Below are 288,358 nucleotides of genomic sequence, written 5' to 3' on the forward strand. Positions count from 1 at the left end.
GTGGGTGCAGTGCAGCTCAGCAGGGCACTGCATGCTGTTCTGGAGCTGGGATGGATCCACCTGTCAGCTGGAGCTCCGGGTTCAACTTCCCAGCTCCCTCTTCAATTACTGAGCCCCTGGTTCAATTCCCCAGCTCTCTGTTCATTCCCCCAGCTCTTCCTGGGGGCTGTGGGCCCCTGGATCTGCATACCAGGTTTCAGCAGGCTGCTGCTGCAGGCTGAGGCCAGTGGCAGCACCACAGTCTTCCTGGTGCTCAGCACAGGCTGTGGGAAGAGCTGGGGAAATGATCAGAGCTTGGAAAAGCAATCAGAGAGCTGGAGAATTGAACTAGGAGCTAGACGTCAATATGAGAGCAGTCCTTCCCTCTTCTTCCTCCTCCCTCTCCTTAGTTTCTGTTTAGCTGCAAGCAACTCGGGCTTCAAAACTCAAAAGGTTTCAAAACTTTTCAAATGTTTTGAGTGCCCTCATTGCATTTCAAAGCTGTTTCAAAGCCTTTTGTTTTGTTTTGATTCTGCTGTTTTGAGCTCGAAACATGTCAAAACAGCTTCAAAGCGAAACACCCATCAACATTTCACTTTGAATCAACTCATTTTGATTGCAAATGTTGGATCTATACTCAGTAGTTGCATTAGTAGAATTCACCCTCTTTGGAAGAATAGGTTTGGCTTCACACTCCTGTCTGTCTCTAAATGAAATAACCTTCCACTAATTTGGAATAGTTATTCTCTTCTTTGCAGACACCCACCCCTTTTACCACCATGGCATGGCATTGCATTAATGCACAGGCATTATTATGCACACATTGTATTGCAATACCACTTGGATGTTCCATAACGTTACATCCTATATCAGTGCCACTTCTGTAGAACATATAGCACTAGGATAGACATCTGCATCCATAAAGTGCACCAATGACTTCAAGGGGCACAGCATTTCTTCCCAGCCCATAATGTTACATGCAGGGCCAAGTTAAAATTTGAGGGATACTTTACTAAGGAAAATACATAGCAGGGGAGCATTCCCAAGCCTACTATTCACCATTCTGAGATGGTGCATTCTCTGCTCTGGAATCCATTTGTCTTAGATGGTTTCATTGCAAATTTCTACTGTGACCTCATGGAAGCAGAGTGTCATAAAAAGTCAAAGCCAAGGGAAAAGACTTTCTGATAAGGAAAGGACTACATTTGCAGTAGATCCACTGTGTGCCCAGGTCTGAATATGCCACCAATGACACTGAACACAAACTTCCTGTGATTGAAGTTGAAATGATTACAAACACATCTGGAAATGGGAATTTAAACATCTGAATTTATATTTGCACTTTCAGTCATGATCAATGTGTTTACTCAGGGGCAGTGTTAAGGCAGGGGTACCCATCCAACTGCACAAGGCCCTGAGCTAGTGATGGACCCCCTTGTTTTAGAAACTATGACTAGGACTGATACCAGTGAGGTTCAAGGTCACTAATACTGTGGTTGTCTAAAGACCTCTCTGTATCTTCAGATGCCTAAATATCTTTGAAAACCTTCCCCTTAAGTGCTTTTAAAAATGAATACTAAAAGTATTTTGCATGCCTTTCCTCCAAGGCTGTCAAAGCGCTATGCCTGTACATTTAAGCCCCTGAGGCCCTCTGAGGTTTGTATTGTTATTCTTCCCATTTTACGAATGAGAAATTGGAGGTTCGCTGAGTCAAAGGTCAGATAGTGAGTTGGAGACAGAATCAAAGACAGAACCCAAGAATCATCTCTGCCAACATATGCTTTGCCTCCTAGCCAGTGCCGCCTCCCTTTCATTGTCAGTATTGTGTATTTGAGTTCAAATATGATATTCCTGAAGCAGAATGAGGAGGAAAGCCTACTCTCTTTCACTTAATGAGTATGGCTCAACTCGTATGTCTGGAGCACAAGAGAAGAGAAGCACGCTGAGCCTTGGGACCTACTGAGGGAATAGAAATTCTCATGGAAAACAGGGAAACTCAGGCCACTGCAAAAACTCTCATGCCATATGCTTGACCTGTAACTAATTCATAGTGATCTGACATCTCAGGTTCAGACTTCAGGGAATTTTGAAAGCTGTCATCTTGTAACATTCTCCTTCATGTGCTTCACCAGCCAGATTGCATGAAACTAAGAGAAGAGGTTTCTTGGACAAGTGTACCTGGGAAGGCAGACAAGGGAGCCCTTCCCAGTAACACAACTATTCCAACACTTGAATCAAATTGCTCTGTCCAGGGGGAAGAAAAGGGAATCAGAACCAAATGTGGCAGGGAAGGCAGAAGGGAAGATGTTTCAGATTACAATGTGGTCTTCTTTCTAAAGGATGGCATTTCTGCAATCCTTCTCTTGTATCTTTACTAAGTATAAACTTCCTGACTCAAGACCATGAGCCTCAGTTGTCAGGGACAAAACAATGACTTTTTCTAGTTGTATCTGCAGTTATACTCCTAAATTTAGGCACTGCTCCATGCTATATGCTTCTCTCCCAAATGGAAGAATAAGAATCGCCCAGTTTGGTGCCCCGGAGGTGCAATAGAAAGACCTTTGGAGACACCAAGGTTCATGGGTCCACTGACCCTCAGCATCCAAAGTGTGATTCAAAAATCAGGAGAGGCCTCGAGGTAGTTAATGGAAAATGCTAAAGAACATGAGTGTCTCTGAATTCTTGTTTCTGTCAGGCTATCTATTAGAGATCTGCATTCACTAGCAAATCACAACATGACTAGTTTCACTTGTGAGCTGGCATTAGAGTGGATTCCAAAGATAGGTTACACAAGTTATGACCAACCTTTTTTGGCAGGCCTCAACTTAACCCCACATTCTCCCCCATCTGCCAACCTGATCCCTTTCCCTTTCCCTTTCTGAAACTCCTGCTTAGCTTCCTGTTTCCTGCCCTGTGCTCCCTGACTTAGCTGCTGCTCTGCTTTCTGCTTTCTGCCCTGTCAGGGTTGCTAACTCAAGACAATTTATTTGCTGACAATCTGTAAATTTTGCATTGAAAACTAAACCTTTTTACTGACATATGTTTTACATGAAATAAATGCAATCCTTCTGCCAGGCTCTGGACAAGGGATAGGTTCATATTTAGGGACTCAACACCAACTATAGTAATAAAAAGCTTTCGTGCCAATAAAACATTAGTGGATTATTATTTGGCCAATACCAACAATTGATTATTAACCAGCCATATTAGCTGATACTGATCCAACTGCTGATTTTGTGTTTTTTTGTTTTTTTAAGCAAAACTTCAGTTAACAACTCTACTTGACTCTAGCAATGGTTTTACACATGCTGTCCCCACTCACCCCACATCCCCATGCCCCTGGCTTCACCCTGCAAAAAGATGCCTCTCCCCAGCCCAACCTCCACTGGCCCTGCCCCACCTTCCTGACATGGACCCCCAAAGAAGGACTACTGTCCATGTACCTGCGACCCATCAGAGTTACAGGCAGCTGACAAGATGCAGCAGCAGCACATGGCTGAGGGGCAGGGTGGTACAAAGCCCTGAGACAATGTTTCCTGCAGGGTGTTGTGCTCTTGCTTAGATACCAGCTGGTTCTGCTCTGCTCAGTCTGTCTATCAAGCTCCAGCTACTTCATTTTTTAAGGGATGGCTCCACTTTTCACAGACGTTATAGATATGTATTTTTCGCTTTGTTTTGTATGGACTGTCTATAAATTTATGGACAGTTGGCAACCCTGTTCCCTGTACTACCTGCCTGATCTGATGCTCTGCTTTCTGCCTTCTGGCTTACATGCCACTGTGCTGCCTGTCCCCTCCTCAATCTACCCCCGGGCACAAACAGAAGCTGCCTGTGCCACTTATGCCAAAGATGGCCATCCTTGTTGGCCCAGCAAAGGGGCTACCCAGTGCAAAGTGGTGGTCTGCTTGTTCAGGTCACAACATTTGCCCAAGACCCACCTCACCAGATCTCTCACTTCCAGGAGATTTAATGTTGTTTGGGCACAGTGACAAGGGCAGCAATCCTGGTCATTGGCCACAGTGGGAGGTAAAAAATAACAGCTGCCACCATGACAGAGTCACGATCACGCCACTGACAGCAGCAGCCAGAAGTCACTAATGCCCCCTTCTATGCCACTGCCCCAGGGTGTGTGGCTGCTTTGTTAAGCCTTTTCCTAGGAGGTCTACAGCCTTGTGGCTAAGCTGCTCCATTGGGAGTGGAGGGTCCTGGGTCTTCATCTCAGCTGCCAGGTTTATTTCTGTTTTTTAAAGCAAAGACTGTGTAGTGTAAAACACAGGAACAATGCTATAAAGCACAGCCTGGAACCCAATCATTAAGTTGTAGAGCTCCCTTTGCTTGCTTTCCTTGCATTGTCTGCTGCTCAAGGGCCCGGGTTCAACGAAGCACTCTCCCCTAAGGGCACTCTTCTGGGAAGTTTGGAGTACTAGCTTAACATGCCTTCTGGGTAAAGAGGGCATGTGTTTGGTGAATGCAGTAAACTCTTTGGCAAAAGGTGGGCACCACTGGGTTTTAGCAGAATTTGCTGCTATCCATGCTGTGTCTCAGCCTAATAACTCTCTCTCTGGGGCTGCCAATGACAGTTGTGGGGTTTTAAATGGGAAATTTGACTTGTGAAGAAGCTTTTGCAGGTGTGAGGTGAGCAACCGGCTGATCTATGTCAGTTCTAAGCAGCCACCCGGGCCTGCTGGGAGAAGATGATTTCCAAAATGAAGGCAGAAGCTGGATTTAGGCACATAATGATTTTTTTAGGGTGCTAACACTGGGCCAGTTTGTGTTTCTCTTTAGGATGTAGGCATCCAACTACTGCCTAAGGCCTGGTGCAATGTGAACCTAGCCCTTCATGCATATCTTTACAGCACTGAATAAACTCCCCAAAGCCTCCCCACGTGTGACCTGGGCTGAGTGTGAAACCATGTAAAGAATTACGAGGAGCAGGTTAGTAGCTTCAGAGTCCTCATCTGGAACCTATAGGCTTACCCCCATGATAGTATAAAGTGTGTAATCTGTGTACACATCAACTAAAAAGGGGCCTGATCTGGTACCTTTGCTCACAATGGGTATCTTATAAGCCACATAGACCAATCCAGTAAAGAGTAACACTTGTGCAATATGGCACTACTCAACACATGAAAGCCGAACGCTCAGTATATGAATCCAGGCACCATAAAACTCAGTGCTTGGTAACAGAGTAAGCCTAAGGCACCAGTTCTAATCCTGCCCCTGTCAGTAGTGACAAAAAAACAGCTGCTGAGAGACCACCAAATGAGCTGGTAGTCTCATCTGTCCTGGTGGACCCCACACACCTGTGCAGAAGCACGGGGATAATTTGGCCTCCCTGTTGGCCATCTCAGCACAGCAGGCATGGACTGCGGGTCAGGACCGAGGCATGCTGGGATAGCATCAGGAAGCCTGCACGGCTGCAACTCATTCAGCACCTGCTCATGAAGCAACGCAACTCTTTTTTTTTTTTTCCTCTGAGGTTATAAATTCAGCTTCTTTCCTGAGGACTAAGCTCACCATCGTGCATGACAAAAATCCCCATAAGTTTGGCTCGCTGCTTACGTCTAAACCATTTATTCTTTGGGGAGCGGAACAAGCCCCCGGACCATCATTAAAATATGTTAATCCATGCCGGGCATTTACCCATGGACAAATACTTCCCTTTGGCATCGCTTTCCCACAGCCTTCGGAGAGTCCAAGCTAATCTCAGAACCTCACTCCTTTTCCTTTTGACATTTTGGGTTTTGCTTTCAAGCCAAAAAACAAAAACAAAAAGATTTTGACACTTGCTTTCTTCATAAGCTTTGTAATTCCAGTTTATAGTTAGTTTTCCGGGGGTGGGAGGGTGCTGTGTGTGAGCTATGTGTTCATTACAGCTAGGGGGGAAAAAATGAGGCTGGCTCCTAGTTTTGCTTATGTTGTTAAAAGAGACTCTGAAGCTGCAGTTCTGGAACAGGTCTCCTCTTTCTTTGAAAGCATGCTGTTTGATAGACTGTCATTTGTCCCCTCCTTTCAGAAGAGCCAGCTGGCAGCTAAGTGCTAAAGCCAGTGACTTGCATGTGTTTTTCTGACATTTAACAAATGGGAACAGCTTGCAAATCTGCATTAACTCACTCTGTCTCACAAATAATCATCGGCTATGCGGTGTAGACATTCGGAACATTAGCGCAAACACAAAAGGGAGCGGGAGTCTGTGGGAAAAAACAAGTTGGCAAGTAAATGATGTTTTACTGAGGGACAGGGAGAGCATTTCTGTTCAGAAGGGAGGTTCTGATGTGAATCTTTAAGGGAGGAAGAAAAAAGGGGGCTTCCAAGAGAGCTAAATCCTGCTTTTCAAACCGCGGGGGAGGCTATCAGACCTGCACCTGAAATGACAGAGTCTTTCAGCTGCAACTCCACAATGTTGATCGGATGAACATATTGCCAACAACGTAGATGCTCTGGGCACCAGAGAGAAACCTGAGAGAGGCGCAGCAAAATGCACCCGGGGCTGTTTCCTCCTCATCCTTGCAGTGTGGAGCCAATGTTACCTCTCGGAAGTTTTTTTTCTCTCTATTCAGGATTGACATAAAGCCTAGAAACTGTAATATTTAAAGCAGTGATTCTCCGTCATGGTGCCAGCGTACTGTGAGATTCTTTTAAGGGTGCTGCAGGGCATCGTGCAATATTAGCATGGTTAGGTGCACTGACGCCCACACAGGATTCATACAATATCCCAGAGATTTCAAATAGGACTCTATGGTATCAAAAACTTTCTGATCAGTTGTGGTATTTCTGAGTGCTTTGCAACAGAAGAATTGCTCCATTATTTTTCTAGAGTCAAAGAATGCATGAAAGTTAAGAGCTGGCATTTTCTAAGGAGAGCCCTCACTCTAATGAGGGGAGCTCTAAAGCTTTGATGCAGTGGAGCTAAAAACCAGGGCACACCTCCAGTCTGGATGCCACTATCATTTAAGGAAAACACATTATCCCCATGAGTTAAACTAGAGACTGGAATTTTCCACTAGGAGCTAGCCACCTATTTTCAACTGAATTCTTTGAAAAACCCAGGAAGTGTCCTTAGGCAGTAGGATGCAGATGCAATAGCTACTGTATAATAAAGTCTGTCTCTTTGCTTGCCTCTAGAGACTACTGTAAATCACTGGAGCTTGAGTTAGAGGGCTAGGGACAGGAGTTACACATAAAGCAGATTAAGTGAGCAGGAACTAGTTTAAACCTGTAACGGAACAGAAGTTCAGTGCACATAAACCAGTTTCAAAATGGCTGAAACCAGTTTGAGATCCATCTGGCTGAATGTAGTATCAGACTTCACTGATTGAGAACAAACCAGTTTATAGCACTTTTGTCCCAGACCAAGAAGTCAGTGCTAGCAAATTCATGCAACACACACTAAATACTGGGTTACGTACTTTCCCTGGACAAAGGAGGGCCATCCCGTGCATTCGGTCCATAAGAGTTTTGGATGAGCCCCACATTTGCAGTAACCATTAACCTGCCACTAGGAATTCAATCTGGGGCTTTCAGAGACAAGAGCATGACTCTCTCTTGCTTGAGTAAAAGGTTTAAGACCTGTGGCCGGAGCCAGCCTCAGATCCTCTGTAGATCAGCCACGTAGGGTGACACATAAGGTATGGTGAATGGCAGGTCATATTTGGAGGCCTGATCCTCATCCCCAGCATAAGGCTGGTATAGCAGACTGTAGTATGAGGCCTGTTATGTGATTTCAGGACAATACCTAACAGATTCCACTTCTATTAAAAATTGTTTTGCACTGTGGACAGATATAATCTTACCATGTGTTGCTGGTAATTTAAAAGGAAACCGTGCCTCTGTTGCTCCAACCAGCATGCCGAAATGACAAAATTGTCTCTCAGTGTGAATAAATTCAGAAATGTATTGCACGTCTACTCTTAAGTTTGTGCGGTGATATCGAAGGCTCTGTGCCGCACTGCCAAGCCCTGGAGTTATCCTGTCCTCCATTTGTTACATGTTCAGAAAACATGCTCTACATGCATTTTAAAATGATATCAGCAATCAAGAAATGCAGCAGCAGCTATTGGCCTGGGCTTTCCAGTACATATCCAAGTAGGGATTCAGCAACCCTGCACTACTATCACAAATGGAGAGCACTCATGTAAAAAGCAGCAATATCTTCATTACTCTGTGCTGGGGACATTATATTCTTGCTGGGGACTGTGCATATAGAAGTTCCCATTGGAGTCTCTCCCTAATATTAACCTGGGCTGAGGGCTTTTCTTGCTTAGATAGAAGTACTGCTGTATTGTTGAAAGCCATTATAACTGCATCTATAATCACAGCTAAGGGCTGTGCTGGCAGAGCTGTTCAGGGGTCTGGCTGCAGCTCTGGAGATGTGATTGCCAGTCCTGCTCTCAACTCATGTCAAAAGCTGCCCCTGGTTGACCTAGTTGTAATGGGTAACTGCAGAGTCAAAGGTAGTTGGACGTGATGCTAGCCACATCATTTCTCTGTGTACCGTTGACTATGGAAACTGGTGTGCCAGTTGTCATGGAACCCCCCTGGGATGTTAGGCATGAGCGGGCCTTTCGTGTGACATGAAGAGCTTCTACCTGAATAGCCATGTTAGTCAGTGATGGTGCTCTTCATTCAGGGAAGATAATACCAGCAGAATGATCCACTGTAAACCAGCCTGTGTCTACGCTAGGAAGGATTTGCCAACAGAGCTACAGTTAGTGTCGCTCTTGTGACCAACTAAGTTCAAGCAAACTGCTAGCAGGCCTACTCTTTCCTTTGTTCTCTAATAGAGGGCCACACTGTGGCTGCCTTACCAGTGCTGAGAAACATATACGGATCCAAGCAGACCCACTAGGTTCTTGAGAGTGCTTGAATAAGTGCTAGCCAGTTTGCTGGACAAATTGGAGACACTGCAGTGGAGGGCAATGGAAATGGGGGACACGACTTATGCGGAGAGGCTGAGGGATCTGGGCCTATTCAGTCTAGAGAAGAGGAGACTGAAAGGGGATTTTAAAACAGCCTTCAATGAGCTGAAGTGGGGTTCGAAAGAGGATGGAGCCAGACTGTTCTCGGTAGTGGCAGATGACAGAACAAGGAGCAATGGGCTGAAGTTGCAGCAAGGGAAGTTTAGGTTAGATATTAAGGAAAAAATTCTCACTAGGAGGGCAGTAAAGCACTGGAACAGGTTACCCAAAGAGGTTGGGGAAGCTCCATCTTTGGAGGTTTTCAACACCCAGATAGACAAAGCCTTGGCTGGGATGATGTAGCTGGGGCTGGTCCTGCTTTGAGCAGGCGGTTGGACTAGATGTGACCTCCTGAGGCCCTTTCCTACCCTCATTTTCTATGATTCTATGTTTGTCATCACGTCAATATTTGCAGATTTGCCTTTGGCTTCTCCGGGTAAAAGCTGCAGCATCTCAGTCAGCTAAGCATTCTCTTATAGCTCCCATTTTCAGAATATTTAGTCTACTAGTTAAAATCATCTGGTCATTTCAATCAGCTTTAGAAAGTCCAAGACCATGGATGATAAATTACATGCGCAGCTCTAATTACTCTGTCATCTGTTTTCCCCTAAGTATCGGGCAATTTCAGTGAAGCTGTAGGTAGGGGACGGGAGTCACACTTCCCTAGCACTTCTGCACCGCACGTGCATCTGAAATGTAAGATCTGCCATTTTCCCTGTAATGTCTCAGTGAACTACATACCCTCCACACCTCTCTCTCACTCCCTCTCTTTCTCTCTCTCAATACTTGACAAGTCTGCAAGCAAAATTTCACCTGGCTAATTATCTCCATTTATAATAAATGCATTTAACAATAAAGCATTATGGGGAAGTTGCAAAACTTGCTTGGGTTTTATTTTTAATTAAATACAGTTCTGGCAGCCTTATAATTACTTAAGAATATTCTGAAAAAAATGTAACTGCTGAAGTGAGCAAAATGGCACGTTCCTTCATTTTTCTTGCTTTCCTTTAGTGTATTCTGTACAGTGCAGCAATGAGCACATGATTTACTATTGTCCTGGAACAATTCTGCAAAGTCTTACCTGTGATTCCCTTCCCACCTCCCCCATTCTTCACATGCACAAACACACATTTCTTGTCAAGAGTAGTCCTCAGGAAAGATTATGGATCAATTAATCCTTGATGTAACTTCACTGAACCCAGTGGAGTTTCACAATTGTGGGTAAATTTGGCTCCTACAGCCATAGGTTCATAGTAGTTATAAGGGAGTTATTAAAACCCCACAAATATAAACCCCTAGAGGTAGAGAAATAACAGATTAAAAAAAAAAAAAAAAAGATCCAAGAAGAGAATTGTTTCAGATTTGGATCAGGAATGGATCGGGCCATCCAATTAAGGATGAGACCAGACAAATCCTGGAAGCAATTTGAGTGGTTTTGAGAACAGGTTTTAATTAAGGAAGCAGTGGCTACAGCATGAGACTGAGAGTTAAGAATGGTCTTGGGGTCTCAGACTAACTCTGCCAGTAACAACACTCCAGGCAGGCACCTTAACCTCTTTGTGCCTCATACTGCACCACTGCGCAATAGGTAAAATCAATGTATTTGTCTTTATATATATATAAGCAATTACAAATTGGCCAAAAACCAACCCTAAATCTTTCTCCAGCCAGGACCACAATTCCCTTTTCTCCACCTGGTAGCCACAATAAAATAAAATAAAAAACAGTTTCTACGCCCCACTTAAAACCAACATCTGAGATGTGATGCAGAAGCCTGCCACATTGGGGTGAATTTTGGGTTGAATCAATAGCTGAGCCCCATAGCACATACTAAGACTTAACAAGCTTGGGCACTGTTTCTAAAATACCTAATCACAGGGCTTCTCTGTGGCTATATGAATTAATGTGCACAAATGGAAAGACCCCTGCTGATTTCAAAGAGCTTTGAAATCTGCCACTGGAAGAGAGAGAGAACTCTCCGCCACTGTAAGAGATGGGAGCCTGGACCAGCCGGATCGGGGGTCTGAGCCACTATGGTATTTCTCATGGATCAAGAGATCTTTTGATAAGGCTCGTCATAGAAAAGCAAAGGGTATATTAACAAGATAGGGCTTCTAAGGTAAACCTCGGTCTTGCTAACCAAAACCAAGCACTAGCAACAAAGCAATCTTTACCAGCTGCCTAACATTTCCAGAGGCTCCTTTCAACCTTCGATTTCATTCACGGGTATACCTACTCATGCTTTTAATCTTTTAAAAGATTTTTTTTCTTTGGTGTTGCTTTAAATATATCAACCTTTTATTTTAGTTTGGAAAGTCAAAGATACTGAGCTAATATTTGGGATTTATGGAACTTAATGCCACAGGATTAAGGCAAATAGCTTGAAAAGCTTCAAGAAAAGAGAAGGCATTTGTATGAATAAGTATTACATTTGCAATGACATCAGACCAGCCCAAAATTAGCAATGATATGGGTCCTCATGCATCAAGCTGATCAGCAACAGAGGTCAGGAAGAATTTTCCACCAAGTGGGATTACAAAATTAAGTCCATTATGGGAGGGGCCACAGTGGTTCTGGCTAAGTCCCAGATACGGACCACTTTTTGATAAAATGCATGCTGTTACTCTGTCCTGGTGCAAGGACTTCTATTACACATGAGCCCAAACGAAATTCCTGAACTTAGTGCATGCACATACACGGAGGGGAAAAAAAGGATGGGGCTGAATGGTGACAAATGCACACATGGACCAGATTAAAATTTTGCCCCTGACTCTCAATGTTAACCTCAGTGTTTAAGCTCCATCTCATATCCAAACGCTGCAGCAAAGGCACCTCTTCTAATTCCAAGATAACTGTATGTTCAATGCGATGTCTTGCTTATATTTGCAACTCTCCCCCTGTTATTTGAAAGCGGGCATCGTGTCAGCATTTAAAGCTAGGGAACTGAAAATGAACACTGCACTTTCTGGCCCCAAAATAAGAAGCCAAGGAGGCTTCTACAGAGAGAAGTAAGGTAATACAGTGTGCATGAAACAGAGAGATGGGGAGGGGACTCCTACCCCAGCAATGTGATTAAAACCAGAGAGAGCTGATAAAGGATCGACTGTAGTGAGATATATTAAAAGAGAGAATTATTGTATCTTCTGAAATCATCAAGGTGATAAAGTAACCGATCACCGAGGAGAACTGCTGGAACTGCACCCATTTCTACTGTCTGAGTAAACAGAGTCCTGTGGCTCATACAAGGGGCTATAAATTTAAGCTTAGTATTTCAAGTCTATATCTAAAGAATGACAGAACCTCATATCTCCTGATTCATCCAGAAAGAATGCATCATCTTTTTGTACCAATCTAATCAGGAACACTTTTGCCACGTCCATTTTTCTCTTCAAGTCAAAAAAGGAACAGAAGAGATTTAGTCTTTTTTTTTCCTTCCTGGATATGGGGGAAAAATAAAACCAACCCAGACCTGAATCTGCACTAAGCCTCTGACAGAGGCACCTGGACTCTTACGCTTCACAATACAAGCGTTTTCCCAACTCTGTGCTTGAAGTACCATCTAGTGGCTGGAGCTATATTTGCATTTCTGTACAGGGCATTGACATTCAGACTACTGTGCTTCTCAGAAATTGATAAATCTCATCACTTTATTAATTAAAAAAAATGCACTTTCTTCCTTTCCTAGTTTATTTTTTTCTGGATTTGATTATTCCTCCCATTTGTTTTGTGCAGGAGAGAAAAGAGCACACTTGGCAGCTTTTAAAGGTCCAATGGTCTTGCAACCGTACTAAATGTTTTAGGCTATAAAAAAGGAGAGAGAAGTGGCTTTGAGAAAAAATGCAGATGTATCACTTCTTCTTTTCACAGAGATAGAAAAAGAGCTGTCAATGCAAGATCTTTTCCAGCCTCCATTCTCCAGTCTATTCTGCACACACCCCATTTCTTTTAATAAGGCTGAATCCATTAATTTGCTGATAAAGAGTTTGAGAAGTAGTATTCAGATTGTGGCTGTTGGTTATTTTGTCACGCTTTTGCAGCATCTCTCTGTCCATTGTGCCCATCCTCTCCCAATTCCCAGGGATGGATCACTATTGTGCGATTGCCATATGATAATGAGTCACGTTTGATGCCTCTTTTTATCATCTCATTTTCTGTTCCAATGGACATGGAGTTAAATTCTCTTTGCCAGTGCATGTGAAGTTACACTTGGAATGAATTGGACCTGCTCTTTCCCACAATGGGTCTCCTCCACTCCTTTCAGTGTTTGCCAGTCTGTTCATATAGCTCCAAAAATTGTTGTCTGATACTGGCACATGAAAAGATTCACTTAAAGACACTATGTTGGAGATAAACCACGGTCACATCTCAACCCCATTGTCACACACCTGATCAGTTAGACGTCTCTGGTGATAAGCTTGGTTGCTTTTTTCAAAACTGACCATCATACCAGTGAAACAGGACCAAGCTCCTACATCCTTGGATATTTATGTATGAATCACATTATAGCCTTCTGTCAGATTTTCGCTCCATTGAAGTCCCTCAGTCTTGATAGTAAAGACCACCTGATGAGGAATCTGGTCTCCATCACCCATTTCAGTCACTTGGGATACTGTCTGCTGGTATGTGCACTGGGAACAGCAATCCATTTCACGTCAGCCAACAAAAAAACCCACTGATGGAGATTATTTTCATTTGAACTTGCTACAGCTTGCTTGTCTGTCAGGCTTTCTCCTGCTAAAAATCCTCCATCTGAATTTACTTCTTCCCCCAGGTGCTCCAAAAATCACCACGATTCCCAAACGTGCCTGATTGAATACAATCAAATACAGATCAATAAAACAGCACAGTGAGACCCAAACTTCTTGACTTACCCTATTCTCTTTCCTGATATTACGCCCATTCCCAGCCCTTACCCAGCATTTTGTAAGATCCTTAGGGTATGGCTGCTGGACTTGATTCACATCTGCTTTGTATCTGATCCACACTTGCACCAGTGCAAATCGAGTGTAGAGTGGAATACATTACTATTTCCAAGTGATGTCATTGAACCTGTATTTGCCACTAGTGGAAATGATTAATCAGGTTCAGGGAAATGGAGAATCAGGCCCCTAATTTAATTGTGCCTATAAAATGTAAGCAAATCAATGATGCTAGGTAAAAAAGCATAAAATAATAGGTGTTAATGATAAACTGCAAACTCCTCGACTGGAATCAACAAAGCAAAATTCACCTCTTGCAGACAGCCAGCACAAAGGACTAGTCAGTCTTCACACTGTTCGCTCCCCTGGGGCTTACGTGAACGTAAGTAGAGAACAGGCCCGCTGCTGGCTCTGATGAACAGGAAAGATTTTCATTCTACAGCGAGCAGCTGCAATAATGCGTTTTAATATCTGTTAACATTTGAAAATTTTACTACTAATTTTACACCTTAAAAATGAATCAGGGTTTTGCAGTCCAAGAGCAGAAACCAACCAGCTATAAACAGTTGGATTGACTGTGATCTCAGAATTGCACTGGTCTATTTTTTCTAACATTCAGGCCATTAAATTGCAAAGCCTTCCTGTGGTTGTCCAGGTAAATAAGGACACGTCCAAATTGATTATCTGTTGTTTGGAGGTAATGATACGTAATAAACTATTCACCCTGGGTAACTTCACAAAAATGTGTTTTAGTGCACAAACATGCCATACATTTTGGAATAAGCACAGGGTCCTCTTAACTAGAGCAGGTTCAGCCCAGAAACTCTGCTTTATCACATATGCACAATAGATGCCTGCTCCTTTAATTATGCCACAGATTGTCTGATTTTACATAGACCCCACCCCTGCCCTTTGTATTTTAGGCCCTGTTTTCTATTTAGAAACTCAGCTTCCTGCAGTTCCTTCATGGCATCTGTTGAAGTAAGCTCCTGCTTATGAAAGCATATGCATCTGTGCTTTAGTTAGTCTATAAAGTGCAAATTACCCTGCCTTCCTCCCCGCACCGTGTCATAGCCTCCAGCTAGATACAGATTTAGCTCAGATGCTTATTTACTGGGTACCATGCTCTGGCTCAGCTATGTGGCACTGATTATATTTAAATAAGTGCTGGGGTGAATGAGCAGAGGGGTTACAAATTTCCCCAAATTTAAGGGGTTGCGTTTAGCTCCCTACTAGATGTCAGTGGGAGTTTTGTCTTAGGGAACACAGAACAAAGAACTAGAACCAACAACTTCGATCATTATGCTTACTCCTCTGCTGGCAACCGTATCATATAACCCTTCCATAAATGGATCGTGCACCTTCTTAAAATGCATTGCAACCCGAGCTTCTCCTGGTAGAAAGAAGGCTGTTCCTGAACCTTTCCGCTACAGCAACAGTGATTTGGGTTGCAACAAGGAAGATCTAGGCTAGATAGGAAAAAGGACTGTCAGGCTAAGAGCAGACATTTGTAGGGGTTAGAGGGAGGTTAGATCAGGTTAAAAAGGCCCACCTGATCTAACTTAGTTTGCCCCGTTGCGGACTTTACACTTAGACCTGGTTTCTGTGATTGGAAACCAATCTAAACCCATAACCGTACAGAAGTTCTGCACACACAGACCAGTCTAAAAATGGCTGAACCTGGTTTAAGATAGACCGGGATTGTTGTGCACTCAAACTTAATTGTTAAAAGTTTTTGTTGTTCTGCCAGTAGTCTCCTTTAGCTATACTTGTTCTCCTTCCTTGGTGCTTACTTCCCCTAATGTATTTATAGGCAGTAATCATATCCGTCTCAGCCTTTATTTTGCTCTGCTACACCCAACAGACTTGTCCAATCTCTTCTTGCAAAACAGTCTGCCCCCTATTAGCCCTCCTCTGCATGTGTTCTAGTCTGATTTCATCTTTCTTAAACACGGGTGACCAGACCCGCATGCAGTATCCCAGATGGAGTCTCACCAGTCCCTTGTACAATGGCACTAATACCTTCCTGTCTCTGCTGGATATATCTCAACTGATACATCCTAGGATTGCATTTGCCTGTTTCACAGCTGCATCACACTGGCAGTTCATAGTCATTCTATGATTAGGGAGGACACCCAGGTCCTTTTCCACTTCAGTTGTTTCCAACTGATAAGCCCCTGGCTTATAGCAAAAGTTTGTGTTCCTAATCCCTAAATGCAAGACATTGTATTAGTACAACTTAATTTCATCCTATTCATATCCCTGTAAACCCCAAAGTCAGATACTTCTTTCTGACGATATCTTGATATTCTTTAATATCAATGATGCATCCCAACTTTGTGCCATCGGCAATATTCATCATCATTTGCAGACCTTTTGTGTCCACATCGATAAGGAAACAACATTGGTCCCTGAACTGATTGCTGATGAAGACCATTACTAACCTTCCCCCAGCCTGATACAAGGGCCCTTTCAATACTGCCCTTTGCCACCTTCCCTGAATTTAGCACCATATCTCCATAAAATTCCTCCACTGAGGTTCATCTTTTACAATTTGGCCAGCAGTGTCCCATCTTGCACTGTATCATATGGTTTTCTAAATTCCGGAACGATAAGACCTACCAAATATCCTTGGTAGGGATAAAGTTAGTCCCAAGTCAGTCCACACACCCAGTGGTAATGCACTTTGTGTCTACGTGTGTGTTTTTACTATTTGCACCTGAATTTGATACCTGCACTTGCAGGTATCTAATTTAGGCATGATTAGCCCCAAATCACCATTTTAAAAGTACATTAAAGGCATATTTGTAGATGTGTGCTGTAATGCTACTTAAATTTAGGCTAATGTGGCTTAAAGCATCTTGTGCAGACAGTCCCATAGAGCTGTAGAATCTTTTAAAATATGCGTTATAAGGTCCAACTCGGCTTGATTTTGGCAATTGTAAATTTATTTATACGCTTCTTGACATACAACACCAAAATCAAATCCCACCTTTAGGTAGGTAATCAGCATCTATGTGCTTAGAGTTCTCCACGTTAGTGATCACATGGATTTTAGACCCTATTTTACCCTGTTCTACTTGGAAGGGGTGTCATTCCAGATAAAACCAAAAAAGATGGGAAGAACCACTTCCTCCTCCTTTCCTAGTTGTTAGCTATGTTTTGTTCTGCAACTAATCTTTCAGGCACTTACATGGAGTTACACAACATCCCAGGTAAAATAACACTGACACCCCCCCCCACGAATAGCCAAAGTGGATCCCGTCTAAGCGAGCTCAGGAGGACAGTATGACCTTAAATCAGGGTAACTGGTCCAAATACTGTTTGGGAAGCTACACAAGCTTGCAAATGCTACGTATCTACCTAATGGAGAGATCGATGTAAGGGCTTGTGCACATCTATGTTGTCTGAGAAGCAGAATTAGAAAGAGCCAGACTAACGCATGCCCCATCACCCCTACATTTGCTATCTCCAAAAGCAGATGGAGTCACTTCAGATAAGGGCAGGGCTCACACTCACTCCTCACCTTTATTTATCATTTCTAAACCGTGCTTACCCCCGCGCCCCCCCCCCGCAATACCAGTTTTCCAATTGCGATTGCTATTCCACCATGTTCCTCTTACCCCTGTGCTACTCACTTTCACACCCTGCACTAGTAAGTCAAGCTTCTCCATTTTGGTGCTCAGACTCCTGTCATCTGTATACAAGCATTTCAACCATTTACTACTGGCAAAACCCCCATAGCCTAATTGACTTTAGCTCAGGGATAACTGCATCACCTGTGTGGCTACTATTTATGACAACTTTAGTAGTACACTTTTTTGCCCTTTTACCCACTGACATTTCTTCATCCATGATATTATCCTCATTTTCTTGCCTTTTCTCCTCTTGCGTACTAAAACCAGGCATGAAGATTACACATCTCCTCCAACCATCTCCCCAACCCTGTTATCACTATTGCTTTCCCTTTGCTACCGTAATCTCAGAGAGAGGACAACTTGTGACCTGTCTTATGACATTCCCCAAGCCATCAGTGAATTTAAAATGTATTGCCTTTGTCACTCTTTAGGGGTTTCTGTTAACAACGGTTTCTGAAGGGCCGAGACTTCGTTCCCAGTTTCCACAGGGCCCGATGCAATTCCAATGCACCAGAAACAGTGGTATTATGCCCGCAATTACCATGACTTTGATTTTCTTTATTTCCTGCTGGACCTGAACATATGGGTCCATTGTTTTCTTTCATTGTTGATTAAATATTCTCATCAAATGGAAAAGAAACAGCAACAAGTAATCGTGGAGTGTATTTTTTTTCATTGTGTAACCACCACCACAGCTAATCTTCTTGGATAGACTTCATGAGCAGTGATGTCGGAAAACGCCATTATTGTTGATTTATTATGACTATTATTAATCATTGTTATCGGTATTACTGGTATTGTTGTTGCTATTATTGCCGAAAATTAAGAATCGAGTCCAGCTTAAATCCTTGACCTCTCTCTCTCTCTCTCTCTCTCTCCCCCTCTCTGTTGAAACTGCTTATAAATGGATATTAGAGAGTGCCAATTGTAAGGGAGCTCTACAGATTTCAAACTAACTCATAGAAATATTTTTTTTGGAGCAAGATGCAACTGAGGGTTTTTTTTTCCCAGGGATTCATCTTTTAAATTAACTGTCCTTCGATATTACTAAAACTTTTTTTCCCCATTAGTGACATAGCTTAATTGCTGCATAATCAGAAAAAAAGAAGAGTAGCAAATACCTGCCTGACTTAACCACATTAAACAGCATGGTGTGGAATATAACTTAACAGTCCAGTGAACTGTCAGTGGCAGAAGTAATTGGAAATTGGTGGGATAGTTCTTTGTGTGATGGGGATAGGAGTTTTTCATGCCCATTTTTAATAGGCAAATAGCTCTCAGGGCAGCTTCATATTCCGTCCTTAGTTTGTAAAGATCCTTCATAATGTAGAAAAGTTAAGATAGCAAAAAAATTCCAATTACATGTTTAATGACTTGGCATTTGAGGTAATGCTATCTAGCACTAATTCACCTGTTAGAAAACAGTCTATCTTTCAGCCCCTGGGGTTAATAGAGTGCAAAAGCCTATTCTTATCAGAGGGTGGGGAAAAAAAAGTGATTAATTTTTCCTATAAATAAGAAAGAGAAGAATTAAAGATAGACAAAATTGAATGTGAGCTTTTTTACTTGTCCCTCGGACTAACAGTCGCTTTATTGAATATATTTTTGCTGGTACTAACCAACTTCTAAATATGGGTACTATATTTACTTGGCACTCAAGCCATAGGAAGGCAAGATGGATGGATGGATGGATAGATGGGCAGATGGATGGATGGATGGATAGATTAGCTAAATTCAGCATTTAGAGGCATGTTCATAACTTCAGCACAATCAGTGAAAGATGCTCATGTCTAAGGGTAGACTTTGTGTCACAACAAGAAGACATGTAAGACATGCAAACACCCACTTTCACCTTCATCTTCATCGACATGTTTTTTCTTACCATCTCTTGTGGAGCTTGAAACTTACCCCCAAGGAGAAGGCCTCTATTTTACAGACTTAAGTAGTACAGTACTTGAGCAATGTGTACACGTGCTGATGTACAAATCTCTGACTACTGGCCAGGAGAGAGGCAGCATTGGGTGTGCTCACTCCACCTCTTCCATTCCTCGGGTTATTACCATACCTTTTGTGTTATGGCTAACCTAGGAATATCTTCACAAATTCTGCGTGTCATAAGAATCCATGTAATTCATCTGCTCTGCCCAGAACCTGGACATTTCATAAGAAAACCTGTGTTTGCTCCAATCTGCAAACATTTGGGGTTCATGTAAAGGAAGGAATCATGCTCCTTACCACTTGAATGCTGAGTACCTGTAGCCCCAGTTAACTTCAGTTTGGGTCTTCAGAAGTTCTGGGAAATCACCTGTAGGACCCAGTGCTGGCCCTGCTCCCGCTAATGTCTACTAGAGTTTGCCATTGAGTTCATCTGGAAGAGGACTGAGACTTTTATGTTCTCAGTGAAATAAAAAGAACAACATTTGACAATGCAAGGGGAAGTGTGAGGCACAATGAGTTGATGTGTGTTACGCACCTTGTTGTAATCTGGTAGGTGGCATTTACACGGGCAAAATACTATTTGCACATCAAACCAATCTGACACCGCTGAAGTTTTAGGCACTTCCCTGCCCTTATCTTTGCTTTGAGGGGTGGGGACAAAGAAAGGCAGGAAAGCCAAGAACTCATTCCCATAAAGCTGCCACTGTTGTTTCCTCTAACTTCACTGAAAGCAATGCCTCATTCCTACTGCATGGAGCATTACCTTTAGTGCAGCTGACGAGTTTTCAAGGTGCTTTAGCATATCCTGTAGGGAAAGCAAATTGTCATCAAAATTGAAAATCCTGAATCTGTGGGGCTGTATTTTTTTTTTCCCCTGAAGGTCCTCAGGGCTCTTGAAATGCTAAGCAGCAACCCGAGCCCAATGTACACTCAAGAGATTTTCATATTCCAAAAGGCAGGCAGAGTGGCAGGCAGCAAATGCAGCAACTCCAAGGATCTTCAAAAAGCAGCAACAGAAAAGTTTACTGCTTGCTTAGCGGTCATGTTACTTCAGCCTGCGCTCTGCAGGCTGAGAGGCAGATCGCCTGGGGTCAGATTATGACCCTGCCCTGCAGCGTTATTATTAGTATTTTTTTTTAAAGAGTGCTGATTTACATTTGGCTGCCACCCAGCTCCTTAACGGTGGATCAGCCTTTTGTGCAGATATAAAGTCTGATTGATGGGACATGGGGATAGGAGAGAAAATGGAGAAAGCTAGTTTATAAATTTGACATAAGATTCGAATTGTGGCAGGAACTCTGCCAATCTCCTTAGGCATGACATTGGACTGGCTGGAGATATGCGCTGCATGTGTGATGTTTCAGTGCTTACTGTTTTCATTATTTTTCCACATACTCAGTTAACAGCCTACTGAACTTGCAAAAATCTGGCAGGCTCTTTTATAACAAATTCTGTGGCATAAGGAAAAAATGAAGACCGGAAAATGCTGCACCCGATCTGCAGGTGGGGTAAAGAGATGTAACTCCATTGAGTGCCACAGACTTGCGCTGCTTTTCACCAGTTGATATGCTGGGCCATTATATCTTGCCTTCTCGTGACCTGTTTCTTCCGACGGCAGTGTTGACATATTAAGTCTCCTATTTTTTTTCCTCCCTCCTTGTTTTGGGAATTGAAGGGCTTATCCAATAAACAGCATTAGGAAATTAAAGTGAATAGGCCAAACTGTTCCTCAGTGTAAGCTGGTGGCGTTCAAGGCACACAAGGATGGAGGAGCTGAGGTTTATTGTGAGAGGCTGATCTTACAATAAAAGGAGAGTCCGCAAACCTTTTTGTTGCTACCAAAAGACTTAAATGTCAGTGAAGCCTACAAAAATCTGAACATCCTCAACTCCCAATAGGGCCAACGGGAGCTGAGGATACTGAGGACCTTGGAAGGATCAAGCCTCCCTATAAGTGTTTAGCAAATCCCTTAGAGTCATTCAAAAAATATTCGATGCACCTCCCATACACAAGTGCTGCTATCCACTCTGCAAAGCATCAGAAATTCAGGCCTTTTTTCAAAAGGCTGTTCCTTAGGGCAAGACTGAATGGAAAGGCCTGCTGGAAAAGAAGTATACCATCTGCTCCTTTATTCTGGACAGAAAGGACCCACTTCTGCTCCCATACTAACAGAAGCGGAGGGCGCTCATCCCCTTGCAGTTCGTTCACAGGATCATGCCCATTTGGAGGAAGGATTTCAGAGGTTAGCACAACAAGACTTAAAGATGGGTGGCACCAGTTGGGAGGAGACTAAATAAAACATTTTCTTAGTATATGCAACATTGTCCTGGGGCAAAACATAAGAAAAGAAAATGGCCTACACCCAAAAACTTTATGACAGTGGAGGCCTCTGTACTAAAAAAATCCCTGGCACTTTGGATGCCTATCTTGTTGGGGTAACCTGACTCCGGCTGACTTCCTGCCCTTTGGGCAGGGTCTGGATGATCTCGTGAGGTCCCTTCCAGCCTGAATGTCTATGAAATCTATGAAACCATTTGAAATAAGTATATCAAATGTGATATTACAGCTGTACCTAAAGGCTAGCCAAGCTCAGGGCTGTGCTAGGCACAGTACAAATGCAGAGTAGCAAAGAGTCCCTGTCTCAAAGAACTACCATCTAAATCAAATACTATTCTTTGAGGAGAAATGGAAAACTGTATGGGAAGTGGAAGTTGGTACTGTGGCTTTCTCGTTATGCACAGTGTCTCACATCAAGCCTATAAAATCTATCCTTAGTGGTCTGTGATGGTTGACTGTGTGTTTTCAGGTGGCTTTTAGATGGGGGGGGGTTTCTAGTGTAAGCCCTTAATTGTCCTGCTTCCCTGACTTACAGAACCAGCAGAGGCTCTCATACCCCTATCACAGGGGTGTCAAACCCACCAGGCTGGACCCATACTAGCTGTGCCTCTGAAGACTACTCTGTACAAGCCCTGCGGGCCAGATGACACAGCCGTGGGCTGCACAAAGCCTGCAGGCTATGTATTTGACACCCCTGATCCTTTGGATCGGAAGAGACCACTGTCTGGTTATTCTCTGCGGTAGGCGTATGACTTCCACGTTCACTCCATGCTTCTGGTCTGCAGTAGCCCAAATATGATGACTTTCAGAGCAAGCTGCAGGGCTTTCCCCCCAGCATCTGAAAACCTGAGAGAACTAAGAGAATGGTGAATTTTTGGAGTCTTCACTTTGAATTTCCCTTGTTTCCTGGTTTTGAGTTATGCTGCATGCCCCTTTGCCATATTCAAGTGCTCTACTGGCCCTTTAAAATTTTGCTAGGACTGCATTAATCAGTCGGCTAGGTGCTCTTTTCCATCATGTGTAAGCACAAATAAAGCAACTACAGGCCAGTTATATGTGATTAGTACACTTAGGAACATTTTCAAGGGAAAAGGATATGCACTGTACAGGATTTCTATTCTATTCTGGTTCTTATACCATGCCTGTAACTGTGACATCTGAACATTATCAGCTATTTTGTTGCTTATTCATCACTTAAAGCCTTTCTCAGGATATTGTTAGGAGGATAAAGACTGTTGCCAATTCAGATTTGTTCCAGTTCATTAATGGCTGAAAGTCATTACCATCTGATGGATGTTCCATGGGCCATGTGAAATGTTGATGGTCTCGGTCCAGTTCCTACTGGACAGATGTCCACACCCAAAGAAACAAAACCAAAGAAAGCAGAACCCAACAAGGATATCAGTATCGCTGACAGTCTTCTGAAAGTCTCAGTGAAGGAAACAAGAACGTGCGAATGGAAAAACACATATACACATATTCTTTGTTAAAGGTCATTCTTCTAGCACAGAATAAATGATGTACCTTCTCGGGACTGTCTGGGGAACCACATTGTGCTCGAGGTCATGATGTATGGATTATACATGGACTGAGGATGGACTTTAGTCTCATGGGCCAGCAACATAAGCCATACATTCCTTTAAAAAAGAGAAGTGCATATAGCCATGTGCCATGTGTTTTATTCCTTATAAGAACTCAGCATTCGCTTTGCTGAAGTGCATACTTCCTACCCCAAGGAGAAGACAGGTTCAAGCCTGTGAACCTGTGACAGAAAAAAAAAAACAACCCAACAACAAAACAACCCTGTCCATGGCATGACATTACTCAAACAACTCAATGTTATGGGGTTTTCAGTGACAAGATATATTCAGTATCCTTGAGTATCCAAAGACAGGCACAACCAGCCAATTATTGGAGGCATGAAAGAAGTAAAATAGATTTTTTTTTCTGAGTGTGTATGTGTGTGAGACTTCATTAGTTCATGTTGGTAAAATGCTTTAAGATCCCTGCATGGGAAGAGATAAATGAGTATAGACAGATGCCAGTTCACATCTTTACTTAGCACATGCTAACACCATAGTCACTGTTTTCAATGAAGAGTAATATAATCATATCCAAGCAAGGGGTAATCCACCGAGCTTGGGCACAGATAGGGATCTAGAAGTCGCAACGTGGAGCTTGGTGTTGCAGCCCACTCTGGCAGGACTAGAGGACACGTGGAGGACAAACTCTTAATTGTGTGGGATCTCAAGAATTTCACATCCAGATCAAAAACTGGCACTATCGGAAGCCTGGATCCGACAGGGCTTACACAGCTCTAGACACTGCTTGTCATTTTGCTAAGTATGGCTCAAATGGAGTTTTCTTTCTCTCCCAAGGGAAGAACATTGTGCTGGTCAAGTCCCACCCTCGGCAATTCTGCTCACTTGTAGTATCATATGGATAAATTGCACTTTTCCTTAATTTACTTTCATTGCAGAACACCGTTACTAGGCACTGTACAGCTGTTTCTTCAAAGGTGGCTACATTTAAATAGCATATGAAATGATTCTCATGTATAATTTATATATGAGTTTATGGTGTTCTATAACACTTTAGGATCCTTCAGGGTGAAAATGCTATCTTTCTATCTGTCTGTCTAGCACAGTTTCCATCCCTGCAATATTTGAGCACCTATAAATGTATAAGCATTACGGAGGAAATGCAGTTTAAAATGACATTTTTGATTGGAATAGCATAGTCCTATACTTTTATTGTCAAAAACATCTTTCCTAAACATGTTTTCTCCTCCTTGGACTCCCACATACCTCATTTATTTATTTAGTTGCCCTGATTAGAATTTGAAAAAGTTGGGGAAAACACCACTTCGCAAGCTTTTGTAAAAATATGAGCCAAGTCCAGATGTCTTTTGTCACTTTTTCTCTATTTTCATTGAGAACAGGGGGCCGGCAGGGGGAAAGTAATGGCTTTAAATTTTGTCATTAGATAACTGAAATATACTGGCATGAGAATGTATTTACAACTGATAGTATCAAGCAGTGAAATGTTGTGAATCAGCTACTCCCCTTCCTTCGAAAGTCATTGGAATAACTTTAAATAATTATTTTAAACATAGCTATTTTGGCGCTTTTATTGTTCACAATGTGAAGATCTTCTCCACAACCATAAGGGATACATATTTTCAAAGAATGATCCATTCAAGTGGAAGGGGGAATATGCTTTATCTTTACTACAAATCATTGTTCTCCTAGCTCATTCCCACGCCTCTGAGATCATTTTTCTCCTAATACCGACCCTGGGGTAGTGGAGCTCCACTATGTTCATTATGATGAGACGTTTCTAAATGATACCTTCTATTGCAAATCAACACAGGAGAAATGCAAGGTAGAGACTCGGCAAAGGTGCTGAATGATGTCACATCAAAGTGCACTTTCATTCTGCCCTATGCTTTTTGGATGATTTGGACAGATAAGGTGTTTGATTTATGATGGGGGTGATGTTGGAGCCATTTAGTCAAACTCAAATCTTGAGCCAACAAGGAAAATGTGATGTGAGTGGCTCAAAAGATTGGAGATTAATTTAAAAATAATATTTTGGGTGCTTTTCAACTGGTTTCTGTTTTCAGCCTTGGATCACTTAACCTTTGTTCGGCAGCCGCAGCAGCTAGACATTTACCATTTTTCTGTATTCATTTATTTAAGTGAAAGCTGAGATTCTCATGCAATCACTTGATTTTAGCAACTGAAGCTTTAAAAAAATAATACCGAGTCTTGTGAGACTTGTGATAAAATCACAGGCATTGGCAACACATGCATTCAGCAATAAAACTGTTTTTATTATACTGTACTAACACACTTCTACTGCATGATGCCAGTGCACTGAGACTATTGTCATTTTTACTCTGTCATGCTTTGTTGTTATTCTCAGTGTAAAATAATAATGATACAGACTGAAATCATGTGGTGTCTGCTTGTACATGGAAAAAAAACCCTCATAAACTGCTCTAGTCCATATTATCAGATATACTAAAGCCATCAGCTTATTCCAGACACGGTGCCTCACATTTTCTAGTGATAAGAATTTTCATTATTAACCATTGATTTTTACTGTTCTGTGTTGAATTTGATTAATGAATTAAGTTTCACAACATACTGTGAGGTATGAGGATGCTATTATCCATATTTTACAGGTCGGGGGGGAAGGTACAAATAGATAGTTATCAGAAAAAAAGTAATGCAGGAACTCAACAGGAGAGATCGAGGATAACTACAGAGATGAATGGATTTTATAGAAAGTATTTTCATAAATATTTGTTTGAATAAACATATTTGCTTTCTGGCAAAGCCTCTTTTTTTCTATACTTAGATTGCAAGCTTTTTGGGATGGGGACACTCTTTTTTTGTTTCTCGGTATAAATTCGGTTCAACTGGGCCCGATCCTTGATTGGTGAGTATAGCTCCTAGTCACTTCCCAAGGAGGAAGCAAATCTGACCACCTGAAACTGGGATCCTGCTCCTGCCTTTCTGTTTTAAGGTAATCTGCATCATCAGAGAGCATTGCAAGAGCTGAAAGACTCCCTACCAGGTAAGAACTGTCTGCCCAGAGGAGTTTTCCATCTATTGACCCCTCTGTGAAATCCTACGAAATATGAACTTTCATTTCTACCCAGGAGAACTTTTACAATCTTTTCTCTGATGCTTGATGAAGGGTGTTGGTGCCCAAAAGCTTGCAATTAAAGAATTATTTTTGTTTTTTTTTTGTGCAAAAATCTTGTTGGTTTAATAAAAAAATAACACCCCTCTACTTAGAGCCCTGATTGCGTAGTCACTATTACAGCACAAATAATAATGACCATAAATGGTGATAACAAAATATCGTAGATTTCCCATGACTGTGCCAATTTTTCCGGTCGGTGTTTCGATATCCTCAAGGACTCCCTGAAACTGGGCTCTTATCATAATTTGGTAGATTTATCTTAGCCCAGTGCTAGGCAGAGTCCTGTCCAGGGCAGTGAGCTGGTTGCATTAGCAGGCGGCGGAAAGAGCAGCTGTCAATATTAAGAATGCCGTTAGCATCAGTGAAATGAAGAAGGAGCTACGTGTTTTCCGGCTGCTGCTACAAGAGCTGTCTGATGCCAAACCTTTGCATGGATGCCACAGAAGGCAAACCTTGCTGCTGATACCGCTGCATTTTCCAAGAGGATGTGGCACGATGCCACCCGGTGCCCCATAAACCCCCCAACTTTCAGTGGTCAGAACCAGGTTGCTCACGCCAGCCCAGGTTATGGTCAGCGCCCTTATGCTGCACTGCCTCTCAGGTGGGAAGAAGCAGCTCTGAAAGTACAGCCATAAAGCCCTAGAGCCAAAAGACCAAGAGAAGATTGCAGAGGATCAAAGGGCAACTGTCTGTTCAGCGGGGAATGACGGCTTTTGAGGAAAGACAAGCCCGACGTGCACAGGAGAGAAGAAACCTCAGGAAGAATCTTGCACCACAACGAGACCTTGGTGTTGTGCTAGACAACAAAATGAACATGAGCCACCAGCCCGATGCTCTGCAAGGTCCCTTCCTGTCCCTAACAACTACAAAACCACATTTTTGGGACGGTTAGACAGGAACTTCATGTGTGATATGTGTGGAAGGGACTGTCACTCAAGACTTGGGCTCTACGGCCACACTCTCCAGTGTTCAACATGCTGATACCTCACTCTGTGCAAGTCTATTGTCTCGCAAGACAGGCAGGTGCCTCCTGCTAGCAGGGGTGGGTCGGGAGTGCAGGGTGGGGGTGCAGTGGTGCAGTTGTACCCGGCTTTGATTTCTGCTCCACCCAAAGTTTAAAACCAAATGCCTGGCAGTGGCAGTGGTATTTCTATTCAGGCAGCAGCGAGGGAATCAATGATCATATATCTCAGCAGTTCCCAAACTCTGACAGATTGCGCACCACCACCAATTACAAATGAAACAACCTTAAATGCCACAAGCGATTTTTTTCAGTTCAATCTGAAGTGCCACCGGCAAATTTGGGTCATATCAGGTAATGAAAATCAATTGGTTAATGCAGACCACTGACGGGTTGTCTGAGTCCCACTGGTGGTACCTGTACCCGAGATTGGGAACCACCGATATACCTGATTCCCTCTAAACTCTTCGTCCCACGAGTATCGATGATCCTCTCTCCTGTTTTAATGCTCATTAATAGTTGTACTTATCCAGCCATCCCTTTTTTTGGTGATTCTGCACTCTGTTCGCTGCTTGTGGCAACGTAGCTCCTAGCCTGCAGCCCTGCACACTGTTTTTAACACTAGCGACCAACACAAATTCAGGTGTGGAAATTTTAACTCAGGTGACCATCAATGCAGGCATAGAAATAACTTCCAGGAGGTGCTGCTCAAGAAAGTTAGCTTTTGTTTTTTGGAGAAATACTTTTTTTTTACGGATCTGAGAGATGCACATTTCATTCTAAGGAAACAAAGTCTTGGGATTACGCTCGCCTCATTTGTTGTGGGTTTTTTAATAGGATATATATATATATATAATATTATACATATATTATAACCTATTATATATACATATAGCCTATTATATTATATATTATTAGCCTATTTTTATATATATATTTTAATATATATATTATATATTAAAATAATAGGTTAATAATTGATATAATATAAAGGCTATATGTATATATAATAGGTTATAATATATGTATAATATATAATATATATAATAGGTTAATAACATTATATATAATACAATAGGTTTTATATCTATAAACCTATTGTATTTTATATATATATTTTTAACCTATTATGTATATTATATAATATTATATTAACCTACTTTATATATATATATGTAAATAAAACCTCTAATATTATATACGGCATTATATTATGTTACATATAATATTATATAAATGTTTGCCCCCTTGGATGCAGGCAGCGCTCTGCGCGTGCGCAGTGTCAGGGCTGCAGCAGGTGTTCACGTAGCTGGAAGCGTCTCAACCAGCGCAGCCATCCTGGCTTCAACAACCTGGGGGCGGCCATCTTGACAGGCATCTCAGTGGGCGCCGCCATCTTTGAGCCGTACAGGTGGAGGCCGCCATCTTGCCTGTACTACAGTGGCTGCTGCCTTCCATCTTGGAAACGGGAAAGCGCCTTCCGGGGCTTCAGCACCATGGCGGCGTCGCATGCGCTGAGAGGGAGGGCGCTGGGATTGGCGGAGGCGGTGCCGCGGCCGGAGGGGGCGTGTCTAGCGCCGTCATGGCGGAGCCCGAGAAGTTCTGTTATGTTTACAGCTGCGACCTGGACATCAACGTGCAGCTCAAGATGTGAGTGGGGGCGGGGTGGGGGTTGCTAGGCAGCGCCCCCCACCTTGCCCCACCCCGCGTGTGCCTGTGGGGAGGGGCTGGGATGGATTGGGGTGACGTGAACTGGGGTGAACTGGAGTGGATTGAGCTGGGCTGTGGTGACCTGACCTGGGGTGGATTGGGCTGAGCTGGGCCGGGCTGGGCTGGCACCCCCCTGCTGGGCATCTCCTTCCCTGCCGCTCCAGCGCCCACTCTCAGGGCAGGTCCCTCACTCCATCGCTTGCCTCGACCAGGCCCCCTCCCCCTCCCGCACCTTTGGGGGGCTCACCTGTGCCCCCGAATCAGCAGCTGCCCAGCGCATGGTCTCGTCCCTGCGCCTCGGAGAGGGTGGAGGAGAAAGGCAACGGGGCGGATGAGCAGCCTGGAGAGGCTCGCCCGCAAGGAGAGACCCAAGAGCTCGTTTCTGTTAGAAAACAGATGCCCGAAGAGTGGCATAAAGCAATGGCTGGGACAGGAGCGAGGGTCAGCGGTTGATTACGAATGCTTCAAGAAGAGACCCTGAGAAGAGCGCGTCAGCGTAGGAGCCCGTGGACACTGCACTGTGAAACTGCCCAGAGATGTGACCGCACAAGGGACAGGAAAGTGGCCCTGCAGCCACTGGGGTCCTCCTGGCCACTGCCTCTGTGGCTCAGACGACAGGGAGAGATGGTCTGCCCCAGTAAATGGCAGTTTTTTTGTTCGTCTGCTGAAAGCAGAGCTATGCCCACACATTTACGTGTTTGCAGGGTCTGTCCTCCTGGTCTTTCTGAATAACAGCAATTGCAGGGTGTGTTTGGGTCTTTCTGAATAACAGGATCCAGTGATTTTTCTCTCTCTCTTTCTGTTTCCAGTAAAAATATAACTGTGAAATTACCAAAATGACCAGGGGCCCCCTTGGGCCCATGTGGTCTGCAGACCCTTGAGGCGAGGCTTTCTTTGGGTGATCTCCTTTATTGTACTAACTGCATAGTTGGGATAGAGTTAGACAAGCTTTTGAATGCGAGACATTCTCCGTCAGGTGTGAGGAGTAAAAGGCAGTGCAGCACGGTAACAACAGTTGGAAAAGGGTGGAGAGAAACTTTCTCTGGAATTTTTTTTAGCTATGCAGTTGGTCTAATAAAACTTATCACCCCAAGAGATTCTTGTCTCAAGGTTAGAGTGATGTAGTCATGATGGGAATTATGTGAGCAGCAAATGGGGATCTTTGAACGATCCCTTAAGGGGATCCTTTACTGAACAAGTTATATGCCGTTGGTCCAATAAAAGATATCATCCTAAGAAATCCTTGCTTCTCAAGCAATTCCTGGACCATTACATCTACAAATATCACTCTATCCCTGTAGTTTTGGGACATTAATTAGCCTTCAGGTTGATTTGAAAAGTTTCTGCAAGCAATGACAGGTCAGTTGTGTCCTGAGTATTATCTGGACCTAGACTGACAAGAGGATTCAAGGTGAGAATAGGGAGTGTGTATCCTCCTCTGAACTAAGTTCCACTGTTGAGAGAGAGAGTATAAAGTATTGCTTTTCCTTACTGGGCAACAGATGTGCTGCTAGGTTTTGCTAGACATCTTGATTTTGTTTTTATTTTTTGGAAAGACTGTTTTAAGCACCTCTCATTTGTAGTGCAAATTGTGTTGAAAATGATAGCAGATTGTAGACCTACCCATACTCTGACACTTGTTTAGTAGCCATGGTTGTAGATTTATAAACACTCCTGAAAAATGGAATGGCATTGTAAGTGTGGTTATCAAACTGGTGTTGTAACTTAATATGATATATTTTATTAACCTAAAAACTGAGTAACTGAATTCTGTTTTTATTACTTTTTTTCTAGAGGAAGTCTGGAAGGGAAAAGAGAACAGAAGAGTTACAAAGCTCTTTTGGAAGATCCGATGCTGAAGTTCTCAGGATTATACCAGGAGACCTGCTCAGACTTGTATGTAACTTGCCAAGTTTTTGCAGAAGGGAAACCCCTTGCTCTTCCAGTTAGGACTTCCTACAAAGCTTTCAGCACTAGATGGAAGTAAGTAGCTGCATTGTATTTATTTTACTTCTCAAGAATTAGGACATAACTTTATATATGTTTTTTTCACCCAAATTCCAGTGTATTTCAGTAATATGCATACAGAGAAGTGCACAATATGCTTAATAGCATAATGGGATCTGGTCTGGCTAGGTTTGTACTAACTGTAGTTCTCTGCTTTGTAAATGACTATTCTCCTTTTTGCAATGAAACAATGAAGGGGTAGACCGATATCAAAGGGTTGCTCTTGGAACCCTTGAAAATGACAAGAACGAGTTAGTTTCAAATTAGTACCCCAGAAATTGGCAGTGCGGTCTACTCAGTGAGCACTGTTTACGTGGCGATTGGATGAATTCATGGCCTTTTTCAGTGTGGGGGCTATGTACTTAAAGGGAGTGTGCTTTGTTCCTTTTACAAATTAGAGAAGGGGGACTTTAACCTCTTATTTTGGAGTATTTGCTTCAGGTTTCTGATTATACTTTTAATATCATTATATGCTAGTGACTAAGAGTCCCAGGTAGGGCTCCATCCTAATAAGTACTGAGAGAGTCATTGCTTCAGCGAGATTATAGACTGTGTGTGTGAAGTTACATGTTACGCATAGACTATGCTAAATCTGTGTAATATTAAGTGGTGATAAAGTGAGGATGTGCTCCAAGAAGTTGTATGTGAACAGTTAATGCCATTTCATTATTCTTGCACAGCAATGAGATGCCACTAGAGGGCTGGTGAGCGGGGGTGTGACTAGGAATCAGGACACCTGGGCTCTATCCCTGCTTGGGGGTGGGTGGGGGTGGTGGTGGGGGGTAGGCAGTGGTAAATGCTAGGATGCTGGAGGACTGCAAATTGCTTATTTCATCTCTTTGGAGCAGACCTGAAGTTGCCTTAACACAAGCTAGGTAGCATGGTCCAGAGTTAACCCTTGCTTAAAGTGGCATAATTTTGAGACAGAGGGAACTTAGCATGAATTTAACATGCAGATGCTTGTGTTTTAAGTGTCTTTAGTATCGTCTAAGAGTAACATGGAACTTTATGCCTTCACAACAGGTAGGGAGGTGTAAAGAGAGAACAGGAAAACAGTTAAAAAATCAAGGAACAGAAAATGTGAGAGAGCTTGGCTAAATTGTATGAGATTGGTCCCATATGGTCTTAAAATCCTTAAGAGGGGAAGGTGGACAGTGATATTAGTGTTTTGGTTTAGTAAGTAGTACGTGTGTCTGACTTGCCATGAAGTCTAAGCCACTGTAGTACAAAGAGTGTCATAAATATATCATTTGCAAATCACATGTGTGTAGTGAAAACTCCTCCATGGCAAGCAGTTGGCACTGTATAAGAAAAAGGCAAAACCCCTCACTTGCATTTCTACTTCAAATTTATTCTTAAGAGAGAGGCTTTGAGCAGTGTACAACTCTGTATTGTAAGTATTGGGGAGGGGGTGTTTTTAAAGATATTGGATTATTTTAAACATTTTCATTGTAGTAGTAGTGACCTTCATGTAATTGCACTGTTATATTTTTTCCTGCCTGAGTATAACCTGTTTTCTACTTAAGTCTGGCCAGAAACATGCTCACTGAGTGCCCCTTTTTGGAGGGTGGAAGAATTGGCCTAACACATTTACATGGCAGTTTTGCAAAGGTGTCTGAATTCTGAGAATCAGTTGCAAAGTTAGTTTGCACTCACTTATGCTCTGGTCTTGCCAGTGCTGATGCTTGCATTTAAATTCACTTGTAACTAAACTGGTATAAGTGTTCATGCCGTTAGGATCCAAGTGAGCTTATTCAGTTATTCCTTTAATCTTCAAGGGAAAGAACATAGCTGGCATACAAAACAGAGCAACTTTAAATCATTAAGCTTGCAACTCTTATTGTGTGTTTTCTCTCCTTAGCTGGAACGAATGGCTGAAATTGCCAGTGAAGTATCCTGACTTGCCCCGCAATGCACAAGTAGCTCTGACCATCTGGGATGTGTATGGGCCTGGTAAAGCAGTTCCTGTAGGAGGAACAACAGTCTCTCTCTTTGGAAAATATGGGTATATTTTTCTTCCTTGCACGATACATGTTTAAACCAGCATGTGCTCAACTTCTGGCTCTGTGGGCCAGATGAGTGGTATAGAACCAGTCTGTGGATCATATCAGGCCTGTGAGCCTGGCACCTCTCTTTCCCATGTGCGAGGATTGGGTGCCTGAGGCCCGGCACTGCCTCCTCCTGCCCTCTGTGCACTGGGATTGGGTCCCAGAACCCTCGTGCTGCCCCTGCCACCACCTGGCCCTGCATGCTGGGCTTGGGCACCCCATCCACTGAGCAGAGCCTGGAGCTCCCCACGGGTCTGGAAATTGGCAGCAGGGGAACAGTGCCACTGCTCCCCCATTGCCCAAATGTCTGGACCCATGGAGAGCCCTGTGGGCCAGATGACACAGTGCTATGGGCTTGGTTCAGTACCCATGTAGTAGGGGGTTTTGCAGTAGTTGTAAATGACTGCAAAACTCACCAGCATTCAGATGCTGTAACAGAAGCAAGTAGAGCTTGCACAGGTGTGATTTCTCCTGTCTACAACAAAACAGCTCATCGGTACTTGGTATTTGCAGTAATCCACTGCTAGGATGCACAGGTCCTCTGTGAAGGCATACTTCTTACTTTTTGAAAGTCTGAAACCTTAATAGGGCAGGTGCAGGGGCCATTTTGCTCATAAATGCCAGTATTTGACTCGGTAGGGTTATATCTGCACTGCACTGCAGTAGGAACTTGTTCTTTTTCTTACAGCGGCAGCTATTGTTGGTTACTGACAGCTTCCATATTTTCAATTTATTGATATGACCCTGCATCTTTCCTGCAGTATGTTTCGTCAAGGAATGCATGATCTGAAGGTCTGGCCCAATGTAGAAGCTGATGGCTCAGAGCCTACCAAAACTCCTGGCAGAACCAGCAGCACAGTCTCTGAAGATCAGATGAGCCGACTGGCTAAGGTAACGGGAGTGCTGCAGTTAGGTCTCAAAAGGTGCTTGCATTTTTAATATGCAAGCCCACTTTAATGACAGCACCTGAGTAATGTAGAAGACCTGCTTTGCGCACCAGTTTTTGATTTTGCAGTTGTTTTCCTTATAGTGGTAGGTATTTCAGAGCACTAAATTGGAGTGTCCCAGCCCATATGTTCACTGAATTGAGACTTTTTAAAAATTATGGTTAGCTACAAGGGATTTGTGACACAGTGCAGTGTGTCTCTTTAAATTACAGATTGAAGTGTAAAAATGACTACTGTTCAGGATGATGTGGCCCAGATCCATTATAAGCAATGAGGGTAGCAACATGACCTGAAAGGGCTCGGCTGAGGCCTGAATGTTACTGCTGAGTTCCAGTAACAGCCATCTTAATGACTAACTTTTATTGAAGAACTCAAAGGTAGAGCTTTCTATAATATTCTTCAGTGATCATTTTCTAAAAAGTCAGGATTATCAAGCTTAGTCCTCTAATCAACGTCTGTTAGTTGTAGGATACTAATGAAGATGATTTTTTTTAAATGGAAATAACTTAGAAGAGACAAGAGCTACTAGTGTTTCTCCTTTGAAAACTTGATGATATTTTTGTTGTAATTGTGCAAATGCGAAGTTTTGTTACCAGAAGATAATAGAGGGAGGGAGGGAAAGCCTTTTTTAAATCCTAGTGCATTGCTTAGTCAAAGTCATACTCATTTAGCAGTTGAAACATCTGATCCAATAGACTCTTCGCACTAAGTTTAAGTCTCCTAGTTTTTCAAGGCAACCTTCCTTGTCTTTGTGCAAACCTAAGTGAACAGGGAGATAGGAAAATTCCAGTACCATAAATATGTCCATTTCCTCATCTTGAGATTTATCATGGCAATAAACTAACTTTCATTTAAGCTCTGTATCTTTTATAAGGCTAGCTCACCTTGAGTTTCTAATAGAACTCATTATAATCTGCTCACTTATAACCAGTAGGATACTATAACCTGAGCAAGGCTGAATTTCAAGAGCACTAAGAGGGTACTTTGATTTGTATAAAGCCTGAGGTACAGATTAATGCCTATCTGTCAGGCATAGAAACAAAAACGATACAACTAATGCCTAAACTGATTATCTGAATATGAATTTTGTTAGAATACCATGTAACATTGATGGTACTGAACAAGTTCCTCATCTGATTGTTCGGTTTTCCCTCCGCCACCAAGAGCTAAGGGTAACAAACAGTCTGTGACATTTAGAGTTAGCGCTGGAAGAAATGAAGTATGTGAGAGCTTAATTTTCTGATTGTATATGGTAAATTGCTTTCACATAGCAAAGGATCACTTACAGTGGTAGTGAATTCAGAAAACAAACTCAGGCATAAGTAATATTTTTTTGAACCTGATTTAGCACTTTATCCCCAGATCTGCTAATATAAGTCCATTTTCAAGCTTTGTGCCAATCATATCGCCCCACTTCCTGCTCCCCTTAGGGCAAGTCCCTAAGCCCTTGAGGCATATGGGTACTAAATGGAAACCACACACAAAGGAGTATTTATGTACTTAATGCAACGGATGTGTAATTTTAAAATGCATAAACAGTTTTTGGTGCAGAGATGGGGAGTCAAGTCTACATCCCTAGGGAAGTGCCCTAGCTGCTTGCCTGCATTCACATTAACATGTGCATCTTTTTGATGGCCCAGTGTGGCATTTAAAATGGAAATTTTTCAATAAAAGGGGTTGAGAGCCCGCCAAAAAATACCCTGTCACCTGATGCTAGAGAGAATTAAATCCTATTAAGCAAAGGAAAGAATTGAGTCAGTGGTTCTATACATGTGTGAGTATCCATTGACACATTGCATAGTAACAAGGTGGTATTATCCTAACCTCTGCTGCCTGGCTGTCATGTGAAAGAAAGCAATGACTGCACTGTTTCTGAAAGAAAGTGCTTAGGCACTTATGGCAGTGAGTTCTGGGCTATGAATTCCTAGTGAACAGAGGTGCTTTTCAGTAGCTAAGGCACTTCAGTTCTGAAAGGAGAGACAGTTAATGCATGCCCCCATCCTCAGATTTTCCTGTTGGTTGGCTTATCTCTGCTCAGCATGGTTTTTGTGGATTGTATTTTGCCTAGCTTTCCCCATGAACTATATAAGGAGCCTAAGGACCTAGCTCAGCGTGGCTTTTCCCATTAATTGAGCTTAGGCACTATTATGGCACCTAAGTCTTATAGAACTAGGGCCTTATAACCAACTTATTTGGGGTCATTGGGTTATTTGGGTTATTCCTGCTCAATCTTCTACAGTGTATTAAGTTCATCGTCTTTTTTTTTGTGTACCTCCTAGTACTTAAAGATCTCATTTCATCCCCATTCTTTTCCCATTTTCCAGTCGCTATACTGTAGTCATGCAGTTTGTGTTTCTTTGTATGCAATCCAAGTTTCTAGTATTTGGTGTAGCTTTGTAACTTCAGTGGATGTGGTGACATTTTATTTTTCCACAAAGGAAGTTATTTATTTGAACTTCTGGAATAATATGGCTTCCTTTCCTCTCTGTCTTCTATTTTTGTCTACCCGGGTTCAGGTTTGGCAGTTGTAGATGTGGATTGGCTGCATGCTCCTATATTGAGGCTCTTTAATTCACAGAGGGTACATCTAGACCAGATGTTTACTGTGCAGTTGACTAATTAGCTGCAGAATAAACATCTCGGTGTCTACACATGTGCCTGTATTAGACTTGTATTGAAAATACAAGTACTGCCCTGCTGCAGAGTAAAAAAGTGCCGCAGCTGAAGCATGAGGGTGCTTCAGTGCAGGCACTGTCTGATGGTTAGCCCTGTGTTGAAGCACTCTCATTCCCTAGCCATCCCCTCCAAAGCACTTGAGCCAAGGGGAGCAGCCCTTGGCTTGCAGTCTGACCCCCTGGGCCCCCTGCCAGCTGGGGCTGTTGCACCCCAGCTCAATGTGCTGCAGTCCTGGGCACATGTTCAAACAACGATACATTCTGGAGTTTATTGCTCTCGGGCGCAGATTCAAACATTAATTGCACCCGTAGATGCACCCAGAAGGTGCTCTGGATAAATTCACTAGAGTCCCATGATGGAGTTCCTCACTTACCTGAGGCTAAGGGAAATGGATTTATCTTTGATTTGGCATGCTTTATTTAGCAACTGCTTGAATTTAAGTACCATTGGAATTTTTTTATAACTTTCAATTGATGAGCAGTTATTGTTAATTTAGCCATTGATGAGCAGTTTTTGTTGTCATATATAAAAGTGAATTTGGATGTAGAAAAGAAAGTTTGATGGTGTTGGTTAAACACAGATGTTGTTTGGATGGGCTCTGTACCTCTTGAAGCTTTCGTTGTTGAATGACTTCTGGATTTTGCTTTCTGATTAAATACTGGATGGAGATGGATCAGATGGTGTCATGATGCTGAGTGATGTTTGACTATACAGTCCAAAATGAAATCCTCCAAATGAATGAATAGCTTTAAAAGTATATGAAGTTTTAAGCAGATGTTTTCTGTTTGGAGGCAAGTCTTTTATTCCCTGATGATTTTCTGACCTTTTCCCATTGATTTGTGTAGAGAATTCAGTCATGCTTGGCATTAGTTTTGAATAATATCAAAACCCACATTGTGTTGCTGGGGTAAAAAAAAAAATGGTTTCCTACATAGCTTTCTCAAGTTGAGGGAACCATGGCACATGTTCCATTTAGCAGTGGAGTGCCACATTGCCGTGAGACCATGAAATGTTTAAAAGCAGTTTTAGAAACTGTCAGTAAGGCTGAAAGCTGTGAAGATGCAGCCCCTGGGGTTGTTGACAAAGTTAACTTCATTCCCTTTCCGAGTCATTTACATGCAGGGACTGGATCAGTCTAGTGCTCTCCAACGTTAATGACATCAGGATATTATAATTAAGTACTTTATCTTATGAGCAGTTGGTTAATTTATGGCTTTTAAATGAAGGCTGCACTGCTAATTTCTTAGTTGATTCCTCCACTTCACTTCTCCCTCCACACCCATCACCACTCCTACCAACTGAATAAAATTGCCTAGATCCTACCATTACCTTTTCCCTAATCACTTAAATGAAAATTTTCAGTTCTCCAGGGAAATGGTGATCTATCTTCATTTTTCACCTAGAGAGCCTGTTTCTTATTTAGCAGTGCGTTCGTTCCCTTTTCCCCTTAGTTATTTTAAGCCCTTTATGTATTCCTGGAGAGACATGTCAGTTTTACAGGAACATATGACTGTAGACCTCTTGAATTGTGTACATCAGTAATTGCTGATGCATTGCTCCTCTTGCTTTTTAGAATCTGAGCAGATAAAAGAAAGAAACAATCTGCTTTTTAAAACGTAGACTTACGACTTCTGCTTTATCTTCTGGTTCAAAGGATAAAGAGAAATTAATATGCGACTATACCTTGCCAGGAGTTAAGTAAATACCATTGGGGTACACAGGCTTTCATGTACCTCTGTGGCATGAACACATGTCCAGTTTCTGCTGAAAATTTTAATATAACAGTTTCAAAATAGTAGAAATAAAATCTTTACCATAAAAGTCCATTCAAAGAACAGCTCTCGAAAGTTTTGAGTGCGTGGTGGGAAGGACACAGTTTAACATGGTCAAAATGATGGAGTAGCTGCTTTAATAATAATTTTGGAGGAGGAAAGAGAGCTATATATCTCTCGGTGGTCTCTGGGCATTGTCATGATACATGACATGACATGGCTTAGAAATGTCTTTGGGGGAAAACCTGCTGAGCTAGGAGTAGCACATTTGTAAATGCTAACAAAGGCTTAAGACTGGGAAGCTTTCACCCCTGGGAAGTAATGAAATCCAAACAAACCTAGTTTGGATCTTCAGAGGATAATGAACTGCGCTAAGACTGAAAGGGACTGTGCTACCCAATACAAAATAGGGAGATCCAGAGACAAAGTTGGTAGATACTGTTTGTGCTTATGGATCCTTTGTGCAAAGTGCAAAGACTAGTAGTTTTATTCTCTGGTCTTTTGCTTGCACATGCATGCAAGTGCCAAACCCTAGAAAGGGGCTCTGACCACCCTCCATCCCCACACCTTCCTCTTGATATGCGTCTTCTCTGACCTCTCCCTGCCAGCTCTCCCTAGCAATAAGAGCTAGCAATAAGGGCCTGTGGCACCTTAGGGCTCCTTTAGACGTGCAGGGAGCCTACTCCAGTGTGCTGGAAATCCAGCGTGTTGAAGCAGATGCAATCGAGTCTGCTGGAGCACAGGAAGTGAGACTCCGGCAGCCTTCTGCATCATTTGTATCATTGTTTCTGCGCTGAAAAGATGGTGGTGGGGTGCTTTGAAATAAAACACGTTTGAGCATTAGTTCAAAATGCCCTGCCGCCATCTTTTTAGTGTGGAGATGCTGATACACATGACATAGGCACTTTTAATTAGTGCAGCTCACTAATTAAAGCGCCTGGCGCCATATCCCAGAGCACATGTCAAAATGCCCCTAGCGACTAGCTGGTTCAGAGAGGCATGAACTTTCATAGGCAACCATCTACTTTGGCAACTGTTATGAATGGGCTAGGAAAACTTAGAAACTACAGTTTACTGAGTTGGATAGTGTCATTGCAGCTTCTGAGAATTAACTTCAAAAGGTTGCTGACTGTGACTTATCAAATTCTTGTTACTCAGGTTAGGTTATATTGGGGTCTAGAGTTTCAAAAGGATGTCAAGTAAATCAGCTGCCTTAAGCATATGAACTTGTATCCATTGTCAGGTTATGTTTCTAATATTCCCTTGGAAAAGGGTTCAGAATAGAGGGCATCAGAAGCCTGAGGCCACTTGCAATTTATGACTTTTTAAAAATGGCTGGTTCCTTGGAGGTCAAGCTATAAACAATGAAGATAAATAACATTGCAGTGTTTCCCCCCCCGGATAGCTGCATGACAGGGTTTTCAATATAAGTTTGAATGCTTGGGAAGGCAAGGGGATGATGGCTAACTAGAGCTGCTAACTACAGGCAGAAATTATTCCAGCTTTCTTGTCATCGTTTCCATTGAACTTTAATTTTGAGCTGCAATATCTATACCGTTCAAGGCCTAGTTTCCTTAACAGCCCAAGAGGCTGAACTGTTCAGAGTATTTGTGGAATGGACACACATCAGGGCAGTGAATGCTCTACTTGTTTTCTTGAGTGATCTGACCTAGATTTGATTTTTGGATCTCTAGAGGTGAAGACTGCTTCAGAAACTAACTTCAGCCACAATTCATTCAAACTCATAACAGCAGTGCTTGTGCTTGTGCTATGTTAGTGGCTCTAGTTGAATACCCGGAGACCAGAAATCTCTCTTATATGGTAGGCAGAGAGAGCCCAGTACAGAGGCTAAATTTGAATTTCTAACGTTGGAGTTTAATGTACTGTTCTATGCTATCCACATGTATATTAGGAAGAGTGAAAAAATGCAAAAATATTGAACTCTTGGTTCAGAGATGATACCTTTTATTAGACCACCTGAGAAATTGCAAAAAACATTATCTTTTTCTGCAAGTTTGTGGGTTCACTCCCTTCATCAGGCTCAGGGAAACTTAAAGATGGTAAAAAGTTCCCATATGTTGGAATCCTGTTTGATCTGCACAACAAAAACAGCCCCACAAAGACACTCTCGTGGAACCAGACATCCCAGGAACAGCGAAAAAGGCACTGAAGGAAGAGACAGGCATTCAAACCTTTTGTTGGATTGAAGGGGCAGCTGATTATCATGTGACTAGATAGCAAGAGGCTCAGTTAAGTCTTTAAAACACAAGTATAAAAAGGTCATGTTTGCTGTAATGATGGCCAGTGTTTCTCTCACCAACAGGCGTTCTGTAGGAAATAAGGTAATTCTTTCGTCCACTGGTTGCAAATATACTTCTCTGTCAAGACCTGTAACTTTTATTCCTCCTGGTGACAAAGAAATGTGTGGTGCATGTTATGTTGAGGTCTCATTCCTGGGTGGCTAGGACAATCGTGGGCTGGTGATTTCAGATGCTATTAAAAACTTTTTTGGAACCCAGTAACTTCTAATGCTTTGTCTTATCTATTGTTTTTTTTAAAATCAACTCAAGGGGAGGCAACCTTGATCCAAGCTTTTACAAAAACTAAAGAGTAAAGTTTGGGATGAATGAATTGTGGTCAAAGCTTTAACAAAAAACCTGCCAAACCAAACATATTCCTGATTTTGAATTGTGATGTGACAGTGCACCCTTAGCTAAAATCCTGGGTATTATTTTATTGCAGGGGTGGCCAACTGGTGGCTTAAGAGCCACATATGGCTCCCAGGCAGTTTAGAAGCAGCTGCTAAACTGTGTTTGTTCATTTTCTGTTTTTGGCTTGTTTAGCAGCTAAAAAGGTTAGGAAGTTTGGCCAACTGTGCTCTATTAGGTTACTTACTGGTGCCTGGGGCTGTCAAACTTCTAGCTTTGTCTTGAGGCTTGCTGTAGCAAGTATACTAAGTGAGATTTTTCCAGTCAACAGCTGAGCCCTTCTGAATGGTGTAGTCCTTTTGCTGAAGCAATGTTGTTGTGTATGTGTGATTTAAAAAAAAAATTGTTAATAATTATTTGAGGTCAAGGCTTCAAAAACTGATTCTTTCTATTATCAGGTATAATTCAGGAGAAGAGATCACGATAGGATCTCTTTGTTAGATTACAGACACCGTGATCACATATGATGATGGTGGGTGTGAATTCACGCATACCATATTTTTATCCCTCTCCAAGGATGTCCTCTCCCTGTTCCCCCACCACCCCGAAAAAAGAACCACCCAGTTAATCCCACCACCCTGAGATGTAGATTTGTCCAAGTAGATTTCACAAGCCTAAAACAGAAACATGAAATGAAACTTAGAATCATAGAAAATGGGGGTTGGAAGGGACCTCAGGAGGTCACATCTAGTCCAACCCCCTGCTCAAAGCAGGACCAGCCCCAACTACATCATCCCAGCCAAGGCTTTGTCTAGCCAGGTCCTAAAAACCTCCAAGGATAGAGAGTGCACAGGCTCTCTGGATAACCTGTTCCAGTGTTTTAACCATCCTCCTGGTGAGAGAGTTTTTCCTAATGTCTAACCTAAACCTCCCTTGCTACAGCTTGAGCCCATTGCTCCTTATCCGCTACCACTGAGAACAGTCCGGCTCCATCCTCTTTTCAACTCCCCTTTCTTATTCTGAAGATGAAACTCATGCTTCTTGTTAGTACAAGGGTCTGCAGCTTACAGCCTGCAAAGGGTTTGGATACGGCCAGCAGTGAGGCTGCCTTCTCTGCGTTGTGCAAGGAGTTCCTCTGCCATGCACCACTGATCTCTTCCACAGTGCCCAGGACACCTACTGCTCCAGCACTCCCTTCTTTGTGCTGAAGGCTACTCTTGCGCTCCTTCTTACCTTTGTTGACGAATTTGATTCTCCCTGTCGCTGTTGGTAATGGGAATTGGTGACACCCAGCAGTGAGGGTAAGTGGAGGGCTGGGGCACTGTGGAGGGGATCGACTGCCTGCAATGACAGCTTGGTTACAAGCAGCAGCCTGCTGTTTTTAAATATTGCTGCCCTGCTATGGGGGAATGTATTTGTCATGATGGATTGTGTTAGAGGAGCAAATAAAACCCTTTTTTTTTATCTTTTAAAGAGGGGAAAAAAAAGGGTTAGGACTATTGTGGGTGGATTTAGTTTAGCTAAAGAGAGAACTTCAACGGTTACTAAGGTTGATTTTTTTTTTTTTTTTCCTTCAGTTTCTGTAACTAAATGTTCAGGTTGCAAATGAAGGAGAATGACTTGTCATGGACCTGATTTTTGTGAGGTATCTTCTTTATTAGAGAGATCACGATCACCCATGACTTGCAGCATGTTCAGTGTACAATACTAGGTATGGCTCAGACTTGGGCCCAGCTTTTTCATTCATTTATAGTGTTTCTCATCAGGTTTTCTTGCACTTCTGCTTGGGGATTGTAAGACAAGACAGGGTTGTGTACAAGCACTTGAAAGACATTTTACTCACCTTCATATCTTATTTAGATTTTTGTAATAACAAGAGGGATGGTTGCTGTTATAGGGAAGACATCCATTTCAGTCATTTTCTGTAACTGTTTTTCATGCAGAATTGCGTCAAAAACCAAGCTGGTTCTTGAGTCGGAACTGCTCTGTTTTCCTGAGTTTTTATCCAAACTTGTTTTATAAAGTGACACAATACAGTGATTTCTGTGTCCTAAGGTGCTATTTGATTCTCATGTAAAGACTTCTGGTTCATCAGAATTTTTTGTAGCTCTCCCTTGGGATTTTCTATTTAGAGTAACTTAACTTTTCATATTCTGAATAGGGTTCTAGAAAAAAAATGCCAAAAGAAAAAAAAAATGATTCTGGTTTTTACTTGAAATTTCCCCTTTAACCTGTTTAACTAACAAGTCTCTTTAATAATAGGAGCCTGACAAGGAGGATTTGGAGGAAGTAAGTAGTAAGGGGACAAGGCTTGTCAGCACCCAGTTTTGAGAGATTGTTTTGCATCAGGAGCATGAACTAAACCTTATTAACTAATGCTTTTCACTATGCTTTGAATTGTGAAGTTTTGAAATTAAATTATCCTCTCGTTAAATTTAATCCCTCCTTTAATCCACTGCTATTTTTGTGGCTGTCTTTTTGACTCCACCTTTTCTGATGGTCACATTTTCCTCCTTTTTTAATAACTGACATGACTGTTCAGAAGTATTTGAAAGCATGCATTTGCAGTGTGGCCATATACATTTGTACCTGCTGCCATACTTTCTAGTTTGAATGCTCCTGGAAGATAATTAAGTATGGGCTTCTTAATTAATGTAGACATTTCTTTAGCTTTTGAGGGGATTGCCAAAAGATATTCTGTTGTGTTGCTGATGCAGTTACCTCCAGCCTGGACTGCATGCTCACCACACTGCTTTATCACTTATTTAAAGGTCTAAGAGATAAAGTGCTTTAGTTTCTTGCCTATTCATATGATTCTTCCCAGTGTGTCTTCTGCAAACTTGGGTCCTTGAGTGGGGGGGCCTGAATAATCTGAAAAAATGCTGTAAAATTTGTGCAGGGTAAAGAATCAAGATAAGTACAAACAAACAAGGTAACAAATGGTGTTTTTTGTGACTGCCTGTTCTGAGGGACCAATAGGAAGTCTTGCCTTCATTGGACATTCCCTATTTTCTGTTTGTTCTGCTCTTTGCTTTGTAAGAAAAAAAACATTTAAAGAATAGGTAAGTTGAGCTGATTCCCTTTTTTGATACTAGGGACTAGATCATGTATCAGGTGTAGAGGCATTACTACCTTTAAGCTTGAGTTTTAGTGATTATTTAGTATCAGCCAGGGTAACTTGAATACTCCAGTTCAATATCATGTACTTGGGACAAGTTTCTTCCCCAAAAATGTGTAGATTTTCTTTAAATGGAGATGTGTACCCAAGTACTAGCTATTTCTTATTTAATAAGAGAAAAATACATTGTTCAGTGGACCACATATAAAGAAATATTTTCTGGCAAATAATCTGAGACTCTTCAATCAACAGGTAAAAGCTCATCAGCTCAATATGTTCAAAACATGGTTAGTAGGAACCCAAAGGGTGGTTGTCATGCATATACTTCTTGGCCATGATGGTTCTCCTTGGGCACTCTTCCACTTCCGTTACCAAAACAAGATTTGATTGTTACCATCACCATTTCACCCTTTGACACAAGCATCAAGAATGGCCATCAAATAACCTCAAGAAAATCATTGAACTCCTTCCTTTCTTATTTAATAGTGGTTAGCATACCTCACTCAGGTAGTGCTGTATGTGGTTGGACAGTGCCAGGCTTTGGTTTAGTTGATTTTTGGATGTTGCGACTTTCTAGCAGATTATGCTTGTATGGTGATTACATGTTGAACAGAGGAATGCCAAGATACTAAGAAGTCAGAGATACGTGGAAAACGGCAACACGGAAGTATGCTATGTTATGTCAGAAATGGTAGGAGAATAGGGAGACCACAAAGATGTTCTGGTGATAGGTGAATAGCGAGATCAATTGTTGGAGGGAAATAGGTGATAAAAATTTGAGAGACAGGAGGATGAGAGTGTGGGGCAGCTGCCTATTCCATATAGGTACAGAGACGTGTAGATTGGCAGCTCCTTGTACCTCATGCAATGTAGGGTAAGCAGTCCCAATTCAGCCAGCAAATAAGCTTGCATTTTTGTGTGCATTCCTTTTAATTTTAAACCTGAAACCCTAATGCATAAATTAGGAATACATAATTTTTCTCTTCAAGGTGAGGAAATAATGGAAGATAAAACTAGCGTAGCTTACTATTTTTAAAGTTCATTGTTTGTATTAAATACATATTTTCTGGAGCAATCTGATTTATGACTTAAATACTTATGATTGGCATTATAGTGTTGTCCTGCATGTCAGTTCCTGGCTTAGACTCTGATGTGTTACTATAATCCTACACAGTTCAGTAAAAGAAACATTTCTAGAGGTGCACCAATACATCGGATTGGCATCGATATAAGGAAAATTGGCTGTATCAGCGCTCAGGTTTTTTTGGCCGATGTGGCCGATAATGCCACAGATAAATGCCCCTTGCATGTGCACATTTGCAGCACAGCATGGTGGTGGCCAGGAGCACAACCCGACAGTGTGGAGAGCAACTGGGTCCACCTGGTAAGTCTGTTGTGAAGGAAGAGGTGGGAGGGGGCCAGCAGATCAAGGTCTCCTGCAGTGAGGGAGGGAGTGGGGCTAGGGCAGGGATAGGTGCTGGGCCAGGTGCTGTCGAGGTAAGGCTAAGCGGGTGATGGAGCTGCGAGCAGCTCGTCTGGGGGAGGGGTGGGGAACAGGCGGCTCCCACTGCTATGTGCACCCCAGGAGAGCGTGGGGGATGTGTCCCCGGACCTGTGACGGGGGGGCACACTACAGTGAATTTTGGGGTGGCTTCACACCCCTCCCCCCCACACACATACGCATAATCTTCTCCCAGTGCTGCTGCCTGCCCCAAGTTCAGCCCAGCTCAGCCCCCATACCAGGAAGAAACTGGTGCTGCCCTGGCCCCATCCTGCAGTGGCAGCTGACCCTCGCCACGCATGGTTCTGGGGACACATGCCCTCCCGGGGTGTGTGCAGCATCAGGAGCTGCTAACCCCTTCTCGTGCACCCTGGACAAGCTGCTTGTGGCTCCATCCTGTCCCCTGCCCTGGCTGTGCAGCACCTGCCCCAGCCTCTGCCCCGCTCCCTCTCTCACTGCAGCGGCCTTGATCTGCCTCACCTCTTTCCTTGCAACAGACTTACCAGCCAAACGCCGCTCGCCATGCTGCCCAGCTGCATATTGGAATTGGATTGGTATTAGCTGATATGGCTCATTAAAAATCAGCCATCGGTCCAAAAATTCTCTGTGGGTGCACCTCTAAAAATTTCTGGTTTTTTTTGGCTTCACTCCCTCACCTTGAAAAGTACCTCTTGAAATTATTGTTGCATAATTTTACTATCTTGTACAAAATTTGGTATCAATTAATGGAAGCTGTAGTGCAGGCATAAATACTGTGGGTGCATCTATACAAGGAGTTCAGCTGCCACAATAAAGTTTGGCACAGTTTGTGCAAGAGTTAGCTGCTCCTGTGCACAGCGTTTACACATGTGCATGGGACCAAATCAATTTGAAGCAGGGAGGAGCAGCCTCGGGCTGACAGAGGACCCAGGGTGGGTCAGCCTTGGGCTTGGTGGCGGAGAGGCTGGGGCACAAGAGTGGGCTGGCAGACAACACCCTTGTGCCCCAGCCATCCCCTGTCACAGTCTACGTGTGCCTTTGAGCATACGTAATTATTCCACGATGAGGCGGTACTATGTCCTGACCTACTACCCAATGGTTGAGTTAATTAATTTCCTGAGCCCTAACACATATAGACTGTGACGCTTTACTGCTCAGCTAATTAGTCAACTCTGCAGTAAAATTCGTGTGTAGATGCACACCGTTATGCTAACACACACCTTTAGATAGAGAGGGGTAAAACAATACTTGTCAGACCTCATGTTCTTTGGTAGCAAAAAATTTGAGCATCAGTATACCAATACTGTGTTTAGCATATGTTTGATTTTATACTAGACTTGGGTACTTCCACTTTTTTTGAAAAAAAGCATCAGAAACTTTTGATATTTCATACTCCTAACAGGGGTTTATGTTTTGTTAACCCTATTTGAATTACTGATGTATTGCTTACGAACAGTTGTTGAGCCACAATAATTTTCTGAACAGAAGATTTAAACTTTTAAATGACAAGTCTTCAGTTTTTATTGTATAATGCAATATATTGTGATGATTCGGTATTAAAAAAAGATCAAAGGCTCTTATTGTGCAGAAGGTAAAGTCAGCATTTTAACTTTTGTTGTTTGTTTTGCTCCATATTCTATGCATGATGACGTATTGTTTTTGCAAAAAGTTGATGGCATTTTTACACTATTATTGATTTTCAGGTTCAAGGGACTGCTAGCCTGCTTTTTTTGTATTGTTCTTGAGCTGTTCAAAGTGTAGGCTGCATTTTAATTAACTTTTTGCCTATTAGCAGTCCATGAATCAATTGCATAACATCTCTGTGATATCTATAGAAATGCTTAGGTGAAACAGAATTATTAGGAAACTATTTAATGCATTTTAATGAAGTAAGGAGGCAGAAAAGAAATAAGTATGGTTTTACCAGCAAATGCTCTGCAGCAAACATTCTGAGAGCTGCCTTTGCAGCATTGCTGGCATAGGCAACCATAATCTTATCAGCTCTCTAAATCACTTTTAAAGAAAGATTATATTTATGAAGTTTATAGAAAATCTTAAACTCTTTTGTGTTAATGATTTTTTAAAAGATTTTAGAATCAAATGTTTTGCACAGAAGCAGCCACTAAGTCATTAATAATGTTATGCTAGAGTACTGCTCTTAAAAAAAATGCCCCCTTTGTGTATGTCATACAATGAATTCAATTAAGCTGAGTGGCGTGTGTGTGCTGCCATTTGTCATGATGGATGTTTTGAATCCCGGGAGTAATTAATTTTACAATGCGGGTTAATTGTTTACAAAGGCTGCTATGCACATAATGTACAATTGTTTTAAATTTCCTCACTTTCTTTTCCTAGCTTCACACGCTAATGTCTTTTGAAAATTATAACTTAGAGATATTCCTTTTAAGTTGCAGCAATTTAAATAGTATCACTATATATTCCCATGGCAGCTCACCAAATCTCATCGACAAGGTCACATGGTGAAAGTAGATTGGCTGGACAGACTGACCTTTAGAGAAATAGAAATGATCAATGAGGTACGTCATCATATATCAGCTTTCTAATGGGTTTTTTGGATTTTGCTAGTATGGAAGCCTTGGCTTGCTTGGGAGACTGTAATTCAAATAACTTGCTCTATGTTTCTCTTCTTTCGTGCACATTGAACAAAGTATTCATTCTGTTAACTTACTCAAAAGTTAACTTACTCTTGGATTAATGATACAAAGATGGATGAAAATAGTCAGCTCTAAATATTAGCTGTCAGTATTAATGTTTTCATTAATTTAAAGATGAAAATAAAAAAGCCAAACTATTTCTAGATTAAGTAAGTAGACAGGGGAAAGGTTTAAAGTCTTATCTTACAATTCTAGAGCAAATATTGTTTGGGTATGACTGACATGGCTTTAAAGTCTTAAAGTGGTCTGATCATCTTAAGAAGAAGAAAAAAATGAAAGTTGTCTCAATAACTTCTCTCAGTATACTTCAACCCATGCAGATTCTATTACATTTACTGTGCTCTAATGGACTTAAATCATTTTGTTCTAAATTTTGCTGGCTTGAGCAAAAAAATAGTGCGTTTACATACTCAAGTCCAATGCCTTTGTTTTTAACTTATGGAGTAACTGTCCCCAGTTCAGGAGACAAATAGGATAGAAGTTATCCTACTACTCTGTCCATTTTATTCTGTAACTAACACATGGAAATGTAGAAAAAAAACACTAGGGGTAAGGACCTTTTGTTCCTGAGCAGTGCTTGTATCACTGAACTAAACATATTCTTTTTGGGAATGCCTAGCAAATGGCTTGGTGATTAGGGCATACTGTGGGGAGTATAAGATAACAGTTTGAACCTGTTCAGAGTAATAGAGACCAAAAGTCTAGGTCTCCACTCCCTGAGTAAGTGCCCTAACCAGTAGACCAAAGGTATCCAGCTGGTATCCCACTCCTGCCCAGCTGCTGCTTCCCCTCCATCACTGGCTGCAGCCAGTGTTGCTGAGTTCCCACTCCCTCCCTGCCTCTTGCCTCCTGCTGCTGCTTCTTGCCCTTGGCCCAGGGGACCTGGCAGTATGGCACACAGCACAGAGAGCTGAGGATGAATCTGAAGCTACAGGTGTGCAGGGGACTGCACATTGCAGTGATGAAAGGTATACATGGTATAGCGGTGAGGGAGTGCCCATATGGGTACATGGTACAATGAAGGAGGGGGCTGGAGGAGCTGTGTGCCTTGCCATTTTTGTGAACTTCGGGTTCAGGCCCAAGAATGTGAGTTGTCTTAGTACAATTTGTGACTAGAAGACGTGTAGATGAAGCAAAACTTCCTCTGGAAATCATTTAGACATGAACTTCTAGTGCAACTCCTTTAACTTGGCTCTTTCACTGGATCATCTAAACAATCCCCATCTGACTTCATGTGAATGTTTGTCATGAAGCATGGATTTCAATTCAGAATATCAGAGAAAGCTGGTATCTTTTAAGTAGTTATCTGAAATTGTAAACTGAGTAATTGTCACAACAGTAATTGCTGATAATCATCAGTTGCAGCACAAAGGAAATATTTATTACTTCTAAGGAAATGCTTAAGATAGTTCTTTAACAAACCATCCACATCTATCATCTTTTTCTTTCTTTCTTTTTAGAGGGAGAAACGAAGTTCTAATTTTATGTACTTGATGATTGAGTTTCGTTGTGTTAAGTGCGATGATAAAGAATATGGAATAGTTTACTATGAAAAGGTATGTGTCTTGCAGTTTTTATGATCTTTAAAAAGTGAGCCATGCACCAAAAATTGACAGGTTTTCCTGCTGAGATGAAATATTCTGTGGCAAGATAACAGCAGACAGCTGTCACTGGCAGCTGTTTATGTACATACAAATCAAATAGTATAGCTACAACAAGATTACAGACGTCAATCATTCATCCAGTGTGGTTCAGAATTACAGAATTTAGTAAGAGTGAGTGATTAAAAACTTTTTGATGTATTGTTTCCCAAATAATCAAGTAGTACTTTCAGGGAGACTCTAGGTAAAGTTAGTTCTTGGGTTAGGAGGGAGAGAGATCCATCTGGATCATCCGACTTCAGAAAGGATTGACTACTTAAAATGTTGCACAAGAGCTGGGGAAATGGACCCATTCTCTTGTCCAAGCAAATAACGGAGACTTACTTTGCGTGCCTCCATGTTGCGTGTAATGGTCCGAAAACATTATGATCACTCCAGCAGAAAGGTGTTATAGTAAGAGGAGAAAACCTTTTGCTTTGTTATATAACAGTATCTTACATGAATGTGGCATTTTGCACGTAAGGATTTCAGGCTAAATTACAGACACTCAAAAGTAGCCTGTGAAGTAAGCAAGCATTCTTATTCTAATTTTCCATATAGAAAGATCAGTGTATAGAGAAGCCAGATATTACATCTGATAAAGGGCTTAGGCATCTAGCTGTTTCCTAACCTTAGAGATGCTTTCTCTCTCTTTCATGGAGAATTACTACACTCTGGGTTTTTTTCTGCTTTGCATTTGGGCGATATCACTTGAGTACAAGTGTGGAAGTTGACAAAAATGGGTTTTTACTACCTGGATAAGTTTCCTTGAACTGGGACCTGAACCTTGTAGTGTTTGGTATGGGCTACAGAACTTCCTGTTACCACTGGGAGGAAGGATGCAAGAATTTTTAAAAAACAGAAGATACTGGTCTAAATCTGAGGACACACATTTTATTTTGTTTATCGAAGGTCAGACTTCCTTTTTGAAGCAGTCTGAAATTCCAGTGGCACCTTGCTTGCCAGGCAGATTTTGGTTGGCAACTTGTTTTGTCCTCCTGACAGCTCATCCTCCTAGCTCAGTGACATTTCTCTTGTATCCTGCCCCAGCATCAGAAACGCCAAGACTTTCAGGATTTATGGCTGTGGAGCAGTCTGTCCGTTTACCTGTCTGGAAGCCGAGGCTCTGTTTTGTCACGGAGAATTAGTACACTCTTGTTTTCTTTCTGGTTTTCAATAACATCAAATTTTGAAGTGCCCAGATCCTCTAAAATAGAATTACTCTGCACAAATCTGCAAACAAGCCTTTTCATTTGAAGCATGACCAAGAAATACAATCTGGGATAAAATAATTTACTAACCATTGTTGCTATGTTTTAATGGCATATTTAATTGGAACCTCTTATGTTAGGAAAAACTGGGAGACAATGTGGGTAGGTATCTGTTTTCGCTTTCAGGTTCGACATTCCATAGAAATCAAAAGAATGGCTATTAACATCCTTCCAAAGAAGCCTGAAAATAGGGATGGAAAAACTGTATGTGGACTTTTTGGGAGTTGCACCAGTGTAAATTGAGAATCATTTAAATCAGCAGAGTTCCACAGACACAAAATGGTGCAAGATTCAGAGTCAACGTACTGGCAAATTTCCCAAAAGATGTAACCTGAGCACATAAGTGCATGAAACAGATAATTAAATGGGCTGCTCTTCTGCAGAGTGATGAGATGATTGGGTAATAGAACATTTGCAAATTGCAGTTAATTAAAATTTTAAGGACTTGTTTTTTGGGAAACAGCTTTTCAACAGGTGCTTGACCCATTTTCTGGCAGCAGTGGAAAACAGTTCATAAGTTAGTGCTTGTCTTCTCCAGCTTGTCATGCTTCCAATTACAGTATAAAGATCACCAATCCAGTATATTGAATCTAATGAAACTAGGCTCTGTTGTCACCTGTCTGTGACTGATAGTCTAAGTGAAGATTACTTGTCACACTTGTGTTGATAAATTTGTGCTTTCATGTTTACTGAGAACCCACCTGTTAAACAGTAACTGGTAGAATCCGGGATTCTCTGACTCAACACGTAATTACTACATGTAAAGTCAAGTGGCAAACTCACATAATTCTGATAGGGTTTTCAAGATGTGAGAAGTAGCAATCTGCAGGTAGCTGGAACATGGCTTTCATGTCTCCTGTCGGGTGTAAAGATTGACTGAATTTCCAAATGCAAGCATCTTTTGTCTTTAAGGAAAGCTGGCCTCTGTTAGGAGAGTTTATCTCTGTATATAGGCTTCAAACAAATACACAGGCGGTTTCCATGCCACATCCATTTTTAAAGGAATTATTCACTTGGAGGATTTTTCCCTGTTTTTTACAATTGTTTTTCTTAGTTTCTTCACTACTGTATGTCCATTAGGTGGAGATCCTGGACTTTGGAAGGCTGTTTAGTGTGTCAGTATTATAAGAGTGGGTAAAATTGCTAATATTTTTAGGCCTTGTACAGACATTTAGTTTCTCCTGGGGGAGTTGGTCTCCCAGGAGAAGCCACAAGTCTACAGATGTGTTCAGGCTTTTTCTCCTAGAGTGAAAATGTCTGGTCCAGGAGAAAAATAACTGGGTAATGAGTAGGGTGAAATCACTCCTTGGAGAGTTTCTCTTGGAGAGCAAGTGTCTGTATGTACTGTGACTTCTAGAAGAAGTCAGCATGCCAGTCCCCACCCTCTCCCTCTTGTCCCTAGGGATATGGCATGTTGTTTGCTGGACTCTGTTGCTCTGCAGAACACACACCACTTCACAATCCCCACGTTGTGCTGCAGGGAAACCCAGGCTGATCTTGGGCTGTCTGGGTGAGCCAGCTGTGGCTGCCCTAGTCTCCTGGGCAAATACATGGCACCAGTGCATAAGGGAACCTGTGGAGATGCATGCATAGCCCCCCGCCTGCAGTATTAGCACTGCAAGCTCTCCACTCTTCAGGGCTTCACGATGCGAATGGCTATACATTTGGCTTTCAGTAAGTTTTGCTACTCGGAGAGCATACCTTGGAAAATTTTCCCGGAGCATTTGAACATGTGCATGCAACCTTAGTCTGCAAACTGATGACCTTGTGTCCAGAGCATTTCAAGTAGGCTGTTTTTGAAATATATCTAACCCCAATAATATAATTTGGCCCATGAAAACAACGAGAGAACTTGGCTGATTTGCATTTTCTCGTTACATTTTATTCTATAATATATGTAAATGGGAAGACAGACCTGCATTTTTCTCTCTCTCTTCTCTCTTTCTTTATCCATCAGTATAGCAGACCTCAATTTTGGGTGGGGTTTTTTCCCTCAGTGTTGAATAGCATTAGCTGAAATAACAAGGAAAAAAGGTTAGTCTTTAGGTTTTAAATCTCAGTGTTTAGTCTCAGTGCTATGTAAACATCTCAGTGTTTTAAATCATTAAAATACTGAGTTTCACTTCTCTGTCTATCCCTGTACCAGTATCTTGAGAGATTTCTTGCATAGTGGCATAAAGGTATCAACCTTAAATTGTATAGTTTTGATTGTTGCCTTTTTTCCATGCAATTTGACAGGATTAAACAGGACTCAAGATGCTTGCTCTTTTGACTCATAACTTTTTAAAATCGTTAACTGACATGAAGATCAAACATCAGTTATTAGGCTGGGCTTAACATCATCTACAACTCTCTGTATTTTCCTTAGCTAGAAAGTATTATTTAGAGCGTGACTTGTCAGAATTGTGATGGTAAATATGGCACCCTGAAAACCACAGAAAGCTAATAAGTACAGCGAAAGAGCCCTCCTGTGTATGCTTGGTTTGCTGGCACAAAGAGAAGCTTTTACTATAGTCAGCAATGCCGAATCAATATATCTGTAGGAAGAGGAGCTGTATGATAGTTTGTCTCTCTCATTATCCACAGAACTGCCAGCTGTGTTTCATTCCAAGATAGGGGTAAAGTATGAAGCAGAACAAACACAGCACTTGTTTTGGATCAGACCTGTTCTTGGAGTCAGTTGTGGAAAGAAGAAAAGCGAGCCCACAAGATAAAGGCTTTTTGAGTCCCCTTTATGACTACACCCCTTTATCGTTGTCAATGAAAAATAATCCCTTTAACTAGAGCTTGTTGAAACTCAGAATTCTGAGTCCATGGGAAGCTTGACACTTAAAATTTTGTCATGGACTGGGCTGAAATATAAGTTTCCCAGACACAAGAAGCAGACAAAAGAACTGTTTCAAAAATTATTAAGTAACTTCATGAAAATGCTTCCTTTGTACTTTTAATACTTAATTATAAAAATGAAGCGTGTCAGATGTAGGTAAGCGTTGATGTCTTTCCAGGCAACATTATAGTTTCATTGCATCAGCATTTTTTGATGGAAATTGTTTCATTAGAGAAATTTTGACCTCGTGTGCTCTTAAAAATTTAAATCTCTTGGTTGAGTAGTTTGAGCTGACTTATTCTTGAAAAAACCATAAATTAAATATCTCCCTAAATTCTGGCATCTGTTTTCCCTCATCCCCTCTGATACCACTTAATGGCAGCTTCTCTAGAAATTATAGAGGGAAATTGTAACAGTTTTGAGATTTAAAGATCTGATCCGATGCTCTTTCTAACAGAGCGCACTGTGATAAACCATCGCAATTTGAAATCCTATGCTAATTTCAAAGTAAATGTTCCATAATGCGTATTATCCTTTTCTTATATTCTCTACATTTAAGGAATGCATTCTGCCTTTCTGTCGATCGCATGCAACAGGTACACTAAAAAAAGAAAGAAAAAAAAGGAAACAACTGAACTGAATGATAGGAAGGAAAACAAGTCAGACTTCTGCTCTAATTTTTGGTTCAAACACTTAATTCTCCTTAACTTTCCATCCCATGGAAAGTCATAATCTCTGAGGTACAGCACAGGACTCATCTCTCTTATAGATCAGGAGGCAGCCTAGATAAGTACAGTTTGCAAAGATGGGGGAACCATTGCATGTGGACTGCTCGGTATGGAGAAGGGGCAGTGTACACTTTTGAGATTGTTACATGCTCCAAATTGATGAACTTTTACGTTTGGCTGGCTTGGAGGTATTTTCAAGATGGGTCACTTAAGATGTCCTTAAATATTTTGGTCACAGTCCCTGAAAATTCTACTTATAAACAGTGGAAATTAGAAGTCTGCTTGGTGTTTATAGACGGTCCCATCACAGACGCATCCTAATGATGAACGTTTCTATCTTTTTCTTCACTAAAATGCTGATGAGTTTAAAAAAAATAAAATTTAATATCTCCAGATATGACACATCAGCATATGGCTTTATCCTCCTGTGTCCTTTTTCTTTTTATCTTCTGAGCTTTATAAAAGGAAGCTAGAACAATTCCTTTCTATATTTTCTTACCCCTTATGCCCTTTGATGGTTTAATTGCTTTGCATCTTTTTTCCTTTGAATATAGACAACAATAAGTTGGCATGCCACTTTTGTTTAATCATCTGAGGCATTTAGTGTGCTTTTGATTTATCTTGTCATCCAGGATGGTGATGAGTCATCTCCGATTTTAACAAGCTCCGAGATTGTTAAAATTCCAGATCCACAGATGTCTATGGTAAGTAATTTTCCTTGCAACACAATCAATATTGTAACAATGCTTGTGCTGTGAAGTTTTTATAAATGAAAAACTTTTGAATATTATATCTGATGGTCTTCAGTAGTTTAAATTACAGTACACAAAGAGTGTAGGTTTTAGCCGTGCTGGTCTAAGGACATTGGCAGACTCTTCCTCTGCCTGACAAAGAATAATTGTACCCAAAAGCTTGCAAAGAAGAGTTTTTCCAACTATTTGGGTTGGTCTAATAAAAGATACTGGATTTACCCAAAGAACCTTGTCTACCACTACACACAGAGCTTTCAAGAAAGCCTGCTGATTACAAGTTAAGGTTTCACTGTTGAAGCGATTTATTTTAACAGTATGTTTAAAATGTAAAGTTCGGTAAGGTAATAAACTCTTAAAGTAGCGTTTCTGTGATAAGGGAAGAAAAGAAACAAGTTAGAGACAAGGTGAGGATGGGGAAGGAGTACATTAGTGGAGTAGAGAGGTGGGTGAGGACATAGGTTAAAACGGCACAGAGAAGTAGAGAACTATTGCAGAACTAAAGATACGCCGTTTAAATCTCGCGCCAGGTTGTTTAGTTTAGGTTAAACCTTGTTTTTCCCCTCCACTTTCTTACCTTTGGTCATTTTGTGTAGGCAGCCCCCAACTAAATTTCTGCAAAAAGTGTCCATCATTATGAATGTCATTTTACTGGCATTGGCAACATCCGACTCCCTAGCACAAGCGGGTTTCTTCTGATGGTTGTTCCAAGTGATCACATCAGCCTAAAACAGCTGGGAATTGTTCTGAGAGTTGTGAAAACTGTGGCTGTTGGAATTATTGTGCTGTTACTCCTCCTGCTGTGGACACCACTTCAGTTGAACTGATATTATCAATACAGAAACTGTAGATGGCAAAATCTGGGGTACTGTTTTCAAAGTGCCTATCACATTTAAGCCCAGTCTCTAAATCATAGAAATATAGATTGGAACACTTGCATTTTCTATAGGGATACTGACGATAATTAATGCAAAGACAAGAAATGATTTTAAGTGCCATTTTGAGTCTAAAATAATATCATTTATATGGAATAAAAATAGCGTATTCTGTAAATGGCTTTTTTAATCAGTATATCCAGACATACTGTAGTTATGAATTTTAACCAAGTAATACATTATTCAGGACATTATTGAGTCTGGTAGACAGTTTCATTTTGATATTTTTTTTATGGAATTAAATATTTATTGCTACTGACTTACTCACTTTCCTTAGGAGAACTTAGTGGAAAGCAAACATCACAAGCTGGCTCGCAGCTTAAGAAGTGGACCTTCTGATCATGATCTCAAGCCTAATGCAGCTACTCGCGACCAACTTAACGTAAGTTCATTTAGTTTGAGTAGCTTGTCTGTGAAAAATGCCACTTAATTTTAGCAGGTGACTTGGTGTCAATGTACTGATCATTAATACGTTAATTAGTGGATACATTTGCATGTTGTCAATATGAGAGCTGCCCATTTGTGAGCCAGCCTACTCAGCTATAAATTACAAAAAATCATTCATCTGATGACTTTCTGAAATGCATGAATGGTATTACTTGAGTTTTAGATGTATGGGAGTTCATGTACTACTCATGCATCAGTGCATCTTGAATTAAGTGGCATTTTCGATAGTTTTGACAGAGAGGTTTTTGGGCACTTTCATCTCTAAGGCTAACTCATGAAACTTCATGTTAAACTTTGTTTTTATGGTAGACTGGGTAGCAGACTGGCTCAAGGGTCGCACTCAGGGAGTGGTGGTGGATGGGGCGGTGTGAACCTGGAAAGATGTGGGCAGTGGAGTCCATCAGGGCTCAGTTCTGGGGCCGGTGCTGTTCAAAATCTTCATCAGTGATTTGGATGAGGGGGTGGGAAGCACTCTGTCCAAATTCGCCAATGACACAAAAATATAGGGTGAAGCTAACACCCTGGAGAGGAGGAACCAGATCCAGGCTGACCTAGACAGGTTGAGGAAGTGGGCAGAGAGCAACAGGATGCAAGTCAATAAGAACAAGTGCAAGGTGCTGCATCTAGGGAGGAAAAACTGCCATCATACCTATAGGCTGGGGGGCGACCTTCTCAGCAACACTGAGGCAGAAGGAGATCCTGGAGTGACTGTTGACTCCAGGATGAACATGAGTCATCAATATGATGTAGTTAGCTAAACGTGGATCTGTAGGTACTTCACAGACAGGTCCAGGGAGGTGATTCTCCCTCTCTATGCAGCACTGGTCAAGCCACAGCTGGAGTACTGTGTCCAGTTCTGGATGCCACAGTTCAAGTAGGATGCGGACAACCTGGTGAGGGTCCAAAGAAGAGCCACTCATCTGATTAGAGGCCTGCAGGGAAGGCCCTACGAGGAAAGGCTAAGGGACGTTAGCCTCTTCAGCCTCTCCAAGAGAAGGCTGAGAGGGGACCTTGTGGTGGTGTACAAATTCATAAGGGGAGAGCAACGTGAAGTAGGCGATGATCTGTTCACCAGGGCACCCCCTGGAACAACAAGGAACAATGGCCATAAGCTACTGGAGAGAGGGTTTAGACTGGACATTAGAAGAAAGTTCATCACAGTCTGGGTTTGCCAGGATCTGGAGTGGGCTTCCAAGGGAGGTGGTGCTTTCCCCATCCTTGGGGCGTCTTCAGAAGGAAACTGGACAGGCCCCTGGCTGGGGTCACATGTCCCCAGGTTTGGTGACCCTTTTCTTGCCTGCCAGGGATAGGGGTCAGACTAGGTGGCCCACTGAGGTCCCTTCTGACCCTAGAATCTATGAATCATTGATGTAATATATGGAAGGTCTCCATTCTTTTCTCCTTTGTTTGATGGCCTTTGTCTGTCAGACTCCAGTGAGAGAAGCTAGGTGTTTAACTGGTATTTAGTTTAAAGATACGCAGTTCAAATCTCACTGTCAAAGCCCTTGCTGCTTCTGCAGACCTGAAGAGGAATATTTTGTGCCTGAAAATTTGTCTCCAAACTATACAGTTGGTCCAATGAAAGACAGAGGATCAGAGGAAAGTAGGCCTGGAAGAGACCTCGTAAGGTCATTTAGTGCAGTTCCCTACTCCAGGAAGGAGCATCCCTGACTAAACCATCCCAGCCAAGTGTGTGTTTAACCTACTCTTGAAAACTTCCAAAGATGGGCCTTCGTTAATTGCTCTAGATAGTCTGTTACAATGCTTGGCCGCCCTCATAGTGAGAATGTTCTCCTAATTTCCAACTTAAATTTCACCTGCTACAGCTTGAGGCCATTGCTCCCTGTCCTGATCCCTACAGTCATACCAAAAAGTCTTTCTCTGTCTTCTCTATAATTGTTCTGCAGGTATTTGAAGACTGTTTTTAAATCCCCTCTTAGTCTTCTCTTCTCCAGACTAAATAGCCCTATGTCTTTTAGCTGTTCCTCGTAAGCCTTGCTTCCAACCATTTTTGTTGCTTTGCGCTGTGTTGTTTCCAGTCTGTTCATGTCCTTGAATAGTGGGGCCCAAAACTAGACACAGTACCCCACATGAGATCTCACCAGCATTGAAGGGAGGAGAAAAATCACATCTGTTGATTTTCAAGCGACTTTCCTGTTAATACAACCTAGCATACTGTTGGCTTTTTTTTGCAAGACTACACTGTTGGCTCATATTCAGTTTATGGTCCACTGTAACCCCTAGGTCTTTCTCTGCAGTACTGCAGCCTAGTTTCAAATTCAGGACTTTGTACTTGTCCTTGCTGAATCTCATCTGAGTGATTGTGGACCATTTCTCCAGTCTATCCTGGTTATTCTGGATCTTAGCCCTACCCTCTAGAGTATCTGCACATCCACCCAACTTGGTGTTATCTTCAGATATATTAAATATACACTCAGTTTCATCATCAAAATCACCAAAGAATACCACTAAAAAAAATCCCTTCCTTCTCTCATTTCCTGGACCATTAGGGCTGCAATGCTTCAACTTTACTATAGTCGGCTGTGTTATCATTATGCCACTTCATTTCACTGAATTCAGCTAAGTAGATAAATAGATAAAATATCTGCTTTTTAAAATTATTTTGTGTATTTGTGTAATTATTTTAATAGATCATAGTGAGCTATCCACCAACAAAGCAACTTACTTATGAAGAACAAGATCTAGTCTGGAAGTTCAGATACTATCTTACTAATCAGGAAAAGGTAAGTTGAATTACTCCTCATGCACTCTTAATACAGGAAGGTTAACATAGTTCATTTTCAGCTGCTTCTTTACATGCTGTGCCTTTATAAAGGGGTGGCAACCTTAGTGAATCAATGGAGTCAATAAAGATGCTTTTTACTGTTGGTACAGGTATAGCAGTAAAGACTGAGCTTCATTTTTTTATAATCATGTCAAAGAGTGCTTTTATAACCATCTCTTTCTTTCAGTTCCCAGTGGATTATTTAAAATGCATTTCTGCCAAGCCTTTTATCTTAACTTCACTTTTCTTTGGTGAAGTAAAATTTTACACACATTACAAGACATAGGCTTGTATAACCTAGTTAATGGGCCATGGACTTAAGCACTTTGGAGTTGAATAACAATAGTAATTAAAAAGGAAAATAACCTGTATTGATTATCTCTTGAATAATATTGAATTCGCTCTAATTAATATCTGTACTTTTAGTCTTGTATGAAGTCCCAGGAAATTTAACTGGAATATACTGAAACATTCAGACTTACAGATTAAAATGATCAATTCCAGTAGAAAGTATTCATCAATTAAACAAGGCTGAAGCTTATACTACAGTCTTAGTATATCTGTTTTTTTTTGTGGCTTTTTTTATATGATCCATAGCAGCCAAGAGCCTAAATTTTTAGAACTGCAGAGCAATTAAATAGGTACTTTTCTGGGTGGAGATAGATTTGAGCATGCACTTTAAGTACATGCCAAAGTGGCTTGTTAAATCTGCACATCCTTTTTCCAAGTATGTTCCTCTCTCACTTCCCCTTCCTCTCAGTAGAAGATGATAAAGATTATTCATTGATGCTAGTGATTTGAACATGGGCAATAGCGTACTAAAAATTTACTCCAGTCATGAAGGGATTACTCTTAAAAGGTGGGTCAGGAAAACTTGACTTGTCCCATTTGGTTCGCTATACTTTTAGTTTTTGCTTCCATTGACACCATTGTTTCTTTTCAGTAGTGGATCTTGTATATAAAAGAAGGAAGTGGTTAATTGGCTTTGTCATTCTCTTCAGGTTTCTATGAAAGGTGTCCTGGAAAGCATTAGATTAGTTCAGAAGAGGCCTGCGTTATTGCAGTGAAGCATTCGTTCTTCATGCCAATATGTTGTACACTTTCCTGTCAAGGTCCAGAAGAACCAAGTCTCTCTTACATGTTTTAGAGAAAGGAGCATTTAAAATAGCATGAGCATTGATTCGATAAAACAGCTCAGTTAATATTTTGGGTCACCCGAAAGTTGGGTTTTTTAAAGCAAAGTTTTTTGCAAGTTATATTTTAGTCAGAAAGATGAAGTCTCTGTAATACAACACAGTGGGTGCGTCTGCACAAGACGCTTACTGCGCATTAGCCTAATAACACTGCAAGGTAGTGTGTCACAGCAAAAACTGCTAATAGCCTACTGTGCAATGTTATTAGGCTAGTGCACAGTAAGTGTCACTAAATAACCATGCTATTGCACAGTAACTTTAGGTACTGCTCATTTAGTTAGTACTTTATTAAGGAAGTACTAAACTAAATGTATGGTATCTAAATTGCATTAATGAACATGTAGACCTGCCCAATCTGTGTTTAAATACACATTAATATGTAAAACAGAGATTTCCAATTAGCAGTGGAGCTGGATTTCAAGCAAGTATAGAACTTTATGGGAGTGGGGTGAGAAACTTGTAAAAAGATTTAGAGGTTTAAGCAAGTATTTGAGTCGTTTTGAAATTTAGTTTAGTTTCTCTTACATGTGAAGGAAATGAAATGTTCCAAACAAGTGTAGACTGTGAAATTGCTTTAATCAGTTTGTTTCAGGTTTCCGGAGAGGTCGGTGATGAAGTGCGCTGTATGAATCTCAAACCCAAGCATACTGAAAAGTGTTCATGATAACTTTTGAGGAAAGTAAAATACTGGAGCTAAAACAGCAGGACCAAGGAACTATTTCCGTAAATGTTTAAGTAAAATATTTAGAAACAAAGTCTGTTTCTTCAAGTTTTCAGAGTTCTGTGAGTTAGAATATTATGGTTCTAACACAGCCTTTTTCTAGGGGTAATGTAATTATAAGGAGTTCTTTCCTGAAGTGTACCTATAAACTTTATGATAATTACTGGGAATTGAATATACTCATTGGGAAGAGAATAGTTTGAGCTTATGATTACTGCTAGAGAGGATAACATTTCCTAGTAGTATAACACCTAATTAAGCTTCAAAACACCTATAAAAAAAGTACATTTGTATTAACACCTGTGTCTTACAGCTGCAAAGGCAATGGGGACTCAGACTGTGACTTGTTTAAAATGTGTTGTAGGTACACTGGTTTAGGTACATGTACAGGACCTAATTCTGACCCTTCATTTGTGTAGTCCCTAATAGTGTGTGGTTGACATTGGATTCCGTATTCACTTTTGTAATAACCTTGTTTTTTCCCCAAAAGTTTACCACTACAAATTAGACTGCAGCCATTATGTGCACCTGAGAAAGTGACTAAGGCAGAATTAATGCTAAATGTGTTCCGCCATCCATTCATGCTTCCCTAGCAAATGCAACTGTGTAGATGAGACTGAATGTGGAATGGAGCTAATGAACGACGTGGCATAGGTTTCCTGGGAGGGCGTGCTCTATTTTTCAATACAAAGTGTCTTAAAAAAAAATCTCTTTTGAATATGTTCCTTTAGTAAAAATATGAATGTGACCATTGTATGGCTAATTTTTATTTATTTTTTATTTGTGGAAATATTCAGCCATGTTGGCAGCATACCATATACAGCTGTTATGCTGGTAAATATGGCATAGGCAAATACCTTGCAAATCAGATCTTCTGAAATAAATTACACTTAACAGCTTACTTTCTCTCATTATGCCTAGGACCCAGCACTGTAACTGTAAACCACTTGACCTGTTAGAGTTTGTTGTTGACCAACTCCATGTGTTAAAGGGAAAAGTCCTGTTAATGCAGTTAAATGTAATGGGTCAACTTACAATAATGCAGTTTATTTAGGGTTATGTAAATATATTTGAAATCAAATTTGATTCAACATCTGGAGTTAGTGTAACTTTTTAAATAATCCAGTTAACCTTTTTTTTTTTTTTTTTTTAAAGAGGTGCTCAAAACTAGTCACTTTTTTAATCTTATTTTTTTAGGCTTTAACTAAATTTTTGAAATGTGTCAACTGGGACCTACCTCAAGAGGCAAAGCAAGCGTTGGAACTGTTGGGCAAGTGGAAGCCAATGGATGTGGAGGACTCTCTGGAGCTTTTGTCATCTCAGTTCACCAATCCGACAGTGCGGCGATACGCTGTAGCCAGGTTGCAACAGGCAGATGATGAGGTATTGAAGTAATAGGATTGTTATGTGGATGTCCTTTACTGTGATCATAAGAAAAATGAAACCTTAATAGAATAACATCTGAAATCTTTTTAGCTCCAAATAAAAATGTCCTTCTGAACCAGACTCCTTGTCAAAGGAAGACAGTATTAGGATTGCCTGAGACTTACAAAACCTAATTTTGAAGCAAGCAGATTCATGCCAAAAACAATGTTTTCTTATAATTAGGGACCTGATTAAACCGCAGCAAAATGAAGGTTTTTTTGCAGCCTGTTCACAGCTTGTGAGTACAGAATGTCTGCAGTGTTAGCTAAAACCTGAGTATATACAATATTTACTCAAATCCAAGGTCGTATGACTGCTGAAGCTCTGGCTCCAGCACAGTCCTGAGCTCATGGTCACAGTTGCAGCCGCAGCTGCTGCAAGCCCCACAGCTGCCGGGGCCGGGGTCTGAGCCAGAGTTGCTACTGCTGCAGCTCCTGCTACCTGGCTGGGAGGGGCTAGAGCCAGAGCCACAGTGTGCTCTGTGCCCCAGGCCAGAGTAGGACTAGCAGTGGTTGCGTAACTAAGGGTAAATCAGGGGTGGGGATAGGTGTTGGAGATGGTTAGGCTGCTTGACTTTCCTGGCACTGCTGCCTGCCATTGCTTGCCTCCCTGCTGCTACTTTCCCTGCTGTAGCAATGGGGAGGTGGATTAATTTTAAGACAACCTTCCAATAATTAGATTCTAGGCATAGAAAATTATAACACATTTATTAATTTTCCATGTATAGTAAAAGCTGCATTATCCAGCACTTTACCTTCCAGAAATCTCTATTAACTGGCATCTGTCATAGATGGCATCTTGCCGTTTGGAACGCTGCCGAGTGGTGTCGCTAGCGGCAGTCTCAGCCACCATTGTGATTGCATTGAGCTTGTGCTGTGACTTATTTGCTGAATATTGCTGAATATCTCACCCATCTTGCAACTATGGCTACCTATAGATTTCATAGACATTAGGGCTGGAAGGGACCTTGGGAGATCATCGAGTCCAGCCCCCTGCCCAAAGGGCAGGAAGTCAGCTGGGGTCATAGGATCCCAGCAAGATAAGCATCCAATTTACTCTTGAAGGTGTTCAATGTAGGTGCTTGAACCACCTCCGCTGGATGCAGTACTCCAGCTGCGGCCTCACTAAGGCCAAGTACAAGGGGAGAATGACGTCCCGGGATTTGCTCGAGAAGCATCTATGGATGCATGTCAGCATTTTGGTCCATCTATACTCCATCAACAAGCAGAGGACAGAAGCGAAAGCATGTTGTTTTAATGATTACACAGAAATTGGACGTAATTAAGCGCCTAGAGAAAGGAGAAAACAGGAACAGGTTGATGCAGGAATTCAGTGACGGCTTGTTTATGATCTACGGCATCAAGGTGCAGAGGGCAGAGTTACTCCAGTTAGTGACGAATTCTTAGACAAGTAAAGCAATTGAGCAATGCTGTATTCTGCACAAACCAAAATTGAAACAGTTAGACAAGATATTGTACGATTGGTTTGCTTTAAAACATTCAGAGAGCGTTCCAATTTCTGGCCCAATGCCAATTGAAAAAGCAAAAGACTTCTATCAACAAATGGGAATGACTGAGGCCTGCGTTTTTTCAGGTGGATGGTTGTCTTGCTACAAACTTCATTACGGTATCAGAAGGCTTCATGTGTCTAGAGAAAAAAAGTCTGATCATGAGGCTGCTGAAAAATATTATGCACTTCTCCAGAAATTGGTTGTGAAGCATGGCATAACCCCAGAGCAGATCTACCACACTGATGAAACTGGCCTTTTTTGGCCTTGTCTGCCAACTTCTACCCTGACTGGTGCAGGTGAGGTTGGTGAAGCTGGTTCTAAGCAGAGCAAGGACCGCTTGACTGTGCTTACGTGCGCAAATGCAGCGGGCACACATAGAATCAAGCTGCTAGTGGTGGGAAAAGTCAGGCGACCAAGAGCATTCAAGCGTGTAATTCATCTACCTGTTGAGTACAAGGTACAACCTAATGCATGGATGGACAAGAAAATATTTTTGCACTGGTTTCATCATTCTTTGTACCAGCAGTGAAAGAGCCTCTGAAGAAACTTGGAAAGCCAGAAGACACAAAATTTATTCTGATTTTAGATAACTTGAGCTCACCCTCCTGAAGCAGAGTTAGTGTCTGGAAATACTTTTACCATCTTCCTGCCTGCAAATGTCACCTCACTCGTACAGCCGACGGATCAGGGAATTATTGAAAACCTGAAAGCCATCTACAGAAGGGATTTAATGAGGAAGCTGCTCAACTATGAAGGCAGTCTTCCAGAATTTCAGTCTCAGTACACCATTAAGGATGCAGTTTTCAACGTGGCATGTGCCTGGTGTGCTGTGAAGAGTACAACTTGAAGGAGGGCTTGGAGAAAAATGTGGGCAGCAGCGATGTTTGCAGAGGGAACTTCTGATGAAGAAGAATTGGCAGGTTTCAATGTGAGACAGGAAAAAAACATCATTAAAAGAGATTCTTGATGTCCTTCAAAATGCTGACCCCACTAACCCACTCAATAAACTCAGAGATACTGAACGTGAAGAGTGGGTAAACATTGATCAGTACCTTGATGTTGCAGAAACCCTTACTGATGCTGAAATTATAGAAATGTTCGTGTATCCTGAGAGAGCTACTGCACCTGAACAAGACTTGGAGGAAGAAGATCACAGTGAAGAAGCTAAAGTGGCTCGGGCTACTGCCGCACAATGTCTGGAAACATGCTTGAAATTTGGTGAGCGGCAGTCTTCGTATTCTGCTCAGGAAGTGATGCAACGTTGTGTTGTTCACAACAGTTTCGTGAAAAAAAGGCAACTGGCTTGCAGGCAGGCATCCGCAGGTCGCTTCAAAGAACTTTTGCAGCTTGTGTCAAGGATCAGATATTAGTGTTGATGTCGATGATCCTCAAGAAGAGCCATGCTCCGGAGCAAAGCCACGTTTTGAGGCAACCTCTGATCCCAAGGTGCCTTCAGAAGCAGCTGAGGGGCAGTAATTATACAGTATGCTATTTACTATAGTATTTATCATATCATGGTTAAAATATTAAAAGTTGTTATATCATAATTAAAATGTTATATTAAAAGTTATAATAATGTTATATTAAAAAGTTAATTGTATTAAAAGTTATTATATAATAGTTAAAATGTAGGCTTAGTTTCTTTCTTGAAAACCCTCCATAAAGTATAACTTTCAGATAACCGCCACGCCCTATTCTCCATGGATGCCAGATAACAGAGCCTTTACTGTACAAAATATAATTACTGGAGTGTCATCTTGAATTCAAAGATACCTTGGATTGGCGTGAATACAATATGTTATCTTCAAGGGATGGTAAAATTACTGCGATAATTATGAAAATAAGGTGCAATATTCAGCGTACATGTGTTGGGTTTGTTTTTCTTATGGTTATGAAACACAGGTCTTTCTAGTGTGTATCCGTGTTCTCTGATGCTCGTCTTCAACCATGCAGACTTTATGAAATCGTAAAGTTTTCATTATTGTAGGTATTATAAGTAGGGACCTACTTCATTTACCGTTTCTCAGATTTTGCAGAATCCTCAAAATCAACCAAAAAAAATTTAATAAAAATAAAATCCCGGCTCTCCAGTAGGAGCCAATGGTGGGAGGGGAAAGTGGCTGGTGGGGAGCACAAAGGGCAGCAGACAAGATAGTGGCTGCCCCCTCATCTCTCCTCCCCTTGCCGGGGCCTCTGTGCCAATCGGTACTGTGGATCAGGGTGACATGGAAGAGCAGCCAGTGATCAAATGACCTCTGCCCCCACATCCCTCCTCCCTCCTGCGGTCTCTCCACCAATAAGTGCCATGAAGATATGCCCGCAAAATTGGCTTTGCGATCTGCAAGCAAGCTGCAAAAAACCTTTTGTCTTGCTGTGATTAAAGTAGGTCCCTAATTATAAGAAAATATTGTTTTTGGCATGAATCTGCTTCCTTCAAAATTAGCTCTTTAGTAAATCTCAAGCAGTCCTGATACTGTCTCCCTTTGACAAGGAGTCTGGTTGAGAAGGACATCCTTATTTGGAGCTAAAAAGGGTTGAGATGTTATTTGTTTTTCAAGACTTACGGAGCGCACAGGCTATGACTGGTGCCAGCTTAATTCAACCTAATATTTTCTCTAGGTTTTTTTATAGATGGAATATGTGCGGTTCTCATTTCTATGGTGACAGATTCTGTGAACATATTTCTCTGTTTCTGGATACATGACAAGTTTTTAAAATGCAACACAGCAATACGCAGCTCACAGTAAGCTACACAAATAGCACTCCCTCCACTTCTAGATTCATTCCATCTTTCATATGCTACATGATATTCTTGATCCAAAAAAGCCATACCTTGCTACATGCCTTTTTAAAGGCCATTAAACTGGCTAACATATTTGTTAGACTATGACCACCTATGCCACTTTTGGAGTCCTCAAGGATTGAAATGTAAGGTCTGTTATGTTTTTTTGTTCTTTGTTTCTGTAATAATCCAGAAGGGAAATATCATAGGCATCGAAGTCCCACACTGAATAGCTTTTACAGACAAAAGTCAAGAACATTAAGTTAACAATATATAAATTGTAAGGATGATAAAAACTGTAACTGTGATAAGGCATGAAGCAGACCTGTTCCAGCTTCTCTAAAGCAACAGCTTCTCTAAATTAGCTATAATGGCTCTTTATTTCTTGTACTGATGATTGCTTTTATTATGAGGTACTTTTTGTGTGACTGTGTGCATTTTAAGCTACTGTTTTACTTTGCAGTGGCTGCTACTCTCTCTCTGCCTCACTTTCTTTCAGTGATGAAGCTGTGACATAGCTTCTGCATGTGGACTAGTTTGCCAAAGTACAGAGCACCCCATATCCTTGATTGCTTTTGCTGTTTGTTTCTCTCCCCAAGGATTTGCTGATGTACCTGTTGCAGCTGGTTCAAGCACTAAAATATGAAAATTTTGATGATATAAAGAATGGTCTAGAGCCAAACAAGAGGGACAGTCAGGGATCCATATCAGACAGTATGGCAACATCTGGAACAAATGGCACAGAAATAGATAGGTAAGTAGATATTGCTTTTGGAAGGGAAGGAAGAAAGGATAGCAGCTCTAGCACTGAACCTCTGATTCGCCCTTGCAAATGTGCTTTTTTCCATTGGTATTTACTTAGTTTAGGGGTGTCAAACTTATCCAGCCCAGCAGGCTGGATAAATGCCCCTGAACTGGTCCTCAGGTTGGAGTGGGACCAAGCCCCTGTGGAAACCCTATGGTGCTGGGTCCTGCCCATGCCAGCCCTGTGGAACCAGCACAGAGTGCTCACTGCCTGTGTTGTGTAGGCTGGACCTGGCACTGCAGGCAGCACAGGATTGGTCCAGGGCACTCCATTCAGCCCTTGCCCTGAACTTCCTGCGCTGTGTGCACCGTTGGGTCCAGCCTGTGTCCTGTGCGTAGTGTGAGCCCTGTGCTGACCCTGGTGGCTTCTTGCACGGTAAGCCTTGGAGCCATTGCATGTTGCCTGCAGCACGCAGGGCTGGACTAGCTGCACATGCTGAACGGGGAGCCAGTGTGAGGCATGTGCTCCATGTGGCATCCTGCTGTCTAGCCCTGCACTCTGGTTCTGGGTCTGGCAGGATGCTGCATAAAGATGTGTCCTGTGCCAGCCCCTGGCACTGTGTGTAACATGAGCAGCTTGTCTAGCCACTGCACCGTGGGTGGCATACACTGGCCCCTCGACAGCCCTGCTATGCTGCCTGCAGTGCATGTGGGCCTGGGCCTGGTCCAACAATCCATGGACTGGAACGTATGACTCCACAGGTTGAATGCAGCCTGGAAGTATGAATTTCCTGGATGGCTTTAGATTTTCTTTGGTCTCATTTGCTGAGCCAGTAATAGCACTGTTTTGCTTATTGACTTTAAACTGAGCGATAATTTTAATTGCAAGGTAAAAAACTTTTGTTATGCAGTAGATTATATTAAAGTGAGGGTGTGGCCGAACAGTAAGCACTCAATTCTACGGGTTTCTTAGGGACATTGTAAAAATGCTGCAAATAGGTTTTTCAAAAGTCCTGGGCACTTATCTTTTATGAAAAGCGAAATAGAAGGGAAAGTGCTAAGGTCCCTAACCGCTTACCTCCAGTACTGGAAATTTACTACTTAATCATCCACCCTGTAGGAACAGATGATCCTTATTCAGCTCTCCAGTGGAGGGCATCACCAATCACCCTCAGTTCTTTCCACCTTACCAAGAGGATTGTCATTCCCAGGCTTTACCTTCTAGTAAAACACAGAACAGACTAAGCTCTTGAAACTTTTTTAAAAGTTTCTAAGAGAAGTCCTGGGATAGAATGTGACCTTGTCCCATTGCTGGCAGCCGTATGCTAGCATCTAAGTTAAATGGTGCCTGTGAAATCTTCTCTTCTGTTTTATTTTGTTTTGTTTTGTTTTTTTAACTGTGGCCAGCGAAGTAGCTACCAAAGGCACGGACCTTCTCCAGTACTACTGTAAAGCGTTGCTCAATATTCTTCATCGTCTTCCTGCCCTTTTGTTTTGGAGCTTAACCCTGGTGCTTTGGGGAAGGCTTCCAAAAGTGGCCAAGTGACTATTGCTTTTTCAAAAATAGGACTTGAAGTGCCTAAATCATTTTGAAAAATAGCTAGAGGTTATGTCGTCTCTATTTAAGGTGTATCTTTTGCTTACTTCAGCTTCCTTGCATCTCAGCATATTATTTTTTAGCGATTCCTGCTGCTGTTCTGCTTTTATAGAGTGCCCTTGGTTTTTTGAACTCCAAAGGAGGAAGGCTTGAAATGCTGTCTGTGCGGTAAAACACTGTCAGCAGTGAGGTAACATTCACTGCCTCAGACCTGAAGTAGGTGCAGGCGTGTTGCATTTTCATAAGCACAGTGAAAGTAGCTTATCTTTGATGCACTTTGCATTGATCACCCTTGAAACAGAGGGCTGTGCCAGAGCCTGCATGTTTAGGTGTCAGATCTTGATACTTGAGATTAGTTGCAATATGGGTGTAAATAACCTTACTATGTTTCATGGAGTCAGTTACCCCTCGTGTCCAATTCATTTGGTAATCTTGGGATATGGACAGACATGCATTTAGGTGCTTTAAAAGGGGAGGGAGAGTTATAGCAGCTATTTGACTCTGTTATGTCAGCATGATCCTATACTGACATCAGTGAGCTAAATCACCCTAACTTGGACCCTGAATAAAGCAAGGTAAAAGTTGGAGCAGTTTTGCTGTACTTGTATCAGTGCAGAATCAAGCAGACCTAACAGATGCATCCTAACATCTTGCATCACAGAATCATAGGAAGTTAGGATTGGAAGGGACCTCAGGAGGTCACATCTAGTCCAACCCCCCCTGCTCAAAGTAGCACCAGCCCCAGCTACGTCATCCCAGCCAAAGGATTGTCTATTCAGGTGTTGAAAACCTTCAAGGATGGATCTTCCACCACCTATCTAGGTAACCTGTTCCAATGTTTTATTTCCCTCCTAGCGAAAAAAATTCTTCCTAATATCTAACTTAAACTTCTTTTGTTGAAACTTGAGACGGTTGCTCATTGTTCTGTCATCTGCCACCACTGAGAACTGTCCAGCTCCATCCTCTTTCGAACCCCCCCTTCAAGTAGTTGAAGGCTGCTCTTCAATCCCCCCTCAGTCTCCTCTTCTCTAGACTAAATAAGCCCAGCTCCCTCCGCCTCTACTCTCAAGTCATGTCCCCCAGCCCCCTAACCATATTTGTTGCCCTCTGCTGGACTCTTCAATTTGTCCACATCCTTTCTGTAGTGGGGGGCCCAAAAGTCAACACAGGACTCCAGATGTGGCTTCCCCAGTGCTGCATAGAGGGGAATAATTATTTCCCTCGACCTACTGCCAACACAGTGTCCCTTGATCGCAGTACAGTTGTTTGTTGGTCTGTACCCATTGTTTGTTATGTGAGTTTTCTCATCTGGTATGTATATACATCTGCATGATCCCTGATTATAAAATATATACTCTCCTGCTTTATTTTCCAGTTCCCAAATCATGAGTCCTATCCCCCCTGTATCTTCACCACCTCCGTCTTCTAAAACAAAGGAGTCTGCAGATAGTGAAAACCTTGATGTAAGTAAAAAGTTTTAGCTGAAAAGAACTGAGATGAACTGAATGGATGCATGTTTCAAAATTGCTTTTCATGCTACTTGAGTTTGACTAGTGAAGTATAATATTACAGTTTATGAGCTTTGCTATTGCTGGATAGTCCAAAAGGTAAAGGCTTTTTTTTTTTAGTGGTGTTCTGTGAGGGGAAAGGAAGTGTTCAGGTGAAATAAATATAAAGATAGTGACATGCTGATGGCTACCTGAACTTTGTAGGACACACATTCATGAACCTAATTGCACTAGCAGGAACATGTTGGTTGAACACAATAGTATTGTGTGTAGTGCCATACGCAAAAGCAGTGACTTATAGTAAAAGTGAGTATTGGGATAGGGAATATCTTGCACCTGCTAGGCAGTTAAGATATTTTAAAACATAGAGATTCTAGCTGAGGTCTGCACAAAATAATTATAAAAGTGCCTATTTTATTTTCTCTGCTTTGTGAAGTTCTAGTTTTCAGTACTTTCTTGGGCCAAAGTCTCAAGACACACAAAAGATGTAAATTTGAGGAGTAAAGATGAACTCATATCTGTGACTGAATTAAAGTTTGTATAGGAATTGAATATTATAAGCATCTAGATGGAAAAGTTGAATAGTCTGAGAGCAGGGAATCCGTCACCCTGCTGCAGATACAGTCCATGTGATGCGTACTTCCTGCTTTTGCAGCAAAGTAAGAAAACTCAACCTAAGATTTTTCATTGGGGTTGGCTCTTTAATCCAGGCTCTAAATCTACTGTGAGGAGTAGGTCTTGCCTGCTCCATATGCAGGCATATACTGGGCACGATTTATTAGCAGATCAACAAAACCTACTCTTGTGACAGTCACGCTAGAGAATTGTTTCGCACAGTACGACTGTTTAGAAGTAGGCTGCTTATGTAAGGCTGAAAAAATGAAAAGCGTATGTACAGTGAAAGAATATTATACACTTTTGCTATGATCCCCTTTTTAATACTTTTATTGTTTTTTAATCTCTTCCAGCAAGACCTCTGCACTTTCTTGATATCTCGCGCATGCAAGAATTCCACTTTGGCAAACTATTTATACTGGTATGTCAGAAACAACTTAGTTTGTGTCATGGTGCTGCCTAAAAGGTATTGAATTAAGATCACTGTGCACGGTTCTGCATAGAGACTGATAAAAGGTAAAATTTTCAGCTCTGGTGAATTTACAATATCAATCTGAGTCGAAATGCATTATCAGGTTTAAACAGACAGGAGAGGTGAAAGTAGTACAGTATGCAGTTGCAGAAGGTAATGACTAATCAAGATAGTACTCATTGCCTTATAGTAAGAATATAGATGCATATGTCTTTAGACAAAGTGAATTAGAATCATAGATTTGTAAGGAATCTGAAGGAGCATCTGGTCAATTCCCTGTACAAATGCAGGAATGGCATTTTGAAATATAACCAATTTATATATAGATTTTGACATGATATTAAAAAATATGAAATATATTTTGATATGATTGAGATATATATCACTATATCTTGATATTGGAATATCATTCCTGCATTTGTGTGACTAGATGATCCTTGAGATTACAATCCTATGATTCTAATTCACTATGTCTAAAGACATAAACATGTATATTGTTATTACAAGACAATGAGCTCTGTCCTTATTAGCTACCTTCTGCTTATGTATAAATGTGTGTCTGTGTGTATTTATATTAATGCTCCAATCAAAGCTAGAAAACAAGAACAAAAACCCCCTCACATGATGGACCTTAAATTGTCATTCAGTTTGGAAAAACAACAAATCCTTCTGCTTTCTCTTTACGGTATTTCAGTTTAAACTGGTATAAACTTTATCACATAATCTGCCTTTATTGCTTAGTTCATACACTGCCTCATGGCATTTGGTAAAATACTTAGTTAGTATAATGCACTGCAAACCTGTTGTTCAGAATTTTAAGACTAGCTGTATGAGATGTCACAGATAAGCACAATATTAACACCTAGATAGTTAGACCCACAAATATTGCTCTTCTGTAAGAAATATGTTCCTATCACTCCCTTATTTAGTTGTAATTTAAATTACTACCCTCAGTGTAGCCCTTGGTATATGTATTTCATAAACACCATTCTTGATTTACCATACATTTTAGTAAATGCTAATATATTGTGAAGATAGCATAATTGGCTTGGAAGTGTTTTGGCCAAATTTAAAATATAAAGTTTAAATGCGACCCCAAGAACTGACCTACCATGACAGTGGTATCAGTTTTAAGACCATCCTTTCCAGTGTTACACTTAGATTACTTCTCCCAGTATGCAGCTAAAGTGAGAGTCTTAGCAAAGTGGGGCAGAAAGGGCCCTCAGGAGGTCCTCTAATCTATGCCCTGGCTCAAGGCAAGATCATTCCTGTCTAAAACCATCCCAGTCAAATGTCTGTATAATTTGTGGTTAACAAATACCGATGGTGGAGATTCCACAAACTAGCTGATTATACTTAACCATCAAATGTAGAAAGTTCTTACTAATATCCAACTTAAATTTCCCATGTGATTCTTTACAGTTTTACAACTCATTGTGAATGTACCAGCATGCATATGCTCTCTGCCTATCTTAGAATGTATACGTTCACAATATGAGAACCTGTTCTTGGCGTTACAGTCCTGTATAGCAGCCAAATACTTGGTATAGGCACACATTCTAGGTTGGTTTTTTTTTTAAATGGGAAATAAATTGATCTAACTTCACTTAAATTACTTGTTTTATTTCACAATCTTTGAAGCTTTATTTCCACATTGGAAAGGTTTTTACCTTTGTGATACAAGCCACACACACACGAATATATCAGTAAGCCATCCAGTAACATTGGCTTTGAAAACCTAAACAAACTTTCTTCATAACTCAGTTGACAAACTATCCAGCAGTCTTGCAACATTTTTGCCTTCTGACCACAAAATCAGCCAATTTATTTGTTTACCTTCCAGACATCTCCATTTCTCAGTGACAAAATCCAAATGTCACAGCTGCAGTTTGATCTGACATAGCCATAAATCCTTTTGGCTGCTGAACAATTACATTTTTCAGCTAACCAGACACAGCATGAACCTAAAATAATCAATGGAAAAGTACAGTAACCCTAGAAACTGCTTCATATTACTGGGATCTTAAAGTCAGTCTTGTTCTTTCGCTTCAGTAATGCACACAGATGGCTAGCACTGTTGTCTGCACATCTCCTACCAATACATATCATATCAGCCCCTTAGCCCTTGCTTCACTCAAAATATCTGCGAGGCTGTCTAATTATTTTCCTTGCAAAGAAGGATAAAAAGGTCAGATTTTAATGAATTTCTTAGTTTTTGTTCCCTTTGCCAAGTTTGTGCTTGACAACTGAACATGCAGGAGAAGCTGTCAACAGCTTTTCAGTTTGTTTTCTCCCTAATGGTTTATAAATTTGAAATCCTAAACAGAACATCCTATTAACAGTTTCCGTATTGAGAAAAAAAATCAGAACTAATTTCTAGTTACATTATTAAGATGATCGTCCTTGTGAAAGTCAGTTTTTGTGACTGTATATCCACACTTTTTTTGTTTTTTGTGAATTTTAAAGCTTTTTAGGAATGTGTGATATGCACAAAATTGAACGACAGTTTTTGTTATTTGTTGATCTGAAAACAGTTTTCAGTCTCAGGGAATCTCATGGATTACAGGTTTCAGTGCAGTAGCCCAAGGGGTTTCTATGCAGACAAAAGAAAGTTCTCTATACAAAAGGGTCCACTGGTGAAGCCTCACCTGAAGTATTGTGTTCAGTTTTGGCCCCCACACTTCAAGAAAGTTGTGGTCAGTTAGGGAAGTGTCCAGCAGAGAGTGACTGAAATAATTAAGGGCTTGGGAAGCAAGAGAAAAGGGTGAAAGAAATATAATTATTTATTCTTGAAGAATAGAAGAGCAGCAGTGCAGGACAGAGGGGTGGCAGGGGTCAGCAGGAGATTTGATAATAGTCTTCAACTACCTGAAGAGGATGGAAATAGATTTAGGTTGAGGAAATTTAGATTGGAGATTAGGAGAAACTTTCTGACTACGAGTGTGGTCCAGTGTTGGAACAGGCTACCTAGAGAAGTTGTGCAATCTCCATCCTTTAAAATTTTGAAGAGCAAGCAAGATGCACAACTGACTCGAATGCTTTAGTCAGGATAAACGGGGCTGGATTGGACAACCTTGTAGTAGGTCCCTTCCAGCTATAGTTGTGTATGAACCTATGATTTGTTACTTGGACTTTATTCAAGTCTGTTGCATAATACCTGTTCAAAACTTGCTGTTCATTCAAGAGATGTGTACATGTAACCATGTCACACATTCTTCAACTCCTTTTTCATGTCCATGTTCATCTGTTTCAAATTTCTCATGTCATTGTAGCTCTTGTATGAATGAACCAGGGCTTGTATCCTTTACTATCACACAGTGCCTTTCTTCCCCTAAATGCGTATCGTATAATTAACTCATAAATTAAATGAAAAACAAAGCATGTAATAATCTGCCTTTGGCAAAATATTTTATTTAGCAGATCTTGAAACTATCTTGGTTGAAATACCATAACATAGATATTTAGCAAGGGTTTCTGTTTTAGTCATTAGATTGACTTTAATGTGTAATTACAAATTTCAGCCTCCATCACAGTTGTAGCAGGATTTCATTGTATATAGGAATCTTGACCACTGATAAACATGAAAAAAAGAAAGAAACAGTGCTTTACTGGAAGAGGAAGTGTGTCGGTTTACCCAGCTCACCCAATGTCTGTGTAGAGTGCGCGCTTCAATGTGGCTTTTTGGTGCTTTTATCTAATAGCTGATTCTACCCATTCAGTCAATCAACTATTAGATAAAAGTGCCAAAAAGCCCTTCTAAAGCGTGCAGTCTGTACAGACGTTGAGCGAGCTGGGTCAAACTGATGTAGTGCCTCTTTGGGGCATGCACTGTGCTTGGTGTGGGAGCGCACTGAGCTGAAAGTAAAGTGCTGGATTTTTTTCTTGTCTGTAAGCAGCCCTTGAGCATAAGTTGCAAGTGAAAATATTTTGACCATTTGCCCAAAAAACATTGGTATTGCGGATTAATGCCCAGCGCAGTGGAGTTGTCATTGTGCCTGATGCTTCAACCACCACAAAAACACCAACAAGAGGAAGGTTAACAAGTATCCTGGGTGTGTGTACACGTGCATTTATGCTGGCTTCAAATTACTGTGCAGTAAATTACTGCACAGTAAGCAGGAATAGGCCAGTTTCTGCACATCCAGGCGTTAATGCTTATTAGCATTGTGCGTGGACTGACTTGGGTCCAGGGGGTAGTGGGGGGCAATGTCAGCCTACCAACCTGGGGCTGCTGTGACCTGGCTCAGTGTCCTGTGGAGGAGCTGGCAGGGGGCATGAGGGTGCTTCAGTGCAGGGTAGTCAGCAGGCAGCCCTCCATGCACTGAAGTACCATCTTGCGTCAGCCAGCTGTGCCAGTGTCTACATGTACACTGCTGCAGAGATTTTTACTCTGCAGCAGGATAGTACTTGCTACAAGTACTATGCTACTGTGGAGTAAATTAATTTACTCCAGCTTAGTAGAGACACATGTAGACACATGATACTTACAGCACAACCTAATTAGTCGGCTGTGCAGTAAATGTCTTGTGTAGACATGCTCACTGTGTGTAAAATAGCACCTATAGTCCTTCCAAGAAACTAATAAACACAATTTTCCAAGACATTAGTTGGATAGTCCTTTTAAAATTAATATTATTCTGTTTTAGGACATTGCCTTTTCATTGCCACGCTCGAAGGATAATTCAAGTAATTCTCACTTTCCACACTTGCTGAAGAAGGGTGGTAGCGATATATACATTTGTTTGTGGGGAAGTTCTTTTATTTGCATTGCTGCTTTTCTAAGTGCTCAAATTGAGAACAAGATGATAAAGGGATGTAAAAATGACCATCTCATTGATCTTCTGGCTATTGACAAGCATTATATAGATAGCTAATTGGGAAGGCCTGTCCACCATATTAGCCTTGGTAGCCTGTGTTAGTGAAATCAGTTTCAAAAGTCTGGACATGTGCATGTGCGTGCATGCGCTAAGGTTAATAAGGACACCTTCTGGTAGCGGTGTCAGGGACAGATACCCTTGTTTTTATACTTATCAACCTGAGTCAAGTGCTGTTTTTTTTCCTTTGCATAATCAGCAGATCTTTATTACGCATTGGTCAAGAATTTGACATAATCAAAGGTTAACTTGAACTGTGTTTGTGTTGAAGGTATGTGATAGTGGAGTGTGAAGACCAGGACACTCAGCAGAGGGACCCAAAGACTCATGAAATGTACCTGAACGTCATGAGAAGGTTTAGTCAGGCTTTATTAAAGGTAAGCTTTCCTTGTTAATAATCACACTCTTTTTTTTTTAGGGCTGTTTCCTGGTAAGCACAGTTTGCCATGTCACAAGTACTACTGACAAGTCCTGACAAGCCCCTTAATATTTCCATGACTAGTTTTCATTTTGCTGTAATAATTGTGAATTGAGTTGAAAACAATTTAAGTGTAACTACTAAAAGAAACCTTTTCCTTTTTGTTTGATTGTTACTTTTTCAAACACTAGGCTCTAAGAGATTGTTTGTCATCCTGCATCATGTTACTTTTTTTTTTTTGTTTTTTTTAACAAATGTTCCTTCTTACTGCACAAGCTTTGACAGGAGAGGTGACTAACTTATGAAGCAAAACTCGTTGTTAGTATGGGTGTCAGTAGAAGAGGGTGCTGGAGGACTGGGGGAAAGAAAAAGCTTCTGCTTGGCAAACGATGCACAATTTGTAGTGCAGATGTGAAAACTTTGCCGATTTAATGTTGAACAGCCAAGCATCTTGCATTTTGTTTTACTTTAGTTTTATGGAGGCTTTTCAGAAACTTCTTTGTGACTTGAGTTGAATGTAAGAGTAATCTACCTGCCAGCTTTCTCAAGAAGGAACTGATTTTTGCTCCGTGAATTAAGCTGTCATGCATGAATGTTTGTCACTAAAATTATTGTTGCTATAAATTGAAGTGCATTGAAAGTTCAGATAATTGATTGCCAGCAAGAGCAATTTTGATTATATTTTACAGAAAAAGCTGTTCTTTGAATGGATAGCTTTGATAGCTGTTCACTTATCATCAGAAACTCACAGATAGCCCCAAGAATAAATGTACAAATTCCAGATGAAATAATTACAGAACAAAGAACTAATTTTCTTTTTTCCAAACTTACATAGGGTGATAAGTCTGTCAGGGTTATGCGGTCTCTGCTGGCGGCCCAGCAGACATTTGTAGATCGACTGGTTCATCTAATGAAGGCAGTGCAGCGTGAAAGTGGGAATCGTAAAAAAAAGGTAAATGACGGATTGAAAACCTTAGTTATCTGAGCTTTGAGTTGAAGCGCAGGTGTGCTAAGTTTTCCTGGGGAACTATCAGTGATGAGGTTATAACAAAGGCAGTCTACATTTGTCTAACATGAATATCTAACATATGTGCCTGCTGGTGTTAAACGTAAAACATTTCAACCCTTCTGGCCTTTCTGAGAAACCGTTTCTTAAATACCACATTTTCACTGAAAAGTTTGATGCCATCTCCCCCTCCCCAGGAAGTGGCTGCTACCTATCAATTAAAATTTGGTATATACCTGTAGTTAAGCCCTTGGAGTCCGTGTAATAGATTATGTGGCATTTATAACTAGCTTACTTCTTTATTAAGGTTTCCCGTTTTTTTATACTCAGCTGTCATTGTTCTTTTTCGTGGCACACTGTACGCTCAATTATTAATATTACAATAGATTCAGAGAATTTTTGGACATTTCTGGATATTTTTACTTTTTCTTGTTTCCATAGCTTTTTTTGCAGATCCACAGGGTATTTTTGGGCACCAAATTCCTGTGTATTTCAGCGGAACTTGGGTATCTAAATACCAGTGGACTGGCACCTTTATTTCTGGGTTTCTCGGTCATATTCATTCAGTTTGTTCTCCTTAATACCCTTTAGTTTCATGCTTACCAGATTTAGTTGCTTCTCATCTTGCCTCGGATAGTAAGTTTTGCTGGGAAATCATATTTACTTTGCGTGTGCGTGTGTGTCCTTAGCTCTTTGCTCTCGGTTAAATCCTGGCCTGTGGCAGGTGGCCATTGGAAGCATTCTTCATGGCATCAGACCACTTTAGTAACCCTTTAGCCAATCTTTGTGCCTCCAGCTGTTGTTAAAATAGTGGAGTGTGCTGCAACTGTCTTCTCTGTGTTGTAGGTAGAAGAAGGTAGGCTGATCCTTTCAACTGTGGGGTCTTCACTGTCTAACATAGTGCAGTGTTGTGCTGTATTGCTGATTAAACATATAATTTAAAATGTAGACCCTGTTTCTGAAATCTCTTCTGTACAAGCAGTTCTTTCCAGTCGAGCCATTAACACCAGTAGGGCTTCACACAAGTTCAGGTATTGACAAGCATGAAACTAGTTGTGGGATTGCACCCCAAAATTTGAACAGAATAGCTAACTATTACTGGAGAAATGTAGAAAGCTGACGACCTTTTTTGATAGTAGGTCAATTTACAGAGAAACATATGAATGATTGCAAGAGTATTTTGTCTACTGTGTCTGTATGAGCAGCTTCAAATGCCTGGAATCATTTCAGTGGGCATTAAGGATTTATGTATGTTTTGAAGCAGTAAATGTATATTCAGTAAATAATGTAACATTTTTTGTTATCATACTTATATCCAACTATTTCAGTTGAACATGTCCTTATGCTCTTGCTATCCCTGTCTTTTAAACTGGATTTTCCTTCTCATCTAATTAAACTTTTCGGTCTTTTCAGAATGAGAGGTTGCAGGCATTACTAGGAGACAATGAAAAGATGAACTTGGCAGATATGGAACTTATTCCACTTCCTCTAGAACCACAAGTGAAAATTAAAGGTATCATCCCAGAGAAAGCCACATTGTTTAAGGTAAATGAAGGAGTGAAATGCAACTGTTTCAAGTGTTTAGACTACTGATAGTTTTTAACTTGGGAATTTAACTTGTTACTTCTGAAACTGAGAGGGTAATGCAATTGATTTTAGTGGAGCCAATGCATGATCTAAGCACGCGTAATGTGTTCATTGCTGTGGTATTGGAGTGCACCCTTTGCTAAAGTGCTCTGCTTGGAAGATTATCTTCTGCTTGTGAAGTGTGTGTGTAGGTATGTTCCACATTTAAGGAAGATGGCTTGTATACTTGTGAATACCTTTTGAAAAATGAAGTTTACATGCTCCTCTGGAAGGAATAAAGTGGTGAACTTTTTGATATCTGGTCAGAGGGAGTTCCTAACTGAAGGCATGTAATAAAGGTTTGATCTTCCACCTGCAAGTTTTGACTTAGGCATGATTTATTCTGGTTTTCCTCAAGAAAAGGCATTGGATCCAGAACCCTACACTGAAATTTGCAATTGGATAGAGCTAACCTAATGTTAAAAATATTTAACTCTAGTATTTTGATCTTCCATTAGTACTCAGAACACAAATGGCTGCACATAATACCATCCAGATAATATTTAGGAAGATCACCGTCACCAACCCACTGTAGTCTAATTTGTAGGTAGCCAGAATATGGTTCATTGGTCAGATTTGTGCTATGTAGGCATGACTTTTTAGGCCACCCGAAAAGGTGAAGGACATCTCAAGCTAGTGATGCCATTTGGATATCCTTACAAAAAAATGGGGCAGAGTCAGAGGTTAGTAAAGGGTGTATCCTCTAGACTGAAGGTGAGTATCAGCCCTTTCTTTTTCAACTGGGCATTGTTCTATTGAGTTGCTACTCTTTCTTGGGCACTGAGAAAGCTAAGAGATTGTATAGTCCAAGTTCGATTTGTGGGACTTGTCAAATTGGCTGTCCTCTGTAACTGCTGACAAGGAAGAGGACTGCACAGGCAGTTCCAAAGTTTATCATTTATCATTGGTAAAATCCCAGCAGATGTGTAGAGCAGCCTTGTGTGACGTATGTGGGAAGAGGTCAGAGACAGCAGTAGCAATCTGCCACCCCTTTCAAGTCTTAGATAAGTCATTTAAAACTCTGAATAGTGTGTAACCTTACTGTCAGGCTGGGTTGCTAGACCGACACCATGCACCAGCCCTGGCTGTGCATGCGGCATGTGGTGTACAGGTTGGACCCCACCCAGCACACTGCCGCCATCATAGAGGGTCAATTTGGGGCACCCCAGATGCCCTGTGCTATATGCAGCGCAGGGTCTGACCTGTGCACTGCAGGCAGCACACATCATGTGCACAGTGAGCCCCAGGGCCAGGATGTACTGCACACTGTGTATGGTGCTGGACCACCACATATCACAGAGGGCTGGCACAGGACATGCATTGCACGGGTGTTCCACTGGACCTGGAGCCAGGTAGCAGGGCACCGCCTGTATTGCATGCCCTGTGCCGAGTGCAGCACATGCGGCTGGTCCATCCCAGCATGCGCTGGCCCTGGGGCTTGCTATGCACATGTTGTGTGCTGCCCACAGTGCCATGGCTGCTCCAAAGGGGGTCGGTCCCTATCCCGCTCGCAGACCAGATGAGTTCGGCATCACTGAACTAGAGCAACCGTTATGCTTGTTCAAATAAAACTTGTTCCCAAAAGAAAAGGCAGAATCTAGATACAATCCTACAGCAAGTGCCATTGATGTCCAGTGCACCTCAGACAGAGTAACCTTCATCTTCTGAAACTCCTTCCTGAGGATTAAGACAGTTTAGAGGCTCAGTGGTAATTGGCAGGTCTGCAGGGTCAGAAGGACAGAAAAGGGCTGCTGTGCCCCGCGGATTAGTTGCACATGAGCAGTTCCAGAGAAACAGCTCAATTAAAAATCTCCATTTGTATCCCTCATTGTTTTTGTTTCATTTCTCATTTGCTCAGTTACAATACATGAATTTATTCAAGTAGATAATTGATCTTCTTCAGTTCATTTCATGGGGAGGTGGGGAGCAGGACTGCAAACGGAATTAAATTAGTTCCTCAAAAAAAGATAATTAAAAGGAATTTTCACTTTCACTAAGTAAATTCAGTAGGCAATTCATTAAGATTTCCTATCCCTAGCATTTCTTTGGAGTGTTTAATTTAATTGAGGCTTTTTATTTCCTTTCTGGTCAGTTTAAATTGTTTGGCTCTGACAACTTAGCATACTGCTTCCAAGCTTGCTTATGTATTTATTTATTTTGACTATCCAAACTAAAGCTTCCTTTAATTACAGGAATAAAATAATGTATTTTCAGGTTTCCCACTGGGTAGAGAGTCTAGGAATTTCACAGCCTAACAGTTTCTGCGGCCAAACTTTTGATAACTAGCAATAGTACTTTCTTGATGCTGAGTTTTAGACTGGTGAGAGCCAGCCTTTTTGGCAGGTGTGCCACAAATGATCTGTGTGCCTTCCCTGAGTGCCACTGGGCCAGCATAACAGGTGGCACTTTAGGGTGGTGGCAAATTGAAGAGAGCAGCAAAATCAGCATGCACATACCTCACTGTGGGATTCCTCGGGGGCCACTGCTGCAGGCCTCTGTCTAATGCCAGCTCCCATCAGGTTCTAGGTTCATTACATGAGAGGGTGGCAAATATTGGTTGCCTATGGCGGCAAAAATCCTTGTACCACTTCCGACTGGTCCCCTTTTTCTGCCTGACCTGCTGCTCTGAGTTTTGCTTCCTTCTTGATTGGTGACAGTTCTGCCTGCCCCCTCCCAGTATGGCACAGAATACACACAGAGGATGCCCATGGCACTTTGCTGCCCTGGGCTTAAACCAAGGAGCACTATGTTACAAGCACAGTTCTACCAACGTGTAGAGCTTAGTGCACAACCAGTGCTTCCTGCACTTCTCCTGGCATAACCAAAGGGATGTAGAGTGAGATTGGTGGGGGTGGAAATTGCTTTGAGGTGCTAAACCATAGAGGGACCTTTTGATTATCTTTGCTAACTTCCACAAATACGTTTTTGTAACTGAATTTGGCGCCTTGATTAGCGATCTTATCACTGGGATGGATCATGTAAGAAGGCCAGAAAGAACCAGAAACATTTTGTGTGTACTAGAATGTAGAGGAAGCTATTTGTAGCCTAAACTTGTGACACATTTGAAGATGTAAGAATTGGATTTGTTCTGCTGTACATGGTTGTGGCAAACTTTCCTTTCCAGAGTGCCCTAATGCCTGCCCAGTTATTCTTCAAAACAGAAGATGGAGGCAAATACCCTGTAATATTTAAACATGGTGATGATTTACGTCAGGATCAACTTATTCTTCAAATTATTTCGCTCATGGACAAGGTAAGAAGCACTAACCAAAGGTGTATTTTTCATAGATTTCTAGGGCCGGAAGGGACCTTGTAGATCATTGAGTCTGACCCCCGGCTCTAGGCAGGAAAGAGTGCTTGAGTTAAATAACTCCACCTGGTTCCTATCTGATTTCTTCTTGAACACCTCCAAGGTAGGGGAAAGGATCACCTCCTTTGGAAGCCCATTCCATATTTTGGCAACCCTCACCATAAAGAATTTCTTCCTGATATCCAAACTAAATCTGCTCTTCATAGTTTCATAGAGTGTACTAGTGTCAAACAACCCCAGCAAGGTATTCATCAAGATTCCTCTTAGTTTCATAGGTTCTAGGGTCAGAAGGGACCTGAGCAGATCATCGAGTCCGACCCCCTGCCATGGCAGGAAATAATATTGGGGTCAAATGACCCCAGTAAGATGTTCATCCAACCTCCTCTTAAAAACCCCCAGGGTAGGAGCCAGCACCACCTCTCTTGGAAGTTGGTTCCATATCCTAGCCGCCCTGACCGTGAAGTAGCACTTCCTGATATCTATCCTAAACCTGCCCTCTGCCAGCTTGTGACCGTTATTCCTGGTCACTCCTGGCAGTGCTCGGGGGAACAGTGACTCCCCCAATGCCTGCTGATCCCCCCTGAGTAGTTATACTCTTAAAGACCCCCAGGGTAGGAGCCAAGAGCACTTGGCTTGGAAGTTGGTTCCAGATCCTAGCCGCCCTGACTGTGAAGTAGCGCCTCCTGATATCGAGCCTACACCTACCCTCTGCCAGCTTGTGACCATTATTCCTGGTCACTCCTGGTAGTGCTTGGAGGAACAGGGACTCCCCCAATGCCTGCTGGTCCCCTCTGACTAGTTTGTAACAGGCCACAAGATCCCCCCTCAGCCTTCTCTTTTGGAGGTTGAACAGGTTCAGGGCCCATAGCATCTCCTCGTAGGGCCTGCCCTGCTGCCCCCTGATCATGCAAGTGGCCCTCCTCTGGATCCTCTCCATGTTGCCCACATCCCTCCTGAAGTGCGGTGCCCAGAACTGGACTCAGTACTCCAGCTGTGGCCTGACCAGTGTCGCGTAGAGGGGGAGGATCACCTCTTCGGATCTCCTTGAGATGCATCTTTTGGATGCATGACAGGGTGCGGATGGCCTTCCTGACTGCATCCCCACACTGCTGGCCCATGTTCATCTTGGCATCAATGATGACTCCAAGATCCTTTTCTGCCTCTGCACTGATGAGAAAGGGAGTTCCCCAGCCTGTAGGTATGGTGCTGGTTCTTCCTCCCCAGGTGCATCACCTTGCACTTGTCAGTACTGAATCCCATCCTATTCTCATCCGCCCACCCCTGTAACCTGTCTAGGTCTGATTGCAGCCTATTCCTCCCTTCTAGCGTCTCCACATATCCCCGCATCTTAGTGTCATCAGCAAATTTGAACAGGGTGCTTTTTACCCCCTCGGCCAAGTCACTGATGAAGATGTTGAACAGTGTGGGCCTGAGGGCCGAGCCCTGGGGGACCCCACTGCCCCATCCCTCCAGGTCGAAAATGACCTGTCCACCCCGACTCTCTGGGTCTAGCCCTCCAGCCAGTTGGCGACCCTTTTGACTGAGTGGGTGTAGACACCACAGTCCCCCAGTTGCTTAATGAGAACGGGGTGAGAGACAGTGTCGAAGGCCTTCCAAAAAGTCCAGGAAGACGATGTCCATTGCTACCCCTGCATCTAAGGATTTGGTGACCTGGTCGTAAGAGGCCACCAGGTTGGTCTAAAAGGACACGTGTTGGTTGCCCCGAAGCATAATCTCCCCTTGAGGACATGTGTCAGGATAATTCTCTCAAAAAGCTTACCCAGATTTGAGGTAAGACCAACTGGCTTATAGTTCCCCCGGTCCTCCTTCCTCCCTTTTTTTGAAGATGGGAACCACGTTAGCCCTCTTCCAGTCCTCTGGCACCACACCAGAGCACCACGAGTGCTTGTAAAGCCGTGCCGGGGGTCCCGCAATGACCTCAGCCAATTCCCTCAGTACTCGAGGGTGGAGATCGTCCGGACCAGCTGATTTGAATACATCCAGTCCCTCCAGAAGTTCCCTGACTAGTTCCTCACTAACTCTTGGCCTAGGTGCGCCTCCCCTGGGGCCTGAGGGGGGTCCAGAGGGGGGTCCAGAGGGGGTGGCTGTTCTGGTCCCTGCTCAGGAAAATGGAGGCAAAGAAATAGTTAAATATGTTGGCTTTGTCATCTGATGTGACGACCAAATTTCCTAGCGTGTCCTGCAGCAGCCCCACGTTATCTGGTACCTTCATTTTGCCCCCTATGTATTTAAAAAAGGACTTCTTCTTGTCCTTGATCTGGGAAGCTAGTCCCAGTTCCATCTCCGCCTTGGCCTTCCTGACTGCCCCCCCAGCAGCCCTGAGGAACTGCTGTATAGTCCTCCCTGGTGATGGCCTCTCCCAAAACTGGACACAGTACTGCAACTGCAGCCTGGCCAATGCTGCATAGAGGGGAAGTATCACCTCCCTAGACCTGCTCGTGATACACCTACTGATGCAAAACAGAGTGCAGTTAGCCTTGCTTATTACCTTGTCACACTGGCGACTCATGTTCATTTTTGCGTCAACCAAGACTCCAAGATCCCTTTCCACTATTGTGGTACTCAGAATGGTACTTCCCAGTCTTTAGGTGTATTGGAGATTCTTTCTCCCCAGGTGCAGCACCTTGCACTTATCCTCGTTGAATTGCATCCTATTCTGATCTGCCCACTTCCCCAGTCTGCCTGGATTCGCTTCATGCCCTCTACTGTGTTTACTGTACTCTGTAGTTTGGTGTTGTCTGCAAATCTGGACAGAGTGCTTTCAACCCCCTTATACAAATCACTGATGAAGATATTGAACAGCACTGGTCCAAGGACAGAGCCCTGGGGAATGCTACTTCCTACATCTCTCCAGGGAGAAACCACCCCATCCACCACCATTTTCTGGGTGCATCCCATAAGCTAGTTTTTTCACCCACCTTACTGTGAAAAAATCCACATCACAGCTACTCAGTTTGCTTGTAAGAATTGGGTGCGACACTTGTGTCAAAAGCCTTTTTAAAGTCTAAGTAGATGACCTGTATCTCCACCCCTGTATCTAAGTACTTTGTGACCTGGTCATAAAAAGAGACCAGGTTAGTCGGGCAGGATTTGCCTGATGTAAACCCATACCAGTTGCCCTTTAACATCGTATTACTTGCTGGCCCCCCACAAATGTGATCCTTTATGATTTTTTCTAAGATCCCAAAAATAGAGGTGAGGCCAACTGGCCTGTAACTCCCTGGGTCTTCCTTCCTCTTCTTGAAAATAGGGACCACATTGACCCTTTTCCATTCTTCTGGGACCTGTCCTGAGTGCCACGAGTGCTCAAACAGTTGCACCAGTGGTATCGCTATGACACCGGCCAATTCCTTTAGAATTCTTGGATGAAGATCATTGTGGCCCTCTGACTTAAATATGTCCAACCCTTCCAAGTGTCCCCTCACTAGGTCAGCACTAACCGTAGGTAGATTGGTATTTCTCTTATGCCAGACTAAAGTCTAATGGGGAAGAGTGTTTGTATCTGTGTCCAGGAACACAGATGCAAAGAAGTCATTTAAAAGCTTCACTTTATCCAATCTCTTTCACTGCCTACTTTTGCTTATGCAAGCTGGGGGAGTTGACATCCTTGATTCAAAGCAAGGGCATGAAAAGCATTTGAGCATGCTTAACTCAGTTCTCCTTTTTTTTTTCTTTTTTTCTTTTCTTTATTTTTTTTTTATAGATATTGCATTCCAAGAAGTCTTCGTTTTTTCTAGGCTTTTTTTATGTAAGTAAATGTCTTGACTGGCCTAGGAAGGGTTCGAGCAGACAGACATAAATATGACTTGGCTTGGAACAGACTTCCCTGAGTAGAGGACAAGCTGCTGTATAACTTAACTCCGTTATGAAAATCAGTTTATTCCACTTGTCTTTTATATTTTTCTCATAGCTTTTGCGTAAAGAGAACCTGGATTTGAAACTAACCCCGTACAAAGTACTGGCTACTAGCACAAAACATGGTAAGGTTATTTTTTTCCTAAATAATACACAATAGCCAGGCATTTTTTGCATCTGCCTTCATTCAGTTACTTTCCACAGCAAGTGTCTTGGTTTGTTGTAGGTGGAAGGTACATTTTAGACGGTAAAATGGTGATGATTCCCTTTTGGCCTTGCAGTAATCCTGAAACTAGTTCATAAATATTGTGTTGTTATTGTTGCTGCTCATTTTCCATCATTTTGTCCAAGCTTCATCAAGTTCTTTTGTATCTCTTAGTTAACAAAACCTTGGTACTGATTGCCAGATTATTGTTGCTAACGAACTAGATTTACTTCTCTTCCTCTCTCATTTTTGATTATGGTATTTAGCATGTTGAACCTTCTGCTTTTTTTGTTTTTGTTTTACCTCCTGGGGTGGAATCATAATTCTTCCACCCTCAGACTGGCTTCTGGGCATAGAGCATCCTGCAGTTCAAATGTATTTATCCAGGAGGTCCATTTGTGTTTGCTGCGTTCCCTGCAGCAAACTAAATATTGGTGAACATAGTGAGACAGTAGGTATATCGATAAATGGACAACCACATCATATATAGTTCCAAGTTTTTACTTCTTAGATGGTTAAAACATTCTTCTAAATTCCAAAGAATTTAGAATATCTCTTTTTCCTTGCTAATGTTTATCCCACAACCTCCAATCTTTTTCTAGACAATTATCATGTAAGACATCTTAGTCTCTATTTGTTAGACTTGACAGGTACTAAGATCAGTACTTGAAATGTAACAGCCTTTTACATAAAACTTTCTCTTGTTTCACACTAATGTAAAATCTTGAAAATTCTTTATTCCTTTAAAAATATTTTAGGTTTCCTAATACATGGTAATATCTTGACTTTAAAGAGAGCGTTAAAGTACACCCTTGTATTGCAGTAAGCTGTCATGGCTAACATTCGTTTGGAGAGCCATTGTGAATTATTGAAATTTTAAGTATTAGTAGCTTACAATTCAGGACAAAACTTAAGGGATACTATTACGTAAGCACGCTACCTATATATTTAAAAAGTGTAGTTTAATATAGATCTTGAAGGGTACGAAGAAATTAATTTTGGATTGTAAAAACGAGTTAAATTTTCATGAAAAGGAGATCTTGATATTTGCATTTTAGAATAAAAACCAGAAAGCTTCTGTTATTTCATACTGTTATATGGAGCACTGGTAGAATTTTTTTTTCATACTATTATTCTTGTCATGATTCTGAAACAATAAAATAAATGTCAGCATATATGTGTAGTTTTCTATAGGAAGTTCAGGGCCTGTTTATAAGCAGCTGTGGGGTCTGGAATTTGGACTGCAAGACTGAAAGTGAGAAAATGAGGTATACCTCCAACGTTGCTGCTAAATGGATAATGTTAAAAAAGCACTTGATTAAATCTTTATGTATTCATAATTTTGCACAGGAGTTTATTTCTTGAAAGCATGCTCGCAGTTGTCATAAGCAGGTTAAAAACTTGCACCAGGTTAGATGTAGAAGCACAGCTCTGCCAGTCAAATGAAGCAGGCTGGAAGACTAGAGCGGTAGTGGTTTGTCTGCAGCATGCTATTTTTCACTTCATACATTCAGCACTGAGGATTCTGCTTTTGTGTTACAGGTTTCATGCAGTTTATTCAGTCAGTCCCTGTTGCAGAAGTTCTTGCAACTGAAGAGAGTATACAGGTAAGTGATATGGCATGTGTCTTATCCATTCTTTAATTGACATAATCAAAAGCTGGGTTTTTTTCAGAATCCTTTTTTTCTTTGAAAAACATTCTTATATTTCTTTTATTTAAGCCACAAGTTCTTTATTTTTGAAAAGAAAGCTCCATACTGAAGATCTTTTGCATGAGTACATTATACTTTTAATTGGCCATGTTAGTTTTAAGGACTTGGAACAAAGGTCGGGTTGTTTGGACACCAGTGTTCTGACATTGCTTTGTTGATGAACGAGTAGTTTTAAATGCCTCTGCCTCATGCTACATTTAAAATAGATTTTAATTACATTTTAGATCTGCTGCCATTCAGAGTCCTGGAGCATCCATTTTGAATAAATACCAAAGCTTTTTGCTGTATAAACTAGGTTTTTGGGGGGGGGATCTTTGCACGCATCGTATTATAGAGCTCTTCTTCTGCTAAAAGTGGATTATCCCTCTCCAAGGATGCCAATGCGGGGCTGTGATACTAGTTAGTGCAAAATTTCTATAACCTTCTTTGCATCTGTTATAGCAAGGCTGTCCAATTTCCAGGCAGTCGACCAGCCTTGCGGGCCACAGTCCTGGGGGCTGCATGAATTGTGGTCTGCAGACCAAGGGCCTCTCATCACATGGGCAGCCTCCTCCCCTGAATTCCCCACCACGCGCACAGTACAGGCAGCCCAGGTCCCCCTCGCCTCCTGGCCATTTGTGCTGTGCAGGCAGCCCACCCCCTAGTACTCCTGAAACACAGGCAGTTTGCCATCTCCTCTCCAAGCTGCATGCACAGCCCACCCCACTCCTCCTGGCTATTTGCCCACCTTCAGTATAGGTAGCTCAGCTCCTTCCTTATGTATAGTGCAAGCAGCCTGGTCCCTCCCCTGCCATGTGTGCCATTCAGTCATGCCAGCTCCCTCCTGCTGTGCCATCCTGTCCTCAGGCGTGGGGGTAGGATGTAGAAGCTGGAGGAGTGCTGGGGAACCATAGTGGGAGCCTGTGGGCCACATGCTAACCCTTTGGGGGCCACCCAGACAGTCCTATGTCATTGTTAAAAGGGTTGGTAGTGGTAGACATAATGTAAGTGCTGTGTAGCAAAGCTTACATGGAAGTTGAAGCTAAAATGCTACTTCACCAGGCATCTTCCATTATAGCATAAGTTAAAAGTCCTTGGGGGAAGAAAATTCCATCAGCAGTTCTGTGCCACATGTAGTGCCTTCTGTTATACTTGGAGTCTGTGGTTTTGCACAGTAATTTCTGTGTTTATATGATAGTAAAGTTTCTGTCTGATTATATACTACCTAAAAATGGTAGGATGAAAATAAAGTATTCATATAAAAATACAGACAATATTATTCTTTGATCACTCAGGTTAGGAAATATCAAAGAGAAAGCTGAGTATGCATCTCCAGCTTTTTCTTGCTACTTATGTATTATATTGTACAACAACACCAAGTTTCAAATAGCATGCCCTTTCTAAAACTTCTGACCTGTACTCTTATCTGGCAAACTTTCTTCTATTTTTATTCTTTTGTTCTAACATACCTTGAACCCATCCGTCTCTGCGGCCATGGTATAAATTGTATGAAGGCATTTTTTTAAATGCTGTAGAGTCCCCAGATGAAATGGTAGCCACATTCTGTTTGCACTGAAACTAGAATAATAGTTTGCTTTGAAGATCCTGCAATCTAAATAGAAGAGATAGATGAAAGGGTAGGAGGCAAAATAGCATCTCTCCTGAGATCACATAACAGGTTGACACAATCAAAAAAACCTTAGGTCTCCTGGGCCTTAGTCCCGTGTGCGATCTAGTAGATAAACATTTTCTCCTAATAGCCAGTAGCACAGATGGTATAGGATAGGGCAGGACAGTGGTAGAAGTATTTTAGTATTGAACCTTTGCTACTTGAGATGCAGCTACTGGAAAATTAACTTAGCTGCACAACTAAACAGGCTGTATTGACCAGTGATTCTCAGCCAGGGTGCTGTGGCATCCTCGGGTTCCTTCAGATCCTTTCAAGAGTGTCATGGGCTGCCATGCAACATTAGTACTGGCAGGTGTGCAAGGATGATCCACTAGATAAACCCAAAAATGTAATGTAGGAACCGGCAGTGTTAAAAACAGTCTGACCCATTATGATATTTCTGAGTTCTTTGCAACAGGAAAAAAAGTTCTATTATGCTTCCGTATTCAAAAAGTGAGAAAAAAACTAAAAGCTGGCATTTTCTGAGCGGTGCTTTGGGTCTAATGAAGAGTGCTGTGAAGGTTGGGGACCACTGGTATAGACAAATGAACTTCTGTTTTTATCTGCATAGGTTTTACTCATTGTGCCTGTTCAGTATGCGTTCATTCATTCTTATCAGTTGCTAGCATTGTGCACTATAATTTCGATTGGAAGTTGCAGAGAAAGTAATATGCAGGTTGTATTTGAGGAATATTAGATGAAAGAATTCAGCCCTGGGTTGTAATAGATGCATGCCAGCAGGAAGAATTAAGCTTCTGTGTGCAAACTTTGTCAGCAGTTTTCGGTGGCCTAATTACGCAGCTTTGAAGTTTTCAGTGGGGTTTTAGTGTAAAATTTTCTGGGTTTGTTTTCTTATACGATAAACACAGAGCTTTTCTGCCCTGGGCTTGGATGCAGTTGCCAGGCTTCTAAATTGTGTCTTAGTAGGGTTTGCTTCAGCACAGCCAAGAGATAGGGGCAACAGAAAGTTTCCTCCTAAAATCCTGCAGCATATGAGAGCAGGACTCTTTTCTTCCATATAGCATTTAAAAATCCTGCCTGGACTCTTCCATTAGCACCTTGGATTAGACTCGATTAATCGGCAGATCTCCGGTGCATCATGGGACAAAAAAGTATGTGTAGAAATGCCCTTCAGGTCTTTCACTATTCACAGAGCTTCTCCTCTTACACTCAGATCTCCCTTATGTTTAGGGCAGTTCAGACAGCTATCCAGTTGACTGGCAACTTTGTGATGCACACTTGTACAGCTTCTTTTTATGTGGCCATTTATTGCAAAACTGCTAATTTACCTTTGGTTTGTGGGTTGAACTGTACTAACTTGGTCAGACCAAAATTGGTTTCTTTTGGAATGAGGGTAAGAGTCCAGTTGAATGCCAGTTTTCAATGAGAAACCTTATTAGTTTCCTTTTTAGTATCACTGAAGCTGTGTTCATAAAGCACAGTGCATTGCCACACATAGAGTACTGAGCTACTTGCAAACGAATTTGCTTATTGGGAACAGTGTAGCTGTCATAGCCCTGGTAAAGCAACACATTAAAATGTTGTGCTGCTCAACCAGGCTAATTAACTAAGCTAAAGTGCTAGGTTAATTAATATGACTGTGCTGCTTTCTAGTACTTGAGCTAGATGGAGCATCTGTGCATGAAGCTGCCTTGTGCTGTATGGACATACCCTTGATTTGTTTGTTTTTGAAGCAATGTTGTAGGGAGAGATGTAATGTTAAGTGCATGTTCTCAGATGTGTTTCCCAATGTCTTGATTAATTTGAACTGCTATTGTTGTTTTAATTTTTGCTGGCCTAGCACAAACTATATTTACAGCAGAAGCATTTCACAGTCATGGTAATTAGGCAAGAAGCCTGCAATGCAAATTTAACTTTATGGGATTATTTTAAAGAAAGAAGAGCCCTTCAGTTTGTGACAAAGTGACTCTAAATCCATGTCTTCTGAAGAAAATAAGAAAAAGCTAATAAACATAAACTAAACAGCGCCGTAGCACCGAAGTGGAATTTGCTTGATTTTCCTTTGTTTAATGTTATCTGACAGTTCTGAGAATAACACTTTTAGCGTGCAGCGTTGACAGTCTCTAAGTGGTAAGATTAATAACTGAGCAGGATTTTTACAAATAGACTATGGTAATAAGTTTAGCCCACGCTATAAACTGCTAACTCTTCCATCAGTCCCAAAGATAGTTGCCAGCTATGTCGAGTAAGCAAGTGTTTTTGATGTATTCTCAGAACTTCTTCAGAAAGCATGCACCAAGTGATACTGGGCCTCATGGAATAAGTGCAGAGGTGATGGATACTTATGTGAAGAGCTGTGGTAAGTTATGGACATTTTCTTAATAGTTTGCTGCATGTACCAAGGACAGAGTGTGATTGTTAGATCGATGGAGTTTTAGTAGCATTCAGATGAGTGTTATGTAGAAATCTTTAAACTGACAGCAAGAAGGAACAATGACTATGAGAAGTAATGGGAATATACCCATTATGTGGCATTATGATGATACAGCTGACTTCCCGCCCTTTGGGCAGGGGGCTGGACTCGATGATCTCCCGAGGTCCCTTCCAGCCCTGATGTCTATGAAAACTATAGATAAATAGTGGATAGCTAATGAGCACCTTGCTTTTCCAACCATACCATTACATCGCTTGCTTCCCTACCTCTGAACACAAGGCCGGAACATAAAAATCCTTGCCCTTATCCCATGTTGAAGTAACTTGGGCCAGAATTAAAGATAGATAATTTTCCTTGTCTTCAGCTCCACTGAATATAAACCTAGTTACTTTGAGGTGAAGTTTCTTAATTACAAAATCAAAATGCGGCTACTGTCTTAGTGGAAGAAAACTGAAAATACTTAAGTGTGTATGAGGAGCTCCTATTTCTGTTGGTGCAGACCCTGGCAATGGAACAGTCCTTCTGGGGAAGAGCATATGGCATAAATGAGATTGCAGCCACCTGTATTAGAGAGGTTCGTGCAGCCCCAAAAGTGATCAGCACTTTCTGATGAGAGTATTGTAATATCTCTCTGTCTTTCCTGCAAGCGATTGGTGGAAATTAAGTGCCCCCATCTCCCTAGAAACCGTCTTGAAAGACAGTTTCTCCTGTCTCTCCTTTCCTCTAGGGGCCATGATAATGCAGGGAGAGATAAATTACATCCCTTATTGGTGTTAGGCAGAAGGTTAAATTATTAAAGCTGATTTTAAAATCTTTTGCCATTTGTTCTTTTTTTTTTTTTTTCTACTTTCCTGCCTGACATTAATGAGAATAGACTAATTTGATTTCTGTTTATTTCTAGCACAATGTTAAAGCATTCATATAAATAACAGGTATAGCTTGCAACGTTTCCTGTGGTATTCAGTTGAAAAAAAAATCATGCATGAATCTACTTAGACAAAATGTATATTTTGGTTCAAAATTAACCTGGTAGCGTGACTTCAGTGCTTTCTCCACAAATGTTAGTGGATCACCCTTTGGAAGGCTGTGTTGGACCCTACTAGCTGTGGGTAATGCCATTACTGTGTACATTGTTAGTGACCTCTGGGGACACAGGCTATGTACAGGTGTTAGTTTGTACCAGGAGAATCACTCCCGGTAGTAATTGCTATACTATAGGCACTTGTTGAGTTCCTTGTGGAAGAAGTATGACCCATCCATAAGAGCAGTCTTCCAGGTTGACAGATGGAAGATCTTCCTTGCAAGAAATGTTCTCTTACTACGATGAATGCAGTATGCGCGAGCGCTGTGTGATCGGGAGGAGTTAAGCTATAGCTTCCCTTGTGCCTTTCCCACACTGAGGGACTCCAGTGCGGGGAAAATAAGGAAAGGACATTTCCCCACCGCTGGCTTCTCCCAGTCAGGGAAGGGATTCTGCTGCTGCCTCCCCCTCACCCCCTCCAGGCCTTCCCAAGATTGGAGGGACCCCAGTTTAGGGAAGGCTTCGAGAACAGTGGCAACTAGACTCCTCTCCTGCTTCCCCCACACCCTTCCCCGATGAGGGGGACCCTGACTGGGGGGGGGAAAGGGTGTGTTGTCAGGATGGAGTGGGAAGATTTCTATTTTTTTTTTTTAATTTGCAGCAGTAGAAATTAATGCCTCTCTATAGCCATAGTTGCAATGTAATTGCCACCACTAAAATCGATTCTTAGTTCCCACATATTTCTTGCACAGAAGTCCTATATGTGGTACTTGAAACACGCTTTGTAAACAAGCAAGCATTTTCTGAACGTCTTTGAATTTTTTATTTGTTCCTTTCTTAGTGGTATATAAGTTAAAGTAATACTATACTGATTGAATGTTGGAAAAATGGAGATCTCATAACTTAAATGATAGTTCTGTATCTATCCAGTATTATATAGATAGGTATGGTGTATGTACACGCATAACCTACAGTAATGATATACAAGTGAAATACTAAGAAATATTTATTAATGGCATATCTTTGTATTTCATTTTCTGTTAATGTCACTCTAATTTTATTCCAGAAATGTTTCCTTATATTCCAATATGTTCTTTATCTGCTCTACCACATTCCTTCTTGTGATCTTAGTAATAACGTATCAACATGCATACGAGTACCAGTGGTATGAAACACGATGACTTCTAGAAGTTGAAATATTTCTGTTTTATAATTTACTTGTTGCAGCTGGTTATTGTGTGATTACCTATATCCTTGGAGTTGGAGACAGACATCTGGATAATCTTTTGCTAACAAAAACAGGTAATATATTTTAAATCAACTACTTCAGTGCTGTTTGCAAATACATCTTGGCAACATTTTACTGCATTTTACCTTACAGCCATAATGTTTGATAAACCTGTTCTATATTAAATCACATTCCTGTTTATGGAGACATCATAACATCTAAGGTCATACTTGATTTAGCAAGGTAAGCTTTAGGTTGAAAGTACATACATAATGGAGTGTGTTAGAGCAGGTATACAAGTGCAGATGGCAGCATGCTTATTTTTGTACTATCTCCCTGTTTTATTTCCTTGTATCATGCCTTTTTTTCTGAATATTTAGGTGGGGGGGGAAATTGCAGTTTTAAAAACAGGCTGCACAATTGATTTTTTTTCCCCCTCAGTAGACATATGTATAAATAATGAGAACAATAATAAAATGCTTGTTCTCTGAAAATAGTGGACTAGGTTTTAGTTGATTACAAAATGTTGCGTGTTGACTGAAATGCACCTTGTTTGGGAAACAGCGCATTAATAGACTAAAATTAAATTGAACTGCTTTTTTCTAACTGCTTTTCTAATTTTTTTTTTGGTCCTAAAGTCAAGAAATATGGCGCACATAACTTAAAACGGTGTCTGTAAGCACACATTCTGTTTTCAAGCTTGAACTGAGGAAGCCGAAAAACAATGGTACAATTAATTGGGTAATTAGAAAGTAATGCCAGTTCAAAAAAATCCTAATCGGTTTTATAAAACAATTTAATTTTTCATTAGATTGTTATTGGTACTTCATAGGGTTCTTTAACACACAATCTCAAAGCAATTTCAAGATCGATTAATTGCATGTGTCTGTTGTAAAAAAGACTTTATGCAGACAGATTTGGCATCTATTACATGCTCAACTGCATTCCAAATACAGTAGAAGTTTAAACACTTATTAGCACTAGCTATATTGATAGTAGATGCATCTTGGTACAATAATCAAAATTATTCTGGTTAGTCCTTGCAGCTGTAATGCTTACTCTTTGACCAGAAGCACTCGTGTGTCTTTCCATAATTATAGATCTTTCAGGAGTGGAGTAGTGTAGTGCATCACAGTGTATTAAATTAATGGCAAATCACAGGGTTAAGCATCCCTAAACCAGGGGATCAGGTATCATAACATCCGGATAAGTTCATTTGAGATGGACAGAGATTGAAAGCATGAGCAACTCGTATTTGAAAACAATATTTAAAGTTAAATCAAATGTGTATGTACAAGCCTATGTATCTTTTAACATTAGAGTTATCATGTTCATCCCTACTCTTCTTGCTCTCTTGCTTCATCCTAGTATGAAATTAATTTGCTGCATTTTTGCTTGATTGCCTGGGTCAGGTATAGGCATAGTCTCACTTTTATTCTGTTGTGTTAAAAACTTTTTTTGTGTTGGACACTAATTCCAGAAATGAAAAATAAATGGGAAGCCAGGTCTCTGTCTTACTGGATCGACATTAACCACCAAGGTACAGTCAGACTTCTTCTAGCAGTCTTTGGCCCAGTGAGCATTACGTTTTCTGTTTCCTGGCACAGTTTAGGCTGTACGGGTAGAAGTTGTTTTGAACCTTGATTAGGTTTTAGCCTGCTAACTAGAGCATTCCTGTGAGTGGTGAGAGATGTGGATTTCAATCCCCTTAGGCCAGGGCTTGGCACTGAACAGTGCATGGGCTGGATCTAGCTCACAGAGCCATTGGATCCATCCAGTTGTCTTGTGGCATCACCAGTGGTTGCAGAGGGGGAACTTAGGCTACAGGCACTCTTTCTGTGTCCCTGCAAAAAGAAGCACTGCTGCCAGCAATCCTAGTGCCTACATGCCTCTGACCCTAGGTGGATCATCGTGGCCTGCAGCTGGGAAAGATTGTCCACCCTCTGTCTTGGGCAGAATTGATCCTGGGTCTTCCACATCCTAGAGGAGTCCTCCAGCCACTAATTTATTACCTGAGACAAAGACACAATCTCCTCCCTAGCAAAGTATTAGTCACTGCTGCATTTTTGTAGGGAACCCGAATCTTCTCAGCGTGCTTTAAGCATTCTTGGAGCACGCCTACCAGATTGAACCTCCTGAGGGGTCTTGGGTGGAGGAACTTTGCATTTTTGCATTTTGATTGGGCTTATATATGAAATGCAGGCTGATTTGCTCCATCCTGTCAGAACGCAAGTACTTCTGTCCATACACAGATAAAAAATCAATACTTTCAGGAGCCTAGGCATCTCAAGAGTAAAATCTGTGGCGCATCTTGACAAAGGTAAATTGCAGCTGTCCGCTTGTCTTGAGAATTTCTACTGAAGTTCCAGGTCAGAAGTTTACATCTTTTTTTGGATCTTGCCCTAAGATATGTATTTTAGGGACCTAATTGCTTGCAGTCACTTCTGAAACTATTAGCTTAGTTTGTAAGGTGCTCCCTGCCCTGACTTCTCCAGCTAACATGGCTAGCTGCCTCTCGTTTGCTTCTCTGTTGCTGTCTGTATATTACAGGGAGCACATACACTGACTTCCTAATGCATAAGGCGTTCTAATAAATATAGGAAATGAAGTGAAGAGAATTAAAGACAATCAGTCAATGAGATAGAAACAGAGCTTTGGAGCATTTGTCTCCCAACCTTACACACACCATCCTGAGAAGTGAAGCCTGCCTGCAGTTGTAACTTGCCTCTGCATGCTAGCCTTCCTTAGCTACTGATTTTATAAACTTGGCAGGTATCTGAGCCAGCTTGTCTACATATCTTCAGAATAATCGCTCAAGGATTCATTACAAAAAAAGCGGGGGGATCAAAATTATTTCTGTAGAACATGGAAAAAAAGCATTACACTTCATTCCATAACTCCTGCAAAGCTGACTTTTGCAAGGGAATGTGTTTTCCTTGTAGTCAAACAGTGAAAAAATTTTTTTCTTGTTTAAGCTATAAATAAGCTAGCTTGAATGTAAAAACAAATGTTATTTGAACATGAAAGGCAGCAGCTTTCTAAACTGAGAAGAGTAGAAAATGATGTGAATATAACATTGTGCAACCTTAACTGGTAGGGCCCGGTGATAGTGCACCATTCTGACACATCCATCAAAGTTCTGAATTTTGAAAGTGCTGTACGTTATCTTTGTAAATTGATTAAAAACTTTGAATTGCAGAGATTAGGTAGAATCTTTCTATGCCTCATTTGTGTGCAAAAAAACCCCAACCCAACGTTTTAACTTTTAGTTTTCTAATGTTATATTTTTTGGTCCAGTTATCTGCTTACATTCATCTAACAGAATTTAGTAGGAATGTGAAGAATGAATGTGACCATCACAACCACATGTGTCGGCTGGTTTGTAGGCCCTCAAACAGGTTGCTTCTCACTGGAGTAAAAGCATCTCAGTAGTAAGCTAGTTTTACTACTACACTCATTCCAACTCATGGGAGTGAACATTTGGGTCAAGGCTGCTGATTTTTGAAGTTCCAGATAACCTCAGGTAATAAAGTACAATTAATGCAGATGCCAAATCACAATATACTTTCAAACATATATGATTTGAAATAGGTAAATCCTGTTGCAGTAAACTTTTTTTTGTCTGCCTCCTTAATTTTGACATGTAGTAGAGAGACAAGAAGTCTATTAATACTGGTAAGGTTATTGAGATACTTCTAGTTTGTCTTTAAGTAAGACTTTTAACTGAAACCCCCCACAAACTTTAAATGTCTGAAGAGATGCCTAAAAGAATGTGTAAACTCTTTTTCTGGCCAGTGGGGCATTTAAGCATAATGCAGGCTATGACTGGTGTCTGGAATGGGTCCCTGACTCAAAGCTTGCTTAGCGTGGATGCAGTTGAAGCTCTACTAGCTGGACTGTTTTGCAGCCGAGCTTGAGAGAGCTTCTTATTTGCAGGTTTGTCTTTTACCTAAGCATTTGAGCTAGTTTTATCTATAGCTGTTTGGATCCCAGAGCTTTTATATTCAGTTTAAATTGTATAAATTTAAAAACCAAATGAGTATTTGAAAGAGAGCATAAGGCTTTATGTGCTTACTGTAACCTTTAATTCATTCTTGTGTTTAGACTTTTTTCACATCTCCATTTGCTTTAGACTTTCGTAACACAAACAGTGCAGGGAAGTAGCGTATGAAAAATTCTGTAGAAAGTAAAGGAAGTGGAGGTGCTAATGCTGAAATTGGGAAGGTAAGTGGACAGGACTGCTTTTAGAAGTTATGTTTATTCCCACTGTAAGCTTTGTTTGAAGGGTTGCTTTCAAAAAAGCCTGCTATCTTAAAGTGGATCACTTCCTCTTGCATAGGATGACAACTGTAAGCAGGGTTTTATGGTTGTAAGATGTCTACTGTCTATTAGTTTTTGTATACTCAGTCACAGGAAAGAGATATGTAACTAGGTTCACAGGTAATACTAAATTTTACTTATGCTTTCTCCAGTGTTTTTCATAAGATGTGCAGCAGAGGGCAGTGCATATCCATGTTACATTTTCATCTAATATTCTTCTCACTTTTGTCTGTATCTCATCAAGTAGTAGCAGTGTGATTTTAAGTGTACCTTTTCCTTAACAGTTTCTTGACCAGTAAGAAAACCTCTTAAATCCCAAATCCTACAGACTTGCTACGGGGAGCTATGCTTTCTGCCAGTGTAGGAGTCCCATTGAGTTAAGCGTTTAAAGACTGGAGTTTGCCTTTTCTCTCCAGATGGGAAACTTAGCACATATTTTGCCTAACAGTATAATGTGTATAGCCATAAATGTCCCCTAAGATTCACATAAAACAGTTCAAATGCTCCTTGGCAATAAGTGCCAAAAATAAGGCAGTACTTGAGTTAGCTGACTTCCATTGCTTATCTCCTTCCCCAGGAACACTTTTGGCTTTCTATTTATAGGCTACAGCTCTTAGATAGCTCTTGCCTGCTGTAACCGTCTGCTGTAACTGTCTTAACTTTTTGAAAATTTTCCCCAGAGTTTAAAAGATATACTGACATTTATAGTTATTTATAATATGCCATATAAATACATAAATAAAAGACAGGTTTTCAGATCGTTTTAAATGCATTCTTGTGGGGGGGGGGTGTTTTTGTTCTGTTGTACTTTTTTGTGTGCTTTTTGTCTTTTTTCTATAAATGACAGGTTTTTAAGTCTTCACTGAAAAAGAAACATACGGTGAAGACATAAAATTGACAATACTACAAAGTACTGTGGCATACATGACATGAAGCAAGCAAAATGAAAATACTATCTGGCTTCTCATGATAGTCTTCCATAGTTTTACCAGTGACCGATTTTAGTTAGTGCCCTTATTGGTATTTTGTTAATTACATTTAGTAAGCTGAAGTGTTGCTGCTGTGACACGTATTTTAATGAAACTCAGTGATACTGTGATGGAAAACCTAATCGCATTTAAAAGCGCAGACTCTTTAAATTAAGCAACTCAGACTTTCTCCCTTTTTCAGTCTCAAAAATCTTTCTGCAACATTAAGAATGTAAAAAGTTAGGTGAGTACTTACTTTAACATCTATAAAACAGTGATTAATTAGTCACTGGGATAACTCATCACTCTAGTGTGAGCAGTGAATTCATGCCAAAGTCCTATTGATTTGTACACCAAGCACTTTCCAAATCTACACTTCTATTAAATTGCAAAGGAATTTGCTTCTGATAACTAGTCGGCTTAAAAGATGCTGATCTGTGCCCTCTACAGCACCTGTCAAGCCTGCTGATTCTCTCAAAGCATTGCATATTCTTCAGCTTTTCTTGGCTCAACAAGACATAGAAGATCAACCTTGTTTGCAGAATTATCTCTTATTTCAGCAATGAATGCATGTAAGAGTGCAAAGGAAAACTCTTTGATTTATTTTCCTCCATCATAATCATGTCATTTTATGTAGTGAGCACTCTGAATTTTTGTAGTAAAAGATTGCACATTAAGCATTTATCTGCATAATCATACAATTTTCAGTGAGGCAGAGTGTGTACAGTTTGCATTTGGAATTTTTGTAATCCTTTTTCTTCATTTTAAATGTAAAAAATCATCTCTTACCGTCTTTTGAGATGGCATGTAAAATACATGGCAATGAATGGTTGAAAAATGTCTAACTAGTGCTAATCAGTCAGTCATGGACAATTAGCCATCATTACCAATCCCCTTGGAGTAATGAATTAAACATATTTTACATTATAAAATGCACAAAAACACTTGTGACTTAAAGAATGTTGGAGTATTTAATATTATATTTAGCTATTTTAAAATGGCAGCATGGAAGAATATTCATTTTGTGTAAGAGCAGGTAACTTTTTTTGCTGCTGCTCGAAATGAGATGCATTATAAACTGTCATCAGTTTCTACACGTTGTAATTTCTTGCTTCCAAAGCTAAGATCAGGCATTGTGGCAGCAATCATGTAATGGGACACTTTGTCTTCCAGCAAAATATATGCAGTTTTAAACAGCACCAGCCCATGATTGTTGGATCACAAAGTGATGCCTTTATTAATGCAGACGTTTGAATGCCATCAGTCAATATGCCCTTTGCTGCCTTGGAAAGAGCTACTGGTTGTGAATTTGAATTATAGTGAGTTCATAGTTTGTAGGTTTGGAAGGGACCTGAGCAGATCATCGAGTCCAACCCACTGCCATGGCAGGAAAGAGTACTGGGGTCAAACAACCGCAACAAGATGTTCATCTAGCCTCCTCTTAAAGACCCCCAGGGCAGGAGCCAGAACACATTTAAAAGGCATGAACATCACAAGTTGTGAAGTGACTTTTGTGAAACAACTAATGTTGAAACATCGTCTGTTCCCTTTATTGAAGGCATTTGAGGATATCTTTCTTTTCCTTTCTTTCCCCCCTTTAAGCATTAAGACAGTCTGATTGTAGCCCTGAAATGAGTTGCTATATCTATAGAAAAAGGGAGCTAGGTCCTGATGTTATTAGGCTAGCAGAGCCCTGACTATGGCAAAGGTGAAATGCTCAGACCTTGATGTTGCTTTAACTCAGTGGTAGGCAACCTTTTCCCCATTGTGGTCCATAGTGACCCACCCCAGGTCAGAGGTGGGCAGGTGGGTGTTAGGATCTGAGTGCTGCTTGGGCCTCCCAGTGGCCCTGGAAGAGCTCCCACAGCCAGCTGCCGGATGTCACTGAAGTCCCACACCTACAGGCTGGATCCAATGGCTCTGCAGGCCAGATTTGGCCCAGAAGCCATAGGTTGCCAAAACCCTGCTCTAAATGTCTCTTGATAATCAGTTGAAGAATTTGCATTCATTAAGTGTTATACTAACTTAAAGACCTGTGGTATCTTATCAAGAGTGGAGACCTGAGCATGATATTTGGGAATGGATGCAGGATTTTTTCTCCTTAAACCTGTCGAAATCCTGTATCAGTATCAGAGTTTTAGGCCTCCAAGCAACTAGACTGTTAAAATGTATTGTGTCAGATACAAGTGTGGCTATGCTGCTCTCTTGTGATACAGTGCCTAGCTCAGCTACTTCCTAGGCCGTGCCTCAGGATCCAGGGACTGCAAACGGCCACTGATTTATTCCATGTTTCTGTATCACATTCAAGCTTTTGCTACTGTACTGTTTTTTAACATCTGCATCATTTATGTTGTATAGCATTTATTAATTTAGCAAATCAACTTAAATTGTATGCAGTATTTTGAGAACAAATAAAGTCCTAACAGCTTTCCCTGTCTCATTCTCAGATCACCTGCATCAGGCTACTCAATTTTCCTGCGTGGGTTCCTAATTCAAGTACTGACCTGATATAACCCTAGTCCCCTTGCAAAATTTTAGCTAGCTGTGGCAAAACTGTAGGCATCAAAGCTTAAGATGCAGCTCTCATATCTTGCTTACACTTGGCAGGTTTATTGGAACATCTACACTTATTGAGGCACTTTAATTGGTTACATCCACAGTAGATCCATGTATAACAATTAGGTCCTGGTTATGGTCATGCAGGGATTGGGCCCATTAAATTGTTTATTGTTAGATGGAGAAACAAGCAACCTTAAAGACTCCTTGAATTTCATTTACTCAAGGATTCAAATTTCCCCTTGATTTAGAGGTTGTATGTATTCCTTAAAGCTAAAATTTCATAATATATAATATAATAAAAACAATTCCCATCTTAGTGTAGGAAATCAGTCACAAATGTATCCACCTTCCTAGCTACTTCTGTATTATAGGGTATCCAATACCCTGTAATTTGGATTATTATACAGTATTTCTGTGTTGTAGCTAATGCTTACATAGTAGGGTAATGGAGCCATATACATACATAAATACACACTTCCTTCATGGTTAGACATGCCATATAATCATGTATTCTGCCATTGCCTTGTATTTTATAAAGATTATTTTTGGGATCAGAATTTGGTATTGAGAAGAACTTTTACCCCGTTGTAAGACTGGCATGGACTGTATGGGTTATCGCCTTCCTCTTGTAGTGATGGGCATGATCTGCTTCCTTGAGTATGTTGAATAAAATACCTCTGTCCTTGCAGGGCAGGCCATTGACAGTGCCCTCGACCCTCTGCTTTATGCATGGCAAGTTGGGATGTTCTTGATGTTTTGGGGTATTGTGCTTGGCAGTTGAGAATGAGGGTTTCTTATGCAGTTTTAAGAACAGGTTAGACAAATGCCTCTTTCAGGTGACTTTATTAGAAATGATCCTTCTTTGGATCATCCCTAATTAATCTTTGGGCATTAATACATACGATCTTTGGGCTTAAACTAGATGATCTCCTGAGGTCCCTTCCAAACCTATTTTTCCATTATTCTATGAATGTTTCAGGTATGTAAAGAAAATATTCCCATATTTCCCGCCTCACTTCCTCAACCATAGTCCTCTAAGCTGGCCTTCATGGGCAAGTTCCTTTGCTCACACAGTAAGTGTCTTTATCTTGCTTAGTCCTTGGTGTGCATAGATGTATTATAGATTGAAGGATAAAGGCTTTAGCCACCATGGGCCAAATCCAAAGCAAGATGCAAGTGTGTAAATGGGACATAGATGGAGGTTCAAAAGTGTGAACAGAATTATATATGTATATCATAATATATATCCCGATCAACATCTGCCTGTCCTCAGTTGGTGTTTACCCGTTTGACCTAAACACTCCCAGGGAATCTGCAGTTCTGCTTCTGCGCGTGCCTAGAACTTCCCAGGCTGTAGCAGTGCAGAATCTCTTCCCAATGAAGCTCCTCTGGCATCCAGGAACTAAATGGAGGGCATCCTTTTGTGGACCTGCTAGTGGGTGTCTAGACTTAGGAATGGGCTTGGGTTCTGGTCCCAAGGGGACAGAGGCTGTTTCATTGCCAGTCTGCTAATCGGGCAGGTTTTTCAGAGGCATCTGACATCCAACATGTATTATATAAATACTGAATGCTGGGGACTGACTACCTAGAAGTTAGATGTCACAGCATCTAACTCAGATGTCCAGGTCATTTATGAGCTCCAGCCCCCAGACTCTGTAGGTGATTCAAAGGAACAGAAACATGCCTCTAATACCTCAAGGAATAATCTAAAGCAACTCTTTGTGACATAAAAAGCTTCATTCTGAAGATGGAGAACTGGTGTTCGTATTTACTAGCCTAGGGTCACACAGAAAGTGTGTAGCGGAAACAGAAATAAAACTATGATTTCTGGAGCCTCAGTTGAACGTCTTTATTATTATCAAAGCACACTTATGATTCAGAGCTAGTCTCCTGTTTGAGGTGCTATCACAAGCCCCAAAAAGATGGATTAGAAGCTAAGCACAAGTGTGATGGTCAGAGATAAGAGATAAATACTGTTTATCGTATGACTGCAACACTGTATTACGGAAGAGGAAAATTGAATTTTGTAGAACACAGGGTTTTTCAGTTGCCTTTACAACAGATATTTAATGCAGTGTTTACAGACAGTACTTCCTTCTAACCGAGGGGGTGAGAGAGAATGATATATGCCAGGGGTCCAAAATTTTTGGCGGCCTTAACTTTCTACAAATTGCTCAGGAAAGTGCTGACATTGAAATAGGTTTTCTTTCCAGCCAAATTACCTAACTTCCAGGAACTTTTCAAATAAAGAGTTTATAAATGATGTCACATTGCATAAAAACCTTGACAGCTGCGAAAGTGGAAGTGCTGCCGATCCCCAGCAGACTTAGCGTGTTTTTCAGCTCTGATTTTTAGTCGAGGCTATTTTTCAGGCATTGTCACGTCTGAGTCTGACAGATTTCAAACAAGCAGTATATTCAGGAGCAGCAGTCTTGGTGGAGAAGTAGTTGACAAATTGACAAAAACAAATAACTAAGATGTTCTGGGTGGCTTTTTTGTTTCACCCCTTCTCTAGAAATATGTCTGGGGAGAATAAAAACTCAAGAATCTGAAAGAAGTTTGCAATGGAAGGTCAGATTTTGAGCAAGGGAAACTCTGAAAGACAGGTACATTTAACCATGCAGGTTTTGTTTAGGAGATTGTTGCAAAAATGCCCCATGGAACAAGGGAGACATTAACTAGAGCAGGGTTGTTTTGTGCGTAGCATCAATAGTTAAGTGTATCGGTTACTTTTGTTTTGCTATACTGTGTTTTCATAGATTTCACCTTGGAAGATCATTGAGCCCAGCCCCCTTCCCCAGGGGCAAGAAGTCAGCTGGGATCATAGGATCCCAGCAAGATAAGCATCCAAATTTCTCTTGAAGGTGTTCAATGTAGGTGCTTGAACCACCTCCGCTGGCAGACTGTTCCAGACCTTGGGGGCTCGGACAGTAAAGAAATTCTTCCTTATGTCCAGCCTGAAACAGTCTTGCAGGAGTTTATAACCATTCAACCTTACAGTGATACTGTAGCTATTATTTAGCAAAGGCTGTAAATTGGACGTAAAGCATTTACAAGGAGGGAGGCATGGGGCCTAAGGGTTGGAAGAAACCAAACTGAAGGGAATCAAAATAACGCATTTTTGAAGTGAAGTAAGAAGTAACAGCAGAGGACTAAGTGGCAGAAATGGAGGGTGTTGATCAGCTATAGAAATACTGGCTGGAGAAAAGGAAGAGGTGTTGGCTTTCCAAATAATTAACTAATGTTAAATGGTGCAGTAGTATTCTTTGACAATCATTTTTTTCACCAAATATAAATGGCTAAATGTTCTAAATGTTTAGTTCATCAAATGATACCTTAATACTTTGCTTGATAAACATATACAGGTAAAATAAACTGAGACATGCAAAATTCTGAAATTGATTTTATTCAAAACAAAACGTTACTGTGCAGTCATTTACTACTTGCTTAATCAGGTACTAAATGACTGCTCAGTAACCAGCGTTACTGTGCTGGTACATCAAAACTGTTTCTCTGTTTAAATGCTACTGCACTGGAGCTCATTAGTATTGTGCATTAGCTTCACCGTCACGGTTCATGCCTGGAGACACTACGGCACCTTAGCAACAAGCAATGACGCCTTATAAGGCTATGCAAAACAGCACCATTCCGTTTCGACTTCTGTTTCACCATTTTGAAGGGACAGTGTTTGTTTAGTTTTGAAGGACTGTTCTGTTTCGTTTAGTCGAAACTGTTTTGCTGTTTCAACATTTTGCCCATAGACTATAATGGGGAATAATGAAAATGCCTATAACTTTGTCATTCTAGTCTGATTTGGATAAAAATTGCAGGGATGGTAGCCCCTTCTGAGGGCATGAAGCCTACCAAGTTTCAAGGAGATAGGTGCAGAGGCTTCTAGGAAACTGCACCTCAAGTTGCTGAAAACCAAAGCTTGTGTGACCTGCTGGCAGCGGCAGCAGCGTCCTGTCATCCCACACACAGATCTGGGGGCCTGCACCCCCGGGAGAGCTGTGGGACTGTGCTGGACTCTTCCCTGGGTGCGGGCCCCTGGATCTGCTCAGGATGACAGGAGGCTGCCGCTCCCTTGCCACTGCTGCATCCACTTGATGCCTGCACCACCGCTGAGAAGACTGGTGCTGCTGCTGGCAGCAGTAGCAGCCTCCTGTCATCCTGCATGCAGATCTGGGGGCCCTCTCCCCCAGGAGGAGTCCAACAGCGCTGGGAGGGCAGGTTGAGCCCCGTGGGGTGGTGAAGCCGCTTGGAGCACAGCCCTGGTTCTCCCTGCCTCCAACCACTGGGCTGCATTCCGAGCAACTCCGCCATCCCCATAGAGCTCAGCCTGGCAGTGGGAGGTGGCGGGAGAGCCCATGGTGGATCCGCTCAGAATGTAGCCCTGGCTCTCCTGTGCCTTCCCCTGTCAGGCTGAGCTCCAAGTGGCTTTGCCAGTCCCACAGAGCTCAGCCTGGTGGCAGGATGTGGTGGGAGAACCAGTGGCAGAGCCGCTTGGAGTGCAGCGCTGGGCAGTGGCTCTCCCCCACCTCCCGGTGCCAGGGTCAGTTCTGTGGGGCCAGCAGAGCTGCTCAGAGTGCAGCCTGGTGGTGGGAGGCGGGGGAGAGCCCGGGCTGCATTCCAAGTGGCTCCACCAACCCCATGGAGCTCAGTCTGGTGGCGGGAGGCACGGACCAACCCTGGCTGTCTCCCGCCTCCTGCTACCGGGCTGCTTCAAAACTTGAAACTTTTCGAAACTTTCAAAACATTTTGAGTGCCCTCATTTCATTTCAAAGGCTGTTTCAAAGGCTGTTTCATTTTGATTTCACTGTTTCAACATCAAAATTCATCAAAACAGCTTCAAAACAAAATGCTTGTCAACATTTTGCACAGCCCTGCCACCTTATCTTATTGCAACTGAACCATAGCATCTCGTGTAAATGCACCCAATGTGTTTTTAAACCTTTGTTCTGTCTTCCCCAATTCAGTTGTAGGGGTTTGTTCCCTAATTTATTAAAGTTGGTTTCTTTTATTCTTAAAACTTGGCTGACATTTTTAATTGTAATTTCACATCAAGGGGTGTTTCCACCTTCATGGCTTTAGCTGACTTGGGGGTCTCATACCTCCTAAGCATTCAGAGTGTGATTTTTTTTTTTTTTTCAACAGTACGTTCTGTATTTTCATAACTTTTGTCCGTTGACCTAAAGTTAATTCCTCAAATTGTGTGAATAGCAGTCCCAGTAAGATGGCTTAGGCTATGATGCCTTCTTCGAGGTCATAACATAAGTGGTAACATGGTCCCATGGGCAGTGGAAGCCAACCCTCCTGTCTCCCTGTACCCTTTAATCATCATTTGGAACTTTATTGCTACTTTTTGAACATAGACAATATCATTGGGGAAATCATCGTATTTGGCCCTTGGGTAGTGACTCAAGATTTTGGACTCCTTGAGATATTTTAACGTTAAAAAGAAGAGGTTTAGGGACTACAGAATCCACAGTAAAGCAATATGCAATTATTTCCATTGAATGTGCCTCTGTCTATCTGTAAATGGAAGTTTAGAAAACAAAACATATGTAACTCTGAAATGGCCACAGTGCATCACAACAATTGTCCATCTACTAATGTCTTATCTTTAATAGGAACTTGAGTCAAATATTTCAGGAGTGTCTCAGCCTGATTTTGTAGTCACTGCCTTTGTTGAATTCAGTGGTTCTCCACGAGATTCTACCAGTAGAAGTCAAATTCAAGCGTAAGAATGACTTAATTCAGGAGATGGCCTTTGACACTTCAGAATGTGTGCAGTGGTGTTGCTTGACTTGCTTGTACATTATGAAATGCAACGTGAAAAATTAAAACAGCAGGGGGGAGCTGGAGCTTACTTGACTTAATTATCTTTTATTGTTCTGTTCTGAAAACAAGCTGCTTATTAAAAGTAAAATTTTTATCATTAATGTATTTAATCCCATATCAGATTTAGTTTTTAAAAAGTTATTTTATGCACATGAGTTTTAGAAGTTCTTGTCTTGCCAAGTTAAATAATATTAATGTTTTACTCTTATTCCCTACATACAGACCTCACTTCAAAAAGATTTAATTACAGTCGCAATAGTTGCTCTGGTTTATCCAAACATTCTCTCTTGATTCTTCAAGGTGACAGGTTTGAATAAGTGAACAGGAAGCAGAAGTCCCAAACCTTTTAATTAAACATTTGTTATGCAGCTCAAAGTTATATTTCAAAATTCAGAAATGTAGTTATATATATATATAAAAAAAAAACAAAACAAACAGTTATTCATTACCTCTTATTATGAAGAATTTTGTGTGAAATGTATTGACTACTGATTGGTTTGTATGTCAATTATTTTTTTGATCTTGTATTGGGAAAAAAAATAGAATTTGTGACACAGTTAATTTTTATCTCATAATAAATTACTGTATTTTGTCACATACCGGACACCTCCAAACAAGACGTGCACCTTATTTTTGGGAATCCAGAATGAAGAAAAAAGGACTTTCCCAGTATTGTGGCTGTATAAAGGAGGAGCAGAACCTAGTCTTCATCTCACCTACCTGCTTAACCAAACTGGTCTCCATAGTCTCCAATTTTGAAAAGACCTAAAAATACTCTGTGAGAGACCAGGAGTAACTAAAAGAGAGCAAAATTGCCAGGAAAGGGTTAGGTTGATTAGTGGACCATCAAGACTATTAGAAAGGAGAGACTATTAATAACACCTGTGCAGTGAAGAACAGCGATACCTTAAGTCACTTAGGCTCTGGAGCGGTGAGAGACGCGCGGGTGAAGCCCGCTGCGCCCCCGCTCCCCCGAAGCCCCCCAGACACCCCCTCAGCAGCCGCAGAGCCCCCTGCTGACCCCCAGCACAGCCGGAGGTAAGCAGGCTCGTGGTGGGAAGGGGTTAACTCCTCGCTTCCTGGGAGGAGGCTGCTGCATGGTGCCCGGCCGGGTCAAGCCCCCGCCCAGGCCCCTACTTGGCCCAGCCCCCCAGGGAGCCCTGTGACCGCGCTGCGTAAACAGGCACTTGAGTTAGCGTGGAGTTCGCGCAGGAGAGGGCACGGGAGGGCACGAGACCCTGCCTGCGACCCCCCAGAGTAGTCAGCCCCAGCTGTAGCCAGCCTACCAGAGGCATGACACGGATGGGCACGCGCCGCACCCCGAGGGTCCCCTCGGGCTCTGCAGCCCCCACATTGGGCACCTCAGAGACGGCCACCCAGACGGAGCCCATGGTTCCGGGCTCCATGCAGACGGAGCCCCTGGCTCTCGGCTGCGGGGGCTGCCTGTCCCTTTTTCAGGCTCTGGGGCCTGGGAGCATGGCCACCTCCCCTTTCGGGGTCTGCTCCCTACTGGGGTCTCTGGCGCGCCAGCTGGAGGAGCTCCAGGCCCCAGCCATCAGGGACTGCGAGCAGGAGATAGACTCCTACTGCCGGACCCTTCTCCCCCGGGAGCTGCAGGGGAGAGCACCGTCTTCTTCCATGACTAAGGAGGACGCTGGGACCTCCTGCTCTGCCAACTCAGGGGCATGGACCAAGGTGGTCAAGGGCCCGAAGGCCGCCGCACCCAGGCCCCTCCCTCGCCGGAGCTTAGCAACAGGTTCGCACCTCTTGCAGCCCCAGCAGAGCCTGCTCAGTTGCCAGCTCCCGCAGGCAACCCAGGCTCAACCACAGCTACGGGCCCCACTCTCCCCAAGTCAAAGCGAAAGGTGTTTGTTGTGGGAGACTCCATCCTGCGGGGCACTGAGGGGACAATCTGCCGCCCCGACCCCTTAGCCCAGGAAGTCTGCTGCTTCCCGGGGGCCCGCATCCGAGACATTGCGGAGAGGATCCGCAGCTCCTCCGGCCCACAGACCACTAGCCCATGCTCCTTATTCACGTGGGCACCAATGACACGGCTTGGAGAACCCCCAGCCAGGTCATGAGGCGCTACAGGGAATTGTGAGCGGGGCTTAGGGTTCTGGGAGCTCAGGTGGTGTTTTCATCAATCCTCCCAGTCTCGGGCTATGGGCTGAGGAGGAAGAGGAGGATCCACGCAGTGAACCAAAGACTGCGGAGCTGGTGTCATCGGGAACGCTTTGGCTTCCATGACCACAGCCTGCTCTTTGGCGAGAGAGGCAGCGAGCTCCAAGGAAGAGATGGCCTCCACCTCTCTCCCCTGGGAAGGAGGCTCTTCTCAGCCAGGCTGGCTGACCTGCTCCACTGGGCTTTAAACTAATCCCACTGAGGGATGGGGGGACTACTACCACTGCTGGCCCGCTGAGTGACCCTTGCAAAGCCAGCAGACCAAGGCACTTAAGGGAGCCCACCCCTGCCCCAGCCCTGGCACAATCTGTGGGCAAGGCAAGAGCCCCTAAGGGCACACTTGCCTGCCTGTACACTAATGCCAGGAGCCTGGGTAACAAGCAGGAGGAGCTTCTCCTCCTGCTCAGTACAAAGAATTATGATGTCATTGGGATAACGGAGACCTGGTGGGTCTCCACCCATGACTGCACCACGGGTATAGAGGGCTATACCCTGTACAGGAGGGATCGTGTTGACAAAAGGGGTGGGGGTGTAGCTCTCGATGTGAAGGAAAGCTTCATGTCCCTGCAGGCTGATGTTGGCGACCGGCATGGACAGCTAGAGACCCTCTGGGTAAAAATTCGTGGGAAAAACGGCACGGAACACAACGGTGGGAGTCAACTACAGACCTCCCACTCAAAGTCCAGAGCTTCACCAGGAGTTCGTCGGGGAACTGACTGAGACCGCTTGCTCCAGGACCTTTGTTGTCATGGGTGAGTTCAATTAACCAGACATCTCGTGGGAAGATCACTCAGCAAAATCTGAGCGGTCGCAAAGCTTTCTTTCGTGCGTGGATGACCTCTACCTGACTGAAGAAGTCTATGGGCCAATGAGAGGCAAAGCGCTGCTCTAGCTGGTACTGGTTACGGGGGACGACCTAATCGGCAACCTAGTGATCGATGGGAAGCTGGGTGACAGCGACCACGAGCTGATCACCTTCACCATCCACCGTAAAGCTGGCAAGTCAGTCAGCAACACAGAAGTCCTTGACTTCAGAAAAGCCAACTTTCACAAGCTCAAGGGGCTTGTCGGTCAGGCCCTCAGGGACCATGACCCCAGGGAGATGGGAGTTCAAGAAGAGTGGTTGCTTCTCAAGGAAGCGATCCTCAGTGCACAAGCTAAATCTATTCCAACACGGAGGAAAAGCAGCAAGAAGGCACAGCAGCCCTCCTGGCTCTCCAGGGACCTAGCGGACCTCCTGCAGCTAAAAAGGAAAGCCTACAAAGGATGGAGGACGGGATTCACCTCCAAGGAGGATTATTCTGCACTGGTCCGGTCCTGCAGGGAGCAAACCAGGAAAGCCAAGGCTGCAACTGAACTCCAACTAGCTTCAAGCATCAAGGACAACAAAAAGTCCTTTTTCAGATATGTGGGGAGCCAGAGGAAAAGCAAGGGCAATGTTGGACCCCTGCTAAACCAGATGGGGCAACTGACAACTGACGCCCAGGAAAAAGCCAACCTATTAAATAGGTACTTTGCGTCAGTCTTTCATCAGTCCCATGGGACGCCCATGCTTGCTATGGGACAGGGAGATCCGGATGATGGGGATCCTCTACCCTCCATCAATGCTGACCTCATGAAGGAACACCTTGAGAAGCTGGATACCTTCAAGTCAGCCGGCCCTGACAATCTGCACCCCAGGGTACTCAAAGAGCTGGCGAGCGTCATAGCCCAGCCCCTGGCACGGATCTTTGAAAACTCCTGGCACTCTGGTGTAGTGCCCGAAGACTGGAAGAAGGCCAATGTGGTACCAATCTTCAAGAAAGGGAGGAGAGTGGATCCGGGTAACTACAGGCCCATTAGCCTGACTTCTATCCTGGGAAAATCTTAGAAAAGTTTATTAAGGAGGCCATCCTTCAGGGACTGGCCCAGGCTAACATTCTAAGGGATAGCCAGCACGGGTTTGTTGCGGGTAGGTCTTGTTTGACCAATCTCATTTCCTTCTATGACCAGGTGACCTATCACCTGGACAAGGGAGAAGAGATTGATGTCATATATCGTGACTTCAAAAAAGCCTTTGATCTGGTATCCCATGATCACCTCTTGGCCAAACTGGCCAGTTGTGGCCTTGGCTCCACCATGATCCGCTGGCTGGGAAACTGGCTCCGTGGTCGGACCCAGAGGGTTGTAATCGATGGCAGTCACTCATCGTGGTGCCCTGTGACCAGTGGGGTCCCTCAAGGCTCTGTCCTGGGACCCATCCTGTTAAACATCTTCATTAATGATGTGGACATTGGAGTCAGGAGTGGACTAGCCAAGTTCGCCGATGACACCAAACTTTGGGGCAAAGCATCCACGCCAGAAGATAGACGGGTGATCCAGGCTGACCTGGACAAGCTCAGCAAATGGGCGGACGAGAACCTGATGGTGTTTAACACTGAAAAATGCAAGGTTCTCCACCTTGGGAGGAAAAACCTGCAGTATCCTTATAGGCTCAGCAGTGCTACGTTGGATAGCACTACAGAAGAAAGGGACTTGGGGGTCATCATTGACCACAAGATGAACATGAGCCTGCAATGCGATGCTGCGGCTAGTAAAGTGAGGAAAATGCTGGCTTGCATCCATAGATGCTTCTCGAGCAAATCCCGGGACGTCATTCTCCCCTTGTACTCGGCCTTGGTGAGGCCGCAGCTAGAGTACTGTGTCCAGTTTTGGGCTCCACAATTCAAAAAGGATGTGGAGAAGCTTGAGACAATCCAGAGGAGAGCCACACACAAGATCAGAGGTCAGGAAAACAGATCTTACGATGACAGGCTGAAAGCCATGGGACTCTTTAGCCCGGAAAAGCGCAGGCTCAGGGGTGATCTGATGGCTACCTATAAGTTTATCAGGGGTGACCACCAGGATCTGGGGGAACGTTTGTTCACCAAAGCGCCCCAAGGGATGACGAGGTCGAACGGTCACAAACTCCTGCAAGACCGTTTCAGGCTGGACATAAGGAAGAATTTCTTTACTGTCCGAGCCCCCAAGGTCTGGAACAGCCTGCCATCGGAGGTGGTTCAAGCACCTACCTTGAACACCTTCAAGAGTAAATTGGATGCTTATCTTGCTGGGATCTTATGACCCCAGCTGACTTCCTGCCCTTTGGGTAGGGGCTGGACTCAATGATCTCCTGAGGTCCCTTCTAGCCCTAATGTCTATGAAATCTATGAATTCCCTCAGCTGCCTGAATAGCTATGCCATTGCTGCTGTTGAAGAAATAATTTAACTTTGGTGTCCTTGAGCAGAGCTCCTCTTAGTAGCATTTTAAATTGTGGATACCTGTTCCACTTCTTCTGGCAGCTGTGTTTAAAGAAAAAAAAGAAAAACCAGCAGCAGCTATGACAGAATTTTGGCATCCCCCATCTGAGGTGCTTGAAAAAACACCTAGATGCTTCGTTCTGGGTTTCGAAATCTAGTACGGGACAACTAGAGGATGACGTTTCTGGGCCTAATATGCAGGCACCCGCTACATTTTATTTGGAGGGGAGGGGAGGAAGGGGAGCAGAGGGGAGATATTGTTCTTCCAGATTTGCACTGAGACATTCAGAGTCTACCTTAGTTCTGTTTTGGGGGCCCATGTCCTTTTTAGAATCTGACCATAAATTACTTCTCTTTACCGATGTGTTCAGATGATTATATTTTTCCCTTCTATACCATTTTGTGGAATATTCATTTCTGGAGGTGATTAAGACCCACCTAGACAAAGCCTTTGCTGGCATGATGTAGTTGGGGATGTTCCTACTTTTAGCAGAGAGTTGAACTAGTGGACCTCCTGAACTTCTAACCTTAATTTTTTATGTTTCTGTGATTTTAGTCATTACTTACCAAAACACAAGTATATTGTTTTCTTTCTTTTTCCCTTGTGAATTAGTTTTTCAACTCTGTAATTCACTTCTGCTCTTCTGAACTTCATGTGCTTCTGGCAATGTACATCAAAGCTGATTTAGGGAGTAGGGTGCCATCATGAAATATGAAATATTTACCTACTTTTCATTGAAATGTCGGTTAGCTAGTCCAGAAATAAAAAAAAAAGTTTTCAAAGCATGTTGTAAGAGTATGTTTTTGTTGCATAATCAATTTATGCGCCCTAGTCATTTAAGTTGGACAGTAATGAGCAATTGGCCTCTCAAAATTAGTGTGAATTAAAATTTAGAGTTTTTATTAAATTAATCCATGGCATTCTTAGCTGTTTGCAAACTTTATAATGATCTTACCATCTTCAGACTTCTGAAGCATTAGAAACATATTCTGTGATCTTGGTGAAATTTGCAAATTACTTGATTTTTATTAGTTGGAATAGTTTGCATATATTTCAAAATTATGGAAAAAGGACACACAGTGCTTGTTTCACAAGAAAAGATTAACAAATCTGCCAACAAAATGTGTGTAGTTAGCAACTCTGATCTTGCAAAAATATTCTATGCATTGAAATAAGTAGTTCAGTCCGCATGTTGAGACTGTGGACATTGTTACACCTTACTTTTGGGTGGCTCCTGGAGCTCTTAACCCCTGGATGGTCCACATATTAACACCTTTCAGTGGCTTTAAGCATTTGTTACGCAGCTCAAAGTTACGCCACTCCAGGGCAGGATTATCTCTTGATCCGCATAACCCAGTTCCTGTTCCATTAAGGTGTGGCCACTCCACACAGATGTACCATTCAAAATGAAGGTGTGATTGCAAGCTAGCAGTAAGCTTATCAACACTTCTGCAGCTCACAGTGTAATGTGTAACAAGGCCCTATAAAAGACTTGGAATAGTTTGGTTCAAGTATGATCTTAAAGGTGAAAAGGACAATAATAATATCTGAGATGATGTAATCTATATATTTTTGTGTGCAGAAAAAATGAAACATTAAATGTGCTTTGAATATCTGAAGTAGATGTTAAGGGTGTGTACACATGTACTAAAGGGTGTGTACACATGTACTATCTTTCTTACAGTTGAGTCAACTTTTTAAAGTCAACTTAACTATCAGAGGGTACACATGTATGTGGAACAAGAGTTGACTTGCGTGGCACAAGATAATACACTTCCGAGGTGTGTAATCTTGAGTCACATTAGTTAAGTCAACTTAGCTCCAAGATGGTTGCCACCATGTCAAGGAGCTGTACATGTGTATACTCTGACATGGCTTAACTTAAGTCAACTTAGTTAAGTCACCTTATTTTAAGTCAACTTATTACGTGAATCTACAACCTAATATTCTAAAACAGGGGTAGGCAATTATTTCGGGCAGAGGGCCATTTATCGAGTTTTGGCAAGCTGTCAAGGGCTGCATGGGTAGCCTCGTCCCTTGACAGGTGCCCCACTTCCTGGTTGCCATCTTGTGACCAGAATTCCTGCCCCCTAACCCCTGACCTTTGCCACCAGAAGTCCCTCCCCTTGCTCCTGGCCGTACTCCTTTCAGCAAGGAGTTTTGGCATCTCGGAATCAGAAAAATACCAAATTATATTCTAAAAAGTGATCATCTACAGCATTAATTAATTGAATTTAAAAAAATATTTTTGTCCTCATTTACGTGTGTTTGTGTAATGTATGCAGAGGTGACTGCACAGAAGCCTAAAATGAAGTCTTATTCTTGTATATTGGGGGGGGGGTGTAGGTTTGTGGGGGCTGTGGGTGTGTGGGTTATGGGGGGAGGGTGGCTAGGGTTTGTGTATGGCAGTTCAAGGGGAGGCATAGGTGCGTGTGCATGGAGGGGTCTGCGTGTGGGACTCACGCTTTGAACACACACACACACTCTCTGCCCCTGTGCCTGCTGATGCACGTAGACACACACACACATCCACCCCTACCCGCGCAGTCCTGTGCTCTGCAGTCTGGGGATGCAGCCGGGAGTGGTGCAGGGGCAGGAAAGAAGGGAACAGGCTGGGTGTGGACAGGACTGGGCTGTTCAAGCCTGTTGAGGGCTCCCGCTGGGTCCTACTGCACCTGGCTCCAGCCAGCTTTGACGGGGAGCTGGGGCAAATAAATATTAATTTACTAAATTTTTTAGGGGCTCCACAGGCTGGATAGAATGGCCCGGTGGTCCGGATCTGGCCCGCGGGCCGTATTTTGCCTGCCCTTGTTATAAAAGTATCATAGGATTAAAATTCAGAGATTTTTTCCCCCAAACTGAAGTGTGTTAATGACACATTGGTTAAATTTAATGGCAATCTAGTTCTAAGAACTTATTTTACAGAAAGCTCAAAATGATCCCATAATTTCAAATGGGATATGAGCTTTGTGTTTCATGCTGGGGAATAATGAGGCATATCTTCCTTCTGGAAAACACAATGCCTCATTGTTAAAATAGCACCTTCTTTGAGACAGCAACTGAAAGGTAGTACTAAAAAACGTATGGTATCTGCATTGGAAGCGTTTTAATTTAGTAATCATTTTAAAGAAAACTCTAGAGACTAGTTCTCTCTTTCACTATTATAGATTTATATCTATCTGTTTAATGATCTGTGTGAAATGACTTGCATCTCAATGCATTTTCCTTTAGACAGATGTCTATTTGGAAAATCTAAGCAGCACATATATCAGCACTCTCAACTGAGTTTCTAGTAACTGTACAGAACCTGGCAAACTTGTTTCATAGACACATAATTTGGAATTAAGCAATCTGAATTCTGAATGCCTAGACTCTGTAATGAATGGGCCCTATAGAAAACACCAAATAAAACCTTTAAGTGAAAGCTATTCACTGCCTGCTGGTGAACAAACTGTTGACTTCCCAGGCCTAGGATCAAGATTTTTATAGTGTATGGAATAAGTAATAACATATTTTGCCTTTCTTTCTTATGCAGGTAAACTGTTTCACATAGATTTTGGTTACATTTTGGGCCGTGACCCTAAGCCTCTGCCCCCGCCAATGAAGCTAAATAAGGAAATGGTTGAAGGTATGGGAGGCACCCAGAGTGAACAGTACCAAGAGTTCCGGAAGCAGTGTTACACAGCTTTCCTGCATCTTCGAAGGTAGCAATGAGACTTCTTTGTTACAGTAATTTAATCAGCAGTGTGGGCTTTCCTCCCTAACAGGAAAAACGTACATATTTATGTCAGTGCTTGAGCGCCTTAAAAAGAGTTTGTGTACAAGACAGAGATCAAAACCCAAGAGTCAGTTCCACTTTTGACATGGATTATGCTCCTGTGGGATTAGGCAGAAGTAGAATTCCACACTTCTATTTTAGGATCTCAGATGTTTCACAATTACTAAATTAGTTTTTCAGCAATCCTTCAGGAAATTAAGTGATGTGCTCTTATATTGCCTAGCAAAATCTTGAAAAGTTCCTGTAGGCAGCTAGTTATTTATCTGGTGATTGGTGATAAAATACATGACCTTTCATTTCTTGATTCTTGTGTCTGAATTTAGATTAACAACATCCAATGCCTATTTTTTTTTGTGTGTTGGCTACATCTTATTTCAGCTGAGTTGGATAATTTCAGTCTGGTTTCTACAGGATAAATAGTCATCTCCAAATCTGTCTTCTAATTATGGCAGTAGTGATATTCGTCTGGCAGTATGTCCAAAGGATTATAGAGGGCATGGAGATCAAACTTTCATTCCTCTTTAGAACCTTATTAGTCCAAGTTGAAATGCAACCTAGAAGAAGCTTGCAGTAAGGCTAGCTTGTGGCAGATGGGACTAACTTGCACTGTTAAACACCATTATTTCTATGGGCCAGCATACTTCACTGTTAAATATATTAGCCCATATTCTGTTCTGCTGTTAAGATGTCTAAATGGTACCTACACAGCTTTTAGCTGTCTGAGTCATTAAATGTGGTCTTGAACCATCTTGCACAGAAGGCACAAAACTAAGACATGCATTACTTATGCATCTCCATTTTGGCCTGGAAAGATCTCTAAGAAATTAAATGTGGAGCATTTATGCATGCTTAAGCTACCCAAAACATCCATGTAGACATCTGCCTCTACCTAAGATCAGTTACAATCTATTTCTGCCTGAAAGAACATAAATTCTGGGTCAATCCTGAAATCTTTAGACTGAAAAAAAAATACCCCATGCAGTGTGATTGATGCTAAGATTATGCATGCAAAAGTGAAGAGGAGGAGGAGCAGAAGCCATTTATGTCTTGTTACCGACCTTTAATGGGTAGTGTGCCTGTCCAACAAGTGGGAGACCTGAGTCTTCATCTTGGATTAAATAGCCTTTGGACAAAATTGCATTAATAGCATTGGGAGCAAGAACCAAAACCCAAGACTCTTCCCTTCCCAGAGGAGCCACTGTCCCCTACTCCCATGCTCTCTTTCAGATTCTGTGACACTTGCATTACTTTCTGCCCAGTAACCCTGCTTCAGTGAAAGGTGCGAAGGGTCCCTATGGCACTGCCTAGCCCATAATCTGGTGCTTAGGGCACTTTTGGTATGTGGGAAGTGTGGGTTCAACACTCCCCAATCACTTGCTTTCTAGGCAGGTGGCTTAACAAGTAGGGATTTCAGCAAAGAGAAGGGCTCCTCTTCGTTTTCCCCACTCTTTATTTTTTTTTACACTGAAATCAGTGCTGCCAGGTAGATGCACTGGTTAGGTGGACCCCACTTTTAGCGAGCCAGATCCCATCAGGATGCCTGTCTCAGAATGATAGAGAAGTGTGGCTGGAAGGGACCTCCAGAGCTCATCTAGTCCGGTCGCTTGCCTGAGAGGGTTGGATCACACTGGATTCCAGCATGGTGCAAGCATATAAAGTTACCCCATTAAACCAGCGGGAGAGCTGTGTGCCTCCCTGGGCTGAATAGCAATGCCCTCTGGAGTCACAAATGTAGCCCGGTGCCAGAACAGATCAGTGTGTCCCTGTAAGGTAGAAGAGGATTAGCTCATTAGCTTCATGGGTGCGCGCTAGTTTGCACACTGAGAAAATGGAAGAGTTTTGCATCTCACTGGGAAGAACAGTCTGCCATCATGATGGAAGGTGTATAGTTTTTGGCCTACCAGAAGCAAAGACAAGTCATTTTATCAGGGAAACGGCATCTGGGCTGTTGTGTTATTTGTCCTGTGGGTGGCAGAATGACTCAGCTTTGCTCTCCTATTCTGGCTGAGCCATAAGCAGGCAAGCAAACTCTTGATTTGCCAAGTGATTCAGGAAGGCTTTCGTGGAGACAGAAGAATTCCGCTTTAATAACTGGATTGTCTAATATAAAACTCTAAAGCCTGGAGAGAAATATATCTAACAATGGTGATCTTAGGAGGGGAGGCAGACAGGATAATGCAAAATGATAGCTAAAGAAATGTAAAAGGTGCTGTGTCTTACTGAAGGTATGAAAGAAGGGAGCTGTCTTATAAACTGTCATTGATAATGGATTAGTAGCAATTCAGCAGAATGAGAAAACAAAGGCAAGTTATTAATCAACAGGCCACAGTAACTTCTTTTACTCCAGGGAGTGATTATGAAGGGTTTGACCTGTATACTCGCTACATAAGTATTGGTCAAAATTAGTTTGTAGAACTAAATTATACAGAATTATTCCATGTTACTCCCTAGCACATTTCCGTATTTGATCTTATGGAGAAGTCTTGCTTTTTTGCTTGTTATGATAAACTTAAATATTTGAATGGAAATACCAGCAAAATATGTCAACTATTTGAATGGAAAGAACTATAAAATAAAAGAATTAAGATATCTTTGTAAGTTATAGTCTTGCTACAGATATCTCACAGATATGTGTAATGACTGATCCCAGGGCATTGTTTGCAAATAGTGATACAGTAATTTTTGGACAAAACTAATTTCCAAAACAAGATGGCTTCAGTTGAAACCACAAGGGTTGTGACTTTTGAAGATAATGGACTTCTTTCCAGGGCACACTCAGTTTAATATGAACACGTGTGTGTTATGGAGATACAGCACCCTACTCCTAGGAAATCTGTCATCTTAGGGTTTCATGATTGAAAGGCATAAGGACAATATAGATCTTAAAACACATTTTAATATCTTTGGCTCAAAAGTAATCTGGAGCATATGAATCTGGCCACCTAATGAAAAATGATTAGAGAATGGGTGATTGAGCTGTACTTGAGCATGGTGGAATTAGCTGTATGCAGATAATTAAAAAACAAAACAAAACAGGTTCTTTACTGGGAAAATAGTAAAGTTATGATTTGTGTGAGTAGTCCATTAGAAATCTCATTTTCATCCTCTGTTTAACTGCTTCCCAGAATGAAAAGATTCCTATCTCATACTATATTGTAGTAAAGTAAAACTTTTAAAGGAATTCTGGGGGAAGAACAAAGTTAGACAAGTTTTGAAGTAAGGATGATTTTTATATTTACAAAATAAACAACAAGAGAATAAAGACAACCTTGCCTACTTTCACCCCCTTTTGAAACACTGCAACATTTCCCAACTCCTTTGACTCATATTTCTTCTCCAACAAGTGTTGGCTCATAATTATCACCTTCATTTTTGCTCAGGAGAGGTGGTTTGTTTTTCTGATCGTTTGTTGAACAGCTATGTTTGTTCATTGGTTCAGAGGCTTATTGCATTATGCAGTATTATCTTATGATGAATGAGAGCTGAAAAACCAGGGGATCAGCAGAGCAGGCTGTAGGCCATCATTTAATAACGTACTTCAGCACACAGTCAAACACCTTGCTGTATCAGGCCTGCACTGAGCAAGCACGGGAAACTCTGGCTGTGGACACACGTTACATTTGTAGCACTACAGATGCCTGTGTACCAGGACTGGGACTCCATGGTGGAACAGGAGCTCACATAGATGGTCTGCCCTTTTCATCCACCGGAAGGAGCCCTCTGCCCCTGGGCGTCATCAGAAGCTGTTCAAGCTGTCTTTGACAGCTGTTGCTTTCCAACAGCTGGCAGCTGAGCAGTGGCAGCCAGCTGGTTTCCCAGGCAATGATTGCACTGACTGCCAGGGTCTCTTGGGGGCAAGGTGGAGCAACAGAGTACCCCCTGTCATTCCCCAGCTGGAGAATCTCCGAGGCAGCATTAACATGTGTATGTCCCCATAGTGCTTTGTTTTGATAGTGTTACAAATATATGTGCATCTATAGCCTCCATCTCCATCATGCCAAAAAGGACAAATGCAAGAATCAGCTTTGCTTCTAATATGGAAATAAATATCAGGGTTGTGTTTGCTGGCAATGATAAAGGAAAGGCATAATTTAAACAGAGAGGTTTTCCAGCTTTCCAGGATGCACACAAGAGTATGTAAGAAAGAAAAGCAAAGGGAATCTAGAAGAAAAGCCAGATGCCTTTCAAAAACATTGGTGTCGTCTTGTTTTGTTCTTTATTCAGTTTGAATATTCTGAATAAGATGCAGCATGAATTCAGAGTCTTGAACTGATCAGCTGTTTGCTGAAAACTAGTTCAAAAGGTCCTGTTTCTCTACTTTCTAGTTCATCAGCGGTCCTGTGCAGTTGGCCATTTGAAATAAAAACCACAGCAAAGAGCTGGAACACCTCATTGGCTCTGTATAGGTGTTTATGGTAGATGTGTATCCCCCTCTCATTTTTGCAGAGGGCTGAGAGGGACCTCAGCATGAGAAAAATCTGAACTCTTACTGTGTTGTTAGTCCTGGAAGTTGAAATATCAAAACTTAAAATCAGTTTTGCCTACTTCATTTTCCTGCTTCAAATCTAATGTGATTTTTAGCAACCAAATAAGTCTCATACTCCAAGCCAGTGAATTGTGCTTGATAACATTAACAAACTATTTCCAAGTTTTCAGATTGTATACAGATATTTTCTTTTGGCACTGTAGCATTACTAGAGAGACACTAATCATGAAAGCTATGACAAGGTAGGCGGAAGAGGGGAGAAAAATTGCAAAATGATAAAAGGAATGATGGTATTATTAAAGTCCAATGTGATTGCACTTGCCAAAACTGGGAATGAATAGGATACACAAATGAAAAACCTTCATATGCACTTCGCAGTGTGCTGGATTTCTAAACTCTTACTGATCCCTTGGTGTGGAGCAGGCCTCTACATAGGATCAGTGTAATATTTGTTCCTCATGTGAGCTCACCCTTGTATTGAGAAATTGAAGCACCAGTATGACAAGGGCTTTAAAAGCAGTTTTTGGAGAGTTGAAAAATATATGAATCCTTATCTTTCTATTTTGAAGGAAGAATATATGACTTGAAATTAGAAAATAGAAGACAGCTTGCATGGTTTACTGAAGAGCTTAAAGGCTCACTTGGTTTAGGATCCCAACCTGGGAAGGTGCCAATAACAGCAAAATAGGATTAAAGTTCAGGGACATTTAGGACCTAAATTTCATAGATTTTCATAGATTTCATAGACATTAGGGTGGGAAGGGACCTCAGAAGATCATCAAGTCCAGCCCCCTGCCCCAGGGGCATGAAGTCAGCTGGGGTCACAGGATCCCAGCAAGATAAGCATCCAAATGTCTTTTGAAGGTGTCCAGAGTAGGTGCATAAACTACCTCTAGTGGCACTCTACTCCAAACCTTGGGGGCTCGGAGTATTTGAAATATTCCATGAGCATAAGGAGTACAACGGCTTTTGTTTTTAAGAAAGCTGACATTAAGCCTAAGTACAGACAGTAAAAAAGCCTGAGGCTGAATCAATTAAATCTCTGTAAGTTAGGATAAACTGCATAGATTGAACCGATAAGTAAGTGAACAGACATTCACTTTTGATTCTGGAAATGCAGCCACGAGCCTGCAGTGATGCAGGCCGGGGTGCTAGAGCATGCCTCCCTGCTCAACTGGAGCAGACAACTTGGGCCAAGGCTAGTCCGGCCACCCACCCTACGAAAGGAGGAGAGAGGATTTACAGGGGAGGTGCAAAACATCCCGGGATGCCGGGGGACTGTGAGTTAACTTCTGTCCCAGTTCTCTTCCACATTCAAGTTAAGTCTGATATTACATCCATGCAGGTTTCTCTTAAATCAGTTTTGGCCATTTTGAAAGTGGCTTATGCACACTGAACGTCTGTCACGTTACAGTTTTGAATCAGTTTTTGATCAGTTGTACTGGTTTGTGTGTAATTTCTGTCCCTAGCCCAAAAATGTGAATTTGTCTAAGGAGTTCTCATAGGTGTGTGTTGTTTTGTTTTTGTTTTTTGTTTGTTTTATGTGAAACAAGTGCCTCAGAAGAGGTGATAGTAAAGGAAACAGTTGAAGGGGCTGCAACGCAAATTCATGCTAGTTAAGTTTAAATGGGGAAAGAATAAGGAGGTCACTTGCGCTGAACAGTGATGCAGCAGCAGGAACATTAAGCAGAAAGCTCTTACCTTCTAAAATAGAATCAGCCTGGTTAAGAAAGAGAAACAAAGAGTGTCAAATTGCATTTCAGCTAGCTGAAGGTTTTTAACGGTTTTACAGTAAAAAGAAAGTATGAGCATTCTTGCTGTAAAACAAGCATGAAATATGAGATTATTTAAGAATTGTGTGCCTGCCTATACACAAGGAAGCTGTTTGTACGATAGATTGTAGAAGTGTTAGCATGCAGATAACAATGTTCTTGGGGCCCTTCAAAGCACTGGGCATTCCTAAATTTAAAAAGTACCCTGTTCAGCTAATATACTTTACAAAAGTTTTAAAAGCAGGTGTTCAAAATGTATTTTTAGATGGCTTCCAGTGATCAGCCAGATTCCTGAGAACAGAACTAACAAAAACAAGAGTCTTCTACAGAAAAGTGTCTTGATATATAATCAGTCAGAAATGTCTTATTTTGGAAACTTGTGATAGCAGTAAACCTGCCTACACTGCAGCTGCTTGGTTATTTGTTTAATTTATAATCCCATTGTAGTGTTTTCATTGTGCTTTAGCACAGTGGTTCTCAACCTTTTCAGACTCAAGGCACCCTTTGGAAAACGCCAGTTCTTAGCTTTCACTCATTTTTTGACTGCGGAAGAATAATAGAGCAATTCTTCTGTTACAAAGAACTCAGACCACAGAAGGTCAGGATGTTTTTGACACTATGGATTCCTCGTTGAAATCTCGGGGTTTATATTGTGACTCATTTGTAGGGCCCCTTCTGCACATTCAGGTAAAGGCACAATTAGATATAATGCATGATCTACACAATCAGCAAAGGCAGGGCGGAGTGACTGTGGGATTGCATATTAGAGCCAATTACACCTTATTGCCAGTGTAGAGGGAGCCCGATCTTGGGCTCTCCCTACATTGATGAGAAGCAGACTCGCACTGCTGGGAGCCCCCTTTGCTGATGGGACTCCCAGCTGGGGAGACCACATGCAGCTGGGACCGGGGGTCCCATGCCTGATGAGCACATCCAGGGCTGAGAGCCCTGTCAGTTGTGGAGACTCTTAGCCCCTAAAGCCATAGGATGCTGTTGTGGTTTTCCAGCCATGGGGGTGCATGGTGTTACCTGTGGCTGGGAGATCAGAATAGAGTGTCCCCACACCACTGTGGCTGGGAGACCACATTGACTGCAATATCCCTTATCAAAATGGAATTGGAGAAGGAGAAAGTAGAAGGATTGTGGGTTAGGATACATGGAGGTCAAGGGGAAAGGGATTTGGTGGCAGGGGTCTGCTGCAGATCCCCACACCAGGGGGAAGAGCTAGATTTGGAACTCCCGAGGCAGCTCTCGGAGACCATAAAGACTAGGGAAGCAGTAGTCATGGGGGGCCTAAACTACCTTGACATCTGGGAGACGCAGACAATAAATTCCCACCATTCGCGCAGGTTCCTATCCTGCGTGCAGGACCTCTACCTGATGCAGGAGGTACATGGTCCCACTAGGCAGAATGCCTTACTGGACCTGGTACTGGCAACGGGGGATGATGTGGTAGGAGACCTACAGTTCAGTGGTCGCCTGTGGGACTGTGACCACCAAATAATAGAATTCACCATAAGGTGCAGCGTGGGAAAGATAACTAGTAAGGTAAAAGTGCTAGCCTTTAGGAAGGCTGACTTCAGCGAACTCAGATGTTGAGTCAGTGACATGCTGGAAAATAAGAGATTTGGTGAGATGGGAGCCCAGGAACGGTGGCTGTGCCTTAATGAAGCGATCTTTCAGGCACAGAGGGAGACGATCCCGATGCGGGGGAAAGGGGCCAAGAGGCTTCCTTGGCTAACCAGAGAAATCCAGAGCAGCCTAAGGGCAAAAAGGGGGGCATATAAGCAGTGGAAACAGGAAGAAATTACTAAAGAGGAGTATGTCTCCTCAGCTTGCAGTTGTAGGGAGGCATTTGGTAGCTTTGGCCTTTCTATGGAGCTGAGGATAGCATCCCAAGTTAAGGATAATGAAAACATATTTTTCAGATATACAGGGAGTAAAAGTGGTATAGGACGACTACCGAACGGGCAAAGCAATTGGTGGCAGACAGGGGGACAAGGCTGAACTCCTCAGTGAGTTCTTTGCCTCAGTCTTTCTAAGCGAGGGCCAAGACATGTCTCACAATGGGATTGTAGAGAGACAACAGCAGGGCGCCAGACTACCAAGTGTTCAGAGTGCAGTCACTTGGAAGGACTGGATGTGTTTAAGTCAGCAGGCCCGGATGAGCTCCATCCGAGGGTACTGAAAGCACTGGCTGATGCCATTGCACAGCCACTGGCAAGAATATTTGAGCACTTGTGATGCACGGGCCAGGTCCCAGAGGACTGGAAAAGGACCAGTGTGGTCCCTATTTTCAAGAAGGGGAGGAAGGAGGATCCAAGCAACTACAGGCCAGTCAGTCTCACCTCCATTCTTGGTAAAATTTTTGAAAAGATTATTAAGGCTCATATATGTGAGAGCCCAGCAGGAAAAATTATGCTGAGGGGAAACCAACACAGGTTTGTATCAGGTAGATCATGCCTGACTAATCTAGTCTCTTTTTATGACAGTCCGGTGGATGGCAAATTGACTAGAGGGTCATACCCAGAGAGTGGTGGTGGATGGGTCGGTATCAATCTGGAAGGACATGGGCAGTGGTGTCCCGCAGGGCTCAGGCCTTGGACTGATACTCTTCAATGTCTTCATCAGTGACTTGGACAAGGGAGTGAAGTGTACCCTGTCCAAGTTTGTGGATGATACAAAACTGTGGGGAGAAGTGGACACACCGGAGGGCAAAGAACAACTATAGGCAGACCTGGACAGGTTGGACAAATGAGCAGAAAACAATAGAATGTGATTTAACAAGGAGAAATGCAAAGTGCTGCGCCTAGGGAGAAAAAATGTCCAGCACACCTATTGTCTAGGAAATGACCTGCTCAGTAGCACGGAAGTGGAAAGGGAATGTGAGTTGTCAGTGTGACGAAATCATCAGCAAAGTTAATGGCACTTTATTGTGCATCAGCAGATGCATGATAAACAGAACAAAGGAGGTGATACTTCCCCTCTGTCAGGCGCTGGTCAGACTGCAGTTGGAGTACTGCACGCAGTTTGGGGCACCACACTTCAGGAGGGATACGGATAACCTGGAGAGGGTCCAGAGAAGGGCCACTTGTATGGTTAAGGGCTTGGAGGCCAAGCCCTACGTGGAGAGACTAGGGCACTTGGACCTCTTCAGCCTTCGCAAGAGAAGGTTGACAGGCGACCTTGTGTCTGCCTATAAATTCATCATGGGGGCACAGAAGGGAACTGGTGAGGCTCTACTCACCAAGGCATCCTTGATGGTTACAAGAAATAATGGCCATAAGCTAGCAGAGAGCAGATTTAGGCTGGACATTAGGAAGAACTTCTTCACAGTTTGAGTGGGCAGAATCTGGAATGGGCTCCCAAGGGAGGTGGTGCTCTCCCCTACCCTGGGGGTCTTCAAGAGGAGGTTAGATAGGTGTCTGGCTGGGTTCATCTGAACCCAGCACTCTTTCCTGCCTATGCAGGGGATCAGATTCGATCTACTGAGGTCCCTCCCAACCCTAACATCTATGAATCCCAGTGTGGGGAGTGTTGTGCTCTCCAGCAGCTGGGAGATCACAGCAACTGCAGTCTCCCAGCTACAGCACTGCCTACACGTTTAAATTAAAGATGGATAGAAACCAGCTCTGAAGTTATTACACATTTTTGAGCAACAACTTTATAGCAAGTTAAACCTTTTTAAGGCACAATAGTTCATTTGCACATGTAGCCAATTTAAATTTATTGCCCAGTTAACACAGTCATTCTGCAATAGATGTAACATGTAGTGGGGACATAGGTGTTCACATACCTAATGGCCTGATATGGCAGAACATGTTTAAATGGATCTTAAAACATCCCAGCAACACCCTGGTTGAACATCATTTCTTTAGAATTGGAAAATTATGCCCTGATCTTACCATTTGAGCACTGACATTTTGAATATCAGTTATACAGACTTACAGCTTGAATTCAGACAAATGGATGATTACATAAATGGAAGACACTGCTAGTAATTTGGTGTAATGCCCTTTCTTCTTGAGTCTTTATTAAACTTGCATTTCAGTTTGGTGCTAGCAAACATTTTATATAGAAGATATAAGTTTTGTGATGAGAGAGAGCAGGTGTTAAAGTTTGAAATCACTGCTGTACCTATGGTTCATTTTTGCTACAGTGAGTTCTTGACCTCACTGTCTAGTGTCGATAGTCATACATGTAACAATACTGAAACTGAGGATATTGTGTAAAACTGGAGAACAAGGTTGCTAAAATGGTAGGATTTTTATTTATGATAAAGCCAGGAAAATCAGGAAATGTAATTTATTTTGTATTAATATGCAAGTAAAAGTAAGACTACAGTGAATTCGGGATTCTGCATACTTACCAGAAAAGCAGATTGTTTAAAAATCGTTGAAGTAATCAGAGTTTTGTGCTGGTTTGAAGCGATCATTTGAGATAATGATGTGCAGAAAGGAAAAAGGAAATCTGTAGAAAAAGCAGTGAAAAAGATCTGCTCTCGCTGTATGTAGAATGTTCTGCTTGCTTTTGATCAGCTTTTCTGTAGGTGTACTCTTAGAGAAAAAAAATGTGAAGATAGTAACCAAACCAGAGTTATGCCAGTTTAATCTTGAGGAAGGAACAGTGATCTTTTGACACTATTAAAGACCTTGTCTTTTAAAGTGTTCTGAAGATTAGCTTTGTAATAGAAAGTCTACTTTAACAATGTAATTATTTTAGCCTCTTTACAGAGGGGAAAACTGAGGCAAAAGTAGATGTCTTGCCCAGAGCAATAGGAAGGCAGCCCTATAAGAACAGAGATTTTACAAAGCAGTAGTTCTCAACTGTGCTACCATTATTAGACCATATTTTTTTCTCTTAAACTAAAAGTAACACCCTGGAATTGGGAAGACTTCCCTATCAATAGAATACTACTATAAGGGGCTCTATCACTGGAGAGAGGCAAGCTATATATTTAGCACAGACCCGTCTCTCTCAGGACTCCTTTCTTTTCTCATTAAGTGAAAAATCCTAGGCCTTATTTACCATACAGCATCCAAACCCCTCACTTAGTTTAAAATTGATTTCCTTCTAGTATGTTCTCTGATAATCCTGTCATAGTCAGAGTTTCTGACTGCGTAACACTAATGCATCTCTCCCTGCCATCACCTAATCTGAAAAGGGGTGTTGCGTTATCTCCATTTTACAGCTGGGGAACCACAGCACGGTAATTAAGGCCGAAATTAACTTGGGCTGTCTGGCTTGAGATATCCAGATCCTGATTTTGCAGAGCAATGGCCAATTTCATAGCACTTAACATTCAAAGTGCAAGTTATAATCCAATACACTTGCAGCTGTGTGTGCTCCTTGCTTTTCTGAATCAGGTGTCTTGCTTCACATGCTATGAAAGTGACCAACCGGGAGCATTATTTCAGTGACTTGCCCAGCATCACATAAGAACTCTGTTGCAGAGGTAGACATTCAGGCAAAGCCCCCAGAGTGCCATTCAGTTGCCTTAACTAGGGCTGGGGACAGAAATTATAAGCCAGTATAAGTAATGGGAAGCCGGTTCAAATCCATAACACAACAGAAGTTCAGTACACGTAAACCACTTTCAAAATGGCCAAACCTGGTTTAAGATAAACCTGGATGGATGTTGTATCAGACTTAACTGATTTAGCTTAAATCCATTTATTGAACTTCTGTCCCAGATCCCCTCCAGATTTAGGGTAACTCACAGTCCCCCAGCATCCCAGGATGCTTTGCACCTCCCCTGCAAACTCCCCTCCCCCACTGGGTGGGTGGGCTAGCCTTGGCCCAAGCTGTCTGCTGCAGCCCAGCAGGGAGGCATTTTCTAGCTGGCTTCTGGCCTGACCCACTGCAGGCATGTGACGGTATTTCCGGAATCAAAAGTGAGTGTTTGTTCCCTTGCTTATTGGTTCAATCTGTGCAGGTCAGACTAACCTAAGAAGACCAAATTGATTCAGATTTAGGCTTTTTCACTGTCTATACTTAGCCTGGGGGACTTTTTTTCTTCCTGCTATCCCTTGCCTCACTCTTTTCCTCGCCTCCCAAATTCTGCATTGAATGAAGAAAGTAGCTTAATTTACCACTCCACTCTGATTCATCCTAGAACACTCTCCACCCTTGGTTTTAGATAAGGCAGAATCCTGTAAGAAGAATAACACGTGATCAGATAATTAAATGTATTATATACCTAAAATGGGACATTTGTAGGTTTTTTCATATAAATTCCTAAGGTCTTAATACCCACATATAAAAACACATCCCAATCCTTTGAACATCAATTCCACATGTCTTCCCCTCTCTTTCCCCCACAATTTGGGTCATCAGTAGGATACAGAACTTTAGAGACCTCTACCACTTGAGCTACTGGAATAACAAGGACCTGCCCCTGTCTTCTCTATGACAGGCCTATAGGGAAATGAGACAACTAGGCCAATGTTTTTCTCAGCTGTTTCTAATAGTAGAGGACTGTGGAGAATCAGGACTTCCAGATTCAATTCCTGGTTCTGTAGAAGCATTGTGTTTGATTGTCCAGGGTTGGTCTACCCATCTTTGGACCAGCTCTGCACCAAGCCTGGGGCCAAGCCTGGGGCCAAGTGGGTTGGCATCACTCCTCTAGGCTGTTCTTGTCTATCTTGCCTGTTCCACCCTTCACTTCCTTTCCCCCTTTATCTATATTTGCTTCTGTCTCTGTTTTCCCCCTGCCCCATTCCTCAGTTCCTGCTTCCTTCTCCTATACCCTGTACTTCTATGCTCCCATACACATCTATTTGTTTGCTGCTGCTCCACTCACTCTGTTCTTCAAAATAAATCAACCCCCCACCACCTCCCTTCTTCTGACCCTCCTCCCTATACATTCCTTTCTAGCCTCTCTTTTACCATCTGGCTCACGCCACACTTTGTGCCCTACCTACTCCCATTTCTCACCGTATCTGGCAGGTGACTTCATTGTAAAAAGCACAGAACAGAGCAGTGAAAGCACAAGAAAAACCCTGTCCCTGTCCCTGACTCTTGGGAAGAGCAGTTGCAGAAGAAATCTTTCTCAATCCTGCTGCTTTAGCTGGAAAATGCTTGTGTTCAGTAAAAATCTTGAATAACTTGAATTGCCCTAGTCTTAAATGTCTCCGTTGAGCATGTGCAGCTAGAATTTTTTTTCTGGCAAAATCAAAATGTTCAGGGGGGATTGCAGGAGGCTTATTCCCCCCATACTAGACAACTCATCTGTTCCATGTATCATAGTCATGCTCTGAAGTATGGAGGCACTGGAGCATCTCATCAAAATGTGTTATAAGAATGCTTTTGTAATAATGCCAGACCTATTTTTCACCAAATGTTTTCGAAACTGTTGAAACAATTTAACTGAAAATTCACCGTTGAAAAAATAATGCCCTTGACAGATGTCGGACAGGGAAAACTTATCCTCTAACACGTAAAGTTCAGTTGCATTTTAAAACAGATAATTTTCCAGTGGAAAGTGTCTATAGCAAGTGGTAACATCTCCTTCTGTAATGAAACTTTAAGAGATTGGCACATAACGGGGGCTTTAAAAAGAGTATTGATGGATGTTTTTGTTTTGTTTTCTTTTTTTCTTTTCTTTTTTTTTAATGTATTCTAGGTATGGATTGTATTCTAGAAATAAATAACTATGGTTCTTTTTTCTTTGGCGATCAGAGCAGCCCTTTCTCATTTTATACCTTTTTTTGGAATAGGATTATCAACATGTTTGTATTCAGAACTAGTAAGTTAAATTTTCTGCAACAAATTCCTTTTTCATTACCTATTAAAAACTAGGGGTGTATGAAACAGGTTGTATTCGATTTGGATTCAGATTTGACCCGAATCTGGGACAGTGATTCAATTTATTGATTTGGATCACTGTCCTCAATTCGATTCGGCTGAATCTGAAGAGGTACCAGGCATGGTTCATGAACTCTGTGATGCTGGGGCATATGGAGCGTCCCACAGGAGCTCGGGGGTGCCCCTTGCATGCTCAGTGGTGAACCCAGAAGTGGACCAGAAGTACTTCTGATCCACTTCCGGGTCCACAGCTGAGCACACTGGGTGGGGGGGACAGGAGGGCTGTACCTCCCCGACTTGGCTATCAGCTCCGGGGGACCCTGGCTGCCCCCCCCACCGGACCCAGGAGGCACCAGTTGCCGGGCTGGGGGGATGTGCAGGAGGGCCCCCCAGCATGCTACCTAGCAGACCCAGAAATGGAGTGGAAGTGCTTCTGATCCACTTCCAGATCTGCTGAGTGTGCTGGGGAGTCCACTGCGCTCCTGTGGGATGCTCCATCTGCCCCAGCATTGCAGCATTCACGAGTCTCCTGCTACTTAGAGGTATGTAGAAAAAAATATTTAAAGCTGCATCTATATCTGAATCGTCAAATCTTTCCTAATCTCTCTGAATCGATTCAGAGGGTTCCGATTCAATTTGGAGAGATTAAAGGGTCTCCTGATTCAGATTCAGAGATTCAGCCACCGAATCAGGCCAAATCTCCACTGAATCAAATCAGGGACCAAAGCTTCGCACAGCCCTGTTAAACACTTAAAATGCTCATATAAAGGCAGTTTACAAATTGTAACAATAACCTAACTTTCTCCTCCCTTCCTCAGATGTCTGTAGGGTAAGGAAAGTTGCGGTTTATGTTGAACAGTTTGGAATTACCCTCTGAAGAACTGGCTTGCAGTTTATTTCCTGCAAGAGCAAAATGATAGTCTTAAAAGATTCACAACTACTTCCAACACCAGCATTTTAAATTGGAAAAAAACTCTTAACAACTGCAGCGTCTGTTCTTCTTAATAGTTATAAATGACCTATGTGCTTCAAATGTGCAGCATGCTTGTATAAGATACTTCAGAATCATTGAGAAATTGGAGTCTTAAGTCTGGATAAACCAAGTGATAAAGAAACCTATTAAGTCTGTTTAGAAAATGTTTTGATTGTCAAGATTTCAGTTGTTCTTATGAATATTAATTTAAACAGTGATTACTAATGTGCAGCTGTTGCACTATATCCCATTTTTTTAAAGAGTATTTTTAAGAATTCCTTTCAACAGCCATTTAATCTATACCTTCCTGTTCCTGAATAAGAGCAACAACAAACACAAACCTCTTAAATTCTGGAATATTTGCCATTAAACTCTGTGTTACATAGGTATCCAGGTATATTTTTCTAGATGTTTGTAGGAGGTTAGAAAAGAAAATTGTTTAGACCTCATACCGCATTTAGAGCAAAGTGCACATTTCAGTGCAAATTTGAGGGCTTTTGAACTCGCAACACGAACGCATTCCCAATGAACGTGTTAATGTACAAATTAAGTCTCTTGAATATTGCCAACGAAGCTAATGTTATGAAGGGAATTATGCAGGTGAGGGAAACAGTAATATAGGAAGCCATTGTCTACAAAGTGTTTCTGACTTACTCTGTGCTTTTCCTTAGGTATTCCAACCTGATCTTGAACTTGTTCTCCCTCATGGTGGATGCCAACATTCCAGATATCGCTCTTGAACCTGACAAGACTGTGAAAAAGGTAATTGGGAAACTTCATTTATTGGAAGGACAAATTCTGCTCCTCCTTAAAGTTCTTCAGTAGTTCAGATAGAGCAACTAACTCTTCATTCCTTAAGGTGATGGAGTCCAGGCATTTCACAGAGTCCAGCTAGAGATGGAAAATATATATTAGATTGCTTACTATGTCCATCTGCAAATAGCATGTATGCTCTACGACAGTTTAGTATTTATATTCTGTCTAGTTTTGGACAACATTCTTCTGCGTTTTAACAAATTCTGTACCTTCTAAGGTTCTTAAATAGTTCAGATCAGACAACCTGCCTTTGATCTGCCCCAGGCGTCTTCCAGAACATCAAGGAAGTTGCTTTGCCTTGTTTTTGGTAGGTCTGGCCAGCAAACAGTTCTACATCCCCACGTGGTAAGTGTGCCAGGCTATTAGTAATGTTGGAATGGGTGAGGAGAGGTCTTCCTCCGAACTTCCCACCAAATAAAGGCCGCGTTACACATTACACTTAGGACATGTACTACAAGTTAGAACATTTTCTGAGCAGTCATATGGTAATGCTTACTACAGTCTAAATGAAACATCCTAAGCATTTAAGCCATTGAAGATTCTGGTATGCTGTAATGTGGGGCTGGTCCCAGCCGCACCATCAAACCGGAGTCTTAATCTTGCTTAAGTGTGTCAGAGTGTGAGACTGAAAATCAGCTCTTTGTTTGTCCCAGCCACCCAGCACAAGGGTGGGGGGTTAGTTTTAAGTGTAGTTAACATGTGCTAAGTGTAATGTGTGACAAGGTCCTAACTAGGGTTCCACTATGACTAAGAATAGACTGGTTTTCTCATGAAAGAAAGCCTTTTGTCTTGGAATCCTACGGGCCTATATTCCTCTTGTCCCACGTAAGTGTGCTAGATGCTGTATGTTAACACTTTTTCCCGAGACAACGGTAGCTTATTCGAGTTAATTGCCATTCTTCCAGGGACAAGCTTTGTGTGAAGGGTTCTCCTTTTGTCCCAGGTTTTGCCCCGACTCCATTTGTGTCAGCTCAAGTGCAATATCTGTTTTACCCAATGTCAGAGAGTGCTTGTCAGTGAAAATGTTGAAACAGATAGTCTTCTGCTTCCCCCTCTACCCTGTTCCACCCCCCATCAATTAGATGGGGTTTTTTTAATGTAAAAAGTGCCTCTTAAACATTTTCAGTTGGTTCTTATTTCCAATTCCTCCTCTATAAAGGGGTTGGGGTTGGGGGGTAGAAGTGAAGATGCAGTCCTTGCCTATCTTTCAGGGAAGCTGAGGAGAAATTTAATGTTTGAGGCCTTCAAATAGCTCTGCACCACACAAGTACAAAGATGCACAAAATATCCTGAGCAAGAATTTGGATTTTATTTATGAGAAGACAGATTATTTTAGTCAGGATTTTTTTTTTCTTTTTGGATAAAAACTGCTATTTCCAAGGCCCTGTGGCAGTTGCTTTGTATGCCACTGACTGAAACGCAATCATCAGGAAATATAATTAGCAACTATTCCAGATACTATCAGTTTTGGTCCTTTCTGATTTTCAGCCTTCAGGTTCTGGCTTACTACTTACTTTAATTTCTTTCATCTCTGTTGGGAGTTCACCGTTGCTTGACTTCATAGTACCCATTCTTGCTTCAAATGCTTTCTTGAAAAGTGTCTGACATAATTTTTTTATTTATCAAACTAAGTCTCCCAGTGATCACCGTCATTTAAGATACACCATTGTTGTTCCTGATTAATATTTGGCATCGTCTACATGTTGGTGACATTTCAGAATACATTGCCCAAGGATTTACCTTTCCCAGCCTTTTCTTGTAATCAACACCAGTAATTATTCAACTGCTGCAAAACGTATTTCTGGAGGCTTTTAAAATGTAAGCACTTCAGTTTTAACAGCTCTTATAAATACCTATCTTCTTATAAAACTGCCTGGTTTATAGATATATTGCTTATAAATTTGTTTTTTTTCCCCTAGTTAAAATAGTGAAGTAGTTATAACAAGGATGCCCTTGTAGATATGTTTAACTAAACTTCAGCAGTTGAATTCAAACATGTACGTGTTATGCTAAATCGTAGTGGAACTAATGCAAGATCCTCAAAATGATTTCCTCAAAACATCTGAATGGGAATTGGGAACATTGGAATAGACCAGTCGGGGTTCTTCCAGGACCTGACAAGGTACAAAGAGTCATCCTCTGAATGTCAAGTTGGCTAGTTCCATATAGTAGTTTCTCAGGGTTTGTATAAAATTACATTTAGATTGACCTAACTGGAGTTAGGTTGATCTAAACGCCCAGTTGCACAGGTGTGCGGAGGGCTTAAATCACCCAATAAATGGCATGTACATGGGCGATTGCAATAAATGGTTGTACATGTCACTCCTGGTCTGTATTCACACAGCTTAAAGTAAGCCATGTGAACGTAGACTTGCAAGGCAAATGACTGCTTGCACCCTTAATGAATTAGATACAACACGTGTTGCTATAACAACAAACCTGAATAGATTTTGGACTTGGTCATATGCATTTTAGCCTTTAAACTGATTAAGATTTGCTGTGTCATGGGTCATTTTACCCAGTTAAATTTCAAAATGTAAACAGCATGAGCAACCAATTTAAAGTGCACTTAGTCTTAGAGGAAATGCAACTGATGAAGATTAGTAGGACAATAAATGTTTTCTACAGAAGTTGCAGAATCTCCTTACTTGGAGATTTTCCAAAACTGGCTGGGTAGGTAGCTTTCAGGGATGGTTTAGGAAGAGCAAATCCTGCACCTGTGCAGAGGGTTGAACTAGATGATTGCTGATTGAGATTCAGAACCCTATGATTCAAATGCTCCGATCTGAAATGCCACTTTGGAAAAAATAGCGCTGGGGAGGGAGGTGGGGGAAGCAAAACAAGTCTTCACAATTTTTGTAAAATTAATTAAGTCTTTGCTTCTTCAACATAGCAAGATTAGCAACAAATCTATAGGTTGACCTGAATTCATTTAGATATTCCTCAAAGGAGTGGACTATTTCCAGAAGGACAACTAATGCCCCTGCAATACAAATATGTTTGTTTAATAAGAGAATAAGCAAATTAGATTTAATAATCACCTTTTTCTTAATGTGATAATTCATATGTGTATGTATGTATATATGCATATATATTATACATAAAATACAATCTAGAAGCGTGCAATATATAAAGATTTGAAATATATGAATTATCTCAAATCTTTTATATATAGCACGTTTCTAGATTATATTTTATGTATTGAATATATTCATATATCAAAGTGTAATGTTTTGAAACTATGGAAGTTTAATATATTCTGCTGTGAGCCATATTCTGCATACCCCTGCCCATGCAACCCAAGCTCATCTCAGAGGGGTGTGCAAACAGCAGATCACGGCTATGCCCTTGCCCCACGTTGTCACTGCCCCAGGATCCCAGGGTCTCCCTGCCCACCCCTCTCACTCCCAGTCACGGTGCCATCCCAGCTGCCTGGCCACACACCCTTCTTGTTTGGGTCCCAGCCCTGGCAGCAGGTGCAGGGTGTATGAGCTGGGGTGCCCGGGCAGCAGGCCTGGGGCTGGCAGTGGCAACCAGAAGGAGCTGCTACCACAGGGGCTGTTGGGAAATGGAGTCCATTTTGGGCCTGATCCACCCCGCAGGCCGAGCTTTGCCCACCGCTGTTCTGTACGCTTGGTTTGTGGCTTCCATTTTTGCTTTAAAGAAACTGAGTTGCACATTGTTGCCGTGTCATTTAAAATCATTTATAGCCATCCACCATTAGAAATGTCACCTTGATACCCTGCAGAAATGTAAGCCACTGCTAAGACAACATTTTTATTGAAATAACTATGTTCCAATTATTAAACTTCTAACAGCCTCTCTCAGAAATCTGTTAGGGTTTTTTTTTTTAATACTAATAAAAAAGGAACTAGCTGTTTTACCTCTTGTAAGTTGAGTGACAAGTTTGTTCAGTCATCTAACAAGATAATACTGTATCTTGTTGTAGGAGAATTAAATAGATGTTTTCTGCGTCACAATTGATTTTTTTTTTTAAGCTTTAAACAAAAAATCCATATATATTTTGAGAAACTCAAATTAGCTAAAGATCCATTTTGGACTGACCTGTAAAATTAAATTACCTTTGGTGTTTGAGTCGAGTCAATAGCCGTTTCAACTATAATATCACTTTCATGGAAGACTAAGGTGAAGATTTAAGAAGCATTTTGTTTATCAAACAAAAAGGACCTTACTCAGTAATGCAGATGCATGTTCCAATCCAGCATTTTCTTTTAATACTGTAATAATAATATCATGTTGTTCAATTTTGCAAAGACTACATATTTTTAATTGTGGGCTGGGGTGAAGTAGACGACTGAAGTAAACTCAGTGGGGAAACAGTGTTTAGGTTATCCTCTTTTTCAATTGGGTTCAGAATAATCTGCATTACTATTTTGATTAAACTGCATAGACATGTACATAGGTGAAGGGAAGTATAATGCCAGAGCTTTAAAAAAAGGCTGTAATCTTTTCAGTGAGGATTTACCAGAGGATATTATTCTTAATTATTTTAATGAAGAATTCAGTTGCTATAGTGATCCTGAATATTGAAATATTTCAGTAGACACAACTATGGTTGCTGTCGGAAGGTATAAATTACTCAACTCTTTATATAGTTTATATGAAGACAGAGGGGTGTTTTATTGTTACATATTTGAAATTACTGTACTGTAGGCTAAAGCTAATGGAGTTAAACCTATGAATACATTACCAGCTCTTTGTTTCCAGTGAATAATACAAGTTGAGGCTGCAAGGACCAGGAAGCTAGGGTACAGAAGGAAAGATACTTGCGTGAACGTATCTCAACAATAAGGCCTTATTTTATCAGCTGACAGCCATGAGTTTGAATCTAACCATCAACCCCTGCAAATGAAGCTGAAGGATAATGCACATTTCCAGTGCATGTGGGAGCCACTGGGATCTTATGTGCCATGGGGAATTTGCTTGGCATCTCATTCTCAAGTGCAGTGAGAGACTCATCTCGCATGATACTATATCGGTAGTTTGGAGTAAGACTCGCAAGGGAGAAGTATATTTTAGACTTAGCTTTCTCGCCCCAGCCCCTACCTTGTGCAGATTTTTAGAACATTTTACCTTAGAGATTCTCAAGCTCGTTCTCTGCACCAGCTATGAATCAGGTCATGAGCCCTTTGTATCTCCAAATTCCTTTGAGCCTGCTGTTTCCTAGCATGCCTTTAATTAATGGAGCTTTACTTTGCATGCACCGCTTAGTAGTAATTGTGCTCTTGCCCTGTCTTCCCCCTCGGGTAGGTGAAAGCTAAACCTGGGTAATTTGTCTTACTTCACTCAGGGGGAAGCTGCCCCAGTTTAGTGCTCTTGTTGACAGACAATTGCTGTGGAGCAGCGAAGGCATAGTCAATCCTCCTTCCCTGCTAACTGTAAGCATGCAAACAGCAGTAACTATCTGTATGGGGTCACACACAATTATCTGACTGCAAGACAGGTGAGGACCAGAAAAAGTTGTGCGCTACTAGTCCTACATATTAAATCTGGATTAAGATTTAAAGAGAGTCTTGTTTTAATTTGCTAAATAAAGAGCACTAACATCATCTATCCATACAATGCCGTAATAATGGACATGATAGAAGGGGTTGAATAGGAGGATAAAGGACGGAGGCTGTCATTTTTATTTTTTTTAATTATGATTTCCATGTACTCCGTTTCATTTCCTGCCTGCCTGGTCAAGCAGAGCAGGCACTCTGAAGATGCATTTGCCAAATACCTTTTGTGGGTGTGGTAAAACAAGATGCTAATAAATTAGTTCAGATGGTTAAAATGGAAGTGCGGTATCTCTGGTAGTTCTGCCTCCTCCTGACTCTTCCCCATTCAGACAAATGCAGAAGTGAATAAAAACTAGTAAAAAGGAACTGCACCAGAGCAGATTTCATGGAATAAAAAGAGACCATGTATGTGTTAACTGTATTATAGTGAAAGCTCAGCCAGAATATTTCTGAAAAAAAATCCACAAACATTAGGGTTTTTTTCAGAAAAATTTAGGAAGCTATTTGATTATCTGCCCATTAATAGAAAAAATGTCATGATGCAGAAGTATGCGCTTCCAAAGCAACTTTAGCACCTTGAATGTAGACCTGCCCTTATTGGCGGTAGCATAAAACACTACGAGGTAAATAGCAACAATCTGAGGTTTGAATGGGAAGGCAGGCTCTTTATAAATCAAAACTGTTTTCTCCAAAGAATCATCTTCTTTCCAGCAACATGTGTTAAAGCTCAAGGGACCGGCTGGCAGAATGTAATTTTATAATCAACCTTCATATCTAACGGAAAGCAAATTGCCCAGATATCACTTCTGGCCGATAGCTGGGAAACGTGTTGGGTGAAATATGTGAACAGGGAAGAAAAAACTGGAATAGCAGCTTGTGTCATGTACAGCTTTCTCTAAAATAAGTATAGATTACACCTGTTTGACATGGTTTACGGCACAGAGTGGAGCAAGCAGAGCTGAGTTTTCTGTGCTTGTCATCTGTGAAGATGCTTTCATAGCCCTCTGTATTCAGGGAGAAAGCTATAGCCAAAGTGGCTTTCAGTTCTTTCTTTGGGAAGGATGACAGTGCAGAACCACGTACAAGGGTTTTATTGTTTGGTTCATCCTCCCCCACCCCCCAAAAAAGGGTAAGCCCCAACAACCCTAGATGACTTCAGCTGGTCTGGATGTTCAGTATGCAGCACATTGAAAAACAGACTACGTATTTTATTTAATTTTTTTTTTTTTTTACTTATTTTTGTATATTCGTCACCTTCAGGAGTAAATTGTTGGAAACCAAATCACGTAAATGCTAGTGGGGTAATTGTGTACTTTTTTTTTTTTTTTAATCTGGCAATTTATTGTAACATTTGAAAAAGCAAACATGAACTCTTTGACTTTGAATCAAAATGCCCCCAGTTTTCCAACTTCACAGATTTTATTTTCATACAAGTTCTGCTACTATCCAGTGCTTTCACTTACAGAGAAATTCTCTCTTCTCTTTGTCTTTTCTTTTTGATGGCTATTAAATTTAGTTGTATACAAATTTACCTTAGCTGAATAAAAGCACCTAGCAAACAGAAATGAACAAGTCACAATAGAGTGCTTTAAAACTAAAAAGGTTGTGGGAATCTTTCTAAGATTCCTAATCTTGACTGCAGCTAGCCAGAAGTGTCACATTTAATATTGGCAGATGCTTTACCATCTGACAGAAATGGCTCTGAAGACCATAGTTTGAGACTACTTGTCTTAATCCATCTTCCTTGCCTCTGGTCTCCGTATCTCTCTGCATTACTATTTATGAAGGAAGCAATCGCAGCGAGTGGCACCTGGCTCATTGGTTCTCCACTTCTACATTGTATGCTTTCCAGCTGCAAGTGCTGGTCCTAGTCCCTTCTGCAGCCTCCGTTTAGCCTGGCAGTGCCCCAAAATGAAAAGCAGATGGAGAAGCAAAGGTGAAGGGTGTTTGGTTTTGTGTTTGCTTCCCAGCCCCCTCCTCCCTACTTCCTTACTTTACAGAGCTGTTCCTTTCTTTGCATTTACCAGTTTTTATCTTTCACAGCCTCAGATAATTCATAAGCTTTCTAGGGTAGGGATTGGCTTAAATAAATGCCTGTATTAAACTGCCAGTGCATAACTGATAATCACAATCTTAATGGCCACTTTTTCCAAGCAACACTGTTTGCTTTCTTATTTTCTGTGCAGATGCTGCACTAATAAATAATTGTGACTGCTGCTTTTCTCCCCAAATAAGTAATGCTGTAATTTTAAATAATAACTAAAATCAGCAATTACGTAGGCAATTAATTCGTAAGGAGGAGGTTGTAAACCACAGCTCCCCAGATATAACAGGATTGTTTGCAGCATTGTCACAGTTCAAAACCTTAAGGGTGTGTGTTGTTTTGGTTTGGTTTTTGTTTTGTTTTGTCTTTTTTAAACAGAGCAGCCAGATGGTTTGTATGTGTCCTTTCTGACAAATCTGACCTTTAAATTAGAAAACATCGGGACCAGTGATTCATCGATACACAAAGAACTCAGCAGGCTTTAAAGAACAGCGCTCTAATTGACTGCACTCTGCTTCCAGTGTCCATTGATTACAGTAGATGCCGCTACTGTTTCATTTATAGGCAAGGATGTCAAAGACAGGCATGGCGGAAAAGTTTTTGTTTTCCCCATCACCCCTCCAGAAAAGCAGTTGAGAACTAGCATATGTTGAAAATAGTTCCTTTAGATTTATGTTCTCACACACATGCACGCACACTTCAATGGTAATTTTCTTCCAATGCAATATAACTCACAATAGTTACAGACCTCTGCATGGGAAGATCTCTAAGCCAGTGGTTTTCATAGTTCATAGGGTCGGAAGGGACCTGATCAGATCATCAAGTCTGACCCCCTGCCATGGCAGGAAAGAGTACTGGGGTCAGACAACCCCAGCTAGGTGTCTATCTAGCCTCCTCTTAAAGACCCCCAGGGTAGGAGTGAGGACCACTTCCCTTGGAAGTTGGTACCAGATCCTAGCTGCCCTGACAGTGAAGAGCGCCTCCTGATGTCTAGTCTGAATCTGCTCTCTGTCAGCTTATGGCCGTTGTTCCTTGTAACTCCCGGTAGTGCTTAGGGGAACAGGGACTCTCCCATTGCCTGCTGGTCTCCCTTTGCCAGTTTATAGACAGCCACCAGATTCCCTCTCAGCCTCCTCTTGTGGAGGCTGAAGAGGTTCAGATCCCATAGCCTCTCCTCATAGGACCTGCCCTCCTGCCCCCCGATCATGCGAGTGGCCTCCTCTGGACCCTCTCCATGTTGTTCACATCCCTCCTGAAGTGCGGTGCCCAGAACTGGACGCAGTACTCCAGCTGCGGCCTGAACAAGGTCACACAGAGGGGGAGGATCATCTCTTTGGGCCTGCTTCTGATGCATCTGTGAATGCGTGACAAGGTAGAGTTAGCCTTTCTGACTGCATCCCCACACTGGCCCATGTTCATCTCTGAGTCAATAATGACTCCAAGAAACTTTTCTGCCTTTGTGCTGGCGAGAGGGGAGTTCCCCAGCCTGTAGGTATGGTGCTGGTTCTTCCTCCCCAGTGCATCACCTTGCACTTCTTAGTGTTGAAACCCATCCTGTTCTCATCTGCCCACCTCTGTAACCTGTCCAGATCTGATTGCAGCTTGTTCCTCCCCTCTGGCGTGCCCACTTCCCCCCACATCTTAGTGTGATCTGCGAATTTGAATAGGTTTTCAAACTATTTAGACTCAAGGCACCCCTCAAAAAAGCTCTTGATTTTTCACACTTCTTTTTGGCTACAAAAAAAAAAATAGAAAGGTTTGGGTTGGGTTGTTGGGTTTTTTTTGGGGGGGAGGAGGATTTTTTTGTTTGTTTGTTGGGGGGGGGTTCTGTTTCTCAGAACAGATGCCGCAGCTATGGTTTTCTATTCAAATTGTTGCGGTTTATCTTAGGAGTCACGTTTGTAAACCTAACAGTGCTAACATTGTGTGGCACCCCACCAGCCACATCCAAGGCACCCTGATTGAGAACAGTGCTCGTGGTGAACATTGGCTAATCACCCCAGCACTTCTGTGAGGAAAGTTAATTAAAAAAATGGAGAGTGGGGACTTCATTTTGTTCTTTGACATCTCACGCTTGTATTAATGTTCTCTGCATCTCTGAGGTATCCCCATGCTGCAGGCAGACAGGGAGGTGAAGTCACTTTGGGTCACAGAGACAGTCTGTGGCTTAATCAGGGCCATTTCCAATGCCTGTTTAAGCCACTCCCTTTATTTCAGCAGGAGCTGGACCAGCTTTGGTGGATTAGAATTCAGGGCATCAATAGTCCGATATATTCACGGCTGGGTCAGAAAAACAAGAATAGATTTCTTAATAAAACTTGTTTTGAGTGGTATTTTTTGTTCCTTGGTTAAGTCAGTACAAAATATTTTTGCAATAAGTAATTCTCTTATCAGATCTGTCTGAGTTGTTGTTATACCTGCAAACCCTGCTTCAGCTATTAAATGGTGCCATGTCTGGGATCCAGGGATTATAGTGGGTCTCTCAGTGAGACCCCAGATTCAAACACCATTCATTGATGGCTAAGCCAGGGCGTAGAAGAAGGGGAGAGGGAGTGTCACTCCATCTACAGCTTCAGGGAAACCCACATGGGAACGCTGCGCCCTGGAAAAGAAATTGTGTGGTGCTGAGGAGTGTATTATAGAATCAGTGAGTCGGAAGGAACCTAGACAGATCATCGAGTCCGACCCCTGCCATGGGCAGGAAGGAGCACTGGGGGTGGCAGGGGTCATAAGACCGCAGCCAGGTGCCTGTCCAGTCTCCTCTTGAAGACTTCCAGGGAAGGTGAGAGCACCACCTCTCTGGGGAGCCTATTCTAGGCTCTGGCCGCCCTTACAGTGAAGTAGTTCTTCCTAATATCCAACCTAAACCTATCCTCCCTCAGCTTGTGGCCGTTGTTCCTGGTGACTCCAAGGGGGGCCCTGGTGAACAGACTTTCCCCGAGTCCCTGCTGCTGGCCCCTGATAAGGTTGTAGGCAGCCACAAGATCCCCCCTTAGTCTCCTCTTGCGGAGACTGAAGAGATTCAGGTCCCTCAGCCTCTTCTCGTAGGGCTGGCCACGGAGGCCCCCAACCATACGAGTGGCCTCCTCTTGATCCTCTCCAGATTCCCCATGTCCCTCTTGAAGTGCGGTGCCCAGAACTGGACACAGGACTCCAGCTGCAGCCCGACCAGTGCCGCATAGAGGGGGAGCAAGACCTCTCTGGCCCCTGTTGATGCAGGACAGGGTGCCGTTGGCTCTGCCTATTGCTTCGTCGCATTGGCGACTCCTATTCATCCTGGAGTCAATCCTGACTCCAAGATCCCTCTCTGCCTCTGTGCTGCCGAGAGGGTCAGCCCCTAACCTGTAACCATAATGCTGGTTCCCTCTCCCCAGGTGAAGCACCCTGCACTTGTCCTTGTTGTACCGCATCCTGTTCAGATCTGCCCACTTCTCCAACCTATCCAGGTCTGCCTGGATGCGGTCCCTGCCTGCGGTGTATTCACTTTCCCCCACAGCTTGGTGTCATCAGCAGACTTGAACAGGGTACTCTCCACCCCCTCATCCAGGTCACTAATGAAGATGTTGAACAGCACCGGCCCAAGGACTGAGCCCTGGGGGACTCCACTGCCTGCACCCTCCCAGGTCGACATCTACCTGTCCACCACCATCCTCTGGGTGTGCCCCTGGAGCCAGTTTGCCACTCATGTGACCGTGCATTCGTCAGTGCCACAGTCCCTCAGCTTGCCCACCAGAACTGGGTGGGACACTGTGTTGAAGGCCTTCTGGAAGTCCAAGAAGATGACATCAAGTTCCTCCTTCCCATCTAAGCTCTTTCTTACCTGATCATAGAAAGATACCAGGTTAGTCCGAGAGGATCGGCCTGGCACGAATCCGTGTTGGTTACCCCTCAATGTCACTTCCCCTGCAGGGCTCTCACAAATGTGGCCCTTAATCATTTTTCAAAGACCTTCCCCAGGATAGAAGTGAGGCTGACTGGCCTGTAGTTGCCAGGCTCTTCCTTCCTCCCCTTCTTGAAAATAGGGACCACATTGGCCCTTTTCCAGTCCTCAGAGACTTGGCCCGAGCACAGGAGTCCTCGCACAGCCGTGCCAATGGCTCCGCAGTGACACCAGCCAATTCCCTTAGCACCTGCGGATGAAGGTCATCCGGGCCCGCCGATTTGGACACATCTAGGCCCTCCAGGTAATCCTTAACTAGGTCTGAACTAACAGTCGGGGGACTCGCATCCTTCCCGGGCCTCTCTACGCTGTCACCTGAGAGCTCCCCATTGTCAGCAGAAAGAAACACGGAGGCAAAGAACTTGTTGAAGAGTTCGGCCTTCTCTCACACATCCGTCACCAACTGCCCTGCCCTGCCTCTCGTTACCCCAAGACTTCTTCTTGCTACCTATATACTTGAGGAAGGACTTTCTGTTATCCTTAATCCCAGAAGCTAATCTAGGCTCTAGCTATGCTTTAGCTTCCCTTACCAAATCCCCACAAGCTCAGGTCAGTGAGGTGTACTCCTTGGTCCCTGCCCCCTGCTTCCACCGCCAGTATGCTTTTTTTGCCCTCAGGCCAGCCTGGATATCCGCACTCAGCCATGAAGGTTTCTTGGACCCTTTTCCCTCCTTCCTGCACAGAGGAATTGCGTCCTGCTGTGCCCTAAGGATAGTCTCTTTGAGGAAGGACCACCTTTCGTGAACCCCATACTAGCTACCCCCTGGACTCCGAGCACCTCCCTGCTACTGCCCTGACCACATTGAAGTTGGCTTTCCTAAAATCAAGCGTTTGCTCTGTGCTAGTTACCCCGCCCATCTTTCTCTGAATAGCAAACTGGATCATTTCATGATCACTGTCCCCTAGTCTCCCTTGTACTAGGACCTCCCCCACCAGGTCATCCCCAGAGGCTAACACCAGATCAGTGTGGAGTTTTCCCTAGTGGGGACGAGCACCTCCTGCACGAGGTGTAGGTCCTGGACACACGTCAGGAGCCTTCATGAGTGGCTAGACCTGGCCGACTGCTCCTCCCAGTTGATGTCAGGGTAATTCATATCCCCCATGACCACAACATCCTTTGCACGCACGGGCTGCCCCAACTGCCTGGAAAATTCCAGATCCAGCTCTTCCTCCTGATGTGGTGGCCTGTAGTAAGCCCCTACCACCAGATCCCTCTCCCCCCAACCCTACTTGAAGTTTGACCCACAGGTTCTCAGTTAAGCCTTCCTCTGGTCCCATTTGGTAGGTAGAACTGGTATACTGTTCCCTAACATACAGTGCAACCCCCCACCTTTTTTCCCCTTCCTATCTCTTCTAAACAACCTATAGCCCTCTGTGTCTAATGCCCAGTCAAATGTTTCATCCCACCATGTCTCCACTAGGCCAACCAGGTTGATTTTACAAGGTCCTGCTGCTTGTTCCCCATGCGTCTTGCATTAGTGCAGAGAAACCTTAACTCCCCTCCCCCCCCAAGGGAGACCTGGGCCACCTCCTCTACCTGAGAGACAACTGGTTCCTTAGTATATACCTGAGCTCTTACCTGGGCAGGTCCTACACCTGGTTGAGTTTTTTCTTGCTCCTGTGGATCCCCATCCCTCGATGAACTTAGTTTAAAGCCCACCGGAGGAGGTCAACTAGCCTGTAAGAAAACAGACTCTTACCTTTGGGGGAGAGGTGGAGACCATCACGCCCCAGGACACCCTCTGCTCTGCAGTGCGGGTCGTGGTCCAGGAAGCCAAATCCAGCGTGACGATACCAACTCCAGAGGCTCCGGTATTCCATATAAGTGAAGTGACCTGGTTTCCATTTGGGATTAAGTCAGTGTTGTCCTGCCACAAGTTATTTGTGTTATAACCTAACATCTGGATGACCTGTTGTGGTTGGCAAGTATGCATCTAAATTAACACTGTTTTCCCTTCTTGCTTTGCTGCATCGTAAGTCTCATACCTGTATCCGTACTACAGGTCAAGAGCCTGGAAATAATTTTTGCTTATACATTCCCCAAGCTCTTTTACTTTTTGTCTGCTTGAAAATATCAGCATTTGCATGAGACTGAGCCCTGTCACTAGTCTCCGGCTCTGCTCTTGGGTTTATTCTTGTGGAGAGGAGTCATTTTACTCATTGTATGGGAGAAAGGCACTGACAGAAAGCAGCTGCTTTGGTTTGATTCAGTAGCAGACATGCCTAGGAATGCCCAGCCTTCTGGGAGAGTGCAGTATTGCCATGATTTGTTTATGCCTTGTGATCTTTACTTTGATTAGGCAGATGCACATCTGTCCACCCATTTCTAGAATAGCTGCAGGTGCCAAACCATTTTTTTTCTAATTTGAGCATGCACATTTCATTATAGTTAGGTACTATTTTTCAATTTATATCCCATCAGAATGGGGAAAAAAATCTTGGAGTGGAAACTTTGGTATAAAAGCCCTCTCTTCTTCCTCCAGTCATCACCACCTCTTAATTATTAGTTCTGACAAATATGAATGCGATGCAGATTGGTGCAAGCCTTTCTGCTTGCATGTTACTGCTATTGAAGTTCTTATTTTGGGGGCTTGGAGAAAGAGCCAGCTTAGAAGATGATAAGATCAGTAAGAGTTTTGATCTGTAGAAACTTCTACAGAAATCTGTAAATGATTGCTTAGAACGTGTAGTCTCTTCAAGATGACAGCCTTTTGGCTTAAGACAAAAGCCGTGATCTTCTCCAGAAAACCTGCTGAGTAAATTAATCCATGTGATTTGAAGAAATAGAGGAATAGTTGAGAGAACTTAACTGTTACAGCCGAGCAGAGATCAGCAAGCAGTGCACTTTTTATCAGAGGGAAGTGTGATAAAAGTCAAGCCAGAAGCTTAAGCCTAGTATTTCCACCATGATGCTGACTATCCATAAGGAGTTCAGTGTAAGATGGGGGAAACATTCTGCACTAAGTCTTCTGTCATCTGTGTAAACTCTTACATCAAATGATTTTGTCTTCGTAAGGAGTCTAGCAGTGGCTCTGGTACCAGCATGCATGTGTGCTTTTATAGGACTCAATCAAAAGGTACATTGGCATTTCTTTTAAATTTGAATAGCTGACTTTACAATGAACAATTCTTTATTCCAGTGATCAAATTATTAAGTAGCTAATCATAATAAGCACCAGCAGTGCTACTTAACCTTGCTGGAGGCATAAGAAGTATAGTATCAAGCAGTTTTCAGAATGATTGACTTGTAGGTAACCTGTGAAATAAATATCAATAAAGAGTATTTAAGTGGAAAAAAAAGGTTGCCATGCATACTTGCTCACTCAAAATGTGAATGAGCACACTTTTTTCTTATTTAACTCTGTAAGGCATTCGAGCATCTCTGAATACTCATTAAGTATTTGTTATATGTTGCTCAAAGGAGTTGACTGAATTTTGCAAGACTTCTTGAAAAGTTTTGGCTTGAATTTGAACCTTAACTGATTAATTCATTTTAAGTGCAGAGATTTTTTAACAATGTGGGCAATTAACCATTACCACAAATTTGTAAAGGAAGTGGTGGGTTTTTCATTGCCTTATGCAGTACAGGTACACTGTAGTCAAGCACACATTAGTGAGCTCAGGGTAGGAATGACTGATGAAAATGACTTCTAGTAACCAAACATCAAACTATATCAGTGGAACCCAACTTATCTGGCTCTACAAGGTGGATGAGTGATGCTGGGTTGGTCTGTGGGTTGGCTGTAGCACATCTGACCTACATGGTACCCCATGGGTCCAGAAATATGTTGGTAGGATGAACAGCAGCAACAGTAATTGCTGCAGCTCGAGAATCTGCATCAATGAACACTGCCATCCTACCACCAAATTTCTGGACCTGTGGGAAGTCCCATAGGTCAGATGACATGACTCCACGGGCTGTATCTTGGCTACCTGTTGACTAGATCACATCTCAGGTGTAGGCAGGATTTGTTGTAGCCAAGTCAGAGGACTGGACAGTCTGTAGCCAGATCAGAGATCCTGATGCACACACTTTGATTCAACATGAAATAACGTGTAAATTGGATTTGTATATTGTCTCTGGATACTCTAGATCTTCCCTTATTTCTGAGAGTGCAAAACAGATTACAAGTGAAAAATTAAAGCTATTTTGCATTAGTTTCTGTCAAATTAAGCTTTCTTCAAACATAAAGAAAACAGTACGTCACAGTTACTTCATGACTAGGCTTTATAGGGTAGTATTCAGACTTCAGATTATTAAAGTGGTGTTAAACTTTTGCGTTTTGTGTCTATTCTGGGAGGGTAGCCTAGCAACACAGCAGTAGTGATCTGCAGTGCCATGTAGGTAGCAACATGCTGTCACACCAGTATTCCAGATTTGGTTATAGCTTTCATTAGCTTTGTGTGGCATTTAAGATGTTATCTTGAACTTCAATTTAATTGTTTGAAATCTGGTAAGAGGGCATCTCTACTCCTGTGCAGCAGCTACTACAATTAAGATTGTATACGGATTTTCAGCTCGGTGAACAACTGTTCACCAGGGCACCCTTGGGGAAAACCAGAGGCAATGGTCACAAACTTCTGGAAGACCATTTCAGGCTTAACATTAGGAAAAACTTCTTTCCAGCCAGAGTGTCCAGACTGTGGAATAAGCTCCCTCCAGAGGTGGTGCAATCGCCTACCCTGGAGATCTTTACGAAGAGACTAGACAGTCACCTTGCTGTGGTCACATGACCCCAGTTGTCTTTCCTGCTTGGTGCAGGGGGCTGGACCCGATGATCTTCTGAGGTCCCTTCTGATCTATATTCTATGAATCTGTGAAACTGGAGGGCCCCTGATGCCCACACCACGTAACTGGTAGCAAGATGTACCAGCTATACCCAACAAGTGGTTTTGGTGAGCAAAGGAAGTAATATAGTTCCAGAGGTTCAAATATGCTGGTCTTCTATAAAGCACACTTAAAACAAGGTTAAGTGAAAGCCTTGGCTTTCTTCTATCTATAATCACAGAATTAGAACTACAGCTAAAAGACTCTGAGTAGAGGTGGATAGGGAAATCATCCAGCTAACTTATTTTTAAAACTTAAGAATATCGCAAATCAGGATAAAAAACCCAAGATCTTTCAAAGTTTTTGCATGAAAATGATGAAAAAAGCTTGCCTGACCACTGCCAAAATAACCTATAGCACAAGTTAAAACAGTCATTAGGATGGGAGAGACTCCATAGCAAGTCTTTACCTTGCCATTCTTCTATATTGCAGATGATTGACCTGACTCTCTATTACTGTGGCTTAGATGTCCTGTTGACGTTAATCTAGTTTTGTTGTTGTTGCTGTTTTGGTTTGTTGTTTAATGTTCATCAGAACAAGGACATGGCCTTTGATCTCTTGCATCTCATATGAATATTTTAATCATTGAGCTATATAGTCAGTTTTTGGTCCACTAAATATTAAATTAATCATACAAAGCAGAACGCTGAACCAGGCAAAACTGAGAAAGTGCTACCCCATCAAAGTATTCAGTCACGTCAAAAATCAGAATTTGTTTTATGGGAAAACGTTGATGTTACCACTATGAAGTGGTATGAAGCATCTGAGGAAGTGAGCTCAGGCACACAAACACTTATGCATCTTTGATTTAGTGAGCCTGTGGTACATCTCTATCTTGCCTTGAGCCTGATGATATTGCTACTAAACTTAATTTCTATACATTTTCTAATTCTAGGTAGCGTTCTGTTTCACCTTTATTTCAATATTTTTTTACATTTCAACACTGTCTTATGTTAGCACTGCTGGATGTTGCATCAATATAATACATGAACGTATTTGGTATAGTTATCAAAATAAATATGTTTACCCATTTTTGCCAGGCTTCCAAACCTAATACTTGCCCTCTAGCTGGACAAAGAGAATGAATTGCCAGCTATGTACATTACCAGTTCTACCTCTTATAGCATCTTGGAGAATTGCGGGCTTAACTCCAAGACAGTCAGGTGGGTAAGAAATGCTGCAGGATAGGACCCAGAGAGTCATAGTGAACGGATCTGTGTCATCCTGGCAAGAAGTGGGCAGCGGTGTCCCACAGGGGTCAGTGTTCGGTCCAGTATTTTTCAACATCTTTATTAACGATTTGGATGTTGGGGGTGAAGAGCTCATTGGCCAAATTTGCAGATGACACCGAGTTATGGGGGAGTGTGGTCATGCTTGAAGATAGGCTATAGATGCAGGCGGACCTAGACAGTCTACCAAGTTGTGCAGATCGGCATCTGATGAAGTTCAATGTTGAGAAATGTAAAGTGCTCCACTTCAGGACGAGCAACCTGCAACGCACCTACAGGCTTGGCGACACGAAACCGACCAACACCACCAGTGAAAGGGACCTGGGGGTAATAATAGACCACAGTACGAATATGAGCCAGCAGTGCAAAGCTGTAGCCAGTAGGGCAAATAATACTCTGGCATGCATCAATCGATGCATCTCCAGCAAAACCGAGGAGGTGATTCTTCTGCTCTACTGGGCTTTGGTGAAACCACAGATGGAGTACCGCATCCAGTTCTGGGCACCGCACTTTGACAGGGATGTGGACAAGCTTGAGAGAGTCCAGAGAAGAGCCACCCATATGATCAGAGACTTGCATGGCAAGCCATACGAGGAAAGGCTGAGGGATCTGGGACTCTTCAGTCTGAGGAAAAGAAGGCTGAGAGGGGACCTGGTAGCAGCTTACCGTTACACTAGGGGAGTACATGAAGGGCTCGGTGAGCAACTGTTCACCAGGGCACCCGAGGGGAAAACCAGAAGTAATGGCCACAAACTCCTGGAAGATCGATACAGGCTCAACATTAGGCAAAACTTCTTCACAGTCGGGCTGTGGAATAAGCTCCGTCCAGATGTGGTGCAGTCGCCTACCCTGGAGATCTTCAGGAGGAGACTGGATGGTCTCCTTGATGGGGTCACCTGACCCCCAGTTATCTTTCCTGCTTGGTGCAGGGGACTGGACTCAATCTTCCGAGGTCTCTTCCGGCCTTACAATTTATGAATCTATGAATCTCCCCTCCCCCCCTTGATGTTTTTCAGCCAAGTACTAATCTGGGCAAATCCAGTGTAGTTTGGAGTTTTAATGAGATTACAGTGTAAAGTGGTATTGCTTCATCATTATATTGCAGTTTCCCCTTTTTTCTGTTCATTATCCAAGTGAGCTCACATTTTATATGCAAAGGACAAAATAAATCAGGGGGTGGGTAGAGGAGGGGGGAGTTGTCCTTCTCCCTTCATGCATTTAATCTCAAGCAGTGATCGGCTGTTTAAAACTTTCTTCAGAGCTGTCAGAGACTCATCCAAGGACCTTCACAATATATCTGTCCCAGTCTGGAAGACATATTTCTGTTGTGAAGACTGGATAAATGGATGGAAGACATTATCATGTTTGAGAGCAACTGAAGTATAACTTTCTTTCCTGAGTTCTGTCAATTCCAATTTTTTTTCCACTTGCCCGCTGTCTTCAAGACACAGCTGCTTCTGAAGACACCTTGCTTCAAAGCAGCCACTCTGGGGAAAGAAGGAAAAGGAACAGAAAGTATTTTACAACTTTCCCATGCTTTTATTCCATGTAGGAAATTCAGCTTCCTCACTTGAGAGGCACATCCCAATTTGGGGTGGGGGCGGGGAAGGAGGGAGAAAGGTGTGTGTGATATGCAAGTAAATACAGTAGATTACTGAAAGCACAATATAATTGAATAGTCAGAAGCTGCTAACTTGAAGCCTTAAGAGGGATTCTCATCATTTTTTTTAATTAATCCTTTTTATCTTTAGTCAAGCATCTCATTTTAAAACATAAAAGCTGCGATAGTCAAGATTTTAATGGGATGTATATTTAATATAATTAAGTAGAATAAATTAATTTTAAAACTTTTCTCTGTGGAAAATAAGCAAAAATTCAACCATGCTCTCCCCTCCCCCCCCGTGTGTGTGTGTGTAAGTGTGTGTGTGTTTTTCTGTTGGTGAGTGCCAGCCAGTCAGCACAATCTTGTTTAATTGAATTGCCAAAACATAGCCTTATGAAAATTGTCTGGGTTAACTTGTTGATATCTTTTCAGAAGATAACTTTAGATGCATCTTGGACAGGATTTTATAAATCATAGAAACTTGACCCAAAATTAACTTTATTTTTACGTAGTGCAAATCTTCTCCTAGTAACACCTGTCTTTTGAAGAACCATGGATTTTCAAGAAATATGCATTACTTTGCAACTGAGAGATTTGCAGTAACACATTACTATTGGTTTTGTTAGAAGAGCCATAAGTCAATGTTCATTAATCTTGCTGCTACTGCTGCAACTCAAGAAATAATTTGTCATCTTGCCATGTCCCTTCTCAGCTGCGTTGCAGCAGTCATTTTTAATACCAGTGCTGAAAACCTTTTTTGCAAGGATCCAGTGCTCAGCAGCATTTGATCCCACTGTTAATGGCAGTCTAATTTTTAATCTCCAACTGTAGCAGAATTGATGTATTTGGGAAAAAAAAAGTTCCAGTCTGTTCTCTAGGTAGGCAGTAAATATTTTAATCGTCATTACTAGCATTTGGCTGATGCAGCGTATTAAGATCAGTACCATTAGAAGTCTGAGAGGACATTATACCATGAACAGATTAAAATATGGGTAAAGTAAGTGCTTAATGGCAAAAATGACATGCAAGGTATAGTGTTCTAGAGATTCCAACACTCCCTCCCCCTAACGGCAGTTAAACATTTCTACTGAAGTGTCACTGTAACACCTTCCTTTTAATATGAATAGGAAAATCACTATGAAATTCTGTGCCCTAATTCAGAAAGGTACTTAAGCACATATGCTCAGTTTTAAACATGCAAGTGAAGTCATTGGGTTTTCACTCAAGTTTAAAGTGCCTGCCTAATATTTAGTGAACATTGAAGCTATTTCATATAATAAATCCAATTGGATTATAATTAAGAAAAGAATTAGGTAAGTAAAGAACGAGTAAGTGACCAATCCTATAGCTGCTGCTGCATTACAGACCAGTGGCTATTTGGTTATCTTTTACCATTTGCTATTGTGGTCATTTTGCTCCTGATGGTTTGTCAAACACATACATGTGCCTGGGGGTAACCTTGGTCTCATTCTGTTTTCATAAGTAATAAGATGCACAGTGAAAGATCTACAACATTTGACTGAAAAAATTTGTGTTTTTTTTTCTTTGCTTATCTGTTTGCTGCTTTCCTTTTTTGAGGAAATTAAACACTTCTTCCCCTTCCCCACCTCCCCTTCAGTTTTACCTTTTGGTTTATCTTTCATATTTCTAAGGCATCTTCTTTCTTTCCAGTCAGGCTCAGCTTATGCCCACAACTCAGTTACTGGTGCACTTAAAATTATTATATATTTGGAAAGAGGTAGAATGATATCATGCAAGAGTAAAACACACATCACACTTAAACACTGGAAGACAATATCCTTGAGTACAGTGACTGAGACAGTCATGGGAACAGTACTGGATAACTGAACAAGTCCTAGCAGGTTGTTGTACCTATAAAGATGAATGAGGCCATGATGCCACAATGCACAGTGGGAATAGTAGGTACTATTAGTTTTATAATGCACCCATTAGTGGCCAATATTGAAATACTGTGTCAGATTCTTATGCCAGTGTTTTGAATGTAAACATGTTCAAAACGTGAAGTCAAGAAAATATCAACTAAGATTTAAACAGCTCAGTCTTGATTCATCTAAGTGAAAGTTAAGATGTGACTTGATCAGTCAACAAGTATGCGGGAAGTGTTTCTGACAGACGTTTCTTTCCTAACGTACAAGAAAACCGCGTAGTGAGTTCAGGTGGCTTTAAAGTAAAACTGGACAAATTTCAGCTAGAAATAAAACACGGATTTAAAATAAAGTAATTTATCATGGGAGCTCGTTAACCAGGGATGCAGCTGATTCCCTGTCCTTTACAGTCTTTACATGCTAAGTTTGTAAAAAATATTCTTGTAGTCAACCAAAAGTTATGGGCTTAATGATTCAGAAAAGCAGTCTAGATTATATCAGTGGTTCCCACAAGGGTTCATATTTGTGCCTGATCTTTATCTTGAAGCAAAAAATGAAGAGGTATAATATGTACTACCAAATGTGGCTGAGATTCAGTCTCTTCAAAACTGACTCGCTAGACTCTCGTTAATAGATTGTTAGAAATCCTGCTTGCCCCTCTGACACTGTTAGGAATATTAAGTTTATGTTGGTTGCGGTTAGAAAAAAACTGGGGTAATTAAACTTTGGTCTATTCAGATCACCCTGACTCTTTTTGTAGTGTGAGATAACTAACTTGACCCAGTATTTGCAAACCTCAGAGTCTGCAGTTAGGTGCTATATACAAGTGACCTCATTTTCCTAAAGTATTGGACAGCAAAGTCCCTATTGAAGTTAAAAGTAGCTACTGGGTGGGCACCACTTTAGAAAACTAGTCCATTTATGCAGACACCTAACATTGGACACCCGCTTTCAATACTTTGGTCTTAATAATGTCTGGAGCTTACTTTACCCAACTGTAACATTGTTCCTTTAATATTCTGCTTTTCCTGACCATTTACCTGTAAAGTTCTTCAGGTTCCTCATCCAAAACTGCCATTGAAAGGGAAGATTCAGTTTGGTGTAGCTGAGTTGCTGCCAGTTCAATTTAACGTAGGCTTGATTATAGAAGAGACCTATCTGTGCAGCAAAAGTGCAAGTGAGAAATTGCCATCTGACCAAGTGCTGAACAGTTCCTGTGGAGTTGCTCAGAATTCATGAGGAGCTATTGATTTCACCTTTATGCAACGTGCATGGGCCAAGCCCTTTGCCTGTGGCTAGAACAAAGCAAGCTTGGCTCATTGTTGCTTTGTCCTTAATTATAATGATTTCTGCAAGTAGTTTGTGTGTAATTTGTAAGTACCATACAAACAATTTGGATACAGGGTTTTAAAATGTGCTGCTGTCAGAAGAACAAACGATGTGAGGGTAGTAGTGTCTCCCACCAACTGTTCGCAGATGACGGATGCAGTCAGAGTTAATCAGATTCTTGCCTACTGCATAGAGACCAATTTTGACAGGCCTGGTGGGATTGCACTTATACTCATTCTTAATTTCTTTACTATTTAAAAAACCCAGTTTATTCTTAATTTAATTTTAGGTGAAGGGAACCTCACAGACTTTCAGCAGTTATTAGGATCCTCCAGCATACTATGAAAATGCATTCCTGTCCTTGTATGCGTATATAATATTGTGTTTGTTTGTGTGTATATATACCGGGGCGGGCAAAATATGGCCCGTGGGCCAGATCAGGCCTGCCGGGCCATTCTAGCTAGCCCACGGGACCCCTAAATATATTTAGAAAATTAGCATTATCTGCCCCTGGCTGCCTGTCAAGGATCCAGTAGGACCCAAGGGGAGCTGGCAGCAGGATTCAGCAGCTGCAGCAGCAATGGGTGAGAGATGGGCTGGGTATGGGCAGAAAGAGAAGGGGGGTGAATAGTGAAGAGGTACCTGGGTAGTCAGTTGTCAGGCAGGTTATAATATGTCAGGCAAGTTATAATGTATCATAAATCCAATGTCTATATTTAGTCCATGATTTTTAGTATCCAGGAGGTTGATGAAGTGAAGTTCGTAGGCTTGTCTCTGGGAAGTACTTTGCAAGTTTCCTTTGAGGATTAGAACTGAGAGATTGGAGAGAGAGTGGTTTTCTTGTGAGAAATGTGCCCCCACAGGTAATTGGGTATTTCTACACCTCAGTGATTTAAATGAATTCCTACCTGCTGTATCTTATCAAGAAGTGCCAAATTTGGTGTAAAGTCTTTTTGTAATTGAAAATAAGCATAGTTTAATGTCAGTGTTTTAATATTGACCTTTTTAAAGAAAAACACCAAAAAAATGCAAATGCAAAACAAATGTTAATACACTCTAATTTAAATCTGTTTATTCTGACCACTTAACTGAAATCAGATTTTCAAGGATAATTTTTGTTTGATTTCACCTGTTGGGAGAAATTGATTTTTCCTTTGATATTACAGATCAGACATTTAAAATGGAGAAAGAATATCAGTAATGAGTAATAGCCAATCAAATGCCTTCCTAAGGAAATGTTTAAGGAACACAGGAGAGACTTGACTTCTGTACACAGATTCCTGTGCACAGTTTAGTTGTGTTTATGCAGTTCAGTTGTGTTCTCTCCAGCGAGAGTTTTCTACTTATCAGGGTATGGATTTTCTTACTATATAAATAAACTGAGTGAAATCGAATGTCATTGTTACAGAGCTGTATTTCTGGCTGATGTAAATCAGCATGATGCCTATGACTTCATTTTTTTTCTCAGTTAATAATTTGGTCCACAGTAAATTCCATGACCCTTTCAGTCTTCTGCATTTTGGGGTAAAGTAGTGGGAATAATTTGCTTTCTGTTAGAGTGTGATCATTGTTTGGAGTTACCTTTCTTTGGAAGAGTATATAATCTTTCTTATCTCTTCTTCCTAGGTGCAGGACAAATTCCGTTTGGACCTATCTGATGAAGAGGCTGTACATTACATGCAGAGTCTAATTGATGAAAGTGTCCATGCTCTGTTTGCTGCAGTGGTGGAACAGATACACAAGTTTGCTCAGGTAAGATGTATACAAACTAATGCCTGCCTATTAGACCAATTGTGAAAATACGGTCTGAAGGATGACTGCAGAAAAGTGATGTCAGTGCTCTGCCTGCCTGCAATTTCTTATGAACTCTTGAATTTATTGGAGGGAGATGATAAAATATGTCAAAATGAAAAGGACATCTTAGCAGGTTTTTAAGGTCTGGCTCAACAAAGCCCTGGCTGGAATGATCTAGTTGGGGAATATTCTGTTTTGAGCAGGGGGTTGGACTAGAGTTCCTGGGGTCCCTTCCAACCCTAATTATCTATGATTTCTATGACTCTGACAAGTTTTGGGTGATCATTGACATTTGCCAGCCTCCAAAACATAAGAATAGCTTCATTCTTTGCAGTGCTGTAGGTGTTTGTTCAATGACTATACCAAGGAAGGGGAAATCTTAAGAGCCAGAGCTCCAATCTTAGCATATCAACAGTTTCATACCACTTTGGTTTTATCTGAACTTAAGTTGGAGAGTTATTCAGTGGTGCAGTTTGTCTGTTTTGGCAGACTCTGGATGGGTCATTCTCTAAGAGTAAGGGCTATTTGTTAAAGAGATATTTTTGCAGTCTGAATCCTATGAGAGGAAGTACCAGCATTCCTAGTATGTTGTCTTCAAGGAAAATAACTTTAATAATGAATAATTGCCTGTTTTCCCTTTTACTTCATATCATACATGACTGTTAATCACCAATAAGAGGTTTTCTGGTTTTGGTTTTAACGGGGGGAAGAGTTAAATACTGGCTTCTAAATAATATATTCCAACTAACTAGCTGTTTAAAATTCCCAGGGAGAAATATTCCCTGTTCACCTTTCTTAAGATTCATACTTACTTTGATGAAGGATGGCATTTTAGCCATGAAGTGTATGTGCTTCACTAATGTAGTCCATCAAAAGGGACAATAAGATATTTTGATTGTAATAAAATGCTATTTATAAAAGCATTTTATTTCATCTGCACTGTATTTTGTTAAAGGCTTTTGACATTTCTAGTTTGCTTTTATCAGGAATTTAAGAGAATATGTTGTCTCTTTGCATTAAATATTAGTCTCAGACCAGGCAATTCAGAGAAAAAACAAGAAACTGATCTCAGAAATGCTTCCTGATCTTCCAAGTGCAATAAAGAATGTTTCTTCTAACTGACCGGACAGAATCAAATACAAACTCAAGGGTTCCTGTGAGAAGCTCTGTTTCTATGGCTGTGATTTTAGCAGAAGATCTTTCACTTCAGGCAAGGGTGTCAAATCTACAGCCCACAGGCTGAATCCAGCCTGCAGGACTCCCAGATGAGTCACAATTTTGGCAGGTGTGATAAACTAGAGCAGGGTCTTTCGCTGAAGTCTGGGGCCCCACTGGGGACCCATGTCGGTGGAGGGGTTGAATAGTGGCTGCATTGTGACTGCCACTGCTGTTCGCCTCCCTATCCATGCATCTAGATCAGGGATGGGCAAAACACGCCCCTCGGGCTGGATCCGGCCTGCCAGGCCATTCTATCCGGCCCACAGGGCCCCTAAGAATTTTAGAAAATTAATTTTTATCTACTCTTGGCAGCCTGTCAAAGATGACAGGCAGCAGGACCCAGCGGCTGAACAGCAAGGCCCTCCCAGCTTCCACCCCACCTCTAACCCCCAAGCCTCTGTGGCTTCTGGTCTGGCAACCCTTTGGCTGTTCCCCATCTTCCCTCCGTCCAAGTGGAAAGTCAGATAAGATCTGATGAAGGGATGGGAGGAAATCGCTGCATCTGTCCAGCAGCCAAGAACCACTTGGTGCTTGCCAGGCAGGGCGGGAAGTGGTGGTGGTGGGAAGTGTTGGTGGCAGCGGGGGCTGCGGGGAGTGGTGATGGCACAGAGAGCAGCGGAAGAGCCATAGAACATGATGGAGAGTAGCAGGGAGGCCGCAGGAAGAGTTGGTAGCATGTGGAGCAGTGATGATGCTGGATGGGAAGCAGCGGCGGCACTGGTGGGCAGGCATGCAGGAGGGAAAGCAGGGAAACGATGGGGAGTGGGAGTGTGGAGCCTGTGCTGGTACCCTGGGCCCAGCGGGGACCCAGGGTGGGTTGGCAGAAACCAGGGAGCCTGGGTGCGGGCTCTGTCTGGCTGCATCATGTGAGGCTCGCACACAGTTTGCAAGAGCAGCATGCAGTGGAGCTGGTGGCCCAGCCCTGTCTCTCTCTTTCTCCCACCCCATCCACAATAACTCTACACCCTCCCACAGTCCTCACTCCAACCACATACCCCACACCCATCCATACCCAACCCCCCACATACCCCTCCTACCATCCACATACAATATACAGTAGGACTGTATTTGGAGCTATTATGCAATCACCTCTAGATACACTTTGCAAACACATAAATTAGTACAAAAATATTTTTAAATAAAATTAAAATAAGTTATAGTAGATTTTGTGTGTGTGTATGTGTATGATTTTGGGTTTTTTGTTCCCGGTTTCAAGATTGCAGCACCGTCCCTCCCAAAAGGAGTAAGGGGAGGGGCAAAGGTCAGGTGGCAAGAGTTAGAGGGCGGGACTTCTGCTCCCAATATGGCAACCGGGGATGGGAGTGGAGCTACCTATGTGACCCTCAACAGCTCACCACAACTTGGTAAGTGGCCCTCCACCCAAAATAATTGCAACCCCCCACCCCAAATCTAGACCCAGCCTGCAAGGAGCCCTGTAGTCAGGATCCGGCATGGCCGGGGACCAGGTGAATTTGACATCCCTGACTTAAGACAGAAAAAAGGGGGAGCTGCTGCTCGGGAGGGCACACTGTAACATCTAACCACAAGATGAACATGAGCTACTAATGTGATGTCGCAGCTAGTAAAGCAAGCAAAGCTCTGGCTTGCGTCCATAGATGCTTCTCAAGCAAATCCCAGGATGTCATCCTCCCACTGTTCTTGGCCTTGGTGAGGCCACAGTTGGAGTACTGCATCCAATTCTGAGCTCCACAAGTCAAGAAGGATGTGGAGAAGCTTGAGAGAGTCCAGAGGAGAGCCATGCACATGATCAGAGGTCAGGAGAAGAGGCCTTGTGATGAGAGGGTGAGAGCTACAGGACTCTTCAGCCTGGAAAAGCGCGGGCTCAGGGGTGACCTGGTGGCTGCCTATAAGTACATAAGGGGTGCGCATCAGGATCTGGGGGAACACCTGTTCACTAGAGCGCCCCAAGGTATAACAAGGTCAAACGGTCACAAACTCATCCAAGACCATTTCAGGCTGGACATAAGGAAGAACTTTACTGTCTGAGCCCCAAAGGCCTGGAACAGATTGTTGCTGGAGGTGGTGCAAGCACCTACTCTGGACTCCTTTAAGAGACGTGGATGTTTGTCTTGCTGGGATCCTTTGACCCCAGCTGATTTCCTGCCTCTGGAGCAGGGGGCTGGACTTGATGATCTTCTGAGGTCCCTTCTAGCCCTAATGTCTATGAAATCTATGAATCTGCGTGATCCTGTAGCTATACAAGTGAGCTGAATTAGCTGAACTTTGACCCTGGACAAAGCCCAGTTCAAACTGGGAGTATTTCTGCTATACTGGTAGTTATAGATTCATGCAGACAGAACAGTTACGGTATAAAGCTGTTGCAGGCTTTGCCCATATTCTTAATCTGTGTATTGATACAAACCTGAATCTTACTTTCCAGAATGATGTTAGCCAACAGAGCAAAAATGTCCTTTTTTTTAACTTAGTATTTTCACTATGCCTGTTCGTTTAATATGTGAACACAAGGAAATACAAACAGTTGAAAATGCCTTTTTAAGAGAAGTCTTCATATTTATAGTCTCCATACTTACAGAGATTACTTGATGTCCGACAGTGAATTCATTTTGAAGAGCCAGTTCCTCGACCCCAGGGTTATAGCTTCTAATGCGTCTATGTTTAACTTAATAATAAACAGAGAGCCATGTTGTCTTGACATGACACTGAATTTGATTTGCAATGCATGCAATTAGGTGTAAGTAGACTTTTTTTAAATCACAGGCTGACACTAGCCCACTTTTCCCAGACGTCTCTGTGGAAGAAGTTCCTTCTCAGGTAGCTACCAGAACTTCCCACTATCTAATAATGCATTTGCTAAAGAGCAACAATAAATCATTGTTTTCAGACTTGATTTTTTTTTTTTCCACTCAGGTGTATTCATCATGTCTGACCTTTCTTTCTCACCCAAACTTGTCTATGCTTTTGAGAGAGTTAAATAAAGCATCTAAAAGCCAGCTTAATGCTGGTTTTAACATTGTATTAGCAGCGCATCCAGTTTTCTTATTAACTATTAGGCTGTAGCAGCACCTGACCCTAATGATGAAAATGAATGGTACCTTCAAATATAAGAAAAGCATGGGTCTTCTCTGTCCTAATCCATGTGCCTGAGCCCAGGTGTCGCAGCACATTGTGGACCTGGTGCCGTGGGTGTGATGGATACAAGATCAGGCCTTACATTTCAGAGGCTCACAGGTCTAACTGAAATACTGCTCTAAAGTGATTAGGAAGTTGAGCATTAACGGTTAAATTCTGTTTTCTGATGCACATTCCCAGTTTCCACCATCTTAATGTAAGTGAAGATGTGTGCCCAAGACTACAGTATCATTGGCCATGAAGTTACTATTAATTCTAGTCAAGTCACTGAAACCACATTTTTCACAAGTGGCCACTAATTCTGTGTTCCTTAATTTGTGAGAGCTTAACTGAGGCCCCTGGGTTTAATTTGTAGAAGGGCTGAGTTTTCACAGCTGCAATTAAAGTTAATGGCAGCTGTGCTATGCAATGCTAAGTATTCTGGAAAAAATCAGGTGTAGGCACCAGGTATAGAGGAGACTAGACAGTCACTTTGCTGGGGTCACCTGACCCTAGTTGTCTTTCCTGCTTGGTGCAGGGGGCTGGACTCGATCTTCCGAGGTCCCTTCCAGCCTTACAATCATCTCAACCTGAGCACCCAAAATTAGTGGGTACTGTTGATTTTAACCTCACTGAACCACAGGTGCCCATCTATAAAGCTGGGATAATGCCCCCTCCTGTCAAAGGGGCATTATGAAAATAACTCACCATTTTTTGTGATGCACTCAGACACTCAGCGATACTAGACACTCAAAAAGCCAAAACCTGCTCGTCAGACATCACTGTTACGGTGTGCAAAAATAAAGGCCTGCAGCTCATACTAAGCATGGAGCTAAGAAAATATTGCATAGCTTATCATTAAATGTATCCGTCCTGGGCACTGAATGAGATGACAGTCAGTGAGAGGGGAAATCAGGTTATTAGGCTATATAGTAATCCAGATTCATGGGGTGGAAGCTGAACTAAGCTTGCCTGGGCAATCTTCATTGTTGCACTGCTGACTTGAATGCTTGGCTTTGCAACTTCGCTGGGCGTGTTGTGTATTAAAAAGCACATGTTTTTAAACCAAACTTAAAAAAAGAAAGGAAAATGTTATCTTGTGCCGTACTCTTGGGGTGATCTTCAGGAAGTTTGACGTTACTAAGACCATCGCACAAACCCCTCTACTGTTTGAGTAACAATCTGCTACTTCTGATAGTTATCCTCTGTGAACCATATTTAGGAAAGGGTGGATACAGTATTACAATGGGGTTCCTAGATATCTGTTGAAAGCAGAGACTGATGAGATTTAGGAATCCTGTGTCTCATTGCAGATTGTAGAGGGAATTGATTTGTATTGTGCGCCATAGTTTTCTGTCCATAATCTCCAGGTGTGCCTTGTGCCTTCTCCCTACACCAGTCCCACCTCTCCTACCTCTCCACAGCTTCCTTCTCCCCACTGTCTGTGTTTAGCACAAAAAAAAGGCACTGAGATCACAGGAAAGAGACTCTCTTCCTACTGTTAGTTCAGGTGCCTATACCAGCATAGCCCGTGGCTTTCCGGGGCTTATTCAGTGTTTTTTCCGTCTTTGAATACAGAAGCTGTTTCATCTCATGGCTGGGGGTATTTGGCAACAGGTTCCCTGTCTGATAAACCCTGGTTTTGGCTGGAATGGATAACAACAAACTGGACAGATGGTGGGAGTTGTGGGCAGGGAGGGCTGATCCTGGTGCCCAAACCATTTTTGTCGTAGGTACTGGTACTCTGCATGCGCGATGCATTCTCAAAATTAGTTTCTCCGCTGTCGAACCTTTTGCTCCGCGTCTTGCATTCATGACTTTTTGTCCCCAACTTTGTCATCCCTGCATTGATTTTGGGCTCTTAGACGATCCTTGTATTTTTATCAGGTGCCCACCATGGGAGCATCTGCCAGGACATAGTTATCTCGGTGGCTGCTTGTCTCTCTAAACTGTCACTTTCTGGGAAGCGTGAAGTTACGGCTGTGCGCGCCTGCGTCCATCATGACGAACCATGACAAAACTTCCACAGGGAAGTTTTTGCCTTCCTCTGTAACAGGGGGTATGGCAATCAACCTGGGATCTCGTGAGCCTATGTTAACCTTTTACAGTAGCAGCACGTTGGCTGCTGTGGTTCCCCCTGTTTTCCCCGTGGCAGGTTAGGGCGTTAGGCCTTGTGTTGTGTCAGGGTTGGCTGCACTGTTACCAAGAGGTGAGATTATGGACTTGAACAGGATGGTTTGGATAGGGATGATCCTGCCTTAAGAAGACTGTTGAACTAAATGATCTGCGGAGGTCCCTTCCAGCCATATTTCTCCATGGTCCTAAGATACAAAAAAGGATAGATGGACAGACTCATTTACTAGCCATTGTGGAGCCAGTTGGCACAGGGAAAATAACACATCACTGATATAAAGGCATTTGCCTGCCAAGGTTCAAGGTTAAAGCAAGTCTGCCGATGTGTCTGAGTTGTTTAGTAAAAAGTCACCAGAAATTCTTAATATGGACAAATGTATTTCCCCTCACCTCGAACACAAAGTCATTTGGGCTGAAATTTGTACCCTGTATGTTTAAAATTGTCAGTTTTGTGAACAAATGAAAAAAGTATCCTAAAACAAACTGTCAGAAACCAGTATAATAAGCATAATTAGCCCAATTTTCATCTCTTTGCCCTTCTTTCTCCCTCCCTCTGTGCACCCTCCTCTCTCCCCACAAGCAAAAGAAGTAACATTAACCAGTACCTGTAATCAGATATAGTCCCAAATAGATACTGGAACATTGCATTTTTCATACCATTGCATAAGTGTTTTGTAATACGTAAGAACAAAATCACTGAGCCAGTTGCTTTTCCAGCCCGAGGTGCTGAGCACCTGCATTCCCATTGACATCGGAGCTGCACGGGCTCCGGCCTTTTGAGAAGTCATGTTTATTCTGAAGGCCTGAGCAAGTGTGAATAACACAAAGGTGCTTGTCTTTCACAAATAAAGGGAGTGTGTGACCATTTGTTTGAAGCTGCTCGTCCAGATATACCCTTCGGGGAAAGGGAGGACATTAATATTAGGGGAACTGGGTCAGTCTTTTAGACTTTGGGCCCAGGTACATTGTCCTCACTCACATAATAGTTTTCACTGCAAGGTAAAGTGTGAGAGAGGAAGGTCCAAAATCTTGAAAGGTCAGAGAAGAGAAAAAGATATCAAGGCAAAAAGTTTACAGAGAGCAGTTTTAAAAAGAGTTGTGCAAGGCGTATTTTTTTTTAAAAATACAAGAAGCAAGTATTGTAGTGGTGTTTAGACCTTTTATTGGACCAGCTGCAGAGATCTAACAAGCTTCCGGGTACAGATTGCCCTTCCATTTTTAAAGCTGCTTTTATGATTGGAGTTAGAGCTTTCTTAGCAACCTCTGCGAGTTAATCAGAATGTTGTTCACTTAATATCTGTCCTTTTTGTACCATCTTCTTGTGGAAAAGTTCTGCATAAAATCTAAGAGTCTCTAAAATAATGGACAAAGAAATTATTATTATTGAATTGAACTTCCGGCTAAGTGATCCCCTTGCATAATAGCTGAATGGAAATGTTCTATTTGTGCAGGTATTATGCTGCTTTGAATTGCAAAGAGTACAGCTGCAAACAGCAATTAAAACACTGTCTAATGCTGCTAGACATGTATTATATGACATGTTTAAGCAGCTGATTTGGCATAATGCCACGTCATTTTTCATTTGAAATGCCCTTCAGTGTGTGCCTTGTTATCCACCAATATATATTTATTTTTCTTATCACCTCCAAAATGAGCCTGCAAATAGTACTGTGCAGTCTGTGTGGTTTGTTGCACCAGTTAAGATAAGAGCGTTTAATAAGTCTGGCTATTATAATAACCATTGCATTATAATACCAGGCAGTCATAATGGGCAAGTAAAGCTCACATTACATAAAGAGAGCTTATTATTTTGCCATCAGCTTTTTTTTCTGAGAAGCAACAATATGTTTTCTGTTTTTAAATGAATATTTTAAACAGATACAATTCAAAGTTGCATCGTGAAAATTTTAATTTACAGGACTTTTTTAATGCATATCTTCAATCTGGTATCTAGTCAAATGCCTGGAATATCTTAAGTCATTCTTTAAGTGTCTCCACATATATGGCAGTTTTCTTCCCCTGGGGACCATCTTTAGACCATATTTCAGGGGTGCTGATTGTAACAGTGTTGGTGTAAAGAAACAAGCAGGCGAGGTTCTTTGGGTGAATTTACCCAAAGAACTTTGTCTGTCTTTAAAACATACGTATTTCTGTGTTTTTTGGAAAAAAATGTGTTTCTAGAACGCTGATCAAGAGAATGTACAATAATTTCCCTGAGCCCTTAAATGCTTACTAGCTAACTCCCTGGTAAGAATTATCTTCATTCTGACAGCATAACTCATTTCTGTAGAGAAAGGAAATACTAGAAATCGGATTAGTCAATCTCCAGTTGAAGTGATTAAGGTTACTTTACTTCTATTTCGCTTATAAATTACAAGACCTGAGGGAATTGAATCTTGGGAATACTAAGTCAAGCATTAATGTAAAAATGAACATTTCAAAATGTTTCTTCCAATCCAGCATTACAGTTTAGGATTGTAACAAGACCATTCAAATGCCTCTTGCCTGAGCATTTTCATTTTGTTCAGGTATTAGAAATAAGCTAAATGTAAGCAGTATGTGGATAACTTTTTGCTTCTGGTAAGCAGTATGGCAGTATACTGCCAATGCTGTTTCTGTTGCATATGAAGTTTAATATAGAAGAGGACCTGATCCCCCCAAAATTAGTTTGGATGCTTGTAGTTGAAAGCACACTTTCCCAACCAAACCAGATTAATCAGAAAGAATGTGCATTTTGGGTGGAAACTGTTTAGAGACTAATGAAAAGTTTGTTTTTTCCCCAGATATTTGTCTTAAATCATGGAAATTTGCCTACCTCAAAGGTTTTACACAGTTAAGAAATACTGCAGTTGCACCTAACTCTGTGAAAAAACCAAACCAAATGAATACCATACTCTGTTTTGTCTCCTTTTCTAGTACTGGAGAAAATAGAGCTGTCATCAACTTTGAGAGTGTGGACAGTACCCAGCAAGAAGAATATTTCTCAAGATACCCTGAACGTTGCAAGACAGCCCCTGAAGGCAAGAACTTTATATGGGATGTTACAGAGTGCCAACAGCATGGACTAGGTGTCTGGGTGCTGAGTCCCAATTAGCAGATTGAATTTTTTTTTACAGAAAAAAATGTATTTATTTCCTACTTTGTATTTCAATGTTATTGCACCTTCTTTCTAGTAAGATACTTAAGCTACGAAGGTAAAATAACTTGCACCAAAGCCAAAGATGATTGGAAGAGGCTACAGAAGAGCAAGATGGCAGTTGATAACTGTAAATTTTTTTGTGTGTGTCACTTATTACATGCTGCTGTCTGGAAACTTAAATCCATTTCTGCACTTACCTTGGCAGTACATACAATGGATAGCCTACAGGCATAGGTTGCAATTTCTCATGAAAGTCTTTTTGCCCTTCCTTCCGTTTGGGTCTGAAATCCGTCTTAAATGCATTTGCCTGATCCTCAGTTTGGGGAATGTTCTCTTTCAGAAAGGATGATGATTTCTTCCTTGCTAACAAACATATTTTTAAGTGCTGGTAAGTTAAGCCATGTGTAGGCACTCAGTTAAATTCCTAATGGAATAGACAGGTAGCAGGTGTAAGAGATGCTGTATTTAAACACTTTTATTATGAGTGCTTTTTGTACAGTAACAATGTATCCCTTGACTAATAAATCCTTCCTAGATGCAGTTTTCCCATGTTTCTTTCAAGTGTTTTTAATCTTACCTGCCCAGACCAGGCAAACTGCAAGGGTTATGTTTGTAGCTCCCTGGTTAATACCAGCATTCGCGCCACTCCACTAAAATGATGTAATAAACAATAATGAAATCATTATGTTACATGTCAGGTGTCAGAATTCACGAGGAGTCTGTTTGAATGATCAAAACAACTGTCATTTTTTGTTTCATAGTTCATCGTTTCTAGGGTCAGAAGGGACCTGAGTAGATCATCTAATCCGACCCCCTGCCATGGCAGGAAAGAGTACTGGGGTCAAACAACCCCGGCGAGGTGTTCATCAAGCCTCCTCTTAAACACCCCCAGGGTAGGAGCCAGCACCACTTCTCTTGGAAGTTGGTTCCAGATCCTAGCCACCCTGACCATGAAGTCACACCTCCTGATGTCTAACCTAAATCTACCCTCTGCCAGCTTGTGACCATTATGCCTGGTCACTCCTGGCAGTGCTCAGGGGAACAGGGACTCCCCCAGTGCCTGCTGATCCCCTCTGACTAGTTTATAACAGGCCACTAGATACACCCCCCACAGCCTTCTCTTGTGGAGGCTGAACAGGTTCAGGTCCCGTCGCCTCTCCTCGTAGGGCCTGCCCTGCTGCCCCCTGATCATGCGAGTGGCCTCCTCTGGACCCTCTCCATGCTGTCCACATCCCTCTTGAAGTGCAGCGCCCAGAACTGGACACAGTACTCCAACTGTGGCCTGACCAGTGCCGCATAGAGGGGGAGGATCACCTCCTTGGACCTGCTCGAGATGCATCTGTGGATGCACGACAAGGTGCGGTTGGCCTTCCTGACAGCATCCACACACTGCCGGCCCATGTTCATCTTGGTGTCAATGATGACGCCAAGATCCCTTTCCGCCTCAGTACTGACAAGAAGGGAGTTCCCCAGCCTGTAGGTATGGTGCCGGTTCTTCCTCCCCAGGTGCATCACTTTGCACTTGTCGGTTTTTATATGTATGAACCTTTCAAAAGTCATTTTTATGTTAATGTTTTTTCATAATTATGTTTTAAACCAGAACCATAGGAGTAGGGCAGAAAGGCAGCTAGGCATCCAATTACAAAGGTGAAAAAAAAAAAATCAAATGATTTGCAACTGCTGTATGAAGATCAATCAGATTTTAATCGGGTTTTATGCTGATTTCTGCTAGCAAACAGATGGAAGAAAGTTTGCTAGGTGTGCAGTGCACCTATAATCTTATCTCCCTCGGAGGTTTGTTTAAATCAATACACACACACCAGGAGTCACTGGTTAAGAAGCAACATTGCTTCAGTCTAACTCCTTAACAGTGTCTGTTGTCAGGGTTCATATACAGTCCCCGTCTTTAAGTTAAAGCCACCATCAGCTAACAAGCTCACACCCCCAGGAATGCAAGAGTAATACTTCATTTCATCACAGCAGTTTCCCACAGGGACAGAGAGTCACACTGTTGGAGGCAGAAGTAATTAATATTTCCCTGAGGCTGCTTGGATGAATCTGGCCCAATGTGTATTGTCCCCTCTTCACCCTTATTTAAATTTCTCTGTGGGTCTGCAGTGCTACACCACATCATCCTAAGATGATGTCTGGTTTTTTTTTAACATCAATACAGCATTGGTGAGACTCAAATGACAGAACTATAACTATACACTACTACTTTAGTTTAAAAGTTGCTATTAAAATACTGGTATCAAGAGAAGACTGCGTATTCATGCTGAATTTGTCAGGTTAGAAAATTGCCCAAAAAACCCATACTAATTAAACTATCTTCCTGCATATTAAGATTCCAGTTTGCAAATCCTTTAAAAAGTATCTACTAGTAATGTCTGTAGCATGTTCATAATATATGTTCAGAAGCGCAGTTGTAAGCAACCTATTTACTGGCTGAACCGTGTAACAGTCTATAAGCTCAATTAACGTATACATTATAACATGTAAGCTCTGCAGTAATGTGATTACATTATTTAGTTTTCAGATAGCATCTTCCATCTGTAGGTCTCAAGACATGTTATAAAGGACATCAGCTGCCATTCTCCCTGTCTGACAGATGGGGAAACTGAGTCACAGACATGAAATGATTATCTCAGGATTGTGTAGCTGGCCGAGAGACAGAATTGAGACTAAAACAATTTTAAAATACCTTATATATATTTTCAGAGTATTTTGCTAGGACTGCTATAAGAGAGAGATGCAAATGAGTTTGGAGATATGGCTCTGAATTCAACTCTGCTCTGCACTGAATCTGCCCACGTATGCCCCAGCTACCACCCAGTCATTGTAACTGCGTGCAGGCTGAAAACCTGCATACCTGTCATTCATTAGGATCGAGGCCTCCATGGTGCACTCTCGTCTCCCTGGCTGTGGTAGCCAAAGGGTCACACTCAGTTTAAAATTTAGGTTTTTTAAAGTCTCACCTCCAAATGTGGACATCAATAGAATTATTCCCATTAAAAATAGATGTTCCCTGATGCAGCTGATGCTCGCGTATAACAGAGCCAGGAAGTAAAATTGCCTTGCAGGTGTCTGATCTGATTTTAATTGTAAGAGAGCCAAGAAAAAAACAGAGCATAAATCATGTGAAATAACCTATATTTTTAATATTAAGTGTTGGTTTTCAGTAATTTAAATTATTGAGCAAGCCTTTAATGGGATTTTTTTCATATTGTCCCTTATTAGCAAATAGCTACAAAAAATTGTCTTGCAGAAAACAGCTTTGTTAGACTGTTTATCCAGCTCTGACTTTGTCTACAGCTAATGATGTAACAGTTCATTTATATTTATTAAGCTTGTGTGCGATTAGCGTACTCTCCCCTCCCTTCCTCATTCACCTTGATCTCCTTTCTGATTTGCTGTGCTACTTGAACAGAAAAAGAGGAAAGTGTTCAGCAAGGGTTTTTTTTTTTTTTTCTCCCACTGGCTATTTAAGGTTATTGCTTATTTTCAGCTGCTCATGTTTTAGAAGTGCAAAGCAGCACAAGCACTCCCATTTTTTTCTCCTTTGAAGGAGGAGGTGGTGGTAATTGCAAAAGTTTCTCTTCCAATGGCAAGGTTAAAATCCAATGTGAAATTCAAAGGGCTTGTGTATAAAGGAACAAAGCCTTCTAGCAAAAATGTGCATGCTCTATAGGCAGTTAGCCACCATGGTTCTTCCTTTGTACAGGCTAAAGGTGAAGCACATCAGAGACAATTTTGGGGGGGTGATGAGAAAAAGGAGCTACAGAAGCCTGTACCTACAAATGGAGTTGGTCTCACTAAATGACTTACCTTTTGTTCTGAACCAAAACTTTCCTCGTAGGACATATCGTTATCAGTGGATGGTAAAATATAGTGGTTATTACAAAGTATCTAGAGCATGTACACTTAAAGAGGCTTAAGGGACTCGTTGAAAACCAATTGCGGGGGACTATGTTAAAGTAGATCTTTGTATCCTATTCAGTTGACGTCTTGATTCTTTGTAGTAATGAAGCTGCCTTAATCACAGCATTGGGCCTGTACCGTCCTTCCAGATATCCCTGACTTAGAAAGAATAATAGCCAGTGAAAACAAAGGTGTATTTTGAAAAGAAAAATGTTTGACCCCATTCACTTTGAGAACATCATGAAATAGTCTGCCTGGTCAACATGCTGGTGTTAATGCTCTCACTAGAGCCATGATGACATGGCTTGAAGTGGAACTTGCAGCTTGTTCACATAGCAACGTTTGGAAAAGTTCATCTGTCTTATCTCCAAAGTGGACTCTTATTCCAAACAGAATTAAGCTAAACTGAATGAAGGCCTTTTTCATTCTGAATGAGGGCATCCACATTTTGGGTAGATCCTGTTTAACCGACCACTTTGAATTCCCATTTTTTACTTTGCAAACCTATAGGTGAGATCTGAAGGAGAAATGGGTAGAGAGAGGCTTCAAGGCTGATTCAGGGGAAGACCTTCTCAACCGTGGTACTGCAGCACCCTGGGGTACCTTGAGATCTTTTTCTGGGTGCCTCTGTATCATGCAGTATTAGCACTGTTAGGTGTGCAAACACTTGCACGTGACTCGTGAGACAAACCCAGAATCCGTAGTGTCAGAAACTTTTTTCCCTGTTGCTGTTTTCGGAGTTTTTTGCACCAGAAGAATTGCTCTATTATTTTTCTGTAGTAAGAAAGCAAGTGAAATCAGCTAGCTAGCATTTTCCAAAAGGCGCCTTGAGTCTAAAAAGGATCAGAACCACTGATCTATGAAGGAAAAGGAAGACAGGGAAGGATTGTCCCACAGCTGGTTGATTTGGGGGATCTGGAGGGTCTTTTCTTAGGAACCTTAGGGCAGTCTGTCAGTTTTGTGTCTCACTTCCCCAGCTGGGATATGGGGATGACAGTGCTATCCTACCTGGCAGGGGTGCTGTGAAGATAAATGCAGTGAAGACTCTACGGTTCATGTACTATGGTAATTGGGTTCAGATTAGTAGCCTACATATGCATAACATAGTGTTAATTTAACTGTTGTTACTGCCTTTGATCAATAGGATGAGAGACGGGACTCCTCATGCCCTATTCCTTTCCTCAGCATTTCTCTGTGCATGAGTGGGATGATTTTAAAGCTAATTGTAACCAAAGGCTTTTCTCCAGCATATCTCCACTTCACTTAGTCTCTCCCTCATTGACTGCAGACTTAATGACAACCAACTAAAGAGGTAGCAACTGACTTTTTAAAAAATTGATATCATCTCTATCACGTTCACAAAAAAGTTTTGTAGCCAGGAAAATGGGTGGTAATTAAGTAAGTTTTCAGTTCTTCATGGCCTTGGATTGGAAAAAAAAACGTCCTTTTGTATAGTTAGTCATTCTGGTGGACTAACTTTGAACTGTGGAATAGAAATGAATGTTCACTACCTACGGACAAAAAGGGGTCTTTTTGTCTTACAGAGTAAGAGTGAAGGTGCCCCATGACACCTTTATATGATAGAAGATAGCACAGTTTCTGTGTCCGAAATAAAGTTGTATAAAAGTCATTAAACACTTTTTAACATCTCCCTCTTTAGTGACACCAGCTGCTCTAGTTCAGGTCAGTGCAAGGTTTCATAGGAATGTAGGGCTGGAAGAGACTTCACAAGGTCAAGGCAGGATCATCCTGAACTAAACCACCCCAGCCAAGTGTCTGCCCAACCAGTTCTTAACAATATCCCGGGATGAAGAGTCCACAACTTCCCTAGGTCACCAGTTCCAATGCTTGTCAGCCCTCATCATCAGATAATTCCTCCTAATCCATTACCTAAGTTTCCCCAACTGAAGCTTGGGGCCCTTGGTTCCAGTCCTGTCCTGTCCCTACAGCCACAGAGAGAAGCCCATCTCCACTGTCTTTGTAATCGCCTTTCAGGTAGTTGGAGACTGTTATCAAATCTGCTCTTGGTCTTCTCCGGTCTAAATAACCCTGGTTCTTTCATCCTTTCCTTATAAATCTTGCTTCCTCTTGCAACTCTTACATAAGCTTTTCAACCTCAGGGGGTTGTTCCTCTATGAAATGCTTGCAGTGTGAACCTCGTAAATCAAAATGATTTGACAAATTTGAGCTTATTGGATTTTTGACAAAGGAACAGGCAGTTTTTGTTTCTCTGAGGTAAGCACATGTCCTCCTCTAGCTTAGACTGTTTCTTACCCCCATTGAGTGTCGTCATTGTATTAATAATCGCTGTACCCCTGACTCTTCAGTTTCTGACCATGCATTGACTAACGTACATGCTAAGCTTTCTGACCCATCACAGGTGAAGGGGGAAAACACTTGATGCTCTAATGATTGTCTGATTCATTCACTAACATGAAGGTGAGGCAGCCAGCATAGATGGGTGAAAAGATTTTTTTTTGTAAAAGGAATGACTCAGCAGAGATCTCTGACCAGATTCTGCCAAAGCAGCATTACATTGGAAATTAATTCAAATAGTTTTTCTTTTGCCCCTAGGGAAAGTACATCAACAGTACAAGACCTTAAGAAAAGTGTATTATCTCTAACAAATGGAAAACAAGCTAAAGCATTCAGAATGCTATTCGAGTTCACTAACATAAGAGCCTCACTCATTATAGTCCTAAATGAAAGCATTTAGATAACTAGATGCAAGTTTACATAATACTGTGCAGAAATCACCAATGCTTTTATTTCGGCCCCTATTGCTACCAGTTCTGGGGCAAGGTCCTGCAGTAATCAAATCCAAAGCACTGATTGCAGGCATCTAGTTTTAATTAGTTGTACTTAATAGCATTTAAAACAGTTGGGCTTAGCTAACCAATCAAAGGATCTTGGTTTATTCCTGGTTTTACCAGAAACCTGCCATATGACCTGGAATGAGTCATTTCATCATTTCATGCCCCATTTTCTACTCCTGTGTCTTTGGTTTTGACTATTTAGATTGTAAACACATTGAAGCAATAACTATTTTTCACATGCCTTGTACCGTAGTCCTCACAGGTTGAAATGCCTGCTATCTTCTGGAGCTTATTGGTGCTATTGTAATTCACAGAAATATAATTTCCTAGTTCCTTTTCAAATTTTGTTTTGTTTTTTTTTTGGAGGGAGGTGGTTGTTTTCTTTCCTTCTTTCTTTTTTGGTGTGATTTCTGCCTTAAGGAGATTTGGTTTGAAAGGTCCTAATGAATGTGATACTCATTGGAACTCCTGTTCCTTCCAGAAAGCACTGCTGGGCTGATTCTGTCAAGAAGACAATGAGAATTGGGAAGGAGCTTGAGTTCTTCATTTGTGTTTAATTAGTCATTATGAACAGTTTAGCTCAGGGGTGGGCAATTATTTTGGCTGGAGGGCCACTTACCAAGTTTTGGCATGCTGACAAGGGCCGCATGGGCAGTCCCACCCCCTGGTCACCATCTTGTGACCAGAAATCCCTCCCTTTGCCCCCAGAAGTACTCCTTTCAGAAAGGGGTTTTGCTGTCTTAGAACCAGAAAAATACCAAAAATTGAACATCTACAACATTCATTAAGTTGATATTTTTGTCCCGATTTACATGTGTTTGTGTAGTTTATGTAGAAGTGATTGCACAATGGTTTAAAATGAAGCCTTACTCTTGTATTATGGGGGGGTGAGGGGCATGGGGTGGTGGGTATAGGTTTGTGAGGGGCTGTGAGTATGTGGGGAGAGGGTGTGTGTGTGCATCTGTGGGGGTGGATAGGTGTGGGGTAGGACAGCATGTGGATGTGTAGAATATTGGTGGGTAAGAGGTTTTTGGGGGGCTATCTGTGGGTGGGAGGGTGGCTATGGTGTGTATGGGAGTGTGGGTGTAGGGGTCTGTGTGTATGGCACTGGGTGCATGTGTATGGTGGGGTGTGCATGTGGGATTCACCTGGTGAACCCATACACACTCTGTCCCTCCCTCACTGTGTGCGCGTGCGCACACACACACACTGTCCCTCTCTCATTGCACACACACGCACACACATACCCCTGTTCACTCCTGGCCCTGGGGTACCGCCATGGACTCTGTTCCCATGGTCCAGCAATGCAGCCAGGAACCATGTGGTGCAGGAGTGGCTGGTGATGGGCAGGGAAACAGTGAAAGCAGCGGTAGGTGGGAGCCAGTGGCAGTGAGTGGGCACACAGGAGTGCAGCAACAGCTGAGCAGGAGTGCAGGGCCCATGCAACTGTCCCGAGGCTGGGGCCAGCAGGGCCCAGTCTGGGGCAGTAAGAGTGGGGGACCCCAGCTGGCAGGGGCTCTATGAAGCCGAGCCGACTCCCCCCTCTCACCATTGGCTCAGCTAGCCTGGCTCCATAGAGCCACTATTGGCCAAGACCTGCACTGCTGCCGTCCCACTCGGAGCCCCGCCGGCACTGGCGTCGGCCCAGCACTCCTGCCTAGTTATCACTGGGCTCCCACTTGCCCCTACCTGCTGCTGCTTTCACCGCTCCCCTGCCCACTGCCGCAGCACTGCACCACCATGTGGTTTCCCACTGCATCACCACAACTGCGGGATTCAACAGGAGCTAACCCAGCCCCGAGGACTGGGACAGACACCTCTGATTACCACCCCCCCACACACACACACACACACTTTTACTTGAATTTCCCTCTTGGGCAGAGGGAGGTGGGAACAACCCCCAGGGCCCACACCAGAAGCCTCTGGCTTCCAGCTGGGTGGGCAGGACTTGCTGCTGGACTGCTGAGTCATGCCACTGACTTTCCCTGGGTCCTACTGCCCCTGCCTCCTGTTCTCTTTGACAGGCAGCCAGGAACAGATAAATGTTAATTTTCTAATTTTAGGGGCTCCAGGGGCTGGATAGAATGACCTGACGGGCCAGATCTAGTCCAGTAGCAGTGCTATAAAGCATGCTGTGCTGCTCTAGGTAGGGTTTGTCCTAAACCACAAGCAATATAGGCACACCTGTATAGTGTGTCAGAGGAACTAGCTTGGTCCTGTTATTCAGCAGCACAGTCTGTCCATGATATTGCATGCAGCTTGACTGGAGCTGTGCTATATGGTTAAAGGTGCTGCCACCAGGATAAATTTTAACATACTTGAGGGAATTTCCCCCAGAAGTTCCAAGTAGCTATTTGAGTCTGCTTCATTTGAGGTCCTAAAACAAACATGTACAACAACTGTTCTTTGTGGTTGCAACATTTCTACCATGCCTGTTCTCACTGCTATTTAGTGCTTTTTCTTTTCTTTTCCCAAGGCTTACAGCTACTAAAATGTACTGTGAGAATGAAGTAGAAAGAGGATAGATGAATTTAATAGTAACTCTCTGTTAAAACATAAATTATTTGCTTGAACATGTGCTTGAATTATGAGTCTATAAATGAATTTGTATCAATAGTGCCATTATTGACCGTCTCTTAAGATAACACTTATGCATGATTCCCTTTCTTAAGCTATTTATAACGTGGTCTTAAAATATATATTGAAAAAAAAAAAAGAAATGAGCATTGCTTGAAAGACTATTTGGCATCCTTTCCATGGATTCTTGTCTACACGATGGAGTGAGGGCTTTGTCTCAGTGCTCCATGGACATCCAGGGATATCCAGAAGTAAAAAAAATAAAAAACTGCAGCGGGGAGGGACTGGAGGGGGAACCCAAAGCAGCGCATACTTGGGCAGCGCATGCAGCTGCTGGCCCAGCTCTGCCCGGCTGGATTGCCATGCCTGCAGCTCCGGGAGGCCCCCAAGACCCCAGGTAAGGCTGTGGGGGCCAGCACAATGCTAAAAACTTAGAAGATTTAAAAATTTAGGGAAGCAAAATATTAAAGGGTTTTCTTATTTTTAACTATGACTAACAAAATGGCTCAAAAGGCAACTGGTGACTAAATCTAAATAAGCTTTTTACTGTTGCAGGGCAACAGAAAAGTAGATAAGAGACTTTTTTGCAGGGTGGGGGGAGGTTTGGGACTAGTAGATTCAAGCTGAGAAGAAAGCAGAAGTACCCAGTGACAGGATTTTGTGCAACAAATCTGTACAGGGCTGAAAAATTAGACAGTATTGAGGATTAATTGAAGTCTAGGCAAGAAAGGTCCCTCTTGAAGATAAAAGCAATTGAAGCAGCCTTTGAACCAGTTTCCGTGGGACATCATGATTAAATACATCTTGTTTTTAAAGCATGGCATGTCCCCGCAGCACAGTGATTAGGAGCCCATATCAATTTTATGTCAGTGTTGGTTTAAGCCTGCCTTTTTCCAAATACCGATTACCCTTTGCATGGGTCTGAAGTGAAGAAGCAGAGAGAGAAACTCTTGGCAAGTAGATCAGTGGTGCTTCTGGGTCTCTGAGGCTGAAACTAGAGCCTATTTTTCACCTGTTTTTGCATCCCATGACATGACTTAGCTTATTTTTCACTTGCCCAACACAAGGGGTCACTGCTGCTGCAGCTCACTGTGGCCTGAGCACTCCTTTCCCCCTGCCCTGCTGGCTGATAGCACTGTGCAGTGCCCTTTTGGAGTTAGCTGCTCTTTTGGAGCCCCATCATCCCTCCCCCTGGGAATCGAACACGAGAGCTTCAGGGAGTGACTTGCAAGACAATAGCATCAACAGGGATGAGGATTTTGGAAGAGAGAGGTGGGATATCAGAGGAAGGGTGAGGGATCCTTAAGCAGAAAAATGATGGTAAATGGATGACAGTGTGAGCTTTCTCTCCTCTGTTGGTTCATGCAAAGGAACAAGCAAAGCAGCCTGCCCTCAAGATAGAAAGCGGGGAAAGATGACCTAAAATGTCTTGTAAGACAGCTGGCCAGCCTGGGAGAACGCCTCTGTGTATTGTATCTAACGCTAAATAGGAATTGGCTTTAGGATGGAGCCCAGGTATGTTGCAGGCAATCAGATTCACTCTTCAACAGGGGAGAGCGAAACAGGAAACCTCCCCGAAAAGCAATTTCATAACTTATTCTTGGCACCCAGACTGCTGATGAGCAAATCCACATAGCTTTGGCGTTAACATAAATTACAGGATTAAACCTCATAGAAAACGAGCAGTAGATTCATCACTTTCTGGAAGAAATTGGCTGACGATCCATCTTGGGTAAATTCATCAAGGAGACTTGCAGTAAATACCTGCCAAGAGCAACTTTCAGTCCCTGTAGGAATGTCTCACACCCCAGTACCCAGGAGTCGGTTCACCCTGATGCAAATGAAAGTCTTTTTCAGAACTCATACATTTCTAAATGCTGCTTTGTTCCATAAATAGAAGCCAACTCATCTGACCTTCATGGAGCTACCTGCTGTACTTTGAACTGACAGCTGGCTAACTGGGAGCAAACTGCTGCTCATGATGGCAAATCAAAGCTGTCACTGCAAGAATGGATTTTTCCTAACACAGATTAGAAGTAAAAGTTACAGTTGCATAGACTTCGACATTGGCTCCATCTGCATCTGTTGACCCATAATTGTATGTTATCCCTACAATAAATTATTTAGTCTGATGAAAATTTCACTGTTTGACAGCAGTTAAGTGTTCTGCTTCTCAGAGACAATGGGAATCCTCTTCCAAATGATGTTCCTTCTTCCAGCTCTCAGGGATGCCAGCCTGCTAACTATACAATCAGTGTTAAATGAGGTTTACTAGGCTAGTGGAGTCCATGAGGTGATGCATCCCCTGGCTTGTCAGTAGTTTGTGCAGCAGTTAAGTAATTAAAGTAGAGGGCATGTTTACATGTTCATTAATGCACCATAGTTACTGCACCTTAAGTTTAGTACTTGGTTAACCAAGTACTAAATCAATGCACAGTAACTTGTGCTTCTCTGCAGTAGTGCCAGCACATGGTTTTTGGTGACACTTACTGCTCAGTACCCTAATACTACTGCACAGTAGCAGATCAGCGTGGTTTTTGCCCAGCATGCTACTGCAGTGTTATTAGACTACTGCAAAGTTAGCGTCCCGTGTAGATTTGCCCACAGTTATGTAGTTAGAGTAACACTGCACATACTCCATGGACTAAGGAACCAGAACATTTTGGAAAAGGTGAACTCTACCGTCAGTGAGACAATGACCTAGTTTGAAAGTCTGACTGTGCAGTTTAGTTGCTTGTTCACTCGAAAACCAGCAAGTAGTCAACATACATTTGATACCTTTTTCCTGAGGTGATCAAAAGCATGATTGGCACAGCGGATGATTGACAGGACAGTGATAGCACCTCTGAGAGAGTGATTGGTTATAGAAGTGATGATAGAGATGATGTGATTGGGCACAGTAGGGGTGTGCAAAACAGGCTATATTCAATTTGGATTTGGCCCAGTTTGGGGGACAGTGATTCAATTTGTTGATTCGGATCACTGTCCCGATTCCATTCAGATGAATACAAATCTGAAGATTTGATTCTGATTCAGACAATCAGAGATTCAGCCATAGACACAGCTTTAAATATTATTTTTCTACCTACCTCGAGGTACCAGGCATGGCTTGTAAACGCTGAGATAGTGGGGCAGATGGAGCATCCCACAGGAGTGTAGGGAGACCCCTCGTGCTTGGCAGCAGACCTCCCCTTCCCCGCATCCCCCAGTCTCTGTGATTGGCTGCAGGGGGACCCCAGGTGTCCCCTCAGACCCAGGAAACACCAGTCGCCAAGCCAGGGGGCAGGGGAGGGGTCCCCTACACACTCCAAGGTGGACCCAGAAGTGCACCGGAAGTGCTTCTGGTCCACTTCCACGTCCACTGCCAAGAGCTCTGGGCACACCCCGCACTCCCATGGGGCACTCCATCTGCCCCACCATCTCAGCGTTCACAAGCTGCCTGGTACCTTGAGGTATGCAGAAAAAACATCCAAAGCTGTGTCTCTGTCCAAATTATCGAATCTCTCCAAATCGATTTGGAGGGTTCTGATTTGATGTGGAGAGATTCAAGGGTCCTCTGATTCGATTCAGATTCAGAGATTTGGCCACCAAATCAAATCAGCATCTGAAGCTTCACATAGCCCTACTGCGCAGTGTTATTAGTAAGCGTCACAAAATTACCTTGCGCCGGCACTGCTGTGCAGTAATTTTAGCTACTGCACATTTAGTTAGTACTTTATTAAACAAGTGCTAAACTGAATGCGCAAAATCGAAGGTGCATTAATGAATGTGTAGACGTGCCATGTGAGTACAGTAATTGAGGGTATAGTTAACTAAGCCAATTGTGCCTGCAAGTGAAACTTCATTGCAGGTGGGCAGAGGGTCTGCTCACTATTTCTCTTTCATATTTCTGTAATGTAATTGCTCTGTAATGTAGCCCTTGTTGTTAATGTTATAATATAGTCCTGTGGTTTTCAACTAATAAATGAGTCCATCTTTGTGCACTAATTAATTAAGCATTGAGGTAGAGCCAGGCTGTAGGCTTTGGCCTCAACAAGAGAAAGCTCCCCCCATTAAAATCCTTTCCTATGCTGAACATTGGAGGAGTGACACCCTCAATTCTGTGAAGTTAATTGTGTAATTAACTAATTAAGGGTACAGCCTCCAAGGCTAGATCCTCCAACGGATTTAACGCCATCCATTTCAGCATAAACTCTGCTCCCACTCAGAAGAGCGGCAGTTGCAGACGGAGCTGGAGTGGTTCTGTAATGAAATGGCTGGCTGAAAGGATGTGGTTTTGGAGGAATGTACCTCCTCAGGCATGATTGAAAATGTATAACTCAAGGGTGTCAAAAGTTTGGCTCAGAAGGCTCCTGTCAACCAGGTCCTGCGTACAGAGCCCTGTTGAGGAACACGTGTTGGTGGTGGAGGGGTGAGCAGCTTATGTGGCTTCCTGAGCCACAGGGATTAGCATGGTGGTTAACACCATGGCTGCTCACCCCACTGCTGGAGTTGGGGCCAGATCCAGCTTGTGAGGAACCCTGGGGTCCAAATGTGGCTCAGGGACCAAAGGAGTTTGACCCCCCACTCCACCCCATGTTAACTGATTTGGATCTAAGAATTTCATTGCAAGCAAGAAATTATCCATATGAGAACCCTGCTGATGTGAAAGAAAAGACCTGGCATGTATTCACGAAGAGCTGGGGTGTCAAATTCACTGGGCCTTATAGGCCAGATGGGGGTCACTGGGTTAGTTAGTACTACATGTAGTGGGCCTCCAGACTGGCCCCTCACACTGGCTCCAGTGTGCATGAGCAGCCTGGGGATTGATCAGGACTAGCACTCAGGGAAAGTCTGGAGGGGCACCACATGCAGCGGCACCCAGGACTGACCTCCTATGCCGTGTGTAGTGCTCATGGAGCCAGATCCAGCCCATGTTACGTGCAGCGCTTGGTGTTGGGCCTGGCACTGCTGACTAGCCCCTGCAGTGTATGGGGTCATTCCAGAGGCCCATGGCTCATACAACTCCATTAGCCATGTGTTTGATATGCTTTATACAGAGCTGCTGTGAAGAACCATTCATGATGCGACTTCAAGCTGTTAGAGATGGAGAATGGGCCTTTTCCAACCTCTAAGCTTAAAGCAGCTTTTTTTTCTAGCACAAACAGGCAAAATTCTGCTCCCAGTGTAAATCTTGTGAGTAGGGGTGCACTGATAAAGAGGTTTTATCCAATGACTGGTATGTAGCCTGGCAGCTTGGAAAGTAGTGTCCAGCCAGTAAGTATGTGGAGGGGAAGGGGTGTAGGGAGAGCAAGAAGGGCTGGGAAGGACAGGTCAGGGCCCCCATGGTGAGGGAAGGAGTGGGGCTGGGGCAGGGCAGGTGCTACCCAGCAGGGGCAGGGCGGGGTGCAGGTAGGAACCCCAGGTAGCTTGTCTGAGGGATTGCGGGGGTGGCTCCTGCAGCTGCACACACCCTGGGGGAGGCATGGAGGGTCTGTGCCCCCCCCCCACAACTTCTATGTGGGGTGAGGACGGGCTGCCTGCTTAGGCCTGGAGGCTGCACTAGCCTTTTCCCAGCATGGGGGCTGGGGTTGCTCTCAAGGTGAGGGGGCAGGGCAGGGCAGGTGGCAGTGGTGCTGGGAGGGTGGCTATGGCATGGGCTACAGCCACGCCAAAATTCACTGTAGTCCCCCCCTCCTAGCACCACCTACCCCTGCCTGCCCTAAGTGCATCGCTGGCCCAGCCCCCTTGCTGGGAAGAGGCTGGTGCAGCCCCTGGCTGCAGCAGGCAGCCTTCCTTCACCCCACATGCAAATCCAGGGGGCACATGCCTCCCACAGGGTGCACTGAGCGGTGGGGAGCTGCCCCTCCTGCACTCCCCACACCACTCAGACAAGCTGCCCGCAGCTCTGTCCCATGCCCTCCCCTCCCCCTGCCTCGGCTGGGCAGTGCCTGCCCTAGCCCCAGCCCTTCTCCTTCCCTCACCAAGGAGGCCTCGATCTGGCCCCCAATGCCCCTTCCTTCCCCCATGTCCCTTCACCCCCCCCCCGCCCCCAGAGACTTACCGGCTGGATGCTGCTATCCAAGCTGCCTGGATGCATTCTTGGCAACGTGCATGCTGCAGCTGTGCGCACGTACATGGCATTTATTGGTAACATTATCAGCCACATTGGTCTAAAATAGCCGATTGCCGATAATATCAATATTTCTTTTATCAGTCCTGATCCAATATGGACCGATATATTGATGCACCTCTACTTGCGATCCCCATTACACTGTGGTCTAATTATTACTGCAGCTGGGAATAGGGCTGGTGACTTTTGTGCTCTATTCTTAGATCTAGAAAGGAAGGGAAATTTAATAGTAGAAGTTCTCACTGTGTCATCTTGGTTACTCCTATTGCTTAAATGAAAGACACCTGTGCTATGGCTCTGAAGGCCCTGGGTTCTCATGGTGGGGGGAAGAAAATGTCACCCCAAAGAAGTATTTAGCATATGCTTATGGCAATGGTTTAGGAGTGCAGGGGAAGGGGCCTATATCCGCAGATAGAGCACTGGATAATGAAGTCAAAGGGATGGATTCTATTCCTGGCTCTGCAAATGCCCTGCTGTTTGACCTCGGGCTCATCATTGGGTGATGCTGTGGCCTGAGTTTTTCTGTAGTCCCTTCTGATCATGAACTTTAAGAGCCAGTAGAGTTGCTCTGGATTTGCATGGGTATAAATAGATTTGTATAGGTATCACTGAGAGGGAAAGGAGACTCAGGGAAATGGGAAGGAGAGCTAAAGCCAACAATAAAGACAAAGCCTTGACGGGGACTCCATTGCACTCCTATTTCTTAAAGGGGCAGGATCTGTCTCTCCTCGCTTTATTTATGGTACATTTTAGTGATGATAATGGCAGGAAGCCTTGTAGTGTAAGAGTCAGCATCCTGATGTGTCTGACAGGCTGAAAACATCAGCTGTCTATTTCCCTCATTCCCTGAAGACCTCCATCGCTCTAATTCTCATTATTGCAAGGGAATCACGTGCAATAATGTCCTGCTGGCTGCTTCTGCCAACTGCTGAGCTCTGTCTTCCCACCTATTCCAGACTGTCCTTTAAAGGGCTTCCCTGGCAACAGTTTAATCGCTTTGTAAAAAGCTTGTCATTGGCAGAAGCCAAGTCAGAATAAGGGACTCAAAAAAGAAAGAATGGCCCATGTTCAGCCAACCATTGTCTAAATATGACCACAACCTTTATCTAATGGGACAACTTGCGTACATATATGGAGGAGCATTAGAAAAACATCACCACCACTATGGACAACAACCACTGCAAACCCTATCTCGTTTAATCCCTCCTGTATTCAAGACAACAAAATTATGCACCCGTGTTCATTTACCAGGCACGTACATCAAAGAAACAATGGGTACTTTTGTTAAAATACTTTACCAAGATCCAAGGAAGAGGGCCACACCCCTGCTATAGAGAAAGGCAAAGTCCTCTACAGTCCATACGAAGCTGATCATGGGGTAAAATTCCTTCCTGACCCCCAAAACGGCGATTGGTCTGATGCTGAGTGAATCTCTAGCGATTGTTCTCTAGCCAGGAATCTCTGGGTTTCAGTCCCAGAAGGAGTATTGACACAGCTCAGTCTTCAGGGGTGTCTTAAAGGACGCTCAGATTTTTTTTTCACAACACTGTGAATTTTGGCACAAACGCAATGTGAAGTTCCTTCATTAAGGATGCCAGGTTAACATTTTTGTTTTAAAAAGAGTAATTCTCTACAAAAATGCAGCAATCTTCAATCTCCAATATGTACTGAAGCTAGGCTGACTCATTTTCTTGGGACCTTTTCATTTTTTAGCACCTCTGCCATTCCATTTTGATTTCACAGCCAGTATTGATGTCTGTGGCTAAGGACTCTGGAGTCAAAATCTGCAATCTGTTCCCTGAATATAAAGGCAGAAACACTCCATTGAACTCAGGTGCTGCTCTGCATTGACTCTTGCATAACTAAGAGCTGAACGTGGCTGCCTTGACTGCAGCTTATTGCAAGGGACTGGAGGTGTGTGGCTGATAAGGGGTTTAACACTGCAGTGGAGGAACTGCTTGCGTTTACAGCTAGCCCAAATGGGGCAAATAGCCGGGCTTTGTTGGGATTACAGCAGTGCTCAATTGAGCAGCAGTAGCTATAAGCAGCTGCTCAGCTTTGCATTTCTGTCTCGGAATCATTCCAGTAAATTACTGTTTGCAGAGCCTCAATGGTTTGTGATTTCATGGATCTCACAGAGGACCAATATTTTCAGGGGCTAAACTTAACTTCTGCAAAGTGGCTGGTGACTTCAAACTCTTGTGTGTGCATATGTGTGTTAAAAGATACAGTGATCCTTCCAACAAAGATAGGCTACAGCAAAGGGATGCGATAATCAGCCTCTCTATCAAAAGTGATGGAAAGGCTCCGTAATGGAGCAGATGCGCTCTGAACTGTACAGATGTCACATTAACGCTGCACCCAGGTGCACGACGTGAGCTAATTGAGGCAATGGAGCAAAAGATCGTGCATTGCAAAAAGGCAGCAGTGCGTCACCAAGGACCCAGGTGTTCTGTGTGTGCTAATTGGACCAAGGAGCAAATGCAAGATGATACGATGTCCAGGGGGAGAAGAAAGAATAATTAAATTAGAGACCTTGCAGTGTTGGGAGGAGACAAATGAACCCAGAAGCTGGTGGGCTGGGGGTTTTGAAACCCCGACAGTGTGTGCAGTACAGCAGTGTGGGCGGGTCAGCGCTGAGCCCTGCAGGACAGGGCCTCAGAGAGAATAATTAAGAAGATCTAGCTAGAAGATTCACAGTGACCGTGGCCAGTGGAAGGGAGGGGAGAACTATACCTGGGGCATGGATCATCAGGAGTATGACTGTCAAGGTGTAGGCCTTGAGTGGTAATTTGGTATGAAACATTGCCAGCTCCTTTCTGCCCCGAGAACTAATTATTGGGGCTGGCTGAGCCCAGGCCACGAATGAAAGGCTGGAGAGTCCAGAGGATGTGTTGATTCATGAGCCTAATGTCATTCCTCCCACCCTCCCCCTGCAATAGAAAACCTTGAGGGGCATTGGAAGTCCTCCCTGCCTTCCTGAACAGTTTGCATCTCCCAGCTGCCGAAAGGGAAGGATGTTTCTATTGCACACTTCCAGCCCTCATTGGGGTTCACGTAGCCCTGCATGCATGCCAGTCACTAGGGCTGTGTGAAGCTTCGGCCCCTGATTCGATTCGGCAGAGATTTGGCACAATTCAGTGGCTGAATCGCCGAATCCAAATCGAATCAGAGGACCCTTTAATCTCTCCAAATTGAATCGGAACCCTCCAAATGATTCAGAGGTTCAGACACAGACGCAAATTAACATGTTTTTTCTACATATGTTGAGGTAGCAGGGGCTCATGATCACTGTGATGCTGGGGTGCATGGAGTGTCCCACAGAAGCGTGGGGGCTCCCCACTGTGCTTGGCAGCAGACCTGGAAGTAGACCAGAAGCACTTGCAGTCCACTTCTAGATCCTCCGGTGAGCGCGCAGGGCCTGCCCCCCCACCTCCCTATACCCTTCCGGCTCCGTGCCTGGTGCCTCTTGGGTCTGGTGGGAGGCACCCGGGGTCCCCCTGTGACTGATCACCCAGCTGGGGGGGGCACAGGGGGTCCCCCCGCACACTCCCTGGCAGACCCAAAGTGGACTGGAAGTACTTTGGTCTGCTTCTGGGTTCACTGCACTCCTGTTACCTCAAGGTATGTAGAAAAATCTTTTAAAGCTGTGTCTGTGTACGAATCGCTGATTCTCCAAATCAGCATCGAATCTTCAGATTTGGATTCGGCTGAATCAAACCAGAGACAGTAATCTGAAACAACAAATCAAATCACTGTTCCTGATTCGGGCCAAATCTGAATTGAATAGGGCCCGCTTCACACACCCCTACCAGTCACAAAGCAATTCTCAGTCCAGGTCTATACAACAGACTTCTGCCAGCCTGGCTGGGTGCGTCCCCCTGAGTGGGGATGTGCATTTCTCCAGGGGACATCAGCAGTTGTACAATATGTGCCATTGCTACTTGTACCCAGGAAACACCCGTTCACACATGCTCCGGTGTGGGGCAGGGTAGGGGAAGCTGGGGCCAGTACCTGGGCTGGCCCCAGTAGCCTTACTTGGCATCTGGGGGTCTCTGGGGGCTGCAGCCACAGTGATTCAACAGCGGGAAGCCTGGCCGTCAGCTGGAGTGTGCCTCCAGCTGGCCAGGCTATGGTTTCAGGTGGTGCACGCTGCTGTCATGTGTGCCACCCCGCCTATTTTAAGTGTGGGATTTCCGGAAATCAAAAAAACTGCCTACACTGCCAATTTGCAGTGCAGGGAACACCTGCATGTGTGGCATGTGTGATTTGCAGCATGTGTGCACCCGCCTGGATATGCCTGCTGAGTTGGTTGTGGGGGTGAAGATATGCAGTTGCTGACCTAAGTGGCTGTGCTGCATCCAGATCAGCAGTGCTGCTGCTCTTACCTAGCCCTGCCCCTGTGCCACAAATTTGACTTCATCTATGGGCGGCGGTGACTCGAAACAGTGCTGTGCTTGCTTGTACCAGGGCCAAATGTATCCCCGGAAAGCAAGTTAAGCTCTGGGAGCCGGCTCCATTTATACTACATTGTTTGCAACCCAGCAGCAGTGAGAAGACAATATCAGATTGGGACCTCATTGTCTAAGTGCTGTATAAACACATGATAAGACACAGCCCCTGCCCCAACAAGCTTACAGTCAGCTACCTCCCTCTCTACCTACGCAACTCAATTCACTTTTCCTGCAGTGTCCCACCCCACTCGTTCACCCTGGGGTATAAATTAGGTTGTTTCCAGCAGAGTGCCTGTGTTGGTTACTTGCATTGGCAGACGTTTGATTTCGTACCAACCTGCAGCTGATTTAGACATTACACCACATTGCACTCAAAAGGAATTAACCCTTCCCCGCTCCTCCTCACTGTTCTGCAGATACCAGCCTTCGAAGAGAATCGAACAAGAGCTCATCCGGGGTCCCGCAGCCAGCTTTCATTATCTGATGCAAACACTGGAGTCTTTCCTTACCCCACAGACAGCACAGCGAGGCCAGGGAGTGTTGTAGTACGCAGCATGTAGCCAGATAGGATCCTGGACCTTTTTGCGATGTGAGGGCAGTTGTGCAACATGAACCGTAAAGAATATTCTCACTCTTGTACTCAGCCCAGATCGGGCCACATTGCTGCTCCAGCCTGCACACTTGTGAGTAATCCTGAGCTGAACTTTCAGCCCATTAGAAAGCCCCAAGTCGGGGTTTCCCTTGTTTTCAGTTTCACGGGGAGCATTTTAAGCACTCTTGATTAATGGAATTTATAAGGAGACCTCTATGAATACATCATTTCCGCAAACTTGGCTCAGCTGTTTCTGAAGTGTGAGAAGTTCAGTGTGTGTGTGTTCAATATAGATAGTATACACCCACTGAGTATTAGCAAGATCAACACAATTGTGAATTAAATGAACATATATATCTATAAATACACATATATGTGTGTTTGTATGTATAGGTTGTAGCTGTGTTGGTCTAAGGACAGAGGCAGATGAGGTAAATCCAATATCTTTTATTAGACCAACTATAATTGTATTTGGTCTAAGAAAAAATATTGGATTTACCTAAAGACCCTTGTCCGTTGTTGTGTGTATATGTATATATGTAAGTCAGAGTTGTGTTGGTCTGGCTAATAATCAACTCTAAATGTTTTCTTAGATTTCCATTGTCCTTTCTGGCTTGTTGCTAGTCCATAAAATCAAAGTGATGTCACAGGCTTAGCCAAAGGAGAACGTTCGCTTGCATTCACACCATGCTGGTACCAAAGGTGGGCACCAAGATTGTACTGGCACAACTCTTTCCTAAAGCTTGTTTTCACCCTCACTGAGTCTGTCTGGCCAATCAGTTGCTTGGCTAATTCCTCCAGTTTTCAGACTGTGCTGTCCGCTTCCTAAACAGGAAGGCGTTGCAGCTGCTCATGACACTTGAAAGCCAGTCACTCCTCCAGAAAAAAAAGAATAGAAGGTATGCATAGATAGACCTAACAGTTGTAGTAATATCAGATGACACAAGCTGTCTGGATTCAGCTGTTAAGTGTGCATGATCTTGTAGTAATAGCAGTACAGCAAAATTGCTCCAACTTCAACCTGGCTTTGTTTAGGGTAAGTTGGGAGAATTTAACTCCTTGCTTTTCCATAAGATCCTACAGACCAAGAAGTTAGAGCAAAACAGCTGATGATATACATTCCTGAGCAGCAGTTTCCCCGCCCTTTTCAAGCAGGTTAAACTGTACGACTGTCTGCATCCTTTGACCTCAAGGTAAAGGGGGAAGATAGCACAGATTGCTCAGGACCTTTTGCTGGCATATTTGATAGATTCCTTTTTTATGCTACCGAAACTTCGTAATTTAAACTGCTTTCTTCTATTTATTTTATTTTAATCTGTATCATTTCTCTCTGCTATTTATCCTCCGTGTTTTTGTGCGTCTGGTCAGGTTCTTACAGTATTAGCCAGTCATTTCAGGGGGGGAAATGTGCAATGAATAATATATGCTATTTGTAACTGTCAGAAATAGCACAAAATACAGAGTAGTTAAAAAAAAAAATGTTTGCATTTGCATTCCCCAGTCGGAACTTATATTTTAAACTGAAACCGAAGTCTTTATCTGAACTGTCAGGGTTATAGATGGTTCCTGTATATTTATAAAGAGTTGCATTGCTTTTATCAAACCAATGTACTTAGCTGACTTAACATTTAAGTTTTTTATTTGGGGTGGGCAGGGAGATAATATTTTCAAAGGAAATGAAAAATGCTTCCTCTTTTTTCAGGCCCAGCCCAGCAATCTGTCTTTTTGACCAGTGGGCTTTGGCCATTTTAGCCCTTTCTTTGTGACCAATTCTTCCTGAGATACTGTCTGGTACTTTGACAGCTCCTGGTTCTGGTCCATCAGGTTGCCTCCCAAATTCTGTCCTGGGGAGTGTTGCTCTTCCGAGGCTGGTTGGATGTGTGATACTTACCTGAGAGTCAACGTGCTGATCAATACTGAGGGCTTGAATCAGGAACCCCTACACATGGTGGTCTGAGTCCAGCTTGAGAGTCAGCCAGGCTTTGTTTTCTGGGCTATGACAGATTCACATCTTCTGTTCATTAGATGAAACTCAATACACTGTTCCAATGGGCTGTGCTATGTGGTTTCCTCTGTGTGTGTTCTGCACAGGATATAGGTCTGTTTACAGAAGTAGACGCTCAAGCAGTAGAGAGTCTGGTTCAGAAGAGATTCCCTTTTCACTCCTATTAGGATGGTGGCCAGCCATGTAGCACTTTCTGCCATGTGACTTAAAACTACCATGGGATAAGGTACTGCTGCCATTAGTGGGGGCATCTACAAGAGATGTTTTACTGCGCATTAGACTAATTCGCAGTAAAACATCACTGCCTTCATGTGCACAGCAATTACGGTGCATCATTTTTCTAGTACCTGTAGATCTTCTTGGCAGTTCTTTGCAGACCCAGATGTTATGAAGGTAACTGCCCATGCCAGTTGCAAGTCCTCTGGTGACTAATTAGTCCAGTTGCACTGAGGGAAATCCTTTAGATATAGGTACTAGAAAAATGGTGCATTAACTGATGTGCTGTACTGCATGTGTAGACGCTGACCAGGAGCAAGTTGCTCCTGGTCAGCCTAGGCAGCAGGGGGCCACAGGGGCAGGGAAGAGCTGTCCCAGCTCAATGGAAACCTGCCTGCCAGCCACATAAAGATTGGGATCCATCCCAATCACCACATGGTTGGGAGGCAGCTGCCCGGCAGCCAGGACATCTTCCCCTGTCCTGTGGAGAATGAGATGGGTACCAATCTCCACATGGCTGTCCAGCCAGGACAACTCTCCCTCATCCTCTTGGGGTCAGCCCAATCTCCACCCCGCAGCTGGGAGGGAGCTTCCTGCTGAGCCAGGACAGCTCCCCCCCCCCAGCATCCGGAGCTGAGATCTAAGTGTTCCCTACCATAGTTTCATAGTTTCTAGGTTTGGAAGGGACCTGAGTAGATCATCTAGTCCGACCCCCTGCCATGGCAGGAAAGAGTACTGCGGTCAAATGACCCCAGCAAGGTGTTCATCTAACCTCCTCTTAAAGACCCCCAGGGTAGGAGCCTGCACCACTTCTCTTGGATGTTGGTTCCAGATCCTAGCCGCTCTGACCGTGAAGTAGCACCTCCTGATATTGAGCCTAAACCTACCCTCTGCCAGCTTGTGACCATTATTCCTGGTCACTCCTGGCGGTGCTTGGGGTAACAGGGACTCTCCCAATTCCTGCTGATCCCCTTGACTAGTTTATAACAGGCCACTAGATCCCCCTCAGCCTTCTCTTTTGGAGGCTGAACAGGTTCAGGTCCCGTAGCCTCTCCTCGTAGGGCCTGCCCTGCTGTCCCCTGATCATGTGAGTGACCCTCCTCTGGACCCTCTCCATGCTGTCCACATCCCTCTTGAAGTGCGGTGCGGTGCTAGCCTGGGGCTGGCACCGAGAGGAACCTGGAGCTCCCCCAGGATGCTGCATGGGATAAGGGCAGGCGCAGGGCAGGATCAGCTTTGGACTGGGCTGCTCCTGTCAGGTTCAGTTTGCTCCTGAAGGGGACACGCATGTAGATGTGAGCTGGGAAGCACTTTAACTAGCCTTAATTGTCTGCACAGGAATCACTGGGCACATCTACACGTGCAATTAATGTGCTTCAGTTTTCTGCACAGAAGGTTCAGGCACATGAATCACATGTGTAGATGTTCCCAGTGATGCCTTAATGTAACAAAGGGCATGCAATCCAATGGCAAGAACCAAGTTAGTATCTAGATGTAGTATCTAGTTCAAATGAAAAAGAAGGAATTTTTCCAAGGCAATCGACTACTAGGATAAGGTTACAAAGAAATGTGCTAAATTCAAATAGAGCCCTTTAAACTGTTGCTTTCTAAATTATCTGTATGCACAAATTCTTGTGCCTGACATCATTCACTTATGTCTCAGGACAGAGTCATTCCTTCTGCCATGGTGGGTGAAAGTGTCTGGCCTGTGTTAGGCAGAAGTTCCAACTGATGGTGACTGGGGTCAATTCTGGCTTTGAAACTGCATTGGGCTCTAAGGTCTGGGGTTGCCATGTGTTTCAGTATGTAGTTACAGGAAATACCTTTAGTATATGAAATACTAAAAATGAATTGCAGCTCACCATTCAAATGGTATGTTACCTAGTTCACAAAGGCTGTGCTCCTTGGGATGCATTGGAATATGTGGGCAATACAATCCATAAAATAAATCTTTTTTTTAAAAAAAAGATAATTAGGATTTGACACAAAACCCAGTAGAGATGAAACTTCACCCATACTGTTTCACACCAGCAATCACAGTAACCTGCCTCTTGGGCTAAAGGGGACTATCAATTAGTTGTTATCAATACCGAATCTTAGCTAAGTAGCCTTGCTGCCATCCGGTAGATGGATATATGTACAAGCCAGTCCTCTGCAATATTATTTCATTTTAAATGAAGCACCCTTGTGTGTTGTCCCATCTCTAGCTCTGCAGCAAGCCCAGGGTCAAGGCAGAATTGGACCTCAGAAGTTCTGGCCATTCACCCTACAGCCCTACTCTCTGTTTACTACATTATGTTTCTACACTGGAGCAGTGCAGCTTTCCCAGACTTCATGATTTAATCTTGCGGTTTTTGGTGAAGAGAGACAGAGAAGAGTCTGGAAATGTGATCTGAGTGCAAACAAAAGAGGCAAACTCCAACATTTTATTATGCTTTTAAACCCGTGTGATGATTGTTGTGGGGGAGGGGGTAGGCACTTCGTTTTTGTGCACATGGAGCTGATAATATTGGCATACTATAGAAACTATACTATACTATCGGTATACTATAGAAACTGTAGCCATGTTGTCTCTTTCAAATACCATCTGAGGCCATGCAGAAGGGTGAAATTTACTGCTTGTCCAGAGGATTTCTATTTGATGCAATGCAAGGTATGGGGTATTCTGTCATTTCTGGGCACTGTCCCACAAACCAAATGCAGACAGAAATCCTCCTTGTTGTTCCCTCCCTGAGAATCAGGCATTTTAGCTTTCTTGTTTTCTTTTCTTGAAGTTTTGATGGAAATGGTTCAGTTATGACAGCAGCAAAAGCTCACTGCTCTCCTAATGTGACTTAGCTATCAAACGGGAATTTTGCTCAGCATTATTGCACTAAAACTTTCCACCTTAAGATTTGTTTTGATGTTTGTTTATGAAGCTTACGGCCCCCTCTGCCTCCCCCCAAATAATATCAGGCTAAGGATGGCATGGTTGTCACTTCACTACACATTGCAGCCATTCTGAACTGTATGCACTGCCTGATGTAAAGTTTGGATCCATCTGCTTCTAAACCACAGACCTCTCCCTCTCCATATGAACTAAATGAGAACCTCTTCTAACATGGAGAAGCAGAGAACTGAGTAGCAGTTGGGTCGTATGATTCTACAATGGAGAGGGCAGTGGCACATCCTTGGACATATGTATGATATGTTTAACATAGACCGTTATCTCTTCCAGGCCAGAACTACTTATATCTATGGGACTATACAGCTCCTAGCACAGAAGGTTCTTCATGTCCTAAGCCATTTTGTCATGCATCCAAGTAATGCTGTTTTCCACTGAAGAGAGCCTCGGGCTAAGTACAAACAGTCAAAAAGCCAGAGGCTGGATCAATTCAGTCTTTGAAGGTTAGTCTAAGCTGCAGAGATTGAACCAGCAATCAAGCAAACAGACATTCACTTTTGATTCAGGAAATGCAGGCACCTGTCTCAGTGGCTCAAGCCAGAAGCTGGGGGTGCTAAAGCACTTCCCAGCCTGCCAGCTCTAATGCTTTTCCCACTTCTCTGCTTGAGCTGACGTGGTGTGGCCAAACCCCACCACAGAGCTAGCTAGTCTGCCTAAGTGGGGTGGGGGCATTACTTGCCAGGTTGGGGGGGGAGGGGATGGGAGAAAATGTAGTGGCATCGAATTCATAAAAACTTGAGCAGGAATACAGGGGTGTAGGTTGTAGCTGTGTTGGTCTAAGAATATAGGCAGACAAGGTTCTTTGGGTAAATCTGATATCTTTTATTAGACCAACTATTTAAAAAGTTAGATTCACCCAAAGAACCTTGTCTGAACAGGAATAGTTCTTTTTCTGAAGCAAAAGTGTATTGATCAGAAGGAAACAACTCTACAGAGTCCTACTGAAGTTGACTACAAATCCCAGAGGCACCTAGAAGCAGGACAAGGAAGTGATGAGAAACCCTCAGAGTCTGCTGCTATGGGTTTGAACTGCAAATCCCAGAGACCTTAGGGGCAGGAGGAAGAGGAAGTAAACACACAGCCTATGCTGAGATGGGGGGGAGGGGCGGCACTCTGATTTAACCTGAACAAGGAATGGGCCTGGGACAGAAGTTTTATAAACCAGTGTGAGCTAAATCAGTTAAGTCTGATACTACATTTAACCAGATTTATCTTAAACCAGTTTCAGCCATTTCGAAACTGGTTTATGTGCACTGAACTTCTGTTCCATTACAGGTTTAAATCAGTTTCTGAAGGCTTAAACCAGTTTATGTGCAACTTCCATCCCTAGCCTTGGTGTTAGAAACAGGGCAAATACAAAAGAACCAGCTCTGAGCATCCTCAGCCTTTGAAAAGAGTAGCAATCCCATTGCAGAGTCAGGTTCTGCAACATCAATCCATCCTTGCTTAGTCCAGTGCACTGGAGACTATCATCTATTTTGTATCCTTAATAACTGAACCAACACAAGTCTTGTTTCTCTGAGCTCATCATTTAATAACTGAAGGCATTCCTAAGAGGTATTTCTATCATATTTTGACACAAACATAGGTTTGCTTTTCTTCCACAAGACCTGGGGTCATGCCCCTGGGGAAAGGCAACTAGGAAGCAATTTGAAGGAAAGTAATTGTCAGATACTGACAAGAAAGTGATATGGATCAAGAAAGTGATCTGTAATATGATGTGTTTAATTCTCTCGTCATCGTGAAAGTAGAATGAATACCAAGGAGGCCACTTGCTGAGTAGAGCTACTTGGGAGAGCAAATGTTTGGGCAAATATCTATTCATATTTGCCATCATTGTTTTTTAATTAAAGCCTTCATCTCTCTTGAGAAATGTTACTGCCTCAGTTTTTTGAGCCACATAGAAAGAGGAGAGTTTAAAACCTAACCTCACAAAGCATCATCTCTCTGGAAACTTTTTAACACAAATGAACATGGCATTCAACATAGACATGGCATGATTAGGGGTCATTCGTCTCTCTCAAGGATGGGGGGTCCCCAGCAAAATCTGGTAACCTGAAAAAACCTCATGAAGTCTCATGAAATTAATTTCTGTTGTAGGTGGCTCCCTTGTTCCTGAGGACTGAAGCTAACAAAGAAGGCTCTGGCTACAGAAAGAAATCTATGCTTTCAAGCAGCTTTGAAGATCATAGAATCAATGAGTGGGAAGAGATCTAGACAGATCATCTAGTCCGACACCCCACCATGGGCAGGAAGGAGCACTGGGGGTGGCAAGGATCATAAGACCCCAGCCAAGTGCCTATCCAGTCTCCTCTTGAAGATCTCCAGGGAAGGTGAGAGCACCACCTCTCTGGGAAGCCTATTCCAGGCTCTGGACACCCTTACCAGGAAGTAGTTCTTCCTAATATCTAACCTAAACCTATCCTCCCTCAGCTTGTGGCCATTGCTCCTGGTGACTCCAAGGGGGGCCCTGGTCAACAGACTTTCCCCGAGTCCCTGCTGCTGGCCCCTGATAAGGTTGTAGGCAGCCACAAGATCCCCCCCCTCAGTCTCCTCTTACGGAGACTGAAGAGATTCAGGTCCCTCAGCCTCTTCTCATAGGGCTGGCCACGGAGGCTCCCAACCATAAGCGTGGCCTCCTCAGGACCCTCTCCAGGTTCTCCATGCCCCTCTTGAAGTGGGGCACCCAGAACTGGACACAGTGCTCCAGCTGCAGCCTGACCAGCACCGCATAGAGGGGGAGCAAGACCTCTCTGGACCTGTTAGTGATGCCCCTGTTGATGCAGGACAGGTGCGGTTGGCTCTGCCTATTGCTTCATCGCAATGGCGACTCATATTCATCCTGGAGTCAATCTTGACTCCAAGATCCCTCTGCCTCTGTGCTGCCGAGAGGGGCAGCCCCTAACCTATAACCATAATGCTGGTTCCCTCTCCCCAGGTGCAGCACCCTGCACTTGTCCTTGTTGAACCGCATCCTGTTCAGATCTGCCCACTTCTCTAACCTATCCAGGTCTGCCTGGATGCGGTCCCTGCCTGCGGTGTATTCACTTTCCCCCACAGCTTGGTGTCATCAGCGAACTTGAACAGAGTGCTCTCCACACCCTCGTCCAGGTCGCTAATGAAGATGTTGAACAGCACCGGCCCAAGGACCGAGCCCTGGGGGACTCTCCCATACGCTCCCAGGTCGACATCGACCCGTCCACCACCATCCTCTGGGTGTGCCCCTGGAGCCAGTTTGCCACGCATGTGACTATGCATTCATCAATGCCGCAGTCCCTCAGCTTGCCCACCAGAATTGGGTGGGACACTGTGTTAAAGGCCTTCTGGAAGTCCAAGAAGATGACATCGAGTTCCTCCTTCCCATCTAAGCTCTTTCTTACCTGGTCATAGGAAGAGACCAGGTTAGTCAGGCAGGATCGGCCTGGCATGAACCTGTGTTGGTTACCCCTCCATGTCACTTCCCCTGCAGGGCTCTCACAAATGTGGCCTTTGACAATTTTTTCAAAGACCTTCCCCAGGATAGAAGTGAGGCTGACTGGCCTGTAGTTGCCAGGCTTTTCCTTCCTCCCCTTCTTGAAAACAGGGAACACATTGGCTCTTTTCCAGTCCTCAGGGACTTGGCCCGGGCACCAGGAGTCCTCGCACAGCCGTGCCAATGGCTCCACAATGACACCAGCCAATTCCCTCAGCACCTGCGGATGAAGGTCGTCGGGGCGCGCTGACTTGGATACATCTAGGCCCTCCAGGTAATCCTTAACTAGGTCTGAACTAACAGTCGGGGGACCCGCATCCTTCCTGGGCCTCTCTACGCTGTCACCTGAGACCACCCCATTGTCAGCGGACAGGAACACAGAGGCAAAGAACTTGTTGAAGAGTTCAGTTTTCTCTCACACGTCCGTCACCAACTTCCCTGCCCTGCCTCTTGTTACCTCAAGACTTCTTCTTGCTACCTATATACTTGAGGAAGGATTTTTTGTTATCCTTAATCCCAGAACCTAATCTAAGCTCCAGTGCTGTTTTAGCTTCCCTCACCAAATCCTCACAAGCTCGGGTCAGGAAGGTGTACTCCTCCTTTGTCCTTCGCCCCCTGCTTCCACCGCCAGTGCGCTTTTTTCCTTCTCCCTCAGGCCAACCTGGATATCCACACTCAGCCATGAAGGTTTCTTGGATGCTTCTCCCACCTTTCTGCACAGAGGAATTGCATCCTGCTATGCCCCAAGGATAGCCTCCTTGAGGAAGGATGAGCTTTTCTGGTCCCCTATACTAGCTACAACCTGGGCTCCGAGTGCCTCCCTGACTACTGCCCTGAGCACATCAAAATTGGCTTTCCCAAAGTCAAGCATTTGCACTGTGCTAGTTACCCTGCCCATCTTTCTTTGAATAGCAAACTGGATCATTTCATGATCACTGTCCCCTCGTCTCCCTTGTACTAGCACCTCCCCCACCAGGTCGTCCCCAGAGGCTAACACCAGATCCAGTATGGCTTTTTTTCTAGTGGGGACATGTACATCCTGCACAAGGTGTAGGTCCTGTACGCATGTCAGGAGCCTTCATGAGTGGCTAGACCTGGCCGACTGCTCCTCCCAGTTGATGTCAGGGTAATTCATATCCCCCATGACCACAACATCCTTTGCATGCACGGCCTGCCCCAACTGCCTGAAGAATTCCAGATCCAGCTCTTCCTCCTGATGTGGTGGCCTGTAGTAAGCCCCTACCATCAGATCCCTCTCCCCTTGCCCTCCTTGGAGCTTGACCCACAGGGTCTCCGTTAAGCCTTCCTCTGGTCCTATTTGGAAGGTAGAACTGGTATACTGTTCCCTAACATAGAGCACAACCCCACCACCTTTTTTCCTTTTCCTATCTCTTCTAAATAACCTACAGCCCTCTATGTCTACTGCCCAGTCAAAAGTTTCATCCCACCATGTCTCCACTAGGCCAACCAGGTCGATTTTACTACTTGCAGGCAGGAAAGCAAGCTCCTCCTGCTTGCTCCCCATGCTTCTTGCATTAGTGAAGAGACACCTTAACCCCCTGAGGGAGCCCTGGGCACCCCCCTTCCTGAGAGACAACTGGTCCCTTGGTATATACCTGAGCTCTTACCTGGGCAGGTCCTACACCTGCTTGAGTTTTCTCTTGCTCCTGTGGATCCCCATCCCCAAACAAACTTAGTTTAAAGCCTGCTGGAGGAGGTCAACTAGCCTCTAAGAAAACAAACTCTTACCTTTGGGGGAGAGATGGAGACCATCATGCCCCAGGACACTCTCTGCTCTAAAGTGTGGGTCGTGGTCCAGGAAGCCAAATCCTGCGTGATGACTCCAACTCCAGAGGTGCCGATTCAGCTCACGGATGCAGGCGCTCTGCCACTGATGGCCTCCACTAATGGGGAGGAGGGACTAAAAGACCACCTGAGCCCCCAACTCTCTAAGCTTGGCCCCCAGAACCATGTAGTCATCCATGATCTGGTCTGGATTACTGCAGGCTGCATCATTGGTTCCCACATGGATGAGGACCATAGGATAGTAGTCAGAGGGCCAGATGAGGTCAGTGATCTTCCCTGTGATGTCCCCAATCTTGGCCCCTGGGAGACTATACTCTTCTCTCAAATTGGGGTCTGTGCAGCGGATGGGTCCCTCCGTTCCTCTGAGGAGGGAGTCCCCCATGACTATGACCCGACATCTCTTCCTCTGGGTCACTGGGTGATGCTCAGGTGGTACGGATGCTGGCTTGCTGGATGAGAGCATGGCTTCCTCCCTTCCTCTTCCCTCATGCCGAGTCTCCTCCAGCACTGCCAGGGCTGCATACCTGTTCCCCAGTTCTACTGGGGTGACAGTTAATGCAGCTATGCGCCGCCTGCGATGCCACCTGGCCCTGGAGGTGACCGTCCTCCATTTGCGTCCTGCAGACTCCTGGGTGGTGAAAGCCTGAGGGGACGGGTTCTGCAGAGAGAGAAAGTACACATCAATCTTGTCCTTCACAGCCCTGATCCCCCGAAGTCTGCTCACCTCCGCCTGGAGCTCTCTCACCTGCCTCTCCAGCACCGCAATCCTGGCACAGGTGGGACAGGTGAGAGAAGCCCCTGCCTCCACGTCCCTCCCTGGCCTCAGGGACCAAGCCAGGCAGCCCCCACAGGCAGGTGGCCCCACCTGCATGGAAGCCTCACCAGTACCTGGTGCTAGGAGGCAGCCGTGGGGCAGGAGCCCTAGCTGCACTCCACGTGACAACTCTCATGCTCTCACCTTATGCTCTCATGCTCTGGGGTGTGTACTGAAGGAGATGGGTGCACAGGTGGTTTTCTCTTCTATCCTGCCAGTGAGTGGGTGAGGCAGACGGCATGAAACGTGCATTGTGGAGACCAACTGGCAGCTGCAGGAATGGTGCTTTGAGGAGGGCTTTGGCTTCCTCAGCCATGACCAGCACATCACAACGAGAGACATGCTGGGATGGGACGGGTTCCACCTTTCCGCTAAAGTTAAGCGTGTATTCTCTTCTAGGTTGGCGGACCTCCTCCGGCGGGCTTTAAACTACGCTCATCGGGGGAGGGGGAAGATGAGGACGGAGGAAACATCAGACTGCCAGACCATACAGCACCCACAACTACAGCCCAGCCCAGACCAATGAGCAAAGCGAATAAACAGGTAAGAGATAGGGGCCAGGGTAACGCTGGGACTAGGGGGTCAGTACACACACTCACAGGAGGCCTCAATTGTCTCTACACAAATGCTCATAGTATGGGCAACAAGCAGGAGGAACTCACCCTCCTGCTGGCTGACACCAGCCCGAACATAGTAGGGATTACGGAAACATGGTGGGATGAAACGCATGATTGGGCGGTGAATGTTAAGGGCTATAGGCTGTACAGGAGGGACAGGATAGGAAAGAGAGGTGGGGGCATGGCGCTCTGTATTAAGGAGGAATACAAATCCCCATTAATTAGCAAGGAGTCAGGGGAGGGGTGCTCTGAAGTGCTTTGGGTTAGAGTACAAGGCAGTCTAGGGGAAAGGGACTTAACAGTGGGAGTCTACTACAGACCTCCCAACCAGGGAGAAGAGCTTGACCAGGAATTCTTGGGTCAGCTCACAGACGTAGTGAAGGCTAAGGATGTGGTAGTCATGGGGGACCTGAATTTCCCAGACATCTGCTGGGAAGAGCAGTCAGCCAGGTCAGATCGTTCACGTAGGTTCTTGGCCAGAGTGTAGGACCTGCATCTAACCCAGGAGGTGCACAGCCCCACCGAGGAGACGCCTTGTTGGACCTAGTGCTGGCCACAGGTGATGACCTGGTGAGGGGGCTGTGGGTGCTCGACCACCTGGGCGACAGCAATCATCGCCTGCTGGAATTCACCATCCAGCGCAAGGTGGCAAAGGCCTGCAGTAAGGCAGCAGCCCTAGATTTTAGGAGGGCGGGCTTCAATGAGCTAAGGAGGATAGTTGGAGAAGTGCTTAGGTCCCGGAGGGGAGGGGAGCCAGGTGTCCAAGGAGAGTGGTCGCTCCTTAAGGAGACGATCCTCCAAGCCCAAAGGAAGGTAATCCCAATGAGGATCAAAGGGAGCAGGAGAGCACACAAGCCTCCGTGGCTCACCAAAAGCATCTGGGAATGTCTCCTTGCTAAAAAGGAGGCTTACAGCCAATGAAAAGAAGGGGTCATCACTAGGGAGGACTATTCTGTAGTTGCTCGGGGATGTAGGGGGGTAGTTAGGAAGGCCAAGGCAGAGATGGAACTGGGACTAGCTTCCCAGATTAAGGACAATAAGATACATAAATACTTAGGGGGTAAAAAGAAGGTCCCAGGTAATGTGGGGCCCTTGCAGGACGCGATGGGAAACTTGGTCGTCACACCAGATGGCAAAGCTAACATGTTTAATGATTTCTTTGCCTTGGTCTTCTTAAGTAGGGACCAGAAGAGCCACCTCCCTGCTGGGCCCCCCTCGGGCCCTGGGGGAGGCACACCTGTGCCACGGGTTAGCGAGGATTTAGTTAGGGAGCTTCTGGAGGGGTTGGATGTATTCAAGTCAGCCGGCCCGGATGATCTCCACCCTAGAGTTCAAAAGGAACTGGCCGAGGTCATTGCAAGTCCCCTGGCACGGCTTTACGAGCATTCATGGCGCTCTGGTGAGGTACCGGAGGACTGGAAGAGGGCCAACGTGGTCCCCATCTTCAAAAAAGGCAGGAAGGAGGACCCGGGAAACTATAGGCAGGTTAGTCTTACCTCGATCCTAGGCAAGCTGTTTGACAAAATTATGCTGGCACACATCCAGGAGGGGCCAGCAGGGGACTGCATGCTTAGGGGCAACCAACACGGGTCCATCAGTGGCAGGTCCTGTCAGGCCAACCTGGTGGCCTTTTACAATCACATCACCAGACCATTAGATGCAGGGGTAGCAGTGGATATAGTGTTCCTGGACTTCCGGAAGGCTTTTGACACTGTCTCTCACCCCGTTCTCATTAAGAAACTGGGGGGCTGTGGTTTAGACACCCACACAGTCAAATGGGTCGCCAACTGGCTGGGGGGCCGCACCCAGAGGGTGGTAGTGGATGGGTCCTTCTCAACCTGGAAGGACGTTGGCAGTGGGGTTCTGCAGGGCTCGGTCCTCCGGCCCGCACTGTTCAACATCTTCATCAGTGATTTGGACGAGGGGGTAAAAAGCACCCTGTTCAAATTTGCTGATGACACTAAGATGTGGGGGGACATGGGCACACTGGAAGGAAGCAACGGGCTACAATCAGACCTAGACAGGTTACAGGGGTGGGCGGATAAGAATAGGATGGGTTTCAACACAGACAAGTGCAAGGTGATGCACCTCAGGAGGAACAACCGGCACCATACCTACAGGCTGGGGAACTCCCCTCTTGTCAGCACGGAGGCGGAAAGGGATCTGGGGGTCATCATTGACTCCAAGATGAACATGGGGAGGCGGTCAGGAAGGCCAACCGCACCTTGTCGTGCATCCACAGATGCATCTCGAGCAGGTCCAAAGAGGTGATCCTCCCCCTCTATGCGGCACGGGTCAGGCCACAGCTGGAGTATTGCGTCCAGTTCTGGGCGCCGCACTTGAAGAGGGACGTGGACAGCATGGAGAGGGTCCAGAGGAGGCCACTCGCATGATCAGGGGACAGCAGGGCAGGCCCTATGAGGAGAGGCTACAGGACCTGAACCTGTTCAGCCTCTAGAAGAGAAGGCAGAGGGGGGATCTTGTGGCCTGTTATAAACTAGTCAAGGGGGATCAGCAGGCATTGGGGGAGTCACTGTTCCCCCAAGCACTTCCAGGAGTGACCAGGAATAACGGTCACAAGCTGGCAGAGGGTAGGTTTAAGTTAGATATCAGGAGGCGCGACTTCACAGTCAGGGCTGCTAGGAGCTGGAACCAACTTCCAAGGGAAGTGGTGCTGGCTCTTACCCTGGGGGGCTTTAAGAAGAGGCTGGATGTACACCTTGCTGGGGTCGTTTGACCCCAGTACTCTTTCCTGCCATGGCAGGGGGTCGGATTAGATGATCTGCTCAGGTCCCTTCCGACCCTTGAAACTATGAAACTATGAAACCCCCATGCACTTACCTGGAGATGACTGCTGCTGCTGCTGCTGCTGCCACCGTTGACTCTTCTGCTGCCTGAGGCCTCTTTCATGCCTCCCTGCGTGAACCCCGGTGCAAACTCCAACATGCCCCTAAAGAGCATGCCTGTTTGCACTCCCTTTTCACGTGGCTCCTGTCCAGCGTGGCTAAATAGGGTCAGGCGGGGAAAGAATCCCCTGCCTGATCACCAGCACTTGGCCCCAGTCGCTCCCTTCCCCCGGCTTACCTCCTCGTTTCTGCAGCTGTCCCTGAGCTGCGGATTGCTGCTGGTGCTGCTGCCACCTCCTCAAGGGTCAGGGGATACCGGGGGCACGTGTGCTTCCTCCGGCATCCTCAGCTGACTGCTCTGGCCAGCCAATTAGCCTGGGTTCAAATTTCCTGGGCCAATCAGCCGGGTCAATCAAACAATCAGCTGAGCCAGTCAATCAGCTGTGTCTGATCACTACAAGAAAGGACTAATGACTAAAAGAAAGTAAAATAAGGGAAACCATGTTTCAGTTCTTAGTTTGGACACGACTTGCAACATGGCTTACATAAATGTTTCCTAGTCCGCACCAGTGAGGCCACACCTTGAGTAGCACACTTGGTTTGGGCACCATGCTTCAATAAAGATGTGGAAAAATTAGAAAGAGTCAAGAAGAGAGCAGCAAAAGGGATCAGAGGTCAAGAAAACTTAACATATGAAAAAAGGAAGGGAGAATTACCATTATTTAGCCCAAAGAAGAGAAATCAGATACAGGTAGTTTTAAAGGAGATGGTGATCTTTTGTTCTGCAAGGGACAGGACCAAAAGCAATAGGCTCAGATTGCAACACAGGAGATTTAGGTGGGATATTAGGAGAAATTATGAGGCTGCTTAAGTACTGGGACAGATCAACTGTCCTGGGGCCTACTCCATACTCACACCATCTTGTTTTAGATAACAAATAACACAAGCTAGGAGATAAAAGTCCTAAATAATGAGCTGAAATTGTTCGGCTTCCTTGGATTTTAAACTATGTAGAGAGTCCATGGTGTTATATAAAGACAGAGCAGGGCAATAAGAACAGCAGCCATGCACTAATAATGGCAGGATTTAAGAAGGAGATGTTAAAGTAATGCTTCGGTAACTATAAATCTTTATGCCTGGCTGAGAGACAAGTATTTGTTTGGACCTTAGTGAGGATCTAACACCATAATGGACACATTCTGTGGTGATAGTTATGTTCTTCGGCAACTAGTTCAATACTTCCTATTGGACAGGGCACAGGGTGATGTCTAAAACTAAAAGAAACTAGGCCTTCTTTAAATCTCCCTGGAAAAGACTAACACAAAGTAATTCTAATAACCCCATCATTTCATTTCATTTCATTACCTGTTATATAAATTGGGTGATTGGATCATTTGGGCCTATTGATTTATGGATTTAATTTTACTTGTGAACTCAACTGGATCATTGCACTGTTCCCTCTTTAATTAGCTTGAGAAAATTGTTGTAGATTAGCTTCCTAATGTGCTTACTTAAGGGAACAGGTACTTGTTCATTCCTTTTGATAAAAATGCATTATAAAAAGTACCCATGACTATTATTTTATCCCGTTCCTTGCAACTTGGGGCAGGCATAGTAAACTCAGGTAAGACATTTGGTATTGATTTGGAAGCAACACAACATTTCTTGCACTTTAGTATTTCAGCATCCTCAGCTTCCTGTTGCAGAGAGTGCCAGAGCCAGGATAGCACGTAACGAGTAGAATAATTGAAGTTTTTGTTTCCTTTTGCGACATCAATGTTGACATGTTGTCGGCCTTTCAGAAATCCAACACCTGGGAGATCCATACAGGTGGTACTGTTAACCAAAATCTTCATCTTAAGCCAGTGACAAATCCCCGAGATGCTGGTACTCACAATACTTCAGGTATAACTACCAAAACTTAAGATGAAGTTCCTTAAGTCCTCCCTGCAAGACTTCCATCTGTGGGAATATTCAGACAGATTTATCAATCCTTTTTATTTATTTTAGTTGCAACAAATACTAGAGACTGTAGAAGCAGCACTCAGTAAATACATACCCAATTGTGCTATCATTTTCTGTTGGAACATTTTTTGTAGCATAGGAAAGTTCTTACCCCTGAACCCCATGTACTTATTAAAACTCATAAATTGGAAACAACAAAGGAAAGGCGGGGGTGGGGGATAGAAAAATCTCTACTTCATACTTTTCAGTGAGGTTTTTTAAAGCACCGTATTACAAGAACTATTTTTACACCTCAAATTTCAATAAACTTTGCTTTTAGTTGAAAATGGTAATAAAGGAACCGTTGACTTTTCTCATGTTAACAAGGGATTGGCAAGTCCACTCCAACCCTCTTTACTCACGCTAACTGCTGCCTTGCATCCTAGCTAACTGTACTGGGCTACTTGAAGAGTGAGGCAATATTCAGTAAGACTCAAAAGAGCAGATACCAACCTCAACATTTTGCAGTTTTAGCTATGTATTTCAGTATGCTTGTGGTATACATCACTTTGCTTTGTTTCAGGCAGTCATTATGTAGTCAACAACCAGAGACTCGTCTTATTTTCATTCAGCTGTCCAGAAATATGAGGAAGCCATCACATCCTGTGTTATGTTGCTCCCATAAATGAATCCACAAATCTGTGGCAAATGTTAATATCAACCGAGATACTAGGCCCTATGCAGTCTTTCTGCTGAACTGGACAGGATTCAAATGAATAACTTAGGGATTGATCTTTAGTGACCAGCGTGAAATGAATTAGTGGAGTGACCTCAGCACCCTGTGGAAATGTTTCTATAGCTGAAAAGCACCATTAGAGTAGGCACTTTCTTTATGAGTCTCTGAAGGAAGACCAAAATCTTGTTTATATAAGGACATTGTGTTCATTTACCTTAAACTGATTTTATAATGAATTTAGCAGTACAAACTGATCCATAAACTTTCTTATTTTAAATAAGCATAAGACACTCTGATATGAAAATAATTATCTACCCAAAGCTTTGTATTGGTTTAATTATCATTCTTTTCCAACCCTCACCCCCCTCAAAAAAAACAACAACCCCATATCTTTATTGTTGCAAGCTAAGATAAAACCAAAAAAAGGCTGAACAAATTTCACTGAAGCCCTGTTTTCAAAAGTGAAATTTTTTCCTAAGTCCTGATTTAAAGCTAAACAGCAGTTGGATCCTAAGTGCCTGATAACCTTTGAAAATTGGACTCGGAGGGTATTTCTACACATGTGCATTTAATGCACATTAGCCTGATTTAAGGCTATATGTGCACCCTTAATGCACCTTAAAAATGGCAAGTTAAGGCTATTCAAGCCTGAATTTGATACCTGCATGAAGCAGGCATCAGATTTATGTGTGAATAGCTAAATCACTATTTGCTAATCGTGAATAGCTAATTGCTATATCGATGTAGACACACTAATGAGCATTAACACGGTGTGTACCTATTGATTTTGGGCTAAATTTAGTCCCAAGTCAGTCTACACACCTGCGTTAATGCGCATTAGTGTGTCTACACATTCATTAATGTGTTTTAGCTATTCATGCATACATTTGATACCTGCTTTATGTGTGCACATGTAGACATGTGCCTAAATCACCTTAATGTGCATTAGGCAACAATAAAAGCATATGTAGATGCCAAGAGAGCCTATTTAGAAATGTACCAGTCACAATAAAATGCAGAGAGATGCCTAATGTGGATTACCAAATGCTGGATAAGTACCTAATTCCCAGTGACTAAATGCCTCTAAGAATTTAGCCCATAGGTCTGAATATACCCTGGTGCTCTTCATAAGTCTTGCACTGGTCCACTCAGAACTACCTCATCACCTGCTGAGTTGGTAGCTAGAGTAAAAAGAGCTAGAGTTGAAGGAGTAGCGTTGGTATGTGGTGGCTGTAGCTTTAAAATACTCCCCCTACTTATCAAGCTACTAGCATTGAAAGCAACATTGTAGAAGACTACAAGGAACTAACAATGAAAACATTGATGTGTGATTTCATGGTTTCGTTGCTGTCTGAGAATCTGCAAAGTCTGAGCTTTGACACACAGTATTATCCTCCTACCTCATACATATCATCCTGCATTGATATTCAGACTAATGTGTCCTAAATGGATTTCTCTTTCTCTGTTTTTCCCTGGGATAATAGAAGACAACCTTGCCCAGGATAAGAATATTTATATTTCAAAGATGCAGACTGTTAGCTTGATCCACTAAGAAAGGAAGTTTGTAATTGAAAATTAATTCATACTGGGAAATGCAGTCAATAGCCAATTACTAAGATACAGTTCTGTGTTTATTGTTTGAAAAACTCTGCACACGATGTATACCTGCTGGAAACAATTACTTTTAGTTCCAAAGAATAGTCTAAAAAGACAAAATTTAATCACAGTAGAACCTGTCAAGTATTCTTTATACTGTATAAATAGTCATCGACTGATACTAATGGGGGAAAAATCAAATGAAATTGTCAAGGTGGAATTCATGTAAAAATTATGAGAGAAAAAAAAAATTGTGTTTTGTTCTTACCCCACCCTCTGTTTACCGCGGTTTGATGCTATTTTCTCCTTCTGGCATAACAAGAAAATCGAGCCCACTGTATGTGAAATGGTCTCTCCGAAGGTTTGGATGCAGTAGGTTATTTAGGGACCTACGTTTACTATTTAGATATGACTGATGTCAAAACTGACTGTAAGTCATACGTGAATGGAGAAAGAGTCCCACAGAAGGCATTAAGAGCATGTCAAGATTCAAGAATATCTCTGTACTTATAGTTCCAGCATGATTGCAACCTTCAGGGGTGGAAAAAGCATGAAAAGGAGGAAAAGACATACACACAAAGCTACAGCTTGCTGTGACTGACAAGTTAGAGACCTCCTAGTACTACAACTGGGTTGACCTTGTCAGGATCAAACTGTTTCCTCAGGACAAATAATGCACTTGGAAGCAAGCTACATGTGTTGAACAGATAAATCCTCATTCATGTAATGTAATACTTGATGGGCACAGATTTGTGGTTTCAGTGAAATATGGATGTGGATTACAGTGAAATAAGCACTCCTTCTGAGATGTGATCAGCAGGCCATGGAAGGAATACAGATGGGTGAGCAACTGATAGGTACTGGAGGGAAAAAAAATACCCGTTTCAGACACTGAGATACTACAAGTGCAATGTAATCTGCTATCATTGTGAAGAAGGCTCACATTAATTACAGGGTGGAAAAATTTAACAGGGGAAGTGGTAGCTGCATTACAGCTTGGAGTCTTTAAAATAGGATTCAATATCTTCCTGAAGGACATACTTTGCTGGGAGAAATTATAGGGTATGTACAGGCCACAAACGTGATACAGATGAATTAAAATAAGAAATTAGAAAATTTCTAACTCTTAGAAGAGTGCCATTTTGGAAAGGTTTTCCAAAGTGCTAGGGATGAAGACTTTGAATTGTTCCAACGATAAGTGAGTAAATTTATGGACGATGTGATATGACAGGGCAGGGAGTTCTGGCTCAATAATTGGTGCGTGATATCTGGAATGAAGTATCCCCATGCTTTGGGATAGAGGTAATGCTCTTGCAGTGTAGAAGGTGTTTGGTAATTTCATACTTCAGGCTTCTGCTACTTGCCAGAAGGGCTAAAATGACTTTTGCCCCCTCACAAATGCTACTGGTTTCTGGGTTTCTGTTTTATTTTTTATGGTTTTCCTCCACCTTCCTTGCTGGTACTTCAGAACCCAGTGGTTTCTGGTTAAAGGGCCTTACTCCCATGCTTAGGATCTTACCAATCACCCAATGTGGAATCAGGAAGGAGGGTTCCCTTGGATCAGAGGCGGCCTGGGCTTTGAGGGGTTTTGGCTTCCTTTGTAGCAGGAGGCATGGTCTTTTTCCTAGGATCTTTTGAGCCCACACTGACCAACTACTTACTTGTAGTAGTGGCAGAGTACTGACAAATCCCTCATCTACCCCCATGTTGTGTGCAGCATGTCACAAGGGCTAGGGACGGACATTTAAAAAGCCTGAGCCTCAATTGATTCAATCTTTGCAGATTAGTCTAACCTGGCTAGGCTGAACCGATTTGTAACTGGACAAACATCCCAGAAATGCAGGCACGGGGCTCAGGCTAGAAGCCAGGGTGGTACTCATGTAGCTTTGCTGCTACAATCATGATCCCTTGTATGGGGTCTCCTTCTGGCCCTGGGACTTCCAGTGGCCCAACTTCAATAGATGGGGTAGAGGGTGCACAGCCTACCCTCAAGTTGGATGCTTAGGATATGCTTCTAGGAAATGATTAATGTGGGTTTGAGTCACTTTAGGCTGCAAGACCTGGACCCAAGGAATCCCGTGTCCTGGGCAGATACTTTACCTGCTAGGCTATTGTGCAAATGGGCACCACGCACATCAACTCTGGCCCTGTTTTGTAATGAATTGAATACTTGCATGCTGTTAGTGTTGTTAAGATATTCTTTGTGCTGCCCGGAGAACCTGGATTTAAGCTGATACGAGGGGTCTTTTAGCACTAACCTGGACTGCAAGGGAGTTTTTTGCAGGTGCCTAGGAGGCTGACCTGGATTATTCTGATCATGATTGCAGCTCATGTTGAGGCTAAAATGGAGGTAACTAATGAATCTAGGTGCCTAAGCATTGGTAGCTGCCGGAGAAGGGTCAATCTAGATTTCTTGTTTTGATTTAGGCGTCTTTGTTGTACTTATGCCCTGCTTTAGCACCTCTGAGAGAACAATTTGGAGCTCTTCCTCTCACTCTTCATCCTGTGTTGGCATGGCAATTTTTCTGTATCTCAAACATGTTCATGGGACTCTGCAATAGGATGTATACACCTCACACAACAAAGAAAGAATCAGTGGGAGTATTAAGAAACTAGGACTGTGGCGAGCTGAATCTCCCAGCTCACCAGGCAAGAGTCAGGAGCTGCCTGCAGCAGAAGATAAAAGGCAGACCAGAGCAATCTGAAAGGAGCTGTGCTGCTGAAGTTTGCTCTGGACCAAGTGCCTTACAAAACAGACTTCTTCCCAGCACCTCTTGTGAAAATAGGGCACCAGCCCAAGGAAGGCATGGTAATTATTGGTCCAAAAGAAAGTAACCTAGGGTCTGCCTGGGACTGTATCTGCAGGAGCAGCTCAGCATCGGGACTTATTGGAAAGAAAAAGTCAGAGTTCCCCCTTCTTCAAGGCCCCTGTACCCACTATTTTACAGCTGAGGATTTAGGATGCTTTAAAATTCTGGTGTTAAATAAATTAAAGGTCTCAGACTGGACAGGCAATACCAGCCTTCACCAGCCTGTTAAGACTGCCAACGGATCTCAGGGTTGTCAGTTGGATACCAACCCCAATGGATGCACAAAGGCAGCATCCAAACTGAAGCACCCCATCACAGACAGGAAAGCCATTTCCCCATGTTCTGGTTATGGGAAATAGTTTCAAATAGGATCAGAATCATCTGTCTTTTGGGAAGTACTTTTTGAGAAAGGATGGTGTTTATGGAGAAAGGAATGATGCAGGACCATTGCAGCCTCACTCCTCTCTTATGGGCTCGAGTACTGAATGGGTGATGCCTCCAGCTGGGAAGAGTTCACACTGTAAGTGTAGGTTTCTGTGCCCCATCTGCCCCCAGTGAGGTCAAGTGTAGTCCGGTGATGCTCTGACAAGCCCGACCACCTAGGCCAACAATATACATGCAAGCAGATGATAAAATCTCACTCAGTACTCAGGAAAGCCCTGATGGTCTGGTAACAAGAAACTCCAAAAAGCCCCAGGGCCTTCTGGCTCTTTTGCCTGAAAGTAACTTGTGCACAGGAGGAAAACAAATGTTTTTGGCCTCAATAGGGGATTCCTGTTTAATGTTGCAAAAGGTTCCTCTTGGCCAATGAGTGGGTTATATGATACTGTTTATCTTGACACGTCTATCAAAGAGCTTTGCAAACTACATTGAAGACTGGAGATAGGCATGGGCTGAAGAATTAGATTTGACTCTAGATTCCAAGTTCTCTAAAGTAAAGATTTTTTCAGATCCAGGTTATGTTTTGGTCCCTTACACAGAAAATGGCAAACTTCTTTGTTCTTGTCCAAATTTCTCTAGATTTTGGAGAAAGTATGAGACTATATAGGGTGTCCAGAGATAGACTATTATATGTAAGCAGGGATTGTCTCTCTAAAACAGTCTTCAATGCTGAAGAAAGTTCAGGGGACTTAAGCGTTTTGGATTACAAATTTCATTCCTCCTGACTGATACTCACAAATCCAGGATCTTTTGTTCAGTATTGTTCTGTGGTAGCTTGTGGGGATTGCTATTCAGAAGACCAATACAGAGAGGAAAAGCCAGAAACTTCCTTATGACATGAATGGAAGCTACAAAATAGCAAGGGAGATAACCAAAAGCTTGAACTTGGAAGGGGCCTCAACATCTAGTCCAACTCCCGCTGCTCAAAGCAGGACCAGCCCCAACTACATCATCCCAGGCAAAGCTTTGCCTAGCCAGGTCCTAAAAACCTCCACAGATGGAGCTTCCACCACCTCTCTGGGTAACCTGTTCCAGTGTTTGATTACCCTCCTAGTGAGAAAATTCCTTCTAATCCCTAACCTAAAATACCATTGCTGCAACTTGAGCCCATTGCTCCTTGTTCTGTCATCTACCATCACTGAGAACAATCTAGCTCTATTCCCTTTTGAACCCCCCACCCCTTTCAGGTAGTTGAAGTTGCTATTAAATCCCCTCTGTCTTCTCTTCTCTAGACTAAATAAGCCCAGTTCCCTCAGCCTCCTCTCACAAGACTAGACAGTTACTTTGCTGGGGTCACCTGACTCCCAGTTATCTTTCCTGCTTGGTGCAGGGGGCTGGACTCGATGATCTTCCAAGGTCCCTTCTTGCCTGACAATCTATGAATCTATACGTCATGTACCCCAGCCCCAAAATCATATTTGTTGCCCTCGGCTGGATGCTCTCTACTTTACCCACATCCTTTCTGTAGTGGGTGGCTCAAAACTTGTCCTTCTGCTCAGTGCAAAGAATTATGATGTCATTGGGATAACGGAGACCTGGTGGGACTCCACCCATGACTGGACAACGGGTATAGAGGGCTATACCCTGTACAGGAGGGATCGTGTTGACAAAAGGGGCAGGGGTGTAGCTCTGTATGTGAAAGAAAGCTACATGTCCCTGCGAGCTGATGTTGGCGACCGGCATGCACAGCTAGAGACCCTCTGGCTAAAAATTCATGGGAAAAATGGCACAGGGGACACAACGGTGGGAGTCTACTACAGACCTCCCACTCAAAGTCCTGAACTTGACCAGGAGTTCGCCCGGGAACTGACTGAGACCACTTGCTCCAGGACCTTGGTTGTCATGGGTGACTTCAATTACCCGGACATCACCTGGGAAGATCACTCAGCAAAATCCGAGCGGTCGAAAAGCTTTCTCTCATGCGTGGATGACCTCTACCTGACTCAAGAAGTCTATGGGCCTACGAGAGGCAAAGCGCTGCTCGAGCTGGTACTGGCTACAAGGGATGACCTAATCAAGAACCTAGTGATCGATGGGAAGCTGGGTGACAGCGACCACGAGCTGATCACCTTCACCATCCGCCGTAAAGCTGGCAAGTCAGTCAGCAACACAGAAGTCCTTGACTTCAGAAAAGCCGACTTTGATAAGCTCAAGAGGCTTGTCAGTCACGCCCTCAGGGACCGTGACCCCAGGGAGATGGGAGTTCAAGAAGAGTGGCTGCTTCTCAAGGAAGTGATCCTCAATGCACAAGCTAAATGTATTCCAACACGGAGGAAAGGCAGCAAGAAGGCACAGCAGCCCCCCTGGCTCTCCAGAGACCTAGCGGACCTCCTGCGGCTAAAAAGGAAAGCCTACAAAGGATGGAGGACGGGATTCACCTCCAAGGAGGATTATTCTGCGCTGGTCCGGTCCTGCAGGGAGCAAACCAGGAAAGCCAAGGCTGCAACTGAACTCCAACTAGCTTCAAGCATCAAGGACAACAAAAAGTCCTTTTTCAGATATGTGGGGAGCCGGAGGAAAAGCAAGAGCAAGGTTGGACCCCTGCTAAACCAGATGGGGCAACTGACAACTGATGCCCAGGAAAAAGCCAACCTATTAAATAGGTACTTTGCGTCAGTCTTTCATCAGTCCCGTGGGACGCCCATGCCTGCTATGGGACAGGGAGATCCGGGTGATGGGGATCCCCTACCCTCCATAAATGCTGACCTCGTGAAGGAACACCTTGAGAAGCTGGACACCTTCAAGTCAGCCGGCCCTGACAATCTGCACCCCAGGGTACTCAAGGAGCTGGCGAGCGTCATAGCCCAGCCCCTGGCACGGATCTTTGAAAACTCCTGGCGCTCTGGTGCAGTGCCCAAAGACTGGAAGAAGGCTAATGTGGTGCCGATCTTCAGGAAAGGGAGGAGAGTGGATCCGGCTAACTACAGGCCCATTAGCCTGGCTTCTATCCTGGGGAAGATCCTAGAAAAGTTTATTAAGGAGGCCATCCTTGATGGGCTGGCCCAGGCTAACATCCTAAGGGATAGCCAGCATGGGTTTGTTGCAGGTAGGTCTTGTTTGACCAATCTCATTTCCTTCTATGACCAGGTGACCTATCACCTGGACAAGGGAGAAGAGATTGATGTCATATATCGTGACTTCAAAAAAGCCTTTCATCTGGTATCCCATGATCACCTCTTGGCCAAACTGGCCAGTTGTGGCCTTGGCTCCACCATGATCCGCTGGCTGGGAAACTGGCTCCGTGGTCGGACCCAGAGGGTTGTGATTGATGGCAGTCACTCATCGTGGTGCCCTGTGACCAGTGGGGTCCCTCAAGGCTCTGTCCTGGGACCCATCCTGTTAAACATCTTCATTAATGATGTGGACATTGGAGTCAGGAGTGGACTGGCCAAGTTCGCCGATGACACCAAACTTTGGGGCAAAGCATCCATGCCAGAAGATAGATGGGTGATCCAGGCTGACCTGGACAAGCTCAGCAAATGGGCGGACGAGAACCTGATGGTGTTTAACACTGAAAAATGCAAGGTTCTCCACCTTGGGAAGAAAAACCTGCAGTATCCTTATAGGCTCGGCAGTGCTACGTTGGATAGCACTAGAGAAGAAAGAGACTTGGGGGTCATCATTGACCACAAGATGAACATGAGCCTGCAATGCGATGCTGCGGCTAGTAAAGTGAGGAAAATGCTGGCTTGCATCCATAGATGCTTCTCGAGCAAATCCCGGGACGTCATTCTCCCCTTGTACTCGGCCTTGGTGAGGCCGCAGCTGGAGTACTGCGTCCAGTTTTGGGCTCCACAATTCAAAAAGGATGTGGAGAAGCTTGAAGAGAGTCCAGAGGAGAGCCACGCGCATGATCAGAGGTCAGGAAAACAGACCTTACGATGACAGGCTGAGAGCCATGGGACTCTTTAGCCTGGAAAAGCGCAGGCTCAGGGGTGATCTGATGGCCACCTATAAGTTTATCGGGGTGACCACCAGGATCTGGGGGAACGTCTGTTCATCAGAGCGCCTCAAGGGATGACGAGGTCGAACGGTCACAAACTCCTGCAAGACAGTTTCAGGCTGGACATAAGGAAGAATTTCTTTACTGTCCGAGCCCCCAAGGTCTGGAACAGTCTGCCAGCGAAGGTGGTTCAAGCACCTACATTGAACACCTTCAAGAGTAAATTGGATGCTTATCTTGCTGGGATCTTATGACCCCAGCTGACTTCCTGCCCTTTGGGCAGGGGGCTGGACTCAATGATCTCCTGAGGTCCCTTCCAGCCCTGATGTCTATGAAATCTATGAAATCTATGAAAACTGAACACCAGACTTCAGGTGTGGCCTCACCAGTGCTGAATAGAGGGTGATCATCACTTCCTTTGACCCACTGGCAACACACCTACCAATGCAGCCCAGGATGCCGGTAGTCTTCTTGGCAACAAGGGCACGCTGCTGGCTCATGTTCAGCTTCTTGTCCGCTGTCAACCCCAGGTCCTTTTCTACAGAGCTGCTGCCCAGCCAGTCAGTCCTCAGCCTGTACCGGTACATGGGGTTGTTCTGTCCTAAGTGCAGGGCTTTGCACTTGTCCTTGTTGAACCTCATGAGATTTCTTTTGACCCAATGCTCCAATTTTTCTAGGTCACTCTGAATCCTAGCCCTACCTCCAGTGTATCTACTACTCCCCCCAGCTTAGTGTCATCTGCAGACTTGCTGAGGGTGCACTCTATGCCATCTTCATGGTTGTTGATGAAGATATTAAATAAAACCAGCCCCAGGACAGACCCCTGGGGCACTCCGCTTGATGCTGGCTGCCAACTAGACATTAAGTCATTGATTACTACCCTCTGAGCCTGATGCTCCCACCAGTTTTCTGTCCACCTTGCAGTCCATTCATCCAGCGCATACTTCCTTAGCTTGGCTGTGAGAATGTTGTGGGAGACCGTATCAAAATCCTTGCTAAAATCGAGGTACCATCTCCACTGGTCTCCCTGCATCCACAGAGCCTGTCACCTTGTCATAGAAGGCAATCAAGTTGGTCAGGCATGACTTGCCCCTGGTGAATCCATGCTGACTGCTCCTAATCATGTTTTTCTCCTCCAAGTGCTTAGAAATGGATTCCTTGAGGATCTGCTCCATGATTTTTCTAGGGGCTGAGGTGAAGCTGACTGGTCTGTAGTTTCCTGGATCCTTTTCCATTTCTTAAATATGGGCACTATGTTTGCCCTTTTCCAGTCATCGAGGGCTTCTCCTTATTACCATGAGTTTTCAAAGATAATGGCCAGTGCCTCTGCAATCACATCAGCCAACTCCCTCAGCTCCATGGTGTTGTACATGTTCAGCTTTTCTAAGTACTCTCTCTGTTCTTTCACCGCTGTTGGCTGCTCACCTCCTCCCCAAACTGTGCTGCCAGGTGCAGTAGCCTGCGACCTGACCTTGCCCGTGAAGACTGAGGTGAAAAAGGCATCGAGCATTTCAGCCATTTCTGCATCCTCTGTCACAAGGTTGTTTCCCCCATTCGGTAAGGGACCCACACTTTTCCTGATCCTCCTTTTGCTACCAACATACTTGTAGAAACTCTTCTTGTTACCCTTCATGCCCCTTGCTAACTGCAATTAGCAGTTGTGATTTAGTTTACTGAACATTTCCCTGCTAAGCCAAGCTGGTCTTCTGCCACACTTGCTAGTTTACCTACACATCGGGATGGTTTATTTCTGCACCCTCAGTAAAGGGTGTACTTCTTTAAAGGACAACCAGCTCTCCTGGACTCCTCTCCTTCTCAGACTGGTCTCCCAAGGGATCCTGCCCATGACTTCCCTGAGCAAGTCAAAGTCTGCTTTTCTAAAGCCCAGGGTCCTTATTCTACTACTCTCCATCCTTCCTTCCCTTAGGATCCTGAACTCAATCATTTTGTGGTCACTGCTACCCAAGTTGCCGTCCACTACTACATTCCCCCTATTTCCTCCCTGTCTTTGAGCAGCAGGTCAAGAAGAGCATGGCCTCTAGGTGGCTGTTCCAGCACTTGCTCCAGCTCTCCCCAAAGACTTCCTGGATTGCCTGTGCACTGCTGTATTGCCCTCCCAGCACATGTCTAGGTGATTGAAGTCCTCCATGAGAACCAGGGCTTGTGATCAGGTAACTGCTTCTAGTTGTTTGAAGAAAACCTCATCTACCACTTCCTCCTGGTCTGGTGGTCTATAGCAGACACCCACTACATGATCACCCTTGTTGCTCTCCCCTCTGACCCTAACCCAGAGACTTGCAAACAATTCCATCCTCTTGGTTTGTTCTACCTTCAAATTACTTTAAAGATTAAAAGACTAATAAAAATAAACCAAAGAAAATACTTTATTAGCCAGTATATCCACATTTGGCTTACTTTTGTTAGTTTGGCATGTACAATGATCAGTACAACTCAAGCCAGTGCCTTGGTCAGGCCATTCTGAAGGGTATATCTATTATGAAGATATGGCCATGCTGTATCATCTCAACTCCTTTTATGATGGGTGGAAAGGAGAGGAGAGGAAGGTGGAACTAGAACAAGATCCATCTCCTCTTAGGCACTGTAACCTTTGTAAAATAGGTAGCTTGTCCAAACTGTCAGAGTTAGTCCCTTAGTATCTCTATGGGTATTTCTGAGAGCCGAGTTCTAGGCCTTCCTTAACCCGTGAGTGCTCAATTCTACATCGTCCACTTCCCAGAAGAGTGCCCTAAGCACCAGACTCTAGCTGAGTCTGGACAGGCACTTCCTCTTGCTGTCTTATCGAAGTTGGGCACTGGATAATTAAGAGTCCAAGAATTATGGGAGTGCAACTGTGGCCCAGTGAGGAAAGGACTCACTTGGGAGGTAGGCATCTTGGTTGCCTTCCCCTGCACCCAGAGCCACTTCTGTCTTGATCAGTGCTAGTATAAAGTAAAATGCAGAAGCAGTTCCAGATGCAGAAGCGCTGTCTTCTGGTTTCATTACAGGTCCCCATTTTGGTGCCAATGAGAACCATTTTGATCTGGCCCCCATGTGTTAAAGCAGGATTGGGTCCATTAGTATGCAGAAAGCTTTGGCATGAAGGGCAAAATGTACATGCACGTTATTATTTTGAGACCTCATGGGTGACATTTAAGCACTTGATTAGGCTTTAATTATTTTTTTTAATATAAAAATAATCTGGGTCCCCTGAGAATAGAATTTTGTTTTCCTATTAAACTAAGAGGTTATAACAGCAGATCAGCTATTTAGCTGCTGACTTTTTAAGTCATCTTTTTTCTTTTCTTTTTATTCTCTTGTTTGTAAGAGGGTGTGGAGGGGGGGTTCCTGAGCCTCAGTTCCTATGGTATAAGCTCTAAAGACTTGCGAAAGACCAGACCAGATGAGTCCTTTAGAGCAAACATCAGGTGATCTTATCCAGTGGCATACAGACTTGATTTAACCAGCAGGCAGCATGTCACCTTGGTTCATTTGACAGAGAGAACAACAGGGTTGTGAGCAATAATGAATTCTAGTATAAGAAATGGAAATTATTTCCGTATGTTTATTACTTTGCCAAACTTTAACCATTCAGCTCAGAATTGTCCATGACAGGTGTCTCCATCAGATACTCCAACTTTTTCTGAAAACAAGCTTAGGGAAAACATATGTATTTTACACTGCTTTAAAAAAAATGATCCTACAGCCATTACATTGGCAAAGACTAGCACTGTCAGGGGCCCTAACAGGCAGCCCAGCCAGCAATAAATTCCCAGTTGGCCAAACCTGCCACAGGCTCTAATGGGCAGCCACACCCTGGCTGATGGACCAGCTGGCCACTATTAGGGCCTCCTGACAGGCTGCTAGAGAGAGCAGCAAACTGCAGGCCTGCCCACTGGTAATGCACAGGGAGTGCACCCCCTGAGATCAGCCGTGCACCCCCCTGGAAGTGCCCCCTGGAAGCTGGCTCAGCTACTGGCCGCTGGGACCCCACCACCCTGGTTGGTGATTGGCTGCTGGGAGACCCCGCCTCGCACCATCACCGATCTCGTGCCCCCCCACCCAGACTCGGGAGGCACCAGTTGCCCATGAGCCAGCCAGAAGTTCTTTCTGAGGGTCTGCCATAGAAAACCTCCCCAAACTTTTGGTTTTCTAATTCCTGAGCTTGCTTGCTGTTTCTGGACTCCAGCTGTTTGGAAATTCTCTTTGGCTTTGGTAACCTGGTCTCTAACTCCAGACCCCGGATTCAGCCTTTTAGTTGGACTCTGCCCCTAGATCTCCCCCTTGGCTTTGGTAATTTGGTCTCTGACTCTAGAATCCTGACTTGGACTCTGCTTCAGGAATCTCCACCACATTTTCATAGTTTCATAGTTAGTAGGGTAGGAAGGGATCTGAGCAGATCATCAAGTCCGACCCCCTGCCATGGCAGAAAAAAGTACTGCGGGTCAAACGACCCCAGCAAGGTGTTCATCTAGCCTCCTCTTAAAGACCCCCAGGGTAGAAGACAGCTTCTCTTGGAAGTTGATTCCAGATCCTAGCCTCCCTAACAGTAAAGTAACTCCTCCTGATGTCTAGTCTGAATCTACCCTCAGCCAGCTTGTGACCGTTATTTCTACACGTTCCCACACTGCCAGGCCATGTTCATTTTGGCATCAGTGATGACTCCAAGATCTTTTTCTGCCTCTGCACTGATGAGAAGGGAGTTCCCCAGCCTGTAGGTATGGTGCCGGTTTTCCTCCCCAGGTGCCTTACCTTGCACTTGTCAGTGTTGAATCCCATCCTATTCTCCTCTGCCCACCCCTGTCTAGGTCTCATTACAGCCTATTCCTCCCCTGTAGCATGCCAACATCCCCCCACATCTTAGTGGCATCAGCAAATTTGAACAGGGTGCTTTTTACCCCCTCATCCAAGTCACTGATGAAGATGTTGAGCAGTGTGGGCCCAAGGACGAAGCCCTGGGGGACTTCACTGTCCGCATCCCTCCAGGTCGAAAATGACCCATCCACCCCCACTCTCTGGGTGCGGCCCTCCAGCCAGTTGGTGACCCATTTGACTGTGTACATGTTGAACACTGCAGTCCCCTAGTTTTTTAATGAGAATGGGGTGAGAGACAGTGTCAAAGGCCTTCCGAAAGTCCAGAAAGACTATGTGCACTGCTACCCCTGCATCTGGATATAGAAGGCCATCAGGTTGGTCTGACAGGACCTGCCTTTAATGAACCCGTGTTGGTTGTGCCCAAGCATAACCTCCCCTGCTGGCCCCTCTCTCCAGTATTTTGGGTACCTTGAATGACTCCTCTGGTTCCTGCTCTCCCCCAGTGGTCTAACCACTAGGACAGACTATCTACAACCCAGTCTTCACCAGTTCCACCCAGTTACAAGGACTTGCAATTTGCTGTGTGGTCCTGGTGTCAGGGATGTGCATCTTTTCATGAGAAAATTCACCCAAATTTGCCCAAGCAGTCAGTCTTTGAAAATCTTACATGTGCTCCATAGAAACTTATTAAAATATGGCAGCTAATTTTTTGGAAGTTGCCTCCTGAACTAAACATACCCAAACCCCTCACTGATATGACAGGCTGACCAGACTGCCCATGCTCCATCCCTTTGGAGTGACTGTGACTTCATAGGATCATAGGAAAGTAGGGCTGGAAGGGAGATCAGGAGGGCATCCAGTCTGACCCCCTTCTCAGGGCAGGATCATGCCATGCCATACACATGCCTATCTAGCCTATTCCAAACAAAACTGTATGAACAACCTTTTTGTGCAACTACCAGGGCTGTGGGAGTTGAGAAAGAACTTTTCCAATAATTGCTTTTTTGGAATGAGACAGTGGTTCTCCAAGGGGAAAAATATAATATGTGATATAGTTAAAGACTGCATCAGTGTATATCTGAGGTCAAAGGTTTGCTCAGGCCTGTTGAGCTAGCATGGGTAAGGCATGCCAGTTGCAGTAGCCAATAGCACACAAGGGAGCAATGTGGCTAGAACTGTGTTCAACCACTTTTGTGTCTCTAGCATGAATGAGTAGGTATCATTTACAAGTCAGGGTAGTCTGCAGCGTGAATCTAATGCAAGGCTTCAAACTCCAGCCCTAAAAGGAAATGTAACCACTCTGCCACCATAACCTTGGCATTCATATGGATAGACACCTATAGCCTGGGCATTGATGGGGCAATGCTAAAACAAGGTTTCATGGTCAACCTGAATGCTAGCTTTCCCTAGTGTTGGAGTGTTTGGCCTTGCAACCTTAACATCCTTGTAATGTTGTGTTCTTGGGTGTAATTTATATATACAATAACTTCCCCACAATTCAGAGAACTTAGGAGCTAACACCTTTATTAAGGCAACCAGCCTTGATTTGATTGCTTCTGCTAGAGTGTGAGCTTTTTATGATTCTTGTCCTTCTGAGCAATTAAATAGCAGGGTCCCCTAATCTCTGAAGTGACACAAAAAATAAATAGAATGGCACAGGATGTTTCGATGGGATCATGAGGATTATTTATTGCTTTTAATAAATCTGGGTTCTCTTGTTCTGATGGTTTGTGCTTGCAGTAGCGTAAGCTGGAGTAATTCTGTTGAAGTCAATGGAATGACCTGTTGTAAAACAGGTGTGAACTAAAAATTTAGACCCCCTGCAGCTCTTGGTTCTCTTGCATTAGGGAAGAAAATGTTTACACAATTGCTTTGGGAGAATGAAAAGTCTGTGTTTTACTAGCTGGCAGAAAAACCCGTGAAAGTGTAGTGTATGCCTGGTGCAGTTATATGGGGAAGGGTTGTGGTACAAACATGCACTCATACCTGTATTAGGCCTATCTGATAAGCCTCAAGCAGGTAGGAGCACCTGCTCCTGCTGTAGCCCTCTCTGGTCCAACCCTGCACAGAAACATTGGCACGATGCAAGGCAGGTGGAACTGTACAGCCAAAGCCGGTGAAAAGAAATAGCCAAAGCTGGAAACTCTCCTCAGCAGCCTGTTTTTTATTGCCTTCTGAAGCAATTAATATATTATACAGGGAAATTAGACACCTAACCCAGGGTTTGGGATTTTACTTCATGGATTTCATAGTTTTCATAGACATTAGGAGCTGGAAGGGACCTCATGAGATCATTGAGTCCAGCTCCCCTGCCATAGGCAGGAAGTCTCCTGGAGTCAAATGATCCCAGCAGGATGTGCATCCAAACACCTTTTGAATGAGTCCAGAGTAGGTGCTTGCACCACCTCTGGGGGGAGTCATAGATTTCATAGATTTCATAGACATTAGGGCTGGAAGGGACCTCGGGAGATCATCGAGTCCAGCCCCCTGCCCAAAGGGCAGGATTCATAGGATCCCAGCAAGACAAGCATCCAATTTACTCTTGAAGATGTTCAATGTAGGTGCTTGAACCACCTCCGCTGGCAGACTGTTCCAGACCTTGGGGGCTCGGAGAGTAAAGAAATTCTTCCTTATGTCCAGCCTGAAACGGTCTTGCAGGAGTTTGTGACCGTTTGACCTCGTCATCCCTTGGGGTGCTCTGGTGAACAGACGTTCCCCCAGATCCTGGTGGTCACCCCGATAAACTTATAGGTGGCCATCAGATCACCCCTGAGCCTGCGTTTTTCCAGGCTAAAGAGTCCCATGGCTCTCAGCCTGTCGTCGTAAGATCTGTTTTCCTGACCTCTGATCATGCGCGTGGCTCTCCTGTGGACTCTCTCAAGCTTCTCCACATCCTTTTTGAATTGTGGAGCCCAAAACTGGATGCAGTACTCCAGCTGCGGCCTCACCAAGGTCGAGTTCAAGGGGAGAATGACGTCCCGGGATTTGCTCGAGAAGCATCTATGGATGCACGCCAGCATTTTCCTCACTTTACTAGCCGCAGCATCGCATTGCAGGCTCATGTTCATCTTGTGGTCAACGATGACCCCCAAGTCTTTTTCTTCTGTAGTGCTATCCAACGTAGCACTGCCGAGCCTATAAGGGTGCTGCAGGTTTTTTCTCCCAAGGTGGAGAACCTTGCATTTTTCGGTGTTAAACACCATGAGGTTCTCGTCTGCCCATTTGCTGAGCTTGTCCAGGTCAGCCTGGATCACCCGCCTATCTTCTGGCGTGGATGCTTTGCCCCAAAGTTTGGTGTCATCGGCGAACTTGGCCAGTCCACTCCTGACTCCAATGTCCACATCATTAATGAAGATGTTGAACAGGATGGGTCCCAGGACAGAGCCCTGAGGGACCCCACTGGTCACAGGGCACCACGATGAGTGACTGCCATCAATCACAACCCTCTGGGTCCGACCACGAAGCCAATTTCCCAGCCAGTGGATCGTGGTGGAGCCAAGGCCACAACCGGCCAGTTTGGCCAAGAGGTGATCATGGGATACCAGATCAAAAGCTTTTTTGAAGTCAAGATATGTGACATCAATCTCTTCTCCTTTGTCCAGGTGATAGGTCACCTGGTCATAGAATGAAATGAGATTGGTGAAACAAGACCTACCCGCAACAAACCCATGCTGGCTATCCCTTAGGATGTTAGCCTGGGCCAGTCCCTCAAGAATGGCCTCCTTAATAAACATTTCTAAGATCTACCCCAGGATAGAAGTCAGGCTAATGGGCCTGTAGTTAGCTGGATCCACTCTCCTCCCTTTCTTGAAGATCGGCACCACATTGGCCTTCTTCCAGTCTTCGGGCACTACACCAGAGCGCCAGGAGTTTTCAAAGATCCGTGCCAGGGGCTGGGCTGTGATGCTCGCCAGCTCCTTGAGTACCCTGGGGTGCAGGTTGTCAGGGCCAGCTGACTTGAAGGTATCCAGCTTCTCAAGGTGTTCCTTCACGAGGTCAGCATTGATGGAAGGTAGGGGATCCCCCTCACCCAGATTTCCCTGTCCCATAGCAGGCATGGGCATCCCATGTGACTGATGAAAGACTGACGCAAAGTACCTATTAAATAGGTTGGCTTTTTCCTGGGCGTCAGTTGTCAGTTGCCCCATCTGGTTTAGCAGGGGTCCAACATTGCCCTTGCTTTTCCTCCAGCTCCCCACAACAAAAAGGACTTTTTGTTGTCCTGGATGCCTGGAGCTAGTTGGAGTTCAGTTGCAGCCTTGGCTTTCCTGGTTTGGTCCCTGCAGGACCGGACCAGCGTGGAGTAATCCTCCTTGGAAGTGAATCCCATCCTCCATCCTTTGTAGGCTTTCCTTTTTAGCCACAGTAGGTCCGCTAGGTCTCTGGAGAGCCAGGGGGGCTGCTGTGCCCTCTTGCTGCCTTTCCTCCGTGTTGGAATAGATTTAGCTTGTGCACTGAGGATCGCTTCCTTGAGAAGCAACCACTCTTCTTGAACTCCCATCTCCCTGGGGTCATGGTCCCTGAGGGCCTGACCGACTAGCCTCCTGAGCTTGTCAAAGTCGGCTTTTCTGAAGTCAAGGACTTCTGTGTTGCTGACTGACTTGCCAGCTTTACGGCGGATGGTGAAGGTGATCAGCTCGTGGTCGCTGTCACCCAACTTCCCATCAATCACTAGGTCGCCGATTAGGTTGTCCCCCGTAGCCAGTACCAGGTCGAGCAGCGCTTTGCCTCTCATTGCCCCATAGACTTCTTGAGTCAGGTAGAGGTCATCCACGCACGAGAGAAAGCTTTGCGCCCGCTCAGATTTAGCTGAGTGATCTTCCCACGAGATGTCTGGGTAATTGAAGTCACCCATGACAACCAAGGTCCTGGAGCAAGCGGCCTCAGTCAGTTCCCGGGCGAACTCCTCATCAAACTCGGGACTTTGAGTGGGAGGTCTGTAGTAGACTCCCGCCGTTGTGTCCCCTGTGCCGAATTCCCCAGGAATTTTTACCCAGAGGGTCTCTAGCTGTGCATGCCGGTCGCCAACATCAGCTTGCAGGGACATGTAGCTTTCCTTCACGTAGAGAGCTACAATCCCACCCCTTTTGTCAACACGATCCCTTCTGTATAGGGTATAGCCCTCTATACCCGTGGTCCAGTCATGGGTGGAGTCCCACCAGGTCTCCGTTATCCCAATGACATCATATTTCTTTGCACTGAGCAGGAGGACGAGCTTGTCCTGCTTGTTACCCAGGCTCCTGGCATTAGTGTACAGGCAGGCAAGTGTGGCCTTGGGGGCTCTTTCCTTGCCCACAGATTGTGTCAGGGCTGGGGCAGGGGTGAGCTCCCTTAAGTGCCCCCTTAAGTGCCTTGGTCCGCTGGCTTTGCAAGGGCCGTTCAGCGGGCCAGCAGGGGCAGTAGTCCCCCCATCCCCCAGCGGGCTTAGTTTAAAGCCCGGTGGAGCAGGTCAGCCAGCCTGGCTGAGAAGAGCCTCCTCCCCAGGGGAGAGAGGTGGAGGCCATCTCTTCCCAGCAGCTCACTGCCTCTCTCTCCAAAGAGCGGGCTGTGGTCATGGAAGCCAAAGCCTTCCCGATAACACCAGCGCCGCAGTCTTTGGTTCACCGCGTGGATCCTCCTCTCCCTCCTCAGCCCATAGCCCGAGACTGGGAGGATTGAGGAAAACACCACCTGAGCTCCCAGACCCCTAAGCCCTGCTCCCAACTCCCTGTAGCACCTCATGACCTGGCTGGGGGTGCTCCGACCCGTGTCATTGGTGCCCACATGAATAAGGAGCATGGGGTAGTGGTCTGTTGGCCGGAGGAGCTGCAGGATCCTCTCCGCAATGTCTCGGATGCGGGCCCCCGGGAAGCAGCAGACTTCCTGGGCTAAGGGGTCGGGGCGGCAGATTGCCCCCTCAGTGCCCCGCAGGATGGAGTCTCCCACAACAAACACCTTACGCTTTGTCTTGGGGAGAGTGGGGCCAGTAGCTGCGGTCGAGCCTGGGTTGCCTGCGGGAGCTGGCAACTGCGTGGGCTCTGCTGGGGCTGCAAGAGGTGCGAACCTGTTGCTGAGCTCCGGTGGGGCAGGAGCCTTGGTGCGGCGGGCCTTGGGGCCCTTGACCACCTTGGTCTATGCCCCTGACTGGGCAGAGCAGGGGGTCCCAGAGTCCTCCTTAGTCACGGAGGGAGTCAGTTTTAGACCTTGGAGAAGTTTTTCTTATGGCCAGTCTAAATCATCCTTGGCCATTAGACCTTGTCTTCCCTTGGGAACCCCTGGTGAACAGTTGTTCTCCCAGATCTTGATGCACCCCCCTTATATATCTATAGGCTGCCACCGATTCCACCCTGAGCCTTCTCTTCTCCAGGCTGAAGAGTCCTATGTCCCTCAGCCTCTCTTTGTAATGCATGCTCTCTTGGCCTTTGATCATGCAGGTGGCCCTACTTTGGACTCTCTCAAGCTAATCCACGTTCCTCCTGAAGTGGGAAGCTCAAAACCGGATGCAGTACTCCAGCTGCAGCCTCACTAAGGCTGAATAAAGTGGGAGGAGGACGTCCCTGGTTTTGCTTGAAATGCATCAATGGATGCATACCAGAGTTTGGTTTGCTTTGCCAGCTATGGCATTGCATTGGTGCTTCAAATTCATCTTGTGGTCAATCAAGACCCCCAAGTCTCTTGGCCACAGTGCTAGCGAGCATAGCACTGCGGAGCCTATACATATGATGCTGGTTTTCCACCCAACGTGGAGCACCCTGCACTTTTCTACATTAAATGCCATCAGGTTTTGGTCCACCCATCTTGCAAGTCTGTCTAGGTCAGCCTGTATCCATAGCCTATTCTCCAGCGTGACCACCTACCCCCATAGTTTAGTGTCTTCTGTGAACTTTGTCAGTCCGCATCCGACGCCTGAATCCAGGTAATTTATGAAGATATTGAAGAGTATTGACCTGAGTACTAAGCCCTGAGGAACACCACTAGTCACCTTGTGCCAAGTTGATTTGCTCCCAGCAATTAATACTCTTTGGGTCTGACCCCGGAGACAGTTCCCCGAGGGGGAGGTGACCCAGCAGTGTTCAAGTTCAAGACTGGATTTAGACTCTCGAGGTGACTGAGCAAGAGGGGGAAACCACAAAGGAAGGAAGCAGCTGGACTCTAGACAGGGGGACTCCAGAAAAAAACTGTGATACTATCTGCTTTTATATAGACTTAAAGGCATGGAGGCTTTCTAAAAAAAAAAAAAGGGCTAATTACAAATTTTATCTAGTTCTCTTCAGACTGGATTCAGTGACCCGACTGAAACAATGCAAAAGTAGAGGCTTCACAAGAGGGTTTATAGAAAACACCCTAGCTGTAATGTTCATGTAATGATGATCACTGTAGAGGACACCTTTCTCTTCTTGATGGGCATCTCTTGCTTGTGGTTAAGCTGGCGTTGTCTCTACCCAGGTGATCTAAAGAGGAGTTGTAGCAGGGGCAAGAAAAATATGGCCCCTAAAGTGAGAGTTATCTTATAACTTGTTCAATCAGCTGTGCAACAAACTGAACTTACAGGGCATGTGGCATATGGGAGTAATAGTGTTGACCCTTACTCCAAGTGCTTAGCTCATAACAGATATGCAGAATCCTGAAAGGGTCCAGAGAAGGGCAGCACGAATTATTAAGGGCCTGGTGGACAAACCTGATGAGGAAAGACTGAGGGATCTGGGACTGTTCATCCTGGGGAAGAGAAGACTGAGGGGGCACTTGGTGGTCATCTGTAAGAGTGGAAAGGGTGAATATCAGGAGCTTGGAGAAAAACTGTTCACTAGGGTGCCCCAGGGGAGGACAAAGAGCCATGGCCATAAACTGTTAGAGGATGGTTTCAGGTTGGATGTTATTCTCCATTGGTGATAACACTTGCCTAGAATTGTAATGCGTCTCTCTTCTTGGTTCAGCCTCATATAAAATAAGGATTCCCTCACCCCAGTCCACAAAGAAAAAAAAGTTATGGCTTTTTTTGACTGACTTCATTTCTTTTAACACCTGCTACATCCCGGCTTTCAGTTTGGAAAGGAGAATTATGGAGGGCATTTACTCCCTGCAACTTGTTTCTTTCAGGCTGAATAGCTTTATTAACCACAAGGCCTCTGAAAGCCATGCTGCAAGCTCCCTTTCCTACTTAAAAAGTACCTGCCTCAGCTCTTAAAACCCATCCACTGAAAGGTTTATACGAAGATGTGTGGCTATGATTTCAGTCAAGTTTAATGAAGTTTAAAATACAACTGTACCAACATCAGGTTGTGGATCTGTGAATTCCACGCTCTGGGCTCTCTGGTAAATGTGTCTAGGCAGAAATATCTGCAGTCTTCTTCCTTGTCATGAGCTTAAATCACAGCCAGAGTAAAAGGGCCATGAACACGGGACTGAGGAAGAGAACCTAGTTTTCCTCCCTACCTGTCCTTTGCAGCTGGAGGGCTACCATCGCTGTTACTTTGTAATACAAATCCTAAACAAAGAGAGGAAACACGGTCCCATACTTAGGAGACTACCTAGGATTTGGGAGTATCTGTGCCACCGGGTTCAAAAAGACCCAGCGGCCCGATGGCCACTTCAAGTGCTGAAATCTGAAATTAGATCCTCAGAGCCCCTACTCAGCAGCTGCCTAAGCCTGGAGGTAGGAAAAGTACATTGGTGTCTCAGTTTCAAAATGACTTAGGCACTTGAAGTTCTGCTAGTCCTTCCCTTATCCACATAATGATGGAAGCTGGTGGTCTTGATCGTGCCTATCCGGTCTACCCTTGAAGGATATTGGTGATGGGTCTTCCCAGCCCTCATATCCAAAGAGAAAGCTACAGCATGCAATGGGATTTGGAGATGAGATTCAATTCCATCCTTTCCTGAAGAGATTTGAACCTACATGTCCTGCCTCCAAAAGAAACTGGGCTATACTGGGTATGTGTGTACTTGTGAAATATGTGTCTTGTTGGAACTGTTGTAATTTTCTTCTAATAATTAAATATTTATCTGGCAAAAGAGGGAGGGAGCAAGTTCACAAGAGTCACCATGATGCCACAGCTTCGTGCCTAGGGCACTTACTTGGGAAGGGCGAGTACTGGGTTCCAGAAAATCCAAAAATATTTCCATGGACCAGGTGTTCCCCCTCGAGGGAGAGTGCTGTAATCACTAGGCCGGAGAGTCTCACATTTCCTCTTGCCGTTTCTCACCTTTCTTCTATTTTCTTCCGCATGCATGTTTTTTTCTTTCTCAACTTTATACTCCATTCCACTATTCATCTGGTGCATCGACTTTCTGTCTGTGGCTCACAAATATCAAGGGAACAGTGAGTTTCAATAATATTTCATTAAAAATATGGCGACAATAGTTGTCCTCATGGTGCCAATATTTTTGCCGATTGACAACTAAACATCACCAGTGGGACACTGAGGATCTGTAGACATGAAAGTACACAAATACCACAACTGGCAGCTCAGCTGCAGACAAATGGTGTTCAGATGAGAATCCAGGACTTTCTGTTCTGAAAAATGCTGACTTTTGCACACTCACGCTCAAAGAGAATATCCAGTGGCTGGTGGCAGTGTTCCCTCTATTGTGCCAAGTAGACTGGAAGTGTACAAGAAAAATTGGAAATGGCAATTAGCTTATAAAGTTACCTGATCCAATTTTCTGGTCAAAGCAATGTTGCTTCATATACCTTATCGTCCGATGGCTTCTTATCTTCAGCTTTCTTTACATTAGGTAACAGGAGTTTTCTTTGTATAAACGTTATCTGGTCTAACCATCTCACAAGAATAGATTTGGGGGTGGGGGGGGGTTATGCTCCTTTGGGGTTTTTTATTTGTTTAACATTCTACAAAGCTGGAAATTTAGACCTCTTTGAAATTTTTCATATTAATATTTGCTTTGGGAAAAATGCCTGCCCCCACTTTTTAAAGTAAACTACACCTCATCATTAAAAACCTTCTTTTTTATTATGTATCTTTTCAAGTAATTTATCAAAAAACAAAATGTCTGAAACATCGGGCACTTTTACACATGCTCTAATGCATTCTGGTTGGGACAGGTCAGAGCAGACTCTATTAATCCACTGCCGGACTAGGTCCACACTGCCTCCAGCTGGCCTCTTTGTACCTGGATCAGTCTCATACTCCTGGGGCTGTTCCCTTTGTGCTGGGGTGAGGCCCCACACCCCCTCTGCTTGGCCCTGTGCTGCCAGATCAGGCTATTTACCACCTCAGCCAGCCCCTGTTTAACTGGATAGGGCCCATGCTGCCTGTGCTTGGCCCTGCACTGCCAAATTGGGTCCCATGCCACCTCCGCCAGCCCCTTTGTGCCCAGATCAAGACCCACCCTACTGTTTGGGTCCTGCATTTTTTCTGCTGGCACCAAGTGCACCAAGCTATATTGTCCGACTCACAGGATTCCCCATAGCTCCATAAATCTGGCAGTAGAAGAGTGTCAATTAACACTGGCACCGCTTCCCAGTTTCGGACCAACAGGGAGCTTGCAGCCCAGCTGACATAGTGCCACGGACCAGGGCTTGAGCACCTGTGGGTTAATCAACTTCTGGCTGGGGGGAATCTTCCTAAGGTCATCTGGAGCAGGACTGACTTCAACTGACAGGGGGATCTATTACGTACAAACCTGACTTCAACACTAGGACCTTGTCTTCCAGTGCTGGGTCCTTTAGTAGATGGGGTTCTGATATTTAGTATGGGCCGCAACTCTCTCTACCCTAATTTAATCATTTCCTTTGTAAAATAGTAGCAGCTTCATGAGATTTGAGAGACGTGTTTGGACTGCGTTGACCATGGCGTATGTTTTCAGAGATAGGGCTTAATTTAATTTTATCTTATTGTTAAGCAGCAAATTGACCCAGTTCCTCAGCTGGCTTGAGCTGAAGTAATTCCTCTGAAGTCAGCCATTCGTGCTGCTAAGAATCTGGATCTCAGTGTTTATGCCCCACCCCAAACCGTCTGTCCCTGTCCTCCTCCCCCCCGGTCTCTGGAAGCTACGTAAAAATGTGGCATTTAATTCTCAAATACATACATATGTGTGCGCACACACACGCGCACACACACACACACACACACACACACAAATTAACGTCCCTTTGTGAAGATTCCAAACAGATGGGGAAAAGGTCAAGGATTCTTTGTTGCTAAGTGTGTTTCTATGACAACTGCAATGTGTATATTATCAGTGAGCAATCATTTGTGCCAGCTGCTGGATCATTAAAGGGGCAGTATCTCTTCAGAGCTGCATGGAAGCATCGTTGGTGGTTTATTTAGGCTTTTAAACCAAGGTTTGACAGGATTGGTAACTGGCTCTTGAACATGATGTATCAACATCTGTGTGCTATTCACAATTGGAGAGCACTAAAACTTCACTGGACATCCATATGCCTGGACCACATAACTAATACCCAGAAGAATGCAGTGGGAGAGGCAAAGTGATTTGGTAGAGTGAGAGACTTCAAGGCAGAGGCTTGATTATGCTTTGACTTGTACACAGGCCAACCCACGGGGAGTTCCCATGAAGTCAATGGGCCTTGGCGTTGGTGGCTGTTGTTGCAGAACTAGAGTCCTTGTCTCTATTCCCAGCTTTGCCATAGACTCCCTATGCATCCTCGGCTAAATCCATTAACCTCCATTTGTTCCTTGTCTGCCTAACAGGGATAACAATAGCAACACATGGATTTATGAACACAACAATTGGAGATGTATCCTCTGACATCCCTAAACCAGTGATGAGGGATGCTACGGAGGGTATGAAAGAGGATGCAGTACATTAGACATGCCCTGTACATATAGACTACAAAGAGACCTAGGGGGTGCAGACAGAAGTGCAGCTCCTGCTGTAACTGAGAACACTTGGTAGGAAGTGTTCAGATTTACAATAATCGCCAGACCAAAGAAAAGTTCACTGTTGGTTCCAAGGGGGAGGAGAATCTGGTTGCAGGCTAGGAACCTGCATCCAGTTTCCCCAAGCAATGACCCCTCCTCCCTGCCAAACTCTGAGCTGTTTTCAAATGGGAGGGAGGAAAGGGAGAAGAGGAGGGGTCATTGCTCTAGGGGTTCCCCAGCCGATGCTGGAGGGTGGGGTGGGTAAATTGGAGACCCCCACCTTGGCGGCTGAAAAAACCCTAGACCAAATGACCTCCATTCCCTTTCCCCTTCCCCTCCCCAAATCCCCCCCTCCCATTCTGAAAACAGCTCAGAGGCTGGCAGACAGTGCAGACAGAAGTTACAGAAAATGTTCTGTTTAGAAATGTCTTCCTCTGACCCCTCATGCAATGAGGGTTTAGATTTTTTGCACAATCAGCCATTTTTGCAGTGGTGTGCAGCTGTGCACTGTGTTTGGACATGGCTGTTAACCACTTTTTGTGGCCGTATTGGGCAAAAATTGTCACTTCTGTCTGCTCCCAGGGCTTATCCAGGGGGCTGATTGTCCCAAGCTTTGACTTTTATCAAAACTACCTTGGGAGGGTTGTTTAGGCATGCACTTTGAATGGCAATTAAGTCAAATTAGCTGTATTGTCCCAGAGTAGTGTTAATTTAGTGTGGACACTTCACAGGTGCTTAATGTGGGACAGTGGCATTGTCCATCTGTAGAATCCCAGAAGTCTTGGTGTTTGTTTTGTGTGGAAATGGGGCTCTTCATACTATTCCCAGTTTTGCCATAGACTCCATGGGTGCCTATGCACATACTCCGACATGTCTTAATTAAAATGCATCAGAGCAGAATCGATTAATATGTCTAATAAGATAAATCGGATGGGAACACTCCAGTGTACTGCAGCGTCACATGCATTCAGTGTTCTGCACTTCAAAATAGTGGCAGGGACATTTTAACTAAAACTCATCAAATGAACTTTAGTTAAAGTCCCCCTGCAGCCATTTTGAAGTATGGGACCCTGAATACACATGACACTGTGGTGTTTTAATTAGATCGGCTGTCTGGGAGCTGCTCTAATTAAAATGCACCCTTAACACCACCCTGGAGCACATGTCCAGACATCCCTTGTGAATCCTTGCCCAAGTTGAAGGCTTTGACTATGGAAAATTCTGATGTTTGTTTTTTAGGCATATGATCCCTCTAAAAAAATTATATCTTGCCAGTGTCAGAGACAGGATCCTGGGCTAGGACGATTGGTCTGACCCAGTATGGCACTTTATATGTAATTATAAAATATGTTAAGAGCCCCATTTGAAAGGTAAAGCACAAAGTAAAATGACTGCAGCAAATTACTTTTCTCTTTTTATCCTGACCTGAGGGGACAGAGCTGCATCCCAGAGTCAGAGCTTGCCTGACTCTAACAGGAGGATCTGCTCCAAGTTACACAGATCCCAAATCAGAGAGGAATGAATTGTCCTAGTCCTATCATTTACTTTATCTTTTTTTAGACCTGTTAATAGGAAGAGAAAGCTAGAAAGCAAACGAGTGCAAATATACAATGCCAGTGATACTGATGGCAAAGCGCTGGGGCTCAGTAAAACACAACTGCACATTATTTCAGCGCTTTCAATTCTAGGTATAAAAGGATGACCATATCTTCTCAACGTCACCTTGCGTGTCATTCAGTCATTTTTTGTTGTGTATGTTTGCCAGCTTGTCCTGGCAGTGCACAGCGTGAGACTCTGACTTTCAGTATGACCTCCTGTTGACTTCTGGCTGTTTGCATTGGCAACCCTTGAAAAAGAATGGAGGTTTTTTTCTGCCTGAATAAATATCATTGGGGGGGCAGGGGGGAAGCAAGCATCTATTGATTGAAGAAAAGCCAGTCCTTAAGGAAGGTTGTGTGTATTAGGACATACTTAATCCCTGTGAATTGACTTCTTCTCTTTGAAATTTATCAGGAATTAATTTTTTCTTCAACATTTTGCAGCTTTTAGCCGATTTGCCTTAAAAAAAGCCATTGTTCATGTGCAAACCCATTACTCATAATGGTCGAAATGAAAGAGTGACAGATGGGGAAGCATTATACATGGGAAACAGAAGGCGGCTCAGAACGACAGTCTCCCAGAAATGTCAGTGTAGTAAGAAGCTGTAAAAAGATTACTTCCAAGAGGAGACCGAGTGGTTATTGTGCTTGAGTCGCTTTGTTTGGCCTAGCACTCGTGAATCAGCAAAGTGGAAGCCATGCCAAACAATGGCACAAGGCTGACTAACAGCTTGTTTGCTTACCCTTTCCCTTCTGCATGGATTTTCTGAGGGTTTTCTTTGTTCTGGCTACTGAAAGGGGAAAAAAGACACTCAACAGCCCTGACTGCTGGAAGGCTTCCATTCTGCCTTAGGCTATTGCCCATATACTGCTACAGTCAGCTCAAAGTGTTCTCCATCAATTCAAGCCAGACTCACTCTTCTCCTGCCCCCAACTATGCTTCACCTCTCCTTCCATCTGTATCTTGTTTCATGAGTGCAGTATTTCTACAAAGTGTTTTTTTTTTTTTACCGCTTGGCTCCGATAATGGGCAGTAGAGAAAGGGATTGGGGTGCAAATGGGCTGAGCGTCAGGAATAGCAAGTGGTGGGATTGATGCGGTGATGAACTTCTGGACTTCTCTCGGTGTCTTCAGTTCCACGCATACCACAAGGAAAGATAATGGTGGTTTGAACTTGAGGTTCAGGAAAAGCTGAATTCAGACTCAGGGGTTGAGCACAGAGGTTTTCAGTGTAGTTGGCTGTGAGACTGGGTTTCTGAGCACCCATAAGGTCAAGCCCAAGTATTGTATCAGTGTAGACACAGCCTTGATGCTGTTTGAACATATGGAGTGATAATGGACTATGCTATTTAGGTTGCTTTTTTTTTCCCCCTTTGAGGACTATGGGTAGTCAGCCTTTATTATTGACTCGAATGCGAATGCTTAGTGCACATGAGAAGAAAAACATGGAAAGCTGTGAAGATTGAACATCCTTCTCCATTGTGGCCAGCATCAATACAAGCTTCTCTATACCGCCCTGCATACAGATCTCTGGAGAACACTATTGAAGTGAATGCAGACTCCTGGGCCGTGCACAGTCCTCTGCTGTTAGAGCTAACTGTGTCAGTGGTTTTAAAGGCCTGGATCCTTGTCCATGTGTGAGAAGCTAAACCGTGATGCCAGACTAACTCATATAGGATAGTAGACAGCAGTCAATCGGACAGTAACAACTTCCCATCATTTGCAAAAAGCCTGTATTAAAGTTGCACCTAAATCCTTAAATCCTGCCATTGCACCACTGCCAGCAGAACCCCGTTCTCTAGGCTCAGCAGGTCTCTGATTCAGAAAAGCACTTATACATGTGCTCGAATCCCATTGATTGTGAAGGGAGTCAAGCATGCCCTTAAGTGGCTTCCTGACTAAAGATGTTTTCCTGAAAAAGGGTGCAAGTTTCTAATTAAGCAATCACTAATTAGGAGTCACTAACTGATTTCAGCTGCTGATTATTGGAAATGGTTTCCCACGGAAACTTAGTTGGAGGAGCTCAAAATCCTTATTATTCCCTGTACAGAAAAATAACTACTGTAAGGCGGCAAAATAAAGAATAAATCCCAGAAGTAATATTACAGGCAAATATTGTCTGATACATCTCATTATTTTCCATTGCTTATAACTTTGCCAAACTTTAACTACAAGGGCTGAAATTTACCCTGTCCGATGACTGTCTTAAAGAGACTTAATTTTGGGGAGGCCCGAGGTGGAAATTTCAGCCTTTTCTAAGAATGAAATCAGGGAAAATTGATTGTTTTGCCCTTTTTAAAATCATTCTGGCATCTTTCCTTTGAGAACCTAAAGGCAAGGTTGGATTTGAGCCACATTTGTTAAGAAGAAATACTTTTTTCCTACAACTTGAGATAAATCTGTAAATGTAAGCATTCGTACATAGGAACTATCACCTCAGTCCTCCAAAGAAGAGAATGTGTTAGTTTGGGTTGTTTTATTGACCTGCATAAAAAAGCTTCCAACAATGAACTTTTCACTTTGATCATCACTGTTTTCCTTAGAAGATGATAGAAATATTCCTGAATAACTGGCTAGAATCCCAGTACTTACAGATCATCACAACCCTTCATAATTGAACCCCAAACCTGTTTCCCTGATCAATTCTGCTTTACACTTTACGTTCAGTCCAGATTACAGAGAGTTTGTATTCAGTCCTCCTGTGTTAAGTGTGAAAGTGGAAACTTATATTACAGGAAATGATTTCCAGTGGTAAAAGCATTGCTAGAGTACAGCTGTGGCACTAAATCATAAATATTCCACGGGCATACCTGATGTTAATCTGCCCTCCTTGCCATCCAATTGTCAGTACAGTGGGCTTTCCATTAATTGCTATTTAAATATCTTAAGTATGTTACAGAGACAATTGATTTTAAAAGCTTCAGCATCTATTGGCTTTCCACACGCAATAAGAGCTAATGTTTTTTCAAGTGTCGGTGCCTTAAGACCTGCATGGTTTAATGGGATACATGCTACATAATGTTCAGTGGGCTTAGTAAATTCACAAGGAAGGGTTATTACTACTCTGCAGCTCTGGTGTCACAGTCATCAAGAAAATGCAAACTGGACTCTTTATCTTGACAACATAGAGTGCTCTTCTCCCACTATAATCAAAGGTAATATGCTTACTGACTTAAATGGGAGCAGAGTTAGCCCAACTTTAACTCCATTTTAGGGGTGGGGAGGAACACTTTAAAAAACACGTGCCAAATTTCTTATTTTTCAAGATTTTCTTTTTGTCAATTTTTTGGCTGTCCGGGTATGCAGAGCAAAAAAGCTGGAGGTGTGCAGAAATAACTGAATACTGGGTCTCTATGAGCATGTCTACACGTGAATTTATGCATGCCTAAACTTGATGTACCTCAGGCTAGGGCATATAAGGCGATTTAGGCACACGTCTTCACATGCACTCCTTAAAGTGCCTTAACACAGCTCACTGGGCAAATGCATTTGTCCCCTGCCCCGGGCAGCACTCTGGGCAGCCACCCTGAAGACCATGGCTGCAGAGCCAGGTGGTGCAGCCCAGTGCCGGCTGAGGGGGTGAGAGCCACCAGTGCCCCTGGATGTGATCGTTGTGGCCCTGGCCCCAGCCCTGGCTCTAACCCCATCCCCATGTTCCTGCCTCTCTGGTGTCGGCCAAGAGCGTGCTGAAGCCGAGCCTGCAGGGCCCCACGCTGCTGCTGAGCACCACCAAAGAGAAGACATGGTGAATACTGTTCTCCAAGGCACAGGTGCTGGAGCTGCTCTTAAGGCAGCTTCCTCATCAACTTACTACATCAAGGCATGGCAGGAGAGACTGCAAAGGGGACAGACTGAAATGACAAGGGGCATTAATGGGTAGAGGCCCATTAAGGCAGTTACACCATGCTGGCACCAGTACAGATGCTTTACACCTAGCTCTTGCAGTAACATGGTTTACTTTGTTTAGCGAAAAGATTTTTTTCATACTCCAAAAGTTCAAGAAACAAAAAGCAAAGGAAATGTGCCAGCTGGCTAACAGAGACTGTAAGTAGTATTGGACAAGCTCTAACTTAGCTTCATTGCCTCATTTTCAGGAGCTGGTCCATGTAAAGTGGGAGTGAGTGGATGGGGTGTGCTGCATGGTGGCACTGCTGGGCACAACACAAAGGTGCAGTAGACAGGCTCATTGTGAACAGTGTGTGAGTGGCACCTACTATCATTAGGCTTTGGGACAGAGGAAGAAAGCATTGCAACAGAGCATGGAAGCCTTATTTCATAGGGCCTTACATGGTTGCTATTGTGCACATAGTAAGAGATGCTTTCTATCCCCAGATAGCTGGATACCTAAATAGAAAAGACAGATATAAGTTGCTAGGAGAAAATATGGCATTATTTTCAGTTTTATAGATGGGCAACAGAGGCACACAGCGATTAGATGGTTTGTCTGCAACCAAATAAAGCATCTAGCATGTGATTTGGGCCCAGGAGAATGAGTCTGAGGGTGCTGGGTCACTGTTGTCTCTAGGTCACCAGACTGGCATGGCTTCTGGCCACTCCCAAAAGCCTCAGGCCACCTTCTAAGCTTTGGGGTCACCAGTCATTTAACTATCTCTAGGACATAGATTGTAGGGTCTTCTCCATCTAGGGTATGTGGGGTATGTTGGTTCTGCCATAAGATTAAGGTTAATTGCTATTAGATTGTCCATGGCTAATGTCCAATGTGATGTTAAGTCTGGGGAAATGATAAACATGCCAGTGTGCCGAGCTTCATGAGCTACCCCTCAGTCAGCCCTTTCCACCATTGCTCTGACATGGCTGCATTGCAAATGTCTCTGTTTCTCCATGGTGTGGCTGCAGATCATTCTCCTGGGCTGTTTAGCATTGCCAGGAGATAGTGGATTCGGTGGAAGAACAGGTTATCAAACCTCATCTCAGTTCAGCACGTTACTAAATGATTCCTATTCTTTCATCACACCCTGGAACCTTCATAGAGTCATTCAGCAAATAAAAACTGGAGCTATACAGTATATTTCTTTCTGTTGACTACTCACCATTGCTGTTAGCCACAAGAAAGGGTTTGGGTCAGTTATGCCTATACTAAATGCTGTCAAGCAGAAAGGATTCTCTGCTTAACAACAGTTCTGCCCAAAATGTCAAAAGCCTATTCACTGTCATGTGTCAAACCTTGAAAATAATTGGCATTTATAGGGAGAAGGCCATGCAACAGTGGTTGCCTGGGTGACTCCAGAGTCAAGAATGGCCATTTCAGTGGTGTTTCAATGCCCTTTTTTTCAGACAGACCGTATAATAGCCATGTATGACCACTGCTCTGATAAGCAAAACCATTGTTCTCATGGACTTGTTGCCAAGGCATTCCCAGAGCAAGAAACATTTTGGCTTTGCAGTGCTACATGGCTAGAATTTCAACATGTATCTTCCCCAAGATGTGACACAGATATCATGAAGAAAGAAACACACAATACATCCCAAATCCTAGACACCGGAGATTAGGTCAGTCCTTCCCTCTGCCCATGCAGGTTTGCTTTCTTCAGTATTTTTTGTGGCACCTTCTTCAGTCTAGATATAAAAGGCCTTGGGATTTCCACTTTTTCTCTAGGGAAAATGATCGCACAGTCCAACAGATCTGATTGTTGGGAAGCTTGCTGGATGTATCCTTTTCTCACATGGTTGTTTTAGACAATGAAAGAAAAGGAAGAAAGGAAAGGTTCCTCCTTCACATGTTTTAATTCTACCTCCTCAGCATCCCCAAATAGTCAGACCAGATTCACAGGTGGATTTGATGCACACATGCTTCTACCATGCTCAGGGCATTCATCACACATTTTAGATCCCCGCATCTTCCTCTCAGTCTTCTGTCTCCACCGTTCCCTCCAGCCTCTGATTTTTAATACAATACCTTGTATTTTGGTATGAACTCTTATTTCTACCCAGGAGAACTTTTACAATCTTTTCTCCAATGCGTAACGAAGGGTGTTTGAGCCTGAGAGCTTGCAATTAAAGATTATTTTTTGGGGGGGGGGGAAATCTAGTTGGTTTAATAGACAATATCACCTTTACCATGAGTCCTGATTTCTTTTACCTTTGACTACAGCATTCAGATGCGTAGGTGAAAGTAGGAGACTGTGTCCTGATACCTTCCAGCTCTTCGGCAAATAAGTTCTAAATTAGGTTCCTTTCGATTTTTCCATAAGGACAGAGCCCTTTTTATATATCATATGCTTTTCTGTTTGTGTTTATGGGTGATTCATGTGTGAAAAGATAAGAAAGGGCATGTATTGAGAATAGAAGAGAGGTAAGGACAGACTCCTATGGGAGCATGCAGAAAATGGGAGAAAACAGGAGAGGCTGGAGTACTGGGAAGAGACACTGGATAGAGGCACTACTGTGAACATGCAGGGGGAGGGAAGATATTTCAAAATGGGGTGTATTAAGGGAAGCAACAGCAGTGAAAGGGAATGAAGATGGGGTACTGGTCTCAATATTTTTCCAGGAAGAGATCGTAGAATCATAGACTCAATGAGTGTGAAGGGACCTAGACAGATCATCAAGTCCCACCCCCTGCCATGGGCAGGAAGGAGCACTGGGGGTGGCAGGGGTCATAAGACCCCAGCCAGGTGCCTATCCAGTCTCCTCTTGAAGACTTCCAGGGAAGGTGAGAGCACCACCTCTCTGGGGAGCCTATTTCAGGCTCTGGCCACCCTTTCCAGGAAGTAGTTCTTCCTAATATCCAACCTAAACCTATCCTCCCTCAGCTTGTGGCCATTGTTCCTGGTGACTCCAAGGGGGGCCCTGGTCAACAGACTTTCCCCGAGTCCCTGCTGCTGGCCCCTGATAGGGTTGTAGGCAGCCACAAGATCCCCCCTCAGTCTCCTCTTGTGGAGACTGAAGCGATTCAGGTCCCTCAGCCTCTCCTCATAGGGCTGGTCACAGAGGCCCCCAACCATACGAGTGGCCTCCTCTGGACCCTCTCCAAGTTCTCCACATCCTTCTTGAAGTGCGGTGCCCAGAACTGGACACAGGACTCCAGCTGCGGCCTCACCAGCTCCTCATAGAGGGGGAACAAGACCTCTCTGGGCCTGTTAGTGATGCCCCTGTTGATGCAGGACAGGGTGCGGTTGGCTCTGCCTATTGCTTTGTCGCATTGGCGACTCATATTCATCCTGGAGTCAATCCTGACTCCAAGATCCCTCTCTGCCTCTGTGCTGCTGAGAGGGGCAGCCCCTAACCTATAACCATAATGCTGGTTCCCTCTCCCCAGGTGCAGCACCCTGCACTTGTCCTTGTTGAACTGCATCCTGTTCAGGTCCACCCACGTCTCCAACCTATCCAGGTCTGCCTGGATGTGGTCCCTGCCTGCCGGCGTATTTACTTTCCCCCACAGCTTGGTGTCATCAGCAAACTTGAACAGAGTGCTCTCCACCCCCTCGTCCAGCTCACTAGTGAAGATGTTGAACAGCACCGGCCCAAGGACCGAGCTCTGGAGGACTCCGCTGCCTGCACCCTCCCAGGTCGACATCAACCCGTCCACCACCACCCTCTGCAATTAATTATTTTAACAGAGGTTAGAAACAATAATGAAAGGGAGCTTGAGGCACTACCATAGTTGCAAATGAGAATTCAGTGAGGTGAAAGGGGGTAGAGATAACAAGAATGAGGGAAGTGTATTTTATTAATGTTTTTAGTAAGGTGGTGGATATCAGAATGTCATTTCACTTGATAAGAAGGGAAAGGAATAGAAGTAAGAAACTGAAGAGAAGGTTGTTCCTGTCCATGAATCCAACATGTGGGAGAATTGGGGCTATGGCCAATGAAAGGCAAGACATCTTCGTACTGGTAGTGGAAGAATGGTGGAAAACATTTCTGTATCAAAAACTTATAGACGTGACCTCGGCTAAACCTGGCCTCACCCACTAACATGAAGTGCCTGAAGGTATAGGGAAAAAAATAAATCAGCCTGATTTGCAAAAAAAGGAAGATGCAACTATAAGGAGAGGGAAACACTGGAATGGGATAGCAAATGGATTTGCCTTCCTCATGAGGTTCTTAGAGTGGGCGAAACTTGATCTTGGTTCAGTACAAAAAACTGAACTAGCTAATTTTTTGGTGGCTTTTAAGCTGTACTTATTTGACTCTTTGCAAGCAGCCTTGGCAATATACAGTAAAATCCTTAAGACCTTGCTCAGACCCAACGTTAGCATTGGATCGCAGTGTTATGTCGTGACCCTTTGGCACAATTGAGAAGGAATCAGCATCAAAAGAGCTACTTCATCTCCCATCATTGCCAACATCACTTGGCACAAGTAAATGAGACTGGATCAAGTAATTGGCTGAATTAAACAAAAGCAAACGTGTTGATCCCAACTGCAGTAGCCCTAAATCCAGTAAGGAAACAAGCTTTAAATTTCCCCTGCCCTCATGCTGATGAGCGCATTTTTCACATCTCTTAGCATCCATTTACAAAGTAATTGCTACTGTTGAATTTCCATCCGACTGTGCCAGGTGAGAGAGTTCAATGATTAAATCACACTGCTGCTCTCAATTTGAAAGGCCTGTGCAAGAGCAAATGCACTCTGTTTTTCATTTCTACTGATACTTCACCTACTGGGCCCCTTCCCTATCTGCATGTCTGTGGGCCCATAGGTAGAGAGTATAGTTTGTTCCTACATTTTCCTACCTGAGGTTGACAAGTCTTGCACTGAACAGGTGGCTTAGCATATGGAAACTCAGGCTTATTTTTCTATACATTTCCACAGATGGGGGAAAACAATGTTAAGGAAAATCAAAAGTCTGCTGCCCCTGTAAGTCTGTCTTCCCATTGCTTGATAGTTTGAACTTCTTGTGTTCGGCAGGCACCGGCAGGTATACAACTGGTGATTACTTGTACGCTTGTCCTGCTTTTCCTTCTTCCCTTGACTTTCCACCCTTGGGTTACTAAACTTGTACATTCACTCACAGTTTCATCATTGATGCAGACAGCTCGATTTCTCCAGAGCATTAATCTTTAGTAGACCATGCCGTGTGCCACACTGTCTCCTTACGACTGACTCTCTCGTAACCCCTAAGTAACCTTTGAAGAGATTTTCTCCACAAACTGTGTAGCAAATCCTATTTGAGATTAACTCTTGTGGTCTCCTTCCACTCACTCTTATTTAAAGAAAGCCCAAGGTCCTTATTCCCATTCTTGGTCACAGCACTAATCGTCAGCCTTTAGTTCTTTAGCTACTTCATTTTCTTTCTGCCATCTGTGGCTAGTCCACAGGAGACCTACAAAGGATTATGGGAAATGGATAGATGAGGACTTTCAGAGGGCATTGGATAGCGGCAGTCATGTGCAATTGCAATCACGAAAGCCTCCGTTCTTATTCAGTGTAGATGTGGTTGTTACAGAGACATCTAATTGCTAAACTAGGAATTTAAACCCATGGTGTTAGAATAATGATCTGATTTTAACAAGTGAGCAAAGAATGCTCTGTGTGTGTGTGTGTGTGTGTGCGTGTGTGTGCATGTGTGTGTGTATGTGGTGCGACTGCTTGTTTAGGCTTGAACTAGCTGTATATTCCTCGACTGACAGTTTGGAGAGGAAAAATCCATTGTGTGTTCTGCAGAAAAGTATTTATATAATGCAAGTTGAAAAGACATTTTGAAATAATATTTGCTTAGCCTAGGTATGGTAAGTGGAGACTGCAGCTGTTTGTCCAAGAAAGCAAATTCAATATCTGAACAAAACTGGGACACACAGTGTATATTGGTCTAGAGAAGGGAAGCTACAGTCATCTTATAGCCATTGGGCATACCTCATAGTAAAGGCCTCAGATTTATTAACCCTCTTGGTGAGCTGCAAAACCCATCTGCTTGATTTCTCCCTCCCTCTCCCCCACCCTTTTTTGTTCATATGTCCACACTGAGATTGTTTGAGATAAATCAAGGAAATTTGTCCATCCTCATGTTGCGAGATTTATCATATAAAATGGATGCCCAGAATACTACATGGAGGCCAGGGGTGTATTTTAAAACACTGAATATATAAATAACATGCCAGCATGCCAGAAAACGACAGAGAGAATGCTTCGGGAAGCAGCTCACAAATTTACCTCTCTAATTTACAAATGAGAGAGCGAGCAGAGCAAGGGTGGAAATTCCTTTTGGCCAACTTAAGGGAAACGGCGTGGGAGGCTGCAGGTCTTCTCCACTGAGATGCAGGCGAGGCATTGGCATATTCAGCATCCTACATCTCCTGTGACTGCAAGGGCTTATATAAGCAAAACCAGGGAATCTTCATATTTGTGTGTGTGTGTATTTTAGAGGATTATATATTAGGTTACATTTTATTTATATGTGTGTGTGTGTGTATAATGTAATCTAATATATAATGTAATGTAATCTAATATGTATAATAGAGAGAGATTATATTATATAGAGAGATTATTATATTAGATTATGTATAATAGCTCATATATATTATATTTTGTGTGTGTATATATATTATATTAGGTTATGTATATATACACACACACACACAAATAAAATATAATTATATATTAGCTATATATGCAAAATCTAATATAATAATCTGTAATAAATATATATATTTCACTAAAAACCCATATGCAAATGGTGTGTGGTGTATTTATTTTCCTAGTTCCTGGGAGAAAGTGGGAGAGCTAGAGTGAGAGCTCGTGTGTGTGTGTGTGTGTGTGTGTGTGTGTGTGTGTCTGTGTAATATAAGCATCTCTCTCTCTCTCTCTCTCTTTCTCTCTCAAGATAGCACATGCAAAATGGCAACCTGTGCTGTATGTCTGTGACAAAGTGGGAAACTACACAGCAGTGAGGTACGTGGATGGCAGCATTGTCAAATGCACCCACGGCTTATGACCATTTAGACCAAGTGCATGATCATTATACACAAAATGGTTTCATTCTGAAATTGCCAATAGTTTCCAAAAAACCCTCCTGTGTGCACGCACATGTATTATATATACTTTTTTTTAAAGCTCTGGCTACCTGCAATCTATTTTCCACTTTTCAGTTTTTGAGTAGACTTGGCTTCATTTTAAGGTTGGCTGTCTGTAGACTATGTCTGGGGTGTTTCTTCCTGAGGTAAGCTGTGTTTTATCCTTTCGTATCTGGGCTCCTCTGATGCCAAGACAATAGGTGTGGCAGAAGAATCTGTGGAGAAAAAAGGCTTGGATCATGCTCAGGGTTTCAAAGGGCTCCTGACCTGTGCTCTTGGAGGCCACGGCACTTGTCATCTTTATTAACAGAAGATTAAAGAGCATGGATGAAGCAGCAAGCTAAACACCCATGGTGATATAAGCACTGAACTATAGGAAGAGTCAGGCTGGAAGAGTCATTGGCCTTGATATTACTGGAAAGGAGCTATGGCCAGGCAATGTGAGACAGATCTCCTGGGGACAGAGGTAACTGTTTAAAATGTATGCCAGATTAGCTACTGCATGCTAACACAGGTGTAGGTGGCTTACTGTGGAGTAACGCTGTGTGTGTGGACTGACTTTAGTCCCAAGTCAGTCCACACACAGCGTAAATGCACTTCAATGCCTGCATGTGTAGACACTGGCCTATTCCTGCTTACTGCGCAGTAATTTAGCACTCAGTAAATTTAAGCCGGCATAAATGCATGTGTAGACATGCCCAGTGACTGGGAGACAGGACAGCAAGAGAGAATGAGAATGGAGGAGCTGGAAGGTAGCAGAGAGAACCGAGAGACGGGGACGTGGGGAAGATGAAGGATGATTGTGCAGGAGGATAGAAGTGATGGAAGGAGAAAAGAAAAGCTGAACTGGGAGAGGAGGAAAGGGGATGAGGGCAGGGACGGTTGGTTGCATGTGGAATGGTAATTGCTGGAGTGGCAGCTCACACGGTGACCATTGGGGACTTTGCATTTACACAAAATGGATACATGTAAATGTTAAGGAAATGCTGCCAGGGCTTTTGTTGACCTTTTTGGAAACAAGGGGCTGGGGGTGGCATGAGCCTTACTGCACAGTTAGAGGAATGGGGAAGAGGGTGTTATCATAGTGGACTGCCGTTTTAATCGGACATCTCCTTGCCTTAGCCAAGCGCAAAGGATGATCTGATGCTAGAGAGTTAACTCAAGGAATAGAGCTGGTTTAGACAGAGGCGTCAGACATATTACCCATTGTGCCTGGTACAAAAGCACAAAATATCACAGATGTGACCTTATCTCTGCAAAGGTAAGCCTGCTTAGCTTTTCTTTGGGGAAGTGAAGTATTTGTCATTTGGTTTGACTGGCAGGTATATTGCATATTTATTTATGTCTTTCTGTGCCATATCTGTCACTGGCTCAATATTTTACCACTGTGGCTTTTTAAAAATGGCAAAAGCTGAGGAATAAAACTGCACCGTGATGTATCGAGCACCTCTTCCAATGCTTTTTTGCATTCTAATGGAACAGAGGGCACGATGCTTTCGAATCCTGAAGGGTGGTATGGTAAAAAAAAAGGGTGTGGGGGGGAAAACACAGGTAATATCAATTAGGAAACAATCAAAATGAAATGGGAATTTTTGAGCATTACAAGCAACATGGAAAAGAGGTGAGAGGGTTCATTGACCATCGTAAAGTGGGCTGGCGTCCACCCATCCAAGGACAGTGCGTCTCAGAACCGACTGAATTGGATGAAAAGACCTACATTTTTTTTCATGTTTAGATTTTTAAATTCAATCAAGTAGTTTCCTTTCAGTGCACATATCTATCAAACGTCCTTGCATCTGAATCGGAAACTATGCAAGGATACATGTGCTTTCCCCTTCCTTCAGAGCAGACTGGAATCTCTCGCACAATGTCTCTGAACTGAAATGTACCCCCCAAGTACATCTCTACTATGAGCCCTGTTCACCTTGTCCTGAATTAAAGCCATGAATGAGCAGCTACGTTCCCCCCACACTAGAGCTGTTATGACAAAGTGCTGGGCAGCATTTCTCTCTTCCTAGCACCCTGGCTACTGTCAGAGTCTGAACCTGGTAAAACAAGGGTGTTAAACTGATCTGGCCTTACAGGCCAGGGGAGTGGCTCAGGACCAATTTGCAGGCTTGATTGGGCCCATGGACCGCCCCCCCCCCCCGCCTTCCCCCAGCCCCGTTTCCACATGCCGGGTCCACTGGACGCAGTGCCCATTCTGGCTGCTCCCGCCAGTCCGGGACCCACACCGCATGTGCGGGAACCATGTGTATGGGCACAACTCCTGGAGCGGGTGCCGTGTGCAGGGTGGATCCCAGAGTGCCTGGATCGGATGGCATGTGCGATGCGGCGTGGCTGGGGTGGGCACTGAGTGTAGCATGGGTCCTGGAGCAGCCAGAGCAACACACAGTGCCTGCCTGGCCAGATGCTGATGCACCTGCTCCTGGAGCCACACCGCGCAGGGCGTCTGGTGAAGTATGCCTGACTGGGCCTAGCACTGGAGCCATCGCACCTGCCCCTGACTCCTGGCTAATGAGAGTGTCCTAGTTTTCAGTGGAGGCGAGCAATCATGCCACTCCCCCTTTTTAAGCACACCTCGGCTTTGGCTGTTCCTGACTCTGGCCTTAGATCTCCCCTAGACCTAGGCACGAGCTCTCTGACCCCTGGTTTCTGATCTCAGCTCGCTTCTCAGATGAAAACTCTTGGATTTTGACCCTCAGTCCTCGTGGAAGTTGGTCCTCATGTTCTCCGCACTCCTGCCATGCTAGACCCTGATAGTTTGGTAACCTGTGCTCCCGCCTTGCTGACCCCCTAGCTGCTCCTAGAGGCCTACCCACTGGATCAGCTGCTTATGTCCTGCCCTAGCCCTTACAACACCACACACAGTGCCTCCCTGCTGATCTGAGACCGTGCCACATACGGGCCCCACTCCAGCCAGTCCAAGAGCCATGCTGCATGTGGTGCCTGTGGTTGGTGCGTGCAGCATGGGTCCTGGACCAACTGCAGTAGGCACCATGTGCAACGTGTCTTGGACCAGGCAGGGCAGGGATACCCGAGTGGCTGGAACAGGTGCTGTGTGTGGTGCATGTCCTAAACCTTGCCCATGGGACCTGGTTGGCATGCACTGTGAGTGGGTCAGCTCAGACCCAGGGCCAGCACCAGGGGCCAAACAACAAGGCCCTGTGGGCTGGGTCTACCCCATGGGCCATATCTTTGACATCCCTGAGCCATTGCTGCAGACCCAGTCTGGTGTGTCAGGGCTGTAACAGATTCACATTCTCTGTAAATCAGGCAACAGGTTCAGGCATGTAAGACATGCTGACCAGTGTGAAATACTGCCCACCAGTCACAGGTACAGCACTGATGCACTCAGAGTAAAGACAGTGAAAGATCGGCACTGGTTTTACCAACCTGCGTCTGATCCCATGAAGTTTCTCACCCTGGTTGATAGTCCAGAAATACAGAAACAAAATCTTCTTAAATCAACACTTAATATCTTGCACTATGGGTAATTCAAGCTCAGTACTAGAACTTGGCAAAACACTGGAGCACTACTATTTGTTTCTTAAACGAGCATTCATCTTCCTAGCACATCTTTAGGTTCGATTATAGCATAAATTGAGATGGTCAAAGCAGTTTTATTATAAGATACTGAGCAGGAGAAAAGTCTCTTCCTATACAGCTGAAATGCAAAATATTTGCCCCTTGAGTAGCACCTTAGTGGTGTGTTGTTGCAGGGAGCAAATCTCTGCAGTGGAGCAATGCTTTTGAACTGCAGCACATTACTGGTAGCTTCTCTAGGGTAGCCTGTAATCTTCAACCTGACCCAATAGATCAAATAGGTGAACACTGCAGGATCCCTGCTGGGGAAGAGTCCTTGGTGGGATTTTCAAATGAAGTATTCCCCTGGAAATCTTCCCTCACCCAGTAGGTAAAAAAGAGATTCTGCTTTAAACTGGGGAGGAAAAATGTGAAGTATGTCTCATGCGACCAGTAGCCCAGTGCCACAGGGAATTCCTGTTAGACATGGGACGTCTTTTAAAATCCTCACTATGCTTAATCAGAAGCAAGGATTTGAAAACAATTGTCCTACAACCCAGGAGAGTGTCCTAATCACCAGGCTATTGGTTATCATGGGAAATCACTGATACAGGATCCATGTCTAACTCCAGAGAGAGTCCACCACTGAGAATCCTTAGGGGAAATATATCCTTAATTATGTGGTGGGGGGGAAGACCTGCTCTTCATCCCCCTTTTCATGTGGTGGTGGGGGGGAACCCCCTAATATCAGTACAGCGTAGGTGGCTACTGGTCAGGCATGCTAGCTTATGCCAACATTTCTCTTGCTCGTGCACTGTAAAGGGAAGGTTGGTCCTTGATCCACCAAGGTACTGTGGACCCCATTAGGCAGCAGCGTGCCAGAAAGCTAAGTAGCATCTCTGTGAATCTCTCTGCCTGCGTTCCCCATCTTTGAATGTCATTCCCTTCCTGCAATGATAAAAATATTTCCAGTAATGTTTGTGTGTGTCTGGATACCATAATGAGTGGAGCTGTAAGTACCTAGCTGGCTTACAGATATATCTATTTAGCTGTTTTCCATCGTGCTCGTTCCAGTCGCCTCTGAGTGCCTAAAACATCTGGGGAATACAGCTGATTTCCAAATGTAAATCTCAGCACTAAGTCCCAGAAGGAAACCAAATGTATAACTTAATGTAATGCCTCACTCTGGTCTGAGCCTTCCAGTGCCGATGTGCTAACCAACATCTAGCCACTGCATACTAATGAGATCTGCAGTGATGACATTTGAGAGTCAACTTTCAATAAGCAGTTTTCCTTTCTCTGATGTATCCCCCCTCCTAAAATGGGTCCATTTGTGCAAATTGCAAGCAGCCCATTTGGAGTCCAACAATTTTGATACAGTCAAGGGAGAGCAAGGTAGTGCTTTTATGGAGTGAGCTATCAGGTAGATACACATTTGACACAAAGTGCGCTGAGTTATCAAGTTTCTCCAAGGGCAATCATATATCTTGTGTATCCAGAGCCAAATTATATTTGACATTTCATTTAAAGCCCAAGACATCTTGATGCTAACACGGGGTATGAGTGCTAAGGCAGGAGGGCAGGCAGCTTGACAGAATGGATGTTTCTCTTCCTATCTTACTTGTCCAAGCCACAGACACGGTCTAATCCCCCCCTACCACCATTACCCTATATCCCAGCCACATGAAAATCCTTGATTAATCTCTCTATTAAAATGATGCTCCCTCCCAGTTATATTCTGTCTGGCAATGCTAACGGGGCTGCAGCTGGGCTATTTGGGAGGCTGTGCTGAAATCTGCATTATTTATGCTGTTAGTAGCACAGAAACATTTCTTTTTATCCAGAGGTTCCATTTAAAATGTGGACATTTGCACACAGTGCAGCTATGAGAGCAGTCCCTGACTCTGTCGCTTTGAAAAAGGAGCTATTTTGTCAAGGGGTTATTTCTGCCGGCTTCTACTCCTGCCCTCTTACTTTAGTTACACTTGGCCTTATTATAGACAGGTGGAGGGGGTGGTGGCAGAGTGGTCACAGGGTGCATCTACATGTGCATTATTGTGCTGTCCTAATATGCAGTAGCGAAAGTGCATGCTTTTTAAGTGATGCTCAATGTGCGGTAGCCTATTTTACTGCTCAGGATTGTATTTGCATTTTTTTTACGTGATGCTTTAATGCACAGTAAAATAGGCTACTGTGCATTAAAGCACATGTGTAGATGCACCTACTTTGGACCCTGACATGTAAGTGTGAACCTGGCTATCAAAAAGCTATCCCTGATCACCCCTGTTATGGATGGGAATCTGCTTATCAGGCTGAGAACCAAAGACTGGTCACATAACTCCCTTGTCTGTCGCTGGCTATAGTACTTTCGAGTGGCCTAGGCTCGAAATGGGCCTCAGATTATGAGTGTTTAGCTCGCTGATATTGTTTTAAAGACAAGGGTAAGCTTCCAGGCTGAGGAGTACCTGTGTATCACAACAGGTGTGCAAAGGTCAGTCAAATGTATGCCCCCATCTTTCCCATAGTTTTAGACCTGTCCAATTGCTGAGCTGCTCACTGGCATCAACTCTAATGGATTCATGGCTCCCCTGTTTTACTCAGCTGCCAACAGGCCATTCGAGAGGTGGGGTATCACTAGGTTGGAAGAGTGAACCAGCCACGTCTTAGCACCCAGGTGCAATAATCATTTTGAAATCTGTAGCAACATAACTGGATTTGCTGAAAGTGGAAATAAGACAGGAATGCCCTAGTGTCATATTAATCTCTGCAGACAACGCAGCAAAATAAGGCCCTCCGTTATCTTTGTTTTCTCCATTTGTTCTAGGCATTTTGTAACACAATTATTTTTGGTCTGTTCCACCATGCCTTGTTGGTACTGGGGTGGATATCATTTTATGCCGCCTGGTTATTATAAAGGTCTATTTTTTATGATTAGATATGATTAGATATATTGTTCATGGCAGCAAATGCTATTGCTTAGGTTGAGAAGGTCCTTTATACATGCTTGTGTTGTTTCTTTCATTATATTTTTATTTCACGTGTCACGGGCAGGCACATCTCATACATCTTAATTACATGATTATCTCCCAACAAGTAGCTATCCTTCCTGTCTCTGTGGCAGGGAAAAAGATGGGGCAGCGGGGAGTTGGAATATGAGTATATATGGAAATAGAGGAAGTCACACCTCATATCAAATTGTTTTCACATTTCCTTCTGTATTGATTTTTCAAAAGATGATTATTGTGGCTGTACTGCAAGCTGCTCTCATTAGGAACCCATTGATTGTTAAACCTCATTATTGTTCCAAATGTTGAAATTGGAAGGGAATAGATAAGGAAAAAATTTAAGGCCAATATTTGATTAGTTTAATGTTTGTTAATTGTGCTCTTTGGGCACTTCTCCGGTGATTATTTTTTAAAGCTCCAAAATTAATTATCCTCTTTACACAATAACCTCCTTGCCTTTAATAAGGTCAAAGAAGGCATGGATGTCCTTTTCCATCATAAAAAGCATCCTGGGATTGATTGAAATGATGAAAGCCCATTCGACTCTTTTACTGCAAAACGGATGTGCTTCTAACAGCAGCCCCCACTGATCTCTGCTGCAAACTGAAGAAGCACCATCATTAATTTAGCAATGGTACTAAACATCACACAGTCTATTGGACTGTATCCTTCTGTTCAAAAGCTCCTTCTTCACCTGGCTACTTGAGCAGACAGGGGGAGAAGTGTGAAAGTACAGCTAATACTACTGTGAGTTCAGTTTTCACGGGCAGATGAAGTTTGTCTGCCCATCTTCCACCCAGTGGGCATGTCTACATGCTCATTAATTCACCGTAGATGCTGTGCATTTAGTTTAGCACTTCCTTAATAAAAGACTAACTAAATGTGCAGTACCTAAAGTTACTGTGCATTAGTGCCGGTGCAGTTATTTCGTGATGCTTACTGCGCATTAGCCTAATAACACGGTGCAGTAGGCTATTAGCAGGGTTTTTGCCGTGACACACTACTGCACCGTGTTATTAGGCCTCATGTAGACGCACCCTCTGGTGGAAAATATGGGTTTTACCTTAGTCCTTTATTCAGCACAGCAGGTAGCATGAGATGACATTCTTCAGGGTAAGTTTTTATTTTGTTCCTGGCACAGTGGGGTTGTTTGGTCCCAAGCCTGCCTCGCAGTCTGTTACTGCCCACGTGTGCCAGCTCTGGAAATGTGGCCCGGAAGGTGTGCCCTGTGGTGACACTCAAGCATGCCAAGGAGAGAGATCTTCAGAGCAGGTCTGGCAGGCTCTGCACAACATTTCCAGAATTGGTGGGTGGCAGCAAAAGTGAGCAGGCAGGGTGTGCTCAGCAGGGGTGTAACTAGCAATATGGGTGCCCTGGGCAGAGATGCTATTGAGTGCCCTCCCCTTCCATCTGTAAAAAAAAAAAAAATCACTCCTGCCTCAACATGTATGGCTGACCATATGAGCAGTGAGATTGCAGCACACTAAAACAGAGTAAATATTTTCAAAACCTTGAGAGCTAAAGGAGAGGGAGGCTGAGAACTCGCTGCAAACTGTGCAGCAGCTGCATATCATGAAAGAATGGAGCTGGCAAGGACTAGGACAGTCAGGGCCAACCTTTGTGGCAGGCAAAGCAGCCCCACACCCTTACCACGTGCTTTTCCAGTCCCCTTCCTCTGCCTAATCTGTGGCTCTGCTTTCTGCCCCCCTGCTCTCTGCTTCCTATCTGATCTCCCGCTCTGCCTTCTGCCCTACCTGCGGCTGTGCTGCCTGCCGCCTCCCCCATCTACTGTGTGCCACGCACAGAGGCTGCTCTCTGACACAGGTCAGCCGGTCCCGGGACTAGGAGACTTGTGAGCCTTTGATGGGAAAACAACTAGTCTCTTCCAGGAGCTGTCGCTGGTGCTCTCTGCCTGGAGCAGACGCCTCAGGGCTGGCTCTTCATGCAGGGGATGCTAATGCAGTGGGGCTGGCTCATGCTATGCAACTGGTGGAAGGCAGGGTTGGGGCATTTCCCAGCTCCCTTTGTGTCAGGGCAAGGAAGGGGGCCGCCCCAGGCAAGCTGCCTGCCTTACAGAAGGCCCCTGGCTCTCCACAGGCAATCTCCTGCTGCTGCATTAGCCCGGGGTGAGAGGCAGCTCTCTGCATGCCGGGGACTTCCGGCTCTGCACATGCTGCTGCAATGGCCAGGAGTAGAGGGCAGTTTCCAGCAAGCTGCCAGTTGCACCGATGCACCCTGGTTTTCCCCACAGCCTGCCTGTCCCCAGGGGTGGGTCCCATAGCCAGGGGATGGTGCAGCCAGGGGATGGTGCAGTGATAGAGGGAATGAAGAACAGATATTACTAAAAAAGGAACCTATTTAGATCTTCCCATGGCTCCCATGACTGCAGTATCCAAGTGTTTCACAATATTTAACATATTTCTATCCACCACGGATTTGAGACTTAGGTTAAAGTGGTTATTTTCAGTGCATGGGGGTAGGTACATATAACCTTAAAAAGGATAGGCTTAATTCTTTGCTGTCTTACACCGACCTTAATCTGGTATAACTCGGATCAAGAGCAATGCTCTCAATCTGGTTTCAGTGCCATAAGATTGTAGTGTTGGGATAGTGAGTCAAGTCCCCGGAGCTAGCCTGTGTCTGGAAGACTTGTCCATCTGGGCAGAGTTTGGGCTATATCAGAACACCAAGAGAGATTCTCTTTTTTGGGGTGTTTTTCTACAAAATAAATCTTCCAGCTTTAATTGGATTCTTCCTCAACCTTGGCTGGTTGGGGCACAGGGTGCTTCAGTGCAGGGCTAGCCAGCAAGTAGCCCCTGTGTTGAAGCACCCTGTGCCCCAGCCAGCCACTCCACAGCACGTGGAGTCTAGCTGGAGCAGTCTTGGGCTGGCAGGCTGACCCCCACCTCCACATCCCCTGCCTGCCTGGGCTGCTCTGACCGAGTACCACGTGTTGCATACAAATTAAACTCAGGAGCAATATACTCAAGAGTTGTTTTGCTTCCGGGCATACATTCAAAGAGTGCAACCAAGAGGAAAAAAACTCCAGAGCAATAAGCTCCAGGGTTTATTCATGTACATTAATCTGATGTATAGATGCACCCAGTGTCTCTCAGTTTTGTTCTCGCAGACTGACTTGCCCACTTCCATGTTCCTAATGGAGCATGGGTCAGGGCCATTAAGGACACTTAGTCTGGCCTGCCTCTTAATGATTTTTAAGTGTGAACTCACACATGACTAATGGAAAGGGCCTCGGCTCTTTCCTGAAGTGCACAGACAGCTCCCCAGGGTGAAGTATCCACTTCCATTTGTGGGACAGATGCAAAACCCTAGTGAAAGATCCAGATGTAAGAGTAACAGTTACCAAAGATGACTCCTGCATTTGTCACGCTTGCATATTGACATACATTCGAGTGTCACTGCAGAATTAGGACGCTAATAATAAAATGCTGGCCTGGTTGAATGCGTATGTCCCCTATTACCACACTTAGGCTTCTAAGGGCTAACAGATGTCACTACCTATTCACTTATACACTTTTCCCTGATGTCCCTTCCTGAGTGGCATATGTCAGATGGTACACAAAGCAGAGCTGGGTTTCGTTTAGTCTGGAGAACTCGGCACCCGTTCTCCCATCTGCGCTCTTGCTTAGCAAATCTGTTCCGTAAATGCCACATCATATTCCTCTGCAGCGTTGACCTGAGCTTCAGTAATAGTCCCCCAAAATGGTATTATGCTCTATCAGTTCTTCAGTATTCCAGGCCCGTTTCACCCTAACCTAATATTATGATTTATCTCTGCTTGGATTTTCTTTATTGACTGCCATTCCTTAGAGCTCATCAGGTTACTGTGGAAACAGAAGACTGACCAGGGATGGCATTTTGTCTGTAGCACCTGTGCGTATCCATACGTAGCATCTGTATGGCGTATAGGTGTATTAGAGCTATTGGTGTATAGGTGCGACTGCCACAGTAAGGAGGATGCACATGCTAGAAAGCAGGAGAAAGCATTGCTCCTGTTACACGGCTGCATTCCCAATCAGAAGTTGTATGGGTGCCTTGGGTTCTGTCTTAAATGTCACTTTTCCTGAAGGATTTCCCCTGTTCTCTATTTTAGATTCGCCCAGGACTTATGCTGACATTGCAGCCCATTACTAACAGCGAAGCAATGCTGTTGGGCAATGCCATTTTTTACCCAAGATGTTGAGATTGCCTGGAAAGGAAGAAAAAAAAAATCCCCACAGTGCAGTAAAGTGAAACGAACGGAGGACAAAGCAAGGGCTTGACTCTCTTCTTAATCGGAAGTTGATTAGAAGTAACTTCACTGCAGTCCGTACAGCTACACGGGGTCAAATGAAGAAAATCTGGTCCCCACTCTCCCATCTGGATTTACAAATGCAAGGGGACCATTAAGTTCAATTAATGGCGGTGAATTCTGAACATGTGGAAATGCTCACATGCTATGCAACGGCATGTGGAATTTGCTACAGCAGGAGGTAAGAGATTCAGATATAGTATCTGCATTTTTTAAGCAGATGGTTGGTTTTAATAGCCAGCGGTAATCAACAGATAATTTGAGGACAAATAACAATATGCATGAGAAGAACACTATAAATCAGACTTCAGGCTTCAGGGCACAGAAGAGCTGAACTGTCTCCCACTGCAATTGGTGAGAGTCTTTCCATGGATAGACCTGATAGGAAGTCCTGGTAGGAGCCAAGGAAGAGTATTTCACTCTGGACAGCACTGCACAATACCAAGGACTGATTTCTTTGGTTTCCTCTGTTTTTGATGATATTTTGCCCCTTGGGTAGGGCTTTTCATTTATAGATTGTAAACCTAAGGATCATTATCCCTATTTTAGAGATGAGGTAAGAGAGGCTTAGAAAGCTGAAATGACTTCTCAAGGTCACACAGCTGTGTAGAGGAAGAGCCCAGAGTAGGTTCAGGTCTCCTACTCTTTGCCTTGTGTATTGGGCAGTTCTGCCTCCGTATCACCCTTACGGAGAAGTATATGGAATGTATTAGAAAACGGTAACCTCTCCGTAAGACTGTGAGGATTTTGTCCGCATTTTTTTGGGTAACCAAGTCAGCAATTGCATGGAATTGTATAGGACACAGAATAAGAATAAAATTAAATTGACATAACAGAAATTGTTCTTTATTGCACCCTACAGTATTTTTGAGCAACTTAGGTGGAACTTTATTTCTTTTTTTCTCTTTAGGGACTTGTGGTTATGGCTCAGACCAGGTACCCAGTAGGCCTGGTTCAAATTCTGGCTTTGGCACAGATGCTTGTACGGCCTTGGACAAGTCATTTAGGGCCAGATTATTTTCTACCAATTAGGCATCAAAATAGATTTGATGTGCTTAAGTGCAATTTTAGTTCACCCTGTTCAAGTCCTGAAAATCCATTAATCCATTTCCCTTTGTAATCCATACACACCGAGGCACAAAAAGGCAGTAAGGAGAAGAAGGATCCACCTGCCTTTTTGCATTAACTGTTTGTCAGGGAGTTCAGCAGGATGGAATAGGCACCTACATCCATTTGTGCACCTGACAGGTGAACTAAAACCTGGATGCTGGTTTTTTCTGCCTCAGTTCCTTATCCATGAAATGGATGCAATGGCATTTCCTTTATTTCACTTCTTGTCTGTGTTATCTATTAATATTGCTTTTTTTTTTGAAGCAAGGATTACCCTTTATTGTCTGCTTCGTGCAGTGCTTGATGCAATTGGTCCTTTCCTTGCAACTGTAATAAATACTAATGCATACCAGGGCACTTTCCTAGGAGAACAGGTAACCCCAGCTCCTGAAAGGAACATCTACAACTTGATGGACCAGTGATCTGAGCCGTTACGGTAAATCCTGTATTCCTAAAGCACGGCTGCTGCCTGTTGAGATGGTAAAATGCAAGGAATTTAACTTACGTTATGACAAGGATAATGCGAAGAGGCAGAACAAACACTTGCACTGGTGAAGAGTGTCAGAGACCTTAAACCCTGTGCTGAGAGCGGATACTAGGGCTCCCTTGACATCAGCTCCCGGTGACTCATGCCTCGCCTGGCTGTTTTTCCAGGAGCAGGATTAGGAGCCCCCTGTGAAGCAGAGGTTTTTATCGCGTAGTTCTTTCTCTCTTCTGACTCACTGTCTCGCCTGCCCTGCAGACAAGTCCAGAGCCTGATGCCACACAGAGGACCGCTGGGGACTGGCTTTAAGGCATTAGCACAGTTGGAAAATGAACCATGCGCCTTTGCCTCCATGTTCTCCCAGGGTTTCTTGCAGTCTTGGCCATGCTTTCAGTGAGCTAGTCTGAGTTTCACATAATAATGGATTCATCACTGATGAATCAGGCTGCCTAGAGCTGCTTCTTTCTATAGTTACAGAAGAGCTACAGCACAGGCAGGTGTTTTTCAGATGGCGGTAGCCGTAAATGTGTCGAGCAGAGAGGTCTCTGTGCTCGACACTGCAGTAAGAGGCCAAACGGATGTGCACAACTGCATAGGGGGAGTTATCATATAAAGGGGTAGCTATCGTATAAAGATGATGAGGCGAACAAATGGGTAGAGAATGCCAGTGTCACTGTCTCTCTTGTACAGATTGAAAACCGACACAGGGATGAAGTGACTCGCCCAAGATCCCACACAGGGAATCTGAAGTCTCGGTCAGTAGTTTAACCACTCAGCAGGGGCACAGCTGGATGGTATCGCACCCTGGGCTGCCCTGTGCCCTGCACCTTCCTGACTCGGGTTGTGGAAAGAGCAGGGCAGCAGCACCAGCACCAGCACCAGCACTGCACCCTGCAGCAGTCGGAGGTTTGCAGCTGCAGCAGGGAGAAGTCACCTCCTTTTTTCTTTCCCCACTGACTTGTGTTGACCGTTCCCAGTTCCCCTGGTTTCCAGGAACAAAGCATGTGGGGAGGGGATGGTCGACTGACATCTCCCACTGCATGCTCCTCCACTGCATGCCACCTGCCAGAGCTGAAGCCACTTGTGGGGAGGTGCAGTGGAAGGCAGGATGAGGGAAGGGAGGGTGCGGTGCTCCTGAGGGTCCATGCCAGCGACCCCTTCCAGCTTAGGCAGTACCTGGAGCGGATGCTTTGCTCACCCACCCATCATTATGCTGCTGCCTCTCAGGAACTACTGATATTACCCCTCTTTTACCCATGGTTTGAATTATGGGGGAGCTCAGGGCAGCTAAGCCCTCCCATAAGAGAGGATATCCCCCCTGTAAGATTTGACAGTCAGAACCTGGGGGGGGTCTCCGATTTTATTAGGGCATCATGATGGGCAGCCCCATTTTTTTGCAGACCGCCCCCCCCCCCAGAGTCAAAGTGTAATTCAAACCCTGGTTTTACCCCAGGGGGAAACTGATAGTGAAGCGTTTTAAATACTTACCAATGGCCACGTAATGAATCAGGATAGCAATGGACGTCCTGGCACTCCACCCTGCTGTTCAACCTGCTAGGACTCAACGCCTTCCCGTAAGTGGATAGTGTAGGACAGCAATGGCAATTTAAGCCTCTCACCACGTTTGGTCAGATTTGTGGGTTTGCAGTGTTGGATTCAGTGTAGGGAAGCTGGTTTAGGGAGGTGGGGACAGATGAAAAAGGGAAGTGATTTGCTGTGGTTTAGCTGCATTCACTGAAATCATTTTCTCTGTCTGCTCTGTGGGGCTCTATACTAGCCAACTTAATCTTTGCAATGGTGGGTACTGCCATAATCATCTCACAGGTCCTTCAAAGTCTAATGACCCATTTGACTAGTCTAGTTAAGGAACTCTAGTTTCTGTAGCCAGTGACACACAAGGGACATAGTATCACATCCAGCTGTTCGAATATCCAGCCCAGTGGCCAAGAGCCCATTTACAGCTGAACAAGTCAGGGGCAGCCTGGGGCTTTGCACAGAGTAGGGTTTGAACTCAAAACTTCTGGTGGGCCTTAACAAGAAGCCATAAGCATGCTCATACTAATGTAAGACATGATTTTATTATAGTAGGTAATATGAATAACTTTTCTAAAGAAAAGATCCATGGAGAGAGAGAAACCAGGTGCCCAGATTTTAACAATGCAGACCACCAGACAATTGTTTCTTCATCAAAACAGGGGGAACAGGGTTGATGGAAAAATATAGCTTTTCAACTAAGGTGAAAAATTTAACTGAACAATTTCATGTATACTACATTTTTGTTGAAAAATTGTCAACTGAAATTTTTTTTTCAGGTTTGGTAAAAAAATGTGTTTAGAAGTAAAACTTTTTTTTCTTTTTTTTTTGCAGTAGGTTTTTTAAAAATATATATAGTGGTGTTTTTCAACTGGCTAACAATGTTCCCATGAACAAGCCTTAAGTCATTGTAAAGGAATAGGATCAGGGCTTCCCTAAATGGGTGAGTCATAGACAAGCCTTGACAGGCATTTTCGAAAGTATAAAATGAAATGAGCACAGCACAGATGTGGCAAATTGCAGTGCCCTATATAAAATATGCCATATTTGCTGTTGATTGACAAGGGAATTAGGGGTAGTTTGGCCTGATTTTACATAATGTGTATGGAATAGAAGAGCAGAGACTTCACAATCGTCAAAGTGGTTTAAAATTCTCTGTTTTCAAAGAGCAAATGGATACTTAAGAGAACGACGAAAAGTGGAAAGGCTTCTGTGAAACAGTCTGAACGACATAGGTATGTCTGAGAGTCTGTCTTGACTTCTCGGAAATGACTTCGACGTTCTGCAAACAGACGGTCCTTAAAATAATGTTTTGAAATTTTGTCTTACAGGTAAACGGCTATGCCCTCTCTGCAACCAGGCCTATGTGTTGTAATACTTAATACATTGGTTCTCAACTGGTGTGCCACAAGGGGTGATGTGTCACCACTGTGGAGTGAAACTGCTGTACACTCTTCTGTTTTCAGGAGACATGGTAAAGCCAAACTGAGAAGCACTGGCAAGAGAAAGGCAGGTGCATTGATTCTGCTACAATCCTGTTTCATCTCTGATGCATCCATCAGCAGATCTAGAATTTTGAAAAGGGAAGTGCAAATGATGTGGTACATCCTCTCATATAACACAATGCTTGCTTTTTAATCAAATTTAAAAGGAACTAGAAGCTTTACTAGTAAGTTAGTGGCCCAGAGCTATATTATTCAGTTTAAGATTGGAACAAAAGCAAATATGAGTTTGCTATATCATATATTATATAGATACAAAAAGAAAACACACAAGCAAAAAAAAATTCAAAATAAGCGGTTTAATTAATCCTGTTATCATTAGAATTAAAAGGACATCTATTTTTCAGATTCATACAATAAAATCTAGCCTTCATTGAAAGTTATGTTCACATCTAAGTTCATGTTCATAGATTTTGTAGACATTAGGGCTGGAAGGGACCTCGGAAGATCATCGAGTCCAGCCCCCCACCCAAAGGGCAGGAAGTCAGCTGGGGTCATAGGATCCCAGCAAGATAAACATCCACATGTCTCTTGAAGGTGTTCAATGTAGGTGCTTGAACCACCTCCAGTGGCAGGCTGTTCCAGACCTTGGGGGCTTGGACAGTAAAGAAGTTCTTCCTTATGTCCACCCTGAAACGGTCTTGTAGTAGTTTGTGACCGTTCGACCTTGTCATCCCTTGGGGCACTCTGGTGAACAAAGGTTCACCAGGTCCTGGTGAACACCCCTTATAAACTTGTAGGTGGCCATCGGATTACCCCGAGCCTCTATAGTTAGAATTAAAAATGGTCTCCAGGGCTGTGAAATAGGAATTATATTACCAGGAGCAGATAACAAACAGCAGAATTGCACGAAGAAGAATAGCTTGTTTAGTGGCCATTAAAAAAAGGAGAGAAGGTTGTTAATGCTCATGAAATGAAGCGTTTAGAAAAAATCGGGGTGATTACACTGAGACATGAAGTCAGCTGACACCCTCACTGCTGCCTGAATAGAAATGCCACTGCCACTGCTAGCTGTTGGTTTTAAATTTGGGGTGGAGCAGGAATCAAAGGGGGTTGCAACTGCACCTCTTCCCCTTTCCACCCCTGACCCTCCGATCTGCCCCTGGATGGTCTCAGGGATCATGGGGCAGTTCTGCTTGGCAATAGCATCTGTCTCCTGGCTGCTGCATTAACAGGGTGAGACTGTCCTGCAACCCACAATTTCAGGAAGGACACTGGAGCTGAGCATGGAAGAGCAGCATAGTGTAATGCATGAAGGCATACCTTTCTCCTGCAGCTGTTTCCCCAGTTAACTCGACGTGTCTCTTGAACAGAGGCACGCTGGATGGTTCCACCTGCCCCACACACCTCTCTCTGGGAGGCTCCATGCAGGATTGGAGTGGGATGGCTGTGGCCAGAGCACGTGCCCCTACCATTGCTGCTTCCCCGTCTGGCTCTGCAGGAAGTGAGGCACAGATTCACTGGCCGCAGCAACTTTGGCAGTGACCATGCTTTGCCCCTCCCTGCCTCCTGGGCTTTGTATGCCCTTCTGCCCACCCTCTCCTGCTTTTACCCCTTCAGCACTCCCTATGTGCTATGTGTCCTTTACAGCACCTTGACCCACTGGCCGGCTCCATCCTTTACAGCCCAAGGTATTAATATTGATAGCATTAGTTAATATTAGAATGATAATGTACACATTATAATATTCAGCATATATTTATATCCATTTATTTAATGGGGTGCAGTTAAATGCTCCAGAGTTTTGGAGGGGCACCTTGAGTCTAAAAAGGTTGACCGCTACATTTAAGCGTGCTTCTTGTTGAACAATTTTTCTTCGCAACTGTGACAAATAGACCCTCGTTTATAGAAAACCTGAGATGCTGCGGAAAAACCAAGTCGTATCTCTGCCTATTCCTTCACCTCCCAGCTAAAGAGGCATGATTCTAATTCTGGGAAAATTACTTTAGAGATATAGATATACAGTAGGCAGAGGACAACACCGTGGAGTTACATTACTAAATTCACCATGTAGCTTATTTTATCAGTCTTAAAAGCAGGATGATTTCATTTAAATAGCACTCCAGGGGATTAGGGCTGTGGGTGAAGAAAGGAGATTCTACAGGGATAATCATGAATGACAGTGAAATTTAAGGTGTTAATAGTAGGGTAGTTTTCCTAGAATTGATATATGATGTTATGGCTTTGCTCATAGTTAAAATAAATCTGAGCTATTGAATTATAACGATGGCATTTATTTGTCCTGAAGTAGCTCAGTAATGGGCTGAGACTCTGTTGTGCTGGAGGGGGGCCTGTACCAGCACAGAAAAATAGTTTTGAGATGAAAACTTACAATGCAGGTATGGATCCTCTGTTTTTTGGCATGATTTTTGTTAAACAAAATAAATACAGGCTTCACACGCGTTACCTTTAAAGCAGGTCTGAACGTAGTTGCAAAGTCAATCAAAATGCTTACCCAAGTAGTGGCGGGCAATGTAGAGGTGATTTATTTTCTTTATATGTTGTACAAAATTAATACTACAGGACTCCTAAGCCTAAACACCCTTCAATTAAAGAAGGGAGGAAATTTTGGCCCATTAGACAGACCCTGAAACACAGGAGATGCAGGTTTTATGCTTTGCTCTGCCACTGGACTGCTGGGACACTTTGGGCAAGTCACGTCATACCCTCTGCTTCAGTTTCCTCATCTGTAAAATGGGATTAATGATACACACCTCCTTTGTAAAATGCCTTGGGCTAAAGGTGAAAAAATGTAAGGCTAGATAATACTAATAATTAATAATAATGTTGTAATAATAATACCCAAGTGGGCAGTAAATGAAATGGGTGAGTTTGTCCGAGCCCCATTGTTTCTGTAATTTGGCTGGCTCTGCATCAAACAGGTGAGGTAATCCGGGATTGGGAGAAGATGACTTCTGTTTTAAGGGACATGAACACACTGCTCTGAGTGGGGACATTAAAATTGAAAATCTTCTGGGTTCTGCCTCGTCCTGGAGGCAAATCCCTTCTGCCATTTCACTGGAAGCTGGGAAGAAACTTAAAAAGTTTTAGCACGGGCTGCCTCCCATCTCATAAATCTCTTTTCCTTTTCAGCAAAGCTGATCTTCCTTATGAGGCATCTCCCAAGAGAATTCAAAGCCTCATCTAGAACCAAATTCCCCTGGTTTTGTTTTTCCACAGCCCCTCTGCTTCGTTCCCATTAGCCATCATGTGCACATGAAGCACTAGGAATCTTCCAAACAGAGTTATACGTAGTTCTCTTTAAACTGAAATGTCATGGCATTATTTTTCTTTGTACTCTTTCCTTTTTTTTCTTTTGGATTAACAGAAAAGCAGCTTTCATTTCTTGGTTTTCATTATAAAAATTGCATTACACAGGGAGTTCAGATCTATTCCCACTCCAGTCCTGGTCATTACATTCAAGTTACCTGTTCTGCCTGAAGAGTTATTTGGGGGAAGATGAGTGCGCGTGCACCCCATTTTCCTTCCCAAACTGCTTTGGGTTTGTTTAAATAAGTGCTGCATTTCATTTTGTCTATTGCTCCATTTCACCAGAGGCAAAATGATTTCAATATAATTAGTGTGTGATTCTGCAAATGGTTGGGTATGGGAGCAACTTTATTCACGTGAGGCATCCCATTGAAACTAATCTTGCATTGGGCTGCGTCGACAAACCGGTTTGCATTGATATTACTGGGAGATCTTAGCACGTAGGATTAAACGCTTCTATGGCAAATGTCGTCTGAAGAGTTTCAACACATTTTAGTTATTTTGTGAATTGAACTAACGATGGTTCAAGTCATATAAATGCTCAGGAATGTGTATAACATTAGTCATGCTAGTAGTTGCCTTGAACGCAAACCGAGACACCTTCTATAAAATTTAAGGTGGCTCTATGCTGCTCAGGTACAGCATCAAGCTGCACAGTATTGGAGAACTGAGCCTTATTGGTACGTGTACAGAGCCCCATTAAGGCAGATAAGCAGTTTCCAGGTTGGGTGACAATCCTCCATTCTTCTGGATGAGAGGTTACTAGGACCTTTGACATGTACACCTAGGCAGGGGTATGGTGGAGTAGCAGCTGTCCAGACCGTCTACCCCTCTTTAAGCCACTGGGACAAGACCCAAAGGCCAGACCGAGTCTGGGGTTCAGTGCCTCAAAGGCTGTAGTCATACGCGCATCTGGGAATCAAACCAGGTTTTTCCATGTGGTAGACAAGGTATCTACTGCCAAACCACAACTTTTGTCAAACCAGCATTGCAGATCTCAGCAGAGTTGCCAAGCCCAGCAGCTGAGCAGTGTCGACATCCCTTCAGCAAAGTCTATGGGAAACTACGCTCATGGGTGTAAAATCTGGCTCCAAGTGCGTATTGTTTAGGATAATCAAAGATGCATAGTCTCTATTTTGCATTTAACAAAACAGGACGTTACAAGGAAGTACTGGCCAGAGCATCTCCCTTTGGTGTGTAGTAGTTTCATAGTTTTGTAGTGTTGTTGTGTTAATAGGTCAAGTAATATGTGAGAAGATATATTTGTTTGGTAAGACATTTGTTGGACCAACAGTATAGGCAAGAGCATTAGCCAGACTTTTGGGCACAGGACTGGGAAAGAAGCAGGTGTAGTGTAAGTTATATGTCAGTTAGAACATGGGTGTCAAACACACGGCCCGCGGGCCACATCCAGCCTGCCGAACCATTTCATCTGCCCCTTGGTAGTCTGGTGGACTGCCAGAAGTTGGGCAGTGTGGCCTGCTGCAGAAGTCGGGCTCCCTGGACTCCAATGGACCTGCCGTCAATGGCCACCCCCAACTCTGCACTGCTGCCTGAATGCAGCCCACTGCCACCCCAATCCTCCAGCTCTGAGTTATAAAACTAACTTTTGTTTGACCCATTCCAAAGTAAATGAAAATGATTGCTTTAAGTGAGGAAGTCTTGCAGGGTAAAATAGAAGGGATTGATTTAAGCGGTGTTTCGGATTTTACAACATATTTTTCACCTGGGGAAAGAAACCTAAACACTTCCAGGGAAATGGTTGGTTTGCAGAATTTCCTGATTCAAAATAATTTTAAAGTTTTGAAATTGTTTACACATTGCGTTTGGACCATTTTGAAACTGAAACTTTCCTGTCTCTGATTTGAAACTCCTTTTTAAAATTAAATAAAAAAAGTTTTAAAAGCATAAAGTCAAGCTGTAGAGTTTTGAAACATTTCAATTGAGTGGATGCAATTTTTTGCCGTATTGATTTCTGAACATTTAAAACATGTTGACTTTTTATCATAATTCAGTATTTAAAAACAAACAAACAATGCCCCCTCCCCTCCCCCCCAGCCAACCCAGGCACTCATGCAATGAGAAAATTGTTTCCTGATCAGCCCTACTTTTAAGACTCTAAATCAGGGGCGGGCAATTATTTCAAGAAGAGGGCCACTTACTGAGTTTTGGCAAGCCATTGAGGGCCACGTGACAGGCAGCCAGGAGCAGATAAATATACATTTTCTACATTTCAAAGGGGCCCCACGAGCTGGATACAAAGGCCTGTTGGGCTGCATCCAGCCCATGGGCTGCATTTTGCCCACCCCTGCTCTAAATCCATCCAACCACTCCTACCTGTTTCATTTTAAGCATGTCAATCAACTCAAGCTTGCTGAATCAGGGCCCAATATGCAGTGAGACTCCCTTAAGTAAAAGGTACTGAGAACCTTATATTTTAGATTTGTATATTCTCAGTCTAGATCCCAATAGGGTATTGCAAATAAGATATTTTAGCCAATCAAATATCAAAGAATCCAGCTGATTGGATATAATTAATAATTTGCAAAATTCTTCTGTCACCTTGGGTCTGATTCTCACCCTCGTTGTCTTGGAGAGTATGTAAAGCCATTGACTTAAATAGAGATACAGCTCAGTTATGCTGAGGAATTCAGAAGAATCAAACATATTCCATGTGCATCTGAGATGATCCTTGCTTCATAACAAATGATTAAAAAAGGTAGCTGCAATTAGTAATATTTGAATACACATTATAAACCCCAGCTGAAGCCAAGCACAGAACAGTAGAGCACGCATGAAATTACTATTTTTCCCCTTTTAAAATACTCCAATCCATTTGGAGAGTAAAACACTTTCTGAGAAGCAAATATTAATCTCATCCTACATGGCAGGTATTTCAAGAGTGTTCTCTGTGTTACCTGCCTATGTTTTGACCTGTAATGAAAGGGGCAATAATTTCCTTTTTTCTATTACTGTACATAACATCCAGCTACCTACTGTTTTGTTCAGATGCTTCCAGTTCCTGCCTCTTGCACAGAGAAAGATCTTTCAAATTCAATCTTTATAGATCTCTGAATGTTAAATCTAGTAAAGTTATCTTATTTCTATATTAAGAAGGTCAGTAGTTTCCTGGGGCTTTTCTATCTGTCCTGAGAGCTGAAAGTTGGCATTTAGTAAATCAAGTATTGGTTACATGTTAGAGAAGTAGGAAGCTAAATGAGATGCAGTCTGGAGTCTCTGCTTGAAGGTTGAAAGTTTAAATACCATTTTGGGTAAAAGCCTCAGTGAGCTCCATATGTCAATGACTTAGCATGGTAGCTTAGCGTATTTTGCCTGGTTTTTGTTGGACACTGCTCATACACCAACATATGGATGTTTCAGCTGGAATCCTCTTTACTAATGAATGTTACATTTACCTGTTTATCTTTCACACATGGAAAGGAAACTTTTATGGACAAAGGCATGAGATAGCCAACAAGTTCAGAGGGTGTTTAAAAAGGAAAAGACCTGTCTCTTGATAATTTGGTCAAAAAGAGCCACAAGAGTATTGCCTCCTCATACCCATTTAGCCAATAGGAAACAGGTTTCACTTTAACCAATTACTAGAAGACATATAGTTACAGGAACCACTAACTAAACTGACAGCAACCAGAACATTTGATGGCAGCCTCTGAAGCATCGATAAATGGCCATGTAAACTCAACTATTGTTTCCCAAGAGAGTTATCCAGAAGGAGTGGCCACTGCAGGGGCTATGGGGAAATGGAGTCTGCCGCAGCCCTGATCTGGCCCATGGGCTGGACTTGCCTAGTAGCTCCTTCTGGCTGCTGCTGCCAGATCCAGCCTGGGCACCCTGGCCCATCTGACCCGCGCCCACTACCGGGGGCTGGACCTGCATGGGCAGGGGGCATGGCAGGGCATCTGGGATAAGGTGGTGGCTGGAAACGAGATGGGCAGGTGGGGCCAGGGAGATCCCAGGATCTTGCGGGGGCTGGGGCTGAGCCATGGGTTCTGCAGGCAGGGGCATGCGGGGAGTGGATCATGGCTCTGCCCTGACTGTGCCCAATATCACTGCAGCAAGATCCCAGCCCTGGGCCTGGAGGAACCCATGACCCGAATGGGGTTGACAGTGGTGTGGGCTGGGGCTGCCAGCCGGATCTGCTATTTTACTCACCCCCGGAGGTGGACCTGAGGTCCCTTGGCCCATTTGGATTACTCTGAAGTGGCTTTGTTACAGAAAACAAAAACCTGTTTACATGCCTGGGTGCCTCAAGTACCCCCGTTTGGCCTGAGAAACTTGGTAAGTGCTTAAAATTGGATTGTCATGTATGTTCAGAGGTGAGTTATCTAGAAGCTTCATTCTTGCTTAAGGTCCACTAAGATCTAAATAGGTGCTGGGAAGTGCCTAAGCTCTGCCTACACCCTTAATTCCTTTGGTAGCAAAACAGCATGTCTAACAACTCCAGGACACTACTACCCTTCATAAAGTTTACTACAAAATCCTGGTGGTGCCCACCTTTTGCTCAATAACGCAAAGCCTAGGAAGCCTGGGCTGCAGCCCTCCTCTCTCTGTGGAGGTTCAAATTCACTTCTTCCAGTCTCCTGGAGAGTCACCTTACCATTAGGCTATGGGCCAGGATGGGTGGGGTTCCTCTTCTATCTCTCCTGTTGAAGACAACCCATTGGGAAGCCTTGGGATCAGATGGAAAATGAATAAGAAGGAATGTGATTTGAACCCCTTGGGGCAGACATTGTCTGGGAGAGAGGAGGCTTGGTGTTCTGGTCCATTGCTGCTGGGATGGTTTATGTAATTCAAACTATCCAATGATGCCTGAAGAGCATTAACAAATCCAGCAGGAAGGACCAGAAACTGGGACTCCCTATCAGCTATTTTTAGGAGCCCCCTGGCTCCACACTCTGGCTTGCCCTTTCTCAGATATATAGGTCTTCCCATTTGTTGTCTAGGAAGCCAACGTTACCAACTTGTCATTTAGGATCCTCTTCAAGGTGCCTAAATAACATGTGCTGCAATGGCTAAGTGGCGCTGCCTGCAAGCTTGATTTGGACCTGGACATGGGTGCTGAAATGCATTTCACACTGCCTCTAGATTTGCTTTTAAAAGAAGGAAATGCAATATGTAAATGGAAATTGCCTCATGCTGTAGCCTGAATAATTTTAGCATTGAAATCCCTGGGCTAAATACAAGGCATTAAAGAAGGGAAATAAAATCTCTTAGAAATCTTTCACTACGTTCTTTTGGCAAGCAAGAGCATCCTGGCCTCCAGAGAGTCATGTACAGAGACATTTTCTCTAACCCCTCTGGGGAAAAGCAGATAACTACCTGTTTTACAGCCTCCCGTGTTCCCAGGGATTGTCACTTGTGCATGATAAAGGAAAATGCCATATCGGATGCAATTAGAACTTTTTTCTTTGAGGAAAAACAAAGTTGGTTATGAGCTTGAGCTCCTGTGAGTGTGCTTCAAAGCTGGTATTTGCTCTCCGATAAACAAATGCTTCTGCCCACTGCTAAATAGCCATATATTTACCATAACACCGTACATGTCTATGAACACACACGCATTCACATATACATATGTGATACATATTAGGCCTCTGCAAAGCGCCTAGTATTCACTTTGGATTTGGATTTGGCCAATTCGGGGGACAGCGATTCGATTCGGTGATTCGAATTGCTGTCCCAAATCGATTCAGCCGATTGGTTGGAGTGGTTCTCTGAGACAAGGGTTGTTGAAAAATTAAGTCCACTTCCAGTTTTGCTGCTGGCTCAGCGATCGGCCACTGGGGTCACCCCGTTGGTGATTTAGTGCCCCCCCCGCAGATTTGGGAGGCACCAGTCGCCCCTGCTCTGCACCCTTCCGGTTTCCTCGTTGGTTGGGCAGTACCGCTATTCCTCTCTTCCCCGTCCTCTGCTGTGTATTTTAATCCCCATTGCTGAATTAACTGCTTTCAAATTTAGGCAAAGTTTCGCATTTGATTGTGAAGGCTCCCTGACAGGAAGGGCAAGTGGAACATTGATCATCCGGGGCACTGGTGACAGGTGCTGCCAGCCTCAGGCAAATTGTCACTGTTCTGTGCCCCGGCCTCTGGGAGTGAAAAGTGAAACCCTGCTTATGTGTCACTTCTGGATCAGTGGCGGGGTGGGGGGGCAGTCCTTTCAGCAGGTACTTTTACCTTGTTCCTGTCAGTCAGGCTCTGGCTGTGCAGCCGATGTAGAGGGAATTATAAGACAACAGGCCTAGGTAAGCAGAAAAGAAGTGGAGTCTGTTGCAAAATGGCTGGCAGTGGAACATTTTCTCAACTCAAAGGGTGCTGTCAGGTATCAAGATTTTTATTCAGCCTCCATCATGTTGGTAGCTAAGTGATAGTGTCAGTTTTACTTTCAGTGAGCAGAGACATACAGTTTGCCCAGAACTCCTGGATTTCCCCGTGAAGCTCATGAATTCTTCTTTGAGCTTTACAATTTGTAGAGAGAAGATACCGGGTCCTAAAAGCTGCTTTACTTTGGCAGGGGTGGGCAAGACAAGTATCCGTGGCTTCCCCTTAGAACCTGCAAAGTCAAACAAGAAACCGGGGACACGTTTTTTAACAATAAAGGGTTATTAATCATCCGAACAAACTGCCAGGGGAAATGATGGATTCTTCATTTCTTGATGCCTTCACATCAAAACTGGGTGCCTTTGTGCAAGATGTAGCAAAGGCATGTTCTTGAAGGCAGTACTGATTTGATGAAATTTGATGGTCTGTGGTTATACTGGGTCAGATTTGATCTTGTTCTGGTAATTTTTTAGCATTAAAATGTGAGAAGTTTATAAAAAATAAATCCTGCTAACAGATTTGCCTTGTTTAGATATTATGAAAGAGTTGTACAGCTTATCTCGTCCTGTTTTTAGGCTGTTATAGGAACCTAATACAACAAAAACAGAAGGGTGAATTCCTCACTTTATCAATTTAAACTTGATCAGATCATCCGCAGCTTTAAGTACAGAGGGAGCTATTAAATGCTAAAGCTTCGCATGCAAATAGAGTATTTACATATGGCAAATTTGATCGCTGCAGGCAAAAATGGTGGATTTTCATGAGTAATTATGGTAATTTTGTTTGTAATTGGGTGTACAAATGAACTCAAAGTATAAAACTCCAGTCCCATTTTGTATGCTGAACTTCAGTAAATTTGAGGCTTCAACCCATTTCCAATATGAAAGACCCTGTGGCTGTTGAGATCAAACTTGAATCTCACATAAACTGAAATAAAATCCAGATTTGGGGGAGAAATTAGATAACTAAATCAAGGTCCCATTGTGTGAGATGCTTTAGAAACACAAAGTAAATTAAAATTCCTGCCCCCTAGGGTTTACAAATTCTATAGTTGCTAGATTAATAGACTTTTTTGAATAAATAAATGGATATTAACCAGAAATAGAGTATTTCAGCTAAATCACTTCTTATTCTATGATTTTTCTTAATCTTGTTTAAAATCTCTCACCTGTGACAAATCTATAGCAAATACAATACCATATGCATAAGGTAATTATTTTCTTAGTAGGGCTTAAATGAAAATTTTCTTTCAGTTATATATAATACCACTTGTTCCACCCCTGCTGTACAAGAGGCTGTTAGAATTAAGGTTTCTTTCTTAAAGACTAATTTTCACAAGCCACTGTTTGCTTTGAGCCAGCATCCTATCATCTTTTTTTTATGGTACCACATCAGGTTTATGTATAATTCAATCAATACCTTGGGGCAAACTATTTGATGATTACAATAAAAAAAAATCTCATTTTGCTGTACTTTGTGGAGGTAGTTTCATTATCGCATGTCACTCGGTTACAAGAGTTTATGGGACTGTAACCCCCAAAGGACATTTTAAACATACGCTTTTTATGACGACTAAACTCTAAGATAAACGAAAACATTAAAATAAGATATTGGGATCGTTTCCTTTTGTCTTTGATTGATACGAATTGGGGTCATAAAAGAAAAAAGTCCATTCCCCCTTTTCCTATTCTACAATTTAGTGTATCACCATTGGGCAGATAAATATATTTCCCCTTTTGCATTCAGAATGACAAATGGCGCAGCTGTAGTACAAGGTCTTGCTCAGCTGGAAACTGGAACTGCTTCAGAGCCAAAACTTGGTCACGGGTCACAAAAGGAGCGCTTGACTGGTGAGTACTGAACATGGGGTTTTGTCCTCCCTTCCGACCTTTCCCCACCCAATATTTGAAGTGAATTGATTTATTTGCAGTGGAGGGAAATATTTATGCTCCCTACTAGAAACAAGTTCTGCGTTGCAGGCAAGAGCAACACTTACCCAAGTAATATGAAAATACTGACGATAACGTACCTCCATCATTGGAGGTGTTCAAGAAGAGGCTGGGCAAGCACTGGTCAGGGATGCTCTAGAAGTGGCTATACCTATGATCTACTATGAGTATTTCCAATGCATCTGGGTTTCCTGGTTGCTACATGGGGAAATTTTCCTCCCTTTCGGTTGCTGCACATGTCTGGGGAATTTTTTACACCTTCCTCGGAAGCGTTGGGTATTGACTACAGCCAAGGCTGAGGATTTGATGCACCCTCTGGGGTGCACCAATGCCAATCCATAGAGAAGAATTTGCATTAAGAGCGCTTGGAGAGGAACTCTGAGAGGTGGCAGGTCTTCAACGAGTTGTGTACTATGTGAATCCAGTCATGGGAGAGCATGAGAAAATGAGCACAAAGTATCAGCAGATACGGACCCAGCATGCCTTATTGTTGGGTATGGACTGAGGATGGATTCAGTTTTCCCATCTCAAGCCATGTATAGAAGAACATTGTAGAAAGGCTGTCTGTGTTTCTCTAGCATTTCACTCTTGGGGGCCATTAAGAAGGCAATAACGGGAACAGAGGAGAAGCAAAGTAATATGGCTGGAATCAGAGGGTAGTTTGGCCACAGCTGTATGAGCTCCTTGTTGTTTAGAGAATAGGGATTTAGGAACGAACTTCATCCTCCATAATTCTGCAGTAGCAGACTGAGCCCTTTATGGCTAAGTGTTAGTTATATCACCATCAGGGGAAGCTTTTTTTACCTTTGTAATAAACTAAGGTGGGTTTTATTTTATTTTATTTCTCATTATTTTTTGAACAACAAAATATGTTCATTACTTAAACACAGAAAGGCTGGAGCATGGGAAAATAAGTGCCAAGTGGGAGAAAAAAGATATAAAAAACGTCCTTACACACAGTCAAACAATAAAACTAAAGGGGCGGGGGGGGGGCATATCCACGGAGACACACAAATGTTGCTATCCTACAAGGAAAGACAACAGTTTCAATGAGAAGGCAGATTGAGAAACTGCAATGCTGGGACTGCTTATTTGTCACATGATGGTTAATCATAATAAATTAAGTTTTATTTCAAATTTTGCAACACGCTAACTTAACTCAGCAGGTAATGGGAAGAGCCCTGGGTAGCCAAATGGTGTTTAACTGAGAACAACAACAATTTCCCCCCTGCAGTCTGGCATAAATAATGCATTTGAAATGTGCCTCATTTGAGCAAATTATTCCAGCTGTCTCTTGCTCTAGCTCTTGCACTGGAAACTCAGCAGTCTTGAAATGTATAATTATGCATATGAAGACCCATTCCCCATGAACTGTGCATCCGATCCAAATAATTTCAGGATACAAAAGCTAAATATTCAAAATGATTCCTGCAGGATGTAGTGTGAGTAATGTCCAGGGTACAGTATGTTAAGCCAAGGGTCTGGTTCTCCACTGCATTATGGGCATTCCTGTTTAAGCAAAGTGGGTGTGAAACACCTCCATATTACTATGGCATCACATTTGCACCTACTTTGGCTGATTTAAAAGCCAACAAAAGCCAGGAAACAGTGGATAATCAGGCCCAAGATTATTCACTGGGCAGACAGATGGAAACTGGGATATGCTTGCATGTAGCTTTCTATCAAGTTATAAAGGGCTCAGTTCCATTTTGAGCCAGTGAAGAATAGTTTTGCCACTGATACCAATAGAAGCAGCACTGTCTGCTTAAGAAATACAGCGCTTGGCTGTAAGTATTTGCTGAGCACTAATGCAAAGACATCCAGTCATTAGCAATAATTGCTTTGTGGGCACCATTAGGAAAAAAAATACATACACCAAGAAGGTGCTGACGGGCCATCATATGATAAACATCTGGACATTTCCAATCGCTTCAGTATCCACATGCAATTTTTTTTTTTGTCCTGTCAATTGCTGCAAAATTATCACTGGCTTGTAGTTGTCAGAATGCAATGGGAAAATGCAAGAGATAAAACACATTGACAAATATTTTAATCTTTCTGTGTCAAGAGAGCAAGAGTCTGTCAATGTTAGATGCAGCTGCTGAGACACCTAATACTTGAGCAATACAGCCCAGATTAGATGTGTGGCAGGCCCGTCAGGAAGTGTAAGTAAGCACATTAATAACAAAGCTCACTGGCAATCTGCAGAGGTTTATCCCCCACCCCCCTTTCCAAAAAAAGAGAACCTGTTGGGATATTGCTTTCTTTTCCGCCGGAGATTAGCTGTTCTTTGAAAGCTGGCTGCTTAAAGCCACATTGTCAGGGAGTATAAACGTAAAATATAGTTTTGCTTTGGTTCCCCTCCCCCAACAAAAAAATTAATGTGGCGCAAAGTCATCCTCAGCAGAACTTCCTTTATCAACCGAGTCACAGCAGGGATACATTTGGCCTTATATTCAACTTGAATGAAATAGGCTTTCTTTATTAAAGTACTCAACTGGCTCCTGTTAGTTGAACTTCTCAGTGTCTAATGCGTTTATCTTCACAAAAGCCACATACAGTAGGGAACAGTGGTTATTCCCTTTTAATAGGTGGGGAATGGATGCACAGAGAGACTAATGGATGGGTCCACAGAAGGATGTAGGAAATGCAATGCTGTGAGGTGAAGCACTTGACTTTGTAAGTGTATTCTTGCCCCAGGGAGTAAACTGCCCTAAGTTAGGCACACACAACACACGGGGAAAACGTAGCTGCCATGGACCTAGGATCCCCACAAAGCAGACTGCTGAGTGGACAGTCACCTAAACTAATCGATAAGAAATACTGTGGGGTAGGAGCATCTCAACTCTGCACCTATCTAGGACCTGCAGCCTTATTTGGGGTTGTAGAGCAGCCTCTAGACCTAAACGGATTCATAACCCTGACCCAGTCTTGGAGTTGGGTGTCCCTGTTAGACCTTGCGCAGGATGACATCTCCTGGAGGACTTGGTTATGGTGGTGACTCCTTTTATCAAAAAGCCTAATAGTTGGAGCACTCACCTGGGGCGTGCCCAATGTAGATTGAATTCCCAATGCTGCCTCCTTATTAAAATGATTCGTCTGTAACTATGTGATGTTTGATTGTCACGTTTATGGGGCAGGTTATGCTGGGTATGACTTAGTGGCAGGTTGATGTCTTCAACCCCAGAGGGAGCCCCATGGAGGGCTTGTGCCATTTGTCACCTCAGGGGGATGATGTGCACAAAACTGCACATTCCTATCCTATTTTTTAAATTGAATTCGAATTTGAAAGAAAGCACTGCTTCAAAAGGGGGGAAATAGAAATTTATAAGTATGAAAATGCAGAAATGAAGCATTTTGACTCTTCTGAAATGTCCCCCTCCCCTTCTTTGTTTTTTGCTTCTTTTTCCCCCTCTCCTGATCAAACTGTTTGACAAATTCTACCTGATTATAAAAATACATCTGCTCCTCCCTCTCCCTGCTAATTGCATTTTTGGTGAACTTACCAATCATTGAAACACATCCTACATTGATAGCTTTATATGCCTCCTCCCCTTCCCACACCCATGTTGTGAATGGAGTCCTCAAATCCAGGTCAGGATTTGGAGGGGAGGCAAGTGTCTTAGCCAGTTAAGACTGGACAAATTTGACCTTAACAGGAAGAAAAACCTGCAGCTGGCTGCAGCCAGTGGCTTTTCTTCCTTCCTTTGCCAAATTATCGGATCCTTAGCAGTACGTTTGCCAGTCCAGAAATGTATCGTTCTTTCCCCCACCCCCTTTTTTGCTTCAGGGGTTCTGCATTACCTTTTTGGTGGTTTCTCTGCTCTAGGAATTAGGTGAATAAATCATTGGTGAGGTCAAAAAAGACCAATTATGAAGCAGAACCCTTCCAGAAGCAATGAACAAAAAGCCAACGAAAAACAAATTAACCCAAAGCAGGAGCGCTGAAGTGGACTTGTGCTTTAGCCTGAGATCCTCCTCTCATCTGGCTTCAACAGCACAGAAATACATTCGCTGGAGTAATTCGCAGGCTATCATTTGGGATTTTGTAGAAGCACTCTTTATGATGCACTATATTTTACTTCTGCTAAAACCAAAGCCATCTATGCCAAAGTTCACACGTCTTTAGCATGAGTTGCTCCATGATACTCTGATCACTTTAAGTGATCTTCCAGACTCACCTGTTTTCTTAATTTGAGTGAGACACTTGTACATTAGGCCTTGCAATATCTCTCTATTCGTTTCTGAATCAAGTGCTCACAACGAGCCGGTAGCTGCATGGTTCATCCCCTTAAGGGCCAAGATTGTCTGGCATTTCTTTATTGTTAGCCACCCCTGGAAAGGAAGTAAGTAGTTATAGTCTCAGGCATCTCAGTGACTCCCTTCTGGACGGGAGAAACAGAGCAGCTGCCTCATATGCAGACCAGCAACTGCTTTCAGATCCTGCTTCCACTCATGTCAGTGGAGTAGGAGGTGAATGAAATGTGGGGATAATTCAACTTTTAGAAGTATGTTAATATGAAGGAAGACAGGATTTCCCTATGGGGAAAATGTATCCCGTCACAAGCTGACTGTAACTCATCTATGCAATGCAGTGCTGAAATGGCAAAGGCAATCCTTGAAGGTAGCAGGCAAGGTATTTCCAGGAAAGGCACTGAGAAAGCCTCCTCTGGAATATCATCTACAGTTCTGGTTAAGCAGGATCAGTGGTGAACTCAAACTAAAACAGGCACAGAGAGGGGGTCTTGGGAGTATAAAAATCACAGAGAGCCTGTCTGATGAGGTGGACTAAAAGAGCTAAAAAGTGGCTAGTTTGGCCAAAAAGACACCTGAGAAGGGATATGAATGGTGTTCATTAACATGTTAGAGCCTAGGAGGGAAGAGAATTATTTAAGTTAAAGGACACTATTGGCTTAAGGAAAAAGAAATGGGGATAATCTGACCATGACTCAAGTTGTTCTGGAAATTCAAAGAAGGTTGCTATCCATCAGCAGGCTGAGACAGCCTCCGGGACAGCCTCTGAGTGGGAATAGCAGAGGCAAAAAAAAATCTAACTTTTAAAAGATCAGGTATGCCCAGACCGAACCCAAAAGATGTTCATCTAACTTGTACCTAGACCACTTCCAAGCAGGAGATGACACAACTCCTCTAGGCAGCCAGTTGCAATTTTTCAGCACTCTCACAACAAGAATTTTTCCCAGTTATTATGAAGATCCCATATGATCCTGCATACTACATGCACCTAAAGAGGACATGCACCTTGTTTTTGGAAGGCAGAACGTAGACAAAAAGATTTTTTTTCCCACTCATGACCCAGAGCTGGCTTTTCCCTGGAGATGCAGTGTTGCAAGGTGGCTTTCAGCTTCTTTTGGGATAGGTTGTTAGCCGTGTTCGTCTAAAGTCTGTTATAAGGCAGGGTAGATATGCAATTTAACAGATTAACAAAGTAAGATCTATCTATCTATCTATCTATCTCTTACCTGTTTAATCTGTTAAATTGCATATCTGCCCTGCCTATATGTATATGTATATGTATATGTAGAGAGAGAGAGAGTACACACGCTATGCAGGCAAGAAACAGTATTAACCATTAATGTGTCATTGCTCACAGCACATTATAACTGTAACACTGCTCAACATGCCACAGATTTAGTATGGACTAGGTGTAATGCATAACTTCACCCTGGAGAGTAGTGGGTAGCCATCTTGCAGCAATGTGGCCATGCTTGTATTCCTCCATGCTTCTACTCCAGGGAAGATCAGGTTCCCACTTAACACACACACTCCAAGTCTGGAGGCTGATTTGGGGTGGGGGGAGGCATGTGTGCTATGTGAGTAAATGTGGCATCTGCTTTCCAAACGATTCTTTCCTGATCATCAAACGGATTCTGTTCTTGTCCTTCTCCTTATGCTCATGGAGAACGGTTGATCATTTTCTCTTGTATAACAACCCATTACATCTTGGAAGACTATTGCCATGTTCCTCCTTTGTCATCTTTTTTTCTAAACTAAACAAGCTCAATTCCTTCCACTTTTCCTCGCTGACATGTTTTCTCACCTTCCATTTTCTACTACTCTTATATTTCTCATTGCTCACTCCAGACTCTCTCCATTTTGGTGACATTTTTCTTAATGGGTACTGCCTGAAACTGGACACTGTATTCCACCAAGTGTCTTCACTGACATTGAGTAGAGCAGAATAATTGCTCCCCTGACTCTCAGGTTGGTATATCTCAGAATGAGAGTCACCTTTTTTTTTGTTACAGCATCATGTTTTTACTCACGTTTACTTTATGATCCACTATACCCTGTGGAATTTTTTGGCTCTCTCTCTGACTAACCAGGTACCCTCCATTTTGTGCAATTGATTTGCCCTTCCTGTTTGCAACACTTTGTCCTTATCATTAGTGAATTTCATCCTGTTCATTTCAGACCACCTCCCTGATTTGTCATCATCCATTTGGATTCTGAAGTCATTTCCCCCTGTGCAAAATAAGAACAGTTAGTTAGCAAACTGTCTTTTTATCTCTATGTCTTGAAGGATGTAACAGTATGATTTCTAATGAATTCTGAATTTCCTGTCATTTTTCATTGTAGGCCAGTGTTGAAGTCATTGTCATCAGTGAGAAAACTCATTTTGATACTTCAGTTAAGACGATATTTTGTCCTAGTTTGATTAAATGTTAAAATTTGGGCAAACTTTGGTATCATTTTGTAGGGGACTTGTATTCATATTTTTCTGTTGAAAACATTCATGGGAGGCAAAGCTGTTAAATTTGTTCAGTCCCATCATAGCTTCAGCATAATGGCATTTCAATAAAAAAATGAAGTTAATTGAATTTCCTTTGTCAGCCTGAACTGTAATTTTGATCTTTCTTCTCCATAAAAATGTTCCCAGAAGTCTCAGGAGATGAGTAGACGGTCTTATACAAGCTCAGAGAGCATCCATGTATTATCTAATTGGCACTAATATTTTTTAAAGGTCTGGAAATTGGAATTTTAATATGCAATAATCACACAACTACTGAGTTGATAGCTTTCTCTTGCAAGCATCACCTTATTGCATTGGTAGACTAGTTTTCAAAACATCATTATAACTCATATTTTCTCTGGCTGGAAGCAAATCAACATCTATCTTGCGTCCATTACTCTAAAAGAATTAAATATCATTTTTCAACAGGAAATAATGGTCAGGATTAAAGTCAACATGACTAACCTCACTGTTTTGTCTGAAGATACATGATTATTTTATTGTGGGAAGTATAAGCATCCAACTTACTGTTATCAATCTGAGGTTATATTGCCTTTTTAAAAGTGATTAGATTATGCAGGATTTGGAAGAAAATGCATTTGTAATGATGAGAAATGAAAACTTGTGGGAAACCATTTTGGTAACCAACTTTTTTTGGAAGATCTATGGTGTACAGAAGGGATCTAGCTTTCACTCATTCACTCACCATAGAAGACCATAAATATTATTTGTCCTTAGTCCGTGTGTCCTTCATTCATAGATAATATAACCCACTGGGGTTCTGATACTTGAATTCATTTTTGTCAAGCAGTTTTGGAGATGTTTAAAATTCAGGCTAAATTTGTGTCTAGATTCACAATACCTCCTCCCAGACTTTGTTTTTAAAGGGTAATAACTTTTTATGAATGGCTCAAATCCAGGCTGTGTTTTGCCTTTGTCACAGTTGAAAGGGTAAATTGGAGAAAAGGTTCTCTCTTTAGCCAAGTCTTGCCCTTTAGAAACATCTGTGCAAGCACTAGGGGCCAAAATGTAGTAAGATTTGTCTGACTGTGAGCTAGAGGCATTTACATATCACTGTACATTATAAGCTTATCTTGTCACAAAGTAGTCATTGGCATAGAGAGGAAGATGATGCAGTTGTTTGTTCTGAGGCTAGTTTGGGTCCCTGCCCAGAGTTTCTTGAGCAAGTCATTCATTCCTTGTACCTAAATTTCCCTTCGGTTAAAAGAAAATAATAGCCCTGCCTGAGGAAGATGGTATTAAAGACTGTGAGAAACTTACAGAGGCATAACTAATAAGATGTGTGGCCTGGGCACCCCGGATGCACGCTCTTGCTCCCCCTTAATAGTCCCCTCTGCCCCCAAAACTGTTGGGCATACTCCTGCCCTCTTAGGGGTCCCATCTGCTGGTGACCTGCAAGTCCTCTGTGCTCTGTAGTGAGGGCTACTCTCTGCTGCCAAAATATATGCTAAGAGACTATTTACAGAACCAAGTTTAGTTGCAACGGGGGGTGAGAGAACAGGTGGGGCACTGAAGAAAGGAGTGCAGGGAAATAGTTACAAGTACTGTAGGGCTGCAGGAATACAAGCTGGGAAGGAAAGCAAATAGAGGGGACCATTAGGGATGCAAGAGTGCACATCAGGTCTGGGAAGTGCTGTGCAGAGCAGGTGGGTACAGGGGAGCCTGAGGGTGCACCCTCTATGTATTGAGGGTGCCTGCCTCTAAGTCAATGCCCTGGGCTCATGCCCCATTTGCCCACCCTTTGTTGTGCTGCCAGGGATTTGGTTAATGGATCTGGCGTAGGAAGTCATTGAGAATCATCTTTCTTAGACACTCTGTTCTGATGGGTGGACAAAAGCAAGGCTCTCATCATGGTGATGACATGTGGGCCTGTGGGGTACTGAAGCGAGAGGAAAACGATGAGCGGCCAGTGTTGAGGTACTAGATACAAATAACCAGACACAATGGGTGTGCCTGCACATCACCCTACGGTGATGTAGTGACATGCTACACTGCTGTATGGCGTGCTACAGTGATGCAGCGATCACGTGGGTCTACATGTCACTGTAGTGGCACACTCCCTGCTTAGAACGCACCGCTATGAAGATGTAATGGGGAAATCTAAGATGCACCACCTGTGCAGCACAGTATGGGTGGTTATTGCACCACACTTTAATACTTCCCAATGGAAGTACTAAAGCACGGCCCCATAGTAATGTCACCGTATGGCGACATGTAGATATGCCAGAATCTCAATAAGCGCCTGGAGGTTGCATGAAGCGATCCTTGATGCCCCATGCAATTCTCTGAGTCTATCATTCCTTGTTGGTCAGGCAAGTCTTGAATGCCATCAAGCCAGTGAACTGTCTAAATGCAATAATGATATAAGGAAGTCTATAGTCACTGACAAATGTAGAGCAAAGTGTAAGAATAAAGCCTTTCAGGGAGACCAAAACAATTTCATCAGAGGTTAAAAAGCACACCCTTACTTTTGGCCTAATATACACTATTTTTCACTCTTTATTTTTTATTTAGTTGGTTATTGAGATGGTTATGTAGTGCTATTCAATTTATCTGGGATATTCCAGTCGACAATGAGGCCCTGGAGTGATGAAAGAGCCTTGGAGTTGGGATTAATATTGTATTTCATATTAAAAAAAAAATCTCCCTGTAATCTATCTACCTCAAGAGCATCCTAAAGAGAGAAGCTTCTGTCAGCTTCTAAGTCCTGGGCTCTGGCTTAGAGGCTTTTCAGTCTAAAACCTGTAAATGCAACTCAAAAAGTGACAGAACAAGGAAGTGTCTCCGTGAAGAGGGGGTGGGGGAAAGACTCGTCCATCTGGTAGGAATGGCTCTGATATATTTTTCTTTAGCTCGTGCAGTTCTGATCCACCTGATGGGCATGTTAAATATTTTACAAACCTTTAGAAAATCCTGCTGCGATACTTTCTTCCCCCTTTTTTTTTTAACCTAGGGGTATCTTGCTATGGCTTTCATACGATTCTGTTCGTCTCTTTGTCCTTTCTGTAAAGCGACAGCAGGGCAAATTCAGCTTTCAGTTATACCACGCATCATTGCAGTGGCTTCCAGGGAGTTACTCCAGGTTTATGACAATTGGCCAAATCCTCAATTTTTGCATATTAACACAACCCCATAGGCTTTTGTGGAACTGTGCCAATTTACATGAGCTGAGAGGTTCTGGTTTCATGGCTCTCTCCCTTCCTTCTGTCCCCACAAATCAGGACATTTTTAAGGGCAGCTGGATCACAGTTATATCAGAGTTTTACCAAAATGACACATTTTCCATGCTGAAATAATCCACAGATGCTCCAGGCAGGGGGCAATGAAGCTGGGGCAGGCTCTCTCCCCGAGTGGATTCTGTCGCACCCCGATGACCGGTGCACCCTTGACCTGCGAGCTTGGGTCAGCACGACCGGCTTGGCGCGAGGGGGGGATTTATGACCAGACAGGTGGATGTTAACGGTGAGCAGGAGTCAGATGATTTAAAGCATATTGTTTACACAGAAAGTTTATTTTACTTACGCTACTGATGTAGTGCAGCATAGGCAGAGGAGTTGATTTATTCAGTTACAGCATGCAGATATCATGTTACCCAGCATTTACAGGGTGAGTAATAGACTTGATTCCGAGCGATTCACATAAGCCGTTGCAGTCTGCAGATTACTGAGAGCTCTTGATAAGAAAGATAATGACAGAGATACATGGGCCGGCAAGACGGGGGTACGCCAGAAAGATTTGGAGGCGGAGAGATAATATTTGTGCACAAACTGTTCTTGTTGATTGTATATGCAGTTCTCTGCTTTGGGCAGAAGTTCTTTCAAAGTTATACTTGGCAAGATAACCAATTATTACATGTCAGGCATGAATAATTAATGAGTTGGCACTTGTGCTCTCTTTGTTTGCTCAAGTTTCAGAAAAAGGGGGGTTATTTTTTTCCTTGGGTGGTACTGGTCCTGTTTGGTCACAGGAGGGCGAGCATAGCACATTATTTAATTTTACAACTTCATTACAGTCAGCTAATCTCGTTACCATAGGTACAGTATCTTTTTTTACGTCATAGCATCTGAGTTGTATACAATCCAAGGTTAACTTCTCTCTCATGTGGGAACTCAAGTGATTTGAAGTGAGGCACAGACAGGGGTGTGTATATGCAGTACTGTTACAAACTAAAGAATAATAGTGTGAGACTACAATTACAGAGTTTGTTGTGTTAGCTTCTGACCTTTTGCCATCTGACCTTTTGCCATCGGCATCTGAAATCAAAGACTTTGATCTTTGACAGATTGCACTATCTCTGGCAGGCGGGAGAAGGAGAATTGTTTTGTAAAGCCAGTTTATGCAATTCCATTTTTTCTTTTCCACAAATGACTAGGTTGCATTGCTGGGTGATATATGTGCTTAAGGTAGTCTGTAAGGAGGGGGACAGTGTGCTAAAAATTACCTGAAACTAGTGTCAGTTGTCATCCCAAGTGATGGCAAGTTCAGGGGTGCACCTCTGGCTTTTGAACTTTAGCATGAAATCCTCTCTCTACATAGGACAAAGCAAAATCCCAGAACAACTGTGTACTTTGTGGGGGGGAAAAATGATTGTGACTCCATGACTCAGGCCTACCCCTGGATCTTTGCCTCGAAACCCTTCCACTGGCTGGTGGTGTTTGGACTTGAACAAATAACTTGGCCTCTTCTTTAATGGGCAAAATCCCTTTTCAGGACCTCTGTTTCATTTGAATGGGTCACTCTTTTAGGATGTGGTGTCTAGATTTCAGGCACTGAGAAGCCTATATGTAGACACTTTCAAGCCTCAAAGCCTTCAGACCTTGGAGTTTGGGCAGTGTGAAACTTGATCTAGTTTACACATCATGACAGCAGAGTCCTTGGAAAGGAATTAACTGAAAGATAGCGTACAGGTGATAGAGATAAAAGTCTACTAAGAGAGCTGAGAACAGCTTGAAATCTGTTCGGCCAACACAGAAAAAAGTTGCTGCTATGAGACAAGAAACTGATAAGAAATAATTTGGGACCATATTCTGATATATGTGATGCCAGTAGAAATCAGGATTAACTCATCTGGATCAGAATATTGCCTACAGCTTGTGACTGTTGCACCATCTAACCAAAAAACCCCTACTCTGAGCACATCTACATGTTCATTAATGTTCTGTAATTACCTGGCATTAAGTTTAGTACCAGCAATGACGGATACTAACTTAGTATCAGCGGTACTGCACATTAGCACAAACGTTCTTTTTATGACGCTAATGCACAGTAAACTAAATCTACTGAGCATTAGCAGGGGTTTTTGCCTGCTGCACTGATATGCAGTTGAATTAGTTGACTGTGCTCAAAACATTTCATGGAAATGAGCCCAATGGCATTGTTATTCCTGCTATATATCCTGTGCTTCCTGCTAGATTTCTAAGCAAATGCTTCCGTAAAGAAACAAATTGTGTAATGCTGGAGAAGCTTCTTTTCATAGAGAACAGCATTTAAAACAAGATTTTAGGAAAAGTATGCATGTGTGTAAACAAGAAAGGGCTTAGTGGCCTGGGTGTAGCATCTGGAAAACAGAAAACAGAAGTTTTACGTCCCCGGTAGTATTCTTACAATGGGCAGTCACATTCTGAAGTATACACACCATTTAACAGCAATTCATGGCTATGTGGGTATTTGCATTTAATAGGGAGAAGAAACTCACAATTGCCAGTAGAAAAAAAGATCATCTTGTAGTTTAGATATAGAAATAAGCCAAATCTGGATTTAATTCCAGCCTTTGCCATAGACTTCATATGAAACCAGAGGAAAGATATTTACTTTCAGATTTTTCAAAGGACATCAGCCAACATGAAGTGCTTTTGAGAATCCCAATCTTTAATTTATCTTTGCCTTCCTCGCATATAAAATATGCATAATGATACTTTCTTTTTCTGTCTCATATATTTAGATTGGAAGCACTTACGGCTAAGAATTACCTCTTCCTCAATATTTTCGTATGGCCTACCACAGCTGGGAGCTGCTGCAGTACAAATAATAATAATATTATGGAGAGAGTAGGAGTCTTATAAATGAAATCAAACTTGTGCAGATTGCGCTAGGCTGAAACATTTCATGCAGGCCGCATAAGTTACTTCATATGTGGGCTGAATCTGTGAACCGCTGCCCTCTGAATCAAATCATCCTCTCTTCCTTCCAGCTGGCTCTCTCGTGCAGTTAAAAGAATGAGTGGGTTTACTTTTTACACGCTGATCTATAATGTGACAAGGAAGGGCTTTGTGATTAAAATGTAAGGAGCTCAGCAAGAGGGGTTAAATCTTTTTTTATTCCCTCTCCTTTGTCACAGAAAATAGATTAATCTAGCAACACTTTATAAGAAGTGGACATTAATTAATGCTAAATTACACCAGAATTCTCTTGGAATCACATATTAACAGCCACGTTAATACCAAAAGGGTTCACCATGATTAATGTTATTGTAATGAATACCAAAGAAATTAATAACCATTTGTCACTTATAATATAGTGTTGCCGATTAATTTCATGCCATTTTCTTTCCTCGTTTGTCATGAGAATGAGGTATTGGAAGTTTAAAGACTAGTATAATAATTTGAATTACAGAGGTATGAGGTTGTCTGGTTTGACCTATTCAGTACTCTTCTGTTTGATTGGTCATTGCTCTAGCCTACTCCCGTGTAACTCTTAAAGGGAATGCCTACTGGTCTGGAATGAGGGATCTGGGCAAGAGGAAGAGTTATTTTAATGCACTTGCCATAATTCACCCCTCTGTATTGGAAGTTTGAATCCTTAGACTATTCATTATCCTGACAAATAGTGTAATGAGTGCAGAAAATGGCAATGCATAAATCCATGCTCATGACAAAGAACATAATGAGAAGAGGAAGCAGTACAAACTAAGTGGTGATCACTTTACCGTCTGGAGATGTTCACGTGTCACAGCGGTGCTTCCCTTCCTTGCCAGCTGATCAGTGAGATTTAGCCGGTAAGAAACTATGGTATATCGGGATTTCTCGCCATGCAAGCCTGGTGCCTACCTTGAAGGAAATTTAATTTGACAGGGATAAAAAGGCTGCAAGGTCCTCAGCTGGACTAAATCAGCAGCGTTTTATTGAAGGCGGACATTATTGGGGTTAAGCGTAAGGTCTGACTAAATCCTGGTGTTCACCTTTGGCTAAAAAGCCATTGGGTGAAAACATGGCCCCAAACAGACGAGTGGCAGATTTCCTTTGACTCCAAAGGGGGAAGTATTTATTATATGGGGAAGATGCATGTCCAATGGCTAGCCCAAGAGTTGGTGACATCCCATGTGCTCCTTTTGATATCAGGCAGCTTATGAACTTCCTTCTCTGCTCCTAAGAGTTACCGGAGGGGCAGTGATTTCCGAAGGTCACTGCCTCCTACAATTCCCCTCCTGATGATGCACTTTTACAGTGCTCTGTAGTCAAGACAGTTTCTCACTGATGCAGTTGAGCTCTTAAAGTTTGTAAAATAGTTTGAGAGTTTTACACAGCAGAATCCATGTAAATGCTAAATATCATTATCAATAGGCTAAACAGCATTGCAGGTTTCCACCCAAAGTTCCACTATTCAGTAATGCTGAATAATTTCATCCAAAAGCTAGCTCACTTTGCTTGGTGTCAGCACCACAGATCATTTTTTGGAATATATAACAACCTTCTGCTGCTATAAAGTGAGAATTTAGCACTTATTTAAACCTTTTCCTAAGTTCCTTTTATTTCCAAGGAAAATCGCACAATAGAAATATATAGCTAGTTAAACTGCATCATATTGGCGGCTATAGAAACCTTAATTTCCTTGACTTTGAAACCTGAAAAACTCAGACTAGTAGTGAAGTAAGGTCTGCTTCTAAACATTCAGCATCGGAAGAAATCAGTGACGCTTAGGGAAACGTGGAAACAATTGCAGTAAGCACAAATGAGAAAACATTAAAGGCGAATCCCTAATTTCACTCCAGTGCTGTATAAAGCAGCCTTCCAGCTCTTCAGTATTCAATCCAGAGTCCTATGTGACCTTCAGCTTTAAAGATGAGAGTCGTATATTTAACTACAGTATTTTTTATTTACTATTGAGGCTGAGATGCAAAACACTTAATCTACATCATAAAAACGAAAGTGGCTGAGTCTGCACTGACCTTGACCACTTTTACTCCAGAAAGTTGATCATTTCATGCAAGTGCAGACCTTCAGCTCCGCCAGATTGGATCCAAATTCACTGCAGTCTTTATTTTTATAATCTGATTTTTTGAGGAATTTGAGAACAGCAGTCTTGTGAGAGGTTTTGTGTATAGACTTGCTTACAGCTCTGGGGTGCTGAGTTAAAAATGATAGGGAGGAGGTTTTGTGAAGGAGTGATGTGCTCTGCTCCGATTGACCTTCAATGGAAATTGAGCACCTAACTACCCTTTGTCAACAGTGGAGTACAGCAATTTGAAGCCTGAAAAATCAACGTGCTACCAGCCCAATCCTTTTCATTAAAATCAATGGCAAAACTCTTGATCTCCTTTCCAGCATTGTGGGCAGGAACTCCATTTCCCAAAACTGACCAATCAGACTTCTTTTGTCTGTGTCAAATGATGCATTTATTTATTTATTGCCTTATAATTTTGAGCAGAGAAACTCATTTACACTTGTGTCCCAAAGTAGTTGTTAAAAGTGTTCCCTAGTCATCGCATCTCTTTGGATGGCATTCCTTGGTTTGCATACTATATCCCTTTTGTTAATACAGTCCAGATGAGAGGTGTGCTTTGTATCATGGGATATATCCACCCTCTTTGGAATAAACTAAGATGCTGCTGGATGCTTGCACAAAATGCTGTGTGCTGAAGCCTTATAAAGTTGCCCTGCAGTACTCGCTCTAGAAAAGCTCTTCCTGGATCAAACTAAAATTTCAGCTGCTCAACACTAGGCAAAGCAGGGCATTATAATAAGGGCTTTAGTATAGATGGAAAGAGCAACATAGTAAAGGTATTATGGTATCTAAGGCTGTGTGTAGATGAAACGAGGGGCATGTGTCCACCACACTTTAAAATGGGTTAAATGCTTTTGTATCACTTTAATGGTGTTAGCGTTTGCATGTGTCGGCAGCGTATTGTGCCTTAAATGACTTTGGGGGCAGCAAGCTAAAACATTTCTGGGGAGTTTTAGTTTGCTGCCGTATGGCCGCAGAGCGGAGTGAAGCACCGGGCTCCGGGTGGCTCCGGGACTGTGCAAGAAGCCTGGCAGCAGCCCAGAAAGGCAGATTTCACCAAAGATAAAAAAAAAAAGCTGTAAGCCTGACCCCCCCCGGGAGCTTGCCTGTCTGCATGAGCTGTGCAGGGACCCAGTCCTTCCCTCCATGGCTGTGGTGCCCCCCAGGACCTCCCAAGCTGGGCACCTGGAAGTGGGTGCCACCTGGGGGGACCCGCCACTGCAGCGGGGGGAAGCACCAGCCCTCACCTCGGAGGTCTACTTCACCCTAAATTGGAGTGGTGTTTTTAAAAACCCGCTGTGTCAATTTAGGAGCCCCATTTCATCTACACACGCCCTAATAGTTCAGATAATATCTTACTAGATTTTAAAAATGCCTATGTGCTGAACTCAAAAGTTTGCAAAGAAGAATTTTTCCAACCATTTGAGTTGATTTAATAAAAGATATCAGATTTATCCAAAGAACCTTGTCTGGCTATGTGCTTAACTCCCATTTAAATGAAGGCTTGGAGCCAATGGGCATAATCCTCTCACTTAGCTGATGACCAAACTGCAGCTTATGCCCAAATCTGAGTTACCCAACTTTGGTGTTAGTGTGATTCTGGACATGGTGTTAGTGTTACCCTGTCTGCACATTTAAATGTCACCATTATAGAATAGGGATATATCTGTAAGCCTCTGGACAGTGATCCTATTCCTTTATTGGGAGCACTTATACACCCAGAAGGCAGATTTGAATTACTCCAACACTTTAGTCAGAAAACTCAGAGCTGCTTGCAAGCTGTCTTTGGCTGTCCACTTGGTGATGTAAATTCTGCTCTGTGTGTTTTAAAAATGCATCACTCGGCACTTTAGGTACTTAAATACCATAATAAAATTGGTAACCTTAGACGCTGAAATGAGTTTTGCCCAAATGATATACCCAAAGTCATGCAGAAAGCAATAGTAATATAGGCAGGAATAGGATCCAAGGAGTCCTGGTTCCTAGGGATATTCTGACTTGAAGCATTCATTCCATCTATTATCTGTCTATCATATTTCTCCCTGGAGGTTGAGGAGAGGAAAAAAAAGCCTTCTGGATATACTTTAGAGTTTGAACTTCATGTTTATGGAGCTACTTTGTCTTACTAAGGTCCTTGGCTATCTGCTTC

The 288,358-nt window shown here is 43.5% G+C and overlaps 1 protein-coding gene and 1 long non-coding RNA gene across 3 annotated transcripts; both read left to right on the top strand.

Moving 5' to 3' along the window:
- The first annotated feature begins 28,943 nt into the window (after positions 1-28,943).
- PIK3C3 (phosphatidylinositol 3-kinase catalytic subunit type 3) lies at positions 28,944-168,874 on the top strand. Of its 2 annotated transcripts, XM_090037664.1 has the most exons (26): positions 28,944-29,095; positions 30,950-31,138; positions 33,024-33,167; positions 33,972-34,101; positions 43,516-43,542; positions 48,302-48,388; positions 49,987-50,082; positions 55,625-55,696; positions 56,954-57,058; positions 59,775-59,867; positions 63,020-63,205; positions 68,139-68,293; positions 71,256-71,343; positions 72,357-72,424; positions 77,621-77,726; positions 78,603-78,719; positions 80,187-80,318; positions 83,524-83,652; positions 87,641-87,710; positions 89,333-89,397; positions 93,386-93,470; positions 95,794-95,868; positions 118,479-118,647; positions 134,430-134,520; positions 158,582-158,707; positions 168,107-168,874. In XM_090037664.1, exons 1-26 carry the CDS (start codon positions 29,028-29,030, stop codon positions 168,119-168,121), a joined length of 2,688 nt encoding a protein of 895 aa, XP_089893790.1. In that variant the 5' UTR covers positions 28,944-29,027; the 3' UTR covers positions 168,122-168,874. The 2 variants fall into 2 exon arrangements, with proteins under 2 accessions (XP_089893790.1, XP_089893791.1); XM_090037665.1 differs by lacking the exon at positions 43,516-43,542.
- A 27,197-nt stretch (positions 168,875-196,071) lies between these two features.
- LOC149867960 (uncharacterized) lies at positions 196,072-255,802 on the top strand. Its single transcript, XR_016440938.1, has 3 exons — positions 196,072-196,296; positions 200,455-200,598; positions 254,837-255,802. It is a non-coding gene; the product is annotated as an uncharacterized LOC149867960 (long non-coding RNA).
- Positions 255,803-288,358: the final 32,556 nt, after the last annotated feature.

This window comes from Crocodylus siamensis, chromosome 3 (genome assembly GCF_052110815.1).
Source record: "Crocodylus siamensis isolate JL-2025a chromosome 3, ASM5211081v1, whole genome shotgun sequence".
In the NCBI taxonomy this organism is placed as follows: domain Eukaryota; kingdom Metazoa; phylum Chordata; order Crocodylia; family Crocodylidae; genus Crocodylus; species Crocodylus siamensis.

Coding starts and splice junctions, on each gene's coding strand:
- PIK3C3 (XM_090037664.1), top strand. CDS start 29,028: ATGGCGGAGCCCGAGAAGTTCTGTTATGTTTACAGCTGCGACCTGGAC. Junction 83,653..87,640: donor TTATTTCGCTCATGGACAAG/GTAAGAAGCACT, acceptor TTTTTCTCATAG/CTTTTGCGTAAAGAGAACCT. Junction 87,711..89,332: donor GGCTACTAGCACAAAACATG/GTAAGGTTATTT, acceptor TTTGTGTTACAG/GTTTCATGCAGTTTATTCAG.